At 44.5% G+C, this 280,792-nt stretch overlaps 3 protein-coding genes and 1 long non-coding RNA gene across 8 annotated transcripts; 3 read left to right on the top strand and 1 right to left on the bottom strand.

The window, feature by feature from the left end:
* Nucleotides 1-55,149: 55,149 nt before the first annotated feature.
* Nucleotides 55,150-58,678, top strand: LOC115166987 (uncharacterized). Of its 2 annotated transcripts, XR_003870419.1 has the most exons (5): nucleotides 55,150-55,258; nucleotides 55,901-55,932; nucleotides 56,162-56,262; nucleotides 56,410-56,475; nucleotides 58,053-58,678. It is a non-coding gene; the product is annotated as an uncharacterized LOC115166987 (long non-coding RNA). The 2 variants fall into 2 exon arrangements; XR_003870420.1 differs by lacking the exon at nucleotides 56,410-56,475.
* A 6,064-nt stretch (nucleotides 58,679-64,742) lies between these two features.
* On the top strand, nucleotides 64,743-70,839 carry LOC115166989 (WD repeat-containing protein 76-like). Of its 2 annotated transcripts, none has more exons than XM_029720978.1 (13): nucleotides 64,743-64,866; nucleotides 64,994-65,086; nucleotides 65,187-65,243; nucleotides 65,525-65,645; nucleotides 65,833-65,934; nucleotides 67,771-67,924; nucleotides 68,302-68,460; nucleotides 68,644-68,759; nucleotides 68,873-68,971; nucleotides 69,241-69,390; nucleotides 69,583-69,636; nucleotides 69,911-70,019; nucleotides 70,248-70,839. In XM_029720978.1, exons 4-13 carry the CDS (start codon nucleotides 65,632-65,634, stop codon nucleotides 70,389-70,391), a joined length of 1,101 nt encoding a protein of 366 aa, XP_029576838.1. In that variant the 5' UTR covers nucleotides 64,743-64,866; nucleotides 64,994-65,086; nucleotides 65,187-65,243; nucleotides 65,525-65,631; the 3' UTR covers nucleotides 70,392-70,839. The 2 variants fall into 2 exon arrangements, with proteins under 2 accessions (XP_029576838.1, XP_029576839.1); XM_029720979.1 differs by lacking the exon at nucleotides 64,743-64,866 and adding an exon at nucleotides 66,148-66,188 and having other exon boundaries at nucleotides 64,883-65,086.
* Nucleotides 70,840-81,965: 11,126 nt separating this feature from the next.
* Nucleotides 81,966-229,055, bottom strand: LOC115166990 (FERM domain-containing protein 5). Of its 2 annotated transcripts, XM_029720980.1 has the most exons (14): nucleotides 228,429-229,055; nucleotides 105,081-105,185; nucleotides 101,758-101,800; nucleotides 101,517-101,595; nucleotides 98,840-98,937; nucleotides 97,578-97,701; nucleotides 96,583-96,670; nucleotides 94,114-94,202; nucleotides 93,727-93,790; nucleotides 92,968-93,059; nucleotides 91,229-91,303; nucleotides 91,053-91,121; nucleotides 89,302-89,408; nucleotides 81,966-83,091 (listed from the first exon to the last, which is right to left on the bottom strand). In XM_029720980.1, the coding sequence occupies exons 1-14, from the start codon at nucleotides 228,528-228,530 to the stop codon at nucleotides 82,499-82,501; spliced, it is 1,728 nt and encodes a 575-aa protein (XP_029576840.1). In that variant the 5' UTR covers nucleotides 228,531-229,055; the 3' UTR covers nucleotides 81,966-82,498. The 2 variants fall into 2 exon arrangements, with proteins under 2 accessions (XP_029576840.1, XP_029576841.1); XM_029720981.1 differs by lacking the exons at nucleotides 96,583-96,670; nucleotides 97,578-97,701; nucleotides 98,840-98,937; ... (2 more) ...; nucleotides 105,081-105,185; nucleotides 228,429-229,055 and adding an exon at nucleotides 96,315-96,467.
* A 6,124-nt stretch (nucleotides 229,056-235,179) lies between these two features.
* LOC115166991 (alpha-protein kinase 3) lies at nucleotides 235,180-255,485 on the top strand. Of its 2 annotated transcripts, XM_029720983.1 has the most exons (16): nucleotides 235,180-235,596; nucleotides 235,884-236,168; nucleotides 241,220-241,258; nucleotides 241,743-241,864; nucleotides 242,026-242,143; nucleotides 242,296-244,432; nucleotides 248,332-250,627; nucleotides 251,124-251,271; nucleotides 251,507-251,634; nucleotides 252,259-252,294; nucleotides 252,529-252,806; nucleotides 252,989-253,077; nucleotides 253,195-253,412; nucleotides 253,513-253,561; nucleotides 253,740-253,928; nucleotides 254,450-255,485. In XM_029720983.1, exons 2-16 carry the CDS (start codon nucleotides 236,032-236,034, stop codon nucleotides 254,571-254,573), a joined length of 6,108 nt encoding a protein of 2,035 aa, XP_029576843.1. In that variant the 5' UTR covers nucleotides 235,180-235,596; nucleotides 235,884-236,031; the 3' UTR covers nucleotides 254,574-255,485. The 2 variants fall into 2 exon arrangements, with proteins under 2 accessions (XP_029576843.1, XP_029576844.1); XM_029720984.1 differs by lacking the exon at nucleotides 241,220-241,258 and having other exon boundaries at nucleotides 235,185-235,596.
* The last annotated feature ends 25,307 nt before the right edge of the window (nucleotides 255,486-280,792 follow it).

Raw genomic sequence — 280,792 nt, forward strand, 5'->3', positions numbered from 1 at the left:
TCTAACCCTAACACACAGCCACTCTCCTTTCTCTCTCCTCTAACCCTAACACACAGCCACTCTCCTTCCTCTCTCCTCTAACCCTAACACACAGCCACTCTCCTTCCTCTCTCCTCTAACCCTAACACACAGCCACTCTCCTTCCTCTCTCCTCTAACCCTAACACACAGCCACTCTCCTTCCTCTCTCCTCTAACCCTAACACACAGCCACTCTCATTCCTCTCTCCTCTAACCCTAACACACAGCCACTCTCCTTCCCTCTCCTCTAACCCTAACAACAGCCACTCTCATTCCTCTCTCCTCTAACCCTAACACACAGCCACTTCTTCCTCTTCCTCTAACCCTAACACACAGCCACTCTCATTCCTCTCTCTAACCCTAACACACAGCCACTCTCCTTTCTCTCTCCTCTAACCCTAACACACAGCCACTCTCCTTCCTCTCTCCTCTAACCCTAACACACAGCCACTCTCCTTCCCTCTCCTCTAACCCTAACACACAGCCACTCTCCTTCCTCTCTCCTCTAACCCTAACACACAGCCACTCTCCTTCCTCTCTCCTCTAACCCTAACACACAGCCACTCTCCTTCTCTCTCCTCTAACCCTAACACACAGCCACTCTCCCTCTCTCCTCTAACCCTAACACACAGCCACTCCCCTCTCTCCTCTAACCCTAACACACAGCCACTCTCCTTCCTCTCTCCTCTAACCCTAACACACAGCCACTCTCCTTCCTCTCTCCTCTAACCCACCACAGCCATCTCCTTCCTCTCTCCTCTAACCCTAACACACAGCCACTCTCCTTCCCTCTCCTCTAACCCTAACACAGCCACTCTCCTTTCTCTCCTCTAACCCTAACACACAGCCACTCTCCTTCCTCTCTCCTCTAACCCTAACACACAGCCACTCTCCTTCCTCTCTCTAACCCTAACACACAGCCACTCTCCTTCCTCTCTACTCTAACCCAACACACAGCCACTCTCCTTCCTCTCTCCTCTAACCCTAACACACAGCCACTCTCCTTCCTCTCTCCTCTAACCCTAACACACAGCCACTCTCCTTCCTCTCTCCTCTAACCCTAACACACAGCCACTCTCCTTCCTCTCTCCTCTAACCCTAACACACAGCCACTCTCCTTTCTCTCTCCTCTAACCCTAACACACAGCCACTCTCCTTCCTCTCCTCTAACCCTAACACACAGCCACTCTCCTTCCTCTCTCCTCTAACCCTAACACACAGCCACTCTCCTTCCTCTCTCCTCTAACCCTAACACACAGCCACTCTCCTTCCTCTTCCCTAACCCTAACACACAGCCACTCTCCTCCTCTCTCCTCTAACCCTAACACAGCCACTCTCCTTCCTCTCTCCTCTAACCCTAACACACAGCCACTCTCCTTTCTCTCTCCTCTAACCCTAACACACAGCCACTCTCCTTCCTCTCTCCTCTAACCCTAACACACAGCCACTCTCCTTTCTCTCTCCTCTAACCCTAACACACAGCCACTCTCCTTCCTCTCTCCTCTAACCCTAACACACAGCCACTCTCCTTCCTCTCTCCTCTAACCCTAACACACAGCCACTCTCCTTCCTCTCTCCTCTAACCCTAACACACAGCCACTCTCCTTCCTCTCTCCTCTAACCCTAACACACAGCCACTCTCCTTCCTCTCTCCTCTAACCCTAACACACAGCCACTCTCCTTCCTCTCTCCTCTAACCCTAACACACAGCCACTCTCCTTCCTCTCTCCTCTAACCCTAACACACAGCCACTCTCCTTTCTCTGTCATCGCTTTTTTTCTCTGCATCATGTCTCTCTCTATATCAACCTCTACCCAGTCTTCGTCCTTTCCTTTCCTCTCCCATGTGTGTATGTATGTGAGTGTGTGTGTGGTTCATAGAGGACTTCATTGGCAGGAGATAGAGATGAGTGAATGACACCCCCCCTCCTCATCCTCCTCCTCATCCTCCTCCTTTCCCCTCCATCATGATGGAAAGATAGAGAGAGGAGAGAAGACTCGCGGCGTAGCAACACCTGGTCACGCCTCACAGCACTAGGCCTCTCTGGGACTGCTCTGATAGAAACTCCCCTGGGATTACACACACACACACACACACACACACACACACACACACACACACACACACACACACACACACACACACACAGTCTAACAAGGCCCTTTGTCTATGGCTTGTTTCTCCATCATCATCCATTCAGCTTTAGCACGTTTCAAATACACTCACATCTACAAAACTCATCTACACAACTCATCTACACAACTCATCTGCACAACTCATCTGCACAACTCATCTGCACAACACAGCTGCACAACACAGCTACACAACTCATCTAAACAACTCATCTACACAGCTACACAACACAGCTACACAACACAGCTACACAACACAGCTACACAACTCATTTAAACAACTCATCTACACAACACATCTATAGAAATTACACAATCCTATTAGAACCACATATACACAGCATATCTACTCAACATCATCTACAAAACAGTCACAATCATACACATACAACATACATTATATACAGTTAAAGTCGGAAGTTTACATACACCTTAGCCATATACATTTAAGCTCAGTTTTTCACAATTCCTGACATTTAATCCAAGTAAAAATTCCCTGTTTTAGGTCAGTTAGGATCACCACTTTATTTTAAAGAACGTGAAATGTCAGAATAATAGTAGAGAGAATGATTTATTTCAGCTTGTGTTTCTTTCATCACATTCCCAGTTGGTCAGAAGTTTACATACACTCATTTATTATTTGGTAGCATTGCCTTAAAATTGTTTAACTTGGGTCAAACGTTTTGGGTAGCCTTCCACAAGCTTCCCACAATAAGTTGGGTGAGTCAGGTTTGTAGGCCTCCTTGCTTGCACACGCTTTTTCAGTTCTGCCCACAAATTGGCTATAGGATTGAGGTCAGGGCTTTGTGATGGCCACTCCAATACCTTGACTTTGTTGTCCTTAAGACATTTTGCCACAACTTTGGAAGTATGCTTGGGGTCATTGTCCATTTGGAAGACCCATTTGCGACCAAGCTTTAACTTCCTGACTGATGTCTTGAGATGTTGCTTCAATATATCCACATAATTGTCCTCCTCATGATGCCATCTATTTTGTGAAGCGCACCAGTCCCTCCTGCAGCAAAGCACCCCCACAACATGATGCTGCCACCCCCGTGCTTCACGGTTGGGATGGTGTTCTTCAGCTTGCAAGCCCCTCCCCCCTTTTCCTCTAAACATAACGATGGTCATTATAGCCAAACAGTTCTATTTTTGTTTCATCAGACCAGAGAACATTTCTCCCAAAAAATGTCTTTGTCCCCATGTGCAGTTGTCTGGCTTTTTTATGGCGGTTTTGGAGCAGTGGCTTCTTCCTTGCTGAGCAGCCTTTCAGGTTATGTCAATATAGGACTCGTTTTTCTGTGGATATAGATACTTTTGTACCCATTTCCTCTAGCATCTTCACAAGGTTCTTTGCTGTTGTTCTGGGATTGATTTGCACTTTTCGCACCAAAGTACGTTCATCTCTAGGATACAGAATGCGTCTCCTTCCTGAGCGGAATGACAGCTACGTGGTCCCATGGCGTTTATACTTGCGTACTATTGTTTGTACAGATGAACGTGGTACCTTCATGTGTTTGGAAATTGCTCCCAAGGATGAACCAGACTTATGGAGGTCTACAATTATCTTTCTGAGGTCTTGGCTGATTTCTTTTGATTTTCCCATGATGTCAAGCAAAGAAGCACTGAGTTTGAAGGTAGGCCTTGAAATCCATCCACAGGTACACCTCCAATTGACTCAAATAATGTCAATTAGCCTATCAGAAGCTTTTAAAGCCATGACATAATTTTCTGGGATTTTCCAAGCTGTTTAAAGGCACAGTCAACTTAGTGTATGTAAATTTCTGACTCACTGGAATTGTAATACAGTGAATTCTAAGTGAAATAATCTGTCTATAAACAATTGTTGGAGAAATTACTTGTGTCATGCATAAAGTAGATGTCTTAACCGACTTGCCAAAACTATAGTTTGTAAACAAGACATTTGTGGAGTGGTTGAAAAACGAGTTTTAATGACTCCAAGTGTATGTAAACTTCAGACTTCAACTGTATGTAGATTGATCGATCAACTGATACACAAGATGACAGCATACATCAACACAACATTATTTACAGTGCATTCGGAAAGTATTCAGACCCCTTGACTTTTTTCACATTTTGTTACGTTACAGCCTTATTCTAAAATTGATTAAATTGTTTTTTTCCCTCATCAACCTACACACAATACCCCATAATGACAAAGCACAAACCGTTTTTTAGAATAAAAAAAATTGTGTTTTTCACCACCATCAACAAAACACCAAATTATAGAATGATGTCACGTCCTTCCAATAGAGTTCCAGACACTTGTAGAATCTATGCCAAAGCACATTGAAGCTGTTCTGGACGGCTCTGGTAGCTCAACGCCCTATCTAATAAGACAGTTCCCACTGGACACAGATGTCAATTCAACCTCTATTCCACGTTGGTTCAACATAATTTCATTGATGTGGAAACAATGTTGATTCAACCAGTGTGTGCCCAGTGGGTTTATGTTGGTGTTTCCTTTATTTTGGCAGTTACCCATGTATTCATGGTCAGGCCAAGTATTGATGTGTGTTGTTCTGTCTGAGACTGACTGTATGCTCAGATTATTGTCTCTAAAGGAGAGCGGAGGAGAAACTGGGTCAACTCTTACACTATGGAGTGTTACTTACAACATAAACCTAACAGTAAGACACACACACACACACACACACACACACACACACACACACACACACACACACACACACACACACACACACACACACACACACACACACACACACACACAAAGCACACTCACACCCATCCTCAGGGAGTATTCACATAAAGACTGAAACAAGGAGGTGATTAATATTCTGATCAGTAGTTTGTAAAGTCTTGCAGCCTCAAAGAAGAGAATTTTCTCTATTCTCAAAGTCAATAGCAGTTACCTCTTTGGATACTGAACCCCCAATCACAAATCAGTCTGCCTGAAGTACCTCCTTATGTGGAACTGATTATTAGGCCTGATTAGTTATTGTGTATCCCCAATGGATAGTCCAGGTTGTCATGACGTTGGCCTGTGGGTAAGGTTTATAACCCCCCATAAATACCTTTCTCCCTTCCCCTCTCTCTCTGACCCTACTGAAGGACTTTTGAATAGCCTTTGTTAAATATAGAGAGTCTGGGAACATCAAACAAGTGGGGGGAAAGGAACCATATTTCGGTAATAGAACCAGTTGGAAATATACCAGGTACTTAATGAGTATGGATGTCAGTTCGGTTGTCATCTGAGACATTATGACTGATGATAGGATGACATAAACTGTACCTGGGAAAGTCTACACATTCTAGTTCAGATGGAATTGTTGTGTAATTTAAATGTTTGATATTGAAACTGTTTGTTAGGAGATTAAATGTAATTTTAGCTTCTAAATGAGAGAATTGGGTTTTCATAAGGAAAGAGCCCTGACCAATCAGTGGCCCACCCCTGTGAAGAGACAGGGGCTATAAACAATGAAACACACCCTTCTCCCCTCGCCACTATATAAGTCAGTGACAAAATGTAACCAGCCTGTTCCGGGTACGTGAGGTCTGCAGCCTCTGCATTAAAAGGACTCACATGTCAAGGTCAGAACTAAGCCAACCTCGGCGTGAGCTTTGGTTGCGAATGGTATGAACGTTGAACTCTTATTCACTACAGAAGTGATACTTCCTAGCCGTTGAGTTAGCAGCGGCCGCTGTAGACTTGGGCTAGGAAAGGACGGACGACGTATCCAGTCTAACACACGACGAAGATACTACAACGTATCCATTTTACCACCAGTGACATTCTTCCGAGGACAGGAAGATCTCTGTTGGCCAACACGGCCAGCATCTACGACCAACCTACCGAAGCACAGCTCAAAGTAAGTATTTATTGCATTTTCCTTTTCCAAATGGGCGGTAATTTAAAATGCATACGATACTGTATTTACGATGGCAGAGCTGTTTTCTGGTTCCTCACACTTCCCGCACTTTCATTCAAGCCCAACAAGCCGCCATGCCGGTTTAGCCCACTAGGGCACATTCTCCTATCATTTCCTTGTAACCATATCTGTTTGCTATGCATTTCTGTGAATTACTTAGATTAGTAAATAAATGATTTTAAGACAATTGATGTATGGATGACTCATAGTGAAGACTAGGTTCGTGCAGATAACCAACAATTTACGACGTTTGGAATGAGACTGACCAAGGTAAATAACACATCATTAAAGGAGACTAATCGATCAGATATTATAATATCTGAAAGTTATATCAGGAAAATTACAACTTTGTAATCTGAATATTTTCCTTGGTGCCCCGACCTTCTAGTTAATTACAGTTACACGATTAATCAGTTTAATTGCGTAATAATAATTACAGAGAGTTATTTGATAAACATGTCTTCCGTTTTAATGATGCCAAAAACACGACAAGGTACAACATCTAACCTGCAAGCTCTCTACAGCAGTGTTCTCAAACTTCTCCTCTGGGACCCCCAGACGTTTCTGTCTCACCTGATTCAGCTAATCATGATGATTAGTAAGGTCAAATCAGGTGTGCTAGCTCTGGAATAGATCAAACACATGGAACAGCTGGGGGTCCCTGAAGAGAGGTTTGAGAACCACTGCTCTATAGAACCAACCCACAGGGATCCATACTCTCTATAGAACCAACCCACAGGGATCCATACTCTCTATAGAACCAACCCACAGGGATCCATACTCTCTATAGAACCAACCCACAGGGATCCATACTGTCTATAGAACCAACCCACAGGGATCCATACTCTCTATAGAACCAACCCACAGGGAACCATACTCTCTATAGAACCAACCCACAGGGATCCATACTCTCTATAGAACCAACCCACAGGGAACCATACTCTCTATAGAACCAACCCACAGGGATCCATACTCTCTATAGAACCAACCCACAGGGATCCACACTCTCTATAGAACCAACCCACAGGGATCCACACTCTCCATAGAACCAACCCACAGGGATCCATACTCTCCATAGAACCAACCCACAGGGATCCATACTCTCTATTGAACCAACCCACAGGGATCCATATTGTCTACAGAACCAACACACAGGGATCCATACTCACTATATAACCAACCCACAGGGATCCATACTGTCTATGGAACCAACCCACAGGGATCCATACTGTCTACAGAACCAACCCACAGGGAACCATACCCACTATATAACCAACCCACAGGGATCCATACTGTCTACAGAACCAACCCACAGGGATCCATACTCTCTGTAGAACCAACCCACAGGGATCCATACTGTCTACAGAACCAACCCACAGGGAACCATACTCTCTATACAACCAACCCACAGGGATCCATAGTCTCTGTTAAACCAACCCACAGGAATCCATACTCTCTATAGGAACAACCCACAGGGATCCATACTCTCTATACAACCAACCCACAGGGATCCATAGTCTCTGTTAAACCAACCCACAGGGATCCATACTCTCTATAGAACCAACCCACAGGGATCCATACTCTCTATAGAACCAACACACAGGGACCAATACTCTCTATAGAACCAACCCACAGGGATCCATACTCTCTATAGAACCAACCCACAGGGATCCATACTCTCTATAGAACCAACCCACAGGGGTCCACACTCTCTATAGAACCAACCCACAGAGATCCATAGTCTTTGTTAAACCAACCCACAGGAATCCATACTCTCTATAGAACCAACCCACAGGGATCCATACTCTCTATAGAACCAACCCACAGGGATCCATATTGTCTACAGAACCAACCCACAGGGAACCATACTCACTATATAACCAACCCACAGGGATCCATACTGTCTATAGAACCAACCCACAGGGATCCATACTCTCCATAGAACCAACCCACAGGGATCCATACTCTCTATAGAACCAACCCACAGGGATCCATACTCTCTATAGAACCAACCCACAGGGATCCATACTCTCCATAGAACCAACCCACAGGGATCCATACTCACTATATAACCAACCCACAGGGATCCATACTGTCTATGGAACCAACCCACAGGGATCCATACTCTCTGTAGAACCAACCCACAGGGATCCATACTGTCTACAGAACCAACCCACAGGGAACCATACTCTCCATAGAACCAACCCACAGGGATCCATACTCTCCATAGAACCAACCCACAGGGATCCATACTCACTATATAACCAACCCACAGGGATCCATAATGTCTATGGAACCAACCCACAGGGATCCATACTCTCTGTAGAACCAACCCACAGGGAACCATACTCTCTATACAACCAACCCACAGGGATCCATACTGTCTATAGAACCAACCCAGAGCGGTCCATACTTTCTATAGAAACAACCCACAGGGATCCATACTCTCTATAGAACCAACCCACAGGGATCCATACTCTCTATAGAACCAACCCACAGGGATCCATACTCTCTATAGAACCAACCCACAGGGATCCATACTCTCTATAGAACCAACCCACAGGGATCAATACTCTCTATAGAACCAACCCACAGGGATCAATACTGTCTACAGAACCAACCCACAGGGATCCATACTCTCTATTGAACCAACCCACAGGGATCCATACTCTCTATAGAACCAACCCACAGGGATCCATACTCTCTATAGAACCAACCCACAGGGATCCATACTCTCTATAGAACCAACCCACAGGGATCAATATTCTCTATAGAACCAACCCACAGGGATCCATACTATCTATAGAACCAACCCACGGGGATCCATACTCTCTATAGGACCAACCCAAAGGGATCCATACTCTCTATAGAACCACCAACACACAGGGATCCTTACTCTCTATAGAACCAACCCACAGGGATCATACTCTCTATAGAACGATCCCACGGGGATCCATTCTCTCTATAGAACCAACCCACAGGGAACCATACTCTCTATAGAACCAACCCACAGGGATCCATACTCTCTATAGAACCACCAACCCACAGGGATCCATACTTTCTATAGAACCAACCCACGGGGATCCATACTCTCTATAGAACCAACCCACAGGGATCCATACTCGCCATAGAACCAACCCACAGGGATCCTTACTCTCTATAGAACCAACCCACAGGAATCATACTCTCTATAGAACCAACCCACAGGGAACCATACTCTCTATTGAACCAACCCACAGGGATCCATACCCTCTATTGAACCACCAACCCACAGGGATCAACACTCTCTATAGAACCAACCCACAGGGATCCATACTCTCTACTGAACCAACCCACAGGGATCCATACTCTCTATAGAACCAACCCAAAGGGATCCATACTCTCTACTGAACCAACCCACAGGGATCAACACTCTCTATAGAACCAACCCACAGGGATCCATACTCTCTACTGAACCAACCCACAGGGATCCATACTCTCTGTAGAACCAACCCACAGGGATCCATACTCTCTATAGAACCAACCCACAGGGATCCATACTCTCTATAGAACCGACCCACAGGGATCCATACTCTCTATAGAACCAACCCACAGGGATTCATAGTCTCTGTTAAACCAACCCACAGGGGTCCACACTCTCTGTAGAACCAACCCACAGGGATCTATAGTCTCTGTTAAACCAACCCACAGGAATCCATAATCTCTATAGAACCAACCCACAGGGATCCATACTCTCTATAGAACCAACCCACAGGGATCCATATTGTCTACAGAACCAACCCACAGGGAACAATACTCACTGTATAACCAACCCACAGGGATCCATACTCTCTGTAGAACAAACCCACAGGGATCCATACTGTCTACAGAACCAACCAACAGGGATCCATACTCTCTATAGAACCAACCCTAAGGGATCCATACTCTCTATAGAACCAACGCACAGGGATCCATACTGTCTATAGAACCAACCCACAAGGATCCATACTGTCTATAGAACCAACCCACAGGGATCCATACTCTCTATAGAACCAACCCACAGGGATCAATACTCTCTATAGAACCAACCCACAGGGATCAATACTCTCTATAGAACCAACCCACAGGGATCCATACTCTCTATTGAACAAACCCACAGGGATCCATACTCTCTATAGAACCAACAACACACAGGGATCCTTACTCTCTATAGAACCAACCCACAGGGATCATACTCTCTATAGAACCAACCCACGGGGATCCATTCTCTCTATAGAACCAACCCACAGGGATCCATACTCTCTATAGAACCAACCCACAGGGATCCATACTCTCTATTGAACCACCAACCCACAGGGATCCACACTCTCTACAGAACCAACCCACAGGATCCATACTCTCTATTGAACCAACCCACAGGGATCAATACTCTCTATAGAACCAACCCACAGGGATCCATACTCTCTATAGAACCAACCCACAGGGATCCATAGTCTCTGTTAAACCAACCCACAGGAATCCATACTCTCTATAGAACCAACCCACAGGGATCCATACTCTCTATAGAACCAACCCACAGGGATCCATATTGTCTACAGAACCAACCCACAGGGAACCATACTCACTGTATAAACAACCCACAGGGATCCATACTCTCTGTAAAACCAACCCACAGGGATCCATACTGTCTACAGAACCAACCCACAGGGAACCATACTCACTATATAATTAACCCACAGGGATCCAAACTCTCTGTAGAACCAACCCACAGGGATCCATACTCTCTATAGAACCAACCCACAGGGATCCATACTGTCTACAGAACCAACCCACAGGGAACCATAATCACTATATAACCAACCCACAGGGATCCATTCTCTCCATAGAACCAACCCACAGGGATCCATACTGTCTACAGAACCAACCCACAGGGAACCATACTGTCTACAGAACCAACCCACAGGGATCCATAATCTCTATTGAAACAACCCACAGGGATCCATAATGTCTACAGAACCAACGCACATGGATCCATACTCTCTATACAACCAACCAACAGGGATCCATACTGTCTATAGAACCAACCCACAGGGATCCATACTGTCTATAGAACCAACCCACAGGGATCCAGACTGTCTATAGAACCAACCCACAGGGATCCATACTCTCTATAGAACCAACCCACAGGGATCCATACTGTCTACAGAACCAACCCACAGGGATCAATACTCTCTATAGAACGAACCGACAGGGATCCATACTGTCTATAGAACCAACCCTCAGGGATCCATACTCTCTATAGAACCAACCCACAGGGATCCATACTCTCTATTGAACCACCAACCCACAGGGATCCACGCTCTCCATAGAACCAACCCACAGGGATTCATACATTCTATAGGACCAACCCACAGGGATCCATACTCTCTATAGAACCAACCCACAGGGATTCATACATTCTATAGGACCAACCCACAGGGATCCATACTCTCTATAGGACCAACCCACAGGGATCCATACTCTCTATAGAACCAACCCACAGGGATCCATACTCTCTATAGAACCAACCCACAGGGATCAATACTCTCTATAGAACCAACCCACAGGGATACATACTCTCTATAGAACCAACCCACAGGGATCCATACTCTCTATAGAACCAACCCACAGGGATCCATACTCTCTATAGAACCAACCCACAGGGATCCATACTCTCTATAGAACCAACCCACAGGGATCCATACTCTCTATAGAACCAACCCACAGGGATCCATACTGTCTATAGAACCAACCCACAGGGATCCATACTGTCTATAGAACCAACCCACAGGGATCCATACTCTCTATAGAACCAACCCACAGGGATCCATACTCTCTATAGAACCAACCCACAGGGAACCATACTCTCTATAGAACCAACCCACAGGGATCCATACTCTCTATTGAACCAACCCACAGGGATCAATACTGTCTACAGAACCAACCCACAGGGATCCATACTCTCTTTTGAACCAACCCACAGGGATCCATACTCTCTATAGAACCAACCCACAGGGATCCATACTCTCTATAGAACCAACCCACAGGGATCCATACTCTCTATAGAACCAACCCACAGGGATCCATACTCTCTATAGAACCAACCCACAGGGAACCATACTCTCTATAGAACCAACCCACAGGGATCCATACTCTCTATAGAACCAACCCACAGGGATCCATACTCTCTATAGAACCAACCCACAGGGATCCATACTCTCTATAGAAGCAACCCTCAGGGATCCATACTATCTATAGAACCAACCCACAGGGATCCATACTCTCTATAGGACCAACCCATAGGGATCCATACTCTCTATAGAACCACCAACACACAGGGATCCTTAATCTCTATAGAACCAACCCACAGGGATCATACTCTCTATAGAACCAACACACGGGGATCCATTCTCTCTACAGAACCAACCCACAGGGATCCATACTCTCTATAGAACCAACCCACGGGGATCCATACTCTCTATAGAACCAACCCACAGGGATCCATACTCGCCATAGAACCAACCCACAGGGATCCATACTCTCTATAGAACCAACCCACAGGGATCATACTCTCTATAGAACCAACCCACGGGGATCCATTCTCTCTATAGAACCAACCCACAGGGATCCATACTCTCTATAGAACCAACCCACAGGGATTCATACTCTCTACTGAACCAACCCACAGGGATCCATACTCTCTACTGAACCAACCCACAGGGATCCATACTCTCTATAGAACCAACCCAAAGGGATCCATACTCTCTATAGAACCAACCCACAGGGATCCATACTCTCTATAGAACCAACCCACAGGGATCCATACTCTCTATAGAACCAACCCACAGGGATCCATAGTCTCTGTAGAACCAACCCACAGGGGTCCACACTCTCTATAGAACCAACCCACAGGGATCCATACTCTCTATAGAACCAACCCACAGGGATCCATAGTCTCTGTAGAACCAACCCACAGGGGTCCACACTCTCTATAGAACCAACCCACAGGGGTCCACACTCTCTATAGAACCAACCCACAGGGATTCATAGTCTCTGTTAAACCAACCCACAGGGGTCCACACTCTCTATAGAACCAACCCACAGGGATTCATAGTCTCTGTTAAACCAACCCACAGGGGTCCACACTCTCTGTAGAACCAACCCACAGGGATCTATACTCTCTTTTGAACCAACCCACAGGGATCCATACTCTCTATAGAACCAACCCACAGGGATCCATACTCTCTATAGAACCAACCCACAGGGATCCATACTCTCTATAGAACCAACCCACAGGGATCCATACTCTCTATAGAACCAACCCACAGGGAACCATACTCTCTATAGAACCAACACACAGGGATCCATACTCTCTATAGAACCAACCCACAGGGATCCATACTCTCTATAGAACCAACCCACAGGGATCCATACTCTCTATAGAAGCAACCCTCAGGGATCCATACTATCTATAGAACCAACCCACGGGGACCATACTCTCTATAGGACCAACCCATAGGGATCCATACTCTCTATAGAACCACCAACACACAGGGATCCTTAATCTCTATAGAACCAACCCACAGGGATCATACTCTCTATAGAACCAACACACGGGGATCCATTCTCTCTACAGAACCAACCCACAGGGATCCATACTCTCTGTAGACCCAACCCACAGGGATCCATACTCTCTATAGAACCAACACACAGGGATCCATACTCTCTATAGAACCAACCCACAGGGATCATACTCTCTATAGATCCAACTCACAAGGATCCATACTTTCTATAGAACCAACCTACAGGGATCCATACTCTCTATAGAACCAACCCACGGGGATCCATACTCTCTATAGAACCAACCCACAGGGATCCATACTCGCCATAGAACCAACCCACAGGGATCCATACTCTCTATAGAACCAACCCACAGGGATCATACTCTCTATAGAACCAACCCACGGGGATCCATTCTCTCTATAGAACCAACCCACAGGGATCCATATTGTCTACAGAACCAACTCACAGGGATCCATAGTCTCTGTAGAACCAACCCACAGGGGTCCACACTCTCTATAGAACCAACCCACAGGGATCCATACTCTCTATAGAACCAACCCACAGGGATCCATAGTCTCTGTAGAACCAACCCACAGGGATCCATACTCTCTATAGAACCAACCCAAAGGGATCCATACTCTCTATAGAACCAACCCACAGGGATCCATACTCTCTATAGAACCAACCCACAGGGATCCATACTCTCTATAGAACCAACCCACAGGGATCCATAGTCTCTGTAGAACCAACCCACAGGGGTCCACACTCTCTATAGAACCAACCCACAGGGATCCATACTCTCTATAGAACCAACCCACAGGGATCCATAGTCTCTGTAGAACCAACCCACAGGGGTCCACACTCTCTATAGAACCAACCCACAGGGGTCCACACTCTCTATAGAACCAACCCACAGGGATTCATAGTCTCTGTTAAACCAACCCACAGGGGTCCACACTCTCTATAGAACCAACCCACAGGGATTCATAGTCTCTGTTAAACCAACCCACAGGGGTCCACACTCTCTGTAGAACCAACCCACAGGGATCTATAGTCTCTGTTAAACCAACCCACAGGAATCCATACTCTCTATAGAACCAACCCACAGGGATCCATATTGTCTACAGAACCAACCCACAGGGAACAATACTCATTGTATAACCAACCCACAGGGATCCATACTCTCTGTAGAACCAACCCACATGGATCCATACTGTCTACAGAACCAACCCACAGGGAACCATACTCACTATATAACCAACCCACAGGGATCCATACTCTCTATAGAACCAACCCTAAGGGATCCATACTCTCTATAGAACCAACGCACAGGGATCCATACTGTCTATAGAACCAACCCTAAGGGATCCATACTCTCTATAGAACCAACAGACAGGGATCCATACTCTCTATTGAACAAACCCACAGGGATCCATACTCTCTATAGAACCACCAACACACAGGGATCCTTACTCTCTATAGAACCAACCCACAGGGATCATACTCTCTATAGAACCAACCCACGGGGATCCATTCTCTCTATAGAACCAACCCACAGGGATCCATACTCTCTATAGAACCAACCCACATGGATCCATACTCTCTATAGAACCAACCCAAAGGGATCCATACTCTCTATAGAACCAACCCACAGGGATCCATACTCTCTATAGAACAGACCCACAGGGATCCATACTCTCTATAGAACCAACCCACAGGGATCCATACTCTCTATAGAACCAACCCACAGGGATTCATAGTCTCTGTTAAACCAACCCACAGGGGTCCACACTCTCTATAGAACCAACCCACAGGGATCCATACTCTCTATAGAACCAACCCACAGGGATCCATACTCTCTATAGAACCAACCCACAGGGATTCATAGTCTCTGTTAAACCAACCCACAGGGGTCCACACTCTCTATAGAACCAACCCACAGGGATCCATACTCTCTATAGAACCAACCCACAGGGAACCATACTCTCTATAGAACCAACCCACAGGGATCCATACTCTCTATAGAACCAACCCACAGGGATCCATATTGTCTACAGAACCAACCCACAGGGAACCATACTCACTGTATAACCAACCCACAGGGATCCATACTCTCTGTAGAACCAACCCACAGGGATCCATACTGTCTACAGAACCAACCCACAGGGAACCATACTCACTATATAATTAACCCACAGGGATCCAAACTCTCTGTAGAACCAACCCACAGGGATCCATACTCTCTATAGAACCAACCCACAGGGATCCATACTGTCTACAGAACCAACCCACAGGGAACCATAATCACTATATAACCAACCCACAGGGATCCATTCTCTCCATAGAACCAACCCACAGGGATCCATACTGTCTACAGAACCAACCCACAGGGAACCATACTCACTATATAACCAACCCACAGGGATCCATTCTCTCCATAGAACCAACCCACAGGGAACCATACTGTCTACAGAACCAACCCACAGGGATCCATACTCTCTATTGAAACAACCCACAGGGATCCATACTCTCTATACAACCAACCCACAGGGATCCATACTGTCTATAGAACCAACCCACAGGGATCCATACTGTCTATAGAACCAACCCACAGGGATCCAAACTGTCTATAGAACCAACCCACAGGGATCCATACTCTCTATAGAACCAACCCACAGGGATCCATACTCTCTATAGAACCAACCCACAGGGATCCATACTGTCTACAGAACCAACCCAAAGGGATCAATACTCTCTATAGAACGAACCGACAGGGATCCATACTCTCTATAGAACCAACCCACAGGGATCCATACTCTCCATAGAACCAACCCACAGGGATCCATACTCTCTATAGAACCAACCCACAGGGATCCATACTCTCTATAGGACCAACCCACAGGGATCGATACTCTCTATTGAACCACCAACCCACAGGGATCCATACTCTCCATAGAACCAACCCACAGGGATCCATACTCTCTATAGAACCAACCCACAGGGATCCATACTCTCTATAGAACCAACCCACAGGGATCCATACTCTCTATAGGACCAACCCACAGGGATCCATACTCTCTATAGAACCAACCCACAGGGATCCATACTCTCTATAGAACCAACCCACAGGGATCCATACTCTCTATAGAACCAACCCACAGGGATCCATACTGTCTACAGAACCAACCCACAGGGAACCATACTCACTATATAACCAACCCACAGGGATCCATTCTCTTTGTAGAACCAACCCACAGGGATCCATACTGTCTACAGAACCATCCCACAGGGAACCATACTCAATATATAACCAACCCACAGGGATCCATACTGTCTATAGAACCAACTTACAGGGATCCATACTCGCCATAGAACCAACCCACAGGGATCCATACTCTCTATAGAACCACCAACACACAGGGATCGATATTCTCTATAGAACCAACACACAGGGATCCATACTCTCTACAGAACCAACCCAAGGGGATCCATTCTCTCTATAGAACCAACCCACAGGGATCCATACTCTCTATAGAACCAACCCACAGGGATCCATACTCTCTATAGAACCACCAACACACAGGGATCCATACTCTCTATAGACCCAACACACAGGGATACATACTCTCCATAGAACCAACCCACAGGGATAAATACTCTCCATAGAACCAACCCACAGGGATCCATATTCTCTATAGAACCAACCCACAGGGATCCATACTCTCTACTGAACCACCAACCCACAGGGATCCACACTCTCTATAGAACCAACCCACAGGGATCCATACTCTCTATAGAACCACCAACAGACAGGGATCCATACTCTCTATAGAACCAACCCACAGGGATCAATACTCTCTATAGAACCAACCCACAGGGATCCATACTCTCTATTGAACCAACCCACAGGGATCCATACTCTCTATAGAACCAACCCACAGGGATCAATACTCTCTATAGAACCAACACACAGGGATCCATACTCTCTATTGAACCAACCCACAGGGATCCATACTCTCTATAGAACCAACCCACAGGGATCCATACTCTCTATAGAACCAACCCACAGGGATCCATACTCTCTATAGAACCAACCCACAGGGATCCATAGTCTCTGTTAAACCAACCCACAGGAATCCATACTCTCTATAGAACCAACCCACAGGGATCCATACTCTCTATAGAACCAACCCACAGGGATCCATATTGTCTACAGAACCAACCCACAGGGAACCATACTCACTGTATAACCAACCCACAGGGATCCATACTCTCTGTAGAACCAACCCACAGGGATCCATACTGTCTACAGAACCAACCCACAGGGAACCATACTCACTATATAATTAACCCACAGGGATCCAAACTCTCTGTAGAACCAACCCACAGAGATCCATACTCTCTATAGAACCAACCCACAGGGATCAATAATGTCTACAGAACCAACCCACAGGGAACCATAATCACTATATAACCAACCCACAGGGATCCATTCTCTCCATAGAACCAACCCACAGGGATCCATACTGTCTACAGAACCAACCCACAGGGATCCATACTCTCTATTGAAACAACCCACAGGGATCCATAATGTCTACAGAACCAACGCACATGGATCCATACTCTCTATACAACCAACCCACAGGGATCCATACTGTCTATAGAACCAACCCAGAGCGGTCCATTCTTTCTATAGAACCAACCCACAGGGATCCATACTCTCTATAGAACCAACCCACAGGGATCCATACTGTCTATAGAACCAACCCACAGGGATCCAAACTGTATATAGAAACAACCCACAGGGATCCATACTCTCTATAGAACCAACCCACAGGGATCCATACTCTCTATAGAACCAACCCACAGGGATCCATACTCTCTATAGAACCAACCCACAGGGATCCATACTGTCTACAGAACCAACCCACAGGGATCAAAACTCCCTATAGAACGAACCGACAGGGATCCATACTCTCTATTGAACCAACCCACAGGGATCCATAATCTCTATAGAACCAACCCACAGGGATCCATACTCTCCATACTCTCCATAGAACCAACCCACAGGGATCCATACTCTCTATAGAACCAACCCTCAGGGATCCATACTCTCTATAGAACCAACCCACAGGGATCCATACTCTCTATAGGACCAACCCACAGGGATCCATACTCTCTATTGAACCACCAACCCACAGGGATCCACGCTCTCCATAGAACCAACCCACAGGGATCCATACTCTCCATAGAACCAACCCACAAGGATCCAAACTCTCTATAGAACCAACCCACAGGGATCCATAATCTCTATACGACCAACCCACAGGGATCCATACTCTCTATAGAACCAACCCACAGGGATCCATACTCTCTATAGAACCAACCCACAGTGATCCATACACTCTATAGGACCAACCCACAGGGATCCTTACTCTCCATAGAACCAACCCACAGGGATCCATACTCTCTATAGAACCAACCCACAGTGATCCATACACTCTATAGGACCAACCCACAGGGATCCATACTCTCTACAGGACCAACCCACAGGGATCCATACTCACTATATAACTAACCCACAGGGATCCATACTCTCTGTAGAACCAACCCACAAGGATCCATACTGTCTACAGAACCAACCCACAGGGAACCATACTCACTATATAACCAACCCACAGCGATCCATACTGTCTATAGAACCAACTTACAGGGATCCATACTCGCCATAGAACCAACCCACAGGGATCCATACTCTCTATAGAACCACCAACCCACAGGGATCCATACTCTCTACAGAACCAAACCAAGGGGATCCATTCTCTCTATAGAACCAACCCACAGGGATCCATACTCTCTATAGAACCAACCCACAGGGATCCATACTCTCTATAGAACCACCAACACACAGGGATCCATACTCTCTATAGACCCAACACACAGGGATACATACTCTCCATAGAACCAACCCACAGGGATCCATACTCTCCATAGAACCAACCCACAGGGATCCATACTCTCTATAGAACCAACCCACAGGGATCCATACTCTCTGTAGGACCAACCCACAGGGATCCATACTCTCTACTGAACCACCAACCCACAGGGATCCACACTCTCCATAGAACCAACCCACAGGGATCCATACTCTCTATAGAACCACCAACAGACAGGGATCCATACTCTCTATAGAACCAACCCACAGGGATCAATACTCTCTATAGAACCAACCCACAGGGATCCATACTCTCTATTGAACCAACCCACAGGGATCCATACTCTCTATAGAACCAACCCACAGGGATCAATACTCTCTATAGAACCAACACACAGGGATCCATACTCTCTATTGAACCAACCCACAGGGATCCATACTCTCTATAGAACCAACCCACAGGGATCCATACTCTCTATAGAACCAACCCACAGGGATCCATACTCTCTATAGAACCAACCCACAGGGATCCACACTCTCTATAGAACCAACCCACAGGGATCCATAGTCTCTGTTAAACCAACCCACAGGGGTCCACACTCTCTATAGAACCAACCCACAGGGATCCATAGTCTCTGTTAAACCAACCCACAGGAATCCATACTCTCTATAGAACCAACCCACAGGGATCCATACTCTCTATAGAACCAACCCACAGGAATCCATATTATCTACAGAACCAACCCACAGGGAACCATACTCACTATATAACCAACCCACAGGGATCCATACTCTCTGTAGAACCAACCCACAGGGATCCATACTCGCTATATAACCAACCCACAGGGATCCAAACTCTCTGTAGAACTAACCCACAGGGATCCATACTCTCTATAGAACCAACCCACAAGGATCCATACTGTCTACAGAACCAACCCACAGGGAACCATACTCACTATTGAACCAACCCACAGGGATCCATACTCTCTATGGAACCAACCCTAAGGGATCCATACTCTCTATAGAACCAACCCACAGGGATCCATACTGTCTATAGAACCAACCCACAGGGATACATACTGTCTATAGAACAAACCCACAGGGATCCATACTCTCTATAGAACCAACCCACAGGGATCCATACACTCTATAGAACCAACCAACAGGGATCCATACTCTCTATAGAACCAACCCACAGGGATCCATACTGTCTATAGAGCCAACCCACAGGGATCCATACTCGCCATAGAACCAACCCACAGGGATCCATAATCTCTATAGAACCACCAACACACAGGGATCCATACTCTCTATAGAACCAACCCACAGGGATCCATACTCTCTGTAGAACCAACCCACGGGGATCCATACTCTCTATAGAACCAACCCACAAGGATCCATACTGTCTACAGAACCAACCCACAGGGATCCATACTGTCTACAGAACCAACCCTCAGGGATCCATACTCTCCATAGAACCAACCCACAGGGATCCATACTGTCTATAGAACCAACCCACAGGGATCCATACTCTCTATTGAACCAACCCACAGGGATCCATACTCTCCATAGAACCAACCCACAGGGATCCATACTCTCTATTGAACCAACCCACAGGGATCCATACTCTCCATAGAACCAACCCACAGGGATCCATACTCTCTATAGAACCAACCCACATGGATCCATACTCTCTATAGAACCACCAACCCTAAGGGATCCATACTCTCTATAGAACCAACAGACAGGGATCCATACTCTCTATTGAACAAACCCACAGGGATCCATACTCTCTATAGAACCACCAACACACAGGGATCCTTACTCTCTATAGAACCAACCCACAGGGATCATACTCTCTATAGAACCAACCCACGGGGATCCATTCTCTCTATAGAACCAACCCACAGGGATCCATACTCTCTATAGAACCAACCCACATGGATCCATACTCTCTATAGAACCAACCCAAAGGGATCCATACTCTCTATAGAACCAACCCACAGGGATCCCTACTCTCTATAGAACAGACCCACAGGGATCCATACTCTCTATAGAACCAACCCACAGGGATCCATACTCTCTATAGAACCAACCCACAGGGATTCATAGTCTCTGTTAAACCAACCCACAGGGGTCCACACTCTCTATAGAACCAACCCACAGGGATCCATACTCTCTATAGAACCAACCCACAGGGATCCATACTCTCTATAGAACCAACCCACAGGGATTCATAGTCTCTGTTAAACCAACCCACAGGGGTCCACACTCTCTATAGAACCAACCCACAGGGATCCATACTCTCTATAGAACCAACCCACAGGGAACCATACTCTCTATAGAACCAACCCACAGGGATCCATACTCTCTATAGAACCAACCCACAGGGATCCATATTGTCTACAGAACCAACCCACAGGGAACCATACTCACTGTATAACCAACCCACAGGGATCCATACTCTCTGTAGAACCAACCCACAGGGATCCATACTGTCTACAGAACCAACCCACAGGGAACCATACTCACTATATAATTAACCCACAGGGATCCAAACTCTCTGTAGAACCAACCCACAGGGATCCATACTCTCTATAGAACCAACCCACAGGGATCCATACTGTCTACAGAACCAACCCACAGGGAACCATAATCACTATATAACCAACCCACAGGGATCCATTCTCTCCATAGAACCAACCCACAGGGATCCATACTGTCTACAGAACCAACCCACAGGGAACCATACTCACTATATAACCAACCCACAGGGATCCATTCTCTCCATAGAACCAACCCACAGGGAACCATACTGTCTACAGAACCAACCCACAGGGATCCATACTCTCTATTGAAACAACCCACAGGGATCCATACTCTCTATACAACCAACCCACAGGGATCCATACTGTCTATAGAACCAACCCACAGGGATCCATACTGTCTATAGAACCAACCCACAGGGATCCAAACTGTCTATAGAACCAACCCACAGGGATCCATACTCTCTATAGAACCAACCCACAGGGATCCATACTCTCTATAGAACCAACCCACAGGGATCCATACTGTCTACAGAACCAACCCAAAGGGATCAATACTCTCTATAGAACGAACCGACAGGGATCCATACTCTCTATAGAACCAACCCACAGGGATCCATACTCTCCATAGAACCAACCCACAGGGATCCATACTCTCTATAGAACCAACCCACAGGGATCCATACTCTCTATAGGACCAACCCACAGGGATCGATACTCTCTATTGAACCACCAACCCACAGGGATCCATACTCTCCATAGAACCAACCCACAGGGATCCATACTCTCTATAGAACCAACCCACAGGGATCCATACTCTCTATAGAACCAACCCACAGGGATCCATACTCTCTATAGGACCAACCCACAGGGATCCATACTCTCTATAGAACCAACCCACAGGGATCCATACTCTCTATAGAACCAACCCACAGGGATCCATACTCTCTATAGAACCAACCCACAGGGATCCATACTGTCTACAGAACCAACCCACAGGGAACCATACTCACTATATAACCAACCCACAGGGATCCATTCTCTTTGTAGAACCAACCCACAGGGATCCATACTGTCTACAGAACCATCCCACAGGGAACCATACTCAATATATAACCAACCCACAGGGATCCATACTGTCTATAGAACCAACTTACAGGGATCCATACTCGCCATAGAACCAACCCACAGGGATCCATACTCTCTATAGAACCACCAACACACAGGGATCGATATTCTCTATAGAACCAACACACAGGGATCCATACTCTCTACAGAACCAACCCAAGGGGATCCATTCTCTCTATAGAACCAACCCACAGGGATCCATACTCTCTATAGAACCAACCCACAGGGATCCATACTCTCTATAGAACCACCAACACACAGGGATCCATACTCTCTATAGACCCAACACACAGGGATACATACTCTCCATAGAACCAACCCACAGGGATAAATACTCTCCATAGAACCAACCCACAGGGATCCATATTCTCTATAGAACCAACCCACAGGGATCCATACTCTCTACTGAACCACCAACCCACAGGGATCCACACTCTCTATAGAACCAACCCACAGGGATCCATACTCTCTATAGAACCACCAACAGACAGGGATCCATACTCTCTATAGAACCAACCCACAGGGATCAATACTCTCTATAGAACCAACCCACAGGGATCCATACTCTCTATTGAACCAACCCACAGGGATCCATACTCTCTATAGAACCAACCCACAGGGATCAATACTCTCTATAGAACCAACACACAGGGATCCATACTCTCTATTGAACCAACCCACAGGGATCCATACTCTCTATAGAACCAACCCACAGGGATCCATACTCTCTATAGAACCAACCCACAGGGATCCATACTCTCTATAGAACCAACCCACAGGGATCCATACTCTCTATAGAACCAACCCACAGGGATCCATAGTCTCTGTTAAACCAACCCACAGGAATCCATACTCTCTATAGAACCAACCCACAGGGATCCATACTCTCTATAGAACCAACCCACAGGGATCCATATTGTCTACAGAACCAACCCACAGGGAACCATACTCACTGTATAACCAACCCACAGGGATCCATACTCTCTGTAGAACCAACCCACAGGGATCCATACTGTCTACAGAACCAACCCACAGGGAACCATACTCACTATATAATTAACCCACAGGGATCCAAACTCTCTGTAGAACCAACCCACAGAGATCCATACTCTCTATAGAACCAACCCACAGGGATCCATAATGTCTACAGAACCAACCCACAGGGAACCATAATCACTATATAACCAACCCACAGGGATCCATTCTCTCCATAGAACCAACCCACAGGGATCCATACTGTCTACAGAACCAACCCACAGGGATCCATACTCTCTATTGAAACAACCCACAGGGATCCATAATGTCTACAGAACCAACGCACATGGATCCATACTCTCTATACAACCAACCCACAGGGATCCATACTGTCTATAGAACCAACCCAGAGCGGTCCATACTTTCTATAGAACCAACCCACAGGGATCCATACTCTCTATAGAACCAACCCACAGGGATCCATACTGTCTATAGAACCAACCCACAGGGATCCAAACTGTATATAGAAACAACCCACAGGGATCCATACTCTCTATAGAACCAACCCACAGGGATCCATACTCTCTATAGAACCAACCCACAGGGATCCATACTCTCTATAGAACCAACCCACAGGGATCCATACTGTCTACAGAACCAACCCACAGGGATCAAAACTCCCTATAGAACGAACCGACAGGGATCCATACTCTCTATTGAACCAACCCACAGGGATCCATAATCTCTATAGAACCAACCCACAGGGATCCATACTCTCCATACTCTCCATAGAACCAACCCACAGGGATCCATACTCTCTATAGAACCAACCCACAGGGATCCATACTCTCTATAGAACCAACCCACAGGGATCCATACTCTCTATTGAACCACCAACCCTCAGGGATCCATACTCTCTATAGGACCAACCCACAGGGATCCATACTCTCTATTGAACCACCAACCCACAGGGATCCACGCTCTCCATAGAACCAACCCACAGGGATCCATACTCTCCATAGAACCAACCCACAAGGATCCATACTCTCTATAGAACCAACCCACAGGGATCCATAATCTCTATAGGACCAACCCACAGGGATCCATACTCTCTATAGAACCAACCCACAGGGATCCATACTCTCTATAGAACCAACCCACAGTCATCCATACACTCTATAGGACCAACCCACAGGGATCCATACTCTCCATAGAACCAACCCACAGGGATCCATACTCTCTATAGAACCAACCCACAGTGATCCATACACTCTATAGGACCAACCCACAGGGATCCATACTCTCTACAGGACCAACCCACAGGGATCCATACTCACTATATAACTAACCCACAGGGATCCATACTCTCTGTAGAACCAACCCACAGGGATCCATACTGTCTACAGAACCAACCCAAAGGGAACCATACTCACTATATAACCAACCCACAGCGATCCATACTGTCTATAGAACCAACTTACAGGGATCCATACTCGCCATAGAACCAACCCACAGGGATCCATACTCTCTATAGAACCACCAACCCACAGGGATCCATACTCTCTACAGAACCAAACCAAGGGGATCCATTCTCTCTATAGAACCAACCCACAGGGATCCATACTCTCTATAGAACCAACCCACAGGGATCCATACTCTCTATAGAACCACCAACACACAGGGATCCATACTCTCTATAGACCCAACACACAGGGATACATACTCTCCATAGAACCAACCCACAGGGATCCATACTCTCCATAGAACCAACCCACAGGGATCCATACTCTCTATAGAACCAACCCACAGGGATCCATACTCTCTGTAGGACCAACCCACAGGGATCCATACTCTCTACTGAACCACCAACCCACAGGGATCCACACTCTCCATAGAACCAACCCACAGGGATCCATACTCTCTATAGAACCACCAACAGACAGGGATCCATACTCTCTATAGAACCAACCCACAGGGATCAATACTCTCTATAGAACCAACCCACAGGGATCCATACTCTCTATTGAACCAACCCACAGGGATCCATACTCTCTATAGAACCAACCCACAGGGATCAATACTCTCTATAGAACCAACACACAGGGATCCATACTCTCTATTGAACCAACCCACAGGGATCCATACTCTCTATAGAACCAACCCACAGGGATCCATACTCTCTATAGAACCAACCCACAGGGATCCATACTCTCTATAGAACCAACCCACAGGGATCCACACTCTCTATAGAACCAACCCACAGGGATCCATAGTCTCTGTTAAACCAACCCACAGGGGTCCACACTCTCTATAGAACCAACCCACAGGGATCCATAGTCTCTGTTAAACCAACCCACAGGAATCCATACTCTCTATAGAACCAACCCACAGGGATCCATACTCTCTATAGAACCAACCCACAGGAATCCATATTATCTACAGAACCAACCCACAGGGAACCATACTCACTATATAACCAACCCACAGGGATCCATACTCTCTGTAGAACCAACCCACAGGGATCCATACTCGCTATATAACCAACCCACAGGGATCCAAACTCTCTGTAGAACTAACCCACAGGGATCCATACTCTCTATAGAACCAACCCACAAGGATCCATACTGTCTACAGAACCAACCCACAGGGAACCATACTCACTATTGAACCAACCCACAGGGATCCATACTCTCTATGGAACCAACCCTAAGGGATCCATACTCTCTATAGAACCAACCCACAGGGATCCATACTGTCTATAGAACCAACCCACAGGGATACATACTGTCTATAGAACAAACCCACAGGGATCCATACTCTCTATAGAACCAACCCACAGGGATCCATACACTCTATAGAACCAACCAACAGGGATCCATACTCTCTATAGAACCAACCCACAGGGATCCATACTGTCTATAGAGCCAACCCACAGGGATCCATACTCGCCATAGAACCAACCCACAGGGATCCATAATCTCTATAGAACCACCAACACACAGGGATCCATACTCTCTATAGAACCAACCCACAGGGATCCATACTCTCTGTAGAACCAACCCACGGGGATCCATACTCTCTATAGAACCAACCCACAAGGATCCATACTGTCTACAGAACCAACCCACAGGGATCCATACTGTCTACAGAACCAACCCTCAGGGATCCATACTCTCCATAGAACCAACCCACAGGGATCCATACTGTCTATAGAACCAACCCACAGGGATCCATACTCTCTATTGAACCAACCCACAGGGATCCATACTCTCCATAGAACCAACCCACAGGGATCCATACTCTCTATTGAACCAACCCACAGGGATCCATACTCTCCATAGAACCAACCCACAGGGATCCATACTCTCTATAGAACCAACCCACATGGATCCATACTCTCTATAGAACCACCAACACACAGGGATCCATACTCTCTATAGAACCAACCCACAGGGATCCATACTCTCTATAGAACCAACAAACAGGGATCCATACTGTCTATAGAACCAACCCACAGGGATCCATACTGTCTATAGAACCAACCCACAGGGATCAATACTCTCTATTGAACCAACCCACAGGGATCCATACTCTCTATAGAACCAACCCACAGGGATCCATACTGTCTATAGAACCAACCCACAGGGATCCATGCTGTGTATAGAACCAACCCACATGGATTCCTACTCTCTATTGAACCAACCCACAGGGATTCCTACTCTCTATAGAACCAACCCACAGGGATTCCTACTCTCTATAGAACCAACCCACAGGGATCCATACTGTCTATAGAACCAACCCACAGGGATCCATGCCAGGCTCTCCATAGAACGAAACCATTACAATCACAAGATCATGTTTCTCCACACATTTCTTGCACCAAAGTGTCATCTTCGGTACCAAGAAACTAGTGTGTAACTTTAGGAGCAACAGTTGATTATCAGGCCACAGGAAGATGATGTCACAGCACCAAGACAACAACTAGCAGCTAATGAATTACTCCTACACTTCCCGGAAGGGGAAACATTGTGTTATTTTAAATAAGGCCATGCACAGACCAGTGGCGGTTGGTGAGCATGGCCTTATTTCTATTACAGCATTACAGTCTTTCATATTCCATTCACCCATCTCACTGTAACATCGATGCCCATAGTCGTGGAGATGGATGGATATAAATTCGTAGACACAATGATATGATAGCACAGACTCTGTGTTATAGATTTACATCCATCCATCTCCATGACTATGTCTGTTGGGAAATGTAAATATTGGTGACCAACATCAAAGAAAGTTTTGTAACTTAGGTGTAATTCCTGCAAAAAAATGTATACCTATCAATTGGAAAGCATCATACTCACAGTCAATAACGAACTGGAGGCCTGAACTACGTAGTTACATTCTATTCCATTCTGTGTTTAATAAAATGAAGCAAAACCAAAAAGACGTTTGATAAAATCTGCAAACCTTACATTGACCATCTTGAGGAGTGGGACATTTCCCAAGAGACATAGTTATGTTTGAATTTGGTATATGTGTATTGAAAGGGAGGCTACTGTGTGGTTTTGTGCATTCATGGACAGGTGTGGGCATGTTGTGACGTGTGTCAGGTGTTTCTGTTTGTTGTTTCTGTTTTATGTGTTTATAAATAAAATGTAAAAAAGAAGGGAAGAATATTATGTAACACTACTTGACACTCTGCATCATAACCCGTTAGGACACAGTCATAACCATGTCATAATATGTCATAACAGCTGACATAACTTGCCATAACCTGTCATAATATGGTCATTACACTGCCATGCCCCATATAGTTACACCTGTTGTGACATATATTGTGTTATTCTATGGCTGGTTATGACACCTACATAAGAGTGTCAAAACACATATTTATTCTAATGTGTTTTTTCCCTGCCATGAAGTTTCCTTTAGTTTGAAAGTTTGTTTCTTAAGTCCTTTGGTATTGTTGTAATTCATTCTGTTTACAGTCATGTTTTTTCATCATATTTTAAATAACTTACACTTTATGACACTGTCATGAAGCATTATGACAATCCTGTGTCACTTTACTTGGACTAAGAAAATGCCCTTTATGACACTGTATTTGTGTTTGTATTTATTATATACTGCTCAAAAAAAAGGGAACACTTAAACAACACATCCTAGATCTGAATGAAATAAATAATCTTATTAAATACTTTTTTCTTTACATAGTTGAATGTGCTGACAACAAAATCACACAAAAATAATTAATAGAAATCCAATTTATCAACCCATGGAGGTCTGGATATGGAGTCACACTCAAAATTAAAGTGGAAAACCACACTACAGGCTGATCCAACTTTGATGTAATGTCCTTAAAACAAGTCAAAATGAGGCCCAGTAGTGTGTGTGGCCTCCAAGTGCCTGTATGACCTCCCTACAATGCCTGGGCATGCTCCTGATGAGGTGGCGGATGGTCTCCTGAGGGATCTCCTCCCAGACCTGGACTAAAGCATCCGCCAACTCCTGGACAGTCTGTGGTGCAACGTGGCGTTGGTGGATGGAGCGAGACATGATGTCCCAGATGTGCTCAATTGGATTCAGGTCTGGGGAACTGGCGGGCCAGTCCATAGCATCAATGCCTTCCTCTTGCAGGAACTGCTGACACACTCCAGCCACATGAGGTCTAGCATTGTCTTGCATTAGGAGGAACCCAGGGCCAACCGCACCAGCATATGGTCTCACAAGGGGTCTGAGGATCTCATCTCGGTACCTAATGGCAGTCAGGCTACCTCTGGCGAGAACATGGAGGGCTGTGCGGCCCCCCAAAGAAATGCCACCCCACACCATGCCTGACCCACCGCCAAACCGGTCATGCTGGAGGATGTTGCAGGCAGCAGAACGTTCTCCACGGCGTCTCCAGACTGTCACGTCTGTCACATGTGCTCAGCTTTCATCTGTGAAGAGCACAGGGCGCCAGTGGCGCATTTGCCAATCTTGGTGTTCTCTGGCAAATGCCAAACGTCCTGCACGGTGTTGGGCTGTAAGCACAACCCCCACCTGTGGACGTCGGGCCCTCATAACACCTTCATGGAGTCTGTTTCTGACCGTTTGAGCAGACACATGCACATTTGTGGCCTGCTGGAGGTCATTTTGCAGGGCTCTGGCAGTGCTCTTCCTGCTCCTCCTTGCACAAAGGCGGAGGTAGCGGTCCTGCTGCTGGGTTGTTGCCCTCCTACGGCCTCCTCCACGTCTCCTGATGTACTGGCCTGTCTCCTGGTAGTGCCTCAGTGCTCTGGACACTACGCTGACAGACACAGCAAACCTCCTTGCCACAGCTCGCATTGATGTGCCATCCTGGATGAGCTGCACTACCTGAGCCACTTGTGTGGGTTGTAGACTCCGTCTCATGCTACCACTAGAGTGAAAGCACCGCCAGCATTCAAAAGTGACCAAAACATCAGCCAGGAAGCATAGGAACTGAGAAGTGGTCTGTGTTTACCACCTGCAGAACCACTCCTTTATTGGGGGTGTCTTGCTAATTGCCTATAATTTCCACCTGTTGTCTATTCCATTTGCACAACAGCATGTGAAATTTATTGTCAATCAGTATTGCTTCCTAAGTGGACAGTTTGATTTCACAGAAGTGTGATTGACTTGGAGTTACATTGTGTTGTTTAAGTGTTCCCTTTATTTTTTTGAGCAGTATAGTAATCATATCATGAATTTAGAAATGTCTGAAACACCACCTCGTAGGTACTGGGTGAAACCAAAAGCTCATGAGAAGGTTCCCAGATTTAGCCCAAACGCTCACGAGAAAGTTCCCGGATTTAGCCCAAACGCTCATGAGAAAGTTCCCAGATTTAGCATCAAACACTCTCGAGAAAGTTCCTGAATTTAGTCACAGGTTGTGCTCATTTGGTTTCTCCAACTGTTTTTGTGACAGGTGACCACTTTAATGAGCTCTCCTGTGTTTCGCCCGTCAAATACTGCTGACACATTTGTATTGTTTATTGTAAACGCTAACATTTATGCAAATTAGATATTTGTTTTCACAACGAGTTTGTCCGTATTGTTTGCAAGTATTGTCCGTTGTTAGTGTACATGTGCAATAGTAGCCTATTGCTATTCCAGTGTATTATCACCGTACCTGTTTAAAGGTGTTAGTGGTTTATGCCAGCTAAGGTTAAGTCCTTTTAGGATGCCCATGCTGTAGTAATTGTCTCTGGCCCCCTCCCAGTTAGGGGGAGTGATGAGCTCTACAGCAAAGTCTCACAACTCAATCGCTGGTTGAAAACTGTTTTCTGCCCTCCCAAATATAGAATTTGTAGATAATTGGCCCTCTTTCTGGGACTCACCCACAAACAGGACCAAGCCTGGCCTGCTGAGGAGTGACGGACTCCATCCTAGCTGGAGGGGTGCTCTCATCTTATCTACGAACATAGACAGGGCTCTAACTCCCCTAGCTCCACAATAAGTTAGGGTGCAGGCCAGGCAGCAAGCTGTTGGCCAGCCTGCCAACTTAATGGAGTCTGCCACTAGCACAGTCAGTGTAGTCAGCTCAGCTATCCCCATTGAGACCGTGTCTGTGCCTTGATCTAGGTTGGGCAAAACTAAACATACGGTGTTCGCTTTAGCAATCTCATTAGAATAAAGACCTCTTCCATTCCTGTCATTATTGAAAGAGGTTGTGATATCTCACATCTCAAAATAGGGCTACTTAATATTAGATCCCTCACTTCCAAGGCAGTTATAGTCAATTAACTAATCACTGATCATAATCTTGATGTGATTGGCCTGACTGAAACATGGCTTAAGCCTGATGAATTTACTGTGTTAAATGAGGCCTCTCCTCCTGGTTACACTAGTGACCATATCCCCCGCGCATCCTGCAAAGGCGGAGGTGTTGCTAACATTTACGATACAAATAAAAAAAATAAAAAATGACTGCGTTTTCATCTTTTGAGCTTCTAGTCATGAAATCTATGCAGCCTACTCAATTACTTTTTATAGCTACTGTTTACAGGCCTCCTGGACCGTATACAGCGTTCCTCACTGAGTTCCCTGAATTCCTATTGGATCTTGTAGTCATGGCAGATAATATTCTAACTTTTGGTGACTTTAATATTAACATGGAAAAGTCCACAAACCCACTCCAAAGGGCTTTCAGAGCCATCATCAACTCAGTGGGTTTTGTCCAACATGTCTCCGGACCTGCTCACTGCCACAGTCATACTCTGGACCTAGTTTTGTCCCGTGGAATAAATGTTGTGGATCTTAACGTTTTTCCTATCGGACCACCATTTTATTATATTTGCAATCGCAACAAATAATCTGCTCAGACCCCAACCAAGGATCATCAAAAGCCGTGCTATAAATTCTCGGACAACCCAAAGATTCCTAGATGCCCTTCCAGACTCCCTCCACCTACCCAAGGACGTCAGAGTACAAAAATCTGTTAATTAACCACCTAACTGATGAACTCAATTTAACCTTGCGTAATACCTTAGATGCAGTCACACCCCTAAAAACAAAAAACATTTGTCATAAGAAACTAGCTCCCTGGTATACAGAAAATACCCAAGCCCTGAAACAAGCTTCCAGAAAATTGGAACAGAAATGGCGCTACACCAAACTGGAAGTCTTCTGACCAGCTTGGAAAGACAGTACCGTGCAGTATCGAAGAGATCCTCCTATTTTTCCAACTTATTTGAGGAAAATAAGAACAATCCAAAATGTATTTTTGATACTGTCGCAAAGCTAACTAAAAAGCAGCATTCCCCAAGAGAGGATGGCTTTCACTTCAACAGTGATAAATTCATGAACTTCTTTGACGAAAAGATCATGATCATTAGAAAGCAAATTACGGACTCCTCTTTAAATCTGCGTATTTCTCCAAAGCGCAGTTGTCCTGAGTCTGCACAACATTGCCAGGACCTATGATCAAGGGAGACACTAAAGTTTTTGAATACTATATCTCTTGACACATTGATGAAAATAGTCATGGCCTCTAAATCTTCAACCTGCATACTGGACCCTATTCCAACTAAACTTCTGGAAAAGCTGCTTCCTGTGCTTGGCCCTCCTATGTCGAACATAATAAACAGCTCCCTACCAAACTCAGTAAAAGTGGCAGTAATAAAGCCTCTCTTGAAAAAGTCAAAACTTAACCCAGAAATATAAAAAACTATTGGCCTATATCGAATCTCCCATTCCTCTCAAAAATTTTAGAAAAAGCTGTCGCGCAGCAACTCACTGCTTTCCTGAAGACAAACAATGTATACAAAATGATTCAGTCTGGTTTTAGTCCTAATCATTGCACTGAGACAGCACTTGTGAAGTTGGTCAATTACCTTTTAATGGCGTCAGACCGAGTCTCTGCATCTGTCCTTGTGCTCCTAGACCTTAGTGCTGCTTTTGATACCATCGATCACCACATTCTTTTGGAGAGATTGGAAACCAAAATTGGTCTACACAGACAAGTTCTGGCCTGTTTTTTTCTGTCGGAAAGATATCAGTTTCTCTCTGTAGATGGTTTGTCCTCTGACAAACCAACTGCAAATTTCGGTGTTCCTCAAGGCTCCGTTTTAGGACCACTATTGTTTTCACTATATATTTTACCTCTTGGTGATGTCATTCGGAAACATAATGTTAATTTTCACTGCTATGTGGACGACACACAGGTGTATATTTTGATGAAACATGGTGAAGCCCCAAAATTGCCCTCCCTGGAAGCCTGTGTTTCAGACATGAGGAAGTGGATGTCGGCAAATGTTCTACTTTTAAACTCGGACAAAACAGAGACACTAGTTCTAGGTCCCAAGAAACAAAGAGATCTTCTGTTGAAGCTGACAATTAATCTTGATGGTTGTACAGTCGTCTCAAATAAAACTGTGAAGGACCTCGGCACTACTCTGGACCCTGATCTCCCTTTTGACGAACATATCAAGACAGTTTCAAGGACAGCTTTTTACATCTATGTAACACTGCAAAAATCTGAAACTTTCTGTCAAAAAATGACGCAGAAAAATGTATCCATGCTTTGGTCACTTCTAGATTAGACTACTGCAGTGCTCTACTTTCCGGCTACCTGGATAAAGCACTAAATAATCTTCAGTTAGTGCTAAACACGGCTGCTAGAATCTAGACTAGAACCCCAAAAATGTATCACATTACTCCAGTGCTAGCCTCTCTACACTGGCTTCCTGTTAAGGCTAGGGCTAATTTCAATGTTTTACTGCTAACCTACAAAGCATTACATGGGCTTGCTCCTACATATCTTTCCGATTTGGTCCTCCCGTACATACCTACACGTACGCTATGGTCATAAGACACAGGCCTCCTTACTGTCCCTAGAATTTCTAAACAAACAGCTGGAGGCAGGAACCCTGACTTGTTCACGTGCTACCTGTCCCAGACCTGCTGTTTTCAACTCTCTAGATACAGCAGGTGCGTTAGAGATACTCTGAATGATCGGCTACGAAAAGCCAACTGATTTACTCCTGAGGTGCTGACTTGTTGCACCCTCTACAACCACTGTGATTATTATTATCTGACCCTGCTGGTCATCTATGAACATTTGAACATCTTGGCCATGTTCTGTTATAATCTCCACCAGGCACAGCCAGAAGAGGACTGGCTACCCCTCATAGCATGGTTCCTCTCTAGGTTTCTTTCTAGGTTCCGGCCTTTCTAGGGAGTTTTTCCTAGCCACCGTGCTTCTACACCTGCATTGCTTGCTGTTTGGGGTTTTAGGCTGGGTTTCTGTACAGCACTTTGTGACATCAGCTGATGTAAGAAGGGCTTTACAAATACATTTGATTGATTGATTGATAGTCATTAGTGCACACGTAGCATTGCCATTTCAGTGTATTATCACTGTACCTGCTTAAAGGTGTTAATGGTTTATTCTAAGGTTAAGTTCTTTTAGGATGCCCAGGCTGTAGTCATTAGTGCACACGTAGCAAAAGGTTTCGCAAAGAAAACAAGGGTTTCTTATTGGACAAGTTCAGTTAGGCCTGTTTGCTTCCTTTACTTAATATAGTAATAATAATAATTATAATAATAATACTATAATAATAAGGCCTAAGTTTATTATTTTTGTTGAGTTCATTAGTTTTGTCAGCTATTTCACTTTTTTTTTTAAATCTTTACATTCCTGTAAATACAAACTCTGGATCCAATCTTCATCATCACCACCTGATTCCATCTGAACTGTTGGTGCCCCACCGTAAATAAATAGGCCTCTATCCTAACACACGCACATAAAGAAAAAATACACATATACATGCTATAACCTGACTTCCTGTCAATAGTGGGACCAATGAGGGCAGACAGACTTCTGATTGGTGCACCACAGGTCCTAAGGGAGTGTGTGTGTGTGTGTGTGTGTGTGTGTGTGTGTGTGTGTGTGTGTGTGTGTGTGTGTGTGTGTGTGTGTGTGTGTGTGTGTGTGTGTGTGTGTGTGTGTGTGTGTGTGTGTGTGTGTGTCCTAAAGGAAGTAGAAGAGAGGGGTCAGACTATTTCAGTCTCTCTGATCAATGGATCAGCTCTGTTGGAGGATCAATCACTTGACCTTCAGAGTTACAGCACCACACCTAGCATGCTAAAACTTGACTTCCTACCCCTATCCCCTTACCTCTAACTTCCAACCACTCTATCCCCCATAGGCATCTTGGGTCTGAAGGAGACACAAGGAGACACAGTGTGTTATCATTCTTCCCTTCCAAACAGCACCAGAGTGTTCACTAGGAGCAATCAGGTTCAATGAAGTGTCAAAGGCAGAGGATAAAATTAGCAGGACAGCAGCTCCCTAGAACCTAAGCCCTAATTCTACCACTACTCTACCCCTCTCTCTCTCTACCTCCCTAGAACCTAAGCCCTAATTCCTATCACTACTCTACCTCTCTCTCTCTACCTCCCTAGGACCTAAGCCCTAATTCCTACCACTACTCTACCTCTCTCTACCTCCCTAGAACCTAAGCCCTAATTCCTATCACTACTCTACCTCTCTCTCTACCTCCCTAGGACCTAAGCCCTAATTCCTACCACTACTCTACCCCTCTCTCTCTCTACCTCCCTAGAACCTAAGCCCTAATTCCTACCACTACTCTACCCCTCTCTCTCTCTACCTCCCTAGAACCTAAGCCCCAATTCCTACCACTACTCTACCCCTCTCTCTCTCTCTACCTCCCTAGAACCTAAGCCCCAATTCCTACCACTACTCTACCTCTCTCTCTACCTCCCTAGAACCTAAGCCCCAATTCCTACCACTACTCTACCCCTCTCTCTCTCTAACTCCCTAGAACCTAAGCCCCAATTCCTACCACTACTCTACCTCTCTCTCTACCTCCCTAGGACCTAAGCCCTAATTCTACCACTACTCTACCCCTCTCTCTCTCTACCTCCCTAGGACCTAAGCCACAATTCCTACCACTACTCTACCTCTCTCTCTCTCTCTCTACCTCCCTAGGACCTAAGCCCTAATTCCTATCACTACTCTACCCCTCTCTCTCTCTACCTCCCTAGGACCTAAGCCCCAATTCCTACCACTACTCTACCTCTCTCTACCTCCCTAGGACCTAAGCCCTAATTCTACCACTACTCTACCTCTCTCTCTCTCTACCTCCCTAGGACCTAAGCCCTAATTCCTACCACTACTCTACCCCTCTCTCTCTCTCTACCTCCCTAGGACCTAAGCCCTAATTCTACCACTACTCTACCTCTCTCTCTCTACCTCCCTAGAACCTAAGCCCTAATTCTACCACTACTCTACCTCTCTCTCTCTCTCTACCTCCCTAGGACCTAAGCCCTAATTCCTACCACTACTCTACCCCTCTCTCTCTCTCTACCTCCCTAGGACCTAAGCCCTAATTCTACCACTACTCTACCTCTCTCTCTCTCTACCTCCCTAGGACCTAAGCCCTAATTCTACCACTACTCTACCTCTCTCTCTCTCTACCTCCCTAGGACCTAAGCCCTAATTCTACCACTACTCTACCTCTCTCTCTCTCTACCTCCCTAGGACCTAAGCCCTAATTCTACCACTACTCTACCTCTCTCTCTCTCTACCTCCCTAGGACCTAAGCCCTAATTCTACCACTACTCTACCTCTCTCTCTCTCTACCTCCCTAGGACCTAAGCCCTAATTCTACCACTACTCTACCTCTCTCTCTCTCTACCTCCCTAGGACCTAAGCCCTAATTCTACCACTACTCTACCTCTCTCTCTCTCTCTACCTCCCTAGGACCTAAGCCCTAATTCCTACCACTACTCTACCTCTCTCTCTCTCTCTACCTCCCTAGAACCTAAGCCCCAATTCCTACCACTACTCTACCTCTCTCTCTCTCTCTACCTCCCTAGGACCTAAGCCCTAATTCCTACCACCTCTCTCTCACTCTCGTAGTAAGTGTAACATTAATGTGGGATCTTCTGAGTGCTTCTGCTCACAGAACACATCTCCTCATATCAATCACACACACCTTCCCTGGAGTAGGCTTTCCCTGTGCCCTGTGCCCTAATACACACAAACACCCTGGAGTGGGCTTTCCCTGTGCCCTGTGCCCTAACACGCACACAAACACCCTGGAGTGGGCTTTCCCTGTGCCCTGTGCCCTAACACGCACACAAACACCCTGGAGTGGGCTTTCCCTGTGCCCTGTGCCCTAATACACACAAACACCCTGGAGTAGGCTTTCCCTGTGCCCTATGCCCTAACACGCACACAAACACCCTGGAGTGGGCTTTCCCTGTGCCCTATGCCCTAATACACACAAACACCCTGGAGTGGGCTTTCCCTGTGCCCTATGCCCTAACACACACAAACACCCTGGAGTGGGCTTTCCCTGTGCCCTATGCCCTAATACACACACAAACACCCTGAAGTAGGCTTTCCCTGTGCCCTGTGCCCTAACACACACAAACACCCTGGAGTGGGCTTTCCCTGTGCCCTGTGCCCTAACACGCACACAAACACCCTGGAGTGGGCTTTCCCTGTGCCCTGTGCCCTAACACACACAAACACCCAGGAGTAGGCTTTCCCTGTGCCCTATGCCCTAACACACACACAAACACCCTGGAGTGGGCTTTCCCTGTGCCCTATGCCCTAATACACACAAACACCCTGGAGTAGGCTTTCCCTGTGCCCTGTGCCCTAATACACACAAACACCCTGGAGTAGGCTTTCCCTGTGCCCTGTGCCCTAACACACACACAAACACCCTGGAGTGGGCTTTCCCTGTGCCCTATGCCCTAATACACACAAACACCCTGAAGTAGGCTTTCCCTGTGCCCTGTGCCCTAACACGCACACAAACACCCTGGAGTAGGCTTTCCCTGTGCCCTATGCCCTAATACACACACAAACACCCTGGAGTAGGCTTTCCCTGTGCCCTGTGCCCTAACACACACACAAACACCCTGGAGTGGGCTTTCCCTGTGCCCTATGCCCTAACACGCACACAAACACCCTGGAGTAGGCTTTCCCTGTGCCCTGTGCCCTAACACACACACAAACACCCTGGAGTGGGCTTTCCCTGTGCCCTATGCCCTAACACACACAAACACCCTGGAGTAGGCTTTCCCTGTGCCCTATGCCCTAATACACACACAAACACCCTGGAGTAGGCTTTCCCTGTGCCCTGTGCCCTAACACGCACACAAACACCCTGGAGTAGGCTTTCCCTGTGCCCTGTGCCCTAATACACACACAAACACCCTGGAGTAGGCTTTCCCTGTGCCCTGTGCCCTAATACACACAAACACCCTGGAGTAGGCTTTCCCTGTGCCCTGTGCCCTAATACACACAAACACCCTGAAGTAGGCTTTCCCTGTGCCCTGTGCCCTAACACACACAAACACCCTGGAGTGGGCTTTCCCTGTGCCCTATGCCCTAACACGCACACAAACACCCTGGAGTGGGCTTTCCCTGTGCCCTGTGCCCTAACACGCACACAAACACCCTGGAGTGGGCTTTCCCTGTGCCCTATGCCCTAACACACACAAACACCCTGAAGTAGGCTTTCCCTGTGCCCTGTGCCCTAACACACACAAACACCCTGGAGTAGGCTTTCCCTGTGCCCTATGCCCTAACACACACACAAACACCCTGGAGTGGGCTTTCCCTGTGCCCTGTGCCCTAACACGCACACAAACACCCTGGAGTGGGCTTTCCCTGTGCCCTATGCCCTAACACGCACACAAACACCCTGGAGTAGGCTTTCCCTGTGCCCTATGCCCTAACACACACAAACACCCTGGAGTAGGCTTTCCCTGTGCCCTATGCCCTAACACACACAAACACCCTGGAGTAGGCTTTCCCTGTGCCCTATGCCCTAACACGCACACAAACACCCTGGAGTAGGCTTTCCCTGTGCCCTGTGCCCTAACACACACAAACACCCTGGAGTGGGCTTTCCCTGTGCCCTGTGCCCTAACACACACACAAACACCCTGGAGTGGGCTTTCCCTGTGCCCTGTGCCCTAACACGCACACAAACACCCTGGAGTGGGCTTTCCCTGTGCCCTGTGCCCTAACACACACACAAACACCCTGGAGTAGGCTTTCCCTGTGCCCTGTGCCCTAATACACACAAACACCCTGGAGTAGGCTTTCCCTGTGCCCTGTGCCCTAATACACACAAACACCCTGGAGTAGGCTTTCCCTGTGCCCTGTGCCCTAATACACACAAACACCCTGGAGTAGGCTTTCCCTGTGCCCTGTGCCCTAATACACACAAACACCCTGGAGTGGGCTTTCCCTGTGCCCTGTGCCCTAATACACACAAACACCCTGGAGTAGGCTTTCCCTGTGCCCTGTGCCCTAATACACACACAAACACCCTGGAGTAGGCTTTCCCTGTGCCCTATGCCCTAACACACACACAAACACCCAGGAGTAGGCTTTCCCTGTGCCCTATGCCCTAACACGCACACAAACACCCTGGAGTGGGCTTTCCCTGTGCCCTGTGCCCTAACACACACACAAACACCCTGGAGTAGGCTTTCCCTGTGCCCTGTGCCCTAATACACACAAACACCCTGGAGTAGGCTTTCCCTGTGCCCTGTGCCCTAATACACACAAACACCCTGGAGTGGGCTTTCCCTGTGCCCTGTGCCCTAACACACACACAAACACCCTGAAGTAGGCTTTCCCTGTTTCCTCCACAGTAACATGTCAGCTCTGATTATGTGTTCCGTCTGCTGTTTCCTTTAGGAGCTTCTATTTCGGAGCTGTTTCCCAGTCCTCCACACACGTGTTCAGTGTGTGTGTCTCTTCATGCAGTGAGGACATCCATCACGTAATCTGTTGGTCCCTAACCCTACAAAGGAAACACAAAACAAGGTGTGCGTGTGAGTTATGTGTGTGTGATTCATGGGCCCGTTAATTAACTGCGTGGGAAAGCTGTCTCTTCCCATCAGAACTCATATACAGTGCTGTGATACAGAGGGTAGGAAAACTTAACCCTAACACACACACACACACACACACACACACACACACACACACAGACACAGACACAGACACACACACACACACACACACACACACACACACACACACACACACACACACACACACACACGTGTAACAAACCATCTGGAGGCACAAACCATCTGGAGGTACTTTCCTTTGTGCTCTGTCACACAACCAAAAACAACGACAATAAATTCAGCCAGTAAAGTCAATGAAGCTAGTTGTTGGGGCCAGGTGATGGGGGGATGAGGGGGTGAGGGGATGAAGGAGTGAGGGGGTGAGGAGCTGGCCGACGTAGGTGTGCTAACTGAGACCCTCTGTGATGGTCCACATAGAGGATGGAAGGCAGGTGGGAAAGGGGAGAAGTGACAGTTGTGGGAGTAATGAGGAGGAGAAATGGAGAGGGAGAGGAGAGAGGAGAGAGGGGTGGAAAGGGAAAGGGGAGAGGAGAGAGGGGTGGGAAGGGTAGACCTAATCTAATAATATATTTCCTTGAATGAGCTACCTCGCTGAACAGGAGAACAATAATCCACCTCTGATGTCTAACCTACCTTAAACAGGTCTTGTTTTGTAAATGTCTGATGTCTAACCTTAAACAGGTCTTGTTTTGTAAACGTCTGATGTCTAACCTTAAACAGGTCTTGTTTAGTAAACGTGTCAGACGGTTGCTAGGAGTGGTGGTAGGAGTCAGGCGCAGAGAGCAGAGGTACAGAACTTCGTCTTTATTTAAACAAAAGCCAACACGATAAACGCCAACACAAACGGCGTGGGTAAATAGCCAAGTGCCCAAAAACAGGTGCACAGCCTGCAATTAATAAGTAGTAAATAAACGCCAGCACATCCAACGACAAATTACAACCTGACGCTAAAATAATCCCGCACAACACTGGGCGGGCTAACCAGGCTTAAATAACCAAGATCAATAAACAAAATGAGGGACAGGTGCAAACAATAAGACATACCAAACGAAAAGGAAAAAAGGATCAGCGGCGGCTAGTAGGTCGGTGACGACGACCGCCGAGCGCCGCCCGAGCAGGCAGGGGAGCCACCTTCGATGGGATTCGTGACAAAACGTCTGATGTCTAACCTTAAACAGGTCTTGTTTTGTAAACGTCTGATGTCTAACCTTAAACAAGTCTTGTTTTGTAAATGTCTGATGTCTAACCTTAAACAGGTCTTGTTTTGTAAATGTCTGATGTCTAACCTTAAACAGGTCTTGTTTTGTAAACGTCTGATGTCTAACCTTAAACAGGTCTTGTTTTGTAAACGTCTGATGTCTAACCTTAAACAGGTCTTGTTTTGTAAATGTCTGAATTCTGACCCTAAACAGGTCTTCTATATAAAAGTCTGATTACTAACCTGAAACAGTCAAACTGTGAGGCCAAATCCATAAACTGTCACTTAAATACTGTACATTCCTTGGCTCGTCTCTGAGAGAGGAAGCATTCTTGATTTGTTTATTGTAGAAATATGTTTTATATTCCTCTGTGTACACAGTGACGTATGATCCATTTCTCTTGTGTAATGTACACAGTGTGTATGTATGTATGTATGTATGTATGTATGTATGTATGTATGTATGTATGTATGTATGTATGTATGTATGTACAGTTGAAGTCGGAAGTTTACATACACCTTAGCCAAACACATTTAAACTCAGTTTTTCACAATTCCTGACATTTAATCCTAGTAGTAATTCCCTCTCTTAGGTCAGTTAGAATCACCACTTTATTTTAAGAATGTGAAATGTAGGAAAAATAATATAGAGAATAATTTATTTAAGCTTTTATTTCTTTAAATCACATTCCCAGTGGATCAGAAGTTTACATACACTCAATTAGAATTTGGTAGCATTGCCTTTAAATGATTTAACTTGGGTCAAACGGTTTGGGTAGCCTTCCACAAGCTTCCCACAATAAGTTGGGTGAATTTTGGCCCATTCCTCCTGACAGAGCTAGTGTAACTGAGTCAGGTTTGTAGGCCTCCTTGCTCGCACACGCTTTTTCAGTTCTGCCCACACATTTTCTATAGGATTGAGGTCAGGGCTTTGTGATGGCCACTCCAATACCTTGACTTTGTTGTCCTTAAGACATTTTGCCACAACTTTGGAAGTATGCTTGGGGTCATTGTCCATTTGGAAGACCCATTTGCGACCAAGCTTTAACTTCCTGACTGATGTCTTGAGATGTTGCTTCAATATATCCACATAATTTTCATGATGCCATCTATTTTGTGAAGCGTGCCATTCCCTCCTGCAGCAAAGCACCCCCACAACATGATGCTGCCACCCCCGTCCTTCACGGTTGGGATGGTGTTCTTCGGCTTGCAAGCTCCCCCCTTTTCCCTATAAACATAACGATGGTCATTATGGCCAAACAGTTCTATTTTTGTTTCATCAGACCAGAGGACATTTCTCCAAAAAGTATGATCTTTGTCCCCATGTGCAGTTGCAAACCGTAGTCTGGATTTTTTTATGGTAGTTTTGGAGCAGTGGCTTGTTCCTTGCTGAACGACCTTTCAGGTTATGTCGATATAGGACTCGTTTTACTGTGGATATAGATACTTTCGTACCTGTTTCCTCCAGCATCTTCACAAGGTCCTTTGCTGTTGTTCTGGGATTGATTTTCACTTTTTGCACCAAAGTATGTTCATCTTTAAGAGACAGAACGCATCTCCTTCCTGAGTGGTATGATGGCTGCGTGGTCCCATGGTGTTTATACTTGCGCACTATTGTTTGTATAGATGAACGTGGTACTTTCAGGCGTTTGGAAATTGCTCCCAAGGATGAACCAGACTTGTGGAGGTCTTGGCTGATTTCTTTTGATTTTCCCATGATGCCAAGCAAAGCGTTTGAAGGTAGGGCTTGAAAAACATCCACAGGTACATCTCCAATTGACTCAAATAATGTCAATTAGCCTATTAGAAGCTTCTAAAGCCATGACATAATTCTGGAATTTTCCAAGCTGTTTAAAGGTACAGTCAGCTTAATGTAGGTAAACTTCTGACCCACTGGAATTGTGATACAGTGAATTATAAGTGAAATAATCTGTCTGTAAACAATTGTTGGAAAAATGACTTGTGTCATGCACAAAGTAGATATCCTAACCGACTTGCCAAAACTATAGTTTGTTAACAAGAAATGTGTGGAGTGGTTGAAAAATGAGTTTTAATGACTCCAACCTAAGTGTATGTAAACTTCCTACTTCAACTGTATGTGTGTGTTTAAAAAGACTGCTCTCACTCTCTTGCCAAACAGAGATATTTGTTATTCGATCATGGTCCTCTGTAAGTAATGGGTGTTGGTATGTTTACAATAAATTAATGAATTGAATTTGTAAATATGTTTACGTTACTGTGATATCTCCCTGGTTTTGCATTTCCTGAGCTCTGGTGAGGAACGTATCAGTGTGTACAGTGTTATGTACAGCACATCACCATAAAGCAGACATATACTGTATGTGTTTCTGCAGTAGAAGCTGAAGTTGCTCCCTCTCACACACTGATGTGGTGGGGGATTGGATCCTGGCACAGCAGTTCAAATCTGTCCTGCGCTCCCATTCAGATGCCAGGTTAGTGGTGTAGTATAGCCACACTAATAGCCTTTAGGGGGCAGCTCACTGGCATAATCAGTGCTTCCACACATGCATGCGCGCACACACACACACACACACACACACACACACACACACACACACACACACACACACACACACACACACACACACACACACACACACACACACACACACAGAGGGCCCCGGAGCAGACACCAATCAGGTGAATGTGGTGTGGAGGTGCTAGCTACAGCCTCTGGCAGCCAGGCCACTGGCCATCTGTTGTAGTAAAATGGAAAGGCCAGGACACTACTCACTGGAACAATGGCATTATGGGGCACTAGATGACTGTGTGGGTGGCTGGGTGCCTCTAAGCAAAATGCTTCTGTGTTAGGTTTAGTTGTTTTGATGTTTGAATCTTGGCCGTTTTAGGGCATCCATTGCCAAAAAGATGTGATGCATTGCTGCTGCGTGTGTGTGTGTGTGTGTGTGTGTGCGTGCGTGTGTGCGTGCGTGTGTGTGTGTGCCAGGTGTTGTGTGGACACCCCAGGCCATGCTAGCAGGGTGATGTCATTCAGCCAGTTCCTCATCACCTCGAAGCCTACAGGGAATACTCATAGACCATAAAGTCAGAACACACAGCTTTACCTGACTATCTATGGAAACAGAAACAAGACAAAAACTATGTTTAGTATAATCCAAACACACAGAGACATTCCACAATTCCATAATACCACACAGACTATAAATCTTAAACACATATCCTATTTACATCTGGACTAAACAGCTATCTTTACAGTCTCTTGGTAAATGAAAAGCTCAACTTTGATCAAATGTCTTGGCATTACATTTTGAAATTGCTTCCTGGTTGCTAACAGAGCTGTTCTGACATCCAGATGATGGTTGTGCGGTTACTTTGTCACAAGAGTAAAAGGTCTGAGGCTGAAGTAAACTAACAAGCCAATAGCGGCCGTTCAGCACCACTGAAGCGGACAGAGACAGAATCAGCATTCCAAAATTCAGCTCTTTATAGGGAATATGGTGACATTTAGGACACATACTCGGTAAATGAGAAGTAGGCCTAATCAGGGCGTAAGAAGCCTGGAGGGAGAAGACTCTCCTATGGATTCTGTTTTGCTAGTCAGGAAGCAGTTGCAGAAGGTGAGTTTAATAATAATAAACATGAAGATAAACACAAAACAGGAGAAGTGTACTGAACGTAACCAAAACCAATACTACCTGATGACAGAGGCTATTGAGGGCTACATGAAGGGTGAGTTATCAGGGTGGTGATGAAGTCCAGGTGTGCGTAACGATGGGGAGCAAGTTTGCGCAATGATGGTTGCCAGGTGTGCACAATGTGGGTTGCCAGGACCGGCGGTCAGTAGACCGGCGACGTGGAGAGCCGGAAGGAGGAAGCAGGAGCAGGCGGGACACCCATCCTGTTCAGCTATAGGCCTGTTGACTTGTTCAAACCAAACTCTAGAATGGTAAATAATAGGAAACAAATTGCAACAAAAGGAAAATACACCTCTCTATTGTTTGTTGGAAACGACACAGACAGTTTGTGAGCAAGGCCTTTGGGACAAGGCCTCCAACATTCATAAAAGCTTCACAACACCAACCTTATGTATGGCCTTTTATCTAATAGAGTATGTTTGTTTTGTTCACACTACCTGCCTGTTAAGCACTGTTGTAAACTGGTTGGTTCCAGCCCTGAATGCTGATTGGCTGACAGCCATGGTATATCAGACCGTATGACAAAAAGTTTATTTTTACTGCTCTAGACGCTGTTTACGTACGTAAGCTGCTAGCTATATAAATAAAGTCTCATTTGAGACGGTTATTATCGCTGCATTCACCCTGTGTTGAGCATTTCTGTCGTTATAAAGCAGTGTCCTGGTGTCATAGCATTACTTATTGGTAGTGGTGAATGACAAAGCTGTCTGCTTTTATGGCTGGGCGTTTCAGACGTAATAAACACCCAGACAGGGTATCCTTGCCTCTTTCTGATGAATGACAAATAAGAAGCAGAATGCCGGGTGGAAAATGGCTGCCACGCTTGACGTATAGGTGAGGTATCTGCAGCGGTTAGCATTGCTAATGCAACCCCCTGTCAGGGGAGAGGATGATAAATGTCTCTCTGGATGGCTGGCTCATAACTACTGTGCTGTACATCATTAGTGTGGGAGAAGGAAAACTCCTCACTGCATCATTACTGTTGGTGAGGGGAAGAGGGTGTAGGGGGTAGGGTTAAAGTTAGAGTTAGGGGTAGGCCTAGGGCTAGGGTTAGGCGTTAGTATACAAGCAAGATACTCAAGTCAACCTTGTTGGAATAGTCAACTATCCCTCTCAATCTTAAATGACATGGAAAAGGTTAATGTATCATGCATTTTAGTGGTCTTCAGCTGGGACAAGTACTGATCATCTAGACCCTTCAATAAAACACAAGGCCAGTGAAGAGAAAAAAGAAATACTGGTAATGGATACATGCATTATAATCAGAAAGTATTCCCAGAAAGGCTTGTAGTAAGAGAGAGAGAGAGACACGGAGAGAGACAAACAGAGAGAGAGACACAGAGAGAGACACACAGAAAGACAGGAAGAGACATGGAGAGAGATACACAGAGAGAGACACAGTGAAACAGGGAGAGCGAGACAGGGAGAGAGAGAGAGAGACACGAATAGAGGGAACCAGGTGGGTTCTGTGGACTGTGAGACCCACGGTGTCTGCCTACAACCGTAAATGAGTGTGTGTGTGTGTGTGCATGCGCTTATGTGTGTGTTGGTGTCCAAGCGTGCATCAGTGTGTGTTTTATGTGACGTGTGATAACCTGACTGCACACACCTCACCACTGCTCTTTGTCCAACCATTACGTGATCAGCTGAGCTGTGGGAACACCAGGCTTTTTAAGGAAGGGAGAGAGACAGCGAGACAGAGAGGCTTACACTACATGCTCGTCCAACATCTCATTCCAAAATCATGGGCATTAAAATGGATTTTCTCCCCCCTTTGCTGCTGTAAACAGCCTCCACTCTTCTGGGAAGGCTTTCCACTAGATGTTGGAACATTGCTTCGGAGAGCATTAGAGCATTAGTGAGGTCGGGCACTGATTTGGGGCGATTAGGCTTGGCTCACAGTCGGTGTTTCAATTCATCTCAAAGGTGTTCGATGGGGTTGAGGTCAGGGCTCTGTGCAGGCCAGTTAAAATCTTCCACACCGATCTCAGAAAACCATTTCTGTATTAATCTCGCTTTGTTCACGGGGGGATTGTCAAGCTGAAACAGGAAAGTGTTGCCATAAAGTTGGAAGCACAGAATAATCTAGAATGTCTTTGTATGCTGTAGGTTCCCTTCCCTGGAACTAAGGGGCCTAGCCCAAACCATAAAAAAGCCCCAGACCATTATTACTCCTCTACCTAACTTTACGGTTGTCACTATGCATTCAGGCAGGTAGCGTTCTCCTTGTATCCACCAAACCCAGATTCGTCCATTGGACTGCCAGATGGTGAAGATTGATACATTACTCCAGAGAACGCGTTCCCACTGCTCCAGATTCCAATGGCGGTGAGCTTTACACTACTCCAGTCGTCGCTTGGCATTGCGTATGGTGATCTCAGGATTGTGTGCGGCTGCTCAGCCATGGAAACCCATTTCATGAAGCTCCCGACGAACAGTTCTTGTGCTGACATTGTTTCCAGTAGTGAGTGTTGCAATCGAGGACAGACGATTTTTACATGCTACTCGCTTCAGCACTCGGCGGTCCCGTTCTGTGAGCTTGTGTGGCCTACCACTTCGCGGCAGAGCCATTGTTGCTCCTAGACGTTTCCAATTCACAATAACAGCACTTACAATTGACCGGGGCAGCTTGACAAACTGACTTGTTGTAAAGGTGGCATCCTATGCCGGTGCCACGTTGAAAGTCACTGAGCTATTCAGTATGGGCCATTCTATTGGCAATGTTTACTTATGGAGATTGCATGGCTGTGTGCTTGATTTTATACACCTGTCAGCAATGGGTGTGACTGAAATGGCCGAATCCACAAATTTGTATTGTTTGTGTAGCCCACATCACAATATGTACAGAACAACCTGGGAGATCAAGTTGGTTGGCTACCTGAAGAACCATTGAGTCTGAACACCTGACTGCACCTACAAACATTATCTTGGCAGAGGAAAACCAGTAAACTGAACATTCTCTTGGCAAAGAAAAGCTCAGCAAAGTGAGTCGAAGGCAATAAGGATAAAGCTCATGTAGTACAGCCTCTTGGCTTTCATTCCTCTCGGATACAATATACACAGTCCAGTGGGACTGGAGGGGAGAGAGAGAGGTGAGAGAGGTGAGAGGGGAAGAGAGGGGTGAGAGGGTTGAGAGGGGAAGAGAGGGAGGAGGGGGGAGAGAGGTGAGAGTGTTGAGAGGGAGAAGGGTGAGAGAGGTGAGAGGAGAGAGAGAGGTTGAGAGGCAGGGAAGAGACCGTTTTTTTTCTTTTTCTTTTTTTTCTGAAGGCCAGAAAGGTGACAGTGAGAGGGAGGTGAGAGGCAGGGGAGAGGGATGAGCTGAAGGGGAGAGAGATGGGGTGTGAGAGAGAGGAGAATGGGTGAAAGGACGAGAGCAAGAGGACGATGGGGTGAGCTAGAAAAGAAAGGGGCAAGATGTGGAGGTACTGCACATAATAGTCAAACATAAACAACATAATTCATATCCAGTATATCATACCACATCACACCCAAAATCATCCTTTGAGCGTCACTGTCTTCCACCAAAGTATAGTTTTGCAAGTTAAAGTGTATGAATTGCTTGAAGATCGAGAGTAATGATGATCATATTATGGTCCATCTGCTGAGAAAACTGCAGGAAGATTTAAACACACAGACATTTGATGTATTTCTGGTTTCCCTGGCGGAGATGAAGACCCATGCCCCTATACGGATGAGGCTTGTTACCCTATCTATTTTAAATGGCCCCTTCTTGTACAGAGGACCAGTGAACAACTTGCCTGTAGCTATGTCTAAATAACTACATAGAACCCAAAGTAGAGCACACTAAAAACAGGACAGACCACAAACCATTAAACCTTAACCCCTTAACTCCAACTCACCTCTCTCACTCAATGGCTTGTTCACTTTCTCTCTATTTCATTCTCTCAGCCCATTCTTTCTCTCTCAACCCCTCTCTCTCTCCGTCTCGCTCTCTCTTAATGTCTCTCCGTCCCCTCCCTCATCTCTCTCTGCATCTCTCTCCCCATCTCCTGCTGCCATCAGAGGCTGTTGCTGAATAACAACAGCTATGCGCTCATCACACACTATCTGTCACACACACACACATTACGAGTGATAGCTGGAAAGTGTGTTAGGCTGCCTTCAGAGAGTCAGTCTGTACCATACAGTGATGTGTAAATAAATCTCCTACACCTGTCACACAGATGTCAACGTACACACGCAGATGCACATCGACACACGTCACATACACGTACACCGCACACAGTGGCGTCATGCACCTATTATTTTAGAGGGGGCACGAAGTAAATGAGGAGGGGTGCCATCTGAGGAGGAGTGCCATCTTTCAAACACCTGAAACAGCTTTTTACTGCAATCTAGTGCAATAATCGATATGCCTAATTCTATGTAAAAAAAATATATACACTATGTCTATTTTTCTGCATAGACTATTTAAGCATGCATCTTTACCTGTTGAATTGTCATTTTAATCAATGATGCACATTCATTCTTTATTAACAACTTTTATGCCAGGAGTTGCCACACTGGTATATCGTATCAGAAGTCTAGAATTATAAGTCTATGAACTTCCCAAGTTTTGTATTTTCTAGCTGGCTATCTAAAGTCTTTTCTAGCTGGCTAACTAAAGCAAACATAATACAATTGCTAGGTGGCTAGTATTACAGAGAAACAACAAAACATTTCTGTTTCATTTATTCATCAAGAAGGAATCAATTTTTTACTTTAGCTTTATTTAACTAGGCAAGTCAGTTAAGAACAAATTCTTATTTTCAATGACAGCCTAGGAACAGTGGGTTAACTGCCTTGTTCAGGGGCAGAACGACAGATTTTTACCTTGTCACCTCGGGGATTCAATCTTGCAACCTTTCGGTTACTAATCCACCGCTCTAACCACTAGGCTACCTGCCGCGCCAACAGGCCACATAGCTTGATCAAATTAATTTACAAACATACCTCCTGGGAGTCCTGCCCATCGCCGGCAGCTAAAATCAAATCAAACGTTGTGTATGTCACTTGACACTCTCTCTCCTCTTCACTGACAATACTGTCTGCATACACTACATGCACTAGCGTCCTGCCTAGCATATCTTTGCTCTAGGGGGGAGGGTCCAGTCAGTGTGCCCCCTTTCACAAAATACAGCTGACAGATCTTTTAATAAATAATTATGAGAAAGCGTGGTCTTAAAAATTAAGTTTAGTAGTTAATTTTTCATCAGAAAAATATATTATACATACATATTGAGTATACAAAACATTAACAACACTCTTTCCATAACATAAACTGACCAGGTGAATCCAGGTGAAAACTATGATCCCTTATTGATGTAACTCATTAAATCCACTTTAATTAGTGTAGATGAAGGGGAGACAGGTTAAAGAAGGATATTTAAGTCTTGAGACAATTGAGACATGGATTGTGCACAGTATGTGTACCATTCAGAGGGTGAATGGGTAAGACTAAAAATGTAAGTGCCTTTGTACAAGGTATGGTATTAGGTGCCAGGCCACAGGCGCACCAGTTTGTGACAAGAACTGCAACGCTGCTGGGTTTTTAATGCTCAACATTTTCCCATGTGTATCAAGAATGATCCACCACCCAATAGACATCCAGCCAAATTGTGACAAATGTGGGAAGCATTGGAGTTAACATGGGTCAGCATCCCTATGGAACGCTTTCGACACCTTGCAGAGAGGGGGTGCACACCATGTGGCTCTACAGGCCCAGGAATGAAGAACACTGGTCTATGTGGGTCTGAAATAGTGCAAACCATTGGAATAGGCTGTGATTTGGGACAGTCCATAGCCTCCCTGCTTCAGTATGAGTTGGTCATTAGTACAACTGACTAACATTTAACCAGACTGATGCAAGGAGCAGCATAACAAGCACATCCTCCATTCAATTTGCTGGATATTCCCTTCCATTCTCTCTGTAGGGGGTTGAGACAGAGAGAGAGAGAGAGAGAGAGAGAGAGAGAGAGAGAGAGAGAGAGAGAGAGAGAGAGAGAGAGAGAGAGAGAGGATGGGCTGGCTGATTTACAGTGTTATTTTTCCCCAGGCCTCATCTCTCCTTCATTAATACAAAACTTAAACTGTCACACCCACAAACACACACAGTCTTGTATCTGACCTTATGGAGACACACAATTCAGTCCCATTCAAAATCCTATTTTCCCTAACCTGTAACCTTAACCTCAAAACCTAACCTTAACCCTAGCTCCTAACCTTAACCCTAATTCTAACCCTAACCCTAAACCCCCTAGAAATATAATTTGACCTTGTGGGGACCAACAAAATGTCTCCAGTTGGTCAAAAATCCACACGCACGCACGTGCACACACACACACACACACACACACACACACACACACACACACACACACACACACACACACACACACACACACACACACACACACACACAGTGATGAAATATTAAAGTGCACGGGCCAGCAGGGAGACAACTACAGTGTTGAAGGAGAGATAACACACTCACTGATCATACTAATGATGAACCATATACAGTACAGCTGTGTGTGTGTGTGTGTGTGTGTGTGTGTGTGTGTGTGTGTGTGTGTGTGTGTGTGTGTGTGTGTGTGTGTGTGTGTGACGCTGTTCCTCCTTTCTATGTCTGCTCCTGGCAACAATCCTTATTTATTGATATTCTAGATGTTGATGACCTCCAGTGTACTAGAACTGTCCATAGGTAGGCTATAGGGAGGAACACACCGCTCGTTGTACTAGCATGGTGCATCAGCATGGTGATATACAGTGCATTCAGAAGGTATTCAGGCCCCTTTACTTTTTCCACATTTTGTTACATCACAGCCTTATTCTAAAATTGTTTAAATCCATATTTCTCCTCATCAATCTACACACAATACCCCATAATGACAAAGCAAAAACAGGTTTCCATTGATCATCCTTGAGATGTTTCTATAACTTGATTAGAGTCCATCTGTAAATTCAATTGATTGGACATGATTAGGAAAGGCACACACCTGTCTATATAAGGTCCCACAGTTGACAGTGCATGTCAGAGCAAAAACCAAGCCATGAGGTGAAAGGAATTGTCCGTAGAGCTCTGAGACAGGATTGTGTCGAGGCAGAGATCTGGGGAAGGGTACCAAAACACAGGACGCAGACCATGAGAAACAAGATTCTCTGGTCTGATGAAACCAAGATTGAACTCTTTGGCCTGAATGCCAAGCGTCAAGTCTGTTGGAAACCTGGCACCATCCCTTCACTCATGCTGCCAAACATACCCTCGTAAAACTGACCATCCTACCGATCCTCGACTTTGGCGATGTCATTTACAAAATAGCCTCCAATACCCTACTCAACAAACTGGATGCAGTCTATCACAGTGCCATCCGTTTTGTCACCAAAGTCCCATATACTACCCACCACTGCGACCTGTATGCTCTCGTTGGCTGGCCTTCGCTTCATAATCATCGCCAAACCCACTGGCTCCAGGTCATCTACAAGACCCTGCTAGGTAAAGTCCCCCCTTATCTCCGCTCACTGGTCACCATAGCAGCACCCACCTGTAGCACGCGCTCCAGCAGGTATATCTCTCTGGTCACCCCCAAAGCCAATTCCTCCTTTGGCCGTCTCTCCTTCCAGTTCTCTGCTGCCAATGACTGGAACGAACTACAGAAATCTCTGAAACACTTATCTCCCTCACTAGCTTTAAGCACCAGTTGTCAGAGCAGCTCACAGATCACTGCACCTGTACATAGCCCATCTATAATTTAGCCCAAACAACTACCTCTTCCCCTACTGTATTTATTTATTTTATTTTATTTTGCTCCTTTGCACCCCATTATCTCTATTTCTACTTTGCACTTTCTTCTACTACAAATCTACCATTCCAGTGTTTTACTTGCTATATTGTATTTACTTTGCCCCCATGGACGTTTTTTTGCCTTTACCTCCCTTATCTCACCTCATTTGCTCACATTGTACATAGACTTATTTTTCTACTGTATTATTGACTGTATATTTGTTTTACTCCATGTGTAACTCTGTGTTGTTGTATGTTGTCGAACTGCTTTGCTTTATCTTGGCCAGGTCGCAATTGTAAATGAGAACTTGTTCTCAACTTGCCTACCTGGTTAAATAAAGGTGAAATTAAATAAAAATAAATGAAATACGGTGAACCATGGTGGTGGTAGCATCATGCTGTGGGGATGTTTTTCAGAGGCAGGGAATGGGAGACTGGTCAGGATTGAGGGAAAGATGAACGGAACAAAGTACAGAGAGATCCTTGATGAAAACTTGCTCCAGACTGCTCTGGACCTCAGACTGGGGTGAAGGTTCACCTTCCAACAGGTCAATGACCCTAAGAACACAGCCAAGACAACGCAGGAGTGGCTTCAGGACAGGTCTCTGAATGTCCTTGGGTGGCCCAGCCAGAGCCCAGACTTTAACCGATCGTACATCTCTGGAGAGACCTGAAAAATAGCTGTGCACCGACACTCCCCATCCAACCTGACAGAGTTTGAGAGGATCTGCAGAGAAGAATGGGAGAAACTCCCCAAATACAGGTGTGCCAAGCTTGTAGCGTCATACCCAAGAAGACTCGAGGCTGTAATCGCTGCCAAAGGTGCTTCAACAAAGTGCTGAGTAAAGGGTCTGAATACTTATGTAAATGTCATAATGAAGATGTTAATTTTTTTAGAAATTTGCAAAAATGTCTAAAAGCCTATTTTTGCGATGTCATTATGCGGTATTGTATTATATTAATCGATTTTAGAATAAGGCTGTAACGTAACAAAATGTGGGAAAAATCAAGGGGTCTGAATGCTTTAAGAAGGCACTGTTTACCTGTTGCTCACCATATTTGAAGAGGTGATAATGACTGACTATCTAGGGTTCTGCATTAACACAATTACCTCCCACTCCACAGCCGAGTTGGAGAGAGAAGAGCAATGTTAATATGTATACGTAATTGGGAGTGGCTCTGTTGCAGAAGACACGTTGCTCTTTTCAGTTCCTTCATATCAGTTTTGCAGTGATATTATACTGCCATCTACAGGACTGATCTCTCATAGCAGGCTCTGGATTATAAGGAGTGCATGGTCCTCTTGTGGCCAAGTTTAAAAAGTTTAAACCATATGAGCTGAATATGACATTTTCATTCAAAATAAAAATAAAATTCTGCAAGCAATAATTTTCCATTTTAAATGATTCATCATTGACCCTAAGAAAGGACTGACAGAAGGACACACAGAGTTAGAGATTCATTATGTTCTGGGCTGTGGACTGTGAATTTTGAATAATCAATACAGTTGTATAACAATAGTCTTTATTTTAACTGCCTGAAAAATATGAATGTGTGGCAGTGTATAAAGGTGTGTAAAGTTCTAATCTACAATTTTAAAGGCCCGATATAGACGTTTTATATAAATATTAAATAATTGGGTAACAGTTAATTACCAGACTGTAATAGTAGTCCATTAAATGGTCATTTTGAATGCACTGGGCCTTTAATAATTCTGTGATACTTGCAATTGTATTTTTATCTTCTCAGTAAGTGCACATTTTATTGACTTTGATGTTAATTATTTTGATGTGGGGTGGGAAATTAGGCATTTTATGGTACTTATAAAAACTTTGATAACCGACCCTGCCACAAGGACACATGAATGAAATGGATAGGAAACTCAAGTCATGTGATGCATTGGTTGCGAAAAACACGCGGAAGTATGGCGCTGTATACTGTTGCTTTTATTCTTGATTTTTTGCATTTAGCCAATTTAACACCTTGTTTTTACCTGAAGGTAAGCATAACTCCCCTAATCTGTTTGTTGTGGATATCCCGCATCCCATTTGGACGCACACATCGACGTGTGGAGGAAGAAACAAACTAAAAGTCAAGTGCAACAAGCCATGCAGAGCAATGCAGATGAAAGCAGGTTTTGTGTGGACCGTTAACTTCACAAATTATGTTTCTGATCTTGATCTGGGCAGTTGACCAGACTGTATTTAATAAGCCTAATGAAAAAACAAAGATCATCATTAGGCTAACGAAATGAATAGCCTCACTTTAACCCGTCACTTTAACTATACATTCATTTACATACTACCTCAATTGGGCCGACCAACCAGTGCTCCCACACATTGGCTAACCGGGCTATCTGTATTGTGTCCCACCACCCACCAACCCCTCTTTTTACGCTACTGCTACTCTCTGTTCATCATATATGCATAGTCACTTTAACCATATCTACATACTACCTGAATCAGCCTGACTAACCTAAGACATGCAGCAGTGAAACAACAGTGACACATGCTATAGCCTACAATGTTGCCATTGCACAAAAAAGTGACGTTTCAAACTTGTAACAATGTGACCATCAAAATCATAGGTCTAACTGATCATGTTTGTGTTTGTATTCTTTTTTTAATGTATTTTTTTAAAGAGGAATATCACTTCAAACAATGGATGTTACAGGTATGTGAAACTGTGAAAGCTGTAATGTAAATCCATCATGTGTTATTTTTTAGGAAAGCAGATGACATAAAGCAGCCTACATACCAGAGTTACTGTACACAGTCATCTTGTTCCTTCCTGTAAGAAACTAAAGCAGTAGGCCAAGACCTTCCTCAAATGTATTTGCTTGTCAGTATGAGACTGTCATCTTTTGTTGACTGACTGCCTATACCTGTTTTTGTTATTACAGTATAATAAAGTGTATGATCTGGAGGAGTACTACCATCGCCTGGACATCTTCACATAAGAGGAGAATCGACTATCATAATGCAGGGAAGCACACATTCTCAAGTAGGCTATGCATTTATTTATTTTAAACTATTTGTCAATTTCTTCCTGTTTTCCCAGTCACAACTTAACTCCCAATGTATTCATAATATAGCTTTACATACGTACAAGTATGATATCTTACAACTCTTGTAACTTTCCTTTTCCCAGGGGACTGAATCAGTTTTCTGACATGTTGTAACTTTCCTTTTCCCAGAGGACTGAATCAAATTTCAGGTACTACGCTTCCTTCATAGGCTAAATATACTGAGTATACAAAACATTAAGAACACCTTCCTAATATTGAGTTGCACCCCCCCTGTTTTGCCCTCAGAACAGCCTCAATTCATCGGGGCATGGACTCTACAAGGTGTCAAAAGCATTCCATAGGGATGCACAGAATTTGAGAAAAATAAGCATTTTGTGCATATGGAACATTTCTGTGATTTTTTACTTAATCTTATGAAACATGGGACCAACACTTTACATGATGCGTTTATTTATTTATTATTTAATTTTTTTAACCCCTTATTCTCCCCAATTTCGTGGTATCCAATTGGTAGTTACAGTCTTGTCTCATCACTGCAACTCCCGTACGGACTCGGGAGAGGTGAAGTTTGAGAGCCGTGAGAACCTAACCAAGCCGCACTGCTTCTTGACACAATACCCACTTAACCCGGAAGCCAGCTGCACCAATGTGTCGGAGGAAAAACCAAACACCTGGTGACCGTGTCAGCGTGCACTGCTCCCAGGCCCACCACAGGAGTCGCTAGTGCACGATGGGACAAGGACATCCCTGCCGGCCAAACCCTCCCCTAACCCGGACGACGCTGGGCCAACTGTGCACTGCCCCATGGGTCTCCCGTTCACTGCCGGCTGCGACAGAGCCTGGACTCGAACCCAGAATCTCTAGATCTCTAGATGCGTTTGTATTTTTGCTCAGTGTAATAGTTTTGAGGGAGCGTGCAATTGGCATGCTGACTGCAGGAATGTCCAGAGCTGTTGCCAGAGAATTAAATGTTCATTTCGCTATCCTAAACCGCCTCCAACATCGTTTTAGAGAATTTGGCAGAACTTCCAACCTGCCACACAACTGCAGACCACGTGTATGGTATTGTGTGGGCGGTTTGCTGATGTCAACGTGAACAGAGTGCCCTATGGTGGCGGTGGGGTTATGGTATGGGCAGGCATAAGCTAAGGACAACAAATACAATTTAATTTTATCAATGGTAATTTGAATGCACAGAAATACCGTGACGAGACCCTGAGGCCCATTCATCCGCCGCCATCAACTCATGTTTCAGCATGATAATGCATGACCCCATGTCGCAGGGATCTGTACACAATTCCTGGAAAATGTCCCAGTTCTTCCATGGCCTGCATACTCACCAGACATGTCACCAATTAAGCATGTTTGGGATGCTCTGGATCGACATGTATGACAGCGTGTTCCAGTTCCCATCAATATCCAGCAACTTCACACAGCCATTGGAGAGGAGTGGGACAACATTCCACAGGCCACAATCAACAGCCTGATCAACTCTATGCGAATGAGATGTGTCGCGCTGCATGATGCAAATGTTGGTCACACCAGATACCAGATTTCTGATCCACACCCCTACTTTTTGTTTTAGGTATCTGTGACCTACAGATGCATATCTGTATTCCCAGTCATGTGAAATCCATAGATTAAGGCCTAATGAATTTATTTAAAGTTGATTGAATATCCTCATTAGAATCTTTGAAAATGTTGTATGTTGTGTTTATATTTGTTTGGTATAGCTTACAAAATATATTTTGTATTTCCTCCTCAGATATTTCCTAATAGAACGAGGGAGGAACATGTGTGGACTGGCAGCCTGCTCCTCTTATCCTCTCCCCCCGGTGTGATGTAACGGGAACTCAGAAGAGAAGAAGAGAACGCCACAGTCAGAGTCTTCAGCTACAGTATGAGAACTCAGGAAAAACAGGATACATTTTCTCATTCAGAGGACAGGAGTGAGCATCTCCGTGTTATTTGCATGGACATGTTTTTAAGAACTGTAGTTATACTGTTACAATGTGAGTTTTACATTTTCCAAGTTACTTATTTTAAATTAATTATAACTTGATCGTATTATGAAGGTTTGTACTGTATATAGTATGTGGCTGGTCATGGTTAGTTAGTAGGCAATGACTGGGTAGTGAGAGTCTTTGAATCGTGTGCTTATGTAGCAACATATTGCTCTGGTTTTGAGTGTGTAAGAGATCCTAGTTAGTACTGTAGTTGCCTACTGTCACAAAAGCATCACCAATATTTTAGCTTCTCTTGATTTTACATTTTGGTTAGTGTTATTTTCTTTAGAGGTTTGTACTAGGCATATTTTGTGTATTTTAGACTGATGCTGCTGAGGGTTACTTTTTTTGCATGTAGTTTTGTGGTTTTGTAAAAAAAAAAAAAGATATATATATATACAGTACCAGTCAAAAGTTTGGACACACTTACTCATACTTTCTTTGTACTATTTTCTACATTGTAGAATAACAATAAAAACTATGAAATAACACATATGGAATAATATAGTAACCAAAATAAGTGTTAAACAAATCAAAATATATTTTAGATTCTTCAAAGTAGCAACCCTTTGCCTTGATAACAGCTTTGCACACTCTTGGCATTCTCTCAACCAGCTTCGTGAGGTAATCATCTGGAATGCTTTTCCAACAGTCTTGAAGAAGTTCCCACATATGCTGAGCACATGTTGGGTGCTTTTTCTTCACTCTGCGGTCCAACTCATCCCAAACCATCTCAATTGGGTTGAGGTCGGGTGATTGTGGAGGCCAGGTCATCTGATGCAGACCTCCATCACCCTCCTTCTTGGTCAAATAGCCCTTACACAGCCTGGAGGTGTGTTTTGGGTCATTGTCCTGTTGAAAAACAAATTCCCACTAAGCGCAAACCAGATGGGATGGCATATCGCTGCAGAATGCTGTGGTAGCCATGCTGGTTAAGTGTGCCTTGAATTCTAAATAAATCACAGACAGTGTCACCAGCAAAGCACCCCACACCTCATCCTCCATGCTTCACAGTGGGAACCACACATGAGGAGATCATCCATTCACCTACTCTGCGTCTCACAAAGACACAGCGGTTGGAAACAAAAATCTCAAATTTGGAGTTGTCAGACCAAAGGACAGATTTCCACCAGTCTAATGTCTATTGCTCGTGTTTCTTGGCCCAAGCAACTCTCTTCTTATTGATGTACTTTAGTAGTGGTTTCTTTGCAGCAATTTGACCATAAAGGCCTGATCCACGCAGTCTCCTCTGAACAGTTGATGTTGAGATGTGTCTGTTACTGTAACGATCGTCGCCTGGTAACGAGGAAGCGGACCAAAACGCAGCTGGGAGCGAACACATGTTTATTCAACACACTGGAAATAAACATGTACACAAAACTCAAGAAAATGTCGATACGTTACGTGCTCAAAACAAAGAGACAACAACCCACAAACATCGTGGGGGGAAAGGAACTTAAATGTGATTCCCAATCACACATAACTAGCGACAGCTGTCTGATTGGAAATCACCCCCAGCCCAACATAGAAATAAACCACAAAGAAAGGCTATAACAAAACATAGAAAATAAACCATAGAAATACCACACCCTGACCAAAATAGCAGAGTTCCCCTGGTCATGGCGTGACAGTACCCCCCCTCCAATGGTGCGTACTCCCGGCACACCAACCTAAAGTCTATTAGGGGGGGGACCCGGGTGGGCGCCTCACCCTCGGGTGGAGGCTCTGGCCCCGGGCGTGTTTCTCCCCCTGCCTCCACCCTAGCCCTACCCCTCTAGCCCGGACTGGACCACGGTGGAGCGGCATGCTCAGGCTCCGGAGCGGAGCCGCCGACCGGAACAGGACTGGTCACCGGTGGACCGGACACAGGCCGTGCCGGACTGTGGACACGCGCCGTGGGCCTGGTGCGGGGAACAGGGACGGGCCGGACAGGACCGGGGACACGCACCACCAGCCTGGTGCGGGGAGCAGGGACGGGCCGGACTGGCCTGGGGACACGCACCACCAACCTGGTGCGGGGAGCAGGGATGGGCCGGACTGGACTGGGGACACGCACCACTGGCTTGGTGCGGGGAGCAGGGACGGGCCGGACTGGACTGGGGACACGCACCACTGGCTTGGTGCGGGGAGTAGGAATGGGCCGGACAGGACTGGGGACACGCACCACTAACCTGGTGCGGGGAGCAGGGACGGGCCGGACTGGGGACACGCACCACTGGCTTGGTGCGGGGAGCAGGGACGGGCCGGACTGGACTGGGGACACGCACCACTGGCTTGGTGCGGGGAGCAGGGATGGGCCGGACAGGACTGTGGACACGCACAACCAACCTGGTGCGGGGAGCAGGGATGGGCCGGACAGGACTGTGGACACGCACAACCAACCTGGTGCGGGGAGCAGGGACTGGCCGGACAGGACTGGAGACGTCTGGCAGCTCGGGACAGTCTGGGCAGTCTGGCCCCTCCGGCAGTTCAGCGCAGTCTGGCCACTCCGGCAGTTCAGCGCAGTCTGGCCACTCCGGCAGTTCAGCGCAGTCTGGCCACTCCGGCAGTTCAGCGCAGTCTGGCCACTCCGGCAGTTCAGCGCAGTCTGGCCACTCCGGCAGTTCAGCGCAGTCTGGCCACTCCGGCAGTTCAGCGCAGTCTGGCCACTCCGGCGACTGTTGACTGGCGGGCAGCTCCGACGACTGTTGACTGGCGGGCAGCTCCGACGACTGTTGACTGGCGGGCAGCTCCGACGACTGTTGACTGGCGGGCAGCTCCGACGACTGTTGACTGGCGGGCAGCTCCGACGACTGTTGACTGGCGGGCAGCTCCGACGACTGTTGACTGGCGGGCAGCTCCGACGACTGTTGACTGGCGGGCAGCTCCGACGACTGTTGACTGGCGGGCAGCTCCGACGACTGTTGACTGGCGAGGCTGGGTTCACGCACTTGAAGCCTCGTGCGTGGTGCTGGTACCGGATATATAGGACCATGGAGGCTTACTGGCGGTCTCGAGCTTAACCCTGGCATCGCCCTTTCTGGCTGAATGCCTGCTACCCCCTGGTAACTGCGGGGCGCTGGTATAGCGCGTACTGGCCTAAAAACACTTGGCCTCGCCATAACACCCATTACCCCGAAGCATAAGCCCTGTCCATTAACTGGCCTCCGAAAAGCAGTCCGGGGATTTGGCCTGGGGCTCCAAACTTGCCCCACAAAACTCCCCTTGTGCCCCCCCCAAAAAATTCTTGGGGAGGCCTCTCGAGTTTACTCAACTCCTCGTTCCTCTGCTGCTTGGTCCTGGTTTGGTGGGTTGTTCTGTAACGTTCGTCGCCTGGTAACGAGGAAGCGGACCAAAACGCAGCTGGGAGCGAACACATGTTTATTCAACACACTGGAAATAAACATGTACACAAAACTCAAGAAACTGTCGATACGTTACGTGCTCAAAACAAAGAGACAACAACCCACAAACATCGTGGGGGGAAAGGAACTTAAATGTGATTCCCAATCACACATAACTAGCGACAGCTGTCTGATTGGAAATCACCCCGAGCCCAACATAGAAATAAACCACAAAGAAAGGCTATAACAAAACATAGAAAATAAACCATAGAAATACCACACCCTGACCAAAATAGCAGAGTTCCCCTGGTCAGGGCGTGACAGTTACTTGAACTCTGTGAAGTATCTGTTTATTTGGGCTGCAATCTGATGTGCAGTTAATTGCTGATTTCTGAGGCTGGTAACTAATGAACTTGTACACTGCAGCAGAAGTACAGTGGGGGAAAAAAGTATTTGATCCCCTGCTGATTTTGTACATTTGCCCACTGACAAAGAAATGATCAGTCTATAATTTTAATGGTAGGTTTATTTGAACAGTGAGAGACAGAATAACAAAAATCCAGAAAAACGCATGTCAAAAATGTTAGAAATTGATTTGCATTTTAATGAGGTAAATAAGTATTTGACCCCCTCTCAATCAGAAAGATTTCTGGCTCCCAGGTGTCTTTTATACAGGTAATGAGCTGAGATTAGGAGCACACTCTTAAAGGGAGTGCTCCTAATCTCAGCTTGTTACCTGTATAAAAGACACCTGTCCACAGAAGCAATCAATCAATTAGATTCCAAACTCTCCACCATGGCCAAGACCAAAGAGCTCTCCAAGGATGTCAGGGACATGATTGTAGACCTACACAAGGCTGGAATGGGCTACAAGACCATCGCCAAGCAGCTTGGTGAGAAGGTGACAACAGTTGGTGCGATTATTCGCAAATGGAAGAAACACAAAAGAACTTCAATCTCCCTCAGCCTGGGGCTCCATGCAAGATCTCACCTCGTGGAGTTGCAATGGAACAGTGGAGATCAATGAAATGGTAGGTTGCAATGACTAATGTACCATAACCACCAAAACGAGACCTGGGACCAGCATCCGTTGTCTTATCTAATTTGTCTCTCCTCAACAGACATCGAGAAGCAGCTGATTAGCGCCAAAGATAATCTATCGCTGACTATTTGGGTTTCCACTAGATAGCACAGTCAGAATTGGCAATATCGTAAAAATGTATGAAAATAATTATTCGCTTTTTGTTATTAATTTAAGGTTAGCATTGCTGCTAATGTTAGGTTTAAAATAAGATTTTAAAGGTCGACTTTGGGCACGAAAAACCATCTACCTGCCCTTTACTCAATTTAACAGAAATGGGGGTTGCCTTTGGTGGTTCATCGACGTCATGTGCGCAGCGACCGTAGCTAGTTCCTTAGCTATGCTAGCCAGTGCAGTTAGCCAGTAACTCAGTATTAGTTTACGTCATTTCACATTTGTTTTTGGATTAAACTGTAGAGATCGATAAGAAATAGCACTTCTGTAGCCGAAAATCTTATTCATATGTGTTTTGTTTATAAGAATTAAATGACCTGAAATGATGGTGAATTGACCTTTATAACTTTGTGGCTGTAGTAACTACTGACGACCGTCTATTCGCCCATCCGTGGTTTCCACTAGCTTCTTTATTCACAAAGTTGGATTCCAGTCAGATTCCACAGCCACAGTCAAAATTGGCTACAAAAATGTGCTTTCCGTCATAATTTTAAGGTTAGGTATGAGGTTAGCAGTCCATGGTTAGCTTTAAAATCACATTTTAAGAAGATAAATTGTAGAAATGGGCAGATATTGTAACTTTGTGGTTATAGAAGCTAGTGATGCCCCATCTTCGTCTCTGCTAGCGCTCATGTGAGATATGTTTCCAGGTTCTGAGATTACTTTTTATGCAGTCACATTACTGTAGTATTGTAAATTCCCCGCCCATGTGCACCTGAAGTTTCCTTGGGCACCTAACTAGCATTCTTCCCCAGACCTCCAGCCTTATCGGAGCTAGCTAGCTATCTAGCTGAAGATACCACTGTGCTAAGTTTTTGATCAATTATAAACCTGTTTAAGTCATTACTAAATTGAAATGCATCCCAACATCAATTACAGGAAATGAAGCCAGCGAACACCACGAATGGTGTCCCTGTACTCCATTCAGCAAAAGAAGCTGCAAACCCAAGAAATTCACCCCAGAAGAGGTACTGGTACCAAATCCCAGCTTCAAAGAAAATCAAGGAACGAAAAGAAAGGTGTGTCCACCCATATGATGACCACTGATCCATGATGCAATTCCAAAGTGCAAGTTCAGTGAATGTGTGCATGCATGATTGTTTGTCTCAATTGTGTGTATAATGGGCTATAACTGGGAAATGCTAGTAGGAAGAATTTAAAAAGTCAGAGGAGAAGGAAGACAAGGATGTAACTGTTCATTACACACAGTATTTAGGCCAAATAACCTGTCAAGTTTCATTAGGCACCAAACGGAAGAGGACTGATTGTATAATATTGAAACAGGGAGAGACTACCTCAAGTTGTCCAATAAAAAATACTTGTTTTTCTTTTCCGTTGCGAAACGTTTGCTACGGCGTATGTGTAGAGGACACGAGTCGGTCATGATTGCTCAAGGTCACATGATGGGTAGCCCCTGACTGCGACATCAAAATCTATTTCAGCCTTCAGGCTAATGGGGGATTTCCTCTTGGTCTAACAGTTCTTATCCCCAACGTGGGGCCCGATCTGTCGTGGGGCAGGAGATCAAAGGGGTGATTGTAGCGGACTTGAGTCGGTCATGGTTGCTCATGGCCACGTGATGGGTAGCCCCACCTGCGACTTCAAAATCAGTCGGTTCTAGTGCCAATAGTGAATTTCCTCTTGGTCTAATGGTCAAGATGTTGGTTTCTCCTGCGGTAGACCCAAATGTTACATGTGGACTAATGCAGAGGTTTTCAAACATCTCCTAGGCGACCCCCCAGGTATTCCACGTATTTGAACTATTCCTGGGCTAGCACACGCGGTTCAACTTGTCAACAAATGATCAAGCCAATGGTCATGTTCCTCTGCTCAGACGTGGCACACAACCATTGGTTGATGCATGCCACGTCATCGACTGCCGTCTGACACCAGAAAGCTATAACAACATATGTGGTTAGCTGATATGTAAAATACCGATCCAGATGTTGTGGCATACATCTGAGCAGAGGACACAACCCTTGTTTAGGCGATCAGGTGAGCTAGTCAGGGCTATAACAATACTGTGAAACGTCTGTGGGTCCAAGAGGAGACATTTGAAAACTGCATGAATGAATACAATCCTGTTGGTGATCTCACTTTACTCTTTGTTTTCACATTGCAGATACAACCTGGAAGTCTATCGAATTATGAATTGGAACGGTTGGAAAATATCAGACAAAACCAAGTGTTCCTGTCCTCCATAAAACTGCTTGAGGTTTGTTGAAGAACAGAGTTTAAATGGTATCTACTTATGCATATTTTACTGAAACTCCTTGTGTGGTGAAATGAATAACATATTATTGTTTCAACAATAGGCCAAGCAGGATTTGAAACCAGAAAAAACACAGAGGTCTCAAGAGACAGAAACTAAAGTAATGACAGATTCAACATTTGTACCAATGACTGAAAATATTTACTTCAATGTTTCCTGTGTACCGTGTATGTACTTACATTGGTCAGTCGAATTTGGTCTCAGTACAAAGTAAATGAGCTTCCGTTATACATACTTAATCCCTTTAGGACAAGGCCCATATGAGCTTCTGTAACTTATGGCATACAGAATGTATTTATTATGGCCAGCTTGGATAGAGAATGTCAGTGTGACTCATTTCTGTTTCTAACACAATGTAACTAATGTCTTGGCTCACTACAGTAAGGTAGCCTGGACAGAGATACTGCCTCCTCGCACCAAGTCCTTGAGAATCCAGAAGAAGGAAGCAGAGCCACTCCCCCTGCCCCCGGAACCACACAGGATTTATTATGAGGCCGAACGAGTAAGTGACTGACCAATAGCAAAATGCGACGTGAGTAACTGACCAATAGGATATGCTCTTATGTTAAGAAATTGTACTTCACTACACAGAAAAGCCTACTTTTCACATTTGTTCCATTTTAATCTTGAATCGCTACTTTATTTCTCATGATAATGGTTTGTTTGTTTATGTTGTGTATTTACTAAAGATTGAACGTGCCAGGAAGCCAGAGGGTCTCATTAGAATGGAGCCAATCAACATGGAGGAGGATAGTTCACTGCCACCTGAGCTTCTCAAGCTGTGGACAGAGGTTGCACATTTGTTCACCATGACCTACTTTTCTCTAGCACGGTTCCAGATCTGTTTGGGCGATCTTTGCAACTCATTGGGCATGAAAATGACCATAACATTTGGCAAGACTGCACAAACAGATCTGGGACCAGGCTAACTCTTCAGTCCTATGTTCAGCATAACTGTTTGCAGCTTTGCTGTTCTTTTACAGTTTTACAATTGTATTCCACAGGATTTAATCAAAGAAGAAAAGGAGGAGTTGGGTCTGGAAGAGTGAGTTTCATTTTGAATGTTAAAACCTGTTAGGGATAGTGGGCAGAATTTTCACGTTCGGATGAAAAGCGTGCCCAGAGTAAACTGCCTGCTACTTGGGCCCAGAGTCAAATATTTGCATATTATTAGTAGATTTGGATAGAAAACACTCTGAATTTTCTAAAACTGTTTGAATGATGTCTGTGAGTATAACAGAACTCATATGGCAGGCAAAAACCTGAGAAAAATCCAACCAGGAAGTGGGAAATCTGAGGCTTGTAGTTTTTCTATCTAATCCCTATAGAAACTACAGTGTCTGTGGGGTCATATTGCACTTCCTAAGGCTTCCACTAGATGTCAACAGTCTTTAAAACCTTGTTTCATGCTTCCACTGTTACTGGGCAGAGAATAAGAGCCCAGTCAATCAGTGGACTGCCTGGGACCAGTGAGTTGTTTACTGCACACAGGCGCGCCACTCCATCTTTTTCCTCTGTAATGAATACGCTATTGTCTGGTTGGAATATTATCGAAGATTTATGTTAAAAAGACCCTAAGGATTGATTGTAAACATCGTTTGACATGTTTCTACGAACGGTAATGGAACATTTGGACTTTTTGTCTCTGGTTTTACGCTCGTTCATTTTGCCTTTGGATAGTGATCTGAACGCGTGAACGAAAGGAGTTATTTGGACATAAATATGGAGTTTTTCGAACAAAAATAACATTTCTTGTGGGAGTCCTGGGAGTGCATTCCGACGAAGATCAGCAAAGGTAAGTGAAGATTTATAATACTATTTCTGAGTTTAGTTGACTCCAGAACTTGGCGGGTAACTGTATAGCTTGCTTTGATGGCTGAGCTCAGTACTCAGAATATTGAAAAATGTGCTTTCGCCGAAAAGCTATTTTAAAATCTGGCACAGCGGTTGCATTAAGGAGAAGTGTATCTATAATTCTTTCAATAACTGTTTTAAAAGTTTATCAACGTTTATGATGATATTTTTGTAAATTGATGTGCTCCTCACCGGAAGTTTTGGGAGGCAATACATTTTCTGAACATCACGCGCCAGTGTAAAATGGGGGTTTTGGATATAAATATGAACTTTATCGAACAAAACATACATGTATTGTGTAACATTGAGTCCTGAGAGTCATCTGATGAAGCTCGTCAAAGGTTAGTGATTCATTTTAGCTGTATTTCTGGTTTTTGTGGTGCCTCTCCTTGCTTGGAAAATGGCTGTGTGGTTTTTCTTGTGAAGTTGATGTCATAACATAATCTAATGTTATGCTTTCGCCGTAAAGCCTTTTTGAAATCGGACAACGTGGTTGGATAAACGAGAAGATTGTCTTTTAAAATGGTGTAGAATTGTTTGAGAAAATTGAATTATGAGATTTTTGCTGTTTTGTATTTTGCGCCCTGGCTGTTGGCGAGGGGTTCCGCTAGCGGAACTCCTGTCCATAACAGGTTATTAAGGAATATGTCCATTTTTCTTAACGTTCTGTGACAAATGTATGTATTTGATGGACGTCCTGTATTGATTTGAATGTATAGATGTGTAAAACCCTAACCTGTGCCAGGCTGACATTACATTGGGTACGTTTCCAGGTACCGTAGTACTCTGAAGAGCATGGAGCTGAGTAAGAGTGGAGGAGTAGCTAAGGTGAAGAGTCGTATCGTCTCTGTTGCCTTCCACCCGTGTAGCAGTCGTCTGCTCATGGCTGCTGGGGACAAGTTGGGTGGAGTGGGGCTGTGGAACCTCGTGAGTACACACACACAGTGAAGCTGGATGCCGTAGAGTTAATGTGTGACTGGGCTTATTTGGTTTTTGTTTTTCTTTCAGGAATCTGGTATGGGTGATGTTGTGCTGCCGTTTGTTGTTTCCCCAGGACTCTTGCTGTGTTCAAAACAACTGGAAACTCAGAAAAATAAAAGGTCAAATCATGACATCAGTGATCTTCAGGTCAGAGCTCAAGAAAGCGGCCCGAGTTGGATGACCGTTCAAAAAAATCACAGTCTGAGCCCCCCCCCCCCCCCCCCCCCGAGTTCCCAGTTGTTTTGAGCGCGCTGAAGTCGGAGATTTCCGAGTTCCCAGTTGTTGTGAATACAACAACGGCGTGCTGCTGTTTGTTTTCTCAGGACTCTGATATGGGGGATGAGGGCGTGCTGCTATTTGAGCCACACGTCCGGCCGGTGGCCTGCATGGCGTTCTCCAGGTCACATCCTACAGACCTGTTGACCCTCAGCTACGACAGGACGCTACGGAGCACAGACGTGGAGAAAGCCGTTTTTGACGAGGTACCATGCATAATACAGTGATGATAATATATGGCATTTAGCAAACAGTTTTTTCCAAAGCAACACAAAACGGTGAGTGCATGTATTTTCATGTGTGACCCCAGTGGGAATTGAACACGCATATCAGATTTTAGATTCCCTGTTTTGTCTTTGTTACGTTATCTCTGTTCTTTCTCCAACTAGGTGTATCGGATCAAGGATGACTTGAGAACCTTTGACTTCCTGTCACATGACTGTTCGACGCTGGTCACCGGGGACTGGTACGGAGACGTTGCCATCGTTGACAGGTGGACTCCAGGGTAAAGTAACATCGTTTTGATTTTCTCTCTGTACAAGGACTGGCCATTCTGTTATAAGTCAAAAGCTTATTGCTAATGCCTTATTAATGTTGGTCTGTCTCGTTTTTACTCAGAACCTCTCATGAGTCCCTCCATAGCCTGGATACCAAGACGGTTCGCTGTGTTCATGTCCACCCTGTTCAGAAGCAGTACATCATGGTGGCTGAGAACAGGTACAAAATGGGAATCAGTGCTATGATGTGCAATATGTCGACCGATGTCAGCCAATCAGGTCGACCAATCAGGTCGACCAATGTCATTATGGCAAGCAATCTCTATACAAGCCTTGAGACAATCCTATGGTTTAATAAGTTGATTTATGTATTTTGTCAAGTTTGCAAAATGATTACTTATAGTATAGTCCTATTAATGAAATCCACTTTCTATTTCATTGATCTTTTATGTTGCTAAAACTGATATTGATGTTTTGATTTTTCTCTAGTATTGTGAGCATTTACGATGCTCGATGTTTGACGGCGTCGTCGAGCGAGCCAGTCTCCCAGCTCTATGGTCACTCAAAGAGCATCTCAATTGCCTACTTCTCTCCTGGCACTGGCAACAGAGTAGTGACCACCTGCCTAGACAACATCAGGTGAGTCTGCATGCCACAGTTAGTACGTTAAAATATGTAAAGAGATTTTTTTTTTTTTTTTTTTAAATGACTATAAAGTTCAAATAAATAATTTGCTTATGTGCTATGATGTGTTTTAAAAGTTGCACTAAGCATATTGTCCAATACTTGAAACCTAAAATGTTTAGCAATTAAATTTACTTTGTTTTTCAGGATTTACGACACCTCGGAACTGACCTCCAGAGCTCCGCTACTGCCCTCCATCCAGTAAATTCATTATACTATCACATTTAGAAAGCGAAACTGACCAGGTCTCTTGAGAAATAGTGTTTTATCTCTCCTGGCTAAATAAAGATGAATTAAAAAAAAATTGTGGAAAGATCCCGCAACCTCTGTTTGCATTGGTTTACTCTCCAATGCCGGTGTTATTTCTAGTATGTGTGCTTTATACCAATAGACATCAGTCAGCAAATCCAGGAGTCTTTGTAATAGTGTCTTTGTGTAATGCTGATGAATCCATTTCCTTTGTCCCTCTTTGCAGACAGAACTTATACACAGGGCGCTGGCTGTCCAAGCTGCAGGCGATGTGGGACCCCAAGAGGGACGACTGCTTCGTTGTGGACAGCATGCAGTGGCCTCGCAGAGTCCAGGTATAAGCACTCCTTTCTTCCCACGTCTATCATCGAACCTCAACAACATAAGTAAGATCTGAGATCGTGTTACTATTCCCCAAACAGGATGTGTAAGGTCAATGTACAAGTTATGGATTATTTGGCTATGCATGGTATGGGTAACGTTTCATATATTTTGTATACGGGGCACTGTGTCCAAGACAATTTTCTCCTCTGGGACAATAAAGTATATCCTTTTCTATCCAGGTGTTCCATGAGAGTGGGCAGCTCCAGCATTCCTTCCAGGACCCAGAGATGACCACCGTGCTCTCAGTCATAGCCTTCCACCCCACCAGGAACGCTCTACTGGGGGGTACCGCCTCCGGACGGCTGTACGTCTTCACCGACTGAGAGCAGGATGCCTGTATGTGTTCACTGCCTGAGGAGAAACCTGGGCCATTGTTTACAAAACATCTGCATAAGAGTCCTGATCGAGGATCAGGTATCCTCCCTCTTATTCATTAGGATCTGGAAGGCTCAACTGATCGTAGATCAGCACTCCTACTCTAAAATGTTTAATGATACGGGCCCAGAGCACATGCTTAGAATAGTCCAAAATAAGTTGTTTGTTTTTCTGCAAGCTGTCTTTGCTATTGTTTTCTATCAAATTTGATGTTTTGTTTAGTTTAAATAAAGTTATATATTTAGCTGAAGTTGTGCTTTTCATGTAGTTTAGCTCTTTCATTGGCTGTATTGTACCCGTAGCGAATTTTGTGATTCATTGGTTTTATTCTTTCAAATAAAAACTACCAGAATTCAGTGCCTACAGCCCTATAATCAATAAAATCATGGCTAAATACCAGTGTGTTGAAAATGTGTCCCATATCAGGCAACTCACTCTCTCCTGTGCCTAGGTGAATTATTTTCTGCAGTTTTTCCTCAACACCAAAAATAACATGACAATGTAACTCAACTCGGGTGTACAGTCGTGGCCAAAGGTTGAGAATGACTCAAATATTAATTTCCACAGTTTGCTGCTTCAGTGTCTTTAGATATTTTTGTCAGATGTTACTATGGAATACTGAAGTATATTTACAAGCATTACATAAGTGTCAAAGGCTTTTATTGACAATTACATGAAGTTGATGCAAAGAGTCAATATTTGCATTGCTGACCCTTCTTTTTCAAGACCTCTGCAATCTGCCCTGGCATGCTGTCAATTAACTTCTGGGCCACATCCTGACGGATGGGAGCCCATTCTTGCATAATCAATGCTTGAAGTTTGTCAGATTTTGTGGGTTTTTGTTTGTCCACCCGCCTCTTGAGGATTGACCACAAGTTCTCAATGGGGAGTTTCCTGGCCATGGACCCAAAATATTGACGTTTTGTTCCACGAGCCACTTAGTTATCACTTTTGCCTTATGGCAAGGTGTTCCATCATGCTGGAAAAGGCATTGTTCGTCACCAAACTGTTCCTGGATGGTTGGGAGAAGTTGCTCTCGGAGGATGTGTTGGTACCATTCTACATTCATGGCTGTGTTCTTAGGCAAAATTGTGAGTGAGCCCACTCCCTTGGCTGAGAAGCAACCCCACACATGAATGGTCTCAGGATGCTTTACTGTTGGCATGACACAGGACTGATGGTAGCGCTCACCTTGTCTTCTGCGGACAAGCTTTTTTCCGGATGCCCCAAACAATCGGAAAGGGGATTCATCAGAGAAAATTATTTTACCCCAGTCCTCAGCAGTCCAATCCCTGTACCTTTTGTAGAATATCAGTCTGTCCCTGATGTTTTTCCTGGAGAGAAGTGGCTTCTTTGCTGCCCTTCTTGAGACCAGGCCATCCTCCAAAAGTCTTTGCCTCACTGTGCGTGCAGATGCACTCACACCTGCCTGCTGCCATTCCTGAGCAAGCTCTGTACTGGTGGTGCCCCAATCCTGCAGCTGAATCAACTTTAGGAGACGGTCCTGGCGCTTGCAGGGCCTTTCTTGGGCACCCTGAAGCCTTCTTCACAACAATTGAACCGCTCTCCTTGAAGTTCTTGATGATCCGATAAATGGTTGATTTAGGTGCAATCTTACTGGCAGCAATATCCTTGCCTGTGAAGCCCTTTTTGTGCAAGGCAATGATGACGGCATGTGTTCCCTTGCAGGTAACCATGATTGACCGAGGAAGAACAATGATTCCAAGCACCACCCTCCTTTTGAAGCTTCCAGTCTTTTATTGGAACTTAATCAGCATGACAGAGTGATCTCCAGCCTTGTCCTCGTCAACACTCACACCTGTGTTAATGAGAGAATCACTGACATGATGTCAGCTAGTCCTTTTGTGGCAGGGCTGAAATGCAGTGGAAATGTTTTTGGGGGATTGAGTTCATTTGCATGGCAAAGAGGGACTTTGCAATTAATCTGATCACTCTTCATAACATTCTGGAGTATATGCAAATTGCCATCATACAAACTAAGGTAGCAGACTTTGTGAGAATGAGTATTTGTGTCATTCTCAAAACTGGCCACAACTGTAGGCCTACCTTAGCTTACTTCTATGTTATTAGACTAATAGCTTTCTGTGTTACAGTTCAGACTTCGTGAGAAGTATTGTGTATGTTAGGCTGTGGGGGTAATTTCAGAAATTGTTTTCAAATTGATAAAGGATTAATCTTTGTTAATAATATGACCACCCTACCTTCAATTATTGGGCTTAAATTACTGTAATTATGTATTCTGTACTGGCTAATTTGCATTTTAATTACATTTGGACTTTGATTTGAATCATCGTTGTTTTACATCAGCCCTGAAAATGTCACACCAATTGAGCACCATCTTTAGGTATTTGACGAAACTTGTTGAATTTAAGAATTAAGACCAGTGATTTGGTGCCGTTGTAGACTAAGGAGTAACATTGACCTGTCCGTGACCTTTTTAACCTTTCCGATCACTTAATGAGATCTCAGCAATGGTAAGGCCAATCCTCGTGAAATAAAGTGTGTGTTCCTGAGAAGCGTCTTTATAATTTTATTTAAAATGGTCTGAGAAGAACAATGCATTGGCAGGGCAATTCAAGCAAAGACAATATGCAGTGATAAGGGACAATTTGAAATTGACTGGGTTGGGGTGGTCCAAAATAGGGGAGGGTTGTAAAACTACTTTGGGGGAGGGGTATGTTTAAAAAAAAAATTGGCACAGGGAAGGTTAGTTTATTTTTATTTATATACACTACCGGTCAAAATTTTTAGAACGCCTACTCATTCAAGGGTGTTTCTTTATTTTTACTATTTTCTACATTGTAGAATAATAGTGAGTACAACTATGAAATAACACATGTAGTAACCAAAAAAAGTGTTAAAACAAATCAAAATATATTTTATATTTAGAGATTCTTCAAAGTAGCCACCCTTTGCCTTGACAGCTTTGCACACTCTTGGCATTCTCTCAACCAGCTTCACCTGGAATGCTTTTCCAACAGTCTTGAAGGAGTTCCCACATATGCTGAGCACTTGTTGGCTGCTTTTCCTTCACACTGCGTTCCAACTCATCCCAAACCATCAGGATGCACCTGAGCTCAATTTCTAGTTTCATAGCAAAGGGTCTGAATACTTATGTGAAAAAGAGATTTCTGTTTTTTATTTTTAATACATTTGCAACATTTTCTAAAAACCTGTTTTTGCTTTGTCATTATGTGCTGATAAGGGGGGGGGGGAATAATTGTAATACATTTTTGAATAAGGCTGTAACATAACAAAATGTGGAAAAAGTGAAGGGGTCTGAATACTTTCGTCGATGAACTTTCACCCTAGTCTGAGGTCCTGAACGCTCTGGAGCAGGTTTTCATCAATTATCTCTTTGTACTTTGCACTGTATATAGATCATTTACTTTTATACAATTTCATTAATTGTCGCAGTCGAAAAGACTGAATTATGTAGAATGCACAGTTGTGTTGCACTGAGACTCAGCAATATGACGTTGCGTTGTACAGCAGGATGAACCATAGATATTTCAGATGAGTGTTATTCAAGACGATTCCCTCACAGAGTATCTGCATGTGCTCCAGTTCACTTCACTGTTGCTGTGTGATAGCTACCGGACAACAACGGCAGAGAAGTTTAGCATTGCGCTTTGCGCTCTAACAGGCTGACTACACCGCATTGCAAAATAAGTGTAGAAGTCTATATTATTAAATTATTGCACCCACACTGCTCACACGCGCCAACGAGCATCTGCGTTGTCAAGGGCTTAAATAGAAGTCAGTTCTATTTGTGACGCAGATCGCACTGCATGTCCTACTTCTCACATCTCTTCATTGGTTTATAGAAGCAGGTACCCACGTGCCATCTCCTCATTGGTTATACCCACGTGGGTGACTGAAAGACGAACGAGGTCAGTGGCGCTAAAGCACCTAATTTATGAAAGTTGCCAATCTCAATATAAAGTCAAGAGAAGAAAAAGCCTGGAAGGAGGAGAGATGACTAGAAACGATTCGGTCACCCACGTGGGTATTATCAATGAAGAGATGGCACGTGGGTATCTGCTTCTACAAACCAATGAGGAGAGGCAGGACTTACAGCTCGATCTGTGTCAGAAATAGAACTGACTTCTATTTTAGCCCTTGGTAACGCAGACACTCGTTGGAGCGCGCGAGCAGTGTGGGTGCAATAATTCAATAACATAGATTTCTAAATTTATTTTGCAACGCTCGCACACGCGACGCAAGCGGTGTAGTCAGTCTGTAAGTTCTGGAAGTCATTGTGCATTGCTGACTCTACCATCAAGACATTACTTTACAAACACAGCCCAAGATACTACATACACTTGAAAGGGTCTTGGCTTATAATCATTTCAGTTTAAAAGTCCCATTTAGTTAGAGTCTGATGGTAGGTAGCACATTTACTTATCATCATGAGCAAATCTTCTACTGTATGTTCAGAGCTGTTTACAGTTCACTCTTCTCGCTGATCATTTACTGTTATTTATTTTATTCCACAGGATTCAATCGAAGAAGAAAAGGAGGAGTTGGATCTGAAAGAGTGAGTTTATTGCTTGCCATATTTGCACTTTTGCTTTTCATTAAGGAGGATAGGCATTTGGCCTTTTTCTAAGTGTTCTGTGACAAACTACATTATTGTATTAGTATTTAATGGATGATTTGTATTGATTTGTATTGTATTGATTTGAATGTATAGATGTGTAAAACCCTAACCTGTGCCAGGCTGACATTACATTTGGTACGTTTCCAGGTACCGTAGTACTCTGAAGAGCATGGAGCTGAGTAAGAGTGGAGGAGTAGCTAAGGTGGTGAAGAGTCGTATCGTCTCTGTTGCCTTCCACCCGTGTAGCAGTCGTCTGCTCATGGCTGCTGGGGACAAGTTGGGTGGAGTTGGGCTGTGGAACTTTGTGCGTACTCTCTCAGTATCTCACACAGTCACACAGCTTTGTTTTTGTGAATTTCCAGGACTTTTTGGAGAGTAAAAATGTGTTCTTATTCAAAATCCTAACTTTAACCTTAACCCGAAACCTTGTCAGGACATTCTGGTGACTTATCAGAACATTGTGGTCCTGATCCAGGCTGTATCACATTCGCCTATGATTGGGAGTCCCATAGGGTGGCGCATATTTGGCGCAGCGTCGTCCGGGTTTCGCTGGGGTAGGCCGTCATTGGTTGTTTTTTTATGTTGTATGTTTTACCTGCAAGACACTTTTGCTATTGTTTTGTAAGTAAATAAAGTTATAGCACTTTTCATGGAGTTTATTATTTTTCAGTACAGCGGCTGAGGCAGACAAGTCATGTTATTATCATGTTGTCTTATGAGAGCCATAGAAAACTCCCTAGTGAAGATCTAGTGCCAGTATTTCACCTCTAGATGGCAGTGTTGTAATACATTCACAACAACTACATTGAAGTCATACTAGCACTGGTTAAGGAAAGGGGGATGATACCTAGTCAGTTGTTCAACTGAATGCCTTCAACTGAAATGTGTCTTCAGCATTTAACCCAATCCCTCTGAATCAGAGAGGTGCAGGGCGCTGCCTTAATCGACATTTAAGTCTTCGGCACCCGGGGAACAGTGGGTTAACTGCCTTGCTCAGGGGCAGAACGACAGATTTTTACCTTGTCATCTCGGGGATTCAACGTTCTAACCGTTAAGGTTTCCACAAACATAGGTTTGGTTTACTCCTAGCAGAACTCGGCTAGGCGAAGCAACCATCTATGCTCGCACATTCCCTAAAGAAAAAAAGTGGCAATATTACTGTTTGTCCCTCTTGAGCCACCGTAGCAACAACATAGCCAGGAAAATAGATGGATAGAGGAGACATCTTTATATCTGTACCATCATAGTGTATGTGCCAGCATGGGCTGCACCATTGAGGCTACAACCATAAAAATCCCCACCTAGTTGACTACTTTGACTATTTTTTAAATGCTGGAAGCGCTCAATGGCCCTTCACTGGTATACTTTTATTTACAAAGCCATTTTGGGTTTACTACCATTTTATTTGAGCATTTTTAGAAATGTGGTGGGTACTCTCATCATTCGCAGGACTTTATCCTGCTAACTGTTCCAAATGTCCGAACTGAATTTGGTAAAAGGGCTTTAATGTACTCTGCTCCATCGGCTTGGAACGCCTTACAAAATACTTTTAAACTGGAAGAACTTGTCCTGATTGGTGTTTTTAAACCACTGATGAAGGATTTTGAGGCTGATTCCCTGACCTGTCAATGTTTTTAATTTGCTGTTTTATTATTTTGTTATAATACTGTGAATTCTATGGTTTTTACTAGATTACCATGTAGTAACCAAAAAAGTGTTAAACAAGTCTAAATATATTTTATATTTGAGATTCTTTAAAGTAGCCACCTTGATGACAGCACACTCTTGGCATTCTCTCAACCATCTTCACGAGGTAGTCACCTGGAATGCATTTCAATTAACAGGTGTGCCTTCTTAAAAGTTAATTTGTAGAATTTCTTTCCGTTTGAGCCAATCAGTTGTGTTGTGACAAGGTAGGGGTGGTATACAGAAGATAGCCCTATTTGGTAAAAGACCAAGTCCATATTATGGAAAGAACAGCTCAAATAAGCAAAGAGAAACAACAGTAAAACATTTCTTTAAGACATGAAGGTCAGTCAATCCGTAAAATGTCAAGAACTTTGAACGTTTCTTCAAGTACAGTTGCCAAAATCATCAAGCGCTGTGATGAAACTGGCTCTCATGAGGACCGCCACAGGAAAGGAAGACCTAGAGTTACCTTTGTTGCAGAGGATAAGTTCATTAGAGTTAACTGCACCTCAGATTGCTGCCCAAATAAATGCTTCACAGAGTTCAAGTAATAGACACATCTCAACATCAACTGTTCAGAGGAGACTGCGTGAATCAGGCCTTCATGGTCGGATTGCTGCAAAGAAACCACTACTAAAGGACACCAATAAGAAGAAAAAGAAAAACATGAGCAATGGACATTAGACTGGTGGAAATCTGTCCTTTGGTCTGATGAGTCCAAATTTTAGATTTTTGGTTCCAACCGCTGTGTCTTTGTGAGACGCAGAGTAGGTGAACGGATGATCTCCGCATGTGTGGTTCCCACCGTGAAGCATGGAGGAGGAGGTGTGATGGTGCTTTGCTGGTGACACTGTCTGCGATTTATTTAGAATTCAAGGCACACTTAACCAGCATGGCTACCACAGCATTCTGCAGCGATACGCCATCCCATCTGGTATGCGCTTAGTGGGATTATCATTGGTTTTTCAACAGGACAATGACCCCAAACACACATCCAATGAGGTTTTTGACCAATGAGAGTGATGGAGTGCTGCATCGGATGACCTGGCCTCCACAATCACCTGACCTCAACCCAATTGAGATGGTTTGGGATGAGTTGGACCGTATAGTGAAGGAAAAGCAGCAAACAAGATCTCAGTATATGTGGGAACTCCTTCAAGACATCATGAAGTTGGTTGAGAGAATGCCAAGAGTGTGCAAAGCTGCCAACAAGGCAAAGGGTGGGTACTTTGAAGAATCTAAAATAGATTTTATTTGGTACTACATTATTCCATGTGTTATTTCATAGTTTTGATGTCTTCACTATTATTCTACAATGTAGAAAATAGTAAAAATAAAGAAAAACCCTTGAATGAGTACGTGTGTCAAAACTTTAGAATGGTACTGTATGTGCGAACTGTTTAGACTGGGAAGCATACGATAAGGTTTACAAGGAACCATCAGAAATAACAAATATTGTATAGTATTATATACTGTTAGAAAATAAGTGTTACAATGGTTGAGATGGTATGAGTAAGACTCACGAGGTGAAGGATATGGCACACACATTTAAGAATAAATTATATTTATTGATAAATGAATCATCGAATACACCAGTCTTCATTCTGTGATAAAAAATATTCAGTCTTGATTGGGAGTAACAACAGAAATGCAGAAGACATGCTTACAGAGACCGATCCATATGCATGGCCATGAGACAGTAAGGGAGCTAACAGAAGGACATTGAAGAGGCTGTCTGGGTGTTCCTAACACTGGAGTCATTGGGGACGTTCCAGGTTGTCTTCATTGCAGTCACACTGCTCAGATTGTCAGATCTTACCACCTGGGTCGCTAGTATTCATTAGTGCACACACCGTAGGAAAATGTCTTGCAAAGAAAAAATTAAGTTAAGGTAGTCCCTCCCTGTTTGTTTCTTCAGTTTGGTTTCTAGTGAATACGACCCCTGGAGACATGTTTACACATCTCCGGACCCACACTGATATGATATTGCTATTGATTTATAGCGATCTTTTGAGATGTGCAGCATGACTGCAACAACCTGGAACGCACCCATTGCAATCAACACTGAGCTGCATGTTACTGCTACACCATCTTCTCATCATCATCTCATCCCATGCATTAAGAAGCTAGGTTCACCAGTATAACAGTAGGTAGGCTAATCATGAAAAACATGTCACTTGAATATCCAGTGATCCTATATGGAAAGACAGGAGAACACATCAAAACAAACCGAAAAACATCACTTACTTTTTCTGTCTGTAGCTGCCCACATTGATTTCAACATGTCATTATTTTCAAATGTTTTCATTATTGCTCAAATAAGGTTGTATTGTTTGTCATACACATTGAACTGAAATTCAAAGTTGCGATCTGAGGTATAAAAATCTAAATATTCTGCCTTGACTGGCCTTCCACAACTTCAAACAAAACCAATCACTTTAATCTAATACACCAATCAGGGACCAACCACTTGTCGTTATCTTAATATTGCTGCATAGCAGACCACATTAATTCATAAATCTATATTATTTATTAAACCCACCATACACTATTCTATTGAGGGATTATAACATTAAAACAACATACATATGTCTGATAGGATTGTACTGATGCAAAACCAAATGATGATGTAGAAAGATACTTTTATCTTGAGTCTATGTAGGGTTGCAAAATTTCTGGTTACTTTCCCAATATTCCAGAATTCTTGGTACGAGGATTCCCAATTTTCTGCTTATTCCCTCCCGTTTCCAGTAATCTTCCAACTGGGATTCCTGGAAAGCATGGTAATTTGGGGACATTTTCCAGAATTTGTCAACCCTAAACTGATGCTATTCCCTCTCTCAACTTGTTTATTCTAAGCCAATAGATAGAGTGCCGGCTAAGGACAATATAATAGAAGCTTGTAGTGGTTATCATTGTCCTGTTCTGCAGCTCTTCACTAGTCAGCCCTCTCCCAAACCCTCCTCAGGAACTCTAGCTCTCATGTGAAGTAACGCTGAGGCTACAGAGAGGTATCTTTGGTAGACATGTAAAGACAGTGTGAAAATGAGAGGGTATAATGCTCCCTTAGGTGGATTTGGAGGTAAACCTGACAAAAACTTTCCCTGGCCCAGATTAAACCGATTCCTAGACTACAAGCATTTTGAATGGAGATGCACCATTAAGGATGCCATAACTCAGGTGTAAGCTTAGAGATTCCGGGAAACCGTCCCTGAATCTCTACCTACTTTGCGTATTTCTTTGAATTCTAGTCCTCATCTGAATCACTACGCTAAAAAAGTATCATTTTCAATGATAAAAAATAACATTAGTTCAGTTAAAATAGGTTATACAAGGACAACTCTAAATATAAGGAGACTCTACTTTGTACAAAATAATTCAGCAGGACTTCAATATATTCAACATTTTAAAATAACCCAATGCATTAGCACAACTACAAGTTGAAATGTATTTTTCACCTAGGCATGTTCACCTAGGCATTTTCATTTTCTTATACCTTTAGAAAATAACCAGAATTATTTATTTCAAAGCACGCATTTAATAAACTAAAATGTACCATATCCAACCTTAAAATATTCATAGTTTTTATCGTTATAGTATTGCACATCTAGTCAGTGTTTTCAAGAGGTTGACCACTGTGTTCTACCCCCTACTGTACTTTCCAGGTCACATAATAATAACAAAGAACACCATTGCATCTAGTTTGATTGATCTTTTTTGAAAGTTTCTTTTAAAAACTTATGATTGCTAGTTTTTATACATTGATTAAAATAATTCGTAACAGTAGTCTCTGATGCCATTTGAAATCAGAAAATACAACAATTCCATTCATTTGGTTTATAGTTTTGATGTACTGTATGACTGTCTCTTGATTGTTCCATGCCAATTTGTAATGATGGTTAATTAACAAACTATAAACCAAGTTTAGGACACCCACAGTCATTACACAGATATTCTTCAACTTTCTTACAAGACAGTATAGTACACTGAGTGTATAAAACATTAAGAACACCTACTCTTTCCATGACATAGACTCACCAGGTGAAAGCCTCCCTTATTGATGTCATTTGTTAAATCCACTTCAGTGTAGATGAAGGGGAGGAGACAGGTTATAGAAGGATTTTTAAGCCTTGAGACAATTGAGACATGGATTGGGTATGTGTGCCATTCAGAGGGTGAATGGGCAAGACAAAAGATTTAAGTGCCTTTGAATGGGGTATGGTAGTAGGTGCCAGGCACCCCAGTTTGTGTCAAGAACTGCAACGCTGCTGGGTTTTTCATGCTCAACAGTTCCCTGTGTGTATCAAGAATGGTCCACCACCCAAAGGACATCCAGCTAACTTGACTGTGGGAAGCATTGGAGTCAACGTGGGCCAGCATCCTTGTGGAACGCTTTCAACACCTTGTTGAGTTCATGCCCCGGCGAATTGAGACTGTTCCTAATGTTTGGTATACTCAGTGTATATGGGACCAGTCAAAAGTTTGGGCACACGTACTCATTCAAGGGTTTTTCTTTATTTTTACTATTGTCTACATTGTAGAATAATAGTGAAGACATCAAAACTATGAAATAACACATGTAGTAACCAAAAAAGTGTTAAACAAATCAAAATATATTTTAGATTCTTCAAAGTAGCCACCCTTTGCATTGATGACAGCTTTGCACACTCTTGGCATTCTCTCAACCAGCTTCACCTGGAATGTTTTTCCAACAGTAGTTCCCACATATGCTGAGCACTTGTTGGCTGCTTTTTCTTCATTCTGCAAAGGGTGGCTACTTTGAAGAATGTAAAATATATTTGTATTTGTTTAACACTGCTTTGGTTACTACATGATTCCATATGTGTTATTTCATAGTTGTGATGTCTTCACTATTATTCTACAATGTAGAAAATAGTAAAAATAAAGAAAAACACTGGAATGAGTAGGTGTGTCCAAACTTTTGAATGGTACTGTACATTCAAAAACGTACATTTTTTCATCTTCTATTGAATATCATATCTTTGTTTCTTTTTCAGACTCCAGACTTCAGTACTCCTGCCAGTAGAAATGTTTCTCCTCCAATAGCAGCCCAAATGAAAGTTTCAGCAGCATTAGAATGATTATCATGGATGTTTTACATGTTGACCCCAATTGAGTAAAAGGCATGGTTTTTCATCTCTCTCTCTCATCCTTTCTCAGCTCAAACTCATTGTACAGTACACAACTCAACACTTCACACCTCTGTTTTTATATCAATGTCATCTAATATATTTGTATCTGTCTTATTATTATACAGTTTTTTTCTCTCTTACAATTGATGTTCATATGAAGTAATAGAAAATAAAGGCAACTGTTGTTGTTCTGTTGGTTGAATAATATGTGTTTCCTCCCAGGCCTATAACAGACCTCAGATGTCTCATTTTATAACTCTGTTGCCTTGTCTCTTGGTAAAAAATAAAGTACCTTGAAATGACCTGAATTTCCAAAGTAAAACATGAGCTCAGAAAATGTCCTCCGTTCAGTCTGATGGTTAGAAAAAGGAAGAGGGTCAGCAAAGGGGGTGGTCCTTGGCTTGTAACAGGAAGTGACTTGTGGGAGAAGGTTGAAGGTTAATTCCCGTTCAGATGGAGCAGCCCTCCCTTCCTGTCTACAGCCTTCCTTTACTTTCTCCTATCCTCCCCCATCCTTCGCATATGTCCTCTCAGAGGAGGCCTCTTTTTCATTCACTCCTCTTTCTCTCCCTCCATCGCTCAGTCTTTCTCACTTGTCTATAAGGAAGCCTCCCATCCAGCGGAACTTGCAGGCAACCCACCGCCTGAGAGGGCAGAAATACTCAAAGTGGAACTGCTGGAACTCAGGCGTCTTGCGTATGTCCCGGAGGAAGGCGATGTCCAGGTCAGACTCAGTCAGCATGATGAGGAGGGAGAGCAGGGCGAACAGCAGTCCCATGGTCACAAGGAACATACGCAACACACTCAGGATGAACTTATGTAGCTCCTGTACCTCGTTGTTAGGGAGAGACTTCCTGGTCCGACCCAGCCGAAGCACTCTGCCGTCAGGGCCAAACTCAGCCACCTGTCCCTCAGGAGTCCCGGCTTCCGACTCCTCCTCTTCGATGCTGCAGGGGGCTCCATTGGGGTGGCGCGCCACGGCTAGCTCCAGGCTGTGTTCGGCCGTGGGGGTGGGCAGCACACTGTCCGAGGGGCAGTAGGCCTCGTCAGAGATGACACGTTGGGATGACCCGCCCTCGCCGGCATCTGTTGTGTGGTGACGGTGTCGCGGCATGAAGGAGTCGCCGTGGGAGACGGAACGCACGGGAGTGGAGTGGGCGGAGTCTCGTAGGGACTCCAGGCCTGAGAGAGATAGAGATAGTAGAAGAAACATCAAACTCAGAGCTGTGAAAATGTATCCCATCATAAAGACAATGAGAAACAACTCCTATTACACAACTAGTGAATCCACATAACACATATCAGTGTACCATGGAAGAAAACTACACATTGGGGCAGAGAGATATTGTGTCTCTCAGTTCAGTGTTCAGATCTAGTTATTCATGTCAATCCCTGGGTCAGGAGACCTTTGGGATGAGAGGCAGGATCTACTCTGTAGCCCAGAGTGTTAATGTAAAAATAGAGAGCTCAGCCAGCCTTTAAAATGATCCAGGGGGAGAATCAGAGTCCTCATGGAGGATCATAGGTTTCACTCTCACACACATTCCCTTCAGGTTGTAGATACTACCCTGTCCTGCTAAATAGAATATGTGCCGTTGATCAAGTCGAACACAGAGGAACAAAGGTGTTCTAATACAGTAGGCCCCTCTGACCTAAATATTCATAGGTTTCACCTCCATCACTCGGTCGCGTCATGCCATTGTTATGAACGTTCTCAATCCAGCCTCTATCGGTGGCGCCACAGTGGTGCCCTAAAATCCTGATAAACCCAGTCATTCTGGACGGAGGCTAACGACTGTTTAGTCTAAATTACACTATACTGCCTGGAAATACGGTGCAATTGTTAAAGTAGTCAAATGTTTAGTAGGAAACAACTTTTCCAGCATTATCATGTCAAATTTACTTTAGACATGGCAATGTTGTCATTAGCTAGCTAAGTTCGTCAAAAATAGCTAGCTAAAATCCGGTGTCCACTCAATCATAGCTAGCTAGCTAACGCTATACTACAGTCGTGGCCAAAAGTTTTGAGAATGACACAAGTATTAATTTTCACAGTCTGCTGCCTCAGTTTGTATGATGGCAATTTGCATATACTCCAGAATGTTATGAAGAGTGATCAGATTAATTGCAATTAATTGCAAAGTCCCTCTTTGCCATGCAAATGAACTGAATCCCCAAAAAACATTTCCACTGCATTTCAGCCCTGCCATAAAAGGACCAGCTGACATCATGTCAGTGATTCTTTCATTAACACAGGTGTGAGTGTTGACGAGGACAAGGCTGGAGATCACTCTGTCATGCTGATTGAGTTCCAATAAAAGACTGGAAGCTTCAAAAGGAGGGTGGTGCTTGGAATCAATATTCTTCCTCGGTCAACCATGGTTACCGCAAGGAAACACATGCCGGCATCATTGCCTTGCACAAAAAGGACTTCACAGGCAAGGATATTGCTGCCAGTAAGATATCTAAATCAACCATTTATGGGATCATCAAGAATTTCAAGGAGAGCGGTTCAATTGTTGTGAAGAAGGCTTCAGGGCACCCAAGAATGTCCAGCAAGCGCCAGGACCATCTCCTAAAGTTGATTCAGCTGCGGGATCGGGGCACCACCAGTACAGAGCTTGCTCAGGAATGGCAGCAGGCAGGTGTGAGTGCATCTGCACGCACAGTGAGGCAAAGACTTTTGGAGGATGGCCTGGTATCAAGAAGGGCAGCGAAGAAGCCACTTCTCTCCAGGAAAAACATCAGGGACAGACTGATATTCTGCAAAAGGTACAAAGATTGGACTACTGAGGACTGGGGTAAAGTCATTTTCTCTGATGAATCCCCTTTCCAATTGTTTGGGGTATCCGGAAAAAAGCTTGTCCGGAGAAGACAAGGTGAGCGCTACCATCAGTCCTGTGTCATGCCAACAGTAAAGCATCCTGAGACCATTCATGTGTGGGGTTGCTTCTCAGCCAAGGGAGTGGGCTCATTCACAATTTTGCCTAGAACACAGCCATGAATAAAGAATGGTACCAACACATCCTCCGAGAACAACTTCTCCCAACCATCCAGGAACAGTTTGGTGACAAAAAATGCCTTTTCCAGCATGATGGAGCACCTTGCCATAAGGCAAAAGTGATAACTAAGTGGCTCGGGGAAGTAAACATCAATATTTTGGGTCCATGGCCAGGAAACTCCCCAGACCTTAATCCCATTGAGAACTTGTGGTCAATCCTCAAGAGGTGGGTGGACAAACAAAAACCCACAAATTCTGACAAACTCCAAGCATTGATTATGCAAGAATGGACTGCCATCAGTCAGGATGTGGCCCAGAAGTTAATTGACAGCATGCCAGGGCGGATTGCAGAGGTCTTGAAAAAGAAGTGTCAACACTGCAAATATTGACTCTTTGCATCAACTTCATGTAATTGTCAATAAAAGCCTTTGACACTTATGAAATGCTTGTAATTATACACTGCTCAAAAAATAAAAGGAACACTTAAACAACATAATATAACTCCAAGTCAATCACACTTCTGTGAAATCAAACTGTCCACTTAGGAAGCAACACTGATTGACAATAGATTTCACATGCTGTTGTGCAAATGGAATAGACAACAGGTGGAAATTATAGGTAATTAGCAAGACACCCCCAATAAAGGAGTGGTTCTGCAGGTGGGGACCACAGACCACTTCTCAGTTCCTATGCTTCCTGGCTGATGTTTTGGTCACTTTTGAATGCTGGCGGTGCTTTCACTCTAGTGGTAGCATGAGACGGAGTCTACAACCCACACAAGTGGCTCAGGTAGTGCAGCTCATCCAGGATGGCACATCAATGCGAGCTGTGGCAAGAAGGTTTGCTGTGTCTGTCAGTGTCCAGAGCATGGAGGCGCTACCAGGAGACAGGCCAGTACATCAGGAGATGTGGAGGAGGCCGTAGGAGGGCAACAACCCAGCAGCAGGACTGCTACCTCCGCCTTTGTGCAAGGAGGAGCAGGAGGAGCACTGCCAGGGCCCTGCAAAATGACCTTCAGCAGGCCACGAATGTGCATGTGTCTGCTCAAACGGTCAGAAACGGACTCCATGAGGATGGTATGAGGGCCCGACGTCCACAGGTGGGGGTTGTGCTTACAGCCCAACACCGTGCAGGACGTTTGGCATTTGCCAGAGAACACCAAGATTGGCAAATTCGCCACTGGCGCCCTGTGCTCTTCACAGATGAAAGCAGGTTCATACTGAGCACGTGACAGACGTGACAGAGTCTGGAGATGCCGTGGAGAACGTTCTGCTGCCTGCAACATCCTCCAGCATGACCGGTTTGGCGGTGGCTCAGTCATGGTGTGGGGTGGCATTTCTTTGGGGGGCAGCACAGCCCTCCATGTGCTTGCCAGAGGTAGCCTGACTGCCATTAGGTACCGAGATGAGATCCTCAGACCCCTTGTGAGACCATATGCTGGTGCGGTTGGCCCTGGGTTCCTCCTAATGCAAGACAATGCTAGACCTCACGTGGCTGGAGTGTGTCAGCAGTTCCTGCAAGAGGAAGGCATTGATGCTATGGACTGGCCCGCCAGTTCCCCAGACCTGAATCCAATTGAGCACATCTGGGACATCATGTCTCGCTCCATCCACCAACGCCACGTTGCACCACAGACTGTCCAGGAGTTGGCGGATGCTTTAGTCCAGGTCTGGGAGGAGATCCCTCAGGAGACCATCCGCAACCTCATCAGGAGCATGCCCAGGCATTGTAGGGAGGTCATACAGGCACGTGGAGGCCACACACACTACTGAGCCTCATTTTGACTTGTTTTAAGGACATTACATCAAAGTTGGATCAGCCTGTAGTGTGGTTTTCCACTTTAATTTTGAGTGTGACTCCAAATCCAGACCTCTATGGGTTGATAAATTGGATTTCCATTGATTATTTTTGAGTGATTTTGTTGTCAGCACATTCAACTATGTAAAGAAAGAAGTATTTAATAAGATTATTTATTTCATTCAGATCTAGGATGTGTTGTTTAAGTGTTCCCTTTATTTTTTGGAGCAGTATACTTCAGTATTCCATAGTAACATCTGACAAAAATATCTAAAGAAACTGAGGCAGCAGACTTTGTGAAAATTAATATTTGTGTCATTCTCAAAACCTTTGGCCACGACTGTACATCTAAAGTCAATCTGGCGACATCAAAATGATAAAAAAAAGGTTTTCCTGCTAATTATTTGCCTCATTTTGAATGGCATTGTATTTCCAAGCCACTTTTGATGAAATCTTCATCATTGCTAATTGACGATGCATTGAGCAAATTGCTTATTTGGGCGTCAGTCCAAAAAAACATTCAAAAAAATATTGTGACGAAACATGCAACCCATGAATACCTGGAATACCCCAAACAATCCTCTCCAAATGCTCCACTACACTGCTTCACATAAACAACAGACATGCAATGCAGCCACTGATGTCACTCTACAACACTACTAACATGACCTTAAACCAAATCAATGAAAGCCGTCGGCCATAACATTTACTCGAGACAACATTTTGCACAACACCAGACCCAAACCAAATACTTCCGTCTAGCCGCATGCCATCGTTCCATCTCTAACGAAAACAGGGAATCTGAGAAGGAAGAGGTTCCTCGAAGGCTTCTTGTGTTACCCCAGACTCCAGGGTCATGGCTTGCAAAGCTGTTTCAAAGCAATCTGTAACACTAGATGGAGGAATCTGTGCCATGATGAGGTACTTGCTCTTTAAGATGTGTAAGTGTAACCCTGGATGGTTTAGTAAGGGATTCTGAATCCTGTGCCATGATGATGAGGTCCTTTACCTTCGGAGGAGCTACCTGGCCTGTTGGAGCCATAACCAGGAGGTGTTACGCTCAGCCTGGACGAAGCCCTGGAGGCCTCTGCGGACCCAAACCCGGAGGCTGAGTGTACCCCAGGGAGGGCAGGGAAGATGGGTATGGCCCCCAGAACCTTGCCCATGAGTCTGGGCCCCAGCTGGAGGACGCGGACCTTCATATCACGGTAGCAGTGGTTGATCATGCACAGATGCACATTCACCTTGGTCTCGATCCGGATCAGGCATTTCACCATGATGGCTGTTGAAGGAGTGAATAAGCGCACTGTACCGGCGTCCAAGTTACTACTGTCCTACAACTGCCCTACTAACGTCCTATCACCGTCCTACAACTGCCCTACCACCGTCCTACCACCCTACTCTTCCCCTGTGTCTGTCCGCTCTACTTTTGTCCCTTGTCCCCTGTCTGCTGTTGTCCCCTATCCCTTTGTCCTTGTGACTGGCGATGGCTGGCTACACTACACCACTCTGTCTCTATGACAGCCAGGCAGGCTGGGAGAGTGACTGGCAGCATCGTGAGAGCAGGAATGTGGCCCAATTGCAGTGTGGTTATCCTACCCCCCCACCCCCTAAAACTGCTACCCTTCTAACCATATGCTCCATAGTGACATACATGGAGAGGCCCTGACAGGAGGGCTATTTTTAGGCTGGGTATTATTACCACTGTAGATACCAATGAAGAACAGGAAAGGTTTGGACAGGGTTGGAGGGGTTCAATATCAGGACCTGTCATTGTACAATACAATACAATGCAACCGACATCATGTAGGTAAGTTGCTACTTCACATTCCCGTTTATACTGTAAAAGTGGCTGTGAATGTTCTTTACAAACCAGCAAAGTGACTTTCTCCTGCCACAATAATACCTTACAGTCACAGCAACTCTTGAGAGAATTGCAAGAATGACAAAGGAGAATAGATAATTGGTGCAGCCTTTGGTGTGTGTGTGTGTGTGTGTGTGTGTGTGTGTGTGTGTGTGTGTGTGTGTGTGTGTGTGTGTGTGTGTGTGTGTGTGTGGATAAGCCTGAATGACACACACAACTGTTGCTCCGCTCTCATAGCAATGGTACTACTCAGGTTACTGCTCAAGACAAGCTTTGTGCGTCAGTTTGTGTGTGTGTGTGTGTGTGTGTGGTGTGTGTGTGTGTGTGTGTTAAAAGCCCCCAGAATAGAGGCACTGTAAGGCTATAATCCATTCAGACACTAAAGCAGTGAAGTACCATAGCAGCATAGACCTCAGACACGTTTAAATCTTATGGCAGCTGCTTTGTAAGGCACTTCTAAAGAAAAAGTAGGGTTTAAAGTAGCTCTGCTAGCGGTGCAGATGCAATCTGGGAACAGTTTACTAATGGGCTAAAATGCACTTTCAATGGAGATTATTCATTGAGCATATTTTTCAGTCCAGGAATAGGCTTTATCTGGGTCTGGCAAACCAGCCATCTGTGTGCTATAACTTTTTGTTACACACATAAGTAGACTTAATCCAGCCCTATCTATGTCTACTGTAAATGATTGTAACTGATGTGTGTGGAGAGGGGCCAGTGTGTGTTTTACCCTCCATGATGGAGATGTGTACAGCTCTCCGTCTTTGTCGGGGGACACTGGTCAGCCTTGGGCCGTGGGTGATGGAAGGACAGCTCCTACTGGGTACCAGACCAGCCCTGTGGAAACATGTTACATGTTGGGGTTAAAGGCATACGCTCTTAGAAAAAAGGGTTACAAAAGGGTTCTTCTGCTGTCCCCATAGGAGAACCCTTATTGATTCCAGGTAGAACCATTTTTGGTTAAATTTAGAACCCTCTGTGTAAAGGGTTCTACATGAAACCGAAAAGGGTTCTATCTGGAAACAAATAGTTATTCAAAGAGTTCTCCTATGGGGACAGCTGAAGAACCCTTTTAGGTTCTAGATAGGATGATATATAGTGGAAGTAATTCAGCTGACAGTTTTATCCAAAGGGACTCACAGTCCAGTAACATATAGTGTATATTCAGTATGTGGGCCATGTGGGAATCACACCATCTAGAGTTGTAGGCAACATTCTCAAACTAACAATTCTGATATTGTTTTCAATAATTGGTCTTTTGACCATTCAGATCAGATCTGAAAAAAATCTGATGTGATTGGTCAAAAGACCAATGAGTGGAAGAAATATCAGTATTGGGCTACCTGTCTAAACACAGCCATGGTGTAACTCAGACATCAAACTAACTGTCATGGTGTAACTCAGACATCAAACTAACTGCCATGGTGTAACTCAGACATCAAACTAACTGTCATGGTGTAACTCAGACATCAAACTAACTGTCATGGTGTAACTCAGACATCAAACTAACTGCCATGGTGTAACTCAGACATCAAACTAACTGTCATGGTGTAACTCAGACATCAAACTAACTGTCATGGTGTAACTCAGACATCAAACTAACTGTCAAGGTGTAACTCAGACATCAAACTAACTGTCATGGTGTAACTCAGACATCAAACTAACTGTCATGGTGTAACTCAGACATCAAACTAACTGTCATGGTGTAACTCAGACATCAAACTAACTGTCATGGTGTAACTCAGACATCAAACTAACTGTCACGGTGTAACTCAGACATCAAACTAACTGCCATGGTGTAACTCAGACATCAAACTAACTGTCACGGTGTAACTCAGACATCAAACTAACTGTCATGGTGTAACTCAGACATCAAACTAACTGCCATTGTGTAACTCAGACATCAAACTAACTGCCATGGTGTAACTCAGACATCAAACTAACTGCCATGGTGTAACTCAGACATCAAACTAACTGTCATGGTGTAACTCAGACATCAAACTAACTGTCATGGTGTAACTCAGACATCAAACTAACTGCCATGGTGTAACTCAGACATCAAACTAACTGTCATGGTGTAAGTCAGACATCAAACTAACTGTCATGGTGTAACTCAGACATCAAACTAACTGTCATGGTGTAACTCAGACATCAAACTAACTGTCATGGTGTAACTCAGACATCAAACTAACTGTCATGGTGTAACTCAGACATCAAACTAACTGTCATGGTGTAACTCAGACATCAAACTAACTGTCATGGTGTAACTCAGACATCAAACTAACTATCATGGTGTAACTCAGACATCAAACTAACTGTCATGGTGTAACTCAGACATCAAACTAACTGCCATGGTGTAACTCAGACATCAAACTAACTGTCATGGTGTAACTCAGACATCAAACTAACTGTCATGGTGTAACTCAGACATCAAACTAACTGCCATTGTGTAACTCAGACTTCAAAAGCACCAAGGCTCACCTGTGAATCTCTGGAGGTTCCCGTTTTATTTTGGCACTTTGCTCCATCACTTCCTTAGCAACCCTGCCACTGAGAGCCAACACAGAAACAAAACATAACACTCAACCATGCATTATCACCAAAAACTGAACTGAAGGATCTTCAAAACGTTACTTATAGCCAGTACATGTATTTACCTGTATCTGAATCTACTTCCTTTGAAGAACAGATTACTGCTGGACACCGTTCTGACCTGGCTGGACTTGTCCAACCTGTGAGTGAACAGAGACAAAGAGATTTAGCAATGTAATAACATTGTAATAATAGCACATAAACTACCGGTCAAAAGTTTTAGAACACCTACTCATTCAAGGGTTTTCTCTATTTTTACTATTTTATACATTATAGTGATGACATCAAAACTATGAAATAACACATGTAGTAACCAAAAAAGTGTTAAACAAATGTAAATATATTTTATATTTGAGATTCTTCAAAGTAGCCAACCTTTGCCTTGATGGCAGCTTTGCACACTCTTGGCATTCTCTCAAACAGCTTCACCTGGAATGCTTTTCTAACAGTCTTGAAGGAGTTCCCACATATGCTGAGCACTTGTTGGCTGCTTTTCCTTCACTCTGCGGTCCGACTTATCCCAAACTATCTCAATTTGTTTGAGGTTGGGGGATTGTGGAGGCCAGGTCATCTGATGCAGCACTCCATCACTCTCCTTCTTGGTAAAATAGCTCTTACACAGCCTGGAGGTGTGTTGGGTCATTGTCCTGTTGAAAAACAAATGATAGTCCCACTAAGCACAAACCAGATGGGATGGCGTTTTGCTGAAGAATGCTGTGGTAGCCATGCTGGTTAAGTGTGCCTTGAATTCTAAATAAATCACAGACAGTGTCACCAGCAAAGCACCCCCACACCATAACACCTCCTCCTCCATGCTTTATGGTGGCAAATACACATGCGGAGATCATCCGTTCACCCACATCACGTCTCACAAAGACACGGCAGTTGGAGCCAAAAATATCCAATTTGGACTCCAAAGGACTCCAAAGGAATTTGGACTTTCCACCGATCTAATGTCCATTGCTCGTGTTTCTTGGCCCAAGCAAGTCTCTTCTTATTATTGGTTTCTTTGCAGCAATTTGACCATGAAGGCCTGATACACACAGTCTCCTCTGAACAGTTGATGTTGAGATGTGTCTGTTACTTGAACTATGTGCAGCATTTATTTGGGCTGCAATTTCTGAAGCTGGTAACTCTAATGAACTTATCCTCTGCAGCAGAGGTAACTCTGGGTCTTCCATTCCTGTGTTGGTCCTCATGAGAGCCAGTTTCATCATAGTGCTTGATGGTTTTTGCGACTGCACTTGAAGAAACCTTCAAAGTTCTTGAAATGTTCCGTATTGACTGACATTCATGTCTTAAAGTAATGATGGGCTGTCGTTTCTCTTTGCTTATTTGAGCTGTCCTTGCCATAATATGGACTTGGCCTTTTACCAAATAGGGCTATCTTCTGTATACCACCCCTACCTTGTCACAACACAAGTGATTGGCTCAAACACATTAAGAAGGAAAGATATTCTACAAATGAACTTTTAAGAAGGCACACCTGTTAATTGAAATGCATTCCAGGTTACTACCTCATGAAGCTGGTTGAGAGAATGCCAAGAGTGTGCAAAGCTGTCATTTTGAAGAATCTCAAATATAAAATATATTTTCATTAGTTGAAAACTTTTTTGGTTACTACATGATGTGTTTCATAGTTTTGATGTCTTCACTATTATTCTACAATGTAGAAAATAGTAAAAAATAAATAAAAACCCTTGAATGATTAGGTGTTCTAACACTTTTGACCAGTAGTGTACATTGTATCATATATTGATTGATTGATTGATTGATTAAATTACTGATAGTCAGTGTAACTCACTTGTAGAAAGCCTGATTCTCAACTCCACACTTCCACAGATGTTTACAGGCCTCAGGTGTAGGTGCAAAATATGTCAAGATGATCTTCTTGTCCTGCAGTGAGTATACACATGTAGGTATGAGTATGCACATCTTGTATTTCACATCTTCTGACTTGGCTACCAAAACCATAGAAATAGAATGAATAGAACGGGTTTGGAAGCTCTTACCCTGGCATTTGACTGGTAAACTCATGGGTACACTTGCAATGGTTGCCTGGTATTGTGATGCAATAATTTACATGGTATTTTGGAATGTTCTATAAACTGAGGCTGGATTGCCATGGTAATGCAGAATGTTCATTCAAATTATGCTAACTGATGTGGCTCATGCAATGGAATACATTTTTTGTAATGCCAGTTGAGTTGACTCAAATCACAGCACAGATTGAAGGGTGCACTTCCTGCTTTTACTTTCTGGCATGGGTACACACGAAATGGCTGCCAGTCCACCAATTAAGCAATCATTGACTTGAATGGAGACACCACTTCTATTCATTCTATTTCTATGAACAAGACTACAATGAGTACACATTTATCTATCAACAAGGGACCCACATCTTATGTCCAGTTAAGTCATTAGCTTCTCTATTACGGCTAAATTACACCTTCTCTCCAAAGGCCATTTCCAATGCATAAAACAGGTTTATCTACATGAATTTCACTGTGTAATTCCAGAGCAGAAAGGAACCCATTTTAATAATGCATGTCATGGAACCCACCTCTTTCTGATTTGCATATATATGGAATGTCTTTGCCTCAAACTTCAGCTTTGTCACCTCGTCCCTACCCACCAAGACAAGACAAGACCAGTCAAAACCGAACAGAACATTGAGAAGCGTTGAAATATTCATTGTGACCAACTGGCAGATTAGAACAGCTCTGTTTTATAGTTAGGAGGATGGACAAATAGGTTTAGGTCTGAGACTGTGGGATTCTGGACTGCCAGGTTAAATAGAACAATTGCTAACAATAGGCAAGCCAAATGTCGCACGTTTTATGCAACAACTACACACTTACATCTCTTACATTTTATGCAACTATTTCTGGCTGTAAAACAATGAAGGCTTGACAAAAGTTATGACTATGCTAACCATATTATTACTCACCACTTGAGGAAATGGACTCTCCTGTTCCCCTGCAGGACAGTGAAGCCAAACGGAGTGAAGGCCAGGAAGGCAGGGTTCCCTGATACATCCTGACACAGACACAACACAAGTATTGAATACACGGTGTATGTTGTTGTACAGATGTCGGATCTTAACTTGATCACTCTTTTGTAGCAGAGAATTTTCCTGCTACATCAAGAAATTCAAATGAGCCTTGTGAGTCCCTGAAAAATAGCAGTTGAGTCAATGGGATCAGGGCATGCTATCAAAATTATTTTCTCACTCACTCAAACGCTAGGTCTAGGTCCTATAACTGCAACATTCAAATGTACCAAAATGTATTTGAAATGCAACCATACACATCAACAACCACCATTTTATATAGCTTAATAACAAGAGATAGATATTGGTCTCCACTAGGCTACGACATACAGTACAAGGGTCAACTATATCCTAAGCTTATGAATGAACTGTCAAAATTTAGTTCAATCGCAGGCTGTGTCCATTTATTATAATCCACACGACACGCTGTAGCCGGCACGTAGCCTACATAAGGTACAGTGAGGGAAAAAAGTATTTGATCCCCTGTTGATTTTGTACGTTTGCCCACTGACAAAGAAATTATCAGTCTATAATTTTAATGGTAGGTTTATTTGAACAGTGTGAGACAGAATAACAACAAAAAATCCAGAAAAAAACGCATGTCAAAAATGTTATAAAATGATTTGCATTTTAATGAGGAAAATAAGTATTTGACCCCTCTGCAAAACATGACTTAGTACTTGGTGGCAAAACCCTTGTTGGCAATCACAGAGGTCAGACGTTCCTTGTAGTTGGCCACCAGGTTTGCACACATCTCAGGAGGGATTTTGCCCCACTCCTCTTTGCAGATCTTCTCCAAGTCATTAAGGTTTTGAGGCTGACGTTTGGCAACTCGAACCTTCAGCTCCCTCCACAGATTTTCTATGGGATTAAGGTCTGGAGACTGGCTAGGCCACTCCAGGACCTTAATGTGCTTCTTCTTGAGCCACTCCTTTGTTGCCTTGGCCGTGTGTTTTGGGTCATCGTCATGCTGGAATACCCATCCACGACCCATTTTCAATGCCCTGGCTGAGGGAAGGAGGTTCTCACCCAAGATTTGACGGTACATGGCTCCGTCCATCGTCCCTTTGATGCGGTGAAGTTGTCCTGTCCCCTTAGCAGAAAAACACCCCCAAAGCATAATGTTTCCACCTCCACGTTTGACGGTGGGGAGGGTGTTCTTGGGGTCATAGGCAGCATTCCTCCTCCTCCAAACATGGCGAGTTGAGTTGATGCCAAAGAGCTCCATTTTGGTCTCATCTGACCATAACACTTTCACCCAGTTGTCCTCTGAATCATTCAGATGTTCATTGCCAAACTTCAGACGAGCATGTATATGTGCTTTCTTGAGCAGGGGGACCTTGCGGGCGCTGCAGGATTTCAGTCCTTCACGGCGTAGTGTGTTACCAATTGTTTTCTTGGTGACTATGGTCCCAGCTGCCTTGAGATCATTGACAAGATCCTCCCGTGTAGTTCTGGGCTGATTCCTCACCGTTCTCATGGTCATTGCAACTCCACAAGGTGAGATCTTGCATGGAGCCCCAAGCTGAGGGAGATTGAAGTTATTTTGTGTTTCTTCCATTTGTGAATAATCGCACCAACTGTTGTCACCTTCTCACCAAGCTGCTTGGCGATGGTCTTGTAGCCCATTCCAGCCTTGTGTAGGTCTACAATCTTGTCCCTGACATCCTTGGAGAGCTCTTTGGTCTTGGCCATGGTGGAGAGTTTGGAATCTGATTGATTGATTGCTTCTGTGGACAGGTGTCTTTTATACAGGTAACAAGCTGAGATTAGGAGCACTTCCTTTAAGAGTGTGCTCCTAATCTCAGCTCGTTACCTATATAAAAGACACCTGGGAGCCAGAAATCTTTCTGATTGAGAGGGGGTCAAATACTTATTTCCCTCATTAAAAAGCAAATCAATTGTTAAAATTTTTGACATGCGTTTTTCTGTATTTTTTTGTTTGTTTTCTGTCTCTCACTGTTCAAATAAACCTACCATTAAAATTATAGACTGATCATTTCTTTGTCAGTGGGCAAACGTACAAAATCAGCAGGTGATCAAATACTTTTTCCCCGCACTGTACACTGTAGGTAAGGTACTGTATTGTATACAAACACCGCTTCCAGCTGTCCCCTGGCGGCGATTTTAAATATTTCTTCATTATTCAAATCCTCCTGCTGCATGATTATTTTCCTCCTGCGACGAAAGGTGTCAAATTAAGATCCGACATCTGTATGTAATGTACAACTGGCCTCACAAACAGAATAGCAAAGAAATCATATTGTATTAAATGAGGTTCAGGCTGTACTGGAATCAATAGAGAGCTAAAAGGACTCTGCCAGTGCAGAGCTATAATGGACCCTTCTCTTATCATAGTGTTTGTACCTTGCAGGGGTGAGGGTCCACACCATACGTCTCCAGCTCCTGGGCCTTCTGCAGGAAGTTCAGCTCTGACTCTTCTGGAGTCTGTCCTCTGGGAGATGAGGACACAACATCAGTCTACTGGGACTTGACAGATTACTGTGGGGTGGGCTGTGTGATGATGGATGAAAAAGGTTCCAGCGGTGAGCTAATGATTTGTAAAGTGAATTTTGTTTCATTCATTTCAGTGAGTGAAAGATGAGAGAGACCAACACTAGAGGGCAGCAGAGGTAAGATCCTGTAGGTGGTCTACAGTAGTAGAGTCTGTATATATGGATACTGCATATACTGTGAAGGGGGGAGGGGAGAGAGAGAGAGCCTCTTGAGGGTGATGTGATGTTCAGCTGACTGGCAGAGTTGTCCCAGGTTGCCACAAACTAATGACACAGCAGTACAGTACTGAGAAATACACACACACCCGCACACACACCCGCACATGCGCACGCACGCACACACACACACACACACTCTTAAGGTCACTGCGGTCCCTTCACCCACTATCCATAAGCAGGAAGAGTTGGACAAATAGCAGCTAGGAAAATATTTTATATTCAGCATATGATGTGGATATGAAATTGCATATCTACGGCTTAGCTAGGGTCATGCATAATGTATCTCATCACAATATCTATTTTCATCATGGATGTAACATTCTATCTAGGAGAGATAGGATGATCTTGTATCAAATTAGGCTCACAATCATCATGCTGATGATGACACTATATTCAATTACAAGCGCTATGTCAAATATCATAATCATCTGGTAGAGAGAGAGAGAGAGAGAGAGAGAGAGAGAGAGAGAGAGAGCAGAAAGAGCAGAAAGAGAGGGAGGGATGAGGCTAGTGGGATGGATGATGTCCATGTTCAGAATCAGGTGTGCATGGAGACTACAGACAGAGACTGAGTGAACTATGTGTCAAATAAAATCACAATGAGGAGTCTGACAGGTGTCACCTTACATTAGTTCTGTCTTGTGGATGTCCGAGATGCGTCTCTCCAGCTTCTCTGAGTGTTTAGGGAAGAACTGGAACTTAGAGCTGTAGCCCTCAGGATGCTTTCCAGGATCATAGTCACCAACTTCAGCTGGGGGAGGATGGAGAACACAGGAGACAACAGAAACAACTTTACCTGTGATGTCTGCAACACACAAATACATTACTGGGAAGACCTATGTAACCAATATGACATAAAGCATAGTGATCTGGCTGTTATAAACCACATGTATTGTAGTCATGGTATATGCCATCAGAGCTTCTCTTCTATATCTCTGCTATAGGTTAACCAGGCTGTTCTACTGCTGTTCTTTCATGCAGCCCTGAGATTCTGTAAGAGCCAGGCCCAGACAATCAGACAATGGTGGGCTTGTCTCTGTGTGGCAGGGGAGCAGGAGAGCCAAGCATTAAATCAGCTGCCTGAATGCCAATGAGGATGCTGCCACAGTGCTGGAAGCTACAGCCTGATCTCTAGACCTATACCTCCACCACTACCTCAACTCACACACTCACATCACAATGAAAACAATAGGTGACAGTGGTATTTTTCCATTAAGTCTTATAACAAACACCTTTATAAAACCCTCTTAGGCCTCACTCCCCCTATCTGAGATATCTACTGCAGCCCTCATCCTCCACATACAACACCCGTTCTGTCAGTCACATTCTGTTAAAGGTCCCCAAAGCTCACACATCCCTGGGTCGCTCCCCTTTTCAGTTCGCTGCTGCTAGCGACTGGAACAAGCTGCAACAAACACTCAAACTGGACATTTTTATCTCAATTTCTTCATTCAAAGACTCAATCATGGACACTCTTACTGACAGTTGTGGCTGCTTTGTGTGATGTATTTTGCTTTGTGTGATGTCTCTACCTTCTTGCCCTTTGTGCCGTTGACCGTGCCCAATGATGTTTGTACCATGTTTTGTGCTGCTACCATGTTGTGTTTCTACCATGTTGTTGTTATGTTGTGTTGCTACCATGCTGTGTTGTCATGTGTTGCTGCCTTGCTATGTTGTTGCCTTAGGTTTCTCTTTATGTAGTGATGTGTGTTTTGTCCTATATTTATATTGTATTTCAAATTTTAAAAAATGATCCCAGGCCCCCGTCCCCGCAGGCCTTTTGCCTTTTGGTAGGCCGTCATTGTAAATAAGAATTTGTTCTTAACTGACTTCCCTAGTTAAATAAAAAAATAGGCAAGAAATACATGGGGTTGCTGTGGTCCATTTACCTTGTAGTATGTAGGCAGCCAACATGGCAGCATCCGACGTCTTACACAGGAGACGGCCATGGTACAGATCTCTCTTGATCTGTAGGAAGACTAGATATCTACAAAGGAACATCAGAAACAGTGTGTTTTTTGGTCCACTCCAAACAAGCTGAACCTAAATGATTTGTTTCTCATTTCTTTCATTCCATTTGTAGCTCCATTTAAAGGGATGAGTGGGTCATACAGACGGCCAAAGAGAGCCCTGATCTTAAATTCCCAGACGATGTTCTTCACCTAACTCTTTGTTCGTTTGTTGGTTGTTTGGAAAGGGTTTGTAGAGGAGAGTGTTTGAGATAGACAGTGTTTGGTAAAGGAAGGCCTGAGGCGAATAATGGCGCATCTCTCTGAGTCCGTCTCTGCTCCTTCCTGCCTCTAGCCTATAGGGCCAAGGAGACCATTCCATTCCCAGCTAAAGCACAGCCACTTCCACAGCCCAACACAGAGGGGACTTCACCTTTTCTGGCCCTTCTCTTAATTGGAACCTTTTATCTCTCAGGTTGAGGAGATAGTGAAGAATTCTCTCCCTCAGAGATCTGTCGACATGAGACTTCTATAAAGCAGGATGATGAAATAACTTTTCCACTTCTACTAGTTTGAGTCAAACAAACAGTCCCCTGGTTGCTACTGGGTCGTTCTACACAGGATGACAAAACAACGTGGAGAAGGCTTCCTCTCCAATTCAATATCAAATAGGTTAGAATCCTGCTGGAAAGGAAACGGCACAATAGATAAAACTGTTACAGGCAACTCCATGTGTCCAGGTGTGTTAAGACATGAGAGGAAAATAGCCATTGTCAGGGATGTTTTGGTGCAGGTATATCAGCATTCAGCAGGTTTACCAGGTTAGCAGCATAAGCAATATAGTGTCTCTATGCAACATAGGCCCTTTGCCCCACGAGGAGATGAAAGGAATAAGTAATGCAATAGAGGTTTAATTCTGTGACTCAAGCTTGTTTGCGTGATGAGTAGCCTAACCTTGCCTGAGACCTGAACACGTAAAGTCAGATAAGTCACAACTCTATACTCTGCCTTCACATCTTCTCCTCTCTGCAGAGTGCTGCTGACTTCGCCTGGTGCAACATAATATACCCTCTAGCTAATAAATATATGGAAAACCAGTCTGTGTCCCAAATGGCACTACTTTTGACCAGGGCTCTGACCAAAAGTAGTGCACTATATAGAGAATAGGGGGCCATTTTGGATTCAGCCCAGGCTTTTAGTTCCCATCTCCCCATCATTAATACATAACCCTGTCTAGTCTCATTCAGAACCTGCTCTGTTAACCACATCCTTACCTCCTACACTGCAGTACCACCCTCCTCTTCAAATAGAACTTCACTTATCATGATCTGAGTGGATCTGAGTGGATCTGTGATGATTATCTTTCACCCTGGTTCTGTCCTCTATGATTTCACATATCATCTGTGATTTAGTTATGATTTGAGGTATAATTAACTCCTCGTGATCTACTGGTTTAACTGTAGTCTTCTGTGACAGACTGTTACTTGGCCAGCACACAAGAGATGTGCTTTTGGGTTTATAGATCAGTTTAGCTGTGGTCCATGGAGAGTCCTTCTTCAGTCTTCTGGTTGAGAATGTGATTGTTATTCAGGCTCTTGCAATTCATGTGAACGTTTCATGAGATCAAGTTGCCTCAGAAGAAAACGCACATTTTAGAATATCTTACCCAGCATTAATTTCACATACCAGTGGCTTATCTTCTCTAAGAGCAGTAAAGCAATAAATACCATTATTCATCATACAGTAAAATGTGTGCGTTTGTGTGTGTGTGTGTGTGTGTGTGTGTGAGTGTGTGTGTGTGTGTGTGTGTAGTCTTTACAGAAGGTGCTGCTGGCAGCATCACCAGATGGTGGAGGATTGGGAAGCGTTCTCTCCCTCCCTACCTCCGACTGGGGTTATGAGACAATGGGAAGCAGTGGAAAGTGAAAGGGGCTAGATTGCATGATGAAGAGACTAGGGTTGCATCCCAAATGGCACCCTATTCCCTATATAGTGCACTACTTTTGACCAGGCTCTGGTCTTAGTGCACTACATAGGGAATAGGACGCCATTTGGACACAGCCTAACTAGGTGAAGTGTGAGGAAGGCAGCCGTTCTGCCTTCCTCCTCCTCCCTCCTTCCTCCTCCCTCCTTCCTCCTCCCTCTTTCCTCCTCCTCTACACCGTAGTGTGATTGTCAGAGATAGAGTACCACATTGTGCAGACAGGGTGACCTGACATCGCAACTTAAAGAAAGAGTTATCTGGTCTAAATCCTCCTACAAACGGATTCACTATAGGCTTTTGATACCCCTATAATCAGCTTGTGCTCACTCATTCATGCCTGTAGTCTACCACTGATATTCTAGATGTGTGTAAAATTCAGCATCAACATGAGAAGTTTCAATCAGATGAAAGAGAGTGAATGCCCTCTGTTGGAAGAATCCAACGTCATTTGGACCAAAACAATTCTTCCAATCTATTGCACCCACTGTAGGCAAAATCGACACTCTCTTTTCCTACCACCTATCCCTCCCTCCCTCCCGGTTGGGTTGACAGCAGTGCATGGCTGGCACCCTAGTCTCCTCTATTATAAGCCCACTCCATTCTGCCTGTCAGACTCTGTCTCTAGTCTCTTACCTTGTGATTTCCTCTTTCAGGGCAGCCGGGTCGGGAGGGTAAAACTTGACACGTAAACACATGGTGAATGGAGGCTGGGCTGGGGGGAGAGGTCACATGTTAGAACAGAGGCTTTTTATAGTAGTTACTGTGACCTAACTAGTAGTAACTGCAAACGACTCAATCACCCAATCAAATTCGCAACTGCATTTCATCATGCATAATTCAATAGTCATACATGGTCATGCATTCATCTACTTACATTTCATTTGTTTGGCAATACATTTTGTAAAACCCAACCAGTGCTGAAAGACAAACAAAAACAAATCAGTCAAAAATTGTGTTTTCTAGGCGCTAAATACCTGACTGGTATCCCTCTGCCTCTACTCTAGACATTAGTGACAGAATACGTGGTCTGATTGCTCAGTAGTTGTGCATTCTGACTTGTTGTCTCGACCTGGAGGGAATTCTAGAACAGAACTCCACTGAGCATCCTAACGCTGTGTTCTCTCTACCTCACTGATGTTTATATTCTCTCTCTCTCTCTCTCTCTCTCTCTCTCTCTCTCTCTCTCTCTCTCTCTCTCTCTCCTCATCACCCCCCCCCCTCTCTCTCTCTCTTACCCAGTGACTCTTATAGAGATGAAAGAAAGGAAAGTGCTTTAGAGGAAGGACACTCAGAGAAACGCTTGTTGTCTGTCAGCTCATAACCATTTGGAGGAGAAAAAAACATCTCTGGTGAGTTGAACAGATGTTATCTCAATTAATCTGTATGAATAAAGGTTGAATGAAAAATGGAATACATTAAATGAGTGGGGAGGGTATGACACTACACTGGTGATACTGGCCTAGTTTGTTGATGTTCTTCATATCTCCCAGACTTCACCTGTCTCTCCCCTGGCCTCGAGGTTCTGCTCTGGAGAGGAGGGCTTGGTTGAGTGCTTCACTGATAAACTGTGACATAGTTGTGTCTGTCAAAGCCTCATATACCCTCACTACAGTCCTTCTATCAAACCCTGAAACACTGCTCTAACTACCTGCCAATCTGTAAGGTGTATAGAAGAGACTGACAGTGAATATAGACTGGGTTAAGTACTCTGACTCTGACTGAGGAAGGCACCAGTGGCGTGTATTCATGGATGCCAAGAGAAGCCAGGCTTCCCCAAAATATTGATAAATATATATATATATATTAAATGGACTATTCGTCTCTGTGTTTCATAATTTTCCTTCAATTTGCAAGGCTGAATGTATCTCACCGGAGAAAGCATCCGAGTGAGCGAAACAGCGCCCCTCTGTCTCTGTATGTGCAGGCCATCTATTTGATGCTGTCTGGTCAAAAAGAGTATGACATTGTTGCCGCCTGTAGCGTTCAATGCAAGGGAAGCCAGCAAGCATTTGGCCTCCATTCATAAAAAAGTATAAAATAATAGCCAATCAGTGTTGAAATAAACTGAGTGAGCTCAACTGTGAATGATCCTGGTGCACCAAAAAAATTTGTCAAGGGAAGCCAGTTTGGATTTGGCTTCACGCCAATCACATCACGAGAGCAACATGTCATAGACAGAAACAACTTGAATTGTTGCATCTCATGTTGTTGTCCTCCGGTGGCTAGCTAGCTAAAATGGGACCTTTCCTAAATTATCCATGGATGGAGAAAGGGATTTGGAGTTGTGGTTTTACGTAATTCTCTGTACTGGCCAATGATGGAGATTCTGATCCAACCATAAATTCATATATGGTGCCCTGACCTGAGAGGATGGAAGTTCAATATGTAGCTAGATGTAGAAGGTTAATGTTAACTAGCTAACATTGCCCATGAAAGGAAGTTAGGCTAGTGAGCAAGCATTTTAGCCAGGTTGCCTAGGAAAACAAAAAATAAAAGTGTGTACTGTATGACAGAGTCATAGACCGTTTCATCAACATGAAAGAGAGGAGGATGGAACTGGCGTTTCTCTACAAGTAGGGTGAGTCAACATGTGTTTTCTACTTGCACGGATGCACGCACGCACACACACACACACTCACAGAGAAATCAGAACAGCCACATCATATTTAGCGTACATTGATTGGACTCAATTGTGTTCGGTATCTTTTAGTTGTCACTGTATCAAACTAGGCAGAGGTGATTTGATGAGGGTGAAATGTTGAAGGTGAAATGATGCTGGAATAGTGGAGGCAGCTCCTGTTTTCTCTGTGACCTGCAGTAACTCTCCGTGGTTCTAAATCAATAGTTGTTTAGTAGTCCGAAAATGTCAGAAACATTAACTTGCTTGACCATTCTGTAGGTCATGTAACTGTTTGTTACATACAATATGCTTTGTGGACTTCACAGGACAGAGGTTGCTCTCAGGTTTTGTGATGAAACAAAGGTGTGGTTGAATTTATTCTGCCACTGTGTCTTCTTATTGTCTCGGCCTTAGGCCAATATATCACGGTCACAAGGCATATGAACTAGCCTGTATCACATCCGGCCGTGATTGGGAGTCCCATAGGGCGGCGCACAATTGGCCCAGCGTCGTCCTGGTTTGGCCGGGGTAGGCCGTCATTGTAAATAACAATTTGTTCTTAACTGACTTGCCTAGTTAAATACAATCTCTCTCTCTCTCTCTCTCTCTCTCTCTCTCTCTCTATCTATCTATCTATAGAGAGAGAGAGAGAGAGATAGATAGATAGATAGATAGATAGATAGATAGATAGATAGATAGATCTATTTCACATTATTGTATCAGCTCCTCAACAATGTGATTTTGACACTCGTGTTTAGAATAGATAATAATGTTAGACTGATATAATTATATGTGTACTGTAACTAATTAGTCTGTCAAGGTAGAATGATGCTTTCTTACACATAAAGTACACCTGACAAAAGCATTTCCCACAGATCAGGGTGAGGGAATATGTTTCCAAGTAAGGTCCAGTTCAATACTCACAGTAAGAAACACCCAACAGCTCCAATCAGAGATCCTGTCCAATCTGTCTGTCTGACAGCAGATGGCTGTCTTCTTCTGGTTACTTTATGGGCAGAAGGATGTGCTACCACTTTCCTCCATCACTCTGTCAATCCCCCTCCATCCCACCAAATGTTTTTTCCTCACAACAACAACAACACTAGCATCTCTGAAAGTGTTGAGATAGAGACAGAACAGGAACTGATTCTGATCGGCACGGAACCATTGTTCCTCTGGGAATAGGATCTGTGTGTGTGCGGGTGTGTGTGTGTATCAGGCTGTGCAGACAAGAGAGTTAACACACAGTAATAACCTCAGGCTGTGACGCAGTAAAGTATGGGGTTGGGCTCTGCTGCAGGCACACATGAAAGGAGGAGAGAGAAGAGAGGGAGAAACTGTAGAAATAGCCTGCTCAGTGGTATATGTGTGATGTCATGGGAAAGAGAGTGAGCGAAAGAAAGAAAGAGAGAAAGAAAGAAAAAGAGGGCGGAGAGGGAGGAAGGGAGAGAGTGTGAAAGTGGCAGCAAGGGAGAGGTAGTTAAGAGAGAAACAGTCAGAAAGAAAGAGATAGATAGACAGACATAAACAGAGAGATCGGGAGTTACCCCTCCTCCCTGTCGGTTGACACCACCCACCCTCTGTTTGTCTGGGTCCACATATCTGATGCCAAAGTAGTCCTTCTCCAGCAGGTTCAGGTGGTGACAGATGAGATCAAACAGGTACTGTCCCTTTGCATCGCGCTGTAACACATAAGAAAACACTACATGAATAACTCTGAGGAGAGACAACTACTGTCACCAATGTAGGGGTGACAGAGGTGACAACCAGGTAGAGGAGATACCAGGTAATGCATCTCGCTGTACAACCGTGAAAAACAACACTAGTTAGTAATGTAGGGGTGACAGTGGTTGGTAGCCAGGCAACGACACAGACAGTGACTGACAAAGAGCTAAGGAGGAGAGGGGTGAAGACATGAACAGACACCATGTACAAAGATTTTGGGCTCAAAAGAAAAGAGATTTCAATAACACCAGAACATGGTTAATATTTCACCAACCCTGGGGACATATCTGAGGAGAATCAAATATTAATATGCAGAAACAGCCATCTGTGATGCCTCACTGAAATCTCTACTGCAGAGGAAAAGACATGATGGAGAGAAGCAGTACGGAGAGGTAGACAAGGTGGAAAATGGAGTGAAAGTGGAGCAATGTACACCTGGTGCAGACAGTGATGAGAAGGAAATGTAGAGTGAGAAATTCAATTGGCCCTTCAGTGGAGTGCTGTGAGTGGGAAATGGAATGGAACCTGTAGTGCAGTGCAGCGCATGACAAATGGAATGGAACCAGTAGTGCAGTGCAGCGCATGACAAATGGAATGGAACCAGTAGTGCAGTGCAGCGCATGACAAATGGAATGGAACCAGTAGTGCAGTGCAGCGCATGACAAATGGAATGGAACCAGTAGTGCAGTGCAGCGCATGACAAATGGAAATGGAACCAGTAGTGCAGTGCAGCGCATGACAAATGGAATGGAACCTATAGTGCAGTGCAGCGCATGACAAATGGAATGGAACCTGTAGTGCAGTGCAGCGCATGACAAATGGAATGGAACCAGTAGTGCAGTGCAGCGCATTACAAATGGAATGGAACCAGTAGTGCAGTGCAGCGCATGACAAATGGAATGGAACCTATAGTGCAGTGCAGCGCATGACAAATGGAATGGAACCAGTAGTGCAGTGCAGCGCATGACAAATGGAATGGAACCAGTAGTGCAGTGCAGCGCATGACAAATGGAATGGAACCAGTAGTGCAGTGCAGCCGCATGACAAATGGAATGGAACAGTAGTGCAGTGCAGCGCATGACAAATGGAATGGAACCAGTAGTGCAGTGCAGCGCATGACAAATGGAATGGAACCAGTAGTGCAGTGCAGCGCATGACAAATGGAATGGAACCAGTAGTGCAGTGCAGCGCATGACAAATGGAATGGAACCTATAGTGCAGTGCAGCGCATGACAAATGGAATGGAACCTGTAGTGCAGTGCAGCGCATGACAAATGGAATGGAACCAGTAGTGCAGTGCAGCGCATGACAAATGGAATGGAACCAGTAGTGCAGTGCAGCGCATGACAAATGGAATGGAACCTATAGTGCAGTGCAGCGCATGACAAATGGAATGGAACCTGTAGTGCAGTGCAGCGCATGACAAATGGAATGGAACCAGTAGTGCAGTGCAGCGCATGACAAATGGAATGGAACCAGTAGTGCAGTGCAGCGCATGACAAATGGAATGGAACCTGTAGTGCAGTGCAGCGCATGACAAATGGAATGGAACCAGTAGTGCAGTGCAGCGCATGACAAATGGAATTGAACCTGTAGTGCAGTGCAGCGCATGACAAATGGAATGGAACCAGTAGTGCAGTGCAGCGCATGACAAATGGAATGGAACCTGTAGTGCAGTGCAGCGCATGACAAATGGAATGGAACCAGTAGTGCAGTGCAGCGCATGACAAATGGAATGGAACCAGTAGTGCAGTGCAGCGCATGACAAATGGAATGGAACCAGTAGTGCAGTGCAGCGCATGACAAATGGAATGGAACCTGTAGTGCAGTGCAGCGCATGACAAATGGAATGGAACCAGTAGTGCAGTGCAGCGCATGACAAATGGAATGGAACCTGTAGTGCAGTGCAGCGCATGACAAATGGAATGGAACCAGTAGTGCAGTGCAGCGCATGACAAATGGAATGGAACCTGTAGTGCAGTGCAGCGCATGACAAATGGAATGGAACCAGTAGTGCAGTGCAGCGCATGACAAATGGAATGGAACCAGTAGTGCAGTGCAGCGCATGACAAATGGAATGGAACCTGTAGTGCAGTGCAGCGCATGACAAATGGAATGGAACCAGTAGTGCAGTGCAGCGCATGACAAATGGAATGGAACCTGTAGTGCAGTGCAGCGCATGACAAATGGAATGGAACCAGTAGTGCAGTGCAGCGCATGACAAATGGAATGGAACCTGTAGTGCAGTGCAGCGCATGACAAATGGAATGAAACCTGTAGTGCAGTGCAGCGCATGACAAATGGAATGGTCCCGCTACTGTAGACTTTTCAGAGAGCGAAAAATGGAATATGCTCTGCTGCTTGCTGCCTGCTCAGTCACTGGGTGACTGGGCTCAGCCCCAGCCTGTCTGATGATGCAATCAATATCCACCTCAGCCCAGCCTGTCTGATGATGCAATCAGTATCCACCTCAGCCCCAGCCTGTCTGATGATGCAATCAGTATCCACCTCAGCCCCAGCCTTTCTGATGATGTAATCAGTATCCACCTCAGCCCCAGCCTGTCTGATGATGCAATCAGTATCCACCTCAGCCCCAGCCTGTCTGATGATGTAATCAGTATCCACCTCAGCCCCAGCCTGTCTGATGATGCAATCAGTATCCACCTCAGCCCAATCCTGTCTGATGATGCAATCAGTATCCACCTCAGCCCCAGCCTGTCTGATGATGAAATCAGTATCCACCTCAGCCCAGCCTGTCTGATGATGCAATCAATATCCACCTCAGCCCCAGCCTGTCTGTTGATGTAATCAGTATCCACCTCAGCCCAGCCTGTCTGATGCAATCAGTATCCACCTCAGCCCAGCCTGTCTGTTGATGTAATCAGTATCCACCTCAGCCCAGCCTGTCTGATGATGCAATCAGTATCCACCTCAGCCCCAGCCTGTCTGATGATGCAATCAGTATCCACCTCAGCCCCAGCCTGTCTGATGATGGAATCAGTATCCACCTCAGCCCCAGCCTGTCTGATGATGCAGTCAGTATCCACCTCAGCCCCAGCCTGTTTGTTGATGTAATCAGTATCCACCTCAGCCCGAGCCTGTCTGATGATGTAATCAGTATCCACAGCCCAGCCTGTCTGATGACATAATCAGTATCCAACTCAGCCCAGCCTGTCTGATGATGCAGTCAGTATCCACCTCAGCCCCAGCCTGTCTGATGATGTAATCAGTATCCACCTCAGCCCCAGCCTGTCTGATGATGTAATCAGTATCCACCTCAGCCCCAGCCTGTCTGATGATGTAATCAGTATCCACCTCAGCCCCAGCCTGTCTGATGATGCAGTCAGTATCCACCTCAGCCCCAGCCTGTTTGATGATGCAATCAGTATCCACCTCAGCCCAGCCTGTCTGATGATGCAGTCAGTATCCACCTCAGCCCAGCCTGTCTGATGATGTAATCAGTATCCACCTCAGCCCCAGCCTGTCTGATGATGTAATCAGTATCCACCTCAGCCCAGCCTGTCTGATGATGCAATCAGTATCCACCTCAGCTCCAGCCTGTCTGATGATGCAGTCAGTATCCACCTCAGCCCCAGCCTGTCTGATGATGCAGTCAGTATCCACCTCAGCCCCAGCCTGTCTAATGATGCAATCAGTATCCACCTCAGCCCCAGCCTGTCTGTTAATGTAATCAGTATCCACCTCAGCCCAGCCTGTCTGATGATGCAGTCAGTATCCACCTCAGCCCCAGCCTGTCTGATGATGCAGTCAGTATCCACCTCAGCCCAGCCTGTCTGATGATGTAATCAGTATCCACAGCCCAGCCTGTCTGTTGATGTAATCAGTATCCACCTCAGCCCCAGCCTGTCTGATGATGTAATCAGTATCCACCTCAGCCCCAGCCTGTCTGATGATGTAATCAGTATCCACCTCAGCCCAGCATGTCTGACGATGCAGTCAGTATCCACCTCAGCCCCAGCCTGTCTGTTGATGTAATCAGTATCCACCTCAGCCCAGCCTGTCTGATGATGTAATCAGTATCCACCTCAGCCCCAGCCTGTCTGATGATGTAATCAGTATCCACCTCAGCCCCAGCCTGTCTGATGATGCAGTCAGTATCCACCTCAGCCCCAGCCTGTTTGATGATGCAATCAGTATCCACCTCAGCCCAGCCTGTCTGATGATGCAGTCAGTATCCACCTCAGCCCAGCCTGTCTGATGATGTAATCAGTATCCACAGCCCAGCCTGTCTGTTGATGTAATCAGTATCCACCTCAGCCCCAGCCTGTCTGATGATGTAATCAGTATCCACCTCAGCCCAGCATGTCTGACGATGCAGTCAGTATCCACCTCAGCCCCAGCCTGTCTGTTGATGTAATCTGTATCCACCTCAGCCCCAGCCTGTCTGATGATGCAGTCAGTATCCACCTCAGCCCCAGCCTGTCTGATGTAGTCAGTATCTACCTCAGCCCCAGCCTGTCTGATGATGTAATCAGTATCCACCTCAGCCCCAGCCTGTCTGATGATGTAATCAGTATCCACCTCAGCCCCAGCCTGTCTGATGATGTAATCAGTATCCACCTCAGCCCAGCATGTCTGACGATGCAGTCAGTATCCACCTCAGCCCAGCCTGTCTGATGATGCAGTCAGTATCCACCTCAGCCCAGCCTGTCTGATGCTGCAGTCAGTATCCACCTCAGCTCCAGCCTGTCTGTTGATGTAATCAGTATCTACCTCAGCCCCAGCCTGTCTGATGCTGCAGTCAGTATCCACCTCAACTCCAGCCAGTCTGATGCTACAGTCAGTATCCACCTCAACTCCAGCCAGTCTGATGATGCAGTCAGTATCCACATCAGCCCCAGCCAGTCTGATGCTGCAGTCAGTCAGTCTATGCCAGGCCTGGGCAATTATTTTCCATGGAGGGCTATATTTTTGCCATCGCAGGCCAGAATCATATTACAGGATTATACATCATGTGTATAACTGTGTTGACAGATATATGTACTGTAAACCACATCCAGATATGCTACTTATTTAACTGTTTTAACATGCACAGAAATAAACCACATTCATGTTCTCCTTTTGGTAGGTATTTTCATTATTAAACATGCAATGAACTACATGGAGGGAAAGGTACAGTTTCTGACATCGCTATGCGAAGGATTGCTGAGAGGTGAGAGTCAGTAAGACATGATCTGCGCCTTGACTTGCTATATTTCATCACTGAAAATGTCTGTTCACATACAGTGGCTTGTGAAAGTATTCACCCCCTTGGCAATTTTCCTATTTTGTTGTCGTACAACCTGGAATTAAAATAGATTTTTTGGGGGTTTGTATCATTTGATTTACACAACATGCCTACCACTTTGAAGATGCAAAATGAAAAGTGAAACAAACAAGAAATAAGACAAAAAAACTGAAAACTTGAGCGTGCATAACTATTCACCCCCCCAAAGTCAATACTTTGTAGAGCCACCTTTTGCAGCAATTACAGCTGCAAGTCTCTTGGGGTATGTCTCTATAAGCTTGGCATATCTAGCCACTGGGATGTTTGCTCATTCATGGCAAAACTGCTCCAGCTCCTTCAAGTTGGATGGGTTCCGCTGGTTTACAGCAATCTTTAAGTCATACCACAGATTCTCAATTGGATTGAGGTCTGGGCTTTGACTAGGTCATCCCAAGACATTTAAATGTTTCCCCTTAAACCACTCGAGTGTTGCTTTAGCAGTATGCTTAGGGTCATTGTCCTGCTGGATGGTGAACTTCCGTCCCAGTCTCAAATCTCTGGAAGACTCAAGAATCTCCCTGTATTTAGCGCCATCCATCATTCCTTCAATTCTGACCAGTTTCCTAGTCCCTGCCAATGAAAAACATCCCCACAGCATAATGTTGCCACCACCATGCTTCACTGTTGGGATGGTGTTCTAGGGGTGATGAGAGGTGTTGGGTTTGCGCCAGACATAGTGTTTTCCTTGATGGCCAAAAAGCTCAATTTTAATCTCATCTGACCAGAGTACCTTCTTCCATATGTTTGGGGAGTCTCCCACATGACATGCCTTTTGGCGAACACGAAACATGTTTTCTTATTTTGTTCTTTAAGCCATGGCTTTTTTCTGGCCACTCTTCCGTAAAGCCCAGCTCTGTGGAGTGTATGACTAAAAATGGTCCTATGGACAGATACTCCAATCTACGCTGTGGCGCTTTGCAGCTCTTTCAGGGTTATCTTTGTTGCCTCTCTGATTAATGCCCTCCTTACCTGGTCCGTGAGAGTTGGTGGGCGGCCCTCTCTTGGCAGGTTTGTTTTGGTGCCATATTGTTTCAATTTTTTAATAATGGATTTAATGGTGCTCTGTGGGATGTTCAAAGTTTTGGATATTTTTTTATAACCCAACCCAGATCTGTACTTCTCCTGAACTTGTACCTGACCTGTTTGGAGAGCTCCTTGGTCTTGGTGGTACCCCTTGCTTAGTGGTACCCCTTGCTTAGTGGTGTTGCAGACTTTGGGGCCTTTCAGAGGTGTATATATACTGAGATCATGTGACAGATCATGTGACACTTAGAATGCAGACAGGTGGACTTTATTTAACTAATTATGTGACTTCTGAAGGTAATTGGTTGAACCAGATCTTTTTAGGGGCTTCATTGCAACGGGGGTGAATACATACAGTTGAAGTCGGAAGTTTACATACACTTAGGTTGGAGTCATTAAAACTCGTTTTTCAACCACTCCACCAATTTCTTGTTAACAAACTATAGTTTTGGCAAGTCGGTTAGGACATCTACTTTGTGCATGACACAAGTCATTTTTCCAACAATTGTTTACAGACAGATTATTTAATTTTTAACTCACTATCACAATTCCAGTGGGTCAGAAGTTTACATGCAGTTGACTGTGCCTTTAAACAGCTTGGAAAATTTCAGAAAATGATGTCATGGCTTTAGAAGCTTCCGATAGGCTAATTTTCATAATTTGAGTCAATTGGAGGTGTACCTGTGGATGTATTTCAAGGCCTACCTTCAAACTCAGTGTCTCTTTGCTTGACATCATGGGAAAATCTAAAGAAATCAGCCAAGACCTCAGAAACACAATTATAGACCTCCACAAGTCTGGTTCATCCTTGGGAGCAATTTCCAAACGCCTGAAGGTACCACGTTCATCTGTACAAACAATAGTACGCAAGTATAAACCCCATGGGACCACGCAGCCATCATACCGCACAGGAAAGAGATGCGTTCTGTCTCCTAGAGATGAACGTACTTTGCTGAGAAAAGTGAAAATCCATCCCAGAACAACAGCAAAGGACCTTGTGAAGATGCTGGAGGAAACAGGTACAAAATTATCTATATCCACAGTAAAACGAGTCCTATATCGACAACCTGAAAGGCCGCTCAACAAGGAAGAAGCCACTGCTCCAAAACCGCCATAAAAATGCCAGACTATGGTTTGCAACTGCACATGGGGACAAAGATTGTACTTTTTGGAGAAATGTCTTCTGGTCTGATGAAACAAAAATAGAACTGTTTGGCCATAATGAACATCACTATGTTTGGAGGAAAAAGGGGGAGGCTTGCAAGCCGAAGAACACCATCCTAACCGTGAAGCACGGGGGTGACAGCATCATGTTGTGGGGGTGATTTACTGAAGGAGGGACTGGTGCACTTCACAAAATAGATGGCATCATGAGGAAAAGAAAATGATGTGGATATATTGAAGCAACATCTCAAGACATCAGTCAGGAAGTTAAAGCTTGGTCGCAAATGGGTCTTCCAAATGGACAATGACCCCAAGCATACTTCCAAAGTTGTGGCAAAATGGCTTAAGGACAACAAAGTCAAGGTATTGGAGTGGCCATCACAAAGCCCTGACCTCAATCCTATAGCATATTTGTGGACAGAACTGAAAAAGTGTGTGCGAGCAAGGAGGCCTACAATCCTGACTCAGTTACACCAGCTCTGTCAGGAGGAATGGGCCAAAATTCACCCAACCTATTGTGGGAATCTTGTGGAAGGCTACCCGAAACGTTTGACCCAAGTTAAACAATTTAAAGGCAATGCTACCAACTACTAATTGAGTGTATGTAAACTTCTGACCCACTGGGAATGTGATGAAAGAAACACAAGCTGAAATAAATCATTCTCTCTACTATTATTCTGACATTTCACATTCTTAAAATAAAGTGGTGATCCTAACTGACCTAAGACAGGGAATTTTTACTAGGATTAAATGTCAGGAATTGTGAAAAACTGAGTTTAAATGTATTTGGCTAAGGTGTATGTAAACTTCAGACTTCAACTGTATACACGCACCACTTTTCTGTCTTTTATTTTTGAGAATCTTTTGAAACAAGTAATTTTTTACATTTCACTTTACCAATTTGGACTATCTTGTGTATGTCCAATACATGAAATCCAAATAAAAATCTACTTAAATTACAGGTTGTAATGCAACAAAATAGGAAAAATGCCAAGGGGGATGAAAACTTTTGCAAAGCACTGTAAATAGGTTGACCCAAAAAGTACAAACATCTTCTGAGCTTGACTCCTAATCTTTGGAAAGTTTTGTTAATCAAGGGATCTATAGAACCTTGTCTGTGACATTGTTTTGAATAGTTCTCCAATCACTGCATCAGACTGAAGATGGATAAGCTCAAGTTGCAGGTCAATGGGAGCATTATCCACATACTTCTCTCCCTGGTCATCTGATAGGGAACAGATTAGTATCAAATCAAATCAAATGTATTTATAAAGCCCTTCTTACATCAGCTGATATCTCAAAGTGTTGTGCAGAAACCCAGCCTAAAACCCCAAACAGCAAGCAATGCAGGTGTAGAAGCACGGTGGCTAGGAAAAACTCCCTAGAAAGGCCAGAACCTAGGAAGAAACCTAGAGAGGAACCATGCTATGAGGGGTGGCCAGTCCTCTTCTGGCTGTGCCGGGTGGAGATTATAACAGAACATGGCCAAGATGTTCAAATGTTCATAGATGACCAGCAGTGTCAAATAATAATAGTAGTGTCAGAAGGTGGGTGAGATTGTTGGCTTCTACTTGGCAGGTCAGGAGGAGTAATTTTCCCTTGAAGGCTTTTACAAGGCTGTACATCTGATGTGCAAAAAGACCCTTCCCTTGTAGTTTGGAATTCAGTTCATTCCTGACGGCCATGATGTCCACGGTGAAGGCAAAATCAGCCAACCACTATTTTTCTTGCAGTTGAGGGAAATCCACATATTTTCCTTTCATTTGCAAAAACTCAGCAATTTCCGACTTCAGGTCCCACACCATTTTAAGCACCTTCCCCAAACTCAGCCATCTCATGTTTGGGAGGTAGGGGAGATCTGCATGACCAGACTCTGTCTCTTCCAACAGTGAGACAAACTGCCTGTGGTTTAAAGATTTTACTCTTATGAAGTTTACCACTTTAGTGACTGTATCCACAACATGGCTCATTTTCAGAACACATTTACAGAGCACCTCCTGATGAATAATGTAATGCAGGAAAAGTATTTTCTGATCTGGCTTCAGCTCAGCTACTTGTTCTTGTATCCTTTTCAAAAGGCCAATATTTTTTCCTGTCAAGTTTGGGCACCCATCAGTGGTCACACTGGATAACTTTTCAAAACTCAGTCCCAGCTTTGCCACACACTTATTACCCTCCTCCAATAAATCTTTCCCTGTGGTTGTGCTCTTCATTGACTACACTGAAGCTCCTCTGTAATTTCAAAGTCTGGGGTTCTGGGGTTTTGCCTCGTAAGAATATCAACAACTGCGCCGTGTCATGTGCATCACTGCTCTCATCCAGGGCCAAGGAGAAATAGGTGAAATCCTTTACCTTCTCTTTCAACTGTTGTTCCATATTCTCTGCGATGTCCTCAACACGCCGTGTCACTGTTCGTCTTGACAGGGAAACATTTTCAAACAACTCTTTCTTGTCGGGGCAAAGTATTGCTGTCAAATAAACATTGAGTCAAATAAACATTCTTTAATGAATTCGCCCTCAGCGAATGGCTTGCTATGCTTCGCAATTTTGTGGGACAGTACATAGCTAGCTCTCGCAATTCCGTCATTTGCTGAATGCAGTTTTGTGAAAAGTCCTTGCTGCTTTTGCAACTGAGAAAGCAACTCTTTCGATGCATTTGCCCTCTGCTCAGAAGACATATTCCTATATTTCTCTGCATGCTTCATCTGGAAGTGTCGGGACAAGTTGTAGTCTTTCAAGACAGCGATGCTCTATTTGCACACTAAGCACACAGCTTTCCCTGATTCCTCAATAAATAAATATTTCAATGTCCACTCTTGCTGGAACACTCTACATTCATTGTCTACTTTAAATGTTGTTTTTTATCTTTGAAAAAAAAAATTTGTGCAATTTCGAGCGAGCTATGACGTGTCTGTCAGCCTGCCTGTCACTGTCTGTCCTCATGCAATTGTTATTTATAGGTGCCTTCAAAATAAATGTCCCACAAGCGGTGAGAGTTAAATCATAACACAAAGGTGGGTATTCATTGGGCTTTTCATTTGAATAACAAATACCTTTTTCAAAACTTTACTATAGCAAATTCTCTACCTGATCTGAGCATGATTCCGTGGGCCGTATTGAATCAGGTCGCGGGCCGCATACGGCCCCGGGCCGGCCTTTACCCAGGCCTGGTCTAGGCCCTGGTGCGTTAATTAGTGAGGACAGCTGGGACAGTCACAGGTGGGGGCTCATGCCTTTCTACTCCCTCTGTACCTTCTAGCCAATGTCACTGACATTCTACACCATGTAAAGATTCCCAATTGTGCACTTCTCAGGCATTGATTAATGCATGCTAACGCAGCAGCCCGCTACAGTACAGCCCAGCAGTAGTATGTGGCCCAGCATGGAGACAGCTGTGTTTAGTGGCAGCTAAAACTCACACACTCTACTCTACTGTAATATGAATGACCCAGGCCCAGTAATATGACTGACCCAGACCCAGTAATATGAATGGCCCAGGCCAAGTAATATGAATGACCCAGACCCAGTAATATGAATGACCCAGGCCCAGTAATATGAATGGCCCAGGCCCAGTAATATGAATGACCCAGACCCAGTAATATGAATGGCCCAGGCCAAGTAATATGAATGGCCCAGGCCCAGTAATATGAATGACCCAGACCCAGTAATATGAATGGCCCAGGCCAAGTAATATGAATGGCCCAGGCCCAGTAATATGAATGACCCAGACCCAGTAATATGAATGGCCCAGGCCAAGTAATATGAATGGCCCAGGCCAAGTATTTTGAATGACCCAGACCCAGTAATATGAATGTCCCAGGCCCAGTAATATGAATGACCCAGACCCAGTAATATGAATAACCCAGGCCCAGTAATATGAATGGCCCAGGCCCAGTAATATGAATGACCCAGTCCCAGTAATATGAATGTCCCAGGCCCAGTAATATGAATGACCCAGGCCCAGTAATATGAATGGCCAAGGCCCAGTAATATGAATGTCCCAGGCCCAGTAATATGAATGTCCCAGGCCCAGTAATATGAATGACCCAGGCCCAGTAATATGAATGACCCAGACCCAGTAATATGAATGGCCCAGGCCAAGTAATATGAATGGCCCAGGCCAAGTAATATGAATGTCCCAGGCCCAGTAATATGAATGACCCAGACCCAGTAATATGAATAACCCAGGCCCAGTAATATGAATGGCCCAGGCCCAGTAATATGAATGACCCAGACCCAGTAATATGAATGTCCCAGGCCCAGTAATATGAATGACCCAGGCCCAGTAATATGAATGGCCAAGGCCCAGTAATATGAATGTCCCAGGCCCAGTAATATGAATGTCCCAGGCCCAGTAATATGAATGACCCAGGCCCAGTAATATGAATAACCCAGGCCCAGTAATATGAATGGCCCAGGCCCAGTAATATGAATGGCCCAGGCCCAGTAATATGAATGACCCAGACCCAGTAATATGAATGGCCCAGGCCCAGTAATATGAATGACTCAGGCCCAGTAATATGAATGACCCAGGCCCAGTAATATGAATGGCCCAGGCCCAGTAATATGAATGGCCCAGGCCCAGTAATATGAATGTCCCAGGCCCAGTAATATGAATGTCCCAGGCCCAGTAATATGAATGACCCAGGCCCAGTAATATGAATAACCCAGGCCCAGTAATATGAATGGCCCAGGCCCAGTAATATGAATGACCCAGACCTAGTAATATGAATGACCCAGACCCAGTAATATGAATGACCCAGGCCCAGTAATATGAATAACCCAGGCCCAGTAATATGAATGGCCCAGGCCCAGTAATATGAATGTCCCAGGCCCAGTAATATGAATGACCCAGACCCAGTAATATGAATGACCCAGGCCCAGTAATATGAATGGCCCAGGCCCAGTAATATGAATGGCCCAGGCCCAGTAATATGAATGACCCAGGCCCAGTAATATGAATGACCCAGACCCAGTAATATGAATGACCCAGACCCAGTAATATGAATGACCCAGGCCCAGTAATATGAATGGCCCAGGCCCAGTAATATGAATGACCCAGGCCCAGTAATATGAATGACCCAGGCCCAGTAATATGAATGGCCCAGGCCCAGTAAAATGAATGACCCAGGCCCAGTAATATGAATGACCCAGGCCCAGTAATATGAATGACCCAGGCCCAGTAATATGAATGGCCCAGGCCCAGTAAAATGAATGACCCAGGCCCAGTAATATGAATGGCCCAGTAATAAGAATGGCCCAGTTTACCACCATAAAACACATCAGCAGGGCTGAGGCTGGCATCTGGCTAAGCCCTAGGTGACTGTATGGCTCAGTGTTAGTGCTGAGGATGCATCACAAATGGCGCCATACTCCCTATATAGTGCACAACTTTTGACCAGAACCATATAGGGAATAGTGTGCTATTTGGTACTTAGACAGAATGTTCTGAATGTTAACGCTGGTTAGCACCACAGAAGCCTGACCTTTTCCAGTCTCTCTGTGGGATCTCACATCCACTGGCTACTGTCTCTGTCCAGTATGTCACCGTCACAGCAGCTATACCACACACACTGAGGACTATCCTCCACGACACGAAGCGCTGACTCGCACTCCCTTAAAATACAGTCCTCCTGCCGGTCTGAGAGTGGCAGGCAGACACAAATACAGCTCCACAGAAGAACATACAGAGACACTGCACCAACGCATACACGCATATAGTACATGCTTCCTATACTAAGCTACATAACTTATCTACAGCCAAAATGAGGCAGACAGCCTCTCTAATTAATCACAGTGTGTGTGATGTTATTTATGGAAACTGTGTTTACTGAAAGACAACAAAACACAGAGCCCTTCATCACAACGGGTCTGAACATTTAGGAATGAAATTAACTGGAAACCAAACACAGAATTTCATTCATTAGACTAATCCTAGGATTTCTCCCAAATGGCTCCCTATTTCCTTTATTGTGCACTACTACTATACAGAGAATATGGTGCCATTTTGGATGCACTCAACAATCTCTGTCCCTCACCAGGAACAACAACACTTTACATATTTAGCAGACACTCTTATCAAGAGCAATTAGGGTTAAGTGCCTTGTTCAAGGGCAAATTGACATATTTTTCACCTCAGGGATTCAAACCAGCAACCTTTCAGTTACTGGCACTACACTCTTAACCACTAGGCTACCTGCCACCATTAGCACTTAGCAGTCACTAAGCAGCTTTACATACTGTATTATGGCTACATAAGCACCACTGCACATTGCACGTACATACAGCTGACCTCAACTTGTACTGAATGTATACTTTGCATATTGATGAGATAAATTCAACTTTAAAAAGTTGAGAGCAGTACCCCTGGAACAGAAACAGCAGTACTGAAGCAGGGCTGAAGACAATGACTGTATATATTATAGGACTGAAGCAGGGCTGAAGACAATGATGTGTATATATTAGAGGACTGAAGCAGGGCTGAAGACAATGATGTGTATATATATTATAGGACTGAAGCAGGGCTGAAGACAATGACTGTATATATTATAGGACTGAAGCAGGGCTGAAGACAATGACTGTATATATTAGAGGACTGAAGCAGGGCTGAAGACAATGACTGTATATATTATAGGACTGAAGCAGGGCTGAAGACAATGACTGTATATATTATAGGACTGAAGCAGGGCTGAAGACAATGACTGTATATATTATAGGACTGAAGCAGGGCTGAAGACAATGACTGTATATATTAGAGGACTGAAGCAGGGCTGAAGACAATGACTGTATATATTATAGGACTGAAGCAGGGCTGAAGACAATGACTGTATATATTATAGGACTGAAGCAGGGCTGAAGACAATGACTGTATATATTATAGGACTGAAGCAGGGCTGAAGACAATGACTGTATATATTAGAGGACTGAAGCAGGGCTGAAGACAATGACTGTATATATTATAGGACTGAAGCAGGGCTGAAGACAATGACTGTATATATTAGAGGACTGAAGCAGGGCTGAAGACAATGACTGTATATATTAGAGGACTGAAGCAGGGCTGAAGACAATGACTGTATATATTAGAGGACTGAAGCAGGGCTGAAGACAATGACTGTATATATTAGAGGACTGAAGCAGGGCTGAAGACAATGACTGTATATATTATAGGACTGAAGCAGGGCTGAAGACAATGACTGTATATATTAGAGGACTGAAGCAGGGCTGAAGACAATGACTGTATATATTAGAGGACTGAAGCAGGGCTGAAGACAATGACTGTATATATTATAGGACTGAAGCAGGGCTGAAGACAATGATGTGTATATATTAGAGGACTGAAGCAGGGCTGAAGACAATGACTGTATATATTAGAGGACTGAAGCAGGGCTGAAGACAATGACTGTATATATTAGAGGACTGAAGCAGGGCTGAAGACAATGACTGTATATATTAGAGGACTGAAGCAGGGCTGAAGACAATGACTGTATATATTAGAGGACTGAAGCAGGGCTGAAGACAATGACTGTATATATTAGAGGACTGAAGCAGGGCTGAAGACAATGACTGTATATATTATAGGACTGAAGCAGGGCTGAAGACAATGACTGTATATATTATAGGACTGAAGCAGGGCTGAAGACAATGACTGTATATATTATAGGACTGGAGCAGGGCTGAAGACAATGACTGTATATATTAGAGGACTGAAGCAGGGCTAAAGACAATGACTGTATATATTATAGGACTGAAGCAGGGCTGAAGACAATGACTGTATATATTAGAGGACTGAAGCAGGGCTGAAGACAATGACTGTATATATTAGAGGACTGAAGCAGGGCTGAAGACAATGACTGTATATATTAGAGGACTGAAGCAGGGCTGAAGACAATGACTGTATATATTAGAGGACTGAAGCAGGGCTGAAGACAATGACTGTATATATTAGAGGACTGAAGCAGGGCTGAAGACAATGACTGTATATATTAGAGGACTGAAGCAGGGCTGAAGACAATGACTGTATATATTAGAGGACTGAAGCAGGGCTGAAGACAATGACTGTATATATTAGAGGACTGAAGCTAAAGCGTATTGATCCGATGTAAAGCAAAGCGGTCTCTGATGTCCCTATGGGAATAAGCCCAGAGACGAGCTACTGTGGAGGAACAAAAACTATGTAGGAAAACGCTGTATTGTACAATATAGATTTGTGGGGAGTGTGGATATGTTATGTTAATGCAGAGTACCATGTTTTGGTACAGTATTCTACTGCTTTGCTCTACCACCTACCATCTACCAACACCATCATCTCCACTTTACTGTTGAACATAGCAGATATGTTACTACAGAGAGGATGGGATTATAGAAGGTTTAATGAGTGAGGTTTAATCAGAGATAATGGATGCATCTCATCTCAGAATGAACAAAGGAATGCTACTGATGACTTTCAATGTGGCATCTTCATTGTATAGTATGGACTTATTATGAGCTTCATTCAGTGTTTGTGTGTGTGTTTGTGCATGCCTGCATGCATTTGTGTGCGTGTGTGTGTGTGTGTGTGTGTGTGTGTGTGTGTAGTGCAAGTACACATACAGTATTTCTTATTTCTTCTCTACCCACTTTCTAATCTACAGAACACCATTACTGCCAGTGAATAACACCACCCACTTTCTAATCTACAGAACACCATTACTGCCAGTGAATAACACCACCCACTTTCTAATCTACAGAACACCATTACTGCCAGTGAATAACACCACCCACTTTCTAATCTACAGAATACCATTACTGCCAGTGAATATGACCACCCACTTTCTAATCTACAGAACACCATTACTGCCAGTGAATATGACCACCCACTTTCTAATCTACAGAACACCATTACTGCCAGTGAATAACACCACCCACTTTCTAATCTACAGAACACCATTACTGCCAGTGAATATGACCACCCACTTTCTAATCTACAGAACACCATTACTGCCAGTGAATAACACCACCCACTTTCTAATCTACAGAACACCATTACTGCCAGTGAATAACACCACCCACTTCCTAATCTACAGAACACCATTATTGCCAGTGAATACAACCACCCACTTTCTAATCTACAGAACACCATTACTGCCAGTGAATACAACCACCCACTTTCTAATCTACAGAACACCATTACTGCCAGTGAATAACACCACCCACTTTGTAATCTACAGAACACCATTACTGCCAGTGAATAACACCACCCACTTTCTAATCTACAGAACACCATTACTGCCAGTGAATACGTCCACCCACTTTCTAATCTACAGAACACCATTACTGCCAGTGAATATGACCACCCACTTTCTAATCTACAGAACACCATTACTGTCAGTGAATAACACCACCCACTTTCTAATCTACAGAATACCATTACTGCCAGTGAATACGACCACCCACTTTCTAGGTGTAACTGGGCTTCACTCCAGTAAATTCATCAGCTACTTTTTAATCACACTGGCTGGCCCTCTTAGCACTGTTAGAACGTTTTCCTAATAGCCATCACACTCTAATTACCAACCAAGAATAAGAGGCTTTCGCTTTAGGAAGTAAACTGCTGCAGCTTTGGGTTCAAATACTTTATCTGTGTTTGATTGAGCTTGACTGGCATAATGCAACAATGCAAGAGTCCCAAAACATCAAACGCCACATATCTGGAACTCCAGGCAGGCTACATAAAACGGTAAAAGTATTTGAAAGGTTTCAAATACTATTTGAACCCACATTTAAGCTCCTTGACTTACTGGGAGAGAAAGAGAGAGAGTCCCCTTCACAAACACAAACAGACCCCACAGAGCTCCAGGACAACAACACAATTAGACCCAACCAAATCAGGCAGGGTCTACAGTCAATCATGGATTGCAAAAAGAAAACCAGTCCCGTCGCGGAAATCGACGTCTTGTGCCCAGACAAATTAAACAACTTATTTGCTCGCTTTGAGGACAATAGTGCCACTGACACGGCCCACTACCAAAGCCTGTGGGCTCTCCTTCACCGTGGCCAACGTGAGTAAAACATTTAAACGTGTTAACCCTCGCAAGGCTGCCGGCCCAGACGGCATCCCTAGCCGCGTCCTCAGAGCATGCGCAGAGCAGCTGGCTGGTGTGTTTACGGACATATTCAATCAATCTCTATCAGTCTGCTGTCACCACATGCTTCAAGATGGCCACCATTGTTCCTGTTCCCAAGAAAGCTAAGGTAACTGAACTAAATGACTATCGCCCCATAGCACTCACTTCTGCCATCATGAAGTGCTTTGAGAGACTAGTCAAGGATCATCCTATACAGTCATTGTGTTTACTTGATAGCTACCTACACAAATAGCTAGCTAGAACAAAGTGTTAATAAGATAAAAATTCATTAAAAAGATTTTTGACCCACTCCAATTTGCTTACCGCCCCAATAGGTCCACAGACGACGCAATCACCATCACACTGCACACTGCCCTAACCCATCTGGACAAGAGGAATACCTATGTAAGAATGCTGTTCATTGACTACAGCTCAGCATTTAACACCATAGTACCCTCCAAACTCGTCATTAAGCTCGAGACCCAGGGTCTCGACCCCGCCCTGTGCACATGGGTCCTGGACTTTGATGGGCCGCCCCCAGGTGGTGAGGGTAGGTAACAACATCTCCACCCCGCTGATCCTCAACACTGGGTCCCCACAAGGGTGCGTTCTCAGCCCTCTCCTGTACTCCCTGTTCACCCATGACTGCGTGGCCATGCACGCCTCCAACTCAATCATCAAGACACTACAGTGGGAGGCTTGATTATCAACAACGACGAGACGGCCTACAGGGTGGAGGTGAGGGCCCTCGGAGTGTGGTGTCAGGAAAATAACCTCTCATTCAATGCCAACACAACGAAGGAGATGATCGTGGAATTCAGGAAACAGCAGAGGGAGCACCCCCCCCCCCCCACATCCACGGGACAGTAGTGGAGAAGGTGGAAAGTTATACGTTCCTTGGCGTACACATCACGAACAAACTGAAATGGTCCACCCAAAAAGACAGTGTGGTGAAGAAGGCGCAGCAGCGCCTCTTCAACCTCAAGAGGCTAAAGAAATTTGGCTTGTCACCTAAAACACTCACAAACTTTTACAGATGCACAATCGAGAGCATCCTGTCGGGCTGTATCACCGCCTGGTACGGCAACTGCACCGCCCTCAACCGCAAGGCTCTCCAGAGGGTAGTGTGGTCTGCAAAACGCATCACTGGGGCAAACTACCTGCCCTCCAGGACACCTACAGCACCCGATGTCACAGGAAGGCCAGAAAGATCATCAAGCACAACAACCATCCGAGCCACTGCCTGTTCACGCTGCTATCATGCAGAAGGCGAGGTCAGTACAGGTGCACCGAGACACTGAAAAACACCTTCTATCTCAAGGCCATCAGACTGTTAAACAGCCATAACTAACATAAAGGCTGTTACCAACATACAGACTCTAATCTCTGGCCACTTTAACCTGTTGGGGCTAGGGGGCAGTATTTTCACGGCCGGATAAAAAACGTACCCGATTTAAACTGGTTACTACTCTTGCCCAGAAACGAGAATATGCATATAATTAGATTTGGATAGAAAAAAATTCTAAAACTGTTTGAATGGTGTCTGTGAGTATAACAGAACTCATATGGCAGGCCAAAACCTGAGAAGATTCCATACAAGAAGTTCCCTGTCTGACAATTTGTTGTCCTTCTGTTGCATCTCTATCGAAAATACAGCATCTGTGCTGTAACGTGACACTTTCTAAGGCTTCCATTGGCTCTCTAAAGCCGCCAGAAAGTGGAATGGGGTGTCTGCTGTCTCTGGGCAAAGTTCAGCAGCAGAGTTTGTAAGTGGTCAGCCTGGGGACAGTGAGACTGAGATGCGCGTTCACGAGACTTCTCACTTTTTTTCTTTCAGCCTTTGAATGAATACAACGTTGCCTGGTTGGAATATTATCGCTATTTTACGAGAAAAATCGCGTAAAAATTGATTTTAAACAGCGTTTGACATGCTTCTAAGTACGGTAATGGAATATTTCGATTTTTTTTGTCACGAAATGCGCTCGCGCATTACCCTTCGGATAGTGACCTGAACGCACGAACAAAACGGAGGTATTTGGATATAACTATGGATTATTTGGAACCAAAACAACATTTGTTGTTGAAGTAGAAGTCCTGGGAGTGCATTCTGACGAAGAACAGCAAAGGTAATCCAATTTTTCTAATAGTAATTCTGAGTTTAGTGAGCCCCAAACTTGGTGGGTGTCAAATTAGCTAGCCTGTGATGGCCGAGCTATGTAGTCAGAATATTGCAAAATGTGCTTTCGCCGAAAAGCTATTTTAAAATCTGACACCGTGATTGCATAAAGGAGTTCTGTATCTATAATTCTTAAAATAATTGTTATGTATTTTGTCAACGTTTATCATGAGTAATTTAGTAAATTCACCGGAAGTTTTCGGTGGGTATGCTAGTTCTGAACATCACATGCTAATGTAAAAAGCTGTTTTTTGATATAAATATGAACTTGATTGAACAAAACATGCATGTATTGTATAACATAATGTCCTAGGAGTGTCATCTGATGAAGATCATCAAAGGTTAGTGCTGCATTTAGCTGTGGTTTTGGTTTATGTGACATATATGCTTGCTTTGAAAATGGCTGTGTGATTATTTTTGCCAGGGTACTCTCCTGACATAATCTAATGTTTTGCTTTCGCTGTAAAGCCTTTTTGAAATCGGACAATGTGGTTAGATTAACGAGAGTCTTGTCTTTAAAATGGTGTAAAATAGTCATATGTTTGAGAAATTGAAGTTTTAGCATTTTTTAGGTATTTGTATTTCGCGCCACGCGATTCCACTAGCTGTTGACTAGGGTGGGACGCAAACGTCCCCCCTAGCCCATAGAAGTTAATAAATGGATTTAATAAAGGTATCACGTGTCACTTTAAATAACGCCACTTTAATAATGTTTACATATCCTACATTACTCATCTCATATGTATATACTGCTCTATACCATCTACTGCATCTTGCCTATGCCACATGGCCATCGCTCATCCATATATTTATATGTACATATTCTTATTCCATCCCTTTACTTAGATTTGTGTGCATTCTGTAGTTGTTGTGGAATTGTTAGATTACTTGTTAGATATTACTGCACTGTCGGAAGTAGAAGCACAAGCATTTCGCTACACTCGCATTAACATCTGCTACTCATGTGTATGTGACCAATAAAATTTGATAAGATTTGATTTGACAACACTGTAAATAGACAAAATATGACATTTGAAATGTTTTATTGTTTATTTCACTTTTGTTTATTATCTATTTCACTTGCTTTGGCGATGTAAACATGTTTCACATGCAAATAAAGCCACTTAAATTGAAATTGAGAGAGAGAGCGAGGGAGAGAGAGAGATTATGATTGTATTGTCATGTCCCCTTCTCCAAGCCGGGATGTTACTGGGGACATTATTAATACCAGGCAATTTGATTTAGCTCCCTGGGCCGTTTCTGTGGCTGCATCCCAAATGGAACTGTCTTCCCTACATAGTGCACTACTTTTGGGCAGGGGCCTATGGGTCATGGTCAAAAGTAGTGCACTATATAGGAAATAAAGTGCCTTTTGGGATGCAGCCTGAGTCGCTCTGTGGCATGGACAAATGGTGCCTCGAGGCCCAAGGCCCTCTTTAGGGGGTGGGCAGGAGGGGGCAGGAGGGGGTAGGCAGAAGGGGGTGTGTGGTCTGCCCCCATCCCAAGGGTGGCAGGTGAGGATGGGCAGCCTTGTGATATCAGCCACCTACCTCCCATTACATGGGTAATGGGATTAGCAAAGGGAAGGAATGTTTAAACACGAAGAAGGGCTTGAAGGAAGGAGGGAGAAAAGGAGGGGAGGGAGAGGAGAGGAGGGAGAGGAGTGAGGGGAGTGAGGATGGGAGGGAGGGAGGTGGGTAGGTAGGTAGGGGGACATTAGTAATTTGTTGAACCAAGCTGATGCTGATATTGATGCTCCATCATAGAAGTAATAAAAGTGACACACACAGAGAGAGGAAAAATACTGGGGCCAAATGATCTTGAGTCCGTAATTTTAGATCCGGTTGTCAGGCGGCACGCCGCTCAGCAGCAGACTCCTCTCTTGGTCCTCCACGGCCAACCCAGGCCTCACTTTAGATGAATTATTGAAATGGGTTCCATATCAGCCAGGGAAACACAACATTAATATGTGATGGTGTCATATTAAGCTGCAGGTGGATGGAAGATTGCAACAACCGAGGAATGGAGTCTAAATGGTTGTTGTGCACCAGGCACTAGACAGTCAGCGACAGGGTTGCAAAGGGTTGGAAACTTTCCGGGAAATTTTCCATGGGAAGGTAAGCCCGGGAATTTGGGGAATTTTGCTTAAATTCATAAAAAAATTGGCTTATAACAGTGAACCTTTTTGGGGGGATACACATAAGGCAATTCTAGGTCTTGTGCATATTTTGCTTAAACTATCCCCAATTCAATGGAATTGCAACCCTCTGCAAGCACAGTGCATTCTTCCGTCACATGTACAGCTGATTCTTAAGATCTTGCACACTAATGAGATTCTATTGAGCCCACACTACTACACTGTCTGAGCCAAGGACTAATTGCTTTCTGGTAAGTTTTGATTACAATACTGGGTGGGGTGAATATATTTTATATGACATACATGGGTGTGTACGTTAACTAGTAAATAGTAGCTACAGCAAAGTGTGTTAAAATCATTTCTAACTTATTAACAATTTCTGCTAGTTAGTTTTTACTACCATGTGGGTTTTAGCTTGCTTGAGCCTGCTAACTGAGGAGTGTTAATTCACCTGTTTCCATACATGTTTCATTTTAAAACTTTTATCTTACAAAAGAGGTATTTAATCTATCAACTCCCGAGATTAGGCTGGCAATACTAAAGTGCCTATAAGAACATCCAATAGTCAAAGGTATATGAAATACAAATGGTATAGAGAGAAATAGTTGATGCGTCATAATTCCTATAATAATGATAACCTAAAACTTCTTAACTGGGAATATTGAAGACTCGTGTTAAAAGGAACCACCAGCTTTCAAATGTTCTCATGTTCTGAGCAAGGAACATGCACTTTTACTTTCTTCTCCAACACTGTGTTTTTGCATTATTTAAACCAAATTGAACATGTTTCATTATATACTTGAGACTAAATCGATTTTATTTATGTATTATATTAAGTTAAAATAAAAGTGTTCATTGTTCATTCAGTATTGTTGTAACTGTCATAATTACACACACACACACACACACACACACACACACACACACACACACACACACACACACACACACACACACACACACACACACACACACACACATATATATATATATATAAAAAAAATCGGCCAATTAATCGGTATCGACTTTTTTTGGTCCTCCAATAATAGGTATCGGCGTTGAAAAATCATAATTGGTTGACCTCTACCAGGGAGAAGACATGAGAGGAAGACAACCAAAGCTTTAGTTTCTAAACTCATTTTACAGATGTATGTTGAAAACGTTTTTGGGAGATGCGATGGATCATTGGGGATCATTCAATATTCCTTTCTTTTGTTGTTCAGTGAAATCATCCCATGTGAAGAGTCAACTCATTTAATTAAAGATCAATTCGTAACAAATTTGTATTTTTTTATTTCTATTGGAAGGATTTAATCATCTGCAATTATGTCTACTTAAAATAAGGTAAAAGGTTTATGTTTCTGTCTCCATACCATATGGTACATTCATCCAAATCGAAAAAACATCTACATTTAAATGGTATTAATATGAATATGAATAAAATGCATACATTTCCATTAATTCCCATATTTTCCCGTTAATTCCCATATATTCCCGTTAATACCCACAAAAAGTTTCCACCTCTGAATATTCCCCAAAATGTGCAACCCTAGTCAGCGATCTTGATTAGGGCTCAGGAGAAAACAGAGGCTGGTTTGTGGGGGTGGTAATGTCTGGTCACATTAGCAGATGACTCTTTCTCGTTGTCTTTCTGCTTCTTTCTCTCTGCCTCTCTCTCTCACTCTGCCTCTCTCTCCCTCTGCCTCTCTGCCTCTCTCTCTCTCTCTCTTTCAATATCAATTTAAGGGCTTCATTGGTATGAGAAACATATGTTTACATTGCCAAAGCAAGTGAAATGGATAATAAACAAAAGGGAAATAAACAATACAAAAATGATCTCTCTCTCAGTCTCGCTCTCTCTCCCACATAGCTCTGCTCTGGGGTTGTGTTTTGTGTGATTAAGTCAGTGAGTGGTTAATGTGGCGGCTGCTACTTTACAACCTCACGCTCCACTCCTGTCCTGCTGTGCTGCTGTGAGGCTCAACCTCAGCATTGCCACTCAGTCAGCAGCGTGTCCCAGATAGTGTACTAAGTAGGGAATAGGGTGCCATTAGGGATGCAACCCTATATCAGCCACTTGGATAATCACTATGAGGCTTTCAAAGCTAAAAGGTGGTGTATCTCGGAGATATGTACAGTTCAGTGTTTCAAGGGCTTACTAGGGGGATAATCACATGATATGGTATGTTATGTAATGTTATGTTCACTGAGAGATAGTGGTTGTGTGTAAAGCAGAGGAGTCCTGTTGGAGACTAGAGGACATGTTGAAGGGTTAGGGTCAATTCCATTTCAATTCCAGTCAATTCAGGAAGTACACAGAAGTACACATTCCAATTCCAATTCTCTACAATGCTTTTCAATGAGGAACACTTTGAATTGGAATTGGAGTTTGGTTTACTTTCTGAATTGACTGGAATTGAAATGGAATTGACCCCAACCCTGATATGTTGAAGGTCAGGTGAGTGCATAAGGTAGGCTGTGTCTATTAGTTTGGTTTCTATTGGGGAGTTATACTGTATCATGTATTTTTATAATGTAATAAAGTGATTTGGATACTGTATTTACAGTGCAGACTTTAAGACTGGCTTGAGGTGCCACACTCCATTTATCCACACTGGACTTAAGGCAGGAGGTCACTATTGGTGCTGTTCTTAATGGTAAGATATACCATATCATATTGTAATAAACTGTACCATGAAAAGATAAGCTGCACAAGACTCCTCCTTCTTTTAACTGTAGGTGTTAATATCCCCGAGAGGAAGAGAGATTCCTATAAAAAGCATCACACAGAGCATCACACAGAGCATCACATAGAACATCACACAGAGCATCACACAGAGCATCACACAGAGCATCACACAGAGCATCACATAGAACATCACACAGAGCATCACACAGAGCATCACATAGAACATCACACAGAGCATCACACAGAGCATCACACAGAGCATCACATAGAACATCACACAGAGCATCACACAGAGCATCACACAGAGCATCACACAGAGCATCACACAGAACATCACACAGAGTATCACACAGAGTATCACACAGAGCATCACACAGAGCATCACACAGAGCATCACACAGAGCATCACATAGAACATCACACAGAGCATCACACAGAGCATCACACAGAGCATCACATAGAACATCACACAGAGCATCGCACAGAGCATCACACAGAGCATCACACAGAGCATCACATAGAACATCACATAGAGCATCACACAGAGCATCACACAGAGCATCACACAGAGCATCACATAGAACATCACACAGAGCATCACACAGAGCATCACACAGAGCATCACACATAGCAGACAGAGATAGACCACTAACTGGGTCATCTTCTACGCCAGGCAGGCGAGAATAGAGAAACACATGCACGCACGCACGCACGCACGCACACATGCACACACACACACACACACACACACACACACACACACACACACACACACACACACACACACACACACACACACACACACACACACACACAGTATAGATTTGCCCCAGAAACATTAAGCCAAGTTTTATTTCCAAGCCTTTGATCAGTCCAGTCAGTGCTACAGCTATACAGTCAGACCAAGAGCCTGGTGGTGGACACTGGAAAAACATTGTTCTTTAGAGTGACACATATTCAATACAACTTATCTTAGACACATAACAACACTGTTTGGTGCAGTGTTCCATAGCTGTCAAAATGCTGACTGTATGTATGCATATTGGTCATTGGTCATTCCCTGGGTGAGGAGAGGAGTGAATGAGTGTTTCAACCCAGTGCTGCTCCTGGATTAAAGTCCTTCCTCTGTACATACTTCCTCAGGACTGATGCCTCCTATGAATTTATACTAAGCAGAACAGCTATGGGATTTTGGATAGTAATTTATGCTGCTGCTGTTGATGATCCATACCTGCACTATATTGCGTTTTTAAAGAAACATATCCTTCAGAGAATATCCCAGGCAACAGGTCTTCAGTAGACATGCCACCACGTCGAGACGCCAAGCCATCTCAGCACTACTAACCCCTAGACTACAAAGGGCTCAAGGTACATAACTGATGCACATTTTGAATGCAATACGCCTCTCCACATCTAACATTAATATCCACTGTCCCTAGAAAGCCTCTCAACTGATGGAGGAAAAAACATGATAAATCCTCCTTAATGACTAGGCTGGGCCTGGAGCCGTCTGGTAGAGGCTGGATATTCCCTTGAAGTGGCCCAGTGGGAGTGCTTCGTGCTGGGCTGTGTTCTGAGGGAGCCTGGGCAGGAGGGGGCTCTCTAAATCATTCCTCCAGTGGAGAGAGAGTGAGCGAGAGTAAGAGAGAGGGAGAGAAAGCGAGAGAGTGGCCCTCCCTTGGGGCCCCATTAGAGTGATGACATGGTGGGGGTCTGGGGGCTGACCAGCACTGCTACTCACGCCTGCATGAACACACAGGGGCCGGCAGGGGCCAAACTGCTCTCCAACCCTCATGGCTGGATGTCTCGGACTGGTAAGTGATTTCGAGGAGAGTGGGGGGGAGATGATGATAAGAGGGGAGGAAGGGAAAGAGGAGAGACATTGCCTCTCTCTGACTCTCTAGAACCCAGCTGACAGTATCCAGGGGCTGAGTCAGTGAAAGGTAAAGGGTAGTGAGGTGCATCTCTTTAATGGAACCCATCTACTGAGCATCTGCTCTCTGTGCCCTTCCTCTCCCCCTCTAGCTCAGGAGGCTGAGGGGACTTACAGCCCACTGAAGTTAGAACAGTTGAAGTCATCTTAGAAACAGCTGGTTTACATAGGACTGTTTAATGATATAATATTTACTGTTGATAACAAAATAGCATTCTTGAGTGAAAAATCTGATATTCCTAGCCCAGTATTATGGTGAGGTCTATTTGTCTCTAAGTTCAGACATCAGTTTATTGTAGCACATCCTTGTCTAGTCTACTTCATCTCTGCCTATTCTTCCACCAAAAGTCAACCATGCTAATGGCTTCCCCTGCCTGGTATTGTACCAAAGGAAGAATACAAGTAGGATTTCTGTTGATAGTGTAACGATTTTTCATTAAAATAATTATTGTTGCACAGAGCCTGCAGTAGGGTTAAATTTTATCTCATCACATTAATAGAAATTGCTTTAAATATGGTATTTGTTTTATTTAAATCAGGTAATCAAAAGAGACACCTCTCCTAAACTTCTCTGCTATAATGAAAAATAATATGCACAGACAGACACGGACTCACATGCATGCCCGCACGCACGCACGCGCACACAAACACACACACGCACACGCACACACACACACACACACACACACACACACACACACACACACACACCTGAAGTTCTCTTGGCCAGAGAGAGGCTAGGGAAAGGTCACTCCAGTGAATGAGTCCCATCACCTGGCCTGCATGAAGGTAGACAAAAGAACTCACTGTCAAGCTATCACAAGTGATGTCCTCATGGGACAGTGGAGAGACTACTGTGTGTGTGTGTGTGTGTGTGTGTGTGTGTGTGTGTGTGTGTGTGTGTGTGTGTGTGTGTGTGTGTGTGTGTGTCTGTGTGTGTGTGTGTGTGTGTGTGTGTGTGTGTGTGTGTGTGTGTGCACTTGTGTGTGTATGAGTGGGTGTGTATGAGTGGGTGTGTGTGTGTGCGTGTGTGTCTATGTGTGTGCGTGCATGTGTGTGTGATTGGGCGTGTGTGTGTATGTGTGTGCATGTTTGTGTGTGTGTTACTGAGGTAACCGTGTGGAAATCTCAGGAAGACCAGCCAGGCAAAAAGAAAGACACCCAGCCATATAAAAGAGTGAGCACCAGTCTCTTAGTCATTTCAATACACAGTGACCCTGAAAAGCAACACAAGCTGTGCATTGAAACTATCAGGCCAACCTGATCACTAGAAATAGACGGCGATTTCAGACTTTTGAAGAGATCCTGAGAACGTTGATATATGCCGTCCTTAGCGCTCACAAAGAAAATAAAACAATTTCCCAGCACAGAGGGAAAACTGGTGATTCTCGGAGCTGGAGCTCGCTGTTTAGACCACTGATCCACCGCAGTTCACAATGCTCTAGCAAGCCGTGACAATACTGATGATAGTTGATGGAAACAGCATGTTATTTTTTAATTATTTAGTTTTAAGCCATCCCCAAACCATAGCCCTAACCTTAACCACTCAGATTTAATATCTAACTTAATTAACCCTTTGAGTTCTGTTTTAACCCTGTGACTGTCACAACTTCCGCCGAAGTTGGTCCCTCTCCTTGTTCGGGCGGCGTTCGGCGGACGACGTCACCGACCTTCTAGCGGTTTGTGGGGCCATTTAAAGTCCTGAGGAGAGTGAACGAGGTTTGTTATAGGTTACAGCTTCCACCCGATTACCGTATTAACCCTTCGTTCCAAGTGTCTCTCCTCAGGCCGGTGGTGGCTGGCCCGCTCCAGGAGTCTGAGGTAACCCTAACCCTCTGGACATCGGGGGCCCCCGGCGTACTCCGTTCGCTCCATACTGGATTCAAGGCATCGGGCGAGGGGCCTTCAGTATCTCGTGGAGTGGGAGGGGTACGGTCCGGAGGAAAGGTGCTGGGTTCCAGTCGAGGACGTGTTGGACCCCTCAATGCTGCAGGAGTTCCACCATCTTCGTCCGGATCGTCCTGCGCCTCGCCCTCCGGGTCGTCCCCGAGGCCGGGGACGACTGGCAAGCTGCAGGGGGGGGGGGGGGGGGGGTACTGTCAAGACTTCCCCTGAAGTTGGTCCCTCTGCTTGTTCGGGCGGTGTTCGGCGGTCGACGTCACCGACCTTCTAGCCATCGCCGATCCACTTTTCATTTTCCATTGGTTTTGTCTTGTCTTCCATCACACCTGGTTCCAATTCCATCAATTACATGTTGTGTATTTAACCCTCTGTTCCCCCCCATGTCCTTGTCCGTAATTGTTTGTTGCAGTGCTTGTGCACGGTATTGTATTGTTCTGTTGACGGTGGTTCATGGTTATTAAACACAATCGTTGTAAATCAGTTTCCGCTCTCCTGCGCCTGACTTCTCTGCCGCCAGTAGCATCGCATTACAGTGACCAAGCGGAATTAACCCTGTAACCACGCGGAATTAACCCTGTAACCACCAATTAATGCAAAAATAGACGGTACTGTAACAGAGAGAGACATGAAGGTATATCTGTCAGAGGAAAACCTGGTCTATCATATTTCCCTTTCACTCACTGAGCCGCATCAAAGGCCGAGTCAGCTACTTTATACTGGGGTTTAATCCTTTTGGCTGTGACACCGTTGGTGATCAGACTGTGCTGGCATCACTCTCATCAGACACAAGAGCAGCATATGGTTTCATCATCAGAAGTCACTTTGAAAGGACTCAATGTCAAACTTCAGAGTCAAAGGGCAAATAAGAGGCCTTGTATCACAATACTAGACCTCCAATGGTGGACACTGTCAGGATCAATATATTGAGATTCAAGTTGGGTTGATTCAAGCTTTGTTCAAATATGATTCATGTCAACATACTTTTGCTGATTTTATTGACTACTCAGGAGTGATGTTGTTGTGTAATACACCAGGCAATATCATCATCATCATCTCCATAATAGCTGATGAAAAGTCAACACTCAACTCAACAGTGACATAACACGTACATTGCCTCACGTCTGAGCCTGGCAGATCTGACCGGTGCTATTTAAGGAAGAAAGGTAATTCTAAATGGGATCCACTCGCAGGAATGAAACTGCGTTGACGATCTGGAGCAAAGTCCCTAATCATAAGAGACACATTGCAAATGGGAATGTGTGATGTCATGTCGTCTACCAAGCTCCACTTATCTATCATTTAAAGTTTCTAACAGGTCAACATAGTATTTATGCTGTCTTTGAGATAGCGTTTTCTCAATCAAGCTGTGCTAACTGAAGGATCTCCACAGCCAACAATGAGATTTTTCTTTTGCATCATGGGGCAACATAGAAATTTAAATTACTGGCAAGCTGCAAACAGCATAGCTTTGACCATAATATCTGACATTCAAACAACAGTTTAGCCATATTGAATTTAGCCATATTGAAAATGCTTGTAAGTGGCTGTCTTGAGGTAGCTAGATTATCTTGTCTCCCTTGTCTTCCCTGTCTATTTCAATGTGGTTCAACCTTTATGGAAAACAAACAGGGTAAATTATACCTGTGCCATCTGGCATCTGTCAGAGTGTAAATAGTCTCTTGTGACAGATTGAACTGCGCCCACAAGAGATTTGACCATGGGTGCCAGAAAAGTGTGTGAGACGACATACTCTGTGTGTGTGTACTCTAGTCAAACTCACAGATGTCCCTGAGACAGACAGACAGACAGACAGACAGACAGACAGACAGACAGACAGACAGACAGACAGACAGACAGACAGACAGACAGACAGACAGACAGACAGAATACATGAAATACTACCTGAACGAGAGAACATTACCCACTGGGCATAGACGTTCAATGTCAATGTCTAGTTTTGATTTACATTTGGTTAAGTTGTCCACTAACATAAATTCAACGTGAAATCAACTAAACATTTGTCGTTGGATTTAGGTCAAAAGTTAGGTGAACAAAAGATGGAAATTGACCTTATGTTGATGACTTTTTGCAAATCCAATTAGTTTACCATGGTGATTCAACATCATCACATATATTTTTGCCGTTGAAACCAGTTTTTGCCCAGTGGGTAGCGTGCACAACAGTGACAGTGAAACAGACAAACAGGGATTCAGTTCTAACCCCAGAGAGTGAAAATAAAAAATCAGGAAATGTCAGTCAACTGAAAAGTGTTAATGTATGCATAATTGCAACAACAAGAGGCAGATTTTAAAGGGGATTTCTTCTGTAAAGGAGGTCTGAAACACATGAAGGGCTTAGCCAACTTTAATCCAAGTCAGAGAAAAAGCATCAAAGTGTAGATGAATGATTACTCTGGGTACTACCAACCTTTCCTTTACATGAATCAATGATGAATGGGTGGGTGGTGAATGGTTGATGAAGTTAACCTGAGTACATCCAGTGACCATATGACATGGCAAAACCCACCATTCATTTATTAATGAGTCAGACACAGCAAAGCCTGGGCAGTGAGTACAGCCACAACACACACAAAAACACACACACAGCCACAGGATGCTATCTCCTACTGTATGTTTTATTCAAAGCAACAGTGTGGACGCTTGGCTGATCCAAAGGAAAAGAGACTCAGTAATGGGGGTAGCACTACATCAGATATGCGCAATGAAAAGACCACTAACAAAAAGTTGAAAATTGTAAACAAGCTCTTGTGAAACAACTTCGTTAAATCACTTTTAACAAAATAAACAGAGGATTTTGTGGATTAAATTCAGTAACTCTCTCTCTCTCTCTTCAGCAGATATATCTTTCTTTTCAGTATATCTCTCTCTCTCTCTTCAGCATCTCTCCCTCTCTTTCGCTCCATAATGTTTAAGGCTTTATTGTTTTGACAAACAGCAAAGCCAGCCAATCCCAAGGTAGAATTACCTGCCCTGATAAACAGAAGGACCAATTCAAATAGATACAGCCAAACTACTGGTAACAATGTTTACCATTGCAAGCCTCTGGAGTCTCCTAAACAAGTATCAGCTTTAAATTCACTATATAAGAAATTGGTGATGTATTTGGATCCTTGAAATAAAGTCCCATTTCCATTTCCAATGTTGTTTTCATAGATTATAACCAAGGGTGGTTTGGACTGAGATGGTAATTCTAAGGGACAGTGGAGCCATGTCAGAATGTAAGATGATTTGTCATCTGTTTCATACTGTCAAGGTTCCCTCCACTCAAGTCTATTCCCTTTAACATCTAAAGCCCAAGTTTTGCCAAAGAATTGAAATGATCGCCTACTGAAAGTCACCATTACATGAGTCTCAAATACGTCCATAAACGTAGATTTTGAATCTCTAAAGGAACATTTATTAAATTAAACCTTAATTTAGCGTCTAGCTCCAGTTGTCGGATCCTCACCTCCTTGTCAATTTCCATTCTCCTAATTTCAAGTTCAAACTGCATCTGTCTCTCTTTATCTTTTTGCTCCATTTCTAACCGGGCCAGCCTCACCTTGAGTCTAGTGGTCCCGTCTGAACGACCTGAAGCAGAAGATAAAGGATCGAATCGGGGCAATGTAAAGGGGGTACGAGCAACCCCTTCGTCCGCCCTGTCCTCCGACTTGGCATAGGAAGGTTTACCCGTCTCCTCTCCTGAAGCCTCCCGCTCCTCATCTTGCAATGAGAGACTTTGTTTTCTCACTAAACCCTCCCTGACTAGCACCAAAAGCTCAGCCTTTTGGGCTTTCTCAGGGATAACAAATCCATAATGGTCAGCTACAGCTAAAAGGTCTGCTTTCCGAAACCTCACCAAAGAATCAATAGAGGGCGCTTCAAAAAACTTGGAGATGGCTGAGGCAGCCATCTTGTACACAGCAGTCCACTGAACACACAAACTAAACCAGTCACCCAAACTCACAACCTACCATCACATCTCAATCACTAACCACAGAGAACTCAGTGTAGCAGGGTCCGGTGGGTTTAATGGAATCCCGGATGAGCCCCCATTATGTTACGCACGCCTCTCGGAAGGGGGAACGTAACAGTGATGCAATGAGAGACTATAAAATGTAGGTAGTCAGATGAAGTGAAGTATTAGGCTGTCCTCATTTTTTTCCTTTTCGTTCAAGTCAAGGAGAAAACGTTTTAGTGATGTGGAATCCCGCTGGTGCTCCCAGTCCCCAGTCTTCAAGGTTATTTGTTGAGGTCCGGTAGTGTTGCAGAAAGGAGTGTCTGAGTCGGTGAGGCAGACAGGCTAACTGACACAAATACCCAGGGGTAACTTGACTAAACAATTAATCTGCCTGCTAGCCAGTATAATGGGATTCCATTTAAAAGATTAAGTCAAGGATCACCGGGGTAATAGACGCTATTACTTATCCACTTCTTCAGTCTCACCATCAACTGTAAGAATTCTGGGCCGATTCTTCTTAAGGCGGAAGGTCGGGGGGCTGGAACATTATTATATTTGTACTTCATTTGTACTTTGCAAATTGATGCAAGAAGCCTAAATAGATATGGTATTTGACAAAAAACAATCATTTCAAACCTAGATTACATTGGTACACGATTACATATGTCTCTCTATTTATGAGTGGAAATACATCGGAATAGATTTCCTAAATTAAAATAATTTTGAGCTGAATTCCTTGTGATTTTACAGTCTTTTATGTGCAAAAATGAAGAAAAACAAATGTGCTCAGAAAACTTTGGGGGGCCAAATAAAATCGTCCACTGGCAGCCAGTTGACGATCCCTGCTCTAGGAGTTACTGAAATTATTCCTAATTTTCAGCTTGTCTTTCATCACTCTCGGCATTGCCAGATTCCTACAGTGCTTTCAGAAAGTATTCACATCCCTTGTCTTTTTCCATATTTGTTGTGTTACAAAGTGGGATTAAAGTGTATTTAATTGTTATTTTTTTGTAAATGATCTTCAAAAAATACTCTGTAATGTCAAAGCGGAAGAAAAATTCTAACATTGTAGAAAATCCATGAAAACACAAAAACAAATATATCTTGAATAGATAAGTATTCAACCCCCTTAAGTCAATACATGTTAGAATCACCTTTGGCAGCAATTAGAGCTGTGAGTCTTTCTGGGTAAGTCTCTAAGAGCTTTCCACACCTGGATTGTGCAACATATGCCTATTATTCTTTACAAAATTCTTCAAGCTCCGTCAAATTGGTTGTTGATCATTGCTAGACTACCATTTTCAGGTCTTGCCATAGACTTTCAAGCAGAATTATGTAGAAAGAAAGAGAAACCAGCACACTGCTCTTGCTAGTATCACTGTTCTTTATTAAGCTAAATTACCGGCCTCTAGGCCTCTGACAAAGGCAGGATTTCCAAGTGTGCGAGGATAGTGGAAATGTAATCAAAGCCTACTGGATGACAACCTGTTTCTAACCAAGACAAAGGATTTTATAACAGATTTCTTCCTGCATAACATAGGTACAGCAGATCCCCTTACTGTATGGTACACTTTTAAATGTACCTTTAGAGATCATGCAATTCAATATTAACCTTTAAAACAAAAACAATTTTGTTCAAAAGAGTTCAAATTAGCAAGGGAAATAGAATAAATAACAGTAGACGGATAGCAATAAAAACTGTACCACAGAGGCACATAATACGTTAGAGGAAAAACAAAAAGAAATGCAGGAATTATTTGGGAACAATCAAGTATAATATATTATAAAAATAAAGCAAATTGAATGTCATCCATGCTTCACCGAATGATATTTTGAAAGACCAAGCAAAGTACTTTAAGCATATGTTACCTTTTCAGTCTCCTCCATTTCCACTAACTGAAGTTAACTTTAAGGAATGTTTTCCTAATAATAGTGTCAAATTAACAGCTGTACAGAAAGACTTGTGTGAGGGACAAATTGCAGAGGAGGAACTTCTTGATGCAATTAAAGCCTTTAGGCCAGGGAAAACTCCAGGGCTGGATGGCATACCAGTTGAGGTATATGAAACTTTTTTATTCACTCAAAGATCTATTATTAGTGTGTTTTAACCACTCCTATAACAATTGTGAACTACCAGGTATTCAGCAAGAAGGTTTGATTTCACTATTACTGAAACAGGACCCAGGTGGTAAGTATAAAGATCGTCTATCTAAAAAACTGGAGGCCCCTTACACTTCAGTGTTGTGATGCAAAAATCCTAGCATAATGCATAGCACATAGAATTAACAAGGAGTTGTTGGATATTATTCATCCTGATCAGACAGGTTTCTTTAATATGGACGATACATTGGAGATAATACAAGACAAGTACTTGAAACAATAGAACACTCTGAAAAATCTAGGAAAACAGGTCTGGTATTCTTAGCAGATTTTGAAAAGGCTTTTAATAAAGTATGACCAGAATTGATATTTGCCTGGACTATTTTAATTTAGGAGAATCTCTTACACAATGAGTTAAAGTTATGTATAGTAACCCCAGTCGTAAAATAATAAATAATGGCTACTTCTCAGAAAGTATTAAACTGTCAAGAGGAGTAAAACAAGGTTGTCCACTGTCGGCATATATATTTATTATGACCATCGAAATGTTAGCATTTAAAATCAGATCCAACAACAATAAAGAGGGGCTAGGAATCCATGGCTTAAAAACAAAAGTGTCATTGTACACGGACAACTCAAATGTCCTTTTAAATCTGCAATCTGGATCCCTGCACAGCCTCATGGAGGATCTAGATACATTTTCTAACCTCTCAGGAGTACAACCGAACTATGATAAGGCCACCATATTACGTATTGGATTGCAAAAAATACAACTTTTACATTACCGTGTAGTAACTGTTTTAAAGTCCCCATTGGCCTCATGGTGAAATCTCTGAGCGGTTTCCTTCCTCTATGGCAACTGAGTTAGTAAGGACGCCTGTATCTTTGTAGTGACTAGGTGTATTGATACACCATCCAAAGTGAAATTAATAACTTCACCATGATCAAAGGGATATTCAATGTTTGCTTTTTTATTTTTTACCCATCTACCAATAGGTGCCCTTCTTTGCTCCCTGGTCTTTGTGGTTGAATCGGTGTTTGAAATTCACTGCTCGACTGAGGGACCCTACAGATAATTGTTTGTGTGGGGTACCGAGATGAGGTAGTCATTCAAAAGTAATGTTAAATACTATTATTGCACACAGAGTGAATCCATGCAACTTATTATGTGACTTGTAAAGCACATTTTTACTCCTGAACTTATTTAGGCCATAACAAAGGGGTTGAATACTTATTGACTCAAGACATTTCAGCTTTTCATTTTTAATTAATTTGTAAAATATATATATTTTTTTAACATAATTCCACTTTGACATTATGGAGTATTGTGTGTAGGCCAGTGACACAAAATCTAAATTGAATCAATTTTAAATTAAGGCTGTAACACAATAAAATTTGGAAAAAGTCAAGGGATGTGAATACTTTCTGAAGGCACTGTAGCTGACTGAAGCCAGTGGTTCTGTCATACAAATGTAGGATTTAATTTAGGCCAGTCTCCTACAGCAGGAAAATAATCTTGTAGCAACAGGAAATATAAATTATTATGTGGATTGTAATTAATGGACATTTTTGTAGTGGTTCATACATTTTTCGTAAAGGAAAATCATGCCTGATTTTCAAAGTGGAAATGACGTTTTTAAACCTGAAATACACTACAAGTTTAAAATGTCCTGCATCTATAGGATGAGGCAATGAATGGTACAAAATGCTCTTCTCCGCCCCTGTCCAGCACCTAGCCAGAACTCTTGTTGACCAAGCAAGTAGCAGCCTGACTCTAGCCAAAGCTCCTAGGCCCTAGTTGACCAAGCAAGTATCCTGCCACAGGCTGAAGCCTGGCATAGTACCATGAAGAGTCTGCCCAGCCATCAACATTCTCCTGTCCTGTCCAGCACCACCAAGACATTACCCTCCCTGCTCTGCTCTGTAACTGGAGGCATTGTGATGGCTGATGGTTGTGACACTGAAGAGCTTCTCTCTCCTCTCCTGTAAAAAGTGCAGACAGCCGATAATGAAGCCCTGACAGAGCAGTCAGCATGCCAAACGTGTTACTGATCACCAGGTATGGAGGAGGGGTGGAGAGGCTGGAGGGAGGGGGCAATGGGCGCCCGGCTTCTGCTGTGCTAAGCACCAGACAAGGAGGCAGAAGGACAGGCTGAGCGTTGAGGTGTGGACTGGGCTGCCACCACCTTAGACTCAACTATTGTATCAGTATCACACACCATACAGAAAAGCACACCAAGCTTTTTGCTTGGCATCATGGAGAAATAAAAAAAATAAAGACTTTTGTTATTTTAATGTTTATAATCTTTCTAACCAGACACATCAATTTGTTTCATTTCCCCTTAGAAATAACTGGCGAAAACCTTCCACTGGACTGGTGCAAGTGCTTGATAAATCTGTCCCTGTACTGTGCTGTGTGTCTGGGGAGTCGGGACAACAAGGTGAAAGTCAAAGCAATACTGTCACAATACCTCGGGACGTTGCCAAGAGTCCTCAGAGTGGAGGGGGAAACTGAGCTATAACAGGAGTAAAACAATTTCCCTCTTGTACCGATCTGTTGATACTAGAGCTGAACATGAAACTGAAGTGGTATGTGGGGAAGGAGCCTCCTTCCTGATGTCTGGACCTCTGGAAAGACAAAAACAGCTGGAGAGGATTGAGGTATTCTACACTGCACAGTATCTCAAACATAGATTTGCCCTCTCTTCCAGCTGTTGTTTCTCTCCCAAAGGTACAGATATCAGGAAGGAGATGTCCCACCCACTTCTGTTCCATGTTCAGCTCATGTTTATGTTCTCCTCAGCTTTCTCATCATGATAACCGATATACAGTACCTCTATGTGAAAATGGGTGTAAAACAGCATTGAAATGCACAGCGGTAGAATGCACGTGTCATCATAATAACATAACTGACACACATTGTGAGGAAACGGAGCAGTGACGTCATGGTGAATAACCTTATAGTGACCCCAGGTCCCTGGCAGTAGAGTCTAACATCAGTGTGGATGTGATGTGATCTTACTGAGCACGGCTGTGTGTGTGTGTGTGTGTGTGTGTGTGTGTGTGTGTGTGTGTGTGTGTGTGTGTGTGTGTGTGTGTGTGTGTGTGTGTGTGTGTGTTCAACACTGAGGTCGAGAGAAAAACACAACTAGAGTAAAATCTGAGCTCACGCACAACTGGATGTGACCCCTTGCCTGCTATTCACATTCTAAAAACGTTCAGCTCATTTTGCATGGATGATTAGTTAAGACTCAACCAAACAACAGATATCATCATACATTATGGCATTTGATTTTGAGAGGTTTCTTTAAGTTTGTATCTAGAGTAGTTATGGGTATACTACACTGCTCAAAAAAATAAAGGGAACACTTAAACAACACAATGTAACTCCAAGTCAATCACATTTCTGTGAAATCAAACTGTCCACTTAGGAAGCAACACTGATTGACAACAAATTTCCCATGCTGTTGTGCAAATGGAATAGACAACAGGTGGAAATTATAGGCAATTAGCAAGACACCCCCAATAAAGGAGTGGTTCTGCAGGTGGGGACCACAGACCACTTCTCAGTTCCTATGCTTCCTGGCTGATGTTTTGGTCACTTTTGAATGCTGGCGGTGCTTTCACTCTAGTGGTAGCATGAGACGGAGTCTACAACCCACACATGTGGCTCAGGTAGTGCAGCTCATCCAGGATGGCACATCAATGTGAGCTGTGGCAAGAAGGTTTGCTGTGTCTGTCAGCGTAGTGTCCAGAGCATGGAGGCGCTACCAGGAGACAGGCCAGTACATCAGGAGACGTGGAGGAGGCCGTAGGAGGGCAACAACCCAGCAGCAGGACCGCTACCTCCGCCTTTGTGCAAGGAGGAGCAGGAGGAGCACTGCCAGAGCCCTGCAAAATGACCTCCAGCAGGCCACAAATGTGCATGTGTCTGCTCAAACAGTCAGAAACCGACTCCATGAGGGTGGTATGAGGGCCCGACGTCCACAGGTGGGGGTTGTGCTTACAGCCCAACACCGTGCAGGATGTTTGGCATTTGCCAGAGAACACCAAGATTGCCAAATTTGCCACTGGCGCCCTGTGCTCTTCACAGATGAAAGCAGGTTCACACTGAGCATGTGACAGACATGACAGTGTCTGGAGACGCCGTGGAGAACATTCTGCTGCCTGCAACATCCTCCAGCATGACCGGTTTGGTGGTGGGTCAGTCATGGTGTGGGGTGGCATTTCTTTGGGGGGCCGCACAGCCCTCCATGTGCTTGCCAGAGGTAGCCTGACTGCCATTAGGTACCGAGATGAGATCCTCAGACCCCTTGTGAGACCATATGCTGGTGCGGTTGGCCCTGGGTTCCTCCTAATGCAAGACAATGCTAGACCTCATGTGGCTGGAGTGTGTCAGCAGTTCCTGCAAGAGGAAAGCATTGATGCTATGGACTGGCCCGCCCGTTCCCCAGACCTGAATCCAATTGAGCACATCTGGTACATCATGTCTCGCTCCATCCACTAATGCCACGTTGCACCACAGACTGTCCAGGAGTTGGCGGATGCTTTAGTCCAGGTCTGGGAGGAGATCCCTCAGGAGACCATCCGCCACCTCATCAGGAGCATGCCCAGGCGTTGTAGGGAGGTCATACAGGCACGTGGAGGCCACACACACTACTGAGCCTCATTTTGACTTGTTTTAAGGACATTACATCAAAGTTGGATCAGCCTGTAGTGTGGTTTTCCACTTTAATTTTGAGTGTGACTCCAAATCCAGACCTCCATGGGTTGATAAATTGGATTTCCATTGATTATTTTTGTGTGATTTTGTTGTCAGCACATTCAACTATGTAAAGAAAAAAGTATTTAATAACATTATTTCTTTCATTCAGATCTAGGATGTGTTGTTTAAGTGTTCCCTTTATTTTTTGAGCAGTATATATAATATAATAATATTTAAGAGGGGAACATTCCACCCAGAGATAGAAAGATAATGAAACTGTTACATGAGTGCATTTGTAACATCTCAACTCTCACCCCAGCAGTTATGTGAGGTACTACAAACCCAGAAGGTGTTCAGACAGGGCCTGTTGTGTTTCTGTTACTGCATACGCCTCCAATAATGGCCTGGATCTCACATAGGTTGGAGCTGATTCTGATGCCTTGGCATAGATACAGCAGGAATATACAGTATCCATGGAATCTGCCCTCCACACACACACACACACACACACACACACACACACACACACACACACACACACACACACACACACACACACACACACACACACACACACACACACACACACACACACACAGACACAGACACAGACACACTGAATGCTCAGAAATGGCACATTTGTCTATGAGGACTACACTATACCTTCAATAACCTCCTCCACAATTTAAAGAAGGCTTTTCCTCAGATCGAGTGCTTACAATTCACATTATGAACAATTTCTTTAACCTTTAAGTTCACTAAAAGGTAAGGATTTGTTGTACTAGGCAACCCCCCTTGCTTTTTATGTTTGCATTGAACACCAATTTCAAGAAACAATCTTTCAAATACATTCAATCAAATGAATGTAATGCACTGTAAAAAAAAAACAAGAAAAAAAAACGATTCTCTCAGTTTGATATCTATGTTTTAATACAGAGGAATAAAAGCTCAGTAAAACCTTTTGGCTTAAATAATTCAAATAGTCTGCTCAGAGCTGTGAGGTAATCATTTATATAGTTAGGCTATTACACCTACTGTCATCATCTATCCAGTACCTCTCACAGTGTGTGTGTGTGTGTGTGTGTGTGTGTGTGTGTGTGTGTGTGTGTGTGTGTGTGTGTGTGTGTGTGTGTGTGTGTGTGTGTGTGTTTGTGTGTGTGTGTGTGTGTGTGTGTGTGTTGTCAGAAAATATGTCAACAGAAATGAACAGCATGTTAAACACTGTCTGACTGGGTTCCAATAGATCCTAGCTATCACATCTAAGCTGTAAAACACCTGAAACAAAGACCCAGAGGTTCTCCAGCTTGGTTATTGATCAGCTGTTGTCTCTCTTATCTACAAAGCTTTACTCAAACCTCCAACATCCAGTGTGTGTGTGTGTGTGTGTGTGTGTGTGTGTGTGTGTGTCCCAGTATGATAATTCCACACCTCTGAACTGTTACCTTCCACTAGCTACTGACCCCGTGGGCTTCAAAAGAACCAAGTGAACATACACTATATTCTGTAGGTGAATCAGCCTGCCAACAACAGTAGCTAGAGTTCTCTACTGTCTTCCACTCACCCATGTGACTTCAGCACTGGAATAATAATAACTACCCACACTGGACCTTTAACACTGTGTATGGCAATACACATCCCAAAGCATGCAAAGCCTTAGTCTTTGAAACACATACAATATCTGAAAACATTGTACACTATAAGATCCTTGGCAGTAGTCAGTAATAGTTATACGATACAGTGGTAAAGACAATAGGGTGAACATTTGCAGTAATTGAGATGACAGATCTAATGGTGATTGGCTTTAGTTGGTAGGAAAGGAGCAGTGTAATATATACAGTTGAAGTCGGAAGTTTACATACACCTTAGCCAAATACATTTAAACTCCGTTTTTCACAATTTCTGACATTTAATCCTTGTAAAAATTCCCTGTCTTAGGATCACCACTTTATTTTAAGAATGTGAAATGTCAGAATAATAGTAAAGAGAATGATTTATTTCAGATTTTATTTCTTTCATCACATTCCCAGTGGGTCAGAAGTTTACATACACTCAATTAGAATTTGGTAGCATTGCCTTTAAATTGTTTAACTTGGGTCAAAGTTTCAGGTAGCCTTCCACAAGCTTCCCACAATAAGTTGGGTGAATGTTGGCCCATTCCTCCTGACAGAGCTGGTGTAACTGAGTCAGGATTGTAGGCCTCCTTGCTCGCACACACTTTTTCAGTTCTGCCCACAAATATGCTATAGGATTGAGGTCAGGGCTTTGTGAAGGCCACTCCAATACCTTGACTTTGTTGTCCTTAAGCCATTTTGCCACAACTTTGGAAGTATGCTTGGGGTATTGTCCATTTGGAAGCCACATTTGCAACCAAGCTTTAACTTCCTGACTGATGTCTTGAGTTTTTGCTTCAATATATCCACAACATTTTCCTTCCTCACGATGCCATCTATTTTGTGAAGTGCACCAGTCCCTCCTTCAGCAAATCACCCCCACAACATGATGCTGCCACCGTCGTGCTTCACGGTTTGAATTGTGTTCTTCGGCTTGCAAGCGTCCCCCTTTTTCCTCCAAACATAACGATGGTCATTATGGCCAAACAGTTAATTTTTGTTTCATCAGACCAGAGGACATTTCTCCAAAAAGTACAATCTTTGTCCCCATGTGCAGTTGCAAACCGTAGTCTGGCTTTTTTATGGCGGTTTTGGAGCAGTGGCTTCTTCCTTGCTGAGCGGCCTTTCAGGTTATGTCGATATAGGACTCGTTTTACTGTGGATATAGATAATTTTGTACCTGTTTCCTCCAGCATATTCATAAGGTCCTTTGCTGTTGTTCTGGGATTGATTTGCAATTTTCGCACCAAAGTACGTACATCTCTAGGAGACAGAATGCGTCTCCTTCCTGAGCGGTATGATGGCTGCATGGACCCATGGTGTTTATACTTGCGTACTATTGTTTGTACAGATGAACGTGGTACCTTCAGGTATTTGGAAATTGCACCCAAGGATGAACCAGACTTGTGTAGGTCTACAATTTTTCTTCTGAGGTCTTGGCTGATTTCTTTGGATTTGGATGTCAAGCTAAGAGTCACTGAGTTTGAAGGTAGGCCTTGAAATACATCCACAGGTACACCTCCAATTGGCTCAAATTATGTAAATTAGCCTATCAGAAGCTTCGAAAGCCATGACATCTTTTCTGGAATTTTCCAAGCTGTTTATAGGCACAGTCAACTAAGTATATGTAAACTTCTGACCCAATGGAATTGTGATACAGTGAATAATAAGTGAAATAATCTGTCTGCACAAAGTAGATGTCCTAACTGACTTGCCAAAACTATAGTTTGTTAACAAGCAATTGTGGAGTGGTTGAAAAACTTGTTTTAATGACTCTAACCTAAGTGTATGTAAACTTCCGACTTCAACTGTTTGTGTCTGCAGAATAAGTGGCCCTAAAAACCTGCTACCTCTGTACAGAACTCTAGGGTAGGTCTGAGCAGTCACCCTACTCATGGTGCCCACAGGACAAAACACTATCAAAGCACATTACTTCCTTTGCTCTCGTTCTCTCTCTCTCTCTTTCTCCATCCCTCCCTCCTCTCCTCCTCTTGTGATGCTTGTGAGTAGAGTATCCAAATATTCCAGCCCTCATTTCAGTAGTGTGCCGAGGGCATGGCTCTCAGAGCATTAAACACAAACCCTTTCCAACTAGGCTTCTGGAGTTGTGTCAGCTAGGACTGGTTTATTTTAAGCTACATTGTGTACTATATTCCTCCTTTAACAGTATCCTTGGTGGTGTGCCTGACTTCTTACATAAAAGAAACATCACTCCATTTAACACACCAGCAAACACTACCAAAGAGCACTGGGAGAACAATGAGGATGAGAGTGAATAGATAAAGGACAACCAGAGAGAAGGAAGAGATTGAATGGCTAATATCACCCAGTTTGGGCCTAGGGTGAAGGGTGTTGCGACTTTGGGCCCACGAGGAGGATATGCTCAACGGGACCATAGATCATTTCTTCCCCCATTTTCTTTTTACGACGCTGTGTGCCCCCTGGGAAGAGCACGAGACAAAATGCAGAGTCAAAAAGATCTCTGAGAGAAAATGGTGCCAAGAGCCCCAGATCATATTAAACACGTTTTAAAAAAAAAAAAATGTTTTACCTACCGTTCAAAGTTTGGGGTCATTTAGAAATGTCTTTGTTTTTGAAAGAATAGCACATTTTTTGAAGATCTCGTACAACGCTTTGTACTACTCCCTTCACAGAACAGCACAAACTGGCTCTAACCAGAATAGAAAGAGGAGTGGGAGGCCCCAGCGCACAACTGAGCAAGAGGACAACTACTTTAAAGTGTCTAGTTTGAGAAACAGACGCCTCACAAGCCCTCAACTGGCAGATTCATTAAATAGTACCTGCAAAACACCAGTCTCAACGTCAACAGTGAAGAGGTGACTCCGGGATGGCCTTCTAGGCAGAGTTTCTCTGTCCAGTGTCTGTGTTCTTTTGCCCATCTTAATCTTTTCTTTTTATTGACCAGTCTGAGATATGGCTTTTTCTTTGCAACTCTGCCGTAATTGGAGAAAACCAATAAACAATAACACTTAGACTTCTACTTACAGCTTATACATACTATATACATTTTACAGACACAGTATACTTTACAATAGTTATATTTTGTTATATACCTATCTCTGAACACCATCCAGTTTTGATTTCTATTTGCCATACATTTTTCAAATGTGCTTTGATGTTTCACAAAAGTTCTGAATCTTTCTGTTTTCATAGTTTCTAAAGATTGTAAATTAAAGATAAACATTTTTGCTAGGAGTATTATTATATTATTGATCGATTGACTATGATTTTTCAAATCCCCCAGCAGTGCTATTTGCAGAGTTAGCTCCAGGTAAATGTGGCAATTCTTCAGCCACATTTGGACAGTACCAAAACAAATTATCTAATGATTCTGTCTCGTCGCAGCAAAATCTACAGAGCTGGGACGGTTGTATCCTCCATATAAACTCAGCAAAAAAAGAAATGTCCTCTCACTGTCAACTGCGTTTATTTTCCGCAAACTTAACATGTGTAAATATTTGTATGAACATACCAAGATTCAACAACTGAGACATAAACTGAACAAGTTCCACAGACATGTGACTAACAGAAATTGAATGATGTGTCCCTGAACAATGGGGGGGAAACAAAATCAAAAGTAACAGTCAGTATCTGGTGTGGCCACCAGCTGCATTAAGTACTGCAGTGCATCTCCTCCTCATGGACTGCACCAGATTTGCCCGTTCTTGCTGTGAGATGTTACCCCACTCTTCCACCAAGGCACCTGCAACTTCCCGGACATTTCTGGGGGGAATGGCCTTAGCCCTCACCATCCGATCCAACAGGTCCCAGACGTGCTCAATGGGATTGAGATCCGGGCTCTTTGCTGGCCATGGCAGAACACTGAAGTTCCTGTCTTGCAGGAAATCACGCACAGAACGAGCAGTACAGTGAGGGAAAAAAGTATTTGATCCCCTGCTGATTTTGTACGTTTGCCCACTGACAAAGAAATGATCAGTCTATAATTTTAATGGTAGGTTAATTTGAACAGTGAGAGACAGAATAACAACAACAAAAATCCAGAAAAACGCATGTCAAAAATGTTAAAAATTGATTTGCATTTTAATGAGGGAAAAAAGTATTTGAACCCCTCTCAATCAGAAAGATGTCTGGCTCCCAGGTGTCTTTTATACAGGTAACAAGCTGAGATTAGGAGCACACTCTTAACTTGTTATGGATAGGGGGCAGTATTTTCACGGCCGGATAAAAAACGTACCCGATTTAATCTGGTTATTACTCCTGCCCAGAAACGAGAATATGCATATAAGTAGTAGCTTTGGATAGAAAACACTCCAAAGTTTCTAAAACAGTTTGAATGGTGTCTGTGAGTATAACAGAACTCAAATGGCAGGCCAAAACCTGAGAAGATTCTGTACAGGAAGTACCCTGTCTGACCATTTCTTGGTCTTCTTTGTCATCTCTATCCAAAACAGAGGATCTCTGCTGTAACGTGACACTTTCCAAGGCTCCCATAGGCTCTCAGAAGGCGCCAGAACGTTGAATGATGACTCTGCAGTCTCTGGCTGAAAAACAGTAGCGCATTTGGATAGTGGTCGATCTGAGAACAATGAGATGGGTGCACGCATGCACGAGAGGACTCCATTTTCAACTTTGAGTCTTTGAACGAAAACAGGGTTTCCCGGTCGGAATATTATCGCTATTTTACGAGAAAAATCGCATAAAAATTGATTTTAAACAGCGTTTGACATGCTTCGAAGTACAGTAATGGAATATTTTGACATTTTTTGTCATGATACGCACCCTTCGTTACCCTTCAGATAGTGTCTTGAACGCACGAACAAAACGCCGCTATTTGGATATAACTACGGATTATTTGGAACCAAAACAACATTGGGTGATGAAGTAGAAGTCCTGGGAGTGCATTCTGACGAAGAACAGCAAAGGTAATCCAATTTTTCTTACAGTAAATCTGAGTTTGGTGAGTGCCAAACTTGGTGGGTGTCAAAATAGCTAGCCTGTTATGGCCCGGCTATCTACTCAGAATATTGCAAAATGTGCTTTCACCGAAAAGCTATTTTAAAATCGGACACCGCGATTGCATAAAGGAGTTCTGTATCTATAATTCTTAAAATAATTGTTATGTTTTTTGTGAACGTTTATCGTGAGTAATTCAGTAAATTCACCGGAAGTGTTCGGCGGGTATGCTAGTTCTGAACATCACATGCTAATGTAAAAAGCTGTTTTTTGACATAAATATGAACTTGATTGAACAAAACATGCATGTATTGTATAACATAATGTCCTAGGAGTGTCATCTGATGAAGATCATCAAAGGTTAGTGCTGCATTTAGCTGTGGTTTTGGTTTTTGTGACATATATGCTTGCTTTGAAAATGGCTGTGTGATTATTTTTGGCAGGGTACTCTCCTGACATAATCTAATGTTTTGCTTTCGCTGTAAAGCCTTTTTGAAATCGGACAATGTGGTTAGATTAACGAGAGTCTTGTCTTTAAAATGGTGTAAAATAGTCATATGTTTGAAAAATGGAACTTTTCGGATTTTCAAGGAGTTTGTATTTCGCGCCACGCCCTATCATTGGATATTGAAGAAACGAAACAAAAACACACTAACAAAAAGAATGACCAAAAACAGTCAGGCACACAGCTAAACAAGGAACAACTACCCACAAAATCCCATAGAAAAAACACCCCTCTTAAATAGGACCTTCAATTAGAAGCAACTAGGAACAACTGCTTCCAATTGAAGGTCAACCCAACAAATACCACATAGAAATAGACATACTAGAACTAACATAGAAATAGACTAACAAAGAACATAGCCCAACAAACCCCGAAACACTCTAAACAAACACCCTGTCACGTCTGACTTGGACTGGCTGATAGGTGGAATCAAGTGCAGGAGACAGAGGTGCTGGAGGTGAGTGTCTTTTAATAATCCTACTCACACACACGCCGAAAAGCACAGGGCGCTATACAAAGTTCCAGTAATAGTTAACTGCGCCCGTACAACACAAAAAATATAATTCCTAAGGCAAGGAGCGCAGCCCGGAAAATCTTTATACAAAAACAAAACTGTCGATCACACAACGTGGACAATAAACAATCCCGCACAAAATCCCAACTGAAAACACACCTTAAATAAGTCCCCACTAATGACATACACAAAACAGGTGCGGAACAGACAGACAAAACTAAACGACAGAAACAACGATCGGTGGCAGCTAATAGGCCGGCGACGACGACCGGATCCTCGTTGGATCCTGTGACAGTACCCCTCCCCAGCCGCGCGCCGACGCCGGCCTCGGGGACGGCCCGGAGGGCGAGGCGCCGGCCGATCCGGTCGGCGACGGTGGAAGTCCAGCAGCATAGAGAGGTCCAGAACGTCCGCCGCCGGAACCCAGCACCTCTCCTCCGGACCGTACCCCTCCCAGTCCACGAGGTACTGCAGGCCCCCCACCCGACGTCGGGAGTCCAGGATGGCTCGGACTGTGTACGCCGGGCTCCCCCCGATGTCCAGGGGGGGCGGGGGGCCTCCAGCACCTCACTGTCCTGCAGCGGACCAGCTACCACCGGCCTGAGGAGAGACACATGAAACGAGGGGTTAATACGGTAATACAAAGGAAGTTGTAACCTGTAACACACCTCGTTTATCCTCCTCAGGACTTTAAACGGCCCCACAAACCGCGGACCCAGCTTCCGGCAGGGCAGGCGGAGAGGCAGGTTCCGGGTCGAGAGCCAGACTCTATCCCCCGGGTTAAACACGAGGGCGTCACTGCGGTGGCGGTCAGCGCTCTCCTTGTGCCGTTCGCTCGCCCTCCTTAAACATTCCTGGACCGCGTTCCAGGTCTCCTGAGAGCGCTTGACCCATGCCTCCACCGCAGGAGCCTCCGTCTGGCTCTGTTGCCATGGCACCAGGACCGGCTGATACCCCAGCACCACCTGGAAGGGTGACAGATTAGTGGAGGAGTGGCGCTGAGAGTTCTGGGCCATCTCGGCCCATGGCACGAACTGCGCCCACTCCCCTGGCCGGTCCTGGCAATACGACCGCAGGAACCTGCCCACATCCTGGTTAATGCGCTCTACCTGCCCATTACTCTCGGGGTGGAACCCCGAGGTCAGGCTGACCGAGACCCCAGCCTCTCCATAAACGATTTCCACACCCTGGACGTAAACTGGGGACCTCGATCAGATACGATGTCCTCGGGCACCCCATAGTGCCGGAAGACGTGAGTGAACAGGGCCTCCGCGGTCTGCAGGGCCGTAGGAAGACCGGGCAAAGGGAGCAGACGGCAGGACTTAGAGAACCTGTCCACAACGACCAGGATCGCCGTGTTCCCCTGAGACGGCGGGAGATCCGTAAGGAAATCCACCGAGAGGTGAGTCCAGGGCCGCTGTGGAACAGGGAGGGGCTGTAATTTCCCTCGAGGTAGGTGCCTAGGAGCCTTACACTGAGCGCATACTGAACAGGACGAGACATAACGCCGGACATACTCAGCCAAGGTGGGCCACCAGTACCTCCCCTTCAGGCCCCGCACTGTCCATTCCACCCCAGGATGACCCGAGGAGGGTAGAGTATGGGACCATCGGATCAGGCGATCGCGAACATCAAGCGGAACGTATTTCAGGCCCACGGGACACTGCGGCGGAGTAGGTTCTGACTGACCCGCCCGCTCGATGTCCGCATCCACCTCCCATACCACCGGTGCCACCAGACAGGAGGCGGGAAGTATGGGAGTAGGATCGATGGTCCGCTCCTCGGTGTCGTAGAGACGCGACAGTGCGTCAGCCTTCCGGTTCCGGGAACCTGGAATGTACGAGAGAGTGAAGTTAAACCTCGTAAAAAACATGGCCCACCTCGCCTGACGGGGATTAAGCCTCCTCGCTGCCCGAATATACTCCAGGTTACGGTGGTCGGTCCAGATGAGAAAAGGGTGACGTGCCCCCTCAAGCCAATGTCTCCACACCGTCAAAGCCCTGACCACGGCTAACAGCTCCCGGTCCCCCACATCATAATTGTGCTCCGCCGGGCTCAGCTTCTTAGAAAAGAACGCGCATGGGCGGAGCTTCGGACGAACGCCCGAGCGCTGCGATAGCACAGCTCCTACCCCAGCCTCGGACGCATCCACCTCCACTATGAATGGCAAAGAGGGGTCCGGATGCGCCAGGATAGGTGCATTGGTAAACAGAACCTTCAGACGATGGAAGGCTCTGTCCGCCTCTGCTGACCATCATAGCCGCACCGCCCCCCCCTTCATCAGTGAGGTAATGGGAGCTGCTACCTGGCCAAAACCCCGGATAAACCTCCGATAATAATTAGCGAACCCCAAGAACCGCTGCACCTCCTTCACAGTGGCTGGGGTTGGCCAATTACGCACAGCTGTCACGCGGTCACACTCCACCTCCACCCCCGAGGTGGAAATGCGATATCCTAGAAATGAGACGGCTCTTTTGAAGAACTCACATTTCTCAGCCTTGACGTATAGGTTATGCTCCAGCAGCCGCCCAAGCACTTTACGCACCAGGGACACATGCTCGGCACGTGTGGCGGTGCAGATCAGGATGTCATCGATGTACACCACCACACCCTGCCCGAGCATGTCCCTAAGGACCTCGTCCACAAAGGATTGGAAGACGGCGGGAGCATTCTTTAACCCATACGGCATGACGAGGTACTCATAATGGCCAGATGTGGTACTAAATGCGGTTTTCCACTCGTCTCCATCTCGGATACGCACCAAGTTATACGCACTCCTGAGATCCAATTTCGTGAAGAAGCGCGCCCCGTGAAATGACTCCACTGCCGTAGCAATGAGAGGTAGCGGGTAACTGAAACCCACTGTGATAGCATTTAGACCTCTATAGTCAATGCACGGGCGCAGACCTCCCTCCTTCTTCTTTACGAAAAAGAAGCTCGAGGAGACGGGGGATTTAGAGGGCCGAATGTATCCCTGTCTCAAGGACTCAGTGACGTATGTATCCATAGCCACTGTCTCCTCCTGAGACAGAGGATACACGTGACTCCTAGGAAGAACCGCGTCAGCCTGGAGGTTTATCGCACAATCCCCTCGTCGATGGGGTGGTAATAGAGTCGCCTTCGTCTTACTGAAAGCGATAGCCAAATCGGCATACTCTGAGGGAATGTGCACGGTGGAGACTTGGTCTGGACTCTCCACCGTAGTCGCACCGATGGAAACTCCTATGCACCTACCTGAGCACTCCCTCGACCACCCCGTTAGAGCCCTCTGCCCCCACGAAATCTGGGGGTTGTGTGTGGCTAGCCAGGGGATTCCCAGTACCACTGGGAACGCTGGGGAGTCAATGACGAACAGGCTGATACGCTCCACATGACCCCCCCACGTCTGCATAACCAGTGGCACTGTGATCTCCCCTACTTGGCCTGACCCTAGCGGTCGACTATCTAGGGCGTGCACGGGGAAGGGGTGGTCCAGCTGAACCAGGGGAATCCCTAACCTCTTCGCTAACCCATGGTCCATAAAACTCCCAGCTGCACCTGAATCGACTAGCGCCTTATACTGGAAGTGAGGGGAAAAATTAGGAAAACAAACGGAGGTGTACAAGTGGTCGACAGGGGGCTCTGGGTGTGGCTGGTGCGGACTCACCTGGGGGGCCGAAGCAGTGCTCTGCCTGCCCTCCGAACTCCCGGAGGGACCTCTCCAGCACCGGTCCACAGTGTGTCCTCTGTGTCCACATCGGGTGCAGGAGAGACCCCTCCCTCCGGTCCTCCTCGGTGCAGCCCCCCCTATCTCCATGGGCTGTGGAGCGGGAGGACTGGTAGGCGGAACGAACAGGCCCCGACTGGAACGTCCCCGGGCAGCCAGCAGGTTGTCCAATCTAATGGACAAATCCACCAGTTGGTCCAGAGTGGAGGTGTTGTCCCTACATGCCAGCTCCCGGCGGACGTCCTCGCGAAGGCTGCACCTATAGTGGTCTATCAGGGCCCGCTCGTTCCACCCCGATCCAGCGGCGAGAGTCCGGAATTCCAATGCGAAATCCTGAGCGGTCCTCGTCTCCTGTCTCAAATGGAATAGTAGCTCACCCGCCGCCCTGCCCTCCGGGGGATGATCGAAAACCGCCCGGAAGCGGCGGGTGAACTCCGGGTAATCACCCCGGGCCGAGTCTGGACCATCCCAGACCCCATTGGCCCATTCCAGGGCTCGACCCGTGAGACACGAGACGAGGACGCTCACCCTCTCTTCGCCGGAGGGAGGGGGGCGGACGGTCGCCAGGTACAGTTCCAGTTGGAGGAGGAACCCCTTGCACCCAGCGGCCGTCCCATCGAACTCCCTGGGAGGTGAAATCCGGATCCCGCTTGCACCCGCTTCAGTGGATGTGGGTAGGGGCGCAGGGTGAGGGACCGGAGCTGGTCCTGCTGGGGAGGCACTTCTCTCCCATCTCTCCAATCGGGCCAACACCTGATCCATGGCCGAGCCTAGGCGGTGGAGGAGGCCGGCATGCTGGGAGACCTGCTCAGCTATGGATGGCGCTTCTGCTCCTGCTGACTCCATCAGTTTCTGGTGCGGGATTCTGTCACGTCTGACTTGGACTGGCTGATAGGTGGAATCAAGTGCAGGAGACAGAGGTGCTGGAGGTGAGTGTCTTTTAATAATCCTACTCACACACACGCCGAAAAGCACAGGGCGCTATACAAAGTTCCAGTAATAGTTAACTGCGCCCGTACAACACAAAAAATATAATTCCTAAGGCAAGGAGCGCAGCCCGGAAAATCTTTATACAAAAACAAAACTGTCGATCACACAACGTGGACAATAAACAATCCCGCACAAAATCCCAACTGAAAACACACCTTAAATAAGTCCCCACTAATGACATACACAAAACAGGTGCGGAACAGACAGACAAAACTAAACGACAGAAACAACGATCGGTGGCAGCTAATAGGCCGGCGACGACGACCGCCGAGCGCCGCCCGACCGAGGAGGGGCGCCACTTTCGTTGGATCCTGTGACACACCCCCTGCCACGTCCTGACCAAACTACAATAAAAAATAACCCCTTATACTGGTCAGGACGTGACAACATAGTGATATTTTTCCTCTGTTTTTCCTACATTATTAAAAGTATATTTTTTCAATTGTGAAGTTGTCCTCTGAACAGGAAAAAACATTCTGTGAGAAAATGAGAAAATCCCAGGTTTATCTCATATTCAACATTAAACGGGTTGAGATCTCTGAATCAACGGGGCGTTCCCAATGTTACACTGTTTGGACATTAAAGCCCGCCTCCTGGAGTCTCCCTATGAATTAGAACATTTACCAGACAACTGGTGGAAAAACATGGGAATGGAAAAAGAAAGGGAAAAACATGGCTAATCTCTGTCTAATGACATGCTAATATTGATTGACTTACTAAAAAGAAAATGTAATCTTAGGAAATCAAGTTCTTTAAGGCGAGGACACCTGTTGGACGAATGATCCCATCTCCTGGGAACTGAGCTGAAAACTCAGCCCAAAAGACAGAAGAATGGAGAATTGAATCAACTTGGAAGAGAAAAAGACTTGTCTTGCAGGAGGGAGAGAGGAGAGGAGGCATGACAAAGAGTTGTCAGTCTTGGACTGAAACAGTACGAAACGGCCTCTGAACTATTTAGCATCGCTAAATTATAATCTTAATTGATCAATCATAATCTTTGTATTACTTTCCACTGTGTGTTAGCATAATAATGCATCCTCTCTTTATAAATAAGTGTGGTTTTCTGTTGCTTTGACAAATGCTGTCTCTAAGACAATTAAAGACCTTACGTATCCTTTAAGATTGTTGATATGAGACTTGATGAATGGAGGCTAAACTAATCAGAGTTTCAAGTTAATTGTTCTCTTTGAATAAAAAACGATTACTTGTGCCCTTACAAAACGTTTAACTTCAAATAGTAGGCCGATTAATTCATGAATTAAGTCACCAATTATTAGACCACTAAAGTTCCTACAAGGGAAAGTACTGCAGGACACTGAGAGGAGGATGAGACTGATGAGCTAACAGCCTTGTTGTGCCAACATGGGATCACAGCAGGACACTAACAACAGCCTTGTTGTGTCTATAGGGGATCACAGCCTTGTTGTATCTATAGGGGATCACAGCAGGGGATGTACAGTACAAAAGTAGCCTGGGTCACTGAGTCGCTGAACACAGAGAAGATCAGCAGCCAGGAGAGGAGTATCGCTTCTGCTTGCCATGATTGGCATGCTCTACAGAGGCACCAGCTTGAAAGAGTGTTCTATTTACTTTTGGGAGAAATGGGGATAGAGGAAGAGGAGGGCTCATTGAAAATGAAAATAACTGGGTAATGAGACAATTAGGGACCCAGGCTACCCTCTTTTGTTCAGAAGTTTGGGGGGAAATGAAGTCCACAGCCATTAGAACTGTCTAGCAGTGTGGTAGATAGGCATACCATTACCAAGTAGGCTAAGGGGAGCTGGTAACATCACTGCTACATTTTACGTGGCTATGCACACTGACACACCAATTGGATGTGCTTAGTAGTTTAGTTTACAACAAGTGGGTCAATTTGTTACTACACAGAGAAAAGGATATTATTTTACTGCTTTAGCCCTGAACTGCTCCAGGATTTATCTAACACTGTCACATCTCATTCCTAGCTTCAAGCCCAGCACAGAGCAATGACAAGGCTTCCTGCAAACCAACTCATCTCACTAGATGAAAGTCTAGTCGAATCATCTCAATAAATTGAGCTTGTTAAATTAAATTGGAGAAATGTTCTAGGATGGGATTTCACACTGCTCTCAAAAAGTATCAGTCAGAGAAGCAGGAACCACCACAACTTTTGTCAAGAACCACTTTGCAGAGAAGCTACCTTAGATGAACTTTAGATACCTCAGATAAGCTGTGAATCTTAGAATTGCTTTACTCAGCAACAATCAATGCTTTGACACTCAAAATGAGAAAACACTACAGCTCAACTGGAATCATCCCAATAACCAAAGACTACTGCAGTCATAAGTTCCTCCCGGACCTAATATCTAATATTTATAACTTGGTATCTCATACATTTGAAATAATCTCTGATATCTCATAGATAATAATATTATTATTTGGTGGCCAGAGCAGGCTTGCGTAGCTTCTGCCTGTCTGTCATGGGGACACCAGACTGTTGTTCCTGCTGTGATCTCCATGCCATCAATGCCCCTGAAAACCTCTGATTAATAAATTAATCTCAATCACAGCCGCTCTCTACGGCATCATCTGGTGAGACTGATGGGGACACTGCTGGGGACACTACTGGGGACACTGCTGGTGAGACTGCTGGGGACACTGCTGGATAACTTCAAATACATTTTGATTTCATTCACCCAGCATCCCTGCACTATACACATTTTACAATGGATTGCATTGTCCATATATATATATATATATATATATATATATATATATATATATATATATATATATACTGCTCAAAAAAATATAGGGAACACTTAAACAACACATCCTAGATCTGAATGAAAGAAATAATCTTATTAAATACTTTTTTCTTTACATAGTTGAATGTGCTGACAACAAAATCACAGAAAAATAATCAATGGAAATCCAATTTATCAACCCATGGAGGTCTGGATTTGGAGTCACACTAAAAATTAAAGTGGAAAACCACACTACAGGCTCATCCAACTTTGATGTAATGTCCTTAAAACAAGTCAAAATGAGGCTCAGTAGTGTGTATGACCTCCCTACAACGCCTGGGCATGCTCCTGATGAGGTGGCGGATGGTCTCCTGAGGGATCTCCTCCCAGACCTGGACTAAAGCATCCGCCAACTCCTGGACAGTCTGTGGTGGATGGAGCGAGACATGATGTCACAGATGTGCTCAATTGGATTCAGGTCTGGGGAACGGGCGGGCCAGTCCATAGCATCAATGCCTTCCTCTTGCAGGAACTGCTGACACACTCCAGCCACATGAGGTCTAGCATTGTCTTGCATTAGGAGGAACCCAGGGCCAACCGCACCAGCATATGGTCTCACAAGGGGTCTGAGGATCTCATCTCGGTACCTAATGGCAGTCAGGCTACCTCTGGTGAGCACATGGAGGGCTGTGCGGCCCCCCAAAGAAATGCCACCCCACACCATGACTGACCCACCGCCAAACCGGTCATGCTGGAGGATGTTGCAGGCAGCAGAACGTTCTCCACGGCATCTCCAGACTGTGTCACGTCTGTCACGTGCTCAGTGTGAACCTGCTTTCATCTGTGAAGAGCACAGGGCGCCAGTGGCGAATTTGCCAATCTTGGTGTTCTCTGGCAAATGCCAAACGTCCTGCACGGTGTTGGACTGTAAGCACAACCCCCACCTGTGGACGTCGGGCCCTCATACCACCCTCATGGAGTCTGTTTCTGACCGTTTGAGCAGACACATGCAGATTTGTGGCCTGCTGGAGGTCATTTTGCAGGGCTCTGGCAGTGCTTCTCCTGCTCCTCCTTGCACAAAGGCGGAGGTAGCGGTCCTGCTGCTGGGTTGTTGCCCTCATACGGCCTACTCCACGTCTCCTGAGGTACTGGCCTGTCTCCTGGTAGCGCCTCCATGCTCTGGACACTAAGCTGACAGACACAGCAAACCTTCTTGCCACAGCTCGCATTGATGTGCCATCCTGGATGAGCTGCACTACCTGAGCCACTTGTGTGGGTTGTAGACTCCGTCTCATGCTACCACTAGAGTGAAAGCACCGCCAGCATTCAAAAGTGACCAAAACATCAGCCAGGAAGCACAGGAACTGAGAAGTGGTCTGTGGTCACCACCTGCTGAACCACTCCTTTATTGGGGGTGTCTTGCTTATTGCCTATAATTTCCACCTGTTGTCTATTCCATTTGCACAACAGCATGTGAAATTTATTGTCAATCAGTATTGCTTCCTAAGAGGACAGTATGATTTCACAGAAGTGTGATTGACTTGGAGTTACATTGTGTTGTTTAAGTGTTCCCTTTATTTTTTGGAGCAGTATATATATATATATAGCTTTGACACTGCAACTGAATAGCTTAGGCTTGTTACCTTATCTGTATTTCATTCATTCAACATTAACATGATAAGCACTGATAAGTACCATACATAATGGATGAATGATTTGGCATGCTCTGATATGTGTCTCCTTAACGTGAGCTGCAACCACTGAGAACTGTTATTGAGTAGCAATCAATCAGCCACACCAGCTTCAGTTAACTGGCTGAAGGAGAAGAAGGAGAAGAAGGAGACGTGGGCTCAGGAGAATGGCATCCTGGCATCACATCCCACCCCCATTTTAACACTCTTCAAGCAGGCCTCTCCAACTCTGAAGGTGTAACAAGGGGAATGAAAGCTGATTCTCAGAAAGTGTACAATGAAGGACAAGGGGAATGGACCTACCTCTGATGAGATCACACCTCCATTATCACACTCTTCAACAAGGTCTCTCCAGCTCTGGTGTTCAATGAAGGACAAGGGGAATATGGGAATGGACCTGCCTCTGTGAAAGTGTACCAGTCCAGGACAGGGGGAATGGACCTGCCTCTATGAAGGTGTACCACCCCAGGACAAGGAGAATGGATCTACCTCAGTGAAAGTCTACCAGGACAGGGGGAATGGACCTGCCTCTGTGAAGGTGTAACAGTCTAAGACAAGGGGAATGGACCTACCTCTGTGAAAGTCTACCAGGACAGGGGGAATGGACAGGCCTGAGACATTTAATAATGAGAGCATCGCTGGCAGGCCTACGGGGATCTATTTGAACCAGTACGTTGCTGCTGCTGCTACTGCTAATGTAAAGTGACACATCGGAGGAAGACATGCTCTTAGATTAGTTGCACCAAATGAGCATGCCTTCACATCGATGACAATAGAGCTATTGAAGAGCTATATGGCTATTCTGTCGTTGTCAGGAATTTAAAGGCTTCTCCTGAGCTATTAATACAGTCCATTTGTTTCTAGTGAAAGTGAAATTGGTTTGAAAAGGAAACTTTACAACAAATTATATCAACCCTAACCCTATATCAGAATGTCCCAAGAGAAGTTTATGTAATAATGTAATAATGTTAAGGTTTATACTGGACATTTTTATATAGCTTACTTTCACCTCAGGTAAACTGAGGTCTCCAATAGGATCACATATTCATGTGTTTCTGAATCAGCACTTCATATAATAGAAAATAAACGTTCAGCTTGTGACAGACAAGGAGGGAGGCAGGGAAGCAGACAGACAGACAGACAGACAGACAGACAGACAGACAGACAGACAGACAGACAGACAGACAGACAGACAGACAGACAGACAGACAGACAGACAGGCAGGCAGGCAGGCAGAGAGGGAGACAGGCAGGCAGGCAGGCAGGGAGCACTGCATTTATATTGAGAAGAGAAGAGACGTTTGGCTGAGTCTGAGATGCAGTGTTTCACACAGTCTCCCAGAGGACAGAATAGTCTTTTTCATTCATTTACATTACATTTACATTTAAGTCATTTAGCAGACGCTCTTATCCAGAGCGACTTACAAATTGGTGCATTCACCTTATGATATCCAGTGGAACAACCACTTTACAAAAGTGCATCTAAATCTTTTAAGGGGGGGGTCATTCCTTTCACACAGTCCGTCTGTCTGCAGCCTTACACCACAGTGAGCTCACAACACAGTCCACAGACAGACAAACCACACTGGGAGGGAATAACGCCACACTCTCCTCTGGTTAGGTATGTTGCTCTGAGGACAAGGGTCCTGTCTGACCTCACAGAGATGTCAAGGAGGGGTCGTCAAGGTCAAGGGCACCAACACACATAGCCCTGTCCAGGATCTGACCTCACAGAGATGTCAAGGAGGGGTCGTCAAGGTCAAGGGCACCAACACACATAGCCCTGTCCAGGATCTGACCTCACAGAGATGTCAAGGAGGGGTCGTCAAGGTCAAGGGCACCAACACATTAGCCCTGTCCAGGATCAACCCCTAGGCATAATCAAATGGCCACCCGGACTATTTACATGGACCCCCACCCCCCCCTCCTTAGTTTTTACACTGCTGCTACTCGCTGTTTATCTATACATAGTCACTTTACAAATGACCTCGACTAACCTGTAGCCCCGCACATTGTATAAAGCCTCGTTATTGTTATGTAGATTTTCTTGTGTTACTTTTTTATTGATTAGATTTTTTTTTCTTTTCATTTTGTTAATATTTCCTTAACTCTATTTCTTGAACTGCATTGTTGGTTAAGGGCTTGTAAGTAAGAATTTCACGGTAAGGTCTACACCTGAATACACCTGTTGTATTCGGCGCATGTAACAAATAAAATTTGATTTGATTTGACTTTGAACGTTTCCCTGCCTGGAGTGTCTGATTGGCAGGGTTTGCCGTTATGGGACTATTCTATTGGTCCATTACGCCATGCAAACTCAATCAAGCACAGATAAAGTATGTGAAATAGTTTTGAATAGTATTTTAACCTAGGTCTGATGCACTGCCCAGCTGTTCCACAGCTATGCCAATGTAAATGGGATCTTTCTCTACAGGCACAGCCACAGCCACACAAAGGCAAGGCCTGATCACGTGACCCATGTAGGACCACATGCCAGCTTCCCCTTCTGGTTGCATTAGAATGTGCTAAAAGAGGGAGACTGAAAAACACGACTAAACTGTGCCAGTCTAGGCACAATAAACAAACACATCAGAAACCACAGCTATAGAAAATAACCGGAAGGCTACAATTAACTCTGGATCCCTAACCCTAAATAGCACCAGCTAAACTGTGTCAATAGAAACACAATAAACAGTAACTCCACAACCATAGAAAAGAACTGGAAGGCATCAATTTAAATAGCTGGGCAGAATCAGGACAATAGAACAATGACACTGTGATGGATCTTCCACAGTGCTAAAAGACTATTTCCCATTATAACAGGGAAATAGGAAGGCACAGTTGCAATTATTGGGGCATAGAGATGGAGTCCATCCATTTGAGGTGAAAAGTTATCTCTCTCATTTCAGAGATGGTAGAGATGGTAACACACTTTCCTTCAATAATTTACATCTTATAACGAGGTAAAATGTGCACTGATACAAGCTACTTCATTATCATTACACAGTCAGAAACTAGAACTTGGAACTCAATTGATTCCAGGTGCCTGATTCCCTGTGGTAAATTGATTCCCCTGGTACTGTATTCTAAAAGAGTCCCATAGGGCGGGAGGAGAAAACAGGGTGCCTGCCTCCCTTACTTCACCAACCCAGGAGGAAGTGGTGCAGAGCAGAGCAGACACACTATTACAGATTGTCACTTATACAGTCTTTCTATTAACACCTACAATACCTCTGAGACTTCAGTCAATGGAGAGGAGGAGAGAGAGGGAAGGAGGAAGGGAGACAGAGACACTGTGAGAGAGAGAGAGAGAGAGAGAGAGAGAGAGAGAGAGAGAGATAGAGAGAGAGAGAGAGAGAGAGAGAGAGAGAGAGAGAGAGAGAGAGAGAGAGAGAGCGAGAGAGAGAGAGAGAGAGAGAGAGAGAGAGAGAGAGAGAGAGAGAGAGAGAGAGAGAGAGAGAGGAGCTACTAGGCTTTACAACCACATTGTCATGATTTTCATATAGACACTCAATCATCATGTTACTTTTTAATGGTATGTTTACAAACATATATTTTGATAAATAGAATTGAAAGTTGTGTCTCATTATGGTAAGTGGTGAAATAAGTATAGCCAGTTACAGTTGTAATGGCCTAGCAGATAATAAGAAAAGACGATCAGTATTTACCTGGTTAAAAGAGAAGGAATATAATATCTATTGTTTACAGGAAGCTCATTGAACAATTTTAGATTAGGTTTTGTGGAAAATGGACTTGAGGGGCGAAATATATTTCTCCCATGGGCAAAGAAATTCAAAAGGGGTGATGGTTTTAATTAACAGTAATTTTGATCAAAATGTGCAAATTGTTCAAACAGATCATCAAGGTAGATGGATTATTTTAAATATGTTATTGGACAATAAACAAATATGGCTTATTAACCTATACGGTCAAAATAATGATGATCCAAGCTTCTTTGAAAATATATATAAGAATTGATCAACTCTACAAGCAATACTAGACACTATTATTATGGTGGGAGATTTTAATACGGTCTTAAATACCTCTATGGACCGTAAAGGAAATCACACTACAAACTATCACCCTTAGGCACTTAAGGAAATCATGAATGTCATAGATATATTGGAATTAGTGGATATATGGAGGCTTAAATACCCTGACCTAGTGAGATATACATGGCAGAGGCTTAGTCAAGCTAGTCGTCTTGACTACTTTCTTATGCCATTCTCTCTGGCACCAAAGGTTTTAAAAAAGTGTTGATAGGGGACAGAATGCGGTCGGATCATCACATAATTGGCATATATTTTACTCTTACAGAATTTCCACGTGGGTGAGGAAATTGGAAATGTAATCAAAGCCTACTAGATGATAAATTGTTTAGAACTAGGACAGAAGAATTTATAACTGACTTTTTCTGACATAACACAGGTACAGCAGATCCCCTTATTGTATGGGACACTTTTAAATGTGTCTTTAGAGGCCATGCAATTCAGTACTCATCTATAAAACAAAAGAAATTTAGATCAAAAGATTCCATATTAACAAAGGAAATTGAAGGACTAATAGGCTGACAACACCGCTCGCGTCGCATGTGCCACCGAGCGTCTGCGTTGCCAAGGGCTAAAATAGAAATCGGTTCTATTTGTGACGAAGATCACGCTGCAAGTCCTGCTTCTCCCATCTCCTCATTGGTTTGTAGAAGCAGGTACCCACGTGCCATCTCCTCATTGGTTATACCCACGTGGGTGACTGAAGACGAACGATGTCAGTGGCGGTAATGCACCTAATTTATGAAAGTTGACAATCGCAATATAAAGTCAAGAAAAAGCCTAGAAGGAGGAGAGATCACTAGAAACGATTCGGTTGACCGTTTTATGTGTGGATTAATTGTCGGAGTAGAGGACCTTGGGCATTTCAGGTAAAATAACAACTCAATGTTTATATCCCAGGACAAATTAGCTAGCAACAGCAAGCTAGCTAAATAGGACAAATTAGCTAGCAAGTGCAAGCTAGCTAGCTAAATTGCCATACATGTTTAATGCTTTTCGACCTGTCCCCAAAGAGTTTGTTTTGATATTTTAACCTGCGTGTCGTGATCGCGTTTGGTGTGGGGGGACAAAATAAATGTATGCACGATGGCGCACGATGGCGCAGCCGGTTTGGGTTCCGTGTAACAGTACAGTTAGATAGCAATAAAAGCTGTACCATAGAGGCACAGAATAAGTTAGAGGACAAAGAAAAAGAAATGGAGGAACTTATTCAAGAAAGATCCAGTGTTAAATATTATGAAAATAAAGCGAACTGGATGGAATATGGGAAAAAATTCACAAATAATTTTTCAATCTTCAATATAGAAATGCTACCAAAACAATGTATTGAAACTTGTTACAAATGATGGAGTCACGCATGATTCACCGAAAAATATTTTTAAAGAGGAAGTAAAATACTTCAAGAATATGTTTTCGTTTCAGTCTCCTCCATCTCCACTAACTGAAGCTAATTGTATGGATTTTTTTCTTAATAATAATACAAATTTGCCAGCAGCTCTTCGCAATGCTTCAAGCATTGCGCTGTTTATGACTTCAAGCCTATTAACTCCCGAGATTAGGCTGGCAATACTAAAGTACCTATTAGAATATCCAATAGTCAAAGGTATATGAAATGCAAATGGTATAGAGCGAAATAGTCCTATAATAACTACAACCTAAAACTTCTTACCTGGGAATATTGAAGATTCATGTTAAAAGGAACCACCAGCGTTCATATGTTCTCATGTTCTGAGCAAGGAACTTAAACGTTAGCTTTTTTACATGGCACATATTGCACTTTTACTTTCTTCTCCAAAACTTTGTTTTTGCATTATTTAAACCAAATTGAACATGTTTCATTATTTATTTGAGACTAAATTTGAGACTAACAGTTATAAACAACTACCCCAGCTTCAACTGTGATGTGCCATTAGACTAACAGTTATAAACAACTACCCCAACTTCAACTGTGATGTACCATTAGGCTAACAGTTATAAACAACTAACCCAGCTTCAACTGTGATGTGCCATTAGACTAACAGTTATAAACAACTACCCCAGCTTCAAATGTGATGTACCATTAGACTAACAGTTATAAACAACTACCCCAGCTTCAACTGTGATGTACCATTAGGCTAACAGTTATAAACAACTACCCCAGCTTCAACTGTGATGTACCATTAGGCTAACAGTTATAAACAACTACCCCAGCTTCAACTGTGATGTACCATTAGACTAACAGTTATAAACAACTAACCCAGCTTCAACTGTGATGTACCATTAGGCTAACAGTTATTAACAACTATCCCAACTTCAACTGTGATGTGCCATTAGGCTAACAGTTATAAACAACTACCCCAGCTTCAACTGTGATGTGCCATTAGGCTAACAGTTATAAACAACTACCCCAGCTTCAACTGTGATGTACCATTAGGCTAACAGTTATAAACAACTATCCCAGCTTCAACTGTGATGTACCATTAGGCTAACAGTTATAAACAACTACCCCAGCTTCAACTGTGATGTGCCATTAGGCTAACAGTTATAAACAACTATCCCAGCTTCAACTGTGATGTACCATTAGGCTAACAGTTATAAACAAATACCCCAGCTTCAACTGTGATGTGCCATTAGGCTAACAGTTATAAACAACTACCCCAGCTTCAACTGTGATGTACCATTAGGCTAACAGTTATAAACAACTATCCCAGCTTCAACTGTGATGTACCATTAGGCTAACAGTTATAAACAACTACCCCAGCTTCAACTGTGATGTGCCATTAGGCTAACAGTTATAAACAACTATCCCAGCTTCAACTGTGATGTACCATTAGGCTAACAGTTATAAACAACTACCCCAGCTTCAACTGTGATGTGCCATTAGGCTAACAGTTATAAACAACTAACCCAGCTTCAACTGTGATGTACCATTAGGCTAACAGTTATAAACAACTATCCAGCTTCAACTGTGATGTACCATTAGGTTAACAGTTATAAACAACTACCCCAGCTTCAACTGTGATGTACCATTAGACTAACAGTTATAAACAACTACCCCAGCTTCAACTGTGATGTACCATTAGGCTAACAGTTATAAACAACTATCCCAGCTTCAACTGTGATGTACCATTAGACTAACAGTTATAAACAACTAACCCAGCTTCAACTGTGATGTACCATTAGACTAACAGTTATAAACAACTAACCCAGCTTCAACTGTGATGTGCCATTAGACTAACAGTTATAAACAACTACCCCAGCTTCAACTGTGATGTACCATTAGACTAACAGTTATAAACAACTACCCCAGCTTCAACTGTGATGTACCATTAGGCTAACAGTTATAAACAACTACCCCAGCTTCAACTGTGATGTACCATTAGGCTAACAGTTATAAACAACTACCCCAGCTTCAACTGTGATGTACCATTAGACTAACAGTTATAAACAACTAACCCAGCTTCAACTGTGATGTACCATTAGGCTAACAGTTATAAACAACTACCCCAGCTTCAACTGTGATGTACCATTAGGCTAACAGTTATAAACAACAACCCCAGCTTCAACTGTGATGTACCATTAGGCTAACAGTTATAAACAACTAACCCAGCGTCAACTGTGATGTACCATTAGGCTAACAGTTATAAACAACTACCCCAGCTTCAACTGTGATGTACCATTAGGCTAACAGTTATAAACAACTACCCCAGCTTCAACTGTGATGTACCATTAGGCTAACAGTTATAAACAACTACCCCAGCTTCAACTGTGATGTACCATTAGGCTAACAGTTATTAACAACTATCCCAACTTCAACTGTGATGTGCCATTAGGCTAACAGTTATAAACAACTACCCCAGCTTCAACTGTGATGTGCCATTAGGCTAACAGTTATAAACAACTACCCCAGCTTCAACTGTGATGTACCATTAGGCTAACAGTTATAAACAACTACCCCAGCTTCAACTGTGATGTGCCATTAGGCTAACAGTTATAAACAACTACCCCAGCTTCAACCGTGATGTACCATTAGGCTAACAGTTATAAACAACTACCCCAGCTTCAACTGTGATGTACCATTAGGCTAACAGTTATAAACAACTACCCCAGCTTCAACTGTGATGTACCATTAGGCTAACAGTTATAAACAACTATCCCAACTTCAACTGTGATGTGCCATTAGGCTAACAGTTATAAACAACTATCCCAGCTTCAACTGTGATGTACCATTAGGCTAACAGTTATAAACAACTACCCCAGCTTCAACTGTGATGTACCATTAGGCTAACAGTTATGAACAACTACCCCAGCTTCAACTGTGATGTACCATTAGGCTAACAGTTATAAACAACTATCCCAACTTCAACTGTGATGTGCCATTAGACTAACAGTTATAAACAACTACCCCAACTTCAACTGTGATGTACCATTAGGCTAACAGTTATAAACAACTATCCCAGCTTCAACTGTGATGTACCATTAGGCTAACAGTTATAAACAACTACCCCAGCTTCAACTGTGATGTACCATTAGGCTAACAGTTATAAACAACTATCCCAACTTCAACTGTGATGTACCATTAGGCTAACAGTTATAAACAACTACCCCAACTTCAACTGTGATGTGCCATTAGACTAACAGTTATAAACAACTACCCCAGCTTCAACTGTGATGTACCATTAGACTAACAGTTATAAACAACTAACCCAGCTTCAACTGTGATGTACCATTAGGCTAACAGTTATTAACAACTATCCCAACTTCAACTGTGATGTGCCATTAGGCTAACAGTTATAAACAACTACCCCAGCTTCAACTGTGATGTGCCATTAGGCTAACAGTTATAAACAACTACCCCAGCTTCAACTGTGATGTACCATTAGGCTAACAGTTATAAACAACTATCCCAGCTTCAACTGTGATGTACCATTAGGCTAACAGTTATAAACAACTACCCCAGCTTCAACTGTGATGTGCCATTAGGCTAACAGTTATAAACAACTATCCCAGCTTCAACTGTGATGTACCATTAGGCTAACAGTTATAAACAACTACCCCAGCTTCAACTGTGATGTGCCATTAGGCTAACAGTTATAAACAACTACCCCAGCTTCAACTGTGATGTACCATTAGGCTAACAGTTATAAACAACTATCCCAGCTTCAACTGTGATGTACCATTAGGCTAACAGTTATAAACAACTACCCCAGCTTCAACTGTGATGTGCCATTAGGCTAACAGTTATAAACAACTATCCCAGCTTCAACTGTGATGTACCATTAGGCTAACAGTTATAAACAACTACCCCAGCTTCAACTGTGATGTGCCATTAGGCTAACAGTTATAAACAACTAACCCAGCTTCAACTGTGATGTACCATTAGGCTAACAGTTATAAACAACTATCCAGCTTCAACTGTGATGTACCATTAGGTTAACAGTTATAAACAACTACCCCAGCTTCAACTGTGATGTACCATTAGACTAACAGTTATAAACAACTATCCAAGCTTCAACTGTGATGTACCATTAGGCTAACAGTTATAAACAACTACCCCAGCTTCAACTGTGATGTACCATTAGACTAACAGTTATAAACAACTAACCCAGCTTCAACTGTGATGTACCATTAGACTAACAGTTATAAACAACTAACCCAGCTTCAACTGTGATGTGCCATTAGACTAACAGTTATAAACAACTACCCCAGCTTCAACTGTGATGTACCATTAGACTAACAGTTATAAACAACTACCCCAGCTTCAACTGTGATGTACCATTAGGCTAACAGTTATAAACAACTACCCCAGCTTCAACTGTGATGTACCATTAGGCTAACAGTTATAAACAACTACCCCAGCTTCAACTGTGATGTACCATTAGACTAACAGTTATAAACAACTAACCCAGCTTCAACTGTGATGTACCATTAGGCTAACAGTTATAAACAACTACCCCAGCTTCAACTGTGATGTACCATTAGGCTAACAGTTATAAACAACAACCCCAGCTTCAACTGTGATGTACCATTAGGCTAACAGTTATAAACAACTAACCCAGCGTCAACTGTGATGTACCATTAGGCTAACAGTTATAAACAACTACCCCAGCTTCAACTGTGATGTACCATTAGGCTAACAGTTATAAACAACTACCCCAGCTTCAACTGTGATGTACCATTAGGCTAACAGTTATAAACAACTACCCCAGCTTCAACTGTGATGTACCATTAGGCTAACAGTTATTAACAACTATCCCAACTTCAACTGTGATGTGCCATTAGGCTAACAGTTATAAACAACTACCCCAGCTTCAACTGTGATGTGCCATTAGGCTAACAGTTATAAACAACTACCCCAGCTTCAACTGTGATGTACCATTAGGCTAACAGTTATAAACAACTACCCCAGCTTCAACTGTGATGTGCCATTAGGCTAACAGTTATAAACAACTACCCCAGCTTCAACCGTGATGTACCATTAGGCTAACAGTTATAAACAACTACCCCAGCTTCAACTGTGATGTACCATTAGGCTAACAGTTATAAACAACTACCCCAGCTTCAACTGTGATGTACCATTAGGCTAACAGTTATAAACAACTATCCCAACTTCAACTGTGATGTGCCATTAGGCTAACAGTTATAAACAACTATCCCAGCTTCAACTGTGATGTACCATTAGGCTAACAGTTATAAACAACTACCCCAGCTTCAACTGTGATGTACCATTAGGCTAACAGTTATGAACAACTACCCCAGCTTCAACTGTGATGTACCATTAGGCTAACAGTTATAAACAACTATCCCAACTTCAACTGTGATGTGCCATTAGACTAACAGTTATAAACAACTACCCCAACTTCAACTGTGATGTACCATTAGGCTAACAGTTATAAACAACTATCCCAGCTTCAACTGTGATGTACCATTAGGCTAACAGTTATAAACAACTACCCCAGCTTCAACTGTGATGTACCATTAGGCTAACAGTTATAAACAACTATCCCAACTTCAACTGTGATGTACCATTAGGCTAACAGTTATAAACAACTACCCCAACTTCAACTGTGATGTGCCATTAGACTAACAGTTATAAACAACTACCCCAGCTTCAACTGTGATGTACCATTAGACTAACAGTTATAAACAACTACCCCAGCTTCAACTGTGATGTACCATTAGACTAACAGTTATAAACAACTATCCCAGCTTCAACTGTGATGTACCATTAGGCTAACAGTTATAAACAACTACCCCAGCTTCAACTGTGATGTACCATTAGGCTAACAGTTATAAACAACTATCCCAGCTTCAACTGTGATGTACCATTAGGCTAACAGTTATAAACAACTACCCCAGCTTCAACTGTGATGTACCATTAGGCTAACAGTTATAAACAACTATCCCAGCTTCAACTGTGATGTACCATTAGGCTAACAGTTATAAACAACTACCCCAGCTTCAACTGTGATGTACCATTAGGCTAACAGTTATAAACAACTATCCCAACTTCAACTGTGATGTACCATTAGGCTAACAGTTATAAACAACTACCCCAACTTCAACTGTGATGTGCCATTAGACTAACAGTTATAAACAACTACCCCAGCTTCAACTGTGATGTACCATTAGACTAACAGTTATAAACAACTAACCCAGCTTCAACTGTGATGTACCATTAGACTAACAGTTATAAACAACTACCCCAGCTTCAACTGTGATGTACCATTAGGCTAACAGTTATAAACAACTACCCCAGCTTCAACTGTGATGTACCATTAGGCTAACAGTTATAAACAACTACCCCAGCTTCAACTGTGATGTACCATTAGGCTAACAGTTATAAACAACTACCCCAGCTTCAACTGTGATGTACCATTAGGCTAACAGTTATAAACAACTACCCCAGCTTCAACTGTGATGTACCATTAGGCTAACAGTTATAAACAACTACCCCAGCTTCAACTGTGATGTACCATTAGGCTAACAGTTATTAACAACTATCCCAACTTCAACTGTGATGTGCCATTAGGCTAACAGTTATAAACAACTACCCCAGCTTCAACTGTGATGTGCCATTAGGCTAACAGTTATAAACAACTACCCCAGCTTCAACTGTGATGTACCATTAGGCTAACAGTTATAAACAACTATCCCAGCTTCAACTGTGATGTGCCATTAGGCTAACAGTTATAAACAACTACCCCAGCTTCAACTGTGATGTACCATTAGGCTAACAGTTATAAACAACTACCCCAGCTTCAACTGTGATGTACCATTAGGCTAACAGTTATAAACAACTACCCCAGCTTCAACTGTGATGTACCATTAGGCTAACAGTTATAAACAACTATCCCAACTTCAACTGTGATGTGCCATTAGGCTAACAGTTATAAACAACTATCCCAGCTTCAACTGTGATGTACCATTAGGCTAACAGTTATAAACAACTACCCCAGCTTCAACTGTGATGTACCATTAGGCTAACAGTTATAAACAACTACCCCAGCTTCAACTGTGATGTACCATTAGGCTAACAGTTATAAACAACTACCCCAGCTTCAACTGTGATGTACCATTAGGCTAACAGTTATAAACAACTATCCCAGCTTCAACTGTGATGTGCCATTAGGCTAACAGTTATAAACAACTATCCCAGCTTCAACTGTGATGTACCATTAGGCTAACAGTTATAAACAACTAACCCAGCTTCAACTGTGATGTGCCATTAGGCTAACAGTTATAAACAACTACCCCAGCTTCAACTGTGATGTACCATTAGGCTAACAGTTATAAACAACTATCCAGCTTCAACTGTGATGTACCATTAGGTTAACAGTTATAAACAACTACCCCAGCTTCAACTGTGATGTACCATTAGACTAACAGTTATAAACAACTAACCCAGCTTCAACTGTGATGTACCATTAGGCTAACAGTTATAAACAACTACCCCAGCTTCAACTGTGATGTACCATTAGACTAACAGTTATAAACAACTAACCCAGCTTCAACTGTGATGTACCATTAGACTAACAGTTATAAACAACTAACCCAGCTTCAACTGTGATGTGCCATTAGACTAACAGTTATAAACAACTACCCCAGCTTCAACTGTGATGTACCATTAGACTAACAGTTATAAACAACTACCCCAGCTTCAACTGTGATGTACCATTAGGCTAACAGTTATAAACAACTACCCCAGCTTCAACTGTGATGTACCATTAGGCTAACAGTTATAAACAACTACCCCAGCTTCAACTGTGATGTACCATTAGACTAACAGTTATAAACAACTAACCCAGCTTCAACTGTGATGTACCATTAGGCTAACAGTTATTAACAACTATCCCAACTTCAACTGTGATGTGCCATTAGGCTAACAGTTATAAACAACTACCCCAGCTTCAACTGTGATGTGCCATTAGGCTAACAGTTATAAACAACTACCCCAGCTTCAACTGTGATGTACCATTAGGCTAACAGTTATAAACAACTATCCCAGCTTCAACTGTGATGTACCATTAGGCTAACAGTTATAAACAACTACCCCAGCTTCAACTGTGATGTGCCATTAGGCTAACAGTTATAAACAACTATCCCAGCTTCAACTGTGATGTACCATTAGGCTAACAGTTATAAACAACTACCCCAGCTTCAACTGTGTTGTGCCATTAGGCTAACAGTTATAAACAACTACCCCAGCTTCAACTGTGATGTACCATTAGGCTAACAGTTATAAACAACTATCCAGCTTCAACTGTGATGTACCATTAGGTTAACAGTTATAAACAACTACCCCAGCTTCAACTGTGATGTACCATTAGACTAACAGTTATAAACAACTACCCCAGCTTCAACTGTGATGTACCATTAGGCTAACAGTTATAAACAACTACCCCAGCTTCAACTGTGATGTACCATTAGACTAACAGTTATAAACAACTAACCCAGCTTCAACTGTGATGTACCATTAGACTAACAGTTATAAACAACTAACCCAGCTTCAACTGTGATGTGCCATTAGACTAACAGTTATAAACAACTACCCCAGCTTCAACTGTGATGTACCATTAGACTAACAGTTATAAACAACTACCCCAGCTTCAACTGTGATGTACCATTAGGCTAACAGTTATAAACAACTACCCCAGCTTCAACTGTGATGTACCATTAGGCTAACAGTTATAAACAACTACCCCAGCTTCAACTGTGATGTACCATTAGACTAACAGTTATAAACAACTAACCCAGCTTCAACTGTGATGTACCATTAGGCTAACAGTTATAAACAACTACCCCAGCTTCAACTGTGATGTACCATTAGGCTAACAGTTATAAACAACTACCCCAGCTTCAACTGTGATGTACCATTAGGCTAACAGTTATAAACAACTATCCCAGCTTCAACTGTGATGTACCATTAGGCTAACAGTTATAAACAACTACCCCAGCTTCAACTGTGATGTACCATTAGGCTAACAGTTATAAACAACTACCCCAGCTTCAACTGTGATGTACCATTAGGCTAACAGTTATAAACAACTACCCCAGCTTCAACTGTGATGTACCATTAGGCTAACAGTTATTAACAACTATCCCAACTTCAACTGTGATGTGCCATTAGGCTAACAGTTATAAACAACTACCCCAGCTTCAACTGTGATGTGCCATTAGGCTAACAGTTATAAACAACTACCCCAGCTTCAACTGTGATGTACCATTAGGCTAACAGTTATAAACAACTACCCCAGCTTCAACTGTGATGTGCCATTAGGCTAACAGTTATAAACAACTACCCCAGCTTAAACCGTGATGTACCATTAGGCTAACAGTTATAAACAACTACCCCAGCTTCAACTGTGATGTACCATTAGGCTAACAGTTATAAACAACTACCCCAGCTTCAACTGTGATGTACCATTAGGCTAACAGTTATAAACAACTATCCCAACTTCAACTGTGATGTGCCATTAGGCTAACAGTTATAAACAACTATCCCAGCTTCAACTGTGATGTACCATTAGGCTAACAGTTATAAACAACTACCCCAGCTTCAACTGTGATGTACCATTAGGCTAACAGTTATAAACAACTACCCCAGCTTCAACTGTGATGTACCATTAGGCTAACAGTTATAAACAACTATCCCAACTTCAACTGTGATGTGCCATTAGACTAACAGTTATAAACAACTACCCCAACTTCAACTGTGATGTACCATTAGGCTAACAGTTATAAACAACTAACCCAGCTTCAACTGTGATGTACCATTAGGCTAACAGTTATAAACAACTACCCCAGCTTCAACTGTGATGTACCATTAGGCTAACAGTTATAAACAACTATCCCAACTTCAACTGTGATGTACCATTAGGCTAACAGTTATAAACAACTACCCCAACTTCAACTGTGATGTGCCATTAGACTAACAGTTATAAACAACTACCCCAGCTTCAACTGTGATGTACCATTAGACTAACAGTTATAAACAACTACCCCAGCTTCAACTGTGATGTACCATTAGACTAACAGTTATAAACAACTATCCCAGCTTCAACTGTGATGTACCATTAGGCTAACAGTTATAAACAACTACCCCAGCTTCAACTGTGATGTACCATTAGGCTAACAGTTATAAACAACTATCCCAGCTTCAACTGTGATGTACCATTAGGCTAACAGTTATAAACAACTACCCCAGCTTCAACTGTGATGTACCATTAGGCTAACAGTTATAAACAACTACCCCAGCTTCAACTGTGATGTACCATTAGGCTAACAGTTATAAACAACTACCCCAGCTTCAACTGTGATGTACCATTAGGCTAACAGTTATAAACAACTACCCCAGCTTCAACTGTGATGTACCATTAGGCTAACAGTTATAAACAACTATCCCAACTTCAACTGTGATGTGCCATTAGGCTAACAGTTATAAACAACTATCCCAGCTTCAACTGTGATGTACCATTAGGCTAACAGTTATAAACAACTACCCCAGCTTCAACTGTGATGTACCATTAGGCTAACAGTTATAAACAACTATCCCAGCTTCAACTGTGATGTACCATTAGGCTAACAGTTATAAACAACTATCCCAACTTCAACTGTGATGTGCCATTAGACTAACAGTTATAAACAACTACCCAACTTCAACTGTGATGTACCATTAGGCTAACAGTTATAAACAACTATCCCAGCTTCAAGTGTGATGTACCATTAGGCTAACAGTTATAAACAACTACCCCAGCTTCAACTGTGATGTACCATTAGGCTAACAGTTATAAACAACTATCCCAACTTCAACTGTGATGTACCATTAGGCTAACAGTTATAAACAACTACCCCAACTTCAACTGTGATGTGCCATTAGACTAACAGTTATAAACAACTACCCCAGCTTCAACTGTGATGTACCATTAGACTAACAGTTATAAACAACTAACCCAGCTTCAACTGTGATGTACCATTAGACTAACAGTTATAAACAACTATCCCAGCTTCAACTGTGATGTACCATTAGGCTAACAGTTATAAACAACTACCCCAGCTTCAACTGTGATGTACCATTAGGCTAACAGTTATAAACAACTATCCCAGCTTCAACTGTGATGTACCATTAGGCTAACAGTTATAAACAACTACCCCAGCTTCAACTGTGATGTACCATTAGGCTAACAGTTATAAACAACTACCCCAGCTTCAACTGTGATGTACCATTAGGCTAACAGTTATAAACAACTACCCCAGCTTCAACTGTGATGTACCATTAGGCTAACAGTTATTAACAACTATCCCAACTTCAACTGTGATGTGCCATTAGGCTAACAGTTATAAACAACTACCCCAGCTTCAACTGTGATGTGCCATTAGGCTAACAGTTATAAACAACTACCCCAGCTTCAACTGTGATGTACCATTAGGCTAACAGTTATAAACAACTATCCCAGCTTCAACTGTGATGTGCCATTAGGCTAACAGTTATAAACAACTACCCCAGCTTCAACCGTGATGTACCATTAGGCTAACAGTTATAAACAACTACCCCAGCTTCAACTGTGATGTACCATTAGGCTAACAGTTATAAACAACTACCCCAGCTTCAACTGTGATGTACCATTAGGCTAACAGTTATAAACAACTATCCCAACTTCAACTGTGATGTGCCATTAGGCTAACAGTTATAAACAACTATCCCAGCTTCAACTGTGATGTACCATTAGGCTAACAGTTATAAACAACTACCCCAGCTTCAACTGTGATGTACCATTAGGCTAACAGTTATAAACAACTACCCCAGCTTCAACTGTGATGTACCATTAGGCTAACAGTTATAAACAACTATCCCAACTTCAACTGTAATGTGCCATTAGACTAACAGTTATAAACAACTACCCCAACTTCAACTGTGATGTACCATTAGGCTAACAGTTATAAACAACTATCCCAGCTTCAACTGTGATGTACCATTAGGCTAACAGTTATAAACAACTACCCCAGCTTCAACTGTGATGTACCATTAGGCTAACAGTTATAAACAACTATCCCAACTTCAACTGTGATGTACCATTAGGCTAACAGTTATAAACAACTACCCCAACTTCAACTGTGATGTGCCATTAGACTAACAGTTATAAACAACTACCCCAGCTTCAACTGTGATGTACCATTAGACTAACAGTTATAAACAACTACCCCAGCTTCAACTGTGATGTACCATTAGACTAACAGTTATAAACAACTATCCCAGCTTCAACTGTGATGTACCATTAGGCTAACAGTTATAAACAACTATCCCAGCTTCAACTGTGATGTACCATTAGGCTAACAGTTATAAACAACTATCCCAACTTCAACTGTGATGTGCCATTAGGCTAACAGTTATAATGCATATTGACTTGCACTATCTGTTTTTTTATTTTTTTATTTCTTGCTCATGACTTGTAAGGGTTTACAGCTTTAAAAAAAGTGGAGTTAAAATGTTATTTGTGAGTTCTACTTCTGACAATAAATAAGAAACATTAAAGTCTTTGGTTTGTTCATGCAGGCTTGAGTCTGAAGCATACCTGCACCTTTTGAACATTATTTGATTAATATCGTGATAATTATCGATATCGAATTAAAATATATATATATATATCGTGCTAATTTATTTGCCATATCGCCCAGCCCTAGTATTGGGCAATTACTGGCCATGTTGTATGCTTGTGATGTAGCAGATAGCTAGAGATGTTAAAAAAGCCATTCCACAGCTTCTGCTATTAAGGTTATGGCTAGCCTCCTCTCCTATGTAGGCACATCTCCTATACACTCTGATAAAACAATAAAAGATAAGCATGAGGTAGGAAACTCATGTTAATGTCAGATTATCATAGTGGAGAAAATAGGCCTTTCCAACAGCCTATTAACTGACAATGTAGGCTGGTAATTCATCCTCATAACAGCATCCTGTATCTCTCCACTATAGGAATATCAAACCAAATATCATGAAATAACACCTCAGTTCAACAAGCCATGGACTAATCTAAAGACAATCTAGAAGAAAAAGAAACGCACACCTATTAAGGCGAGGTGCTGGCTAGCGGAGTAGAAAACTTGAAAATAAGGGAGAGCCGCACACTAGGAGCTCAGATGCAAAAATATTAATATCCAACGTTTCGACAGACAAGCTGTCTTCATCAGGGTATGATCCCTGATGAAACGTTGGATATTAAAAAAAAAAATGTTTTGCATCTGAGCTCCTAGTGTGCAGCTCTCCCTTATTTTCAACTAATCCAAAGACAACCAGGTTTACCTTTACTCTCTCTCTCCCCCCTCTCTCTCCCTGACTCTCTCTCTCTCTGACTCTCTCTCTCCCTGACTCTCTCTCTCTCTGACTCTCTCTCTCCCCCCCTCTCTCTCCCTGACTCTCTCTCTCTCTGACTCTCTCTCTCCCTGACTCTCTCTCTCTCTGACTCTCTCTCTCCCCCCCTCTCTCTCTCCCTGACTCTCTCTCTCTCTGACTCTCTCTCTCCCCCCTCTCTCTCTCCCCCTCCCTCTCTCCCTGACTCTCTCTCTCTCCCCCCCTCTCTCTCTCTCCCCCTCCTTCTCTCCCTGACTCTCTCTCTCCCCCCCTCTCTCTCTCCCTGACTCTCTCTCTCTCTGACTCTCTCTCTCCCCCCCTCTCTCTCTCCCCCTCCCTCTCTCCCTGACTCTCTCTCTCCCCCCCTCTCTCTCTCTCCCCCTCCTTCTCTCCCTGACTCTCTCTCTCCCCCCCTCTCTCTCTCCCTGACTCTCTCTCTCCCCGACTCTCTCTCTCCCCCTCTCCCTGACTCTCTCCCCGCCTCCTTCGCCCTGACTCTCTTTCCCCCTCTCTCTCTCCCTGACTCTCTCTCTCTCCCTCCCTGACTCTCTCCCTGACTCTCTCCCTGACTCTCTGCCCCCCCCCCCCCCTCGCTCTCTGAACAGAAGCAGAATCGATCAGGTAAGTAATTGTCTTTTAAATCCATTCCCATCCCATAGGCTATTGAACCAGGCAGGTTAGCCTTGAGGCCTTATGGCCTTTTCCATGGATGTGGTGCATCTCCAGAGAGCCTGTCCTCATCCACAGAGTAATGAGGTTTGAAGGTGATTTACTGATGAGCTCAGATGCCAGTTGAAGGTAGTGTCACAGACCAATAATGATCACCTAAGCAGACTGATCAGACACCGGCCAATCACGATCACTTGAGCAGAGGTGCCAATTATAATCACCTAAGCAGTCCCATCAGACAGTGAATCAGGGTTACCTAAGTAGCCTCATCAGACAGACAGAGGACAGATTCACCCAATAATCATTTTCATGGTAGTTACAACTCACACTAGAACAAATCAATGATCTCTCTATCCATCCCCCACACAGGCAGACGGTAAGGTGTTGTAAGTGAGATGTAATGTCACCGTTTTGAATTATTAGCTTATTACCCCACTGCTTGGCACCAGACCCTGCCCTTTTATTCTACAATATGTTTGGGAATTATAGGGTAGTTGTTGGAATCTGTTGTTGAAATATACTGGTAGGTGAGCGTGCCTGAGTCATAACCAGAAAAGATCATGTATAGCCTTCACTACATGACCATGAAGAGAAAATATAAGCGTATCCAATCAATTCCTGCTATGTTGTTAGATACATTATTCTCCATGTCTTGATGAGGCTATTACTGTACATTCTCTGTCTCCGCTAAAAATCTTAGTCAGTCACCACGATCACACACTGTAAACCCCAAGGCATTTTTAACTCAAATACTTTAGTAAGTTGTACTCAAAGTCAATGAAAAGTCATTATTACTGCAAATGTTTATGTGGTATTGACTCAAAACTAAATGAGAAGTCACACCATGTAAATGGTTTAAAGATATGATAACAAATGAACTTTTCCCAGCATGCTCTACTGCAGGTAGATTTCTGGAATTGTTTTTAATATCTGTGTTTTTGCATGAACAGTATATTGACGATTTATAAAATTTTACGCTACACAAAGACACATATTTTTTTCTAAACTAATCCAATCATTTAATTTTTGCACCCGTTACTGAAATGGTTGTTCCAGTTTAAATGGCTTAGGTAGTTTCCTCCCACTGTTCCTAACCCTGGCAGTCATTATGAATGCAGGTTGCAGGTGATTACACATTTCAACTATTGGTATAGCTTAAAGCTGGCTAGATTCCAATAGAAAGTACACATCACTTTGCAAGGAGCATAATATGATTTCCAGTTAGGGTTGCAAAATGTGTTTCTATTTCCCAGGTTTTCTAGAAATCCTGGTTGGAAGACTACTGAAATTCTTTGGGGGAAAGTTTGTGGAATTTTGCAACCCTACTTGCAGGCCTGATGTGTCCTGTAAACTATGAGTTTCAGGCCACTGTATAAGGCCTTATGATATATGCAATGGTTCAATTGTATTGATCATATTCACCTAGGAACTCACTTGGTGAAGGCCACAGGACTGAAAATGAACGAATTCAACGACCATGTCTCTGTCACTAACAAATACAGTCATGGGTGGTAACTCTACAATTCAATCGAAAAAGGCACACTTGGAAATTATTGGAGGCGTGGCTTAGTGGGGGTGTTAAATTTGGCTGAAAGCTGTGTGTACCACGGGTATGACAAAACATTTATTTTTACTGCTCTAATTACATTGGAAACCAGTTTATAATAGCAATAAGGCACCTCAGGGGTTTGTGGTATATGGCCAATACACCACGGCTAAGGGCTGTGTCCAGGCACTCCGTATATTGGCCATATACCACACCCCTTTGTGCGTTATTGTATAAGTATACCTTAAAACTGCATTTGTTTTACTCATATGAAGGTAGTACTGCTCACTTCAGCTTTTTAAGTTTCTAAACATTTTCTTTTTAGGTAATCGGTTTCCTCAAAATGTTTAAGTAGCCAGAAGTTATCTGGTTTTATAGTGCATGATGAGACACTAATCTTTGCCTTTCAGGATAGGAGAATAACACTGCGTGATGTGAATAGTCTGAAAAGCCTGAATATATTAATGTAAAGTGTGCTGCTTTCTCTGTGTCTCGAACATCTCTCATTCAGACTAAAAAGCCCAACATATCAGCAGATGCTTTACTGTTGCTGATACTGTGGATGAAACAGTGGACATTGAAACTCTAGAAGGGATGAGAGACAGATGAGAGAAGGGATGAGCTGCCAGTCTGGCCCTGGTACACAAAGCTCTCTCTCATACCAATGATGCCCTGCCAAGCCTAACACGCCTGGCAATCTACCAGTGCCACCTAACTCTCCAAATCGATCCAATATAATACCCTCAAGAGGTTTGTTTCATCCATATCACCTAATCTCTAACACACTGGGCTCTATTTTCGGCTGGCTTAAGGAGGCATAAGTGTCAAGCGCACCTTCGTTTAGAATTTAGTCATGTTAAAACTGGGGCACCGTTATTTCCCACCCCTTACGCCAGGTTCAGCGATTTACCTGTCTTACTTCAGCAATTTACCTGTCTAACTTCAGCTCGCTGGCACCGAGGTGGGAGGGGTGGCAATATTTGAGGTGTGTACTTAAAAACAAGTGCAAAATAATTTCATGCAGCGTTAAAGGAATAGTTCACTATTTTACAACTTGACGTTACGGTTAGCTGGTTCACCCTGAAAGTAGTCTATGGGCCAGGAGAAACTGTAATCCATGGTTCAGTTTTCTTTACACAGCCATTACAAACTTTAGCCACCGCTAGCTAAAAATCAATGGGAGTGATGGGGGCATGTGAGCATGTTGTCTTTTTGTATAGCCAAATCACCTTTAAGTAACATCAAACCAAATATGGAATTGATTTCAGGTGATTTGGACCTTATTATTATTTTATTCTTTGTCCTAAAAAACCTATAGCGCTCCCGCCAGCGCTAAGATGTACCATTGTGTTAGGTTTGTTCAAATAGAGCCCACGCAGTCAAATGGGTACCTAACTGCAACATTGCTACAGTACAAGCAGACTGAATGGAAGTAGATGAAGAGACAGGAGAATAACCACAGCCTTGCTACTAGAAGACTGAATGGAAGTAGATGAAGAGACAGGAGAATAACCACAGCCTTGCTACTAGAAGACTGAATGGAAGTAGATGAAGAGACAGGAGAATAACCACAGCCTTGCTACTAGAAGACTGAATGGAAGTAGATGAAGAGACAGGAGAATAACCACAGCCTTGCTACTAGAAGACTGGATGGAAGTGGATGAAGAGACAGGAGAATAACCACAGCCTTGCTACTAGAAGACTGGATAGAAGTAGATGAAGAGACAGGAGAATAACCACAGCCTTGCTACTAGAAGACTGGATGGAAGTAGATGAAGAGACAGGAAAATAACCACAGCCTTGCTACTAGAAGACTGGATGGAAGTAGATGAAGAGACAGGAGAATAACCACAGCCTTGCTACTAGAAGACTGAATGGAAGTAGATGAAGAGACAGGAGAATAACCACAGCCTTGCTACTAGAAGACTGAATGGAAGTAGATGAAGAGACAGGAGAATAACCACAGCCTTGCTACTAGAAGACTGAATGGAAGTAGATGAAGAGACAGGAGAATAACCACAGCCTTGCTACTAGAAGACTGAATGGAAGTAGATGAAGAGACAGGAGAATAACCACAGCCTTGCTACTAGAAGACTGGATGGAAGTGGATGAAGAGACAGGAGAATAACCACAGCCTTGCTACTAGAAGACTGGATAGAAGTAGATGAAGAGACAGGAGAATAACCACAGCCTTGCTACTAGAAGACTGGATGGAAGTAGATGAAGAGACAGGAGAATAACCACAGCCTTGCTACTAGAAGACTGAATGGAAGTAGATGAAGAGACAGGAGAATAACCACAGCCTTGCTACTAGAAGACTGAATGGAAGTAGATGAAGAGACAGGAGAATAACCACAGCCTTGCTACTAGAAGACTGGATGGAAGTAGATGAAGAGACAGGAGAATAACCACAGCCTTGCTACTAGAAGACTGAATGGAAGTGGATGAAGAGACAGGAGAATAACCACAGCCTTGCTACTAGCAGACTGGATGGAAGTGGATGAAGAGACAGGAGAATAACCACAGCCTTGCTACTAGAAGACTGGATGGAAGTAGATGAAGAGACAGGAGAATAACCACAGCCTTGCTACTAGAAGACTGGATGGAAGTGGATGAAGAGACAGGAGAATAACCACAGCCTTGCTACTAGAAGACTGGATGGAAGTAGATGAAGAGACAGGAGAATAACCACAGCCTTGCTACTAGAAGACTGAATGGAAGTAGATGAAGAGACAGGAGAATAACCACAGCCTTGCTACTAGAAGACTGGATGGAAGTAGATGAAGAGACAGGAGAATAACCACAGCCTTGCTACTAGAAGACTGGATGGAAGTAGATGAAGAGACAGGAGAATAACCACAGCCTTGCTACTAGAAGACTGGATGGAAGTAGATGAAGAGACAGGAGAATAACCACAGCCTTGCTACTAGAAGACTGAATGGAAGTAGATGAAGAGACAGGAGAATAACCACAGCCTTGCTACTAGAAGACTGGATGGAAGTAGATGAAGAGACAGGAGAATAACCACAGCCTTGCTACTAGAAGACTGAATGGAAGTGGATGAAGAGACAGGAGAATAACCACAGCCTTGCTACTAGCAGACTGGATGGAAGTGGATGAAGAGACAGGAGAATAACCACAGCCTTGCTACTAGAAGACTGGATGGAAGTAGATGAAGAGACAGGAGAATAACCACAGCCTTGCTACTAGAAGACTGGATGGAAGTAGATGAAGAGACAGGAGAATAACCACAGCCTTGCTACTAGAAGACTGAATGGAAGTGGATGAAGAGACAGGAGAATAACCACAGCCTTGCTACTAGCAGACTGGATGGAAGTGGATGAAGAGACAGGAGAATAACCACAGCCTTGCTACTAGAAGACTGGATGGAAGTAGATGAAGAGACAGGAGAATAACCACAGCCTTGCTACTAGAAGACTGGATGGAAGTGGATGAAGAGACAGGAGAATAACCACAGCCTTGCTACTAGAAGACTGGATGGAAGTAGATGAAGAGACAGGAGAATAACCACAGCCTTGCTACTAGAAGACTGAATGGAAGTAGATGAAGAGACAGGAGAATAACCACAGCCTTGCTACTAGAAGACTGGATGGAAGTAGATGAAGAGACAGGAGAATAACCACAGCCTTGCTACTAGAAGACTGGATGGAAGTAGATGAAGAGACAGGAGAATAACCACAGCCTTGCTACTAGAAGACTGGATGGAAGTAGATGAAGAGACAGGAGAATAACCACAGCCTTGCAACTAGAAGACTGAATGGAAGTAGATGAAGAGACAGGAGAATAACCACAGCCTTGCTACTAGAAGACTGGATGGAAGTAGATGAAGAGACAGGAGAATAACCACAGCCTTGCTACTAGAAGACTGGATGGAAGTGGATGAAGAGACAGGAGAATAACCACAGCCTTGCTACTAGAAGACTGGATGGAAGTGGATGAAGAGACAGGAGAATAACCACAGCCTTGCTACTAGCAGACTGGATGGAAGTGGATGAAGAGACAGGAGAATAACCACAGCCTTGCTACTAGAAGACTGGATGGAAGTGGATGAAGAGACAGGAGAATAACCACAGCCTTGCTACTAGAAGACTGGATGGAAGTGGATGAAGAGACAGGAGAATAACCACAGCCTTGCTACTAGCAGACTGGATGGAAGTGGATGAAGAGACAGGAGAATAACCACAGCCTTGCTACTAGAAGACTGGATGGAAGTGGATGAAGAGACAGGAGAATAACCACAGCCTTGCTACTAGAAGACTGGATGGAAGTAGATGAAGAGACAGGAGAATAACCACAGCCTTGCTACTAGAAGACTGGATGGAAGTAGATGAAGAGACAGGAGAATAACCACAGCCTTGCTACTAGAAGACTGGATGGAAGTGGATGAAGAGACAGGAGAATAACCACAGCCTTGCTACTAGAAGACTGGATGGAAGTAGATGAAGAGACAGGAGAATAACCACAGCCTTGCTACTAGAAGACTGGATGGAAGTAGATGAAGAGACAGGAGAATAACCACAGCCTTGCTACTAGAAGACTGAATGGAAGTGGATGAAGAGACAGGAGAATAACCACAGCCTTGCTACTAGAAGACTGGATGGAAGTAGATGAAGAGACAGGAGAATAACCACAGCCTTGCTACTAGAAGACTGGATGGAAGTAGATGAAGAGACAGGAGAATAACCACAGCCTTGCTACTAGAAGACTGGATGGAAGTAGATGAAGATACAGGAGAATAACCACAGCCTTGCTACTAGAAGACTGAATGGAAGTAGATGAAGAGACAGGAGAATAACCACAGCCTTGCTACTAGAAGACTGGATGGAAGTAGATGAAGAGACAGGAGAATAACCACAGCCTTGCTACTAGAAGACTGAATGGAAGTGGATGAAGAGACAGGAGAATAACCACAGCCTTGCTACTAGAAGACTGGATGGAAGTAGATGAAGAGACAGGAGAATAACCACAGCCTTGCTACTAGAAGACTGGATGGAAGTAGATGAAGAGACAGGAGAATAACCACAGCCTTGCTACTAGAAGACTGGATGGAAGTAGATGAAGATACAGGAGAATAACCACAGCCTTGCTACTAGAAGACTGAATGGAAGTAGATGAAGAGACAGGAGAATAACCACAGCCTTGCACCTAGAAGAGGAGGCAGAGTCTAACCTAACCCCAACACTACTACCAGCAAACTGAATGGAGGTGGATGAAGAGAGAGAGTCTAATCTAATCCCAACACTACTACCAGCAAACTGAATGGAGGTGGATGAAGAGGAGACAGAGTCTAATCTAACCCCAACACTACTACCAGCAAACTGAATGGAGGTGGATGAAGAGGAGACAGAGTCTAACCTAACCCCAACACTACTACCAGCAAACTGAATGGAGGTGGATGAAGAGAGAGAGTCTAATCTAACCCCAACACTACTACCAGCAAACTTAATGGAGGTGGATGATGAGGAGACAGAGTCTAACCTAACCCCAACACTACTACCAGCAAACTGAATGGAGGTGGATGAAGAGAGAGAGTCTAATCTAATCCCAACACTACTACCAGCAAACTGAATGGAGGTGGATGAAGAGGAGACAGAGTCTAACCTAACCCCAACACTACTACCAACAAACTGAATGGAGGTGGATGAAGGTGAGACAGAGTCTAACCTAACCCCAACACTACTACCAGCAAACTGAATGGAGGTGGATGAAGAGAGAGAGTCTAACCTAACCCCAACACTACTACCAGCAAACTGAATGGAGGTGGATGAAGAGGAGACAGAGTCTAACCTAACCCCAACACTACTACCAGCAAACTGAATGGAGGTGGATGAAGAGGAGACAGAGTCTAACCTAACCCCAACACTACTACCAGCAAACTGAATGGAGGTGGATGAAGAGGAGACAGAGTCTAACCTAACCCCAACACTACTACCAGCAAACTGAATGGAGGTGGATGAAGAGGAGGCAGAGTCTAACCTAACCCCAACACTACTACCAGCAAACTGAATGGAGGTGGATGAAGAGGGAGAGTCTAACCTAACCCCAACACTACTACCAGCAAACTGAATGGAGGTGGATGAAGAGGAGACAGAGTCTAACCTAACCCCAACACTACTACCAGCAAACTGAATGGAGGTGGATGAAGAGAGAGAGTCTAACCTAATCCCAACACTACTACCAGCAAACTGAATGGAGGTGGATGAAGAGAGAGAGTCTAACCTAACCCCAACACTCCTACCAGCAAACTGAATGGAGGTGGATGAAGAGGAGACAGAGTCTAACCTAACCCCAACACTACTACCAGCAAACTGAATGGAGGTGGATGAAGAGGAGGCAGAGTCTAACCTAACCCCAACACTACTACCAGCAAACTGAATGGAGGTGGATGAAGAGGAGACAGAGTCTAACCTAACCCCAACACTACTACCAGCAAACTGAATGGAGGTAGATGAAGAGGAGGCAGAGTCTAACCTAACCCCAACACTACTACCAGCAAACTGAATGGAGGTGGATGAAGAGGAAACAGAGTCTAACCTAACCCCAACACTACTACCAACAAACTGAATGGAGGTGGATGAAGAGGAGACAGTCTAACCTAACCCCAACACTACTACCAGCAAACTGAATGGAGGTGGATGAAGAGGAGGCAGAGTCTAACCTAACCCCAACATTACTACCAACAAACTGAATGGAGGTGGATGAAGAGGAGAGAGAGGAGTTGTCTAACCTAACCACAACACTACTACCAGCAAACTGAATAGAACTGGAGGTAGATGAGGAGATAGGAAGGAGAGTTAATGAATATGTCTGGGTTATGGTTCATTAGAGCTGAGGACAGAGCCTGTCTAATCAGGTTAACATACCTCCTCATTAGAGATGACTGTAACAGGCTGTATCATGATGGCCCTCCGCTATGCCCTACATCAACATGATACATGGACATGAAATCCCCCCACACTAACCCCGATACCACTAAGCAGATGCTTTTATTCATCAGTGACTTACACCATACATTGAGTGTACATACATTTTTGTGTGATCCCTGTGGGAATTGAACCCACGATATTGGTGTTGCTAATACCATGTTTACCAGCTGAGGCACACATACCAGGATGAAGAATCTACTGGTTTGACACAGAGGTGTCTCTCTCAGTTCAGAATGAAGCAGTCATGTCTGCCCTGGACTGGCAGATAGAGGGTGACTTGCTTTATCAAGATAAATGACTGCTGGTGATTGACACTATTACAGGATGACTGACAACCGTATTAGTGATATTGCTGATATCTCTGACACATCTGTGAGATGTCTATGATCTCTCATTAATCTCTCTCTGCTGTTTGTACTGAAAGCTACAGTATTTATGGGAGCAATCAGCTCCCTGTATCGGTAATTGTTATAAAATAACATTAGTATTTGAGTTAATAAATTGCTTTGCTATTTGGGACTAGTGGAACGATTTGAAATAAATTGGATTTAAAACAAGATTGGAAAGATTGGGTTACGATAACCTGCATCCCTCCCTCCCTCCCTCCCATCTCAGCATTCAAGTGGTGTGCTTCACTCTAGTCAGCCCATCCACAGTGCACCCTAGGAGCAAGAGCTGACAGTGCAGGGCCATGTATGAGATGAGGATGAGACAGCAGCCAGCACCTCTCCCTCACCTCTCATTGTGCTGCATTATCATCCTCCTTCAGACAATTTATACATGTTTAATCCCCCCCACACACACCATAATGCACCACTGCAGCCCTGCGTGCTGACACCACAGCTCCTATTTTAGAACTTTCTGCTAAAACATCAGAACCTGGAGTTATGTAAGGTAAGGCGGTGGGCGTTAGAGAGATGGCCCCGTCAGCGCATCACCTTCACACACACACACATATGCATGCACGTCACACATCCTTCCCTACTTAGACAGTTAGGGTAACAGTAGAAGTGGGAATGAGACACACCGTATGACAGCTCACCTGGCCCATCGTCTCCTTCCGGAGTGGCCCTGAAGCACACAGAACAGAACAGGACAAAACAGGACACTCTGTCTCTGTGCACATTAATGATTAATGACCAAGGTCTCAGAGACGTGGTGAGGATAGAGATGACGTGGTGAGGAGCGGAGAGAGTCCAGTCAGGCAGCAACTAACCCCGTCCCCAGGCAGGCTAATGTGAGAGACTAGACAGCAAGGTCAATTTGACCTCCACTGGGGACAGGAAGTACAAGCTGGCCAATGGGAGGTACTGTACAGTTTGAGTAAGGACGAAAAGAGAGGGTTTGACATTTGACAATCTTCTGGGCAACCTTCGGCAAGCCGTTTCCTGTGTCCTGTATGCATCCTCAAATCTCAGGTACCTGGCTACAAGTATTTCTGTCTGTCTACCAACGGAGAATTTAGCCTCCATTTCCAAACAGAACCTCTCACCCAAACATCCATCTTGGCAATCTGCAGGGAGGCAGCTGTGGAAATCAGGCTAAGACGGAACGTGAACCCCATTAATGACACAGATCATGTAGGAGCTAACCTTCCCGCAGGCTACAGTCAAACTGGAGTAAAGACACCGCCATATATAGAGGGTGCTTAACTGCCTGAGACCAGGCAGAGGAAATTACAACTTTCAGAGTATTTTTGAGCAACTTGTGAACAGCATGCAAGTATTGTAGGTTTCAGAGTACAGATATGTACAAGTGTTGTTGTGTGGCAGTATAATGTGTACGTGTAAGTACACATGTGTAAGCAAGCAGACAGGTTTCAGGAAGTGTAATGGCCTATGTAGGCTGACATTTGTGTTGTTGTTAAAATGCAATTTTTGGCCCATTTGATTTAAGAGTTTAGCATGCAGTCTGCGTGGTGTGTGATTTGGCATGCAGTGGGTGGTGTGTGTGTGTGTCTGGGCTACAACACCAGTCTGACGAGAGCAGCTGGATGGCGGGCGGTGATGTAATAAGCCTGTTGCTATGGAGACCGGCATTGGTATCATAGCCTACCCCAGTGTCACAGCAAATCCAAGGACGGGAGAAAGTCATCGTCACAGGCTAGGCTGGCATCATCGTGTGTGTGTGTGTGTGTGTGTGTGTGTGTGTGTGCATGCGTGCGTGCGTGCGTGCGTGCGTGCGTGTGTGTGTGTGTGCGTGTGTGCATGTATGTTAGGCTGCAGAAGGAGCTGGTCTGACTGTTTACATCAAAACAGCCTGGCATCATCCTGCGAGGCACAACTATTACTAAATGATAAACATTCCCTCAAACAAAATATACTGTACCAAGGCCTAATACAGTGAGTCTACTCAGTTTTATCAATTAATCAATCACATTTATTTACAAAGGCTTTTTACATCAGCAGTTGTCACAAAGTGCTTATACAGAAACCCATCCTAGAACCCCAGAGAGCAAGGAATGCAGATGTATGAATGAAGCACAGTGGCTAGGAAAAACTAGAAAGGCAGGAACCTAGGTAGAAACCTAGAGAGGAACCAGGCTCTGAGGGGTGGCCAGTCCTAAAAAAACATTTCTTACCCCAGGATACCTGAACTGGTGACTATCCGGGATAAAAAAGAAAAAGCAGCACTCTGTTGCTGTGTAAATCTGATAGATTTATTGACGAGACAATATAAACAATTGGCTTACGTTTCGGCATAAATCGCCTTCATCCAAGCCTTGAGTAGGAAAACAATGGGAGGCACCTATTTACCGACGCAGGGTGTCCTGCTCGTTATGTCATTCAAACATGTCAATACTGTCAGTAGTATTAGCAACTACACAGGTTATTCAAACAAGAGTATGATCATCATTCAAGATTCCCACACATACATTCCACTTGAAAAACAAAAGGTAGAAATAAACAAAGAAAAAGTATTTATAAAAAAAGATGAGAAAGAGAGCTGTTCATTCGGACCCTTTGGCTCGAAAGCAATCCCCAAAGACCCCAAAGAGCAAAGAGCGATGCAGATGTAGAAGCACAGTGGCTAGGGGTAAACTCCCTAGAAGAGCTGAACCTAGAGAGGAAGCAGGCTCTGAGGCGTGGCCAGTCTTCTGACTGTGCCGGGTGGAGATTATAAGAGTCTGGCCATTAAGGCCAGATCGTTATGAAGTAAGTTATTATTTTGAGCTCATGTGTTCAATGAAAGTTCCATGTATGTGTCATAAAACAATAAACAATCTGACATTCTGTGGTTGAAAAATAGTCAACTAGTAATCAACCTGTTCAATGTGAAACCTGATACTGAATGAACTGCATAGCACCCTCAAACTCAACTCTGGACTTCCAAGTCAGTTCCACTGCATCTTTTCATTATTCTCCTCTAATCAGGGACTGATTTAGACCTGGGACACTAGGTGTGTGCAATTAATGATCAGGTAGAACAGAAAACCAGCAGGCTCCGGACCTTGTAGAGTAAGAGTTGAATACCCCTGGCATTGGCAATGTCCTCAGCCCACCTACAGTACTATAAGCTCTAAGCCTGGCTGGGAGTGGGACCACCACCTATATGAAAGCTGACATCGCCTGGATCATGACATTTATACAATTACTGATTATCACCTCAGTTAAATTAGCTCTTAAATGGATATTTGGAATCTAACTGATATTGCTGCAAACACCACCATGGGACACACTGAGACACTGCTTTGGGACACACTGCTGTGCACTCGACTACATTATCTATTTCCACAGTCCATATTTACATGTTTTGCTGTTAGCCACAGCCAACTACAGAGCATCCGAATGGCCTTGTTATCATTGTGTTCTTCTAAACAGCATTACTAACATGAATAAATAAACAAATAGTGTTACTACTGGGGATTAGTCCACGTCCCTGACTAGTGAATACATCTTCCAATCAAACGTCTGCTGAAAAAAGTCCCTTCGCTGAGAGAACAAGCCTTCTCTCTGCAATTCAAATGAGCGTCCTCTCCACCCACCACCATCCCTCCCATCTTTTATGAGGCCAGCTATGCAGAACAACATTTTAATGTACATCTGTGACATTTCCTTCCTCACAGAAGCCAGATCGGTGAGAGATGAGCAGACAACCCATTATGTGCTCCCTGAGCCGGTATTTATCCCTAATTGAGGTAAAGTACCTTTTGAATCTTTTGATAGAGCCGATTTGAGACAGATGAGGCTCGAGAGAGAGAGAGAGAGAGAGAGAGAGAGAGAGAGAGAGAGAGAGAGAGAGAGAGAGAGAGAGAGAGAGAGAGAGAGAGAGAGAGAGAGAGAGAGAGAGAGAGAGAGAGAGAGAGAGAGACCATAGAAACATGAGTGATGCTCCTGTCTTCCCTGTGGCTCAGTTGGTAGAGCATGGTGTTTGCAACGCCAGCATGGTGTGTGCAACGCCAGGGTTGTAAATAAAAAAATTAAATGCATGAAATTAAATGTATGCATTCACTACTGTAAGTCGCTCTGGATAAGAGTGTCTGCTAAATGACTAAAATGTAATGCACTGCAACTCATAACCAGATAGCCACTGAATGGGACTGTTTGAATGCAGGAAAATTAAGTGGTGCCCTCACATGCCCTGCAAACAGACCTGAGAGGGCCAATTAGATCCTGTCTGTTTATATTGAATACAAACGGTAGGAGAGAGGCAGCTCCACTAACATGAAACACAAAATAACAACCGATGAAGGAGGTTAATCGTTAATAAACAGTTGAAACACATTGGTTGAAATTAGGGATGCTTGATATATCGGTTATGGAATTGGCTGATATTAGCTAAAAATGCCAACATCGGTATCAGCCCGATGTCTAGTTTAATGGCGATGTTAAAAACCGATGTCAAAGGTGCCGTGCATACCTATATAACGTAATGATGCCACGTAGAAATGTTGCACTACACGTGCAACACAGCATTCCTAACCTAGCCCACAATGTCTGCTGTGTGGATCGAGCAGTCAACAAGTCGAGGAGTCATTTGAAAGAGTAAGAACATTTCTGTGAGACAATTCAAAGGTGAAATCCATTAACGCCAAGATAATGGAATTCATTGCCCTTGACAATCAACTGTTCTCTGTCGTGGGTGATGTTGGCTTTTGCCGACTGGTCGAGCACCGGTACACAATACCAAGTGAGCTATTTTTCAGATGTTGCCCGACCGGAGTTACACAGTAATAGCGTCACTGCTATTAGCTTCACGACATACATACTATGGAACGCCGTTTGGGTCTTTGCGTGTCAAAAAAGATAATAGCACTGTCAAAGCTGTACAAAAAAGTCTGCAAACAAGCAAACACCGGCCCCGAACGATGTGTTTACAATAGCGCGTTGGTAATAAAGCATCATTTGTTCGACCGCAAATTCTGGAGTAGCTAGCTTTAGCTTGGTACCTAGCTAGCACCAATACAACCAGCCTGAAAACAATGACCAGGAGAAACTGCATTTATTTTCATTATTCTTGGCAATGATTTAGGAATCCTTGTGAGTAAGTATTAGCTGGGTTGCCACTTGTTGTTCGCCTACTGAAATTGAACTTCAGTTCATGAAAATAAATAGCTAGCCAGCTACTTAACCCTGTTGCCCAAAGCTAACGTTATAAGCCGCCAGCTAGCTTCATCTGGCTAGTGAGGCTCGACCGGATCGGGTTAGCCACAATAAGGATTAGGCACAATAGTGGAATGTGGGGTTTGCCTTCAAAATAAAAGTATGTAATGTGTGTGTGTAACCTTTATTTAAGTAGGCAAGACAGTTAAGAACAAATTCTTATTTACAAAACCCGAACGACGCTGGGACAATTGTGCGCCACCCTATGGGACTCCCAATCACGGCCGGATGTGATAGAGCCTGGATTCGAACCAGGGACTGTAGTTATGCCTCTTGCACTGAAATGCAGTGCCTTAGACCGCTGTGTCCATGTGTGTGTGTTAACTATTTAACTGGCAGCTACAATTTTAAATATTGGTTATCAGTATCGGTTGTAATTGTAAATTACTTGCAGGAATATCTGAATGTGGATGATGACTTACAATCTACATTGTTTTTCAGTTTGCTTTTTCACACATTGTTTACTCACTGTTTAATCATCAACTCTACCTTGTGTTTTACAGACGTCCCTCCCTTCCTTAACTATTAAGATGGATGATCTATAAAAAGAGTGCCGCTGTTCCAGCTCCAAAACACACATTATTACTGCAGAATTGTAACTGCTCAGTGCCAATCTAATGTTCGCCAATTAGATTTGTGTGGCCGACCGGCAGTAGGTGGCTAGGAGCTGCAGTAAATGAACAGAATGATGGAAAACGTGTCTGGAATGTATTCACTGGCAAGCAGCTACTGGGATAAAGACAGGAGAGCTGTGCTGTGTCGCTGTCTGTCTGTCTGTCTGTCTGTCTGTCTGTCTGTCTGTCTGTCTGTCTGTCTGTCTGTCTGTCTGTCTGCATGAGGACGAGACAGAAAGGAGTGATGCGGAAACGTGACACTGGAAATGGGCAGTGGGCACACATAAACACGCACATACATACATGCACACACACACACGCACACAAACAAATCATGAAACTTCAAGAAGTTTATACTGTTTCATTTAAATATTCCATCAAAATGTGTCAATTCCTTTAAACAAATAATTCCTAAACTTCCCTTACCACTGGCATCCCTAAACTAAGTCTCAGTGGTATGAAATATGTTTGCTAGTAGAGGTCAACATCACAATGACACCCAAACTATATGAATAAGATATGATGTCCTGCCTTAATCATAGTTAAACAACACAGGTTTGCTTTTCTAACAGGAGCGACCAATAAATGTTCTTCATTAGAAGTTGTGCTCATTCGGTTAGCATGCAAAGTTCTGCTCTGCCATGAACTAAACACAACTTCACCTGTTTTACTTCCTCAAACTTAGGGCCGAACCTGACGGTAAAGTCAAAAGGCTCCTTTACAGCTTCTACCCCCAAGCCATAATCAAATGGCCACCCGGACTATTTACATTGACCCCCCCCCCCCCCCCCCCCTTTGTTTTTACACTGCTGCTACTCACTGTTTATTATCTATGCACAGTCACTTTATAAATACCTCGACTAACCTGTACCCCCGCACATTGACTCGTTTTTTATTTTAATTTTTACTTTAGTTTATTTAGTAAATATTTTCTTAACTCTATTTCTTTTTTTTTTTTTTTCTTGAACTGCATTGTTGGTTAAGGGCTTGTAAGTAAGCATTTCACTGTAAGGTCTACACCTGTTGTATTCGGCACATTTGACAAATAAAATGTGATTTGATTTGATAAAGTACAAGTATCTCAAACCTTTGTGTGAATCTTCCACTGACATCAATCCATGAGGTACAAAGTGTGTTTCTAAAGTTTGGGGACAGCTCTTCAAAGAAAACACAATTTTGTTAGAACTACTACAGCTTAATCCATATACTGTACATCTATACATAAAACTGAAAAAACGCCAAGATGGATGAATATAGCCCAGATAACTTTCTCTCTGACTGAGTCATTCTGCTGCTGTCCATCCACCTGTCTCTGAGATGAGAGAAGAGAGAAGAGAGACAGAAGAGGGAGAGGGGGTGTAGAAAAGAGACGAGGAAAGGAGAGGAGAGCTCCCACAAGCGAAGGCAGACTAAAACTGTCTCTTTCATCTCAAATACAGCCCACGAGACAACAGAGAGTCTGAGCAGTTCTGTGTTGGTAAACTCCCTCTCAACAAGACACTTTAGGATTACAAAGAAGGATCTCCCTCTCTCTCTCTCTCTCTCTCTCTCTCTCTCTCTCTCTGTGTGTTTATGTAGTCTCTCCACAAGAGATTAAGCAGGAAGAGGAATGGGAACTTTGGTTAGCACTTGACTGAAGTGTATCGTGATGTGTGTATGGAAGTGATCTGATGATGGGGGAAGTTATGGCTGGTGAGAGGAGAGGAGAGAGGAAAGAGTAAGGAAGTGATCTGATGATGGGGGAAGTTATCACTGGTGAGAGGAGAGGAGAGAGGAAAGAGTAAGGAAGTGATCTGATGATGGGGGAAGTTATCACTGGTGAGAGGAGAGGAGAGAGGAAAGAGTAAGGAAGTGATCTGATGATGGGGGAAGTTATCACTGGTGAGAGGAGAGGAGAGAGGAAAGAGTAAGGAAGTGATCTGATGATGGGGGAAGTTATGGCTGGTGAGAGGAGAGGAGAGAGGAAAGAGACAGAGAGAGAGAGAGAGGCAGAGGAGAGGTTTAATATGCTATACACACACTGGCTGAGATATATAGAAAAGGTAAAAATAGAACTGAACCAGGAAGCCAAACAAAACGCGAGGCCTGAGAGGAATACCAAGAGAACAGAAAAAAATGTACGGAGAGTACCGGAAGGGTGCAAAATGGCCAGCCAAAAGACAAATACAAATACCTTTATGTGTTAAATGTCAGAACACACATTGCTGGCTTACTAATGAATCCCATTTGTGGGAGAATAGAGCAGTTTTGGAGTCAAGAACGAATGCACAGTATATTTATATTACTTTGTGATGTGTATTGAGTGTAGTAATGTGATGATCACATACATTTGTCACTTATTGTTGAGGCATAAAAGCCAAAGACATAGCATTTGTAACATTAAGACGACCCAAAACGAAACATTAAAACTTTCTATGGCTGAAGTGCTGTTCTTCAATTCAAACTCATGCTTTTCCACCCACCTGGGTCAAATACTAGTGTCCATGATTCAACAAAAGCACTCAAGCAGTTCAACACGTTCTCCCTAGCTACAGCGCTGTGTAAAAACATTGATTCAGTATGCAATTTATTTCAATCCAGATGGCAAACTGACTTTCAACTATTCCCAGCAGAGCTCTGTTAAATCCCCACACAGAGAGCTGAACAGTGGAAGAGCAGCGTTTTAGCTTCTATTTAGCACTTTCTCGCTTGCTATCTCTATCTCCCTTTTCCCCCTTTCAACAGCGAGCCTCTCTCTCTCTCTCTCTCTGTCTCTCTCTCTCTCCATAGCGAGCTGAACAGATTGAAGAGCAGAGTTCTAGCTTCTTCTCAGGAAACTCCCAGGTGGTTATTGTGCCTTTGCTGTCGTATGGCACTCTCTATTCACTTCAGTCTAGATTGAGCTAGCAGGAGGTGCTCCAGCTGACAAGGTAGAAACACGATATAAAAGAAGGATGTCAAAATACAGCATGAGGCTGCAGACCAGATGAGCCGTTTTGCCTGAAGTCTAACACTCATTATTTTATATAACAACAACAGTGTGGAAACTAAAACGATTGAGAGTGGCTTGTAACAATGCTTTAAAAGGATACTTCAGGATTTTGGCAATGCCCTTTATCTACTTCCCCGGAGTCAGATGAACTTGTAGATTCTATTTGTATGTCTCTGCGTCCAGTATGAAGGAAGTTAGATGGAGATTCGCAAGCCACAGCTTACTAGGGTTAGCACAATGGCTGGATGTCTATGGTAACAGCTAGCATGCCATAGACGTCCAGCAATTGTGCTAATGCTAGTTAACAATTGCGCTAACGCTACTTAGCAACATACTTCAAACTGCACATAGAGATAGAAATGGTATGCACGAGTTCAACTGACTCTGGAGAAGTAGATAAAAGACTTCATTGCCAAAATCCTAAGTATCGCTTTAAGCCTATACTTTCTTTAGACCTCAGTTGGCAACGCTGGTGTAGCTTGAAGATGGGGGAGAGTTTGGAGATATATCCTCTAGGCCAGATCTAAAAGGACATGAAGCCGGTCCGTTTTAAAGAACAGCCTCTATCTCTGTGATATTATATACACAGCATTTACGTCAAGATTTCACAACATTCAGTTATTCCTTGAGGGGAATATAACAGTAGTAGGCTTTGTAACAAAAGTCAAACTAGTAGTAACCAAACATCAACATTCTGGGAGGACATTTATGAGAGAGAATAATTGCTGAATATGTGTTAATAAACAACAAGCACATATATATATATACAGTTGAAGTCGGAAGTTTACATACACTTAGGTTGGAGTCATTAAAACTAGTTTTTCAAACACTCCACAAATTTTTTGTAAACAAACTATAGTATCGACAAGTCGGTTAGGACATCTACTTTGTGCATGACACAAGTAATTTTTCCAACAATTGTTTAAGGACAGATTATTTCACCTATAATTCAATGTATCACAATTCCAGAGGGTCAGAAGTTTACATACACTAAGTTGACTGTGCCTTTAAACAGCTTGGAAAATTCCCGAAAATGATGTCATGGCTTTAGAAGCTTCTGATAGGCTAATTGATCATTTGAGTCAATTGGAGGTGTACCTGTGGATGTATTTCAAGGCCTACCTTCAAACTCAGTGCCTCTTTGCTTGACATCATGGGAAAATTTTAAAAAATCAGCCAAGACCTCAGAAAAAAAATTGAAGACCTCCACAAGTCTGGTTCATCCTTGGGAGCAATTTCCAAATGCCTGAAGGTACCACGTTCATCTGTACAAACAATAGTACACAATTATAAACACCATGGGACCATGCAGCCGTCATACTGCTCAGGAAGGAGACGCATTCTGTCTCCTAGAGATGAACGTACTTTGGTGCAAAAAGTGCAAATCAATCCCAGAACAACAGCAAAGGACCTTGTGAATATGCTGGAGGAAACAGGTACAAAAGTATCCACAGTAAAACGAGTCCTATATTGACATAACCTGAAAGGCAGCTCAGCAAGGAAGAAGCCACTGCTCCAAAACCGCCATAAAATGGGGACAAAGATCGTACTTTTTCGAGAAATGTCCTCTGGTCTGATGAAACAAAAATAGAACTGTTTGCCATAATGACCATTGTTATGTTTGGAGGAAAAAGGGGGACGTTTGCACGCCGAAGAACACCATCCCAACCGTGAAGCACGGGGGTGGCAGCATCATGTTGTGGGGGTGCTTTGCTGCACTTCACAAAATAGATGGAATCATGAGGGAGGAAAATTATGTGGATATATTGAAGCAACATCTCAAGACATCAGTCAGGAAGTTAAAGCTTGGTCGCAAATGGGTCTTCCAAATGGACAATGGCCCCAAGCATAGTTCCAAAGTTGTGGCAAAATGGCTTTAAGGACAACAAAGCCAAGGTATTGGAGTGGCCATCACAAAGCCCTGACCTCAATCCTTTAGTAAATTTGTGGGCAGAACTGAAAAAGTGTGTACGAGCAAGGAGGCCTACAAACCTGAATCAGTTACACCAGCTCTGTCAGGAGGAATAGGCCAAAATTCACCCAACTTTTTGTGGGCAGCTTGTGGAAGGCTATCCAAAACGTTTGACCCAAATTAAACAATTTAAATGCAATGCTACCAAATACTAATTCAACTGTATATATTGCTGAGGGTATTTGTCAGGCAGGGAGGCTATGCTATTGGCTGCTGAGCAGATGTTGGCTCTAGCAGAGTGTCTGAATCTCAGCACAGCCTTAGTCCCCATTACAGTGCAGCCAGGCAGTCAGCCAGGCAGCCAGCCAGGCAGGCACAAGATCCCCAAGAGACTACAGACAAGCGAGGACAACAACAATATCAACACAAACACACACACACACACACAGATACGCGCTTACGCACTCAACATTAATTGGTGAGGAAAAGGAGAATGTGGTTCCCTTATTTCCCATAACATTAACATAACTATATCACACGTCCGTGCTTATAGTAACACTATCTCCCATCATCAATAGCAGAGGCACAGTAACATATGTAATTAGCGTGATTGTGTGGAAACACCCTCAGTACATTAGCCTATATCCTACATACTCAACTGGTGGATCGCGGACCGGATCCGGACCCAGAACGGGGTCAATATGGACCGTAGGTCCCCCCCCCAAAAAAATATAATAATTTACTCGGTCGGGCTTCGACCCTTGGTACCATAAACACACAAGACATGGAAGAATGCATAGAATTGCAGGAAATTAGCTTTAAAACTGCAAATTGTCTATCCGCCAACAAGAGGGGTGTGAACAGTTTGAGGTCACATGGGTTGTGAGGTGGGGGTTTGTTACTATGCTGATAAATGATATTATCCATCTGGACCTTTGCCACCTAGGAAATGTGTGTGACCGGACCTTCTCAAATAGTACTTAAGTACCCCTGGCCTCTATCACGCCGCACTATCCCCCATGCCTTAGTCTACATGCAGCCTGTGTGTTTTTCACCTCCTCCACCAGTGGCTTAGGCCCTAAGCCCTTATAGGCTATGGAGAAGACAGTCAGAGGAGAGGCCGGTGGGATATTGGGTTGTTGGGTATCCTCCAGAGTCCTGGGCTGCATCCCAAATACTTCTCTATTCCCTATGTTTTGACCTGGGCCCATAGGGAATAGAGTGTTATTTGGGATTCACACCAGACTAACCTGCCAGCCATCCACAGTGACTGCAGGACACAGACATGCAACCTATACAGGGATGCCAAGAGGAAGGGGCCAGTGCCAGTCAACATTGGCATAGTCAGTACAGCTAACATGTATAGGCCGTCTTGGTGTAAAATTTCATCTTTCCCTCTCTCTCATTCTCCCCCCCCCCCTCTCTTGCTATTATAGTCCCCTCTCCATCCCTCAATCTGTATTTTTCCTCTCTCTCCCTCCTTATGCTGTGTTCAACTTCCTATAGCACCAAGCCCACTGAGAGGATGAGTTGATAGTGCTGTCAGTAATGTGCAGAGCTAATGTGCAGAGTGTGCACCTCTATAGGGCAGCACAGCAATCATACTGATCCTCTCGCTCTTTCCTTTACAGGACAAAACACATCATTCCTTTGTAGCTCAGTTGGTGATGCTTGTAATGCCAGAGTAGTGGGTTTGATTCCTGGGACCACCCATATTTAAAATGTATGCATGCATGACTAAGTCACTTTGGATAAAAGTGTTTGCTAAATGGCATCTATTATTATATATTTATTATCATTCAGAGTGGCTGAACATACGCAAACACCCTTGGACACACACACATCCAAAGAAACACACAGATACACAAATACCCACACACAGATACACAAATAACCACACACACACACACAAATAACCACACACACACAAATAACCACACACACACAAATAACCACACACACACACACACACAAATAACCACACACACACACACACACACACACACACACACACACACACACACACACACACACACACACATATACAGGTACTGTGCTGCACACACACAAGTACGCACAAATAGGCACCATAACAAGTATGAACGCCTCAGTGAAAACATCATTAATATGCAGATTGAATATCAAAAGGAAGAGAAGACTTAATGGGATTCCATGAATTAAACAAAAAGTCCTCAGCAAACTGCAACAAAAGAATGTTTAAGTTCACTGCTTTTGACACAATCATCTGTCTGAACAAAATCTCCCTCCCTCCCTCCAATTTCAAAGATGATGTCCTCTACAGCAGAACTGCAGCACTCTTAAATAAGCGTTATCACTCCTTTGAAGTTCATCATGAAAGAAGAAAGGAAGGATAGCATACTCTATGTCTGAGCCAGAGTAGTGAGTGGAGCGGAGCTGGCGCGAGGAGCGGAGCTGGAGCGGAGCTGGCGCGAGGAGCGGAGCTGGAGCGGAGCTGGCGCGAGGAGCGGAGCTGGCGCGAGGAGCGGAGCTGGAGCGGAGCTGGCGCGAGGAGCGGAGCTGGAGCGGAGCTGGCGCGAGGAGCGGAGCTGGAGCGGGGCGTGCCCAATATGACTGGAGCGTGGAGCGAGATTCCCAAATGCTCCAATATTTCTCCAGTAGCGCTCACTTCGACCTCAGGGCATGCCCGGCCCAGCATGCATTTGTAGTGTACTTGTGTGCTGCTATAGCCCCTTGATTTAGCTACTGTCATGGAGTTCGCTAAATATTTTCATAAAGAAACTAAATCAAGGTGACTTACAAAGATGAGGACCAAGAGCAAGAGAGTGTCCATAGTAGTGTCCATAACTAAAGAATCATTGTGGAATCTGAAAAGCATGATGGTGTACTTTACTTACTACATTGCACATGCTAAAAGAAAGCAACGAGGTGGATAGATAACTACGTGTGTCATTGTGGCAAAGTACTTATAAACAAAAAATCAGGTCTCTTAAACGTTTCATTCATTTTTGTTCTATTATCTACAGAATAGGCCATAATTGAATTTGGCCCAATAGGCCTGGCATATTCCCACGTTCAAGGAGCTTTCCGTTTTGATTGGGTTATTTTGCCTAAAAATCTTTAGGCCTACCTATAGAATAATTAAAAAAAACAACTCTGCATCTCTGCCCAGCCTGGCATCAGTGGCCAAAAGGGTGTTTAGCATCTCCAGTGGCTCTGCAAGTGTGGAGAGATTATTCTCCGATGCTGGCCTGCTCTCCAGGCACCATCGTGTGAGCCTGAAGGCACAGACTGGCCAAACTCGTGTTTCTGAAAAATGAAAAATGAATTCTAAAAATGAATTCAAAAGGCACTAATTAGTCATATCTCATTTAATTTGTATATAATTCTAAGTAAGTCATAGCCTATATGCACAATTTACAGACTATACTGATTTAATACCACAAAATGTAAATGCTGAGCTCTTTATGTCCCTACCAGCCTATTGTGTCGCACTCGCAAATGTTTCACAATGTATTTCTTTGTAGGCTATAGCCTTAAAATAATTGAAATAATATAGCCTAAATAATTAATATTCATTACTTCTCTGGCTTCCTGTCTGGCTCCCTGTCTGGCTCCCTGTCTGGCTCCCTGTCTGACTCCCTGTCTGGCTCCCTGTCTGGCTCCCTGTCTGGCTCCCTGTCTGGCTCCCTGTCTGGCTCCCTGTCTGGCTCCCTGTCTGGCTCCCTGTCTGACTCCCTGTCTGGCTCCCTGTCTGGCTCCCTGTCTGACTTCCTGTCTGGCTCCCTGTCTGGCTCCCTGTCTGGCTCCCTGTCTGGCTCCCTGTCTGACTTCCTGTCTGGCTCTCTGTCTGACTCCCTGTCTGGCTCCCTGTCTGACTCCCTGTCTGGCTCCCTGTCTGGCTCCCTGTCTGACTCCCTGTCTGGCTCCCTGTCTGACTCCCTGTCTGGCTCCCTGTCTGGCTCCCTGTCTGACTCCCTGTCTGGCTCCCTGTCTGGCTCCCTGTCTGGCTCCCTGTCTGACTCCCTGTCTGGCTTCCTGTCTGGCTCCCTGTCTGACTCCCTGTCTGGCTCCCTGTCTGACTCCCTGTCTGGCTCCCTGTCTGGCTCCCTGTCTGACTCCCTGTCTGGCTCCCTGTCTGGCTCCCTGTCTGACTCCCTGTCTGGCTCCCTGTCTGGCTCCCTGTCTGGCTCCCTGTCTGACTCCCTGTCTGGCTCCCTGTCTGGCTCCCTGTCTGACTCCCTGTCTGGCTCCCTGTCTGACTCCCTGTCTGGCTCCCTGTCTGACTCCCTGTCTGGCTCCCTGTCTGACTCCCTGTCTGGCTCCCTGTCTGGCTCCCTGTCTGTCTCCTGGCCTATTTAGAGTGTTTATATGCTATTTAATATGACATGTAGCCTACTTGAAATTATGAGCGCTTCTTACATTCACCTTTTCATACTTTTCATTTAAATCCATATGGTTTGGTTTCAATACTTCAAAACCAATTGGTAGGTCCTGATAGTCACAAAAATAGATAGGTGTTGGTTAAATTGTGATTTTAATGAATGGAGCGAATTTGGAGCGGCAGTTTTTCTTCCTATGAGTGCAGAGCGGTTTTTAGCGGAGCTGTTGGAAAGGACGATGAGCCCTGGACGCTCCATGAGGGGGATTTCCAACCGCTCAACTCCGCTCACAGGCTCTGGTCTGCGCCCCAAATGGCACCCTATTCCCTTTATAGTGCACTACCATAGGGTTCTGGTCAAAAGTTATACACTCTATAGGGAATATGGTGCCTCTATCATATTCAGAAAACTTGTTTAGGTTCCCCAATGCATAGACAAGCAGCTAGCCTGCACAACTAAAGCGTCTTCTCCTCCTGCTATAAACCCATCTTGAGAGGCTGTACTGATGAATTCTCTAGAGGTGTACTGCTACACACGGTGGATTAACACTTGTGGAATTCTGTCTGGTTTGATCTGTCTCTTCAATGCCATGATCAAATGGTGTAGGTTTATAGTCAGTGGTTGCTCTTCCTTCATACAAAAAACTATGACTCAGGCAGTCATCTCTTTGGAATATGGGAAATTCTGACAAAATAACTGACTTAGAAACAGCAGGAAATGCAAACTTGTAGTGTATTCGATGTCAGACTTAACGAAAAATGTATCAACCCCTACAAAAAATCTCCATTAATTCTAATCCACATAATAATTCACATTTCCTGTTGCTGCAGGATTATTTTCCAGCTATAGCAAACTGGCTCAAATGAAGATCCTACATCTGTCTAGGTAGATGATCTGAACTGTCCAGACAAATCAATGAAGAGCTGCCTAGCTATTACTCACTGCCAAATGAAGACGAGAAGGGACAGATGAAAGTGATAGGTGTCTGAAGGAGGGACAGAGATAGAGAGAGAGACATCTAGAAGAAATTCATAACAACATTCGGCCACATTCATTTCTCAGTTTCCCAGTTTCGCAGACAGACATGCATTGGTTCTGTAATCCAGGAGACGAAACAGACTTCATAATCTCCTGCTTGATTCCCAGTACGACAAAGGCTGAGAATTACTTTTCAGCAATAACATTTAAACGGGTTAATGTAATGTGCAGGGAGCAGGATACACACGAGGCGGTGCATAAAAGCTGGGATACTGGATCATTAAACTGTTTTGATTACACTGATAGACCTCCGCACTCCTCAGCCAGATTCATTACTACTGCTCAGTTCACTTTGCTTTGGTTCACGTGTGAACTTTTTGGCTTGGCACGACTCGACCACCTGTGTGTGGTGTGTATGTGTGTGTGGTGTGTGTGTGTGTGCTTGCGTGCATGCGTGCGTGCTTGCGTGTGCATGCATTTATGCATCTGTGTGTGTGTGCGTGAATCTGTGCTTGAGTGCGTGTACTCTACTCTGAGCCAGCTCATTAGGCCTCTATGGCACACAGTGTTAGTGATGGATTAGTACAATGGGCAAGTGTCAGTGATGAGGATGGCTAGGAACAGTACAGGGACAAACACAGGCCATCTGTTTGGTCCTGGCCAGGCCTGAGACACAGCAATCATAGAGGGAGGCCAGGTCTTCTGGGTCACTGCTCCACAGTGGTCTGAGGAGAGGAGAGACAGGCACTACTGCACCCATAGCAGCACACAGCACAGAGACAGTCCATGCTGGATGTGCTCGTCGCAAACGCGAACCCCATAGGGAATGAACTGCAGAGACGTACTAGATAAATACACACATCTACATAGAGATACAGCACAGTATGTACACACAATCAGCTTCCTCTTCTGCACACCAGCTACACTACTGCCTGTGCTTTAGTCATACAGTGATACAGTGCATGTTCTGCTGCGTCATGTACACTCAGTGACAGTTTATTAGGTACAACCATCTAGTACCGGATCGGACCCCCAGACTGAATTCTTCGGGAGTGGATTTCAAAAGGTGTCAGACACATTCCACAGGGATGTTGGTCCATGCTGGCACGGTGGCATCACGCAGTTGCTGCAGATTAGAAGGCGGTACATTCATGCATGCATTTATGCATCTGTGTTTAGTGAGTGACTGAGTGTGTCGGGAAACAGCCTTTTCCATCTCATCCCAAAGATCATCTGCTGGGTTTGGTCAGCAACAATGTTCAGATATGGTGTGGCGTTCAATCGGTTCTCAATTGGTATCAAGGGACCTAACGTGTGCCAGGAAAACCTTCCCCACACCAGTACACCATCACCACCAGCCTGTACTGTTGACACCAGGCAGGATGGGTCCAAATCCTGACTGCCATCAGCATGACGCAACAGGAACCTGTCACGTCCTGACCATAGTAAGATGTGATTTTCTATGGTTGAGTAGGTCATGGCGTGACAGGGGGTGTTTTGTGTTTTTCTATGTTTTCTATTTCTATGCTTTACGTTCTAGTTTTTCTTTTTCTATGTTGTTGTTTTTTTGGGTTGATCTCCAATTGGAGGCAGCTGGTCCTCGTTACCTCTGATTGGAGATCATATTTAAGTAGGGGTTTTTCTTCCTGGGTTTTGTGGGTGATTATATTTTTGAGTAGTGTTTGTTTCTCTCTGCGTCACGGTTTGTTGTTTTGTTATTTCAGTTATTTATGTATTGCAAAGTTTCACGGAGTAAATAAAATGTGGAACTACAACCACGCTGCACTTTGGTCCAATCCTTTCGACAGCCGTGACAGAACCGGGATTCGTCGGACCAAGAAATGTTTTTCCACTCCTCAGTTGTCCAGTGTTGGTGATGGCGTGCCCACTTGAGCCGCTTCATCTTGTTTTTGCCTGTTAGGAGTGGAACCCAGTGTGGTCGTCTGCTACAATAACCAGCTGTGACAAGGACTAACGAGTTGTGTGTTCTGAGATGCCGTTCTGCACACCACTGTTGTACTGCGCCGTTATTTGCCTGTTTGTGGAACGCCTGTTAGCTTGCACGATTCTTGCCATTCTCCTTCGACCTCTCTCATCAAAGAGCTGTTTCTCCCACATGACGGCCGCTGACTGGATGTGTTTTGTTTGTCGCACCATTCTTGGCAAACCCTAGTTGTGTGTGAAAAGCCCAGGAGGGCGGCCATTTCTGAGATACTCGATCTGGTCCGTCTGGCACCAACGATCATACCACACAAAAAGTCACTTAGGTCACTCGTTTTGCCCATTCTAACTTTCAATCAAACAGTAATTGAATGCCTCAATGCCTATCTGCCTGCTTTATATAGCATGCCAAGGCCATGTCTGTCTGTAGGAGCGATCCATTTTCGTGAACGGGTGTACCTAATAAACTGGCCCATAAGTGTATATACTGTACAATACAGAGCCTTCACTGCTGTGTCATGTATATACTGTACAATACAGAGCCTTCACTGCTGTGTCATGTATATACTGTACAATACAGAGCCTTCACTGCTGTGTCATGTATATACTGTACAATACAGAGCCTTCACTGCTGTGTCATGTATATACTGTACAGTACAGAGCCTTCACTGCTGTGTCATGTCTATACTGTACAGTACAGAGCCTTCACTGCTGTGTCATGTCTATACTGTACAATACAGAGCCTTCACTGCTGTGTCATGTCTATACTGTACAGTACAGAGCCTTCACTGCTGTGTCATGTCTATACTGTACAGTACAGAGCCTTCACTGCTGTGTCATGTCTATACTGTACAGTACAGAGCCTTCACTGCTGTGTCATGTATATTCTGTACAGAGCCTTCACTGCTGTGTCATGTCTATACTGTACAGAGCCTTCACTGCTGTGTCATGTCTATACTGTACAGTACAGAGCCTTCACTGCTGTGTTATGTATATACTGTACAGAGCCTTCACTGCTGTGTCATGTATATACTGTACAGTACAGAGCCTTCACTGCTGTGTTATGTATATACTGTACAGAGCCTTCACTACTGTGTCATGTATATACTGTACAATACAGAGCCTTCACTGCTGTGTTATGTATATACTGTACAGAGCCTTCACTGCTGTGTCATGTATATACTGTACAGTACAGAGCCTTCACTGCTGTGTCATGTATATACTGTACAATACAGAGCCTTCACTGCTGTGTTACGTATATACTGCACAATACCGAGCCTTCACTGCTGTGTCATGTATATACTGTACAGTACAGAGCCTTCACTGCTGTGTCATGTATATACTGTACAATACAGAGCCTTCACTGCTGCGTCATGTATATACTGTACAGTACAGAGCCTTCACTAATGTGTCATGTATATACTGTACAGAGCCTTCACTGCTGTGTCATGTATATACTGTACAATACAGAGCCTTCACTGCTGTGTCATGTATATACTGTACAGTACAGAGCCTTCACTGCTGTGTCATGTATATACTGTACAGAGCCTTCACTGCTGTGTCATGTATATACTGTACAATACAGAGCCTTCACTGCTGTGTCATGTATATACTGTACAATACAGAGCCTTCACTGCTGTGTTATGTATATACTGTACAGAGCCTTCACTGCTGTGTCATGTATATAGTGTACAGTACAGAGCCTTCACTGCTGTGTCATGTATATACTGTACAGAGCCTTCACTGCTGTGTCATGTATATACTGTACAATACAGAGCCTTCACTGCTGTGTCATGTATATACTGTACAATACAGAGCCTTCACTGCTGTGTCATGTATATACTGTACAATACAGAGCCTTCACTGCTGTGTCATGTCTATACTGTACAGTACAGAGCCTTCACTGCTGTGTCATGTATATACTGTACAGTACAGAGCCTTCACTGCTGTGTCATGTATATACTGTACAGTACAGAGCCTTCACTGCTGTGTCATGTATATACTGTACAGAGCCTTCACTGCTGTGTCATGTATATACTGTACAATACAGAGCCTTCACTGCTGTGTCATGTCTATACTGTACAGTACAGAGCCTTCACTGCTGTGTCATGTATATACTGTACAGTACAGAGCCTTCACTGCTGTGCCATGTATATACTGTACAATACAGAGCCTTCACTGCTGTGTCATGTATATACTGTACAATAGAGAGCCTTCACTGCTGTGTCATGTATATACTGTACAATACAGAGCCTTCACTGCTGTGTCATGTATATACTGTACAATAGAGAGCTTTCACTGCTGTGTCATGTATATACTGTACAATACAGATCCTTCACTGCTGTGTCATGTATATACTGTACAGAGCCTTCACTGCTGTGTCATGTATATACTGTACAGTACAGAGCCTTCACTGCTGTGTCATGTATATACTGTACAGAGCCTTCACTGCTGTGTCATGGATATACTGTACAATACAGAGCCTTCACTGCTGTGTCATGTATATACTGTACAATACAGAGCCTTCACTGCTGTGTCATGTATATACTGTACAGTACAGAGCCTTCACTGCTGTGTCATGTATATACTGTACAGTACAGAGCCTTCACTGCTGTGTCATGGATATACTGTACAGTACAGAGCCTTCACTGCTGTGTCATGTCTATACTGTACAGTACAGAGCCTTCACTGCTGTGTCATGTCTATACTGTACAGTACAGAGCCTTCACTGCTGTGTCATGTATATACTGTACAGAGCCTTCACTGCTGTGTCATGTCTATACTGTACAATACAGAGCCTTCACTGCTGTGTCATGTATATACTGTACAGAGCCTTCACTGCTGTGTCATGTATATACTGTACAGTACAGAGCCTTCACTGCTGTGTCATGTATATACTGTACAGAGCCTTCACTGCTGTGTCATGTATATACTGTACAATACAGAGGCTTCACTGCTGTGTCATGTATATACTGTACAATACAGAGCCTTCACTGCTGTGTCATGTATATACTGTACAGTACAGAGCCTTCACTGCTGTGTCATGTATATACTGTACAATACAGAGCCTTCACTGCTGTGTCATGTATATACTGTACAGAGCCTTCACTGCTGTGTCATGTATATACTGTACAGAGCCTTCACTGCTGTGTCATGTCTATACTGTAGGCTATACTGTACAGTGGTGTCAGGTTCTCTCTGGGCTGCTGTCTCATTAATCTACAGAGAGAGCCGCAGTGCTGAAGGGAGAGAGGAGAGAGAGAGAAAGAGAGAGAGAGAGAAGGGTAAGAGAGAAAGGGGTGTGAGAGAGAGAGCGAGAGAGCCAGGGGAACAAAAGAATGGATTCTGTGGAGCTCAGAGGTTCAGATACCAGCTAGGAACTAACAGGAAGGAGACTGGAGCTGGGAGAAGGAGGGTAAAGATCTCTAGGGTGACATGGGAACAAATATGACACTGCCCCTTTGGCATTACCTGGGAATAAATACCTGGGAATAAATACCTGGGAATAAATACCTGGGAAACAATATGAAATTCCTAACAATATGATGCACCAGCTAAACGTTACAGCTCCTAGGCTAAAGACTCGTCTGAGTGGACTCAGTGGACACTTCCATGCACCTCAAACTATTGGGATTGTTTTGTCTTTCTATTTTCTCTTTCCCTCTGTATTTCCTGACACACTCAGTCCCTCACTAAACCCTGTTGAACTTGATTGTGTTACAAGATCTGCCACTCAGGTAGAATAGAAGCTTAGAGGCATTAGAAATGTCAGATCAAGAGTTGCAGACTGTAGCTAGGTAAGTAATGAATCCCAAAGAGGTAGCAAACCACAAAGCACTATGGGAAGAATTATTGGCCAGAAAAGACTACCGTAATTTCCGGACTATAAGCCGCAACTTTCTTCCCACGCTTTGAACCTCGCGGCTTAAACAATGATGCGGCTAATATATGGATTTTTCCAGCTTTCAATTTTTTTTGAAAGGAGATGACTTCAGTGGTTTCACTGCACAGGCGGAGGAAGATAGTGAACAATGACTTTCTTGGTAGGCTACTGTTTACTGCAAATTTTTTATTTTTTGTTACAAGCCGTGTTTCGTTAAAGCCTATTTATTTTTGTTACAAGCCGTGTTTCGTTAAGCCTGTGAAAGTTAATTTGTTTCAATGTACCGTTAGGCACCTGCGGCTTATAGACATGTCCGGCTTATTTATGTTAAAAAAAAAAAAAAAATGTAATTCAGTGGCTGCGGCTTATATTCAGGTGCGCTCAATAGTCCGGAAATTACGGTAGGTAGAAGGAAAGGATTAGGAGTAAGATACAGTACTATTATAAACTGGGTGGTTCGAGCCCTGAATGGCTGAAATCCGTGGTATATCAGACCGTATACCATGGGTATGACAAAACGTTGGTAACCAGTTTATAATAGCAATAAGGCACCTCAGGGGTTTGTGATATATGGCCAATATACCACACGTTGCGTCGTGCTTAAGAGCAGCCCTTAGCCGTGGTATATTGGTAATATACCACACCCCTTCGGGCATTATTGCTTGATTTTAAACTGGGTAGTTCGAGTCCTGAATGGCTGACAATCATGGTATATCAGACCGTATACCACAGGTATGACAAAACATTTATTTTTACTGCTCTAATTAAGTTGGTAACCAGTTTATAATAGCAATAAGGCACCTCGGGGGGTTGTGATATATGGCCAATATACCACGGCTAAGGGCTGTGTCCTAACACTCCACATTGCGTTGTGCATAAGAACAGTCCTCAGCCGTGGTATATTGGACATATACCACACCCCCTCATGCCTTATTGCTTAATTATACTATGCCAAGATATTACATTTTACGGATCTTGTTTACATCATTCTCTATCTAATCTTTGCATCCTGTAGTACTAACTCAAAAAAGTTCTGGGACACTGTAAAGTCCATGGAGAATAAGAGCACCTCCTCCCAGCTACCCACTGCTCTGAGGCTAGGAAACACTGTTACCACAGATAAATCCACTATAATTGAGAATTTCAATAAGCATTTCTCTACGGCTGGCCATGCTTTCCACCTGGCTACCCCTACTCCGGTCAACTGCCCGGCACCTTCCACAGCAACCCGCCAAAGCCCCCACCATTTCTCCTTCACCCAAATCCAGATAGCTGATGTTCTGAAAGAGCTGCAAAATCTGGACCCATACAAATTAGCCGAGCTAGACAATCTGGACCCTCTCTTTCTAAAATTATCTGCCAAAATTGTTGCAACCCCTATTACTAACCTGTTCAACCTCTCTTTCGTATCGTCTGAGATTCCCAAAGATTGGAAAGGGGGTGACACTCTAGACCCAAACTGCTACAGACCTATATCGATCCTACCCTGTCTTTCTAAGGTCTTCGAAAGCCAAGTTAACAAACAGATTACCGACCATTTCGAATCCCACCGCACCTTCTCCGCTATGCAATCTGGTATATATATATCAATGATGTTGCTCTTGCTGCTGGAGATTCTCTGATCCACGTCTACGCAGATGACACCATTCGGTATACTTCTGGCCCCTCTTTGGACACTGTGTTAAGTAACCTCCAGACGAGCTTCAATGCCATACAACTCTCCTTCCGTGGCCTCCAACTGCTCTTAAACGCAAGTAAAACTAAATGCATGCTATTCAATCGATCACTGCCCGCACCTGCTCACCCGTCCAGCATCACTACTCTGGACGGTTCTGACTTAGAATATGTGGACAACTACAAATACCTGGGTGTCTGGCTAGACTGTAAACTCTCCTTCCAGACTCACATTAAGCATCTCCAATCCAAAATTAAATCTAGATTCGACTTCCTATATCGCAACAAAGCATCCTTCACTCATGCTGCCAAACATACCCTCGTAAAACTGACCATTCTACCGATCCTCGACTTCGGTGATGTCATCTATAAAATAGCCTCCAACACTCTACTCAACAAACTGGATGCAGTCTATCACAGTGCCATCCGTTTTGTCACCAAAGCCCCATACTGTCACGATAGACTTGGACTGGCTGATAGGTGGAATCAAGTGCAGGAGACAGAGGTGCTGGAGGTGAGTGTCTTTTAATGATCCTACTCACACACACGCCGAAAAGCACAGGGCGCTACACAAAGTTCCAGTAATAGTTAACTGCGCCCGTACAACACAAAAAATATAATTCCTAAGGCAAGGAGCGCAGCCCGGTAAATCTTTATACAAAAACAAAACTGTCGAAATCACACAACGTGGACAATAAACAATCCCGCACAAAATCCCAACTGAAAACACACCTTAAATAAGTCCCCACTAATGACATACACAAAACAGGTGCGGAACAGACAGACAAAACTAAACGACAGAAACAACGATCGGTGGCAGCTAATAGGCCGGCGACGACGACCGCCGAGCGCCGCCCGACCGAGGAGGGGCGCCACTTTCGTTGGATCCTGTGACAGTACCCCTCCCCTGACGCCGGCCTCGGGGACGGCCCGGAGGGCGAGGCGCCGGCCGATCCGGTCGGCGACGGTGGAAGTCCAGCAGCATAGAGGGGTCCAGAACGTCCGCCGCCGGAACCCAGCACCTCTCCTCCGGACCGTACCCCTCCCAGTCCACGAGGTACTGCAGGCCCCCTACCCGACGTCGGGAGTCCAGGATGACTCGGACTGTGTACGCCGGGCTCCCCCCGATGTCCAGGGGGGGCGGGGGGGCCTCCAGCACCTCACTGTCCTGCAGCAGACCAGCTACCACAGGCCTGAGGAGAGACACATGAAACGAGGGGTTAATACGGTAATACGAAGGAAGTTGTAACCTGTAACACACCTCGTTTATCCTCCTCAGGACTTTAAACGGCCCCACAAACCGCGGACCCAGCTTCCGGTAGGGCAGGCGGAGAGGCAGGTTCCGGGTCGAGAGCCAGACTCTATCCCCCGGGTTAAACACGGGGGCGTCACTGCGGTGGCGATCAGCGCTCTCCTTGTGCCGTTCGCTCGCCCTCCTTAAACATTCCTGGACCGCGTTCCAGGTCTCCTGAGAGCGCTTGACCCATGCCTCCACCGCAGGAGCCTCCGTCTGGCTCTGTTGCCATGGCACCAGGACCGGCTGATACCCCAGCACCACCTGGAAGGGTGACAGATTAGTGGAGGAGTGTCGCTGAGAGTTCTGGGCCATCTCGGCCCATGGCACGAACTGCGCCCACTCCCCTGGCCGGTCCTGGCAATACGACCGCAGGAACCTGCCCACATCCTGGTTAATGCGCTCTACCTGCCCATTAATCTCGGGGTGGAACCCCGAGGTCAGGCTGACCGAGACCCCCAGCCTCTCCATAAACGATTTCCACACCCTGGACGTAAACTGGGGACCTCGATCAGATACGATGTCCTCGGGCACCCCATAGTGCCGGAAGACGTGAGTGAACAGGGCCTCCGCGGTCTGCAGGGCTGTAGGAAGACCGGGCAAAGGGAGTAGACGGCAGGACTTAGAGAACCTGTCCACAACGACCAGGATCGCCGTGTTCCCCTGAGACGGCGGGAGATCCGTAAGGAAATCCACCGAGAGGTGAGTCCAGGGCCGCTGTGGAACAGGGAGGGGCTGTAATTTCCCTCGAGGTAGGTGCCTAGGAGCCTTACACTGAGCGCATACTGAACAGGACGAGACATAACGCCGGACATCCTCAGCCAAGGTGGGCCACCAGTACCTCCCCTTCAGGCCCCGCACTGTCCGTTCCACCCCAGGATGACCCGAGGAGGGTAGAGTATGGGACCATCGGATCAGGCGATCGCGAACATCAAGCGGAACGTATTTCAGGCCCACGGGACACTGCGGCGGAGTAGGTTCTGACAGACCCGCCCGCTCGATGTCCGCATCCACCTCCCATACCACCGGTGCCACCAGACAGGAGGCAGGAAGTATGGGAGTAGGATCGATGGTCCGCTCCTCGGTGTCGTAGAGACGCGACAGTGCGTCAGCCTTCCGGTTCCGGGAACCTGGAATGTACGAGAGAGTGAAGTTAAACCTTGTAAAAAACATGGCCCACTTCGCCTGACGGGGATTAAGCCTCCTCGCTGCCCGAATATACTCCAGGTTACGGTGGTCGGTCCAGATGAGAAAAGGGTGACGTGCCCCCTCAAGCCAATGTCTCCACACCGTCAAAACCCTGACCACGGCTAACAGCTCCCGGTCACCCACATCATAATTGCGCTCCGCCGGGCTCAGCTTCTTAGAAAAGAACGCGCATGGGCGGAGCTTCGGAGGAACGCCCGAGCGCTGCGATAGCACAGCTCCTACCCCAGCCTCGGACGCGTCCACCTCCACTATGAATGGCAAAGAGGGGTCCGGATGCGCCAGGACAGGTGCATTGGTAAACAGAGCCTTCAGACGATGGAAGGCTCTGTCCGCCTCTGCTGACCATCGTAGCCGCACCGGCCCCCCCTTCATCAGTGAGGTAATGGGAGCTGCTACCTGGCCAAAACCCTGGATAAACCTCCGATAGTAATTAGCGAACCCCAAGAACCGCTGCACCTCCTTCACAGTGGCTGGGGTTGGCCAATTACGCACAGCCGTCACGCGGTCACACTCCACCTCCACCCCCGAGGTGGAAATGCGATATCCTAGAAATGAGACGGCTCTTTTGAAGAACTCACATTTCTCAGCCTTGACGTATAGGTTATGCTCCAGCAGCCGCCCAAGCACTTTACGCACCAGGGACACATGCTCGGCGCGTGTGGCGGAGCAGATCAGGATGTCATCGATGTACACCACCACACCCTGCCCGAGCATGTCCCTAAGGACCTCATCCACAAAGGATTGGAAGATGGCGGGAGCATTCTTTAACCCATACGGCATGACGAGGTACTCATAATGGCCAGATGTGGTACTAAATGCGGTTTTCCACTCGTCTCCATCTCGGATGCGCACCAAGTTATACGCACTCCTGAGATCCAATTTCGTGAAGAAGCGCGCCCCGTGAAATGACTCCACTGCCGTAGCAATGAGAGGTAGCGGGTAACTGAAACCCACTGTGATAGCATTTAGACCTCTATAGTCAATACACGGGCGCAGACCTCCATCCTTCTTCTTCACGAAAAAGAAGCTCGAGGAGACGGGGGATTTAGAGGGCCGAATGTATCCCTGTCTCAAGGACTCAGTGACGTATGTATCCATAGCCACTGTCTCCTCCTGAGACAGAGGATACACGTGACTCCTAGGAAGAACCGCGTCAGCCTGGAGGTTTATCGCACAATCCCCTCGTCGATGGGGTGGTAATAGAGTCGCCTTCGTCTTACTGAAGGCGATAGCCAAATCGGCATACTCTGAGGGAATGTGCACGGTGGAGACTTGGTCTGGACTCTCCACCGTAGTCGCACCGATGGAAACTCCTATGCACCTACCTGAGCACTCCCTCGACCACCCCGTTAGAGCCCTCTGCCCCCACGAAATCTGGGGGTTGTGTGTGGCTAGCCAGGGGATTCCCAGTACCACTGGGAACGCTGGGGAGTCAATGATGAACAGGCTGATACGCTCCACATGACCCCCCCACGTCTGCATAACCAGTGGCACTGTGATCTCCCCTACTTGGCCTGACCCTAGCGGTCGACTATCTAGGGCGTGCACGGGGAAGGGGTGGTCCAGCTGAACCAGGGGAATCCCTAACCTCTTCGCTAACCCATGGTCCATAAAACTCCCAGCTGCACCTGAATCGACTAGCGCCTTATACTGGAAGTGAGGGGAAAAATTAGGGAAACAAACGGAGGTGTACAAGTGGTCGACAGGGGGCTCTGGGTGTGGCTGGTGCGGACTCACCTGGGGGGCCGAAGCAGTGCTCTGCCTGCCCTCCGAACTCCCGGAGGGACCTCTCCAGCACCGGTCCACAGTGTGTCCTCTGTGTCCACATCGGGTGCAGGAGAGACCCCTCCCTCCGGTCCTCCTCGGTGCAGCCCCCCCTATCTCCATGGGCTGTGGAGCGGGAGGACTGGTAGGCGGAACGAACAGGCCCCGACTGGAACGTCCCTGGGCAGCCAGCAGGTTGTCCAATCTAATGGACAAATCCACCAGTTGGTCCAGAGTGGAGGTGTTGTCCCTACATGCCAGCTCCCGGCGGACGTCCTCGCGAAGGCTGCACCTATAGTGGTCTATCAGGGCCCGCTCATTCCACCCCGATCCAGCGGCGAGAGTCCGGAATTCCAATGCGAAATCCTGAGCGGTCCTCGTCTCCTGTCTCAAATGGAATAGTAGCTCACCCGCCGCCCTGCCCTCCGGGGGATGATCGAAAACCGCCCGGAAGCGGCAGGTGAACTCAGGGTAGTCACCCCGGGCCGAGTCTGGACCATCCCAGACCGCATTGGCCCATTCCAGGGCTCGACCCGTGAGACACGAGACGAGGACGCTCACCCTCTCTTCGTCGGAGGGAGGGGGGCGGACGGTCGCCAGGTACAGTTCCAGTTGGAGGAGGAACCCCTTGCACCCAGCGGCCGTCCCATCGAACTCCCTTGGAGGTGAAATCCGGATCCCGCTTGCACCTGCTTCAGTGGATGTGGGTAGGGGCGCAGGGTGAGGGACCGGAGCTGGTCCTGCTGGGGAGGCACTTCTCTCCCATCTCTCCAATCGGGCCAACACCTGATCCATGGCCGAGCCTAGGCGGTGGAGGAGGCCGGCATGCTGGGAGACCTGCTCAGCCATGGATGGCACTTCTGCTCCTGCTGACTCCATCAGTTTGCGGTGCGGGATTCTGTCACGATAGACTTGGATTGGCTGATAGGTGGAATCAAGTGCAGGAGACAGAGGTGCTGGAGGTGAGTGTCTTTTAATGATCCTACTCACACACACGCCGAAAAGCACAGAGCGCTACACAAAGTTCCAGTAATAGTTAACTGCGCCCGTACAACACAAAAAATATAATTCCTAAGGCAAGGAGCGCAGCCCGGTAAATCTTTATACAAAAACAAAACTGTCGAAATCACACAACGTGGACAATAAACAATCCCGCACAAAATCCCAACTGAAAACACACCTTAAATAAGTCCCCACTAATGACATACACAAAACAGGTGCGGAACAGACAGACAAAACTAAACGACAGAAACAACGATCGGTGGCAGCTAATAGGCCGGCGACGACGACCGCCGAGCGCCGCCCGACCGAGGAGGGGCGCCACTTTCGTTGGATCCTGTGACACATACACTACCCACCATTGCGACCTGTACGCTCTCATTGGTTGGCCCTCGCTTCATACTCGTCGCCAAACCCACTGGCTACAGGTTATCTACAAGTCTCTGCTAGGTAAAGCCCCGCCTTATCTCAGCTCACTGGTTACCATAGCAGCACCCACTCGTAGCACGCGCTCCAGCAGGTATATCTCACTGGTCACCCCCAAAGCCAATTCCTCCTTTGGTCGTCTTTCCTTCCAGTTCTCTGCTGCCAATGACTGGAACGAACTGCAAAAATGTAACGATCGTCGCCTGGTGACGAGGAAGCGGACCAAAACGCAGCTGGGAGCGAATACATGTTTATTCAACACACTAGAATTAAACATGTACACAAAATCAAGAAAAAACTGCCAATACGTTACGTGCTCAAATAGCGAGACAACACCCCACAAACAGCGTGGGGAAAACAGCACTTAAATGTGATCCCAGGAATCGACAGAACCCAACCTAGAATTTCCCACCTAGAGCCTACACAAGGCTAAAACGTAAACAAAACACAAACCAAGGAAAAATACCTAACATGACACACCCTGACCCAATATCCCCGAGTTCACCTGGTCAGGGCGTGACAGAACCCCCCCCCCCCAACGGTGCGTACTCCCGGCGCACCAAACTTAAGTCTATTAGGGGGGGACCCGGGTGGGCGCCTCACCCTCGGTGGAGGCTCTGGCCCCGGGCGTGTTCTTTCCCCCGCCTTCACCTTAACCCTACCCCTCTGGCCCGGACTGGACCACTGTGGAGCGGCATGCTCAGGCTCCGGAGCGGAGCTGTCGACCGGAACAGGATTGGGCACCGGTGGACCGGACACGGGCCGTGCCGGACTGTGGACACGCACCGTGGGCTTGGTGCGGGGAACAGGAATGGGCCGGACAGGACTGTGGACACGCACCGTGGGCTTGGTGCGGGGAACAGGAACTGGCCGGACAGGACTGTGGACACGCACCGTGGGCTTGGTGCGGGGAACAGGGACGGGCCGGACAGGACTGTGGACACGCACCGTGGGCTTGGTGCGGGGAACAGGTATGGGCCGGACAGGACTGGGGACACGCACCACTGACTTGGTGCGGGGAGCAGGGACGGGCCGGACAGGACTGGGGACACGCACCACTGACTTGGTGCGGGGAGCAGGGACGGGCCGGACAGGACTGGGGACACGCACCACTGACTTGGTGCGGGGAGCAGGAATGGGCCGGGCCGGAGGGCAGTCTGGCAGCTCGGGACAGTCTGGGCAGTCTGGCCACTCCGGCAGTTCAGGGCAGTCTGGCCACTCCGGCAGTTCAGGGCAGTCTGGCCACTCCGGCAGTTCAGCGCAGTCTGGCCACTCCGGCAGTTCAGCGCAGTCTGGCCACTCTGGCAGTTCAGCGCAGTCTGACCACTCCGGCAGTTCAGCGCAGTCTGGCCACTCCGGCAGTTCAGCGCAGTCTGACCACTCCGGCGACTGTTGACTGGCGGGCAGCTCCGACGACTGTTGACTGGCGGGCAGCTCCGACGACTGTTGACTGGCGGGCAGCTCCGACGACTGTTGACTGGCGGGCAGCTCCGACGACTGTTGACTGACGGGCAGCTCCGACAACTGTTGACTGGCGGGCAGCTCCGACGACTGTTGACTGGCGGGCAGCTCCGACGACTGTTGACTGGCGGGCAGCTCCGACGACTGTTGACTGGCGGGCCCCACCGGAGGCCTAGTCCTGGGAGGTGGCACAGGACGGACCAGGATGGGAAGACCCACTGGAGGCCTGGTCCGAGGAGGAGGCACAGGATAAACCGGGCTGTGGGGGAGCACTGGAGTTCTGGTACGGACACTCCTTACCCACACTCCAGGCTGAATGCCCACTTTGGCCCGGCACGGGCGGAGAGCAGGCATTGGGCGAACTGGACCCTCCCAGCGCTCTGGAGACACAGTGCGCAACGCCGGCGCAGGATAACCTGGATCGAGGAGGCGCACCGGAGACCAGACGCACTGAGCTGGCACCATCCGCCCTGGCTCGATGCCTGCACTCGCATAGCACTTGCGGGGGGCTGGTATGTAGCGCACCGGGCTTTGAACGCGCACTGGGGACACCGTGCGCTCCACAGCATAACACGGTGTCTTACCAGAGCCACGCTGCTTCCGGTAAGCACGGGGAGTTAGCTTAGGTCTACCACCTGACTCCGCCAATCTCCCCGTGTGCCCCCCCCCAAAAAAATTGTGGGGCTGCCTCCCGTGTCCGTTGCTCTCCCTCTCCTCATACCAGCGCCTCTCAGCTCTCGCCGCCTCGATCTCCCACTGCGGGCGGCGATAATCCCCAGCTTGAGCCCATGGTCCTTTCCCATCCAGGATTTCCTCCCAAGTCCATGACTCCAGATAGCCTTTCTCCTGGTGCCTCTCCTTGTTCTTGCCAGCCCTCCTCCGCTGCTTGGTCCGTTGTTGGTGGGGTGTTCTGTAACGATCGTCGCCTGGTGACGAGGAAGCGGACCAAAACGCAGCTGGGAGCGAATACATGTTTATTCAACACACTAGAATTAAACATGTACACAAAATCAAGAAAAAACTGCCAATACGTTACGTGCTCAAATAACGAGACAACACCCCACAAACAGCGTGGGGAAAACAGCACTTAAATGTGATCCCAATCAGAGACAATTAGCGACAGCTGTCTCTGATTGGGAATCGACAGAACCCAACCTAGAATTTCCCACCTAGAGCCTACACAAGGCTAAAACGTAAACAAAACACAAACCAAGGAAAAATACCTAACATGACACACCCTGACCCAATATCCCCGAGTTCACCTGGTCAGGGCATGACAAAAAATCTCTGAAGCTGGAGACTCATATCTCCCTCACTAGCTTTAAGCACCAGCTGTCAGAGCAGCTCACAGATCACTGCACCTGAACATAGCCCATCTGTAAACAGCCCATCTATCTACCTACCTCATCCCCATACTGTATTTATTTATCTTGCTCCTTTGCACCCCAGTATCTCTACCTGCACATTCATCTTCCGCACATCTACCATTCCAGTGTTTAATTGCTATATTGTAATTACTTCGCCACCATGGCCTATTTATTGCCTTAACTTACCTCATTTGCACTCACTGTATATAGACTTTTTTGTTTTATTTTGTTCTACTGTATTATTGACTGTATGTTTGTTTATTCCATGTGTAACTCTGTGTTGTTGTATGTGTCGAATTGCTATGCTTTATCTTGGCCAGGTCGCGGTTGCAAATGAGAACTTGTTCTCAACTAGCCTACCTGGTTAAATAAAGGTGAAATAAAATAAAGAAAGAAATCCATCTGTATCTCTTCATTTCTCTGGACAGATTGGGGCATCCTAATACTGCTCCATATAGGATGACTACGTACACTGAGAGAATATACTCTATACTGAGAGTGACTACAGCAGGAGTCTTCATTGCTCCTGTGCTGACTGTGGATCCTGCAGGTACTGCTGCAGAGTCCTGAGCTACCCCAGTGACATCATCACTGGCTGAGGAGAGAGGGAGCATGCAGCGGTTGCAAAGTGAGCTAAAAGACTATATTTTTGCTTCCTGCCTGCACCACAACGAAATCTAGCAGCAACATCTCTGTTGCTATCGTGGTGTGTGCGTGCGCATGTGCGCACGTGTCTCTGTGTGCGTCTGTGTGTGTTTGTGTAAAAACAGCCACAAAAACATGTGTGCTGTGATGCCTGCAATCGTAGCAGTCTGAGGTAGAGGTGAAACGCTCAATGGAATACTCACTCCTGGCACACATTTGTATTATTTATTGTCGTGGGTCGGCACAGCAACAGTAGAGCCGCTTGAACCCCAAACACACAGTCAGAGACAGCTTCGTCATCACTGCCTCACTGCTGACGGAAGCAGCCTGTCAGTCCGCTCTGCAGGCAGGCACACTGTGGCTGGAATGTCTATCTGACAGGACTAGGTTCATGTTCACTAAGCTGCAGAGAAAGGTGTTTATCTATCAAGGTTTGTGAGCAACAGAACTGTGCTTATGTTCCAGTAAGGCAGAACATTGTACTTTATAACCAGTAATGTATGCTCTGGTATGTTCCTGATATGTAATAGGACATGATGTGGTATTAATGTGTATTGTCTGGTAATTTCTTAGTATAATTCAAAACAACTAGTAACTAATTAATGACCCAAATAAACAAACAATTCATAGGCGATTAGTGTGTAACTGCATTTTTACCATGGAAGTAAATACCATATCAAAATATTTCTGTGCTTCTTATCCGACACTCTACAGGTCACCTGGGACTGGTGTGGTTAAAGGTCCACTTCTGGTGCTGCTGGCTAAATATGGAGGTGTAAGGTTTCATGCAACGCCTGCCTGAAGTTGGCACTCAACCAGAGAAGTTTGTTTTGTTCTGTCAAACTGCTATGGAGTATACCGTATCTTAACAGCTGTACAGCACTGACTCCAGGAATGGGTTAGGGCACAGCAGCTCAGATGCATGCAGCTTAACCAAGTACTAGAGAGATGCATGTTGGGTTTATCAGTTGTCATGGTGAGTAGTTAGTAAAAGTAAAGGAGAAAACTCACCAGACCAATTGTCGGTCTGCACAGTAGAGGGCTGCTCGCTCACCGTTCGCTTGCTGTCAGAGCGGTGGGATATAGGGACCACCCACCGTCGGCCACTGACCAGAATGACCATCATTTTCGCCCGTTTCTACATGTAGAATCGCTTTGCACTTGGTTTGCAAATTACGGCCACCACTCTGTTCAGAGGTGGTAAGTAGTCTCGCCGGCAGACGCTCGACAATCCTACCGGTCTCTCCATGTTGTAGTAGTAAAAAACAGCACCATTTCAAGCTGTCAGTGACAAGGATGCAAATGTTTAAATTCTGAAATTTGTCCCTCTGAAAGAGCAGCAATCAAAGGGACAAGCTGAAGCAGTCAGTGTCTGCATCCTAAATGGCACCCTATTCCCCATGAAGTGCACTACTTTTGACCATAGCCTCATAGAGCCCTGATCAAAAGTAGGGCACTAAATTGGGAATAGGGTGACATTTGGGATGTACCCGTGACATCATTAGAATCATGGTTATTACTGTCATGACAGCAAATCATCCTAATCTGAGAGAGCACCACAGCCTTGGAGGATTTATCTCACTATTCCTCTACATTATGGATTAACCATGTTGTTGCAGGGCGCCTTCGAATCAAAGTGACATGCGTTGTGTAGAGTCAGCTCTGTGGCGTCAGGACTGGTTCAAATAGTATTTGTGAGCGTTTGCTTGAGTCTGTTTGCCTTTACTGTACGATTCCATTAGTTCTACTGCACCAGGCATATTCAAATAAACACAACTGAAGTATTTGAAAGACAACAAATACTATTTGAACCATGGCCTGGTGGAATAGAGTAGGCCTGTAGCTAGAGGGACTGATAAGCAGAACTGTGGCTGTCTAAATCACATCTTACTTCTATTCTAGGTTCTATTAAGCCTGAGCCAGCAGTTAGAAATACATATAAATAGGGGAACAGCAATCCCAGTCCCAGGATTATCATGGGGTGAAATGATCCCACTTGGAACCCTCTCTCTCTCCCGTGATGTAATGTTCACTCTAGGTGGAATTTCAGTTCCAGGATTTATTTGGTATTGCATCTAGGAGAGATTATTTTTGACTGGGAATGATTGGGGATTATCCCATATGCAGTTTTAAGAAGTCCTTTTGGTAATAACATGTTCATGTACAGTAACAAATGCACATATGACAGTCCAACTTTAAACAAAGTACAATTTATAAAGGCTTTATATAGCATACTTTATAAGCACAACATAAATGCTTCACAAAGAATCTGTAAGTGTATGTCATAATCTATAAATGGTGTATAAACATACATAGTGTGTTGTGTCACATTTGGCAATTGACACTACAGTGGGAATGGTTATGTCACCCTTTATAGAGCATGATATACGCTTATAGATTATTTGTGAAGCATTTTTGCAGTGCTTACGAAGCCTTTATGTATGCTATTAAAAGCCTTAAAGTTGTACTTCGTTTAAAGTGGGACTCAACAACTAAATGTGCTAATATGATCAAAAGACGAGAATTGTATAATAATTAAGAAAATGCTTAGATAATTTTAGATAATCTTTGTTAAATTTCAACGGTCTGCTTGTATTTTGACAATAGGAACATAATTATGATCAAACTGTATGGTATAGGCATGAGAAGAAAGAAACGCGAACTTGACATCTACAATAGGCTTTTCTATCTGAATGTAGGCTCCAAAAACAAAGCTGCCTAGCCCTTTCCTGCAGTCAATGACCAAAAGCACCCTCTTTGGCCTCATGGGTGAAATGTTATTAATATTTTCCCTAATTTAATCATTATTAAAGATTATTTTAAAAAACCTGACCGAAATCCGGTGTTTCTATGTCAAACTGTTTTGTTATATTTCAATCTTCTGTAATGTATATAAAGTGTAATATTGGGATGCAAACTCAGAATGTAATACATTTCAACTGTATATCTGCATGGTACAGGTGTCTTGCTTTTTTAAGCCCATAACCATGTGTGTGAAGTGTATACTTTTGTTTCAGGGTAGATGTGTTTAAGACTACCTAGAATCACTGTGTGTGAACCTGATTTAGCCCACTACAGTAAAAGTTTAACAAACCCCAACATTACCAGGCAACACACCAGGCAGTAAACAACATAACTTAACAACGCCCACTTAGACGAAAGCAGCGGAAGTCTATTTCAATAATGCATTTACAAGACAAAATCAGAACTCCATCCAAGTCCTGCATTTGACTTCCAGGGAACGGTGGTGATTTCATTAGTGCACCACAGAATGCAGCATCTTGACTGAGGCCTGTAGACTGTGGACGTCCCAAATGGCACCCTACTTTGACCAGACTCCTATGCACCCTAGTCCAATATAGTGCACTACATAGGGTGCCATTTGGGACACCACCACTGCCTCTGTGCCAGTGCCTCAGTCACCCATACTGATGAGGAGGAGAGGACTTCTCTGCTCATCTGGATCAATAACGTTCTATGAAAGACAGAGACAAATTTAATTCAAGCTCCTGTCTAAAGTCATTAATAAATGTACTTGTTTCTTTTTTAAACCTGTATGAATTCCAGGTGAATTGAAGATGATAAAAGTAAGGAATGCCAATGTGCCATAAGACTAGAAGAGCTTTGGGGAAAATACAGTACACTTCAAGACTTGGCTAGGAGTGATTCCAGTTTCCTTCAGGGTGAGCAAGACCAAACACCATCAGAAGTTAAAATGCTCATCTTGCCACAAAGTCAGTGCATCTAAAAATCTTGAGTTCCCTCCTTTTTTTAAAGGTTTATTTAATTACTGCAGTGGGCTAAACCAGGGTCACAGTGTTTCTTGGTAGTCTGAAACACATCTACTTTGAAACACACATGGTTATAGGCTTACAAAAAAGAAGATACCTGTACCATTTCAGATCATTTTGAGTTTGCATCCCAATGTTACACATTATATACATCACAGAAGGCAGAACTATAACAAAACCGTTTAACATATAAAACAGGATTTTCAGCATTTTTTTTTAACAATGTTGATTAATGAAATTATGAAAAATATTAATTACATTCCACCCATGAGGCCACTAGATGGCACTTTGGTCATTCGACCGTAATCAGTATCATAAAGGGTTTGAATATGTCCTGTTCCAAACCACCCTGTAACAATAGAGAGCAGCAGATCCAGAGATGCATTCTGAATAGAACCAGAGAGCACATTAGAAGCTGAGTACGGCTGTGAGCAGTGCAGCCCTAAAGCGTTGAGGTACACAGACTAATAATGCCCAAATGCAGTATATAAAGAGCTGAAGCTCTCTTTCTCCCATACACTCTCTCACATGTTCTCTTCTATCTATCTATCTATCTATCTATCTATCTATCTATCTATCTATCGTCTGTCTGTCTGTCTGTCTGTCTGTCTGTCTGTCTGTCTGTCTGTCTGTCTGTCTGTCTGTCTGTCTGTCTGTCTGTCTGTCTGTCCATCTACCTCCCCTTCCCTCTCTCTGTGAGAGAATTGCAGATCAGCAACAACGGTCTGAGAGTGATTCAAATGTGACTTGTGACAAGCCTTAAAATGTGTGTCCTGGAGACGTGTCTTGTGTTTCAATACTTTGTCTCTCTCTTAGAGCAGATGCAAGGACCTGATCAGGCATGGATCAGCAAAAGGAAGGCCAGGGTCATTACAATACTCAGAAAGTCAGAGGTTCTGTTACAAAGAACACAAAAAAATGGTCATGTTGATTGATTGCAGATTGATTGCAGATTGATTGCAAATGGCTGATTGATTGACTGACCTCTTCTTATACTGTAGATTCTCTGAAAAGGTATCAACATTTGTTTACAGACTTTACATGGTTGGTGTTAAATCCTACCATTTCCTTTCAATTCAGTGTTTCAGTCACATTGGAAAGTAGGCTATAGTTTTCTTTGTTGTCAGATCCCAGAGATGTTGTGGATGGTCTTCACCATGTCAGTACATATTGTCATTGCTAATATGATGGTAAGGAGAACTGCCACATCTCTAAGCGTCCAGGTTAGGAGACACACTCACAAACTGTTATTGATGCTGATTATCACTCTCTACCTAGGCCAAGGCCAGTCTAAGACCCAGACAAACATAGAACATGCTGATTATCACTCTACCTAGGCCAAGGCCAGTCTAAGACCCAGACAAACATAGAAAATGCTGATTATCACTCTACCTAGGCCAAGGCCAGTCTAAGACCCAGACAAACATAGAACATACTGATTATCACTCTCTTCCTAGGCCAAGGCCAGTCTAAGACCCAGACAAACATAGAACATGCTGATTATCACTCTACCTAGGCCAAGGCCAGTCTAAGACCCAGACAAACATAGAACATGCTGATTATCACTCTACCTAGGCCAAGGCCAGTCTAAGACCCAGACAAACATAGAAAATGCTGATTATCACTCTACCTAGGCCAAGGCCAGTCTAAGACCCAGACAAACATAGAACATGCTGATTATCACTCTCTACCTAGGCCAAGGCCAGTCTAAGACCCAGACAAACATAGAACATGCTGATTATCACTCTACCTAGGCCAAGGCCAGTCTAAGACCCAGACAAACATAGAACATGCTGATTATCACTCTACCTAGGCCAAGGCCAGTCTAAGACCCAGACAAACATAGAAAATGCTGATTATCACTCTACCTAGGCCAAGGCCAGTCTAAGACCCAGACAAACATAGAACATGCTGATTATCACTCTCTACCTAGGCCAAGGCCAGTCTAAGACCCAGACAAACATAGAACATGCTGATTATCACTCTACCTAGGCCAAGGCCAGTCTAAGACCCAGACAAACATAGAACATGCTGATTATCACTCTCTACCTAGGCCAAGGCCAGTCTAAGACCCAGACAAACATAGAAAATATGAAAAGTGTCATAGATCAATAGATGATCCATAGATGATCAATACTGTATGATGAACGATTCAGGACAGTTGAGGTCCACCGAAGCCATGCTTCCAAAATGCAGCCAGCAGAATGACATCAAATACCCCATGAGATACATTAGATCTTTACACATTTAATACGCAATGCAGATGACGGTTTTCTCTATTTTCATCAAGCTGTCATGTGATGCGCACAGGTAGCAGATACTCAGACGAAAGACATGACCCACAGTGGGGCAACCAACGGTGACAGCAACAGCGTCAATATAATAGGTTCCCTGCTTGCTAAACAGGAACTGACCTGGATCGTGCAGGTGTACTCCGAGTCATCCAGCAGCCTCACGGTACAGTTGTATTCTCGTTCCAGATTCCTGATGCTGCCACTCATGAAACGGCTCAGCATCTTCTTGCTCTGTGTCTGTGTATGGGACCACAAAAAACTGCACACAGCATAGATGTAATGTCACATCAACAACGTCCCTCCTCTTTGGTCCAACACCTGGATAGCATACAGCGGTGGTTGAGCATCGTATTTCCGGTAGCCCAGATGTGATATTGCACTGAATGCTCAACGGCTGGGCAACCAAATAATGTATACTGTATCACTCAATGTGATAAAATGTTAGCCTGCTGCTGATGTCCAGTTAAACTGTTATCATACCTCCACACTCTTCATTGCTCTCTTCACTCAAATGCTGCTGGGCGGGCCACGGACGAGTCTCTGAATGACGTGTCTGCGCGCAAACGACAGCCAAAGCCGAGGAAATTGGCTACATTTCTGTGTGTAAACCACAGGTTGGTTCTCCGCGGGAGCAATGTGACGAATAGTAATTTCGAATCTCCCACGTTTCCATCAGAATGCAGGGCCATGCCCATCAGCTGAAATAATACGAATAGCCAGCAAGGACTGCTCGACCTGATTAGATGAGCTGCTCAGTTCAAGAGCTGTTTACATTGTATTTCAAATCGCACCGTATGTAAATGAGTACATCATGCGCTCGAGGAGAGCCGCTGGAAAGGAGGTTGGCGAGCAGGAGGTGTTCATCGTAGACTGTTTCATAATACAGAGAATGCTATAGTCATATTTTTCTAGATTCAACCTTTGAAATAACCTAGGGAATATGCAATATGCAATGTCCATAACCACTGAGGTGAGGGAAAACAATGATAATGTAACTTATTATAGCCTAATATGCCTATAATTGATCTCATCCAGGGAGTCTATAATTTATTGCATAGACTAGGCCTACTATTAGGATTGTCTGGTAATGCAATAGGCTATTGGCTCCCTCAGGTGGTGTGTAATTTCTAGTGCAGTCTGCTCTTGGTAGTCTTGAGCAGGTGGGCCACTAGACCACTAGGAGGAGCCGCCGGAAATGGTTGACATAACGGTATGTACCTGCCCTACCTGCTTTACCGTTATCTCAGTGTGCGCTTATAATAAGTAGAGGGGTGGATGGGATCGCAGATTCTTTTTAATCGATTAATTATTGGGATTAAGACAGAATAGGCTATCAACACATGTGGAATGCATGTAGCTGTAGGAGATGAATATATTACGCTACACAACAGTCCTGTGAGTGTGAAGCTGTCAATGATATCACTTATCAATTAGGCCTATCATTAATGAAAGACTGTTTCAACCAAGTTGTATTTAACCCGTAAGAGTCTAAACCCTGTCTATGTTCTACTAAGCTATATGGAATTGTTTTAAAAAGGTCATACCAAGGATCATTTAGCTATTTGGTTTTGAATTTTAAGACCCCTTGAAGTATAAAAAATAAATATACACAAATTATTTGATGAAACATTTTATTTGGCCTTACTGCTATTAGCCCATACAAACGCATTGAATAACAGATTCACTACATGGAACAACACCTAGTCCCCCCAAAAAATCAAAAGGAAGTTTGTTCTGAGGTGTCTGTCCTATATCTGAGAGATATAAGAAAGCTCAGGAAACATTTGTTATTTTTGTTGACATATATTTGACCCCTTAGTTTTGGCACTTAACAGTCTAACGCCTCGATAACACACCAACAGGGTAAAAAAGAGTACGCAGCATCATCTGGATATGTATTCCACAACATTTCAACTTTCACCTTCTGCTACCATTTCTGCCAAGCCGTCTACACATACAGTTTAATGCATATGTTCAATAAATCCAACGTCTGCACCACACAGAACACACTGCAACTACCTCTGCAACGCAATGCTGCAAGGCAACCACAGCGTTCCATTGGAAATGAATGTACTTCTGGTGTACCAAAATGCAAGGACTCTGTCGGTGTGATCGAGGAGTGAGCCCTGTCAAAGCCGGTGGGAGGGTTTTGTTCTACTAAGCTATATGGAATTGTTTTAATAAGGTCATACCATGGATCATTTTGCTATTTGATTTTTAATGTTAAGACCCCTTGAAGTATCAAAAAATATATATAAAAAAATGTGTAGAGGGTAAGCTAATCCTAGGTCTTTGCTAATGCTAACTTCTGGGACAGGCCTATGGTGCTGTTAAAATTCTGATATGTGTTCAACATTACATGAGTGGGCAAATACTTTTTAACAACAGGAGAAAACACATTTACCAATCATCATTCATGGACATGACAGCATGCTAGTAACACCTGTTTGTGATGGCATGCGGCAGTTGATTGGTTCATGGCACTGCAGAATGGGTGTGGTCACAAGCATAAATGTGACCCTGAGTGAGGAAGGGTGTCTGGGTGTTGTTCAGCTGTCCTTCCACAGGGTCAAGTCTTCTTCCTGTTTCTCCTTCTGGCCTTGGGAGTCAACACGGTCTGGGTGTGAATAACCAAGAGATGATGTCATAGATTCAGCAGCCCAGGACAGTCTTACAAATCCAAGCCCAGTTTCCACAGTGACCTGACCCCAGGCTGTCAAACATCAAAACAACCCTACTGGCTGGCTGGGGGGTAAGGAGCGAGAACAGGACTTGGCATCATGCTACCTGCGGGGGGTAAACAGCACTCCAATATAGCCTATATATAGTGCACTACATTTGACCAGAGGTCAGAAGTGGTGCATTACATAGGGAATAGGGTACTATTTAGGACATACCCCAGGACAGCCAGCCAATCACTCTGGCACAAGACGTCATGTCAACACCTAGCCGCTCCAATTAGCTTGGATCTTAACCCTCATGAGTCCAATCGAAACGGAACACCATGTTCCATAGTTCCGATACCCTAAATGTGATATGTTGTATTTTAATCTTAGCCGATATGTATCCTGATGGAAGCCATTTGAAGCTAGACGCACTACTGTATATCTTACATAGCTTTGTGATCTCAGTCACACACACACAATGTTTATGAAAGCCTAGCAGTCTGAAAAGTCAGTGGAGTTTAATGTTCTGCTTTCACCAAACAGTAATTAATTGTTGGCCCACCTGGGTGCATGTGAGGATGTCTATAAGAGTGATAACACAGAAGTTTCATAGTAGTGTGCCACACGCAGTCTACTTCCTGCTCGTTTGCTAGTGGAACACTAGAGGGAAGTAGTGAAGCGTTCAGTACTGCGTAAACTCAGGCACCTGCTGTAAGCAGGGTATTTGTACTCTTTACAGAGAACAGCACCTGTTTGAAATGAAATTATTACATTTCTAAACTGTACAGAGAAGTGTATTTGTATCCAATGAGACATTGACTTGAGTGACTTTACACAGATGTGTAAAGTCACTCAAGTCAATATCTCATTGGATACAAATACACTTCTCTGTACAGTTTAGAAATGTAATAATTTAATTTCAGTCATATTGTAGTAGGCCTACATTAATTATATCTATGGGCCTACATCTGAAGGGGCTCTGGTTGTGTTTAGCTGCTGTTGAAACTGCTGAGGCCTAGAGATGACATAGGACACCATGATGATAAATGTATTAATTTGATCATAATTATGGGATCAGTTATCCTATATCCTGTATAGCTGACAGGCAGATAAGCATTACAACTTCTACCATTTCTAAATACTGTAGAAATCAACATGTTGTGTCATATCAGAACCAACATGATATCTTGTATCACAGCTGTAGAGTAAATCAAGTTACCTGGTTCTACATGACCTTGTAACAGAGTGGGAGGAAGCTGGGTGAAAGGTTCAGGGCCATGAGGCGTTAAAGGTCACTATTTACAATGTCAATGAAGTGGATTATGACCCCGCCGGCCATGGTGGAATCAAGATGAAGTTACAGCGGCTCAGCCCCTTATCTACTACCACACCAGAACAGAAGTACTATATCCCAACAAGGTGACATAAAGAAGTCCTCCTTCCTCTTTAACAGCCACTCACCTTGTGATAACGTGATTTAATTGGCTGCTTTTTGGTTTCACTTATAGCGGCACAGTTTACTCATTATTTTGGGCAAGCACATTGCTCTATGCTGTCTTGCATTGATTGAAGAAGGCTTGTATAACCATTTTACAGTCATTCAGAATTGGATATTAGCGTTACAGAGCGTATAAATTAGTATAGAAACATTCCTTATGAGGTTGCTGTCCAAAATTAGCAAGAGATTGCCTTGTAAAAGAGTAAAAACGGGATGAACTCCAGAAAATGTTGATAAATATGTCAGTTCCATCAACAGAAACAGAAGCCGTTGAAGCAGCATTTCGTCTGTCTTGTATAACTATTTTGGCATGGGATTATGTTAATGTAAAGGCAGTTACAATGGTGTTCCTGAACATCATTCACAGACATCTATAAATCTGTCCAACAAGGCTACAGGACGTTAGGATCTGCTATAGATAGCCCGGTATGACGCTACGCAATACAAAAACACGCTTTTCAAACCCACCATCTGATCCAGACCATGAGGTCAACACAAATAATAACGTAATGTCTGAGTATCAGGTTTCCTCATTTATGCAATGGGATAATTATCATAAATCAGCTATAAATTCAATACAATTACAATAATGTGATTTTCGATTTCCATAATCAGTGGGCAAAACATAAGGTGTAACAAAAGCTACTATCAGGTATGAAGGTAAGACCCAGATGCAGACAACGTTGAATTAACACTTGTTTAATAATCCAACAGGGGCAAGCAATAGACAGGTCAACGCAGGCAGGGGTCTGATAACCAGAGGTGGAGCAACAGTACCAGACGGCAGACAGGCTCAGGGTAGGCAGCGGTCAATAATCCAGAGGTGGGGCAAAGGTACAGGTCAGCAGGCGAGCTCAGGGTCAGGCAGGCTCAGAGACAGGACAGGCAAGGGTCAAAACCAGCAGGGCACGAAAAAGAGAGACTGGAAAAAGCAGGAGCTGAGACACAAAAACTGGTTGACTTGACAAACAAGACAAACTGGCAACAGACAAACAGAGAACACCGGTATAAATACACAGGGGATAATGGGAAGATGGGCGACACCTGGAGGGGGGTGGAGACAATCACAAAGACAGGTGAAACAGATCAGTGTGTGACAGCTACTTTAGACGTCCACTATACCAACGATGTACCCAAGGCAGCCTCTGTGAGGTCAAAGAGGATATCAACCAAATTTTACATAATCTGAGAGCCTTGTACAATCTGTCAATCTCTCTTTCCACACATCTTGTAGAAAATCCCTTCCATTACGTCATAGGCCAGGTGTTTCAGGGTCATGTGACATAGCCTCGTGGTCTATTGGTCTATGTAATGGTTTCACACTGTGTTGTGCTCTGATCCCAGCAGCATAGCAGCATACACACCCCTCTAAGAATGTACAGCCAGGCACAGGCTAGCCGAGGGCCTCCCTCTTTGTCCCTACCATGGCTTCTGACTGAGGGCTGTGAGCCAGCTGCTGTGTGTGTGTGTGTGTGTGTGTGTGTGTGTCCAGTTCATGTACGTCCGTCATCACAGGGTGGTGGGAGCAAGCAAAAGAGTGGAATAATTTAGCTTGATAATAAGCAGAGACACACTGCATCAACCTGCCATGTAAAATACAGGCCCTGGAATTTACTGAGACACGGCAATGGAAAATAAAAAAAGAGTCATTTAAAATAGCAGCGCAGGAGGCGCGTATGCATGTGTAATCTGATGACTGTCTATGCAGAGTAACATGGGAGGAATTTTGATTGGTATGTTTGAACTTGATTTAAGTGTCACTCACTCAAAAATCTGGGAATTCATAGTGATAGTGCCAGTTACGTTCCCTAATCCCTAGTGCACTGAGATGCATGTTGAGTTGTCGGTATGCTGGAGAGAATGCAAGTTAAGGTGAAAAGTGTTATGTCCTTCTTTAGTTATTGTGATTTTGTTTTGAATTTGTTGTCCATTCATTGACGCACTAATGACCTAGAACCACACAAATGAGGCATCATGCACCACATTTTTTGAGGGGACACTGACGGCCAAATGTGATTTTTTTATTTGTACTTTTTGCGCAAAATGTACGATATTGTGTGTATTTTCATTGTGCTCCGTCAGTTGGATGAGCAAATGGCAATGTACCACCCACACCCATAGACCTTGAAGGGACTATATAAGGCTGTTCTATTCCTATTGCTTTTCCTCTGGGGGTCTGACAGAACAGTGTCAGTCACAACACAATGAGAGCACAGGCAAGGAGCAGGGTGGTCGAACAGTGTCATCACAGCTTAACCAAACAGCAGCCCAACAGATGATGAAACTCACATCCACAACGTGCACGGCAATTCTGTGAAAAACTCACAAAGAACAGCACTTGTTTACGTGTTATATCAGTAGCATAAACATATCACAGAGAAGTAACCACAGCAAAACGTTCTATTGAATTTAGACTCACATTTGTCCAGTATATGTGTCATATGCAGGATCAACAAGCTTGTTGCTGTGGAAGGTCAGTCAGTGTAACCAAACACTTTTATGTTTGGAAAGTGGGAGCGATGGGACTGGATGCCTGAATTTACAGTTTTTTTAAATTGACTTTTAAGGCTGGTGTCATCATTCTGATTGACAGGGTCATATGATACTTTAGCACCACAGGCTGTATCAAGCACTAAGCATGCACGCTGTTTAAGAGAAGAAAAAGCGCAGTCACCCATTGGGCCACATGAAAGACCCTCTGCTGTTTTAGAGGGCACGTTTTCCAATGGTAACCAAGTCACAACCTCGTGGTGGCCTAACTTGCTTAACCCAATTCGTAACATTTGGAGGACAACCAACTCTTAGATGGCCTTGTGGCTTCTGACTAAGCATTGTTCCATATGGATTTATCTCCTCCACAATGCTGGAACGGATATCATCAAAACTCTTTTCTACGCATTCTGTCCCAAATGGAGTTTTCCTTGTGGTGGTGGGGTATTGTACTTAAAATGGTTCGAAGGCTAGTTTTGGAAAATGTGATGTGCTCTTGTGCCTATTTGTAGGCCTGCTATAAATAGGTTTGGCAGGGTACGCATGCTCATGTTTGATTGGAAATTGCACAGTGCCTTGAGCCGGAGAGAGTGGTGGGTCCTTATACAAAGAGACAAAAGGAAAGCTATGAATGGTGAGTTTACCTCAGAGATCTGATGGAAGATAGCTGGTCCATGAATGATGATATAATGGATGTGTTACCAACTGAACATAACAACATACTTTGAACAAACATCTCTGTTGCTGATATCAGTCTCTATAGTATAAGGCATTACACTACAATTGATGAAGACAATAGAAGTGTTTGCTTTTTTTAAAACATGTTTTCAAGCTCATAAATATTTACCAAAAAAGGGCATCATCTTGATTTCGTATCTTGTTATTAAAAATAACTTAGTGTCATCTGTATCTCTCTTTCAGCTGCTATCGCCCAGATTTAGACCATAACAGATTACAGCCACAGAAGAAAACCTCATTTGTTTGGTGGGTGTACATCATCATCTGCTGCCTTCTTTGAGGAAGTTTCGCCTGGGAATTTAAGTTTGAAAGAGAAACTATCTGTTGGAGAATGAGTTCCAGGAGGCTGATGACACGCTCCTACTCTGCGGGGGACGGGAGGTCCAGCTCCCACAATGGAGATGATGTCATAGGGAGTAGCAGAGCCTGCAGCCGCAGCTATCTCTCTGATGTCAGGCCTGAAAACAGGTACACAACCCCTCAACTCAACACAGGAAATATTACTGTACCTCAACAAGCAACAAGAAAGTTAGAATATGTTTATTACCACATCCCTTTCCTTTTGAAGTGAAGTTTAACCATTGATTCAGCATAATTGCATTATAAGGTCTTAATAATAAAACAATAATCATTGAATTTATAATGCCCTTTTAAATGAAAATGATTGGATGGCTTGGATTGAAATGATTTCTCAGTGTGTTAGTTAGTTATAGATAGTTGTGTTAGTTATATTTACATAACATTTACATTTGAGTCATTTAGCAGACACACTCATCCAGAGCCACTTATAGTGCATCCATCTTAAGGTAACTGGATGAGTCAACCACATATCAAAGTCATTGTTGGTTTCCATGGTGTCGTTTACTGCATTTAGGACTGTTTGAATGGCCAGCTGATAGGCAACACTCACTACCGGCTCATAAAAAGCTATGACCATGAAGGTCAGCTCTCAGCTCTTTATAAATAAACTGCATCTCACTGCATGAGCCTGTGTAAAGGCAAACCGTCTTCCAAAATGCATCCTACAAATAGAAGAAACATTTATGAAAATCCAATCTTCCTACTACTGGGTATGTCTACTTATGGCCAAGTGCGTGCTGCATAACTATCAAGTCAAGTGAAAACATGTATTCTTAATTATAATTCAGAAAATATTAATGGTACAGAGATATCGTCATGTAGTACTTGCTGATGTCAGTTAGTGTTTTTCCACTGTCAGTGGTTTGATTTTGTTTCACTGTAGACACTAGGCAATAGTCAGTCAAAATAGAATATCAAATAAACCATGGCCTTAGCAGCACCCTATCTTAATGATCTGACCGAGAGACTGAAATAGATGACAACACCAGACAGAGTGACTAAATCTACACTTAAACACTCTGTTTATGGCCATGATTACAGGCATGATATCCACCAATTACAATGTTGCACGCTGTGGTGTATGGAGTGATAGTAGTTCCAACAGAAATGGAATCTTAATTCAATCATTTTCCATTCAAAATATATTTCTGAATACAAATGCAGTTTTTGTTGGCACTATCATCACTCAATAATGAGCCTTCAATACCTGCATTCTGTATTGAAAGCACTATAGTCATATAGAGTCATGTACAGTTGAAGTCAGAAGTTTATATACACCTTAGCCAAATACATTTAAACTGTTTTTCACAATTCCTGACATTTAATCCTAGTAAAAATTCTCTGTCTTAGGTCAGTTAGGATCACAACTTAATTTTAAGAATGTGAAATGTCAGAATAATAGTAGAGAGAATGATTTAGTTCAGCTTTAATTTTTTCCATCACATTCCCAGTGGGTCAGAAATTTACATACACTCAATTAGTATTTGGTAGCATTGCCTTTAAATTGTTTAACTTGGGTCAAACGTTTTGGGTAGCCTTCCACAACCTTCCCACAATAAGTTGGGTGATTGTTGGCCCATTCCCCCTGACAGAGCTGGTGTAACTGAGTCAGGTTTGTTGGCCTCCTTGCTCGCACACACTTTTTCAGTTCTACCCACAAATTGTCTATAGGATTGAGGTCAGGGCTTTGAGATGGCCACTCCAATACCTTGACTTTGTTGTCCTTAAGCCATTTTGCCACAACTTTGGAAGTATGCTTGGGGTCATTGTCCATTTGGAAGACCCATTTGCGACTAAGCTTTAACATCCTGACTGATGTCTTGAGATGTTGCTTCAATATATCCACATCATTTCCCGTCCTCATGATGCCATCTATTTTGTGAAGTGCACCAGTCCCTCCTGCAGCAAAGCACCCCCACAACATGATGCTGCCACCCTCGGGCTTACATTTACATTTACATTTAAGTCATTTAGCAGACGCTCTTATCCAGAGCGACTTACAAATTGGTGCATTCACCTTATGATATCCAGTGGAACAACCACATTACAATAGTGCATCTAAATCTTTTTTTGGGGGGGGGGTTAGAAGGATTACTTTATCCTATCCCAGGTATTCCTTAAAGAGGTGGGGTTTCAGGTGTCTCCGGAAGGTGGTGATTGACTCCGCTGTCCTGGCGTCGTGAGGGAGCTTGTTCCACCATTGGGGTGCCAGAGCAGCGAACAGTTTTGACTGGGCTGAGCGGGAACTGTGCTTCCTCAGAGGTAGGGAGGCGAGCAGGCCAGAGGTGGATGAACGCAGTGCCCTTGTTTGGGTGTAGGGCCTGATCAGAGCCTGAAGGTACGGAGGTGCCGTTCCCCTCACAGCTCCGTAGGCAAGCACCATGGACTTGTAGCGGATGCGAGCTTCAACTGGAAGCCAGTGGAGAGAGCGGAGGAGCGGGGTGACGTGAGAGAACTTGGGAAGGTTGAACACCAGACGGGCTGCAACGTTCTGGATGAGTTGTAGGGGTTTAATGGCACAGGCAGGGAGCCCAGCCAACAGCGAGTTGCAGTAATCCAGACGGGAGATGACAAGTGCCTGGACTAGGACCTGCGCCGCTTCCTGTGTGAGGCAGGGTCGTACTCTGCGAATGTTGTAGAGCATGAACCTACAGGATCGGGTCACCGCCTTGATGTTAGTGGAGAACGACAGGGTGTTGTCCAGGGTCACGCCAAGGTTCTTAGCACTCTGGGAGGAGGACACAAGGGAGTTGTCAACCGTGATGGTGAGATCATGGAACGGGCAGTCCTTCCCCGGGAGGAAGAGCAGCTCCGTCTTGCCGAGGTTCAGCTTGAGGTGGTGAGCCGTCATCCACACTGATATGTCTGCCAGACATGCAAAGATGCGATTCGCCACCTGGTTATCAGAAGGGGGAAAGGAGAAGATTAATTGTGTGTCGTCTGCGTAGCAATGATAGGAGAGACCATGTGAGGATATGACCGAGCCAAGTGACTTGGTGTATAGTGAGAATAGGAGAGGGCCTAGAACAGAGCCCTGGGGGACACCAGTGGTGAGAGCACGTGGTGCGGAGACAGATTCTCGCCACGCCACCTGGTAGGAGCGACCTGTCAGGTAGGACGCAATCCAAGCGTGGGCCGCGCCGGAGATGCCCAGCTCGGAGAGGGTGGAGAGGAGGATCTGATGGTTCACAGTATCAAAGGCAGCAGATAGGTCTAGAAGGATGAGAGCAGAGGAGAGAGAGTTAGCTTTAGCAGTGCGGAGAGCCTCCGTGACACAGAGAAGAGCAGTCTCAGTTGAATGCCCAGTCTTGAAACCTGACTGATTAGGATCAAGAAGGTCATTCTGAGAGAGATAGCAGGAGAGCTGGCCAAGGACGGCACGTTCAAGAGTTTTGGAGAGAAAAGAAAGAAGGGATACTGGTCTGTAGTTGTTGATATATGAGGGATCGAGTGTAGGTTTTTTCAGAAGGGGTGCAACTCTCGCTCTCTTGAAGACGGAAGGGACGTAGCCAGCGGTCAAGGATGAGTTGATGAGCGAGGTGAGGTAGGGGAGAAGGTCTCCGGAAATGGTCTGGAGAAGAGAGGAGGGGATAGGGTCAAGTGGGCAGGTTGTTGGGCGGCCGGCCGTCACGAGACGCGAGATTTCATCTGGAGAGAGAGGGGAGAAAGAGGTCAAAGCACAGGGTAGGGCAGTGTGAGCAGGACCAGCGGTGTCGTTTGGCTTAGCAAACGAGGATCGGATGTCATCAGCCTTCTTTTCAAAATGGTTGACGAAGTCATCCCCAGAGAGAGGGGAGGGGGGGGAGGGGGAGGAGGATTCAGGAGGGAGGAGAAGGTAGCAAAGAGCTTCCTAAGGTTAGAGGCAGATGCTTGGAATTTAGAGTGGTAGAAAGTGGCTTTAGCAGCAGAGACAGAAGAGGAAAATGTAGAGAGGAGGGCGTGAAAGAATGCCAGGTCCGCAGGGAGGCGAGTTTTCCTCCATTTCCGCTCGGCTGCCCGGAGCCCTGTTCACGGTTGGAATGGTGTTCTTCAGCTTGCAAGCATCCCCCTTTTTCCTCCAAACATAACGATGGTCATTATGACCAAACAGTTCTATTTTTGTTTCATCAGACCAGAGGACATTTCTCCAAAAAGTACGATCTTTGTCCCCATGTGCAGTTGGAAACAGTAGTCTTTTTTTATGGCGGTTTTGGAGCAGCGGCTTCTTCCTTGCTGAGCGGCCTTTCAGGTTATGTCAATATAGGACTCGTTTTACTGTGGATATAGATACTTGTGTACCTATTTCCTCCAGTATCTTCACAAGGTCCTTTTCTGTTGTTCTGGGATGGATTTTCACTTTTCTCAGCAAAGTACGTTCATCTCTAGGAGACAGAATGCGTCTCCTTCCTGAGCGGTATGACGGCTGCGTGGTCCCATGGTGTTTATACTTGCGTACTATTGTTTGTACAGATGAACGTGGTACCTTCAGGCATTTGGAAATTGCTCCCAAGGATGAACCAGACTTGTGGAGGTCTACAATTTATTTTCTGAGGTCTTGGCTCATTTCTTTTGATTTTCCCATGATGTCAAGTAAAGAGGCACTGAGTTTGAAGGTAGGCCTTAAAATACATCCACAGGTACACCTCAATTGACTCAAATGATGTCAATTAGCCTATCAGAAGCTTCTAAAGCCATGACATCATTTTCTGGAATTTCCCAAGCTGTTTAAAGGCACAGTCAACTTAGTGTATGTAAACTTCTGACCCACTGGAATTGTGATACAGTGAATAATGAGTGAAATAATCTGTCTGTAATCAATTGTTGGAAAAATTACTTGTGTCATGCACAAAGTAGATGTCCTAACCGACTTGCCAAACCCATAGTTTGTTAACAAGAAATTTGTGGAGTGGTTGAAAAATGAGTTTTAATGACTCCAACCTAAGTGTATGTAATCTTCCGACTTCAACTGTATGTCTCATTACTGTAAAATTAATTTCATATGGACTAAAATATGGGAATTTGATAACCAATTTGATAACCAATTAAATGTAATAACCAATTAAGGGCATTTGATAACCAATTAAAAGCATGACAACACTTCTTAGTCCATCTTCATTCATGCCAGAACGCCTATACATTGTGCCTGATAAGCTGCTTCTATTTGCTTCCTCTCTGCATAGCTACTCCAGTCACAGCTATTCTCAATACAGGCCATCAAGGTACTGTCATGTATTTGTTTCATGAAATTCATTTGAACTAACACCTGCACTTGCTATCTTTTAGCTTTTCTTTAGCCTGGCTTATGTTGCCTCACTGTCATGACATTGAGGATGAAAGATGGAACAATGTGTGCTTGGTGAAATATGTTGGCTGATATTTGATTATAGTGATATTGGATTGCACCACATATTGCATCACAAACTACATAACACCCATTTTGACCTCTGCAATTCTTAAGGGAAGCAAGACAATCCATGGAAATCAAATCACTAGGATATGGAATCACATTACTTTACAGTATGTAGGGTTGAATGTGTTGATAAAAATGTCTTTATATATTTTACAAACTATTGCATTTTATATTCCATATATTTTGGCTATCTTCCATTGCTTGCATAGAAGATTACATATTTAGAAAATAGCTTTGGCCCAGGTGAGAGACATTTGTTTACATTTGAAAATGTAACTAAGTGTGTTATGCAGGAGCACACTACATTGTGTTATGGCACATTTAACGGAGGAGACCCAGCCATCCTTTGAGACGACATTAAAGTCAAGAGCCGTATCTGAAACCTGTAGCATCAAGTTCACCTGTGAGGTGTCAGGTAAACTCTCCTCTGGTGTGTGAGTGGGCGCAATACGTTGTTTGTAATAGCTTACATACATTGTTGTTGTACTTGCTAACCACTATTATCTATCTGAAGATGTTACAGTAAGTGCGAAATGTAGTCTCTATAACTGTTTCTCTGTTTCTATTTGTCTTCAGGTCACCCCGCTCCAGAAGTGACATGGTATAAAGATGATTTACAATTGGACAGATACTGTGGACTACCTAAATACAACATTTCCCGCAATGGACAAAACCATTCACTGCACATTTACAAGTATGTATCAAGATCATAATTGTAATTTGTATTGAAGATGTTAAACGTTATCATATTGATGTCAGTTTGGTTTGTATTGATGCATACATATTATTTAAAAAATTGTGCAGCAACTGTATAATACAAGTATCTATAATTTGTTTTCTTTACAGTTGCACTATGGAGGATGCAGCCATCTACCAGGCGTCAGCCAGGAACAACAAAGGCATTGTGTCCTGCTCTGGAGTCCTTGAGGTGGGGACAATGAGTGAATACAAGATCCACCAGCAGTACTTCGCCAAGATCAAACTGAAGGCCGAAAACAAACGCAGAGAGCTGGAGGAGCCCAAGCCGTGGCACAAGGAGAACCATGGGTCTCCTGGTAGTCGGCAGGAGACACTGAGGACCATCAGTCCAGACCGGTCCCAGAGGAAGCGACGGTCCTCCATGGACCCCAGCCTCAGTGCCCCCAGCTTTATGGAGGATGAAGTGGTTGAGGAGAGACCTCAGGCTCATGCTGGGGAGGCAGAGGCCAGGCTACAGGACACACCTGTGGTGGGAGAAGAAAAACGGGAAACTAACAGGGCTGGGTCTTCGAATGTCAATGGACAGGCAGCCATTACAGAAAATAGCAGCAACAAAGGCCAGACGTATGTTTACGATTCAGTGCAGAAGTCTTTTGCTCCACACACACCAAAAGCATCACTGGCCAAGAAGAAGATAAAGATCTCCAATGGAGAGGATAGTGGGATGACGGCTGATAGCCAAGCAGGGAAGAAGCCTGAGGAGAGAGCGATGAGTGAAGAAGGAGAGGTCAGTGTGACATGCTGTCTGGTTGAGTCCTCACCCTCACTGTGGTCATCAGAAGAGGCCCTGGAAGTAGAGAGTGTTGTTGAAACTTCAGCCTCAAAGACCGAGAGTGGAAAATACATGAATCAGTCTGAGAGAGCCCCACTGAACAACACAGTGTCAGTAATGGAAGAAGTGAAGGTCCAAGTGAAGGAGAAAGTACCTGTACAAACCCCACCACACAACGGAGAGCCTAGCATCCTGTCTCCTTCTACTGGGCACCTCTCTACAGGGGAAACCATATCAGGGAATAAGAGTCAGAATGCTGGAGTGGCTCAGGTGACCCAAAAGGTTGAAAATAACAATATTATGGGGAGTCAGAGTACAGTTCCTCCTGTCACCTCATCACAATCATGTCCTTCAGCTAAACTAAAACCACAACCAAGTCCTTCAGCTAAAATAAAACCACAACCAAGTCCTTCAGCTAAAATAAAACCACAACTAAGTCATCCTTCAGCGAAATCACAACCACAACCACGTCAACCAAGTCCTCATTCTGTGACGTCACAACCACAACCAAGCCCTTCAGCAAAACCACAGCCACAACCAAATCCTCCTTCTGCGAAACTACAACCACAACTACGTCAATCAAGCCCTTCAGTAAAACTACAACCAGGTCCCTCAGTAACACCACAACCACAACCAGATCCTCCTTCTGGGAACCTACAATCACAACCACGTCAATCAAGTCCTTCAGTAAAACTACAACCAGGTCCCTCAGTAACACCACAACCACAACCAGATCCTCCTTCTGGGAACCTACAACCACGTCAATCAAGTCCTTCAGTAAAACTACAACCAGGTCCCTCAGTAACACCACAACCAGATCCTCCTTCTGCGAAACTACAACCACAAATACGTCAACCAAGTCCTTCAGAGAAACTCCAAGCAAGTCCTTATGCGAAACCACAACCACAACAGAGTCCTTCTGCTAAACTACAACCACAACCACGTCAACCATGTCCTTCAATGAAATTACAACCACAACCACGTCAACCAAGTCCTTCCCCGAATCTACAACCACAACCAAGTTCCTCTGTCACACCACAACCAAAAGCAAGTCCTTCAGTAACAACTCCACAGGAGTTGAGCAACACACCAGAGGACATTAAAACCCATCAAAACAACGTAACAGACAATAAGCCTTCTGTCCTGGAACACCTAAACAGCACCACTACTCCCCTAAAAGGTCAAACTGAATGCCTGGGGAAGGATTCAGCATCAGTGCTTGAGGTGCTAAACTCAGATACTTATTCCATCTACGAAACTGGAACTGCAGTTGAAGTTGCTGGGGAATCAGTGGAGTCAGTACTAACATCACCCTGTAAGAGCAGCGAGGCTGTCTCTGCCTTGCCTCAGCGTCTGTGTGAACAGTCAGGAGATCAGCTGTCTGTGGAGGAAACAAGCACGTGCCTAAAGAATGTGTCTTTGTCTCGGCTGCCTGCGCAGCTGGACGGGGAGGTGAGTGTCTCTGCCCTGTCCCTATGAGCTCATGGAGCGCCTAACGTTTCCAAAACACACCAGCCAGATCCGATCAGTAACACAAGCACCCACAGCGCTATTATTAGACTTTACAAGTATGCCCCTCTCTGTGTGACAAGACGTATGTGTAATGATGCATGTGATGGCACGGACAGCAGGTATATTACCACTGCTACATATCGAATGGCTGAAAACATGAATATAGAAATCACAGAGTACCTCAAGACTTCTGTTGTGCTTATGATTTGTGCAATAAGGATTTTGGGAGGTCAACAATCTTAGCTTGTTTGACAGTGTGGGGCTTTAAGGTGACTGTGAATGGTCTTGGTGGTGGAAAACACTTGGCATATGAGAGTGAAAAGCACAATGGAACAGATGGTACAGCAATGATGCCTTAAAAGGTTTTGGATTGGTCCAGACATAGAGGCACAGAGCATGATGGGTAATATTTTTGCTATCCTTGAGAGTTGAGCTGCACTGTTATCCTCGTCTTTTAGTTATGCTGTTGGTCGCAGCCATGCAAACAGAGCGGAAGATGGTGTCGTTTTTTGTCTCTCATCCAAAAAGTTGTAAATCATTTTAGTCATTGATTATTTTTTCTCTCCAAAGACATTTATGATATCATACTATTTGGGCTTTTTGAAACACTGCATCCTCTACTGAACCCAAGAAAATGAAGGTATGGAAACAAAGTACTGTGAAAATAGTGCTGAGAAGGAATTCTGTCCTCTCTGTTCCACCAAAGCACCCATTTGAATGATCCACATTACATTGTCTCCTCACTAAACCTAATATTCCATGTTCCATGTCTGTCTGTGCTTAGTCCACTGTCATACACTCCACTGTGAACACTGTGTGAGAGAGAGAGAGGTTATAAAGTACTTTCTTGTTTCAATGAAACCAAAGTAGGCCTACAATAGATTTTTGTACAATATGAACGTAAGACCATACTCTCCCTTCTGTACTTGTCATTGTAAATGTTCATGTACTCCCCATTTCAATATAATTTGTCAGTTGATTCTTCAAAGGGAATGCACTATTATTTCACACAACACCATATTTTAGTTCTGTGATATTGAAATTAAAGTAGATGCAATGTGAATGGTCCTTTCAGTAACTCTGGACTTATCTCATTCACTGATGGAGTGACACATAAGTCACACCGGAGCCAATCCCTCTGGTGCTAATTTCAGCTGACCAATTAGATCTGGTGCTTATTTCAAATGAGTTACATATCTCTTACTGTTATGTTTATCTAAGACTAAAGGAACATGAGCTCAGACCAGGAGTCAATCTCACAACAGATCCACATGCACTCTGCACCTGGTCGAAACATTAGACTACCTCGTCCTGTACTGTGGGACTGCACTGTGTTTGTGAGGGTATTGTTCATCTCTATGGCTCATCAAAGGACCTATTAAGTGAAGTAATAATCATATCATAATCAAATGAGTGCAGCTTAACAACGCTACACCACCAGTAGCACTATTAGACAGTATTCAAATCTTTCTATATGAGGGGTTGAACCTGTGTGAATTATAGTGATTTGACTACAAGCCATAGCTGTCAAGTCAAGAACAGTTTGTGAGATAGTAACAGAGTTATAACTGGGAAACAGGATTGCTTCATCCATTGACCAAGTTCCAGTTAGTAAATATGTCTGAGCACTCAGTACTTAACACGAGAGCTCCAAATTGAAAACAAGATTAATTCGTTAGATACATTACATGACCAGCAGTATGTGGACACCTGGTTGTCGAACATCTCATTCCAAAATCATGGGCATTAATATGGATTTGGTCCACCCTTTGCTGCTATAACAGCCTCCACTCTTCTGGGAAGGCTTTCCACTAGATGTTGGAATATTGCTGTGGGGACTTGCGTCCATTAATCTACAAGAGCATTAGTGCGATCAGGCACCTGTCTTTGGTGATTAGGGCTGGCTCGCTGTCGGCGTTCCAATTCATCCCAAAGGTGTTCGATGGGGTTGAGGTCAGGGCTCTGTGCAGGCCAGTCAAGTTCTTCCACACCGATCTCTACAAACCATTTCTGTATGGACCTCGCTTTGTGCACGGGGTATTGTCATGCTGAAACAGGAAAGGGCCTTCCCCAAAGTTGGAAGCTCAGAATCTAGAATGCCAATCTATGCTATAGCATTAAGATTTCCATTCACTGGAACTAAGGGGCCTAGCCCGAACCATGAAAAACAGCCCCAGACCATTATTCCTCCTCCACCAAACTTTACAATTGGCACTAAGCATTCAGAAAGGTAGCGTTCTCCTAGCATCCGCCAAACCTAGATTTGCCAGATGGTGAAGCTGCCAGATGGTGAAGCATGATTCATCACTTCCACTGCTCCTGTGTCCAATGACAGCGAGCTTTACACCACTCCAGCCGGCGCTTGGCATTGTGCATGGTGATCTTAGGCTTGTGTGCGGCTGCTCGGCCATGGAAACCCATTTCAGAAAGTTCCTGACGAACAGTTATTGTGCTGACGTTGCTCCCAGAGAGAGTTTGGAACTCGGTAGTGAGTGTTACAACCAAGGACAGACAATTTTTACGCGCTACACGCTTCAGCACTCGGTGGTCCCGTTCTGTGAGCTTGTGTGGCCTACCACTTCAAGGCTGAGCCGCTGTTGCTTCTAGACGTTTCCACTTCACAGTAACAACACTTACAGTTGACCTGAGCATCTCTAGCAGGGCACAAATTTGACTAACTGACTTGTTGAAAAGGTGGCATCCTATGACGGTTCCATGTTGAAAGTCATTGAGCTCTTCAGTAAGGTCATTCTACTGCCAATGTTTGTCTATGGAGATTGCATGGCGGTGTGCTCAATTTTATACACCTGTCAGCAACGGGTGTGGCTAAAATAGTCAAATCCGCTAATTTCAAGGGGTGTCCATATATATACACTACCGTTCAAAAGTTTGGGGTCATTCCGGGATGCTGGTCTTCTAGGCAAAGTTGCAAAGAAATCTCATATCTCAGACTGGCCAATAAAAATTACAGATTAAGATGGGCAAAAGAACACAGACACTGGACAGAGGAACTCTGCCTAGAAGGCCAGCATCCCGTAGTCTCCTCTTCACTGTTGACGTTGAGACTGGTGTTTTGCGGGTACTATTTAATGAAGTTGCCAATTGAGGACTTGTGAGGTGTCTGTTTCTCAAACTAGACACTCTAATGTAATTGTCCTCTTGCTCAGTTGTGCACCGGTGCCCCCCACTCCTCTTTCTATTCTGGTTAGAGCCAGTTTGCACTGTTCTGTGAAGGGAGTAGTACACAGCGTTGTACGAGATCTTCAGTTTCTTGGCAATTTCTAGCCTTCCTTTCTCAGAACAAGAGACTGACGAGTTTCAGAAGAAGGTTCTTTGCTTCTGGCCATTTTGAGCCTGTAATCGAACCCACAAATGTTGATGCTCCAGATACTCAACTAGTCTGAAGAAGGCCAGTTTTATTGCTTCTTTAATCAGACCAACAGTTTTCAGCTGTGCTAACATAATTGCAAAAGGGTTTTCTAATGATCAATTAGCCTTTTAAAATGATAAACTTGGATTAGCTATCACAACGTGCCATTGGAACACAGGAGTGATGGTTGCTGATAATGGGCCTCTGTATGAATACTTATAAATACATACTGACATTTTTTTTAAACTAGTAAACACATCTGCAGGCGACAGAGCTTTGCACATTGTGGATGTAGTCTTTAACACTTACAGCAGTCTCTTTGGTGACTTGTTCATAAGATAACGCTTTTAAGCTACACCCTGGTTTTTGATGTGTATATAACAATGATGTGTGTTTATGTGTCATGGATATGACTGCAGCAAAGTATTTACAGAATGGAAATCTGTCTCTGCTTGTATTGTGCCTCAAGGTTACACAGAACCACAGCCAGACAGAGAGAGAGTGGAATGGAACACCTGTCGGGCAAGAACCTGTAATACTAACCATCCGGAGAAAGCTGGACGGACAATCACCTTCGCCACGACAACGTTCTCCATCATCATCGGACAGAGAAGTCACAGCAAATGCCAACAAACGGTCTCCTACTTTGCACAATCCTCCGAGCCAATCGGCCTCTGACAAAATGACGCAGGGCACACAGGATCATTCCAGGGGATCAGATGAGAGCCATACATTACCTTTTACAGAGCCACTAAAGTCACCCCTGGAAAGCCCGGGTGTTAGTGAGAAAACCTTGGGGTGTAGTGTTTCCTCAGTAGGCCAGCAAGGCCAAGTTGAGATAGCTATAAAAACTGTTGGTGAGACAGAAATACAAGTTGAAGTACAGGGTAATAATTTGGCTGAGTTACATGCACAGGGAGGCAGTTATGAGAGAAGAGCTGACATGGAAACTGTTTATGAAGTTAGCAAAGTTCAGGAAGGTGAAATTGAAAGACTTACGAAAGCACCTGAAAAGAAAACCGTTGAAAGTATAGCAGTGTCTGTATGGGATGAGAAGAGTATACCTGTGTTGAAGATAGCAGAATGCCAAGATCTTTCTCTAAACCCCCGCTTTCAGCCTATTATTCCAGATACATCACAGACGGTTGGCACAACAACAAGTGTCCCAAACACAAACATCTCAGAGCAACAAACAAAAGCCCCAACACCTGTAGCCAAAGTAATGTCTATTGCCGAGCTTCTAAGGTCACAAATGGAGAAAAGTGCCCCTACAGAAGTAAGTCCAGTGCCACCCATTTCAGTGGTACCTATTTCAGTAGCTACCATTTCAATGCCCCTTATACAAAGTCTAAACACAGACCAACAACCTAAATGTCCCCCATCAACTGACATACAGGATGTGAGAATGCAAAGTCCAGAGTTCAGGATGGATGAGACAGAATACAGGCAGGAACCTGAGAAAGACACTTGTAAAAAGGAAACCCATACGTCTGTCGGTTCTATTTCAGCTTCAAATGCACAATGTAGATTTAATACCTCTGAACCAGAACGAGTTGAGTCCCCCATAGTTAGTCCTATGACTGAAGCCTCACCTAAAGCTTTTGTAATTCCTCCTATCTCTATTGTTGACATGGATGGCACTTTGGAGAACAGTAATCCTCCTGTATGTATAGTAACGGACATTGAAAGTGTCATGGATACAGACCAGGAGCATCTTTTGGATCATAATGCTGATATTAGTCTGGCTGCGAATAAGGATGGTCAAAAGGAGTCTTCTCTTGTTACTCCAGAGCAGAAGTCCTTGGACATTACAGTTCCTCCTACATCCATCTCATCTGTTACCTTCACTGCAGAGAAACAACAAACACTAGAAAATACAGTCAAAGGGATGGATTCTTCACACTCACTGCCTCCAGTGTTCAGCAGTCAACATGGCAGAGACAAAAGGTGTGCTTCTCCCTCTTCGGAGCATTCAACAGAATCTAGTTCACTTCCTAGTGCCACTGAGAACCAAAGTTTTTCTACAAAAAATACAGGATTTACAAACAACGTTGCAACCCCAACATTGCAACCTGTCAGTGAAAAACGGAGAGACTCTTCACCAGATACTGGTATGATTTTAGGTCGGAGTGAAGCATGCAAACCTGATGTTCCTCAGCCTGGTCCTCAGACTGTACGAAGGTTTGATACCAAGGGTTCCCCAAGTAGTGAGACACAAGGGTCAGTACCTGTTCCCACCATTCCGTTGGATAGCAAAAGCTCTCCATCCAAAGAGGTGAAAGTTGAGGAATATTCAAAGCCAGACTCTTCAACATCTGTCTCAGTCACTGAAAGCAGTACTGGCCTGCTGAAGGGATCAGACAGTGTGTACCCCATGCCCTCTGCCACCCCACAGGAGCTGGCCTCCGGCGCTAGACGCAAAATCTTAATCCCGAAACCCAAAGGAGAGGACCCTGAAGCTGTTGCTTCACCCACTGACACCCAGAGCCCCCAGAGAGAGGAGGTCCTCAAGATGAGCTCCAGGCTATCCCCAGAGTCCTCCTCTCCCATGTCCCCTGGTCTGTCCCGCAGGTCGCCCCTGCTGCAGCCCCCCAATGGCCAGCGCACCCCTCCAACAGAGAGACGCTCCCCACTGCTCAGTAGGAGGAAGCTGGCTCCAACACCAGAGACCCTCAAACAGAGCCAGGAACCTGCCCTGGAGACAACTGACACTACCAAGACTGAGGAGAAACCAGCTGAGAAGGACAAGCATAACCCATTCAAAGGTAAACTCCTTTCAAGATATGACAGCTTAGTGTAAAAAAAAAGGGGTGGCTGATGTTGGCATACTTTTAGAGAGTAGCTAGTCTAATTCAATTAAATTAACCATTGGAGTCAGTGTAGTTTCTTTGGCTAAGCTCCAGTAGGGAGTGCTATTGAAAGCCTTCGTGCTTCCTCTGTTTGCTTTGACACTGTCACGAGATGGAGCGTCAGTTATAGATATAGAATTAATAGAACTGGCTTGCACCCTTTAAACCTGCCAATTTGACTGGGGATGCTTGTTCTATTCATTCTGTTTCTATGGGGCCAGCTACTTGCCAGGTGGGATTAAATGGAGGCTTAACTGAAATAGTATCCATATTACTTAAAGTTAGGAAGCTGAAACATAAGAAAGTGTTTATCTTTACCTAGTTGTGCCTGTCTGTTGGGAGTCCCTCTCTTACTGGCACTAATCTCTCTCTCTCCCCTCCTCTCTTTATCTCCCCCCCCCCCTCTCTCTAGCTCCTCAGGTCATCAGGAAGATTAGAGGAGAGCCCTTCTCAGATGCGGCAGGACATCTGAAACTGTGGTGCCAGTTCTTCAACGTTCTTAGTGACTCCACAATTAAGTGGATCAGGGATGAGGTGGAGATCGCTGAGGTTAAAAGAAGGTGAGTCCTCCATACAGGCTGCCTTGACGTGAAATGCTGTAGCCAAAATTTGGAAAATAGTGTTCATAAAAGGGATTCAACAATAAAATAATCACGATCAAAGACGGTTTTCCTGATGGCAACAATGTAAAGGGGTTGTAGAGACACCATGTGGCTGAGAAATTCTATAGTTAGATCTTTCTGAAAGTCTGTTTATTTTGCTGTTCTGCATCCCTGACTCCTGTGTGTTTCCCAGTGCAGGAGATGAGACTCAGGTAGCGTTGGCTATTGTCCAGACATCCAGCAGAGACTGTGGAGTTTATGGCTGCACCATCACTAATGAATACGGGACAGACACAACAGACTTCCTACTGAGTGTTGACAGTATGTACACTAGTGTCTCAGTTCAATCTCTGAAGTTTGACTTGTTTCAACAGGTTATCTCCTATATCTTCATATCTCAGTACTCTCTGGCGTGTTTTATCTCCTATATTGTTCAAGTTTTATTTGTCACATGCACAAGTACAGTGAAATGCTAAACTTGCAAACCCTTCCCAACAGTGCAGTATTCAATGTCAAAATAGTATAACAAAAAACTGGAGAAATAAGAAATAAGAGAGGAAGCAAAAGAAATAGAAGAATGTAAGTTATATACAGGGTCAATGCCAGTACCACCTTTACAATGTGCAGGAATACTGGAGTAGTTAAGGTTGATATGTACATGTAGGCAGGGATCAGGAGAAATTGACTGGTAGCAGGTTTAATAATAATAGTAAACAATATGGCAGCCGTATAAGTGGAGGGTGGGTGTGTGCGTGGTGGTGAGTGTGTGTATATGAGTGTGTGTGGGTGTTAGTGTGGGTGTGTGAGTGTGAGTGTGCAAGAAAGTCAGTGTAGGCGTGATAGGTGGATATACATAAACTGGGCTGAAAAGTGACTGGTAGCAGGAATATATAAATACTTAGCATCTCGCAAGCTCTTATTCTTTGTACTCTGTCTTTTTTGCAGTACTCTCTGGCATGTTTCTGCGTGAGGATCAAGAAGGTAAGATTACATTTGTCTATTATTTGTTAGGATTTAATTGGTGTTCAATACTGTCCGGTTACACCCCATCATTTGCCTTGCGAGGCACCTGATCCCCAAGCTTACATGAATGGTTAGTGCCGTTCAACTAGCCATTCATGTAAGCTTGCAGGATCAGGTGGCTCACGATGCAGCCTCATAATACCACTTCCAGTGCATTATATTTGATGATGTTAGTATCTTTCCTCTCTACAGTGGGAGAGGAGATAGAGATGAGTCCACTACTGTTCACCAAGGGCCTGGCTGACTCTGGCGTCTGGGGAAGTAAGTTCTTTGGGCGTATCATGATGGAGGAGGCCCATATAGGAGAGGGCTGCTCCCACAAGGCCTGCAGAGTGAAGGTCATCTATGGGCTGGAGCCAGTGTTTGAGTCTGGGACCACATGTTACATCAAGGTGAAGAGCCCCATCGCCTACTACGGAGCCAAGGAGGAGAGCAACCTGGTCGAGAGGAACCTGGCAATCACCCAACAGGTGAAGGGTTTTACTTATTTTACATAAAGTAAATGTTTAAAAAGAATCAATGGAAATTGGTCCAATGTAATGATATTATTGATGTTATGAAAGGAATCACAAAAACATTTAATCAAAGCTCTGATCCCTAACCCAAATAAAGTTTTTCTGTCTGATCATGAATGCAATCTTCTTTCTAAAAGGAATGTAGAATTCAGAACATCGCTCGTGAATACTGCAAGATCTTTGCTGCGGAATGTAGGGTGATAGGAACCTTTGGAGAAGCGCTGGAGTGAGTGAGATCATCAAAATGATACAAACTTACACATAAAATGTTTTTTCATATTATTTCACTACTTTGTTTAGTCTTCTGTCATACCACAGTGTGTGTATGTTCTTGGTTACACAGAGTGATCCCAGTCCACCTTATGTATCGGCCTGCCAACAGCATTCCCCATGCTACGGTGGAGTCTGACCTGAAGGGGGTCTATCTGAGGTACTGTCTGATGGACGCTACAGGCCGGCTGGTCATGAGAACTGGCTCAGAGGCGGCACTGAAGTGTTGTGCTCTGCAGCACTGGATCCTCCAGTGGACCAATGGAAACCTGCTGCTCACTCGGATGGAAGGTACAGTGTCCATCGTCTCGGATGACTAACTCTAGCAGGACAATGCTTTGGCTGAATAACAGAACAGGTGAAATTAACTGTAATTGTGATTGTGCTGCAGGTGTTGACTTCAAGATCACAAATGTTGGAATTTCCATCAAATCGAAAGGGTTGGTAGGCCTATAATTTATTCTGTTGTATTTTCTGAACATTGTGTTCTGGAGATATTCATGACTACATAGACCATTTACAATTACAATACTGTAATAACAAACTCTGGCACGAAGCTCTGTCAACAAACTGTTCCTTTACTCATCTGTAACATTGAAACTGTTGTTATTATTCCAGGTACCAAAGTCTCACGATCACAGAGAACCCCAATGTGTTTGAGCAGTTTGTCTCTCAGCACCAGTGTAACTCCTACTGCGGCCTCCTCAGCCTGAGGTCCCTGAAGACACAGGACTCCCTGCAGACCCCAGCCAAACCCAAGGGCTCCAGGAGCCCCCTGCTCCACCGCAAGATGGGCGGCTCCTCCAGGTATGAACCACTGCCATTGTGCCCTTCAGCAAAGCACTTAAAGGACAACTCCACCCAAAAACTATTGTTTGGTATTTGTTTCATTAGCCTTTTGTTGATATTGTCCCAAAATGTTTTGCATGTCAGCAATCAAATTTTCAAGATGTGTAACGTTCAGAATACAGAAATCTGGCCCGAATAATGCATGTTGCACCATATGATACAAACGCAGCATCAGAGGATGCAAAATGCATCATTCAGGCAAGATTTCTGTATTTTGAAAGTTACATATCTTGAAAACTTGATTGCTGACATGCAAAACATTTTGGGACTATATAGACAACGGACTAATGAAACAAATACCAAAAGATAGTTTTAGGATGGAGTTTTCCTTTAACCCCCAAATCCTCTCCATCCAAGGGTGCTGCGCTGTGGCGGACCCTGTAACCTCTCAACGTGTGTGTCTAGGGGTGTTATTAAAAAGCTAGAAGTCGGATTTCTGTGCTAGCCAAATTGATTAATTAGGTACCTATTCTATTCAGTCCCCAGCCCTCCAGGAAGGCCACAGGAAGCCCCCGGCTGATCAGAAAGCCAGCACAGCCAGAGGACAGCAAAGCTACCGCCAAGCACAAGGCCATTGATGTCCCCAATGTTGTCCGAAGTTAGAATGGCTTCATCGGCCGTAGAAAGCAAGCAACTGCTTTTCTCAATAAAGAGAATAAATACTGAACCAGATATGGAATTACTGCCAGACTTGTCCTCCCACCTACAGAGCTTTCTGGGAGCTGGGAGCCGGTCTGGGATCAAAGGCTGGTGACCCCTCCTCCAAGCTGTGACAGACAGACAGACAGACAGACAGACAGACAGACAGACAGACAGACAGACAGACAGACAGACAGACAGACAGACAGACAGACAGACAGACAGACAGACAGACAGACAGACAGACAGACAGACAGACAGACAGACAGACAGACAGACAGACAGAGAGCCCTGGGTCCCAAAAGAAAGATGAGATCAGAAGGAGAAAGAGAAGGCCAGGTGAAGGAAGAACTTGAATGTTTCCAGAAATGACAGAGGCTTCATCCACATCTTTTAATGAATTCTGTGTTAAAATAAACAATGAAATGCCACCTCAGTTTTAATGGGCATGTCGCCTCTGTTGCCAGAATCGGAGACAATGAAATGAATGACTACACTAGTATGTCCTTCCAATTATTACATTACACATTAATTTCACTAATGAATACATTCTTCATTTATTAAGTAGATCACATAAAATTTTATGCTAAAGCTTTCACATTATACAGGGTAGACTACCTGGATTCCTATTGCATATTAGTAATAATTCGGAGTAGTAATTCACAAGGTTAGCACGCCAGCTCGATTCAGGTCCCAACAACATGAACATCTAGGGAAAATACATTTAAAGGGATTGTTGAGGAGTTAAAGGTTATCTTCAATGGTGCACAGTGCTCAGGATAATAGTTCTGTTAAGAAAACTATGCCCTAAGAATGTACCGTATATTGTATTCCATGACACTGTGAATAAAAACGTGGTGCTTTTTATACTGTAAATGTGCCTACGTTTTCATGTTGCAGTGTATGACATTCATAGAAAATGCTCACTGGATGCAATGGCTATAAATTAAAATGAAATATATTGAAATTAAGCCTCTTATTGACCAGGGTGTGTTTTTCTCAAGGAATTTTGAGTGCTACCCTTGGAAACCATTTGACATGTAATGTATCTCAGTCATAAATAATGACGTGGGCTAGCTGCTATGTCACTTGCTGTAATCTGACATATAAGTATCTGACATTACAGATGTAGGATTGTAATTTGGTTACCCTGTTGCAGGAGAACTTTCCTGCAATGCAGGAAATGTACCACTTGGGTAATGATTTACCTTGACGACATATCCATAATCTATAAGCATTTCATGAATGTGTTATAACAGATCCCAACCACATTATTAAAGGTTAATTCAATATATCCATAGCCTATCTATAACTTAAGTAATGTCATGCTATACAAGAGCTCATATTTAGGTATCTTAATAGATCCTCATTACAATGACAGTATAGGCCCGTGACTTACCTTCTGCTTCTTCTTCTCACTTAGCTCAATTGTACATGAAGATCCCCAAAGGCTTGAATCCTGACGGTACATTTTACGGATCAAATGATGTAGTTGAGGGTAAAGGTGTCTCGGTTCACCAAACCCATGGTTCGAATCATATTGCGGTTTTGGGGTTACGGTTCAGTTTCAGTACAGCGGAAAAAATTGATTTCAACAGTTACTGCAGTTTTAATTTGTTTTTATTTGGGAAAATACGCTAAATTAAAAAGCACTCTATTTGTGGCCAAAGTCCAGTTTCTGTGAAATCATTCACAATGTTTCTGGCATTGTCTGTTGTGACAGGGATTGTTAGGTTGGGCCTCAAGTAGAGGTCTAAAAAGTTGGACACGATCCGAAATTAGACTTCAGGCTTTCCCACCCGGAGTAATATGCATAAATAAATGTTTCAATTCAGAGACCTGCTCCGAATAGACCTGAGGACGTGGTCGGATCCGAGTGAGGGAAGTAGCAGAAAAATATATTTGTAAGCTACTTTAATCAGAGCTGATTAAGTGCAAAGGAGACCAGGCGGAGGAGAGGCCTTGCACTGTGTGTACTTTGAGTGAGTGAAACAGGAGCAAGGAGGGAGGGAGAGGCAGCAACCAACCGAGCTGACTTGTGCTAGTAGACTAACTTCTAGCTTTTCATAGCTCGGTTATTTATCTCCCAATATGATTACGTAGTACCTGTCTTGACTGCATCAATACGAGAGAAGCTAGTTGGCTAAGATAGCTAACTACCCCTTACAAAAATGAATTTGTTGCTGCAAACTTCCCGCAAGTTTGTGGCAAATTTGCTGCAAACTAAATAGTGTGCAACAAAATGTTGCCAGAAGTTTGCAAACGTTTGCCACTAGTGGTGAATCTGCAGCAAACCTTTGCCACTAGTGGTAGTAAATATTATTGTTGCCAAACAGTTGATGACCAATCAAGGGGATTAGAAACATCTGTTGGAAATTGTAAACCAAACTATCTAGCTAGCTACAGTACCTACCAACATTGTCTGGTGAGTGTGTAACTTATTAATTAAACTTTAAAATTGTATTAGCTAAATGATGCCTAGTTAGCAATGTCATGTTTTATCAGATAGAATGAAACATTTGTTGATACCAGTTTCATTCTGTCGGCGCCACTGACTGACTGGCTAGCACTTAGCTAGCTAACGTTAGCTATCATATTTGTGCACAATTCATATGATTGGTAGCTAACTAATGATTTGTTTTTTTAGGTGAACACATTGCTGTCTTTTAATAACAATATGCATGTCAATACAGTGCATTCGGAAAGTATTCAGACCCCTTCACTTTTTCCACATTTTGTTATGTTACAGCCTTAATCTAAAATCGATGAAAGAAATAAAAATACTCATCACTCTACACACAATACCCGATAATGACAAAGTGAAAACAGGTTTTTAGATTTTTTAAAAAATGTATTAAAAATAAAAAACAGAAATACCTTATTTACATAAGTATTCAGACCCTTTGCTATGAGACTTGAAATTGAGCTCAGGTGCATCCTGTTTCCTTTGATCATCCTTGAGATGTTTCTACAACTTGATTGGAGTCCACCTGTGGTAAATTCAATTGATTGGACATGATTTGGAAAGGGACACACCTGTCTTTATAATGTCCCACAGTTGACCGTGCAAAAACCAAGCCATGAGTTTGAAGGAATTGTCCGTATAGCTCAGAGAAGATTGTGTCGAGGCACAGATCTGGGGAAGGGTACCAAAAGATTTCTGCAGCATTGAAGGTCCCCAAAAACACAGTGGCCTCCATCATTCTTAAATGGAAGAAGTTTTGAACTACCAAGACTTCCTAGAGCTGGCTGCCCATCTAAACTGAGCAATCAGGGGAGAAGTGCCTTGGTCAGGGAGGTGACCAAGAACTCAATGGTCACTTTGACAGAGCTCCAGAGTTCCTCTGTGGAGATGGGAGAACATTGCAGAAGGATAACCATCTCTGTGGCACTCCACAGGCCTTTATGGTAGAGTGGCCAGATGGAAGCCACTCCTCAGTACCTACCAGGCCGGCCAACCGGACATAGCTGTCTGGCTGGATGGATGGACCTAGATTTCTGGCCGGCCGGCCAGCTTGACCAACCTATCTGGCCGACCGGTCAAGATAGCTAGGTAGCTAGGCCCGGCCAGCTGGTCCGCCAGATAGCTAGGTCCGGCCAGATAGGTAGATCCGGCCAGCCAGATAGCTAGGTCCGGCCAGCCGGGCTGGCAAGATAGCTAGGTTTGGCAAGGCCAGATAGCTAGTTCAGGCAGGCTGACCAGATAGCTAGGTCCGGCCAGTCGGCCAGCCAGATAGCTAAGTCCGGCTGGCCAGATAGCTAGGGCTGACTGATATCTGAGAAGGCAAAGTCACATCGCGTTCTGTCATCACGATGCAATAACATACAGAACCACCGGAGCTATGGATAGTAAGGCTACATTAGAGCTGCACTCCACTGATAATAACCTACTTCATTCTTAATCATTCTAATATTTCAGATCAAAAGAGCAAACATATAATTGCTGTAAGACATTCACTTGAAGAAACATCAAATTGAGAGAAATACTGCAATTTCAGTCAAAAGGGAAGATAATTCCCTTGTTCATGGATTGGGTATGTCTGACAAAGAGTAGTACAATATGTAATGTATGACAGACACTGTACGACTAACTCATTTAGAAACCAATGGGTTTATAGATTCAAATAGTCAGTGCACAGCTGCTGAAGTAACTGTGAATTATGCCAGAAACCACATACGTACTCCGCACCTCAAATTAGCAGCACCTCAAGTGTCCGTATTCTGTACACTAGATGTCAGCATAGCACAAACAGAGATTATTTGCTCAAGTAAAACAAAAATTGAGTGGTAGTTACTTTTCTTATATTACAAAAGCACTTAAATATTGTTTTGTATAGTTTCTATAGATCAGCAGTGTTTGGGAAGAAATGGCCCAAGTTCATCAATGTTATTATTCATGATTCCCTGTGGTTTTATGAGAGAGAGAGAGAGAGAGAGAGTGAGAGAAAGAGAGAGAGAAAGAGAGAGAGAGAGAGAGAGATGAGCGATGGCTGCACCCCAATGTGAAACTCTTGTGGCGGAGCTCGGGCTAAGTATACTACTCCCCCCCATCCTTGCTTGGCGACTTATTGTATACGCACACTTGTGATGTCATAATTCCGTCATTCAGTGAGAAAGAGGGTCAGGAGCTGTCAGCGTCAACGCAGCCTCAGCGTAGTGATGACTGACATATCAGTATGATGGTGGTGGATGGCAGCGGAGGTTTCAACTGGAGAGAACACATTACTCACAGTGACAGCCTTTATTTGGGTTTAATCTGTGACAGGATCTAGAGGGGATTTTAGACAGCACAACATAAATAAATAAGGAGGAAGTGTTATTAGAGGTTTGATCAGATAGCCACCAGCAGGAACAAGAGTGTTTGTGTTTCTGAATAGACTGAGGGCTCTATCAAAGTCGACCACCAACATTTGAGATTCTCAAAGCACGTGTCAAATTGATTCCATGGAGGGCCGAGTGTTCGTTTTTTTTTGCTCCACCCTTGTACTTGATATATGAATTAAGGTCACTAATTATTAGGAACTCCCTCACCTGGTTGTCTAGGTCTTAATTGAAGGGAGAGAAAAAATAAACCTGCAGACACTCGTACCTCCATGGAATGAGTTTGACACCCCTGCTCTACAGCACTGAAATATACATTTACACTCAGCATTACAGTCAGTTGCAATACAACACACAAGAAACAAACGCTGACATAATGCTCACGATACAATCATGTCCTTATATTGCCTTCTCATAATATAAATCAACCACCACATTTGGGCTCTCACCACATCAAACAGACAAAGGGTCAATACAGAACTAAGATCGAATCGTATTACACTGGCTCTGACGCTCGTCGGATGTGGCAGGGCTTGCAAACCATTACAGACTACAAAGGGAAGAACAGCCAAGAGCTGCCCAGTGACACGAGCCTACCCGATGAGCTAAACCACTTCTAACTCGCTTCGAGTCAAATATCACTGAATCATGCATGAGAGCACCAGCTGTTCTAGAAGACTTGTGATAACGCTCTCCGCAGCCGATGTGACTAAGACCTTTAAACAGGTCAACATTCACAAGGCCGCAGGGCCAGACCGGTTACCAGGACGTGTACTGCGAGCATGCGCTGACCAACTGGGAAGTGTCTTCACTGACCGAGTCAGTGAAGACTGGGAAGTGGGAAGTGTCCCTGGGAAGTGTCTCCCTGTCCGAGTCTGTAATACTAACATGTTTAAAGCAGACCACCATAGTGCCTGTGCCCAAGAACACTAAGGCAACCTGCCTAAATGACTATCGACCCGTAGCACTCACGTCTGTAGCCATGAAGTGCTTTGAAAGGCTGGTCATGGGTCACATCAACACCATCATTCCAGAAACCCTAGACCCACTCCAATTTGGATACCGCCCCAACAGATCCACAGATGATGCAATCTCTATTGCTCTCCACACGGCCCTTTCCCACCTGGACAAAAGGAACACCTATGTGAGAATGCTACTCATTGACTACAGCTCAATGTTCACCACCATAGTGCCCTCAAAGCTTATCAATAAGCTAAGGACCCTGGGACTAAACACCTCCCTCTGCAACTGGATCCTGGACTTCCTGACAGGCCATCCCCAGGTGGTAAGGGTAGGTAACAACACATCCGCCATGCTGATCCTCAACACAGGGGCCACTCGGGGGTGCATGCTCAGTCCCCTCCTGTACTCCCTGTTCACTCATGACTGCATGGCCAGACATGACTCGAACACCATCACTAAGTTTGCCAATGACACAACAGTGGTAGGCCTGATCACCGACAACGATGAGACAGTCTATAGGGATGAGGTCAGAGACCTGGCCGTGTGATGCCAGGACAACAACCTCTCCCTCAACGTGATCAAGACTAAGGAAATGATTGTGGACTACAGGAAAAAGAGGACTGAGCACGCCCCCATTCTCATCGGCGGGGCTGCAATGGAGCAGGTTGAAAGATTCAAGTTCCTTGGTGTCCACATCACCAACAAACTAACGTGGTCCAAGCACACCAAGACAGTCATGAAGAGGGCACAACAAAACCTATTCCCCCTCAAAAGACTGAAAAGTTTTGGCATGGGTCCTCAAATCCTCAAAAGGTTCTACAGCTACACCATCGAGAGTATCCTGACTGGTTGCATCACTACCTGGTCCTCTCATAAACCTAACCATTTGTTATCAATTTGTGTCATGGCAATGCTGTTTCCGAGCAATATTGAGAGCTTTTGTGGCTGGTGTTCTGGGCACTTATTCATAAAATGTATCAGGGTAGGAGTTCTGATCTAGGACACTTTATGAAAACTGGAGCTGATATTAAACTTCTCTATTGGCTGGATATTCCTTTGAAAGTCGCAAGAAAAGGAGAATCAACTTCAAACAGGTTCCCCTTCGCTAAACAGAAGACCCGGCTCGGGTGAATACATGACAAAGCCACAAAAAAGTCACACCACTCAATGATTGAATCACCTTCAGAATATATTAATGAGCGATATGGTCATAAGACTCCTCCTCCTCAATGCGTTTTTCCTACTGTATTGTCATTCTATAGGCTGATCTGCTCTGATCTGCTTTTTATTTTGTAAATAGTTCACTTAAGTTTTTGCATCAAACTGGCAACCTTTATCTCTTTTTTTCAAAAGACTCCTCTCATGATGAGGCTTCCCACAACATAATAGATATATTGATATCTGACTCCATCATGGCTCATTAGTGGCTCATGTCTTTCACAGTCTTGGCTTGGAAGTGTCTGACTGATACGACAATGACTCAGGTCTGGGACCTATAGAGCCCAGAGGTGGGAGCCGAGGGAGTTGGGGGCCGAGAAGAGGGCCCTTTCAGGAGCCGTTAGAGAGTGTGACAGAGGTGATGACAGCTCAGGGAGATCCAGGGCTAACTGCACTCTCCACACAATGCCATTTAACCCAGGCAAGCAGGAAAATGAGTGCATGGGTAGCATCCCAAATGGCACCATATTCCTTATATAGAGCTCAATGGGTCCTGGTCAAAAGTACTGCACTAAATAGGGAATAGGGTTTCCATTTGGGATGCAGCCCATGCAGTCATTCCCCTGCTTGCCTGGGTTAAATGGCATAGTGTTAAGAGTGCACTGACAGTAGATGGCAGACATGTCTTGTTATTCTGGCCACATACTATCGATCGACATCCTGGTTTAATTGACCCAACTCCCTCAGGGTCAACAGAGAGTGAAGAGTATTTGGTCGAATAGGATGCAACTTGTGAAAATGTTCCTTGCTTGTCCTCGTCACCTTTTAGGGAGCAGAGTTTCAGGAGTAGAAGTCATGCTGCTATGGTGTTTCCTCACCATCATTTACTGGAAAAGTCTTTAAATCTCAGTGATAGGACAAGGTTGGAACTAGAGCATGTTTTCAAACCCAGACAGTGTGCTGCCTACCCAATCCTACCAAACCTTCATTTCCTTGATCCAACCTATTCCCACAAAGTCCATCAAGTCAAACAATGTGATGGAAAAATCCCTACAAATAGCCTACATAATTATCTGACTTCCAAGAACACTACAATATTATGTGGTTGTTAGACTTTGCACTCAGCCTTTCCGTATTCAGTAATAGTTAAACAGAAAGGACAAGCATACCTTCACAGTTAAGGGTATTAGGCATCAAGTGATTTCTATGATAATTAAAAACCAATCATCTCTCAGGAGGCTCATTCATGCTACAGTTTGCTTAGTGCTCACATACCCTATTACATATCCCCCTCAAACATACACCTTGTTAAAAACACTGACGCCAGCCAAATCACATTTCTCTATCAGGACCCACTCAGAGGAACTCAAAATGAGGCATTCCTTAATCCAAGCAGATTCCAGCAGGAAATTGTTGAATAAAAACATCATACATTAAAATAGCTCCTCATATTGCACTGAGTGTGTCTGATGAGGAGAGCTAACGAGCATTGATTCTAGTCAATTAAACTAATCATTCGATTGAGATTCAGGGCAAGGCACAGCAACTGTGTATATTGAGAGTCACTAATTATAGAAACGTCACATGTAGTACATATAAATAATTGCCCCCTCAGTTAATAAAACAGAAATTCAAGTTAATATCAGGACTTCACACTGCACAGCGACCCAGGGCTCTGTGGACTGATGGATACTCATTGACACAATCAGAGTTGTGGAGAGTAATAGAAAGGACAAATCTTTCAATTACATTTTATCCATTCAGGCAATTGTTAAATGTGATATGAGAGACTACGTTAATTGTAGCATGTTAATCATTTATATGGAGCTAATGTTAACCATAAGGTGAACGGACCGGAAGAGTCATGCACAATAATAAGCTATAGTAAGGTCATGTTAGGCCACACAAGGCAAGAGACTACAAAGTAAACAGCTGATTAGAGACACAATGGTGGTCCATTGTCATTGAGATCTCATTTGATCAAATGAAAAAAGAGGACTGAGTGTGATCTCCCAGGACAAATCCTTCATAGATGTGCCGCGTTCACGTGCTAGTCGGAACTCTGAAGTTTCCGACTTGCTAACTGGTTGAACGTGGCACATGTATAACTACAACCAGTTAGCAATAAGGACATTTTAAAGGCATTAGCCTAGGCTACACCATCGGTTATTAAACTCACATTGTTGTGCGTGATGTTCATTTATAATTGGCTGAGAGACATTGTAATTTCCCGACCATTTATTCAGATTTATTTGAAAAGCATCACAGGCTGCTAAATGTCACAGTGCAGTGATGGCATTTGGAACAACTTTTATCTCTAATCCACCAAAAGTCGCAGGCGGCCATTTTGTCCCCGCCGCCACTGTTGAGGCTGTCAAGGGCGAGGTAATCTACCAAAACCCAGAATGCTTTGTGCTTAGGAAACGATGACATTCTGATACAGATCTCTCTGCTTCCACGCTGTTCCACTCTCATGAGAGCATAAACGCTCAATGTGGCTGGAATCACATAAATACGGACTAATTAGATGATAATGTAGCCCGGGCTACTTTGAACAATTTAACGTTCTTTTGGTCATCATATTCTCCTCAGAAAATAATATCCACCACACTACAATTTTGGGTCATATCTCATAGCCTACAGTAGTCATACGTTGGTGGTTGGTAACAATGTATTCATGACACCTTCAGAGGATCTGTGGAAATTATATGAAACAGAATGACAAAAAGCATTGTCATAATAATCATATATATGCATGTTCATGTATATTGTATATACTGTATAAAAGACCTGTGATATAGCCTACAGTGATATAGCTTTAGGGCGGCAGGTAGCCTAGCGGTTAGAGTGTTGGTACAGAAACCAAAAGGTTGCTAGATCAAAACAAGACAAATAAGCACCCCCTATTTGAGTACATGTGAGTTATACAACGGAACATAATGGAGATTATACTGGCATTCCAGCATTCAACACTCTTTCTTAAGTGGATGCACATAACAGTGTTAGGTATTCTGATTCAGTCTTTCTATGAGGTAGAAACAACTGGGAGGATTTCAGGTGAGCCAGATCAGATTGGATTTTTTCAGTGTTATGCTATGGGAAATATCTTCAGATAAAAGAGCTATGTTGGATCTTGTTGCTGTGTGGAAATACCCAGAAACAAGATGGTGGAAGGCCTGAAGATGAAGATGGAACAACAATAGAAAACTTGCCACAAAAATGGCACATTCACAAAGAGAGAAGTTTATAGAGCTGTCCTCTGGATGTCTTACCAAAAGTAATGTATGGTCTATAGTTTCACAACAAAGCTCCAAACTTTCAATTGTTCAGTTGCTAGTTAATATGTCAGAGAGGAAGCATGACAACAACATGATCCTCTTCAAAAACAAGTTCAACAAAGTTGAACGCCAGTGAGGTTTTATTTTAGCTTTATTTAACTAGGCAAGTCAGTTATGAACAAATTCTTATTTACAATGACAGCCTACCCCAGCCAAACCCTAACCTGGACAATGCTGGGCCAATTGTGCACCGCTCTATGGGACTCCCAATCACGGCCGGTTGGAATATAGCCTGGAATTGAACCAGGGTCTGTAGTGACCCCTCTAGCACTGATATGCAGTGCCTTTGCTGCGCCACTCAGGAGCCCCTTTGCCAAAAAAATTACAATAGCAAGTGATTCACAAAATGATATGTGACATTTCAAGTATCCACCACCATTTTTGAATACATTCCTAATTATTGAAGGACTCATTGATTAATGATGTGTTTTCAGATGTGTAATGTAATATAGGCCTAAAGGAATGTACATTATTACCATAAGGCCTTATTAGTGATAAGTGTTAACAACAATGTTGCTGGGCTATTTTGATAAGAGTTGATAATAGAACATGTGTATACATCAGTGGAAGCTGCTGAGGGTATTGGTATTTTGGGGTATTTTATTAAGATCCCCATTAGCTGTTGCAAAAGCAGCAGCTACTCTTCCTGGGGTCCACACAAAACATGACATAATACAGAACATTAATAGACATTTACATTTTAGTCATTTAGCAGACGCTCTTATCCAGAGCAATTTACAGTAGTGAATGCATCATTTTTTTTTCTTCCCATACTGGCCCCCCGTGGGAATAGAACCCACAACCCTGGCGTTGTAAACACCATTGCAAACACCATGCTCTACCAACTGAGCCACAGGGAGGCCGACACCAGAGGACAGAACTACATTAAAATATGTTTTTACAAAAAGCACACGTAGTCTACATATCAATACATACACACAAACTATCTAGGGGAGGACGGCTCATAATAATGTCTGGAACGGAGAAAATGGGATGGCATCAAGCCATGTGTTCGATGTATTTGATACCATTCCACTGATTCTGCTCCAGCCCTCACCACAAACCCGTCCTCCCCAATTAACGTACCACCAACCTCCTGTGGCATACATCTGTTTCTCAGAGCTGGTGAGACATATTGAATCAGAAAGATTGAGGCTGGTCTACTGAGCTTCGGCTGAGCTTCTCTCGCTCTCTCTGAGGAAAACAGAACTTGGTATGCTGTATTCTAAAGGTGTTTATCTGCCATTATGAAGCCAGGACTGGTGGTGTGTGCGTGTGTGCGTGTGTGTATGTGTGTGTAAGTGTGTGCGTTTCATCATACCCACTCACAAGCTCACACTGACACCACCACAGTGTGGGCATTTCAAAAGCACACCTTCCCTTATCAGCACGTACCTCTATTATTCTCATCCACAGTGGGAACAAGTGAGTGTTCTGTGAAGATCTTGAGCCACGACTCACTCTCTGCCTGGCGCTCTCTCCCTGGGCGAGCCAAACACATTGGAGAAACAAAATATGTCAAAGCTAAAACCATCACTGCTTAAACAACCAACTAATAGGGTCAGTTTCACCTTCTAAAGGAATCCTTATCCAGCCCCCCCTGGATGCTAGCTTTTTAGTGTGACGTGATTGCTGGGGCGCCACCATGACTCACTAAACTATATCTGGAAATGTATGAGGGTTTTTATTATGTTGTACAAGACAGTAGATCTGTGCTTGTTGTCATGTAACCTACATTAATGATAGGCTACACAGTTGCAGTATTGGTCAAACATTGACAGAGGCTTAAATATCCATGAATCATAATTATTGTCAACATGAAAAAAAAATCAGGCAGTTCTGACAATTGTATGTGACTCATCTTTTCATTCAAATGTACTTCCCCTCGGAAATTTGACTGAACACATGACAAAAACTATTTGCTCAGTGACAGTATCAATTAGCCTAATGTGCCTGGGTTTGTTTAGTGATACAATGCATTGTGATGTACAATAAGTCATCTGAAAGGTGAGTACCTCCCACAGCCACACAGTTCACTGCAAATAAGGAAGAACAAACCCAATAGTTAATTCTGGGAAGTGACAACACAAGCCACCTGTACAGGCTCTTGTCAAGACCATGAGGATGGATGATGATGCTGATGCATGAACAACAGACAGAATCGATATTAGAGCACAGAAGCAGCGGCTGTAGCCTAACATCTGAAACATGACTTGACCCACACAGCCTAATAAAACTTTCCTGGTCCTAGACGGACAATAAGGAGCTGAGATTAGGCTAGAGTTTTAAAACGTCTTTTATACTCATACACACAAGACGAACAGGCTCCCTGACCTGCTATGGTTCCTAGCAAGGTAACACTGCCACTACCTCGCTCTACAAACAAGGTGCATGAACTGAGGAGCAACCTGAACATGAAAAGTATATCAGCAACTCTCTTGGAGGGCAGTGGAAGTTGATAAAACACTTCATTATTGGTAAAACCAACGCATTTTGCCACATCAGGGGTCGGCCTTACCAGCCTTCATCGTGGCTTACCAATGGCAAATTGAAGGAGGATTTTATCTATTTCAAAAACATTTTCAGAGACCAATCACAATGAGAATACAAAACAAAAGATGAAGATGATTAAGATTACTTTATTCGTCAATTGTTCTCAAGGTCCAACTGAAACCTGACTTCTGCTTTATCCCAACCCCTCCAAAAGACACACATACTGGTACATATACAGGTTGGAGCAGAGGGCTGCCACACTAGGAGCCGTAAAACAGTTGTTGTGGAGGGTTATGTGCCTTGCTCAAGGGCACAACAGAAGGCAATGGCATCTAGAATTCAATACCAGCAACCCTCTGGTTGCCGGCTCACTTCCCACCAGATTTTTTCCCATCAGACCGGGAATTCTAACTGGCAACCCTTCAGTTGCTGGCTTGCTTCTCTACCTGCTAGGCTACCTAACGTGATTGGTGAATGTGTTGCAAAAATCTGACCAATGGCGTTTAGATATAACCAGGTTCGATCACGTCCTGCTGTTGTGATATTGATGGTTTCTCAAAAATGACAGCTTCTACAGTTGTGGCTAGATGGAGTACAGATACAGACAGTAGTGACTTGATGTAGGAGGTTAGGAGAACTAACGCAGCAGGTTAGGAGAATTAACGCAGCAGGTTAGGAGAACTAACACAGCAGGTTAGGAGAACTAAAGCAGCAGGTTAGGAGAACTAACACAGCAGGTTAGGAGAATTAACATAGCAGCTAATTAGAATGAATGCAGCAGGTTAGGAGAATTAACACAGCAGGTTAGGAGAACTAACGCAGCAGGTTAGGAGAACTAAGGCAGCAGGTTAGGAGAATTAACACAGCAGCTTTTTAGAATTAATGCAGCAGGTTAGGAGAACTAACGCAGCAGGTTAGGAGAACTAACGCAGCAGGTTAGGAGAACTAATGCAGCAGGTTAGGAGAACTAACGCAGCAGCTTATTAGAATTAATGCAGAAGTTTATTAGAATTAATGCAGCAGGTTAGGAGAATTAACACAGCAGGTTAGGAGAACTAACCCAGCAGGTTAGGAGAACTAACGCAGCAGTTTATTTGAATTAACGCAGCCTGTAAGGAGAATTAACGCAGCAGGTTAGGAGAATTAAAGCAGCAGGTTAGGAGAAATAATGCAGCAGGTTAGGAGAATTAAAGCAGCAGGTTAGGAGAAATAACACAGCAGGTTAGGAGAACTAATGCAGCAGGTTAGGAGAATTAACGCATCAGGTTATCAGAATTAACGCAGCAGGTTAGGAGAATTAACGCAACAGGTTAGGAGAATTAAAGCAGCAGGTTAGGAGAAATAACACAGCAGGTTAGGAGAACTAATGCAGCAGGTTAGGAGAATTAACGCATCAGGTTATCAGAATTAACTCAGCAGGTTAGGAGAATTAACGTAGCCTGTTAGGAAAATTAGGTTATGGTTAGGAAAAGGGTTAGGCTTAGCTAAAATGCTACAGTTATCCACGATGCGACAACTAGATTGTGAAGTTTCGAGATGTGCGTTTGAAAAGTGTTGAAATCTTACATGATCAACTTTCCTGTGTGTTCAAGGCTTCTTTTTACGGTCTATGGCGCGAGGAAACTGCGCAGACAAGGTGATCTAAACTATCTGATTGGCCAGCAGTTACCTTCAGTTACCTCCTACCTTCAGACACATGAAATGGTTCAAAATGGGAACACTTTGCCTTCCCAGAGCTAGGGTTGCTGAATCAAGTGCACATACTGCCAACAGTGCGAAACAAATAAAAGACGTTGGAATGCAAGGCTTTATCGTTGGGTTTTTTACAGAAATGTTTGGTGATAGACTAGGAATTCCTTGGAGATCAACCAGACGATCACGAATGACCGGCTGGTGACCACTGTGCTATGCTATTATCCCCCTGTGTGTTCTGTCTGTACCGGCTGGTAACCACTGTGCTAGGCTATTATCCCCCTGTGTGTTCTGTCTGTACCGGCTGGTAACCACTGTGCTAGGCTATTATCCCCCTGTGTGTTCTCTCTGTACCGGCTGGTAACCACTGTGCTAGGCTATTATCCCCCTGTGTGTTCTGTCTGTACCGGCTGGTAACCACTGTGCTAGGCTATTATCCCCCTGTGTGTTCTGTCTGTACCGGCTGGTAACCACTGTGCTAGGCTATTATCCCCCTGTGTGTTCTGTCTGTACCGGCTGGTAACCACTGTGCTAGGCTATTATCCCCCTGTGTGTTCTGTCTGTACCGGCTGGTAACCACTGTGCTAGGCTATTATCCCCCTGTGTGTTCTCTCTGTAGAGAAGCAGTGTGCCCTGTTCTGTTCCCCCATCATTAACCCTGTGTGTTCTCTCTGTAGAGAAGCCGTGTGCCCTGTTCTGTTCCCCCATCCTTAACCCTGTGTGTTCTCTCTGTAGAGAAGCCGTGTGCCCTGTTCTGTTCCCCCATCATTGACCCTGTGTGTTCTCTCTGTAGAGAAGCCGTGTGCCCTGTTCTGTTCCCCCATCATTAACCCTGTGTGTTCTCTCTGTAGAGAAGCCGTGTGCCCTGTTCTGTTCCCCCATCATTAACCCTGTGTGTTCTCTCTGTAGAGAAGCAGTATGCCCTGTTCTGTTCCCCCATCATTAACCCTGTGTGTTCTCTCTGTAGAGTAGCCGTGTGCCCTGTTCTGTTCCCCCATCATTAACCCTGAGTGTTCTCTCTCTGTAGAGAAGCAGTGTGCCCTGTTCTATTCCCCCATCATTATCCCCCTGTGTGTTCTCTCTGTAGAGAAGCAGTGTGCCCTGTTCTGTTCCCCCATCATTATCCCCCTTTGTGTTTTCTCTCTGTAGAGAAGCCGTGTGCCCTGTTCTGTTCCCCCATCATTATCCCCTGTGTGTTCTGTCTGTAGAGAAGCCGTGTGCCCTGTTCTGTTCCCCCATCATTATCCCCCTGTGTGGTCTCTCTGTAGAGTAGCAGTGTGCCCTGTTCTGTTCCCCCATCATTAACCCTGTGTGTTCTCTCTGTAGAGAAGCCGTGTGCCCTGTTCTGTTCCCCCATCATTATCCCCCTGTGTGTTCTGTCTGTAGAGAAGCAGTGTGCCCTGTTCTGTTCACCCATCATTATCCCCCTGTGTGTTTTCTCTGTAGAGAAGCTGTGTGCCCTGTTCTGTTCCCCCGTCATTAACCCTGTGTGTTCTCTCTGTAGAGAAGCCGTGTGCCCTGTTCTGTTCCCCCATCATTATCCCCCTGTGTGTTTTCTCTGTAGAGAAGCAGTGTGCCTTGTTCTGTTCCCCCATCATTAACCCTGTATTTTCTCTCTGTAGAGAAGCCGTGTGCCCTGTTCTGTTCCCCATCATTAACCCTGTGTGTTCTCTCTGTAGAGAAGCAGTGTGCCCTGTTCTGTTCCCCCATCATTAACCCTGTGTGTTCTCTCTGTAGAGAAGCAGTTTGCCCCGTTCTGTTCCCCCATCATTATTCCCTGTGTGTTCTCTCTGTAGAGAAGCAGTGTGCCCTGTTCTGTTCCACCACCATTAACCCTGTGTGTTCTCTCTGTAGAGAAGCAGTGTGCCCTGTTCTGTTTCCCCATCATTAACCCCCTGTGTGTTCTCTCTGTAGAGAAGCAGTGTGCCCTGTTCTGTTCCCCCATCATTATCCCCCTGTGTGTTCTCTCTGTAGAGAAGCAGTGTGCCCTGTTCTGTTCCCCCATCATTAACCCCCTGTGTGTTCTCTCTGTAGAGAAGCCGTGTGCCCTGTTCTGTTCCCCCATCATTAACCCTGTGTGTTCTCTCTGTAGAGAAGCTGTGTGCCCTGTTCTGTTCCCCCATCATTAACCCCCTGTGTGTTCTCTCTGTAGAGAATCAGTGTGCCCTGTTCTGTTCCCCCATCATTAACCCTGTGTGTGTTCTCTCTGTAGAGAAGCAGTGTGCCCTGTTCTGTTCCCCCATCATTAACCCTGTGTGTGTTCTCTCTGTAGAGAAGCTGTGTGCCCTGTTCTGTTCCCCCATCATTAACCCCCTGTGTGTTCTCTCTGTAGAGAAGCTGTGTGCCCTGTTCTGTTCCCCCATCATTAACCCCCTGTGTGTTCTCTCTGTAGAGAAGCAGTGTGCCCTGTTCTGTTCCCCCATCATTAACCCTCTGTGTTCTCTCTGTAGAGAAGCCGTGTGCCCTGTTCTGTTCCCCCATCATTATCCCCCTGTGTGTTCTCTCTGTAGAGAAGCAGTGTGCCCTGTTCTGTTCCCCCATCATTATCCCCCTGTGTGTTCTCTCTGTAGAGAAGCAGCGTGCCCTGTTCTGTTCCCCCATCATTAACCCGGTGTGTTTTCTCTGTAGAGAAGCAGTGTGCCCTGTTCTGTTCCCCCATCATTAACCCTGTGTGTTCTCTCTGTAGAGAAGCAGTGTGCCCTGTTCTGTTCCCCCATCATTAACCCTGTGTGTTTTCTCTGTAGAGAAGCAGTGTGCCCTGTTCTGTTCCCCCATCATTAACCCTGTGTGTTCTCTCTGTAGAGAAGCAGTGTGCCCTGTTCTGTTCCCCCATCATTAACCCTGTGTGTTCTCTCTGTAGAGAAGCCGTGTGCCCTGTTCTGTTCCCCCATCTCTAACCCCCTGTGTGTTCTCTCTGTAGAGAAGCAGGGTGCCCTGTTCTGTTCCCCCATCATTATCCCCTTGTGTGTTCTCTCCGTAGAGAAGCAGTGTGCCCTGTTCTGTTCCCCCATCATTAACCCGGTGTGTTTTCTCTGTAGAGAAGCAGTGTGCCCTGTTCTGTTCCCCCATCATTAACCCTGTGTGTTCTGTCTGTAGAGAAGCCGTGTGCCCTGTTCTGTTCCCCCATCATTAACCCTGTGTGTTCTCTCTGTAGAGAAGCCGTGTGCCCTGTTCTGTTCCCCCATCATTATCCCCCTGTGTGTTCTCTCTGTAGAGAAGGAGTGTTGCCTGTTCTGTTCCCCCATCATTATCCCTCTGTGTGTTCTCTCTGTAGAGAAGCAGTGTGCCCTGTTCTGTTCCCCCATCATAAACCCTGTGTGTTCTCTCTCTGTAGAGAAGCCGTGTGCCCCGTTCTGTTCCCCCATCATTATCCCCCTGTGTGTTTTCTCTGTAGAGAAGCAGTGTGCCCTGTTCTGTTCCCACATCATTAACCCTGTGTTTTCTGTCTGTAGAGAAGCCGTGTGCCCTGTTCTGTTCCCCCATCATTAACCCTGTGTGATCTCTCTGTAGAGAAGCAGGGTGCCCTGTTCTGTTCCCCCATCATTATCCCCCTGTTTGTTCTCTGTGTAGAGAAGCAGTGTGCCCTGTTCTGTTCCCCCATCATTAACCCTGTGTGTTCGCTCTGTAGAGAAGCAGGGTGCCCTGTTCTGTTCCCCCATCATTAACCCTGTGTGTTCTCTCTGTAGAGAAGCAGTGTGCCCTGTTCTGTTCCCCCATCATTAACCCTGTGTGTTCTCTCTGTAGAGAAGCCGTGTGCCCTGTTCTGTTCCCCCATCATTAACCCTCTGTGTTCTCTCTGTAGAGAAGCAGTGTGCCCTGTTCTGTTCCCCCATCATTAACCCTGTGTGTTCTCTCTGTAGAGAAGCAGTGTGCCCTGTTCTGTTCCCCCATCATTAACCCCCTGTGTTCTCTCTGTCGAGAAGCCGTGTGCCCTGTTCTGTTCCCCCATCATTAACCCCCTGTGTGTTCTGTCTGTGGAGAAGCAGTGTGCCCTGTTCTGTTCCCCCATCATTAACCCTGTGTGTTCTCTCTGTAGAGAAGCAGTGTGCCCTGTTCTGTTCCCCCATCATTAACCCTCTGTGTGTTCTCTCTGTAGAGAAGCAGTGTGCCCTGTTCTGTTCCCCCATCATTATCCCCCTGTGTGTTCTCTCTGTAGAGAAGCAGTGTGCCCTGTTCTGTTCCCCCATCATTATCCCCCTGTGTGTTCTCTCTGTAGAGAAGCAGTGTGCCCTGTTCTGTTCCCCCATCATTAACCCTGTGTGTTCTCTCTGTAGAGAAGCAGTGTGCCCTGTTCTGTTCCCCCATCATTAACCCTGTGTGTTCTCTCTGTAGAGAAGCCGTGTGCCCTGTTCTGTTCCCCCATCATTAACCCCCTGTGTGTTCTGTCTGTAGAGAAGCAGTGTGCCCTGTTCTGTTCCCCCATCATTAACCCCCTGTGTGTTCTCTCTGTAGAGAAGCAGTGTGCCCTGTTCTGTTCCCCCATCATTAACCCCCTGTGTGTTCTCTCTGTAGAGAAGCCGTGTGCCCTGTTCTGTTCCCCCATCATTAACCCTGTGTGTTCTCTCTGTAGAGAACCAGTGTGCCCTGTTCTGTTCCCCCATCATTAACCCTGTGTGTTCTCTCTGTAGAGAAGCAGTGTGCCCTGTTATGTTCCCCCATCATTAACCCTGTGTTCTCTCTGTAGAGAAGCAGTGTGCCCTGTTCTGTTCCCCCATCATTAACCCTCTGTGTTCTCTCTGTAGAGAAGCCGTGTGCCCTGTTCTGTTCCCCCATCATTATCCCCCTGTGTGTTCTCTCTGTAGAGAAGCAGTGTGCCCTGTTCTGTTCCCCCATCATTATCCCCCTGTGTGTTCTCTCTGTAGAGAAGCAGCGTGCCCTGTTCTGTTCCCCCATCATTAACCCGGTGTGTTTTCTCTGTAGAGAAGCAGTGTGCCCTGTTCTGTTCCCCCCATCATTAACCCTGTGTGTTCTCTCTGTAGAGAAGCAGTGTGCCCTGTTCTGTTCCCCCATCATTAACCCTGTGTGTTTTCTCTGTAGAGAAGCAGTGTGCCCTGTTCTGTTCCCCCATCATTAACCCTGTGTGTTCTCTCTGTAGAGAAGCAGTGTGCCCTGTTCTGTTCCCCCATCATTAACCCTGTGTGTTCTCTCTATAGAGAAGCAGTGTGCCCTGTTCTGTTCCCCCATCATTAACCCTGTGTGTTCTGTCTGTAGAGAAGCCGTGTGCCCTGTTCTGTTCCCCCATCATTTACTCTGTGTGTTCTCTCTGTAGAGAAGCAGTGTGCCCTGTTCTGTTCCCCCATCATTAACCCCCTGTGTGTTCTCTCTGTAGAGAAGCAGTGTGCCCTGTTCTGTTCCCCCATCATTAACCCTGTGTGTTCTCTCTTTAGAGAAGCCGTGTGCCCTGTTCTGTTCCCCCATCATTAACCCCCTGTGTGTTCTGTCTGTAGAGAAGCAGTGTGCCCTGTTCTGTTCCCCCATCATTAACCCCCTGTGTGTTCTCTCTGTAGAGAAGCAGTGTGCCCTGTTCTGTTCCCCCATCATTAACCCTGTGTGTTCTCTCTGTAGAGAAGCAGTGTGCCCTGTTCTGTTCCCCAATCATTATCCCCCTGTGTGTTCTCTCTGTAGAGAAGCAGTGTGCCCTGTTCTGTTCCCCCATCATTAACACCCTGTGTGTTCTCTCTGTAGAGAAGCCGTGTGCCCTGTTCTGTTCCCCCATCATTAACCCTGTGTGTTCTCTCTGTAGAGAAGCAGTGTGCAATGTTCTGTTCCCCCATCATTAACCCTGTGTGTTCTCTCTGTAGAGAAGCAGTGTGCCCTGTTCTGTTCCCCCATCATTAACCCTGTGTGTTCTCTCTGTAGAGAAGCAGTGTGCCCTGTTCTGTTCCCCCATCATTAACCCTCTGTGTTCTCTCTGTAGAGAAGCCGTGTGCCCTGTTCTGTTCCCCCATCATTCTCCCCCTGTGTGTTCTCTCTGTAGAGAAGCAGTGTGCCCTGTTCTGTTCCCCCATCATTATCCCCCTGTGTGTTCTCTCTGTAGAGAAGCAGCGTGCCCTGTTCTGTTCCCCCATCATTAACCCGGTGTGTTTTCTCTGTAGAGAAGCAGTGTGCCCTGTTCTGTTCCCCCATCATTAACCCTGTGTGTTCTCTCTGTAGAGAAGCAGTGTGCCCTGTTCTGTTCCCCCATCATTAATCCTGTGTGTTTTCTCTGTAGAGAAGCAGTGTGCCCTGTTCTGTTCCCCCATCATTAGCCCTGTGTGTTCTCTCTGTAGAGAAGCAGTGTGCCCTGTTCTGTTCCCCCATCATTAACCCTGTGTGTTCTCTCTGTAGAGAAGCCGTGTGCCCTGTTCTGTTCCCCCATCTCTAACCCCCTGTGTGTTCTCTCTGTAGAGAAGCAGGGTGCCCTGTTCTGTTCCCCCATCATTAACCCTGTGTGTTCTCTCTGTAGAGAAGCCGTGTGCCCTGTTCTGTTCCCCCATCATTAACCCTGTGTGTTCTCTCTATAGAGAAGCAGTGTGCCCTGTTCTGTTCCCCCATCATTAACCCTGTGTGTTCTGTCTGTAGAGAAGCCGTGTGCCCTGTTCTGTTCCCCCATCATTAACCCTGTGTGTTCTCTCTGTAGAGAAGCAGGGTGCCCTGTTCTGTTCCCCCATCATTAACCCTGTGTGTTCTCTCTGTAGAGAAGCAGTGTGCCCTGTTCTGTTCCCCCATCATTAACCCTGTGTGTTCTCTGTGTAGAGAAGCCGTGTGCCCTGTTCTGTTCCCCCATCATTAACCCTCTGTGTTCTCTCTGTAGAGAAGCAGTGTGCCCTGTTCTGTTCCCCCATCATTAACCCTGTGTGTTCTCTCTGTAGAGAAGCAGTGTGCCCTGTTCTGTTCCCCCATCATTAACCCTGTGTGTTCTCTCTGTAGAGAAGCAGTGTGCCCTGTTCTGTTCCCCCATCATTAACCCTGTGTGTTCTCTCTGTAGAGAAGCAGTGTGCCCTGTTCTGTTCCCACATCATTAACCCTGTGTGTTCTCTCTGTAGAGAAGCAGTGTGCCCTGTTCTGATCCCCCATCATTATCCCCCTGTGTGTTCTCTCTGTAGAGAAGCCGTGTGCCCTGTTCTGTTCCCCCATCATTAACCCTCTGTGTTCTCTCTGTAGAGAAGCAGTGTGCCCTGTTCTGTTCCCCCATCATTAACCCTGTGTGTTCTCTCTGTAGAGAAGCAGTGTGCCCTGTTCTGTTCCCCCATCATTAACCCTGTGTGTTCTCTCTGTAGAGAAGCAGTGTGCCCTGTTCTGTTCCCCCATCATTAACCCTGTGTGTTCTCTCTGTAGAGAAGCAGTGTGCCCTGTTCTGTTCCCACATCATTAACCCTGTGTGTTCTCTCTGTAGAGAAGCAGTGTGCCCTGTTCTGATCCCCCATCATTATCCCCCTGTGTGTTCTCTCTGTAGAGAAGCCGTGTGCCCTGTTCTGTTCCCCCATCTCTTACCCCCTGTGTGTTCTCTCTGTAGAGAAGCAGTGTGCCCTGTTCTGTTCCCCCATCATTATCCCCCTGTGTTTTCTCTCTGTAGAGAAGCAGTGTTCCCTGTTCTGTTCCCCCATCATTAACCCCCTGTGTGTTCTCTCTGTAGAGAAGCAGTGTGCCCTGTTCTGTTCCCCCCATCATTAACCCCCTGTGTGTTCTCTCTGTAGAGAAGCCGTGTGCCCTGTTCTGTTCCCCCATCATTAACCCCCTGTGTGTTCTGTCTGTAGAGAAGCAGTGTGCCCTGTTCTGTTCCCCCATCATTAACCCCCTGTGTGTTCTCTCTGTAGAGAAGCAGTGTGCCCTGTTCTGTTCCCCCATCATTAACCCTGTGTGTTCTCTCTGTAGAGAAGCAGTGTGCCCTGTTCTGTTCCCCCATCATTAACCCTGTGTGTTCTCTCTGTAGAGAAGCAGTGTGCCCTGTTCTGTTCCCCCATCATTATCCCCCTGTGTTTTCTCTCTGTAGAGAAGCAGTGTTCCCTGTTCTGTTCCCCCATCATTAACCCCCTGTGTGTTCTGTCTGTAGAGAAGCAGTGTGCCCTGTTCTGTTCCCCCATCATTATCCCCCTGTGTGTTCTCTCTGTAGAGAAGCAGTGTGCCCTGTTCTGTTCCCCCATCATTAACCCCCTGTGTGTTCTCTCTGTAGAGAAGCCGTGTGCCCTGTTCTGTTCCCCCATCATTAACCCTGTGTGTTCTCTCTGTAGAGAAGCTGTGTGCCCTGTTCTGTTCCCCCATCATTAACCCCCTGTGTGTTCTGTCTGTAGAGAAGCAGTGTGCCCTGTTCTGTTCCCCCATCATTAACCCCCTGTGTGTTCTCTCTGTAGAGAAGCAGTGTGCCCTGTTCTGTTCCCCCATCATTAACCCCCTGTGTGTTCTCTCTGTAGAGAAGCAGTGTGCCCTGTTCTGTTCCCCCATCATTAACCCTGTGTGTTCTCTCTGTAGAGAAGCAGTGTGCCCTGTTCTGTTCCCCCATCATTAACCCTGTGTGTTCTCTCTGTAGAGAAGCAGTGTGCCCTGTTCTGTTCCCCCATCATTAACCCTGTGTGTTCTCTCTGTAGAGAAGCAGTGTGCCCTGTTCTGTTCCCCCATCATTAACCCTGTGTGTTCTCTCTGTAGAGAAGCACTGTGCCCTGTTCTGTTCCCCAATCATTATCCCCCTGTGTGTTCTCTCTGTAGAGAAGCAGTGTGCCCTGTTCTGTTCCCCCATCATTAACCCCCTGTGTGTTCTCTCTGTAGAGAAGCAGTGTGCCCTGTTCTGTTCCCCCATCATTATCCCCCTGTGTGTTCTCTCTGTAGAGAAGCAGTGTGCCCTGTTCTGTTCCCCCATCATTAACCCCCTGTGTGTTCTCTCTGTAGAGAAGCAGTGTGCCCTGTTCTGTTCCCCCATCATGATCCCTGTGTGTTCTCTCTGTAGAGAAGCCGTGTGCCCTGTTCTGTTCCCCCATCATTAACCCCCTGTGTGTTCTGTCTGTGGAGAAGCAGTGTGCCCTGTTCTGTTCCCCCATCATTAACCCTGTGTGTTCTCTCTGTAGAGAAGCAGTGTGCCCTGCTCTGTTCCCCCATCATTAACCCTCTGTGTGTTCTCTCTGTAGAGAAGCAGTGTGCCCTGTTCTGTTCCCCCATCATTAACCCTGTGTGTTCTCTCTGTAGAGAAGCCGTGTGCCCTGTTTTGTTCCCCCATCATTATCCCCCTGTGTGTTCTCTCTGTAGAGAAGCAGTGTGCCCTGTTCTGTTCCCCCATCATTAACCCGGTGTGTTGTCTCTGTAGAGAAGCAGTGTGCCCTGTTCTGTTCCCCCATCATTAACCCTGTGTGTTCTCTCTGTAGAGAAGCAGTGTGCCCTGTTCTGTTCCCCAATCATTATCCCCCTGTGTGTTCTCTCTGTAGAGAAGCAGTGTGCCCTGTTCTGTTCCCCCATCATTAACACCCTGTGTGTTCTCTCTGTAGAGAAGCCGTGTGCCCTGTTCTGTTCCCCCATCATTAACCCTGTGTGTTCTCTCTGTAGAGAAGCAGTGTGCAATGTTCTGTTCCCCCATCATTAACCCTGTGTGTTCTCTCTGTAGAGAAGCAGTGTGCCCTGTTCTGTTCCCCCATCATTAACCCTGTGTGTTCTCTCTGTAGAGAAGCAGTGTGCCCTGTTCTGTTCCCCCATCATTAACCCTCTGTGTTCTCTCTGTAGAGAAGCCGTGTGCCCTGTTCTGTTCCCCCATCATTCTCCCCCTGTGTGTTCTCTCTGTAGAGAAGCAGTGTGCCCTGTTCTGTTCCCCCATCATTATCCCCCTGTGTGTTCTCTCTGTAGAGAAGCAGTGTGCCCTGTTCTGTTCCCCCATCATTAACCCGGTGTGTTTTCTCTGTAGAGAAGCAGTGTGCCCTGTTCTGTTCCCCCATCAGTAACCCTGTGTGTTCTCTCTGTAGAGAAGCAGTGTGCCCTGTTCTGTTCCCCCATCATTAATCCTGTGTGTTTTCTCTGTAGAGAAGCAGTGTGCCCTGTTCTGTTCCCCCATCATTAGCCCTGTGTGTTCTCTCTGTAGAGAAGCAGTGTGCCCTGTTCTGTTCCCCCATCATTAACCCTGTGTGTTCTCTCTGTAGAGAAGCCGTGTGCCCTGTTCTGTTCCCCCATATCTTACCCCCTGTGTGTTCTCTCTGTAGAGAAGCAGGGTGCCCTGTTCTGTTCCCCCATCATTAACCCTGTGTGTTCTCTCTGTAGAGAAGCCGTGTGCCCTGTTCTGTTCCCCCATCATTAACCCTGTGTGTTCTCTCTATAGAGAAGCAGTGTGCCCTGTTCTGTTCCCCCATCATTAACCCTGTGTGTTCTGTCTGTAGAGAAGCCGTGTGCCCTGTTCTGTTCCCCCATCATTAACCCTGTGTGTTCTCTCTGTAGAGAAGCAGGGTGCCCTGTTCTGTTCCCCCATCATTAACCCTGTGTGTTCTCTCTGTAGAGAAGCAGTGTGCCCTGTTCTGTTCCCCTATCATTAACCCTGTGTGTTCTCTCTGTAGAGAAGCCGTGTGCCCTGTTCTGTTCCCCATCATTAACCCTCTGTGTTCTCTCTGTAGAGAAGCAGTGTGCCCTGTTCTGTTCCCCCCATCATTAACCCTGTGTGTTCTCTCTGTAGAGAAGCAGTGTGCCCTGTTCTGTTCCCCCATCATTAACCCTGTGTGTTCTCTCTGTAGAGAAGCAGTGTGCCCTGTTCTGTTCCCCCATCATTAACCCTGTGTTTCTCTCTGTAGAGAAGCAGTGTGCCCTGTTCTGTTCCCCCATCATTAACCCTGTGTGTTCTCTCTGTAGAGAAGCAGTGTGCCCTGTTCTGATCCCCCATCATTATCCCCCTGTGTGTTTCTCTCTGTAGAGAAGCCGTGTGCCCTGTTCTGTTCCCCCATCATTAACCCTCTGTGTTCTCTCTGTAGAGAAGCAGTGTGCCCTGTTCTGTTCCCCCATCATTAACCCTGTGTGTTCTCTGTGTGTTCTCTCTGTAGAGAAGCAGTGTGCCCTGTCTGTCCCCCATCATTAACCCTGTGTGTTCTCTCTGTAGAGAAGCAGTGTGCCCTGTTCTGTTCCCCCATCATTAACCCTGTGTGTTCTCTCTGTAGAGAAGCAGTGTGCCCTGTTCTGTTCCCACATCATTAACCCTGTGTGTTCTCTCTGTAGAGAAGCAGTGTGCCCTGTTCTGTTCCCCCATCATTATCCCCCTGTGTGTTCTCTCTGTAGAGAAGCCGTGTGCCCTGTTCTGTTCCCCCATCTCTTACCCCCTGTGTGTTCTCTCTGTAGAGAAGCAGTGTGCCCTGTTCTGTTCCCCATCATTATCCCCTGTGTTTTCTCTCTGTAGAGAAGCAGTGTTCCCTGTTCTGTTTCCCCCATCATTAACCCCCTGTGTGTTCTCCTCTGTAGAGAAGCAGTGTGCCCTGTTGTGTTCCCCCCATCATTAACCCCCTGTGTGTTCTCTCTGTAGAGAAGCCGTGTGCCCTGTTTTCTGTTCCCCCATCATTAACCCCCTGTGTTCTGTCTGTAGAGAAGCAGTGTGCCCTGTTCTGTTTCCCCATCATTAACCCCCTGTGTGTTCTCTCTGTATAGAAGCGTGTGCCCTGTTCTGTTCCCCCCCCCCCATCATTAACCCTGTGTGTTCTCTCTGTAAGAAGCAGTGTGCCCTGTTCTGTTCCCCCATCATTAACCCTGTGTGTTCTCTCTGTAGAGAAGCAGGTGCCCTGTTCTGTTCCC

The sequence above is a fragment of the Salmo trutta genome, chromosome 29 (assembly GCF_901001165.1).
Source record: "Salmo trutta chromosome 29, fSalTru1.1, whole genome shotgun sequence".
Taxonomy (NCBI): Eukaryota; Metazoa; Chordata; class Actinopteri; order Salmoniformes; family Salmonidae; genus Salmo; species Salmo trutta.

Bases quoted from the DNA above. Each gene is read 5' to 3' on its own strand.
- LOC115166989 (XM_029720978.1), top strand. The intron at 65,935-67,770 runs GTTGCACATTTG...GTACGTTTCCAG, and splicing joins TTCTCAAGCTGTGGACAGAG to GTACCGTAGTACTCTGAAGA. The intron at 69,637-69,910 runs GTAAATTCATTA...CCCTCTTTGCAG, and splicing joins CCGCTACTGCCCTCCATCCA to ACAGAACTTATACACAGGGC.
- LOC115166990 (XM_029720980.1), bottom strand. From the start codon at position 228,530: ATGCTGAGCCGTTTCATGAGTGGCAGCATCAGGAATCTGGAACGAGAA. The intron at 101,596-101,757 runs GTAAGTAGATGA...CTCTCCCCCCAG, and splicing joins TATTGCCAAACAAATGAAAT to CCCAGCCTCCATTCACCATG. The intron at 91,304-92,967 runs GTGAGTTACACT...GTTCACTCACAG, and splicing joins GAGAATCAGGCTTTCTACAA to GTTGGACAAGTCCAGCCAGG.
- LOC115166991 (XM_029720983.1), top strand. From the start codon at position 236,032: ATGAGTTCCAGGAGGCTGATGACACGCTCCTACTCTGCGGGGGACGGG. The intron at 242,144-242,295 runs GTATGTATCAAG...TTTTCTTTACAG, and splicing joins CATTCACTGCACATTTACAA to TTGCACTATGGAGGATGCAG. The intron at 252,807-252,988 runs GTGAAGGGTTTT...TCTTTCTAAAAG, and splicing joins ACCTGGCAATCACCCAACAG to GAATGTAGAATTCAGAACAT.